This window comes from Saccopteryx leptura, chromosome 5, assembly GCF_036850995.1.
Source record: "Saccopteryx leptura isolate mSacLep1 chromosome 5, mSacLep1_pri_phased_curated, whole genome shotgun sequence".
NCBI lineage: Eukaryota > Metazoa > Chordata > Mammalia > Chiroptera > Emballonuridae > Saccopteryx > Saccopteryx leptura.
Window position 1 is genome coordinate 80,946,120 of NC_089507.1, and position 288,358 is coordinate 81,234,477.

At 43.9% G+C, this 288,358-nt stretch overlaps 1 protein-coding gene across 1 annotated transcript; it reads right to left on the reverse strand.

The window, feature by feature from the left end:
- Window positions 1–14,385: 14,385 nt before the first annotated feature.
- On the reverse strand, window positions 14,386–204,792 carry TSPAN5 (tetraspanin 5). The gene is made up of 8 exons (XM_066387298.1): window positions 204,344–204,792; window positions 48,059–48,109; window positions 28,663–28,809; window positions 24,099–24,269; window positions 21,784–21,909; window positions 19,538–19,585; window positions 19,326–19,442; window positions 14,386–16,565 (listed from the first exon to the last, which is right to left on the reverse strand). The coding sequence occupies exons 1-8, from the start codon at window positions 204,422–204,424 to the stop codon at window positions 16,500–16,502; spliced, it is 807 nt and encodes a 268-aa protein (XP_066243395.1). The 5' UTR covers window positions 204,425–204,792; the 3' UTR covers window positions 14,386–16,499.
- Window positions 204,793–288,358: the final 83,566 nt, after the last annotated feature.

Here is a 288,358-nt window from a genome sequence, read left to right on the forward strand (position 1 = left end):
TGGAAGGAGCCCAGATCTTCAGTAGCATCAGTGAACTGGAGAATCAGCCTGTGACTGAGGACCCTCAGACTTAGCGCATGAGACATAACCTACTGTCTGAACCGCTACAGCAAGGTTTCCTGTTATGTGGAAAATAAAATCTTGATTCACAAGGCTAGTCATTAAAGCACCAAAATCTCCTAGGACAACTTGTTCTGCTTACAAGCCCGGGCCACAGGACTCAGGAGAACAAAGCCCAAAGGATTAAACAACTGGGGCTACCAGCTTTCGCCATCAAACTTCGGGAAAACCCCAAACAGCCTGATTCACTAACCTCACAGCCTTCCTTCTACACAAAGGCTTACTGAGCTATTATTGTATACGTCTGGCTTACTGAGCTATTATTGTATACATCTGACCCCACGCAGCGTCTCACTCCATGGATAGAGTGAGAAAGTAGATGGCCGTTGGAGAAGATGAGAAAACATATCAATCTTGATATTAAGCAAACAAGTTCAGTGTAACAGGTATAAACAAAGTTACAGGGGTTCTGCTGGAGAGGACTCTTCTCCGGGCAGCTGGGGCGGAGGGCAGGTGGGGAAGGGTGGAAGCAAGAGGTAAGGAGGGAAATCTAAAGCGGACCAGGTGGGGGCCGGTTTTAGACAATCCAGCCTGTTCTTATATGATGGAAAACCAAAGTTTGTAAACCAACGACTGGAATGTTTGCTTTATGTTTTGTTCTAGAGCCAGAACTACTGCTAACGAGAGAGAGAGAGAGAGAGAGAGAGAGAGAGAGAGAGAGAGAGAGAGAGAATGAGACTAATAGTAAAGCAAGGAGATCAATAGGTCATTGTGATGAGTTCCTAATGTTGGGAGACAGTTCCCCATGGGTGTCCTGTGTATTTATGCTTCTGTGAAGACCACTTTTGTCTCAAACTCTCTCTTCAAGGACATTTATATAACAAACACCCTTGAAAGACAGGGTAATGTCATCCCTGGTGGGCAGATGATAATAAAGAGAATGTCCCCCTCAAGGGCCCAGGTGAGCCAGGATTGCTTACACACTCCTTCATAGAACTAGGGTTTCCTAAGCTGAGTGTCCCTCAGTTCAAACCCACTGTATGTGCTTTATCTACCCGAGTCACTGTCCCCTGTGAGACTAGGGGACATGAGGAACTATTACAAGCATGAAACTCATGTCCCTGCAGGGCTGTAACGAAGCCCCCGTCTCTGACCCAAGAATCTCACGTTTCTTCTCGACATGGATGAAACTCTCAAGGAGAGGAAAGCCTTACCCACTGCGCCCTGACTACAGGAAACGCTCCATACACGACCTGTGCTGTGCCCATCAGCCTGCAATGCTCCTGAATTCAGCACTTCCTAAACCCGCACACACGTCACTGGGCAGCATCAGGGTCCCCAGGAGACACCCACAGCAGATCCAGGAAAACAAACAAAAACAGTAGAGGGTGCGCTTTACCCAAACTCAGGGCATCAACTCTCTAGAGCTGGAGCCTCGGCACCTGCATTTTTTGAAGCTACGAAGATGACTCTGAGCTTCAGCCAGGGTGAAACAGTGTTGACCTGGTGGCACCAAGACAATCAAACTTTCCTTAGGGTCCTGAGAGAGGGACTGACCTAGCCAATGAAAAGGTCATCATCCTGTTTGGACAAGCAGGGGGTCATTTGCCACATTAGTGACCCAGGAAGATGATTTGACCTCTGTCTTTTTTTTTTTAAGTCACTGATTTCTGACCCACGGACTACGATCACTTGCCAAGTACACCACTGCACTTAGAGCGAGCGGACTTCCTGAGCTGCTCCATCCAGTTATAGTCTAAGGGGGACAGCTTCTCCTCCAGGATGACCAGAGACCTGGCATCCTGAGCTGCCTGGACTAGCTGTTCTGCTTGACAGATCCTGGATAGCCCCAGGCGACTTCTTTTTATTATCATCTGGGCACAACCACCCCCACCACACCTGTCCCCCATCACCTTGATGAGAAGCCCAGACACAGGAGACTTATCGACAGTCTGGGGCTTTGAGCCTCCAAAGAAGACAAAGGGAGTGACTGCCCCTAGGAAGCACGTAGCCTTCCTCTTGAGCTTCTCACGTGTCCATGTGTGCCTTTCAGCCTTCCCTGTAATGACATGATTTTCTCTTATTTGGGAAGTGCCGCCCTTTCCCTCACAGGACAGCTGAAGGGTGGCCATCTAGTCCAGAACGTGTACTCTCATTACTGTTTGAACCTAAACTCATGAGATTCATGAGAATCTCAATTCAGCCTGGCAATCCCACAAGTTTTTCTCAGTTTAACTTGATCTCACCTCTTGGCAACATAGCTATTTCAAAAAGTGGTTGGCCCTGGTTAGATAACTCAGAGCATTGTTCCGATATGCCAAGGTTGTGGGTTCAATCTCTGGTTAGGGCACATACAAGAGTCAACCAGTGCATATATAGATGAGTGGAGAAACAAAATTAATATATCTCTCCTCTCTCTCTCTCTCTCTCTCTCGCTCTCTTTCCCTCCCTCCTTCTTTTCTTTCTGAAACCAATAGATAAAAATTTTAAATGGTTGGTTTGGAAATCCTTCAAGCCTGGGAGAAACTCAAAATTTATTAACAAAACAATTTCTTTCAATACTTTGTGTGTGTGTGTGTTTGTGTATGTCTGTGTGACAGAGACAGAGAGAAGGACAGATAGGGTCAGACAGACAGGAAGGAAGAGATGAGAAGCATCAATTCTTCATTGCAGCACCTTAGGTGTTCACGGATTGCTTTCTCATATGTGCCTTGACCAGGGGGCTACAGTAGACTGAGTGACTGCTTGCTCAAGCCAGCAACCTTTGGGCTCAAGCTGGCGACCTCGGGGTTTCGAACCTGGGTCTTCCGCTTCCCAGACTGATGCTCTATCTCCTGCAGTGGTCCCCAACCTTTTTTGGGCCACGGACCAGTTTAATGTCAGAAAATATTTTCACAAACTGGCCTTTAGGGTGGGACGGATAAATGTATAAAATAAAATTATACGACCAGTGTAAAAAACTGTGGTATTTTAAAATATAATTGTCGAACTTACGAGACAAGCATCAAGAGTGAGTCTTAGACAGATATAACAGAGGGAATCTGGTCATTTTTAAAAAATAAAACATCGTTCGGACTTAAATATAAATAAAAAAGGAAATAATGTAAGTTATTTATTCTTTCTCTGCGGACCAGTACCAAATGGCCCATGGACCGGTACCGGTCCACGGCCCAGGGGTTGGGGACCACTGATCTACTGTGCCACCACCTGGTCAGGCTTTTTCAATACTTAATCCTCACCCCCATTTGTCTTCCCAGTTTGATGCTTAAACAAAATTGGGAGCCAGAAAGAGATGCCTTGGGAGGTTAGGCAGAGGGCTTGGGGAAGAAGAGCACTTTGACCCTTGTCATCCCATGATGTTAAGTATTACTATATCCATCTTATAAGGAGGGCACTGAAGATGGGAGAGAGGAAATAACATGTCTAGGCCACACTGTAAGCAGTGGCCAACCTCTAAGTGGCACTTGCTTCTAGCTGGCACAGTCACAATCTGTGACTTTCTTACTTTATCACAAATAGGTTTCTTTTTTTCTAAAAGCAACCTAAGAGCTTTTCCACTATATATAGATTGCATAGTGTTAAAAGCAAGACAATAGACCCAAAATGGAGTCACTTATGCTAAGCCCCATTATCAAACCAAAACTTAATGTTGCCGTTTTTTGTGGGGTTCTTTTAATCCTTTCCAAGACTTAATCTTAAACTAGTCTGTCAGGAATTTCCTGATCAGCACTAGTGAGCTCATCTGCCTGATAGGCCTCCGCCATCCCCTAAAGGAAAATGACCTTGCCACAACCAATCCACCTGTCACCTAGTACACACTTCCTTGTTTTGTTTCCTTCTGCCTGTCAGTCTCTTTTTGCATAGCTCCTCAGAGCTCCATCTCATCTGCTCAATTCATGAATTGTTGAACAAAGCCAGTAAGATCTTTAAAATTTACTCAGTTGAATTTTTTTTCAACAACAATATCCTTCAGCTCAGCAAGTGACCAGCCTCCTAGAGTCTTTATAGAAACCTGGCCATGAAGGTATGTGTTCAGCGGTGGGATTCAGCCAGTACACAGTGGCTTAACAGAACCAATACCTAATTTTTTTGCTGAGTTCGGTGAACCAGTTGTTAAAATGGCACTTGTAATCAGGGTTCTCTCTAAGGTGGGCACCTGGGCGGCTGCCCAATGTGGAAATCACAATTACATGCCTGACTCTTTTTTAACATTCATCTGCGCAACAGCGTATTCTAAGCACCTGTAGTAATGTTCATTCCGTCCATAGGTGAAAAAAATTGCAAGTGAGGATGCCAATCAAGAAGCAATAAGGAAATATCTTAAATAACAGTTTTATTGTTCTTTTGTCAGGTATTATTTAATATTTTTTCATTAATATTTTTTTTCTTTCTTAAGCTGGAAACGAGGAGAGACAGACAGACTCCCGCATGCACCCGACCGGGATCCACCCGGCACGCCCACCAGGGGCGATGCTCTGCCCACCAGGGGGCGATGCTCTGCCCCTCCGGGGCCTCGCTCTGCCGCGGCCAGAGCCACTCTAGCACCTGGGGCAGCAGCCAAGGAGCCATCCCCAGCGCCCGGGCCATCTTTTGCTCCAATGGAGCCTTGGCTGCGGGAGGGGAAGATAGAGACAGAGAGGAAGGAGGGGGGGGGTGGAGAAGCAAATGGGCGCTTCTCCTGTGTGCCCTGGCCAGGAATTGAACCTGGGTCCCCCGCACGCCAGGCCAACGCTCTACCGCTGAGCCAACCGTCCAGGGCCTTTTTTCATTAATATTTTAAAACTCTTATGTTGGGCAGATAAAATATATTATGCTCACTTTGTTAAAGATGGCACTGCCCACGTGGAGGCCATTGCCCAGGTGATATTAATGTGTGTCTCTGTGGGCTGTGGGCAGGCAGAATCCTTGTAGCCTGGGGCTTGGTTTTGGGATTAAGCCTTTCCCACCCTTTTTGATGTGGGGTGGTACAATCCCATGATGCCCCAGATAAGTGACTTTGTATTAGAGCAGGGGTCCCCAAACTTTTTACACAGGGGGCTAGTTCACTGTCCTTCAGACCGTTGGAGGGCTGGACTATAAAAAAAACTATGAACAAATCCCTATGCACACTGCTCATATCTTATTTTAAAGTAAAAAACCAAAATGGGAACAAATACAATATTTAAAATAAAGAACAAGGCCTGACCTGTGGTGGCGCAGTGGATAAAGCATCGACCTGGAAATGCTGAGGTCGCCGGTTCAAAACCCTGGGCTTGCCTGGTCAAGGCACATATGGGAGTTGGTGCTTCCAGCTCCTCCCCCCTTCTCTCTCTCTCTCTCACTCTCTGTCTCTCTCTCGCCCTCTCTCTCTCCTCTCTAAAAATGAATAAATAAAAAAATTAAAAATTTAAAATATATATATATATATAAATAAATAAATAAATAAATAAAATAAAATAAAATAAAGAACAAGTAAATTTAAATCAACAAACTGACCAGTATTTCAATGGGAACTATGCTCCTCTCACTGACCACCAATGAAAGAAGTGCCCCTTCTGGAAGTGCGGCGGGGGCCGGATAAATGGCCTCAGGGGGCCGCATGCGGCCTGCGGGCCGTAGTTTGGGGACCCCTGTATTAGAGACTTCTCTATTTTGTATATTGGATTAAAGGTTTGGATTTCTACACTATAAAATAGGGGCAGAACAGGAGCTTGCGCTCTTGGTTCCTGAGATTAGCATTAGAGGAGAGAGCAGAGAGATCACAGCAGAGAGCAGAGAAAGGCCACGTGGAGGAGGCCAGGAGAAGCAGCCAAGATGGCGGAGTGTTGAGTGAGAAGCCAGTTTGTGCAGGGAGAAGGAAGGAGATGGGAAACAGAGGTGAATAAGTCTGGTGAGCTAGAAACCTTTGATTCTAGATGTTGGGCAGATAAAATGTATTATGCTCACTTTGTTAAAAATGGTGCTGCCCACGTTAGGCCGTCACCCAGGTGATATTAATGTGTGTTGAGAATCCTTGTAGCCTGGGGCTTGGTTTTGGGATTAAGCCTTTCCCACCCTTTTTGATGTGGGGTGGTACAATCCAATCATGCCTCAGAGAAGTGACTTTGTATTAGAGACTTCCCTATTTTGTATATTGGATTAGAGGTTGTGAAGCTACAATATAAAATAGGGGCAGAACAAGAGCTTGCTCTCTTGGTTCCTGGGATGATTAGCATGAGAGAGCAGAGGGAGCAGAGCAGAGAGCAGAAAGAGGCTATGTGGCCAGGAGAAGCAGCCAAGATGGCAGAGTATTGAGTGAGAGGCCAGTTTGTGCAGAGTTTGTGCAGGGAGAAGGAAGGAGATGGGGAACAGAGGTGAATAAGGCTGGTGAGCTAGAAACCTTTGATTCTAGGAAACTCGGATAAGTCAGTAGCTTTGTGAGCACTGAATGTGAGTGGGTTTTGGAGCCCAGTGTGTGTTTTTACTTGCCCGCCAGGTGCAAGCTAGAATTAAAGAAGATGGCCCATCAGTTTTTGGCTTCGTTGTTTCTTTACCGACTGTCCGAATCCAATGCGAACCTGCATGGGCCAGGCTGCTGTGATGATGGCGGCCCTAGCAACTGGCTTTACATCTTATAATATCTACTTTTATGTACCTCTTTTATTCTTATTTAAGTATTAAATGCACGAAATTATAAACTACCTTTCGGCATATCATTGTTTTTTGTTGTTTTTTTTTGGGGGGGTTGTATTTTCTGAAGCTGGAAACGGGGAGGCAGTCAGACAGACACCCCCATGCGCCCACCAGGGGGCGATGCGATGCTCTGCCCATCTGGGGTGTCGCTCTGTTGCGACCAGAGCCACTCTAGCACCTGAGGCAGAGGCCAAGGAGCCATCCCCAGCGCCCGGGCCATCTTTGCTCCAATGGAGCCTTGGCTGTGGGAGGGGAAGAGAGAGACAGAGAGGAAGGGAGAGGGGGAGGGGTGGAGAAGCAGATGCGCACCTCTCCTGTGTGCCCTGGCCGGGAATCAAACCCGGGACTTCCGCACGCCAGGCTGACGCTCTACCACTGAGCCAACCGGCCAGGACTCGGCATATCGTTTTTTTTTTATACTTAAAACGGTCCATAAGTCACAGAACCAGTTGTTAAAGTATTTGAATCCCACCACTTCATGTGTTCCAATGTACAGTTTGACCCTACTTCTTTCCATAACGTCAATAAAGGAATCAACATCTCATAAAGGTTTTCCTCTGCACTGTGGTGGGAATACACCTGGTCTTACTCTTTTACAGTATGTCGTAATCCTTATCTCTTACCCTAGAACTCAGTGGAATGCTCGATATACATGAGACTCAAAATCCGTGTGTTGAGAGTCGTTAGGAATTGTTCAAGGAAGCAGTCCAATGAGAGCTTCAGCGGAAATTGTTAGGCCTTGAAGCCAGTCCTGAGACGATCCGTCCTGAGAAGGTGTGGCACGCCCTTGAGAGCCATTCTCTTATTCTTGCTCTTGCACTCTAGGTGATGGCGAGGGGTGTAGCTCCCTGTTGATTGTCCTTGCCTTTCAAAGCATGGTCTGCAGATGACATCTGTGTCATCTGGGAGCCTGCTACAGCCACGGGCTCCCCAACCCCACTCAAGACCTGCTAAGTCAGACCCAGGTAATTCAAGGTGAACTGAGGTGACCCAGGATTCATGTACATTCAGGTTTGAGAAACACTGGTGGCACATTAGAATGATGTGGGTGCTTAAACAATGAGGAAGGATTGCAGGTGGGTTTTTGTTTAGTTTTGATGCTCCTGGCTGATTCTGACGTGCATCTAGCTATTGTTGAGAACGACTGCTCTGTGCAAGGGTGCAGCTTCAACCAGAGAAAGAACAAGAGGGTCCCCTCTAACCTCCACCTGCTTTGATACAGTGTCCCTTCTGCAACTCGCTGGTGACCTCCCTGCCAGCACCCAGGTTACAGAAATTTCACAGGGACAGTGAAACTGGAGGGAGGAAACAGTTGGGTTCCAGAACAAGAAGGAAACATTCCCCATTGTTGTGCAGAGCTGTAAGGCCTTTTGCTGTGCACAGTTGGTCAAGTTATACAGTGACTTCCTCAGAGGGCATTGAGTGCTGCCACCGGCACTCTATTTGCCTTCATTAAAGCACCACAATCTCCTAGGACAACTTGTTCTGCTTACAAGCCCGGGTCACAGAACCCAGGAGAACAAAGCCCAGAGGATCAAAACAACTGGGGTTACCAGCTTTCGCCATCAAACTTCAGAAAAGCCCCACAGCCTGCCTCACTGACCTAGCAGCCTTCCCTCTACACAGGGTTTACTGAGCTCTCCCTGCGTACGTCAGACCCCACGGAGGGGCTATGGATAGAGTGAGGCAGTAGATAGCTCTTGGGGGACAAGATGAGAAACATATTAATCTTCACATTAAGCAAACAAGTTCGTGTGTTAACAGGTATAAACGGCGTTCAGGGGGCTCTGCAGAGAGACGATTCAGCTCTCAGGCAACTTCCACACAACACTTTGTGGGCAATTCTGGCAAATTGTTTGGAATGACTTTGTAAAATATTCCCATTAAATGGCAGGGTTTTTGTACCCGTGGAGTGTCCAGCTTTACCCAAAATTCTACTTGGCATCAGTCATCTCTTCATTCCAGAATGAGGCGGCTACTGTTCACCTCACTTACCAGCCCTCATCGTTCAGCATGTTTTGGAGCATGCGGCACATGCTAGGGACTGGGCTACAATTCCCGGACTCTCTGTCCTTGACCTTCTCACTGCTTCTCAGTGCTCTTGCCCACCCCCGCAGCTGGGTGCTCTGGGGCGTCCCACCTCCCCGGCCACACTCGCCTCTCCCTCTGCTCTCCCCTGGGGCCAGGCCATTCTCCTCGAAGCCTTCTCCCCAGTCAGCTCCCTGGGGAGGAGGTCAGTTTAACTCTTGATGAAGTCTACATTTTCCACGTGGGCTTTTCTCTCCTCCAGTGTGTATTTCCTCAAATGTGCACGCAGAGTGCTTGCAGCCCGGGGCCTGGAGCACGGTCCACTTACAGTAAATGCGACCTGTTATCTCAAGGGACAGATAAAGCGTTCACCCCTGGCAGCCCGTATGGAGCAGGGAGTTGGTGAACCCAGGGGCTGATTCAGTGATGAAGAAATGGGACTAAAAGCAAGCACACAACATGGAAACGTAACTCCTTTATTTAAAAGATTGTCATTACTCTAACAGGTTGCATTTAAGATCACTGAATTCTAATAAATATAGACTGCAGCACCAGTATTTTTAATCATAATGTAATAAAGCATTCCTTATCTTTTTTTTTTTTTTTAATTTTTTTTGTATTTTTCTGAAGCTGGAAACGGGGAGAGTCAGACAGACTCCGCATGCGCCCGACGGGGATCCACCCGGCACGCCCACCAGGGGGGACTCTCCGCCCCTCCGGGGCGTCGCTCTGCCACGACCAGAGCCACTCTAGCGCCTGGGGCAGAGGCCAAGGAGCCATCCCCAGCGCCCGGGCCATCTTTGCTCCAATGGAGCCTTGGCTGCGGGAGGGGAAGAGAGAGACAGAGAGGAAGGAGGGGGGGTGGAGAAGCAAATGGGCGCTTCTCCTATGTGCCCTGGCCGGGAATCGAACCCAGGTCCCCCGCACGCCAGGCCGATGCTCTACCACTGAGGTTGGCCAGGGCCCATTCCTTATCTTTAAAATGTCCCACAAAAGGTGTCAAGAATGTTTTCAAGAGCTTAAAGCAGAAAAGGCGCGGCCCCTGCCATGTTCAGGGCAGCCATTCGGATCATCAGGAGATGCACTCATCCTCCTTCCCGCGAAAAGCAGCACCTGGAGCTCAGAGCAGTCCTGCCGTTTCAAGTCTGAAAACCAGCAACAGGGCATCAAACTCCGTGTCAGCTTCCTAGGACTGCCACAGCGAAGTGCCACGGAGTGGGAGGGACGCTCCCACCACAGCCACCACCGTCTCACAGTTCTGGAAGGTGAAGCCCAAGGACACGTGGTCACAGGGCTGGTGCCTCTGGAAGCTCGGAGGAAGAAGAGGCCCCACGCCTCCTGCACTCTGGCGGTCGTTGGCCATCTTTGGCATCCCATGGCTTATAGACATACCGCTCAATCTCTGCTTTCATGTTCACACGGCATTCTCCATGTGTGTGCATCTGTGTCCAGTCTCCCTTTTTATAGGAACACTGGATATGACTTCATCTCACTTATTACATCTGCAGCGACCCTATTTCCAAGTGCAGCCACATTCTGAGGCACTGGGGTTAGGACTGCAACATAGGAATTTTTGGACAATGCAATTTAACCCATAACCCCCTACAAGTTACACAAGTTACAACCCGTTATCCAGGCCACCCCAACACCCTGCCAGTCTTCACCACCGTTAGAGTCAAGGTTGCAAATTCTCAGATCAAAGCAAACTCCCAGTGATCCATACAGGTGCTTTGGAAGGAAATCGATGGAATGTTCTATTCATTGTTTCAGAAGAATTACCTGCCTGGCAGATTAGCAGTGTTAGATCATCCCCACCTCTTCCATAAACTGTGAGTCTAGGCAGAAGGGCAGTGCCTTTTAAAATCCTAGCAAGATCAGGATGTAGATTGTGAAGGGAGTTCAACACCCTGTTCCCTAACTCTCTAAAGCAAGCTATGTCATTTTTCAGGAGTGTATAAAAGGAATAAAATGCCTACCAACCCTAAGCACACAACATACCTCTGTATAAGCTTCAAGTTTTCTGCAAAGTGCAGGCATCTCCCATAGAAATCTTTTCAGCCCTGCAGGAACTTTTTCAACACCAGTTTTACATGATCACCACTAGAGGGCAGGCCATTAAAACGTTCTGATTCAAACCAGTTGCCCTGCAAAAGTGGCATCTAACACCTGATAAACTCCAGATTTAAAAGGTTGTGTCTCTCCCACAGATAATGCAACTACATAGTCAATGAAGAGCAACAATATGGGAAGCACTATCTTGTCTGCACACTCCTGTTTTAGGAGTATATTAATAAAGTGTAAAGTTCGTGAACTCACCTGTTCTTCTTGCTGGTTTTCTTTGGCTCGGAGTTCCTAGTAATGGAGGAATAAATTGTTCTGGCCAGCAGGGGTCCTAAGCAGTTTGGTTTGGGTTAAAGGATACCAGGAGTGGACTAACTCACGCATCCTCTCCTTGGTGCCCCGTGTACAAGAGAACTAACTATTCAGCATGAAGATGCTAAAGGAAGCGGTATTTAATTCCTCAAAATAAAGAAGTTCTAAAAACTGTAATTATATAAACTCTACATTTGTCACAAACTCTTCTAATAAGAAAGCCTAGAGATGGCTCTGGCCCCTCTTTGGAGTTCTGCTTCTCTTCTCTGCCTCCTACCCCACCAGATACATCTGCCTTGTCTGCTGTCACTACAGCAGATTTTATCATGTCACCATAAGGCCTAGCTAGCCAATTTCCAGGTAAACAACGATATTTTCCTTCTCATTCCAAGACTAGGCTTCTCACTCCTGAGAGAGCAGCACCTAGAAAGAGCCCCACAGACTCACTGGAGAATGCTGACCATGTAACCCTGTTGGCCAGGGTTTTATGGAGAGGTTCCCAGTTCTTCTTTGGAGGTCTAAACAGGATTTCCCTAAAGAAGCAGAGCTTCATGGAATAAATGACCAAGAGAGCTGGGGAGGGCCAGCCAGGTCACTGGGCTCCAGCTCCTCATTGTTCAGCCCCCCGGCTTCCCAGGGCTCCAGTCCAAGCTGCCGGAAACAGACCCTGAGAGGAGCTCCACAAAACTGCAGACTAATCCATTCCTGCCCACACAAGCCCAGGGCATGAATGAGAAAACACTGTGCATAATGAGAAAAAGCCGAGACATTTTTCAGAATCCCCTTGAGAGAAGAATGGCTGGGACCTATGGCAGGAAGAAAGCTGAAAGAAGGGGTTTATTCCCTGGTAGAACAATGAAAAAACAATTTTTCTGAGTGTTTCATGATACAAAGTTCCACTTGTAAATTCCTGTGTTCGTTCTTTAAAACAGTGGTCTCCAACCCCCGGGGCTGCGGACCAGTACCGGTCCGTGGGCCATTTGGTACCGGTCCACAGAGAAAGAATAACTAACTTACCATATTTCTGTTTTATTTATATTTAAGTCTGAACAATGTTTTATTTTTAGAAAATGACCAGATTCCCTCTGTTACATCTAAGACCAGGGGTCCTCAAACTATAGCCTGCGGGCTGCATGTGGCCCCCTGAGGCCATTTATCCGGCCCCAGCCTCTCCCGGAAGGGGCACATCTTTCATTGGTGGTCAGTGAGTGACGCAAAGCGCAGCATCGCTCACGTACAGTACTACTTCCGGTGAGACGAGACGCACGCATCACGGCTCCGGAAGCGTGTCATATCACTTGTTACGACTAGCAGTGACAAATATGGAACCGGACATTGACCATCTCATTTGCCAAAAGCAGGCCCATAGTTCCCATTGAAATACTGGTCAGTCTGTTGATTTAAATTTACTTGTTCTTTATTTTAAATATTGTATTTGTTCCCGTTTTGTTTTTTTACTTTAAAATAAGATATGGGCAGGGTGCATAGGGATTTATTCATAGTTTTTTTATAGTCTGGCCCTCTAATGATCTGAGGGACAGTGAACTGGCCCCTGTGTAAAAAGTTTGGGGACCCCTGGTCTAAGACTCACTCTTGACGCTGGTCTCGGTCACGTGATACATTTATCTGTCCCAACCTAAAGGCCGGTCTGTGAAAATATTTTCTGACATTAAACTGGTCTGTGGGGCCTGACCTGTGGTGGCACAGTGGATAAAGCGTCAACCTGGAAATGCTGAGGTCGCCGGTTCGAAACCCTGGGCTTGCCTGGTCAAGGCACATATGGGAGTGATGCTTCCAGCTCCTCCCCCCCTTCTCTCTCTCTGTCTCTCCTCTCTCTCTCTCCCTCTGTCTCTCCCTCTCCTCTCTAAAATGAATAAAAAAACAAACAAACAAACGGTCTGTGGCCCAAAAAAGGTTGGGGACCACTGCTTTAAAATACTCAGGTATTTTTAAATCATGGAAGCAATCATGTTTGTGGTAACTGGTCAAACAGCAGAGATGTAGAGAAACTGAACAAGCATTCTCCTTCTAAGCAAGTCTACCTTCTAAACACAGAAGAAACTTCCCTAAGTTCTGAGTTTTGTAGACAAAGCATCCTTCTACATCTGAGCTGTGGTGTCTCTCTTCTGTTGGCCTAGAGTTTCCCAAGAGCAAGAAGGGCAAATGACCTCATGTGCATAAAATGATCTCTACAGCACAGCTAAAAAAACCTCAAGAAATAGGGATTGGTGATCTCTCATTACCACTGATAAATTTCCCTAAAGTCAAAATAAACATTTTTGGTCTTAAATATCCAGGGGAATAAGGCAAAATGTTTCTCAAACAAGTCTTGGCACAGTGTAAGGGTCTAAGAATACTATATGAACCTTAAAATTTTGTTTTCCTTTAATCTTTGAAGAACATCTTTGATAGTTCTAAAAATAGAATTCTACAGTGATAATTCAAAGCAAGTTAATTTAGTTGGTATTTCTCAAATGGGTTAAGATTCCTGCTCTGACACTACTAGAAATTATTGTATTTTTCACTCCATAAGACGCACTTTTTCCCCAAAAAGTGGAGGGGAAAAAGCCTGTGTGTCTCATGGAGCAAAAAATACAGTATTTTATTAAATATTTTAACACACCATTTGGTTCAGAATACTTTTTTATTTTCCTCCTTAAAACCCTAGGTATATCTTATGGTCAGGTGCGTCTTATGGAGCAAAAAATATGATATTTTCTTAGAAAAAGGTTCTGAAAATTAACAAGATTTACTGAGGCTCACGAGTCCTAATTCTCACTGTGCACTGGACTTTCTTAAAAATCTAGGTGCTGGCTGCCTCACTACAGAATTGCTTAGGGGCAAGACCTGATCATCTGTGTTTGCTATGGTCCCTGGGTGACTGACCAGCAGACAACCACCTTAGGATCAGATTTCCTACATACCCAGCTCTCTCAGTCAGCATCCAGTGTACAGGGACCTTTTGCTCCCAATCACAAAATATCCGTTCTCCTTTTCCCCCTTAGAGAATTGGACCAGAGCGGTGCCTCTCAAATTGTGCTTCCAAAACACATCACCACAGTGTCACCTGGGAACTGGTCAGAACTGCACATTCTCAACCTCCCCCTGTCCCAGAACTACTAACTGAGCAAGTCTGGGGATGGGGCAGACACAGTCATCTGGGTTTTGACAAACCATCCCATGCTTCTGATGTACGCTGAAGTTTGAGAACCACTGGATTCGAGAAGTTTTCAATTTCCAGAGAGAAGAAATGAAGAATGACACAACTCCATGTCAGGTAGAGAACCAAGTTTATTAATGACAGTCTTTATTACAACCACTCTTGAGTGTAAAAAATAAAGGGTGATTCATTGAAATTTAAAACTCCCTTGGACTTCCATTTGGCCTCTTCACTGGATGAGCCAAAGGGGGTGAATCTTGCCTGGTTCTGAGTCAACTGGTCAGATGGAGTTCACTGGAGAATGAGGCAGTAAACATAAAGACAGGAGAGCTGACCAGAGAGCTCAAGTCTTACCCATGTTGAAATGACAGGACGGAAGGACAAGTGCTGTGGGCCAGAGATGAAATAAAACAACCTGACAGCTGGACTATGGAATCCACCTTGCTGACTACAGAGACACAAAAACACACACATGCAGAGCCATACACACCCAAACTCTGGAGACAAGATTTGCAAATAATTTTTGTCCCTGCTCTGAGCAGACTGACACATCTGTCAGCCACAGCAACACAACACAGGGTTGAAATGGGAAACCTTGCTCAATCTCCACAAAGTATGCGAGCTGGCGGCCCAGTTCCATGTTGGCAAACGTGTCATCACCATGAAGTATGCCTGTGGTTTTCCCAGCATTCCACAGACTAATATCTGCTCCCCCAGGAGAACGACATCCTTGGAGACAACGGATGAAATAAAATCTGGGGCAAACTCATCCCTCCCCTGTGGTGTCAGGGCCCAGGTGGGTGGCAGTACCTGGAGGTGGTTTTCCACCTGTGACACAAAACAGCTGCCTCATCAGTGTTCTCCCCTCCAAAGTATTTGTGCTTTGTCACCATCCTGATGAGCAGTCTGCACCAAGAAAACAGAAGGAGTCCTGCCCATGCACTCTTTTCTCTTTCTTTAATAAAAGAAAACTAAAACCAGAAGAGAGAAAGAAAAAAAAAACCCATTGGAAGCTTTTTGACTGTGTCAACATTGTTTTGGCATTGGGTTTAATTCCTTTCAGAGGGAGAGGGGCAGGGTGCTGAAGAGGCCATGACGACCAATACGACGGAGAGACTGAGTCCGTGGAAGCATTCGCAATGGCCCAGCTGGTCCCTTCCCAGGCAGGAAGGACTTGCCACGCCTCTCAAGGTCATGAAGCCATCAAGTAAATGCCAATCAAATCATATTTATAAACGTAGGAAAGATGGCAGAAAGAAAAGCTCGTGGATTCAGTCACAGGTCATGCAGGGAGGTTATGCACAAAAAATATTTGAGCTTGTAAGAAAACACTTTCAAATTTAATTGAAACTGTAGCTTTCACCTTTGGGAGACAAAAAAAAAAAAAAAAGGCCAAAACCCCAGAGTATTCCAGAGTTTCCAAACAATCCAACAGCTAATTTGGTGGGCTGGGGTAAGGGAGAATTTAACTAATACCTCGTCATTAACCTCATTTTCTTCTTGGAATTCACTGATAAATAAAGCTCAGGCCTACTTAGAAAAAAGATCTGTCCTGCTAAAATTCAGCATCAGGAAGTGAAGTGTTCCCGTGTTCTTGCTCAGTGCATGTGAAATACACAACTTCTCACACAAGGAGACCACATGTGCCCCCCCAAGTTACTTGTTGAATATGATCACAAACTCTGATCCTACAGACAAGCTGTTTTCTTCTTGGGATGAGAGATACCACCGTTCCTTGACACGGACAGCGAAGGGATCCCAGTGCCCCAGCCCTCCCAGGGAACGGGCTGAGTTTAGAAAAGATGGCCTCCTCAGGCCATGGAACCGAAGGCAGTCCCTTCGAGCTGTGAGGAAGCGCAAAGCTGCCTCTCTCAGCCCTGCAATTACTGAAGTGGAGAACAAGACTGTTCTCCACACAGTCAAGAACATCTGGGGTCGCTACCCTCCCTTTCTATCTTTTTTCGGTGAGTATCCAACCATCCATAACTTCATGGCTACAGTAGAGATTCACGGCGCAACAACTTTCATACTGGTTATTATAAAAATTCTGTCAGTAAGCAGCATTTCCCAGTGTTCCCCCCAACACAAGTTCTTGGCAGCTCCATGAGGTGGGATTGCAGGGTGCCACGGGGACTGGGGTCCGTGCAGCGTGGATTCGGCTGGGCGCCGGGTTCTGGGAGGCTGGGTCTGTCCAGTGTCTCAACAGCAGCTGCGCAGGGGCTCTGCTCTACCAGCTTGCCCTGACAGCTTCAATATCGCTAACCAAGTTCTGGGCCAGGCATATCCCAAAAATCTGAGAAAGGAAGAAAGAGTCAAACAGTGAAACTGAATTTCATCAAGCTTTTCCTTGGCCAGGGAATCCCATTTTTCTCATCTTGGACTTTTGAAATTGAGATAGCATTTATATACTGCCAAAACCGTCCTTTTCAAGTGTATAATTCAGTGGTTCTTTGTATATTCACAAGGATCTGCAACTACGACCAGACCACCAATTCCAAAACATTTCATCTGCCCAAAAGAAACTGTTCCCATTAGCCGTTATTCCCCCTCCCCATCTCCACAGCCCTGGAAACCACTAATCGACTTTCCATCTCTACCAAGTTGCCCATGCTGGACAGTGCACAGAAATGGAGTTATATAATATCTGGCCTTTTGTGTGAGACTGCGTTCACAGTGTTTTCAAGGGTCACCCAAGCTGTCACATGGACCGGCCATTCAATCCCTTGACGGTTTGAACAATATGCCACTATATGAATAAACCACATTTTGCTTATCCACTCATCAGGTGACGGACATTTGCACTGTTTCTTCTTTTTGGCTATTATGAATAGTGCTACTATGAACATCTGTGTACAAGTTCTGGGTGAATATATGTTTTCAGTTCTCATGGGTACATACCTCAGAATAGAATTGCTGGGTCCTATGGCAACTGTTTAACTTTCTGAGGAATTGCCAAATTGATTTCCATAGAGGCTGCATCATTTTCATTCCCCTCAGCAATGTACAAGGGTCCCTATTTCTCCACATCCTCGACAACTCTTATCTTCCTTTTTAATTACAGTTGACCCTTGCAAAACGTGAGGTTTAGGGGTGCCAAACTCCCGTACAATAAAAAATCTGCGTATAACTACAGCCAGTTCTCCCCATACTCAGAGTCCCAGCCGAGGAGTTTGAACCTTGAAAAACTCAAGTCAGTTGAACTACATAGGTCACCTGAACTATGGTCAGTTGGAAAAAACTGCTTGTAAGTGGACCCTCACAGTTCAAACCCATGTTGTTCAACGGTCATCCTTGTGTGTGAGGTGGTATCACATTGTGGTTTTGATTAGAATATCCCTAACAACTAATGACGATGAGCATCTTTTCATGTGTTTATTAGCTATTTGTATCTTTTTTAGAGATACATCTATTCAAACTCTTTGCCCATCTTTAAACTGGGTTTGTTGTTTTAATTGTTGAATTGTTCTTTGTATATTCTACATACTTGATACTTACTAGATACAATGATTTGCAAATATTTTCTTCCATTTTGTGCTTGTCATTTCATTTTCTTGATAGTATTTTTAGCACAAAAGTCTTAAATTTTGATGAAATCCAATTTATCTATGATTTCTTTGGTTGCTTGTACTTTTGGTGTCATATCTAAAAAAATTGCCTAATCACTGTCATAAAGAGTTACCTCTAGCCCTGGCCGGTTGGCTCAGCGGTAGAGCGTCGGCCTAGCGTGCGGAGGACCCGGGTTCGATTCCCGGCCAGGGCACACAGGAGAAGCGCCCATTTGCTTCTCCACCCCTCCGCTGCACTTTCCTCTCTGTCTCTCTCTTCCCCTCCCGCAGCCAAGGCTCCATTGGAGCAAAGATGGCCCGGGCGCTGGGGATGGCTCTGTGGCCTCTGCCCCAGGCGCTAGAGTGGCTCTGGTTGCAATAGGCGACGCCCAGGATGGGCAGAGCATCGCCCCCTGGTGGGCAGAGCGTCGCCCCATGGTGGGTGTGCCGGGTGGATCCCGGTCGGGCGCATGCGGGAGTCTGTCTGACTGTCTCTCCCTGTTTCCAGCTTCAGAAAAATGAAAAAAAAAAAAAAAAAGAGTTACATCTATACTATCTCCTAAGAGTTTTATCATTTTCGCTCTTATATTTGGTCTTTGATCTACTTTGAGTTAATTTTGCATATGGTGTGAGGGAGGAGTTCAAATCGTTCTTTTGCATATAGACATTCAGTCGGCCCAGCACCACCTGTTGCTAGTCCACTGATCTGTATGTCCAACCTTATGCCACTATGTACTCAAGTCTGGAATTAGGAAACGAGAATTCCCCAAGTTTGTTCTTTTACAGGTTTGTTTCGCTATTCTGGGTTCCTTGACTTTCCATATGAATTTTAGGATCAACTTGTCCATTTTTGAAAAAAAAAAAAAGTTGTCATTTTGATAGAGCTTGCACCGACTCTGTAGATCAATTTGAGGAGTGCTGCCACATTACAGTAGTAAGTCTTTCAGTCCATGGATATGGGGAGGCTTTCCATTTATTTAGGTCTTCTTTCAGTTATTCCAACCACTGTGCCCCATCTGTGCTCAAAGGAAAGTGTCATATCTCCACATGATGAAGCCTACCTCCCGGGACTGGCCAGGAGGAAAAGTGGGCACTCCTTTCCCTCGCTAGCACTTTGAGAAGGCGGTCCAGAGACGGAAAGGGCACAGCATGTCTGTGAAAATCCAAAAGCTCTTAACCTTGCCACTTGGATCTCCTTCCAACCACTGCTGTCGGCCTGGCTTTATTAAAGCCCATGATTTAATGCTGGACTGTCAGCAGACTACTCCTGACCCAATTAATGTCTCCATCTTCAAAAGGAAAAAGGTTTCCTAAAGTGTTTTAGGATAGTAGTATCTAAAACCACAGTTTTATTAAAATACAAACCAAAAAAATTTGGGTCTGTTCCCCAGCCCCTCCAGTTGTGTCTTAAAACTGTACCATTAAGGTGACTAAGGAAAGCTCCCGTCCTGGCGAAGGTTACCCCAGGGCACCGTTTCCCTGTGGCACCAGAGGGAGCCTTGTCTTACCTGTAGCAACGCAATGCCTATGAATATACCAGCCACGATGGTTAAATTGTCCTGCAGCCACTTCTCAAACTGGGGCACACAGCCTTTTGTGTAGATTACAATCTGCTGATCGACTTCCTTCACAGGGAAGAGGAGAGTACAGCATCACCATGCAAGTTCAAAAGCTCCTCCAATACCCTTTGTGCTAAGCAACAAGATGATATTCCACTTACTGGTTTTTGCCTGGCATCATAGCCACACTGAGTGTTGATGACATCTTCCTGGTGGAGAAAGAAAACAGAACGGTGAAATTCATGCCTGTTAGAAAGCCAACCGAGGAGTTAGCAGAAGATCCCCATTAAACGTAGGTTAAAAAGTGTGTATTGGATAAGATGGATCAGGCTCCGTGGTAAGCACTTTTATACATTATCCCATGTAATCACTAGAACAATCCTCAGCGACTCAGTGGATAGTGTCGTCTTGGCATATGGACATCCCAGGTTCGATTCCCAGTCAGGGCACACAGGAGAACTGACCATCTGCTTTTTTCCCCTATCCCCCCCCCACCCCCATCCCCTGAAGCAAGTGCCTCGACTGGTTTGAGCATTGGCCCAGGGCGCTAAGAATAGCTCAGTCCAAGCATCAGCCTCAGGTGCTAAAAATAACTCAGCTGATTTGAGCATGGGCCCCAGACAGGGTTGCCAGGTGGATCCTGACTGGGGTGCACATGGCAATCTGTGTCACTCTCTCCTCCTCTCACTTGGAAAAGGAAAAAAAAAATCCTCAGAAGTAAGTATTAAAATATGCCCTCTTTTCCAACTGAGGCTCAGTAAATAGCAGAAAGGAGAACAAGCCCATTATGTGGGAGGTACAAGACTCAGGGTTGATAATCTCAATAAGCTTATGGGCTCTAGGGAACTGGAGACATAGATAAAAATTATGACTAAAGGGCACAGTGGGTATCTTCATTTTTGCTTTCTTGGGGAGAGGGAGAACTACTAATTTTAATCTATATAAATTTAATCTATTTTCTGCATTATTTAAATGATTTTTCAATGAGAATACATTACTTCATTAAAACCATAACAGCTTCCTAAACACATATCACATGGACAGATGCTCTGACACCCGACAGGTCTGATCAGAAATGAGGGTTCCCTTCTTTTCAGTTTATGGCTTCCCCTCTGCAGGGTATGGGTGGAATTCATTAGCTTAGCGCTTATGGAATGAGGTATCACTACTCAGTGGGTCTGTAGCTGAAAGGAGAGACACAATGTCTTCTGAGAGTCTTCAGAACTCGCCAGGTGGAATGCTGACACAGGGCGCCCTGGGCTCTGTACCAGGCACTCCTGCCTGTGGCCTCGTCAGAGGACAGGGAGAAACAAACCAGCGGGAAAGGTCAGCTGTTCTGGCGCCACCCCAGAGCAGGAAGCACAGTCCTGACTGATCCTCAGTCTCCTTCAGAACAAGAGGAACAGCCCAGGCTGACACCCGCCCTGGGCAGTCTGCAGGGAACTTCCGCTTTTCCACCCCAAGACCACGCCCCCTTTGAAAGAGCGCACCCCCTCTAGCTTGCAAGGGGACAAGGCCACTGAACTCATCCGCGCCCACTCGGATCCACTTGATGCGGCGAAGGGCAGCTCCGAGGGTGCACACTAGGGGGAATGATTTTTTTAGCCGAAGAGAGGCTAAAAAAATCCAGTAAAGACAAGTGCAGGAGCAACTGCCATGTGTCATTCTAACAATCAATTCTGGCTTTTCATTTAAAATAAGGGAGCTGCACTTGAAGTCATTCATTCATTATAGCAGGTGCATAATTGGACCCAAAATAATACTCTCAAGTCCACGACAAAAGATAGATAGATAGATAGATAGATAGATAGATAGATAGATAGATAGATAGATATAAAACAAACTGCAATTAATTGTAGTCATTACAGCTGAGAGTCTGGGCAGCTGTGTTCTTCCCACATTCTAGTCCTATCCTGTCTCTAACTCTTCTATGCCAGTATGTCCCCCAGAACTAAATCAGAAGAGCAGGTTTCCTAACCCCAAACCAAAGAGAGAGCTCTCAGGTAAGCCTGTCCTCATGCAGAAGAAACAGCAGGCTGCCTGGTCTGAGGCTCGGTGCCCACACTAGCTAACAATGTGCGCTTGGGATAGTAACTTAAACTCCACAGGCCTGGATGTCGCCTAAAAAGGGAGGATCATGGCGGTACCTGTTAGGAGGAATGTTCCAAACTTAAATGAGCCCAGGCACAAAAAGGGCTTAGACTAGGAACCAGCATGTACTGCTAAATGAACGCCGGCGATGATGACTCCTTCGGGGAAGGACCGAGCGCTATACCCCCTGCAGGAGCTACAATTAAGACTAAGCAGGTAAGAGGAGGTTTCAAGGAAAAAAAATCACTCCGTTCATCCCACACAGCGTCCTGGGTGGGGCGGTGAGCAGGCCAAAGCTTCGCTGGCCTCCACTTACTGCGGGGTCTTTAGTGCAGCAGGAGAAGGGCACGCCGCATCGCTCCCGACTTGCATTGGAATCTGTGCAATTGAAGTAAATATTTAGGTTCCAATCATCAGCTCCAAAAGCCCCACAGCACTGCCACTAGAGCAAACAGGAGAGAATTAGAACATCTCGACTTGAAGGCCACCAGGCGCTTCCACTCACACCCGCCAAAATGACCGACACCCAGCTGCTGCCAGTTCTAACCCTCTCCTCTGTCTCTGAATTTATTTTTAAACCAAATTGAACCAAAACAGCCCCTGCAAAAGCGCCCAAAATAATTAAAACCGAAGGTTTGTAAAGGAAGTAAGTGTTGGCATGTGATTTAAAAGATTGATGAGACACCTGGTGTTAGGTGGGGGAAGGGCAGAGCCCGAGTTTCCAGTAGGGCCCCATTAGAGCAAGATCGATCTGGTTTAAGTACGTAGGAACATTCTAGAAGGATAAACAAGACACTAGCCAGTAGTGTCTGAAGGAGGCAGCTGGGGTTGTGGGTGGGATATCTAGAGACTTCTTTTTTTATAATTTTGATCTCTACACCTTAACCTTTTTAAATCCGTTTTATTGAAGTATCATTGACATACAAGAAACTGCACATATTTAAAGTGTACTTTATAATTTTTGACACATGTATATATCGTGAAACATCACCACAAAGTCATGAACACCCCCCCCAAAGTGTGAGGCTTACTTTCCATTATATATCTGTTAGTACTCTGAATTTGTTTTAAACAAGAGCATGTACTTATATTTACATTTTCAACTTAAAAAATTTCAATCATCCCATTAAACTATAATAAAACAAGCTGTTAAATTCTGTGGGTCTTAAGTGTGTCCTGATTCTAAAGCTGTTCCTAAGTCCCCTCATTACTCCCCAGGCCGTACTCCCATCCAATAAACATCACTCCTTGACCATTTTAAGGCTTTCAGGACCCACAGCTACATCAACACATTAGACTCCAGGGCAGAAAAAGAAAATCATATTTCCATATAAAGCAGACAGCACTGCAAGAGAACGTGGACACGCATGTCCCTCCGGCTCCCATCTGGTCCTCTGAGGGCTTGAGTTGTGCATCTCAGGGTTTGCCTACAAATCTCAATCAGATCTGTCATGCAAACTAGGCAGCAATAGGACTTGGCAGGGTATAAGCCTGCAACCATTAGGACCTAACCAAACAGTCAAGTCTATTGAGGAGATGAAACAGAGCTTAATTTCACACCCAAGGTACAGCTTACTTCAGGGCAGTCCTTGCTGCCCCCTACAAAACCAACACAACCAGGCTCAGCTCTGAGTGCCCAATGTGAGAGGGTGTGTCCTCAGGGCAAATGCTGGCGCAGCCCCTCTTCTCTCTGTATCAAAGGGACCCCAGCTCACCCTGCCACATACATTAATATCATGGACACCACTGTCCAGATCTGCTCAGCTATTCAATTTCTCAGTGTATGCCAATAAACACCTATCAGTTTATAGGACAAGAACACCTTAAGCCTGACATAAAACCATGCACATCTTACTAGAGTCTTATCATATTTCCATGAATTAAATGGTAGCATTTATTATTTCCACTGTACTGTTGGGGAAATAGGTCAAGGTCCTATTAGCCCAAGGTGACTTAGCTAATCAGAATTGAGCACTAGACCTGTTTCTGAGCCCTGCATTTTGAATGAAACAGGGATTCTGCCACTTCATTTGCACGGCAGGGCCCTCACATGGAAATGCTCAGAAACCTGGGTGGGCAGCGGCTCTGCTGTGCAGGCTCTTCATCTGTTAGAGGCCACAGGGCTTAGAGCTTTCTCAACTCTCGCTGTTAACTGCATGCACTTTAATAATACTCGAATAGGTATATTTCAAGTACTTTTGGACAAATATTCTATTGATAGTATCTTATTCTAAGCTGTGAAGTGTGGAGGATGAGCAAAAAATGGGCAAGGAACAAGAAAGTATCCATATTTAATACCAAATTAAATGTTAAACCTATAGCAAAACAAGATTCTTTAAATGTCAACAGCAAAGGGCAAATGTGATTAGAAACTTCTTGCCCAAGAGTTTTCTTCTTTGTTCGTCTAGGTAGAAATTAAGATAAGTGAAAAATAAGATATTTTCATTTAGGGCATAAATCAGGTAAGTCATAGAATAAGTCAGAAAATAATAAAACAGACAAAGCAAACAAACCAAAAACCATGCAGAAAAGTCAGAGGTAGGTTCCAGCTGGCAGATGCAGAAGCCAGGAGGATGTTCTCTGGGCTCCCAGAAGGCTTTCAACTTGAAAGTAAACCAAACTTAAACTTACATATTCCTGGGTGAAGTCTATGAGGTTTTGCAAGTCAATGTCATCCCTGTACGCTCTGATGTTGTTGTTTATAAAGAAATACAGCTGGTCTTTGATCCAGTCTTTGAAAACAAATGCCAGAACCCCGGCAGTGAGCTCCAGGAAGAAAATAATTCCCAGGAACACAGAAAACTAAGACAAAAGACACATACACAGAGAACAGTTATAAGGGAAATTTTCATCACATACAGTAAAATGCTTCCTTCTAAAATGGTCTATAATTACATTGGGTTGTTACAAACGTCCAAAGCAGATAACCTTCAGTTTCTTAAGATTCAGTAACAAAACATTACACCCCAAGAAAGGATTTTTAAAAATTGTTTCATAATTCCAATGTTGGGGCTCTGGTTCTCCGTTTGGCAATTAACCAACAAAGCTCATAAGCAAATATGGATGTTAGGAATCTCTCACTAGACCTACCTTAAGGCCTAATGAATTTCTCCTGATTAATGTGCTGCCAGACACTGAACAATGACCTGCCCTTGCTTCTAGGAAGCTTTTGTGACATCAAAAGATAAATTTCAATAGTTTAAGATCACCTGTCATTTGTTACTGTGGCCTTGACCCTGTATGCAATATATTCCTCTTACAGATGCAGACACTGCTTATTTGCCCTTTGCACTTGCTGGGCAGGGTAGAACAGCGGACATGTTTGTCTTAGGTGAAGAGAGCAAAGAGGAAAAATGGGGGTGGCCGTGACATGAAAATAATTTCCCACCAAGAAAGCAAAACCAAACCATTGGGTTGAGGGCCTTCCCTTGGGAACACCAGTCTCAGAATGTTTTAAATAACATCAACCTATAGCCACTAGGAGACGTCTGGCTAAGGTAGACAAGGGTTTAAAAAGGAAGGTGAGAGCCCATGCTAATGTGCGAAGTACCATAAAACTGGAGAAAATTCCCTGCCATCCAGAACACTCAGAACAGCCTCACCTTAGTCATATCAACATACTAGTCACACCCACGGTTCTTTCCACTTTTCTCCATTCTTACCCTTTCAATTCTTTTCTTTTTTTTTTTTCTGAAATAGATTATGAGAAATGAGGTGTGAAGGACCAGAGTACAAACTGCAAGCAAACTTCTGGCAACAAGGAGAGAAAGGGTGGCACCGGGGCCACCGCTGCTCAGCAGAGCTCCTGAGGCTGCAGGACAGGGGCTGGGAGGCAGAGGGGCTACAGCCGCCGCTGTCTCTATACTCAGCAAGCAGCCAACCAAGAGACAACTATAGTGCGGGAGGGGGACAAAAGAAACTACAGTTACTTAAAATAAAGAAAGACAGCGTTGGCCGGTTGGCTCAGCGGTAGAGCGTCGGCCTGGCGTGCGGGGGACCCAGGTTCGATTCCCAGCCAGGGCACACAGGAGAAGCACCCATTTGCTTCTCCACCCCCACCCCCTCCTTCCTCTCTGTCTCTCTCTTCCCCTCCCGCAGCCAAGGCTCCATTGGAGCAAAGATGGCCCGGGCGCTGGGGATGGCTCCTTGGCCTCTGCCCCAGGTGCTAGAGTGGCTCTGGTCGCTGCAGAGTGACGCCCCGGATGGGCAGAGCATCGCCCCCTGGTGGGCAGAGCGTCACCCCTGGTGGGCATGCCGGGTGGATCCCCGGGCGCATGCGGGAGTCTGTCTGACTGTCTCTCCCCGTTTCCAGCTTCAGAAAAAAAAAAAAAGAAAAAAAAAAGAAAGAAAGAAAGACAAAAAAGTGTTTAATTAATTTGACAAATATCTACTGAATGACCTGTAACAGATCAGGCCCTGAGTTGGGTGGGCTTTGCAGAGAAGCAAGGATGAGTGGGACCACAGGCCTGCCTCCAAAGGGCTTACAGTCTTATGGGGGGACAGGAGCTGGGGGGGGGAGGGCAGTAGGCTGGGGCCATTTCACAGTAGATGTCAGTACATCTGACAGTGTTTATCCAGGTGCCAAGTGCTGTTCTGGGAGGGTGGCATGAGGAGAGGGGTGGAGGAGGGAAGTGCTCAGTAGAGTCTAGGACCCCGAGGTTTAGGCCCCACTCTGGGCCCTCTGGGAGGGTGGCATGAGGAGAGGGGTGGAGGAGGAAAGTGCTCAGTAGAGTCTAGGACCCCGAGGTTTAGGCCCCACTCTGGGCCCTCCAGCTCAGCCCCTCAGGTGCCATAGAGCTCCTGGTGATCTGCCCTTGATGAGTTCACTAGCAATAGAATCTAATGAGTTCTTCATTATCATCAGTGGTACCACTAATTACAAAGCAAGCTTTCCTCAATCTAGAAAAAGGACAAGGAAATACCACTGTGACTCGATGCCTGCCCTACAGCATCCAACTCCCCTCCCTTTATTGTCCCGCTCTCCATGACAGCCGTCACATCGCAGGGGCGAGCAAGTCAGCTCCCTCACCCGCGTGCACAGGCAGAACAACAAGACAGACACCGTGCAAAGGTTTTAATTAGACTTTTGTTCTCACCTTTATAAAGGCTAGGCAAGCTCATTTTCTACTTACCCTGGTAAATTTTCTCATGTTATGCAATATGCATATCAAAAATTAAGCCAAAATTAAATTCATATCAAATATTTGGCAGAAACCTGCATGCCCCAGGCCCTGTGAGCTAATTTCCCGAGAGATGGACTCGCAGGCTTTGTTCCAGGGCCTCAGCCGACAAGGAAGCTCCCCTCCTATTCCACAGCACCTTTGCTCTTGGGTTTCTCTCAGCAGTTCTCCAGCCTCCTGGCAGCAGCGCATTGAGGCTGTTTGAAATGATGTTGATGTTGACTTCCTACTTATTTCAAAGACTTATTCTAGGCCAGTTTTTACTGTATGTACTAAATGGAAAAAAGGACCGTTTAAAATATTCCCCAAGACTTAAAAAAGCCAAGAAACAACACAATTCTTTTCATTTCCAATATGGGACTTTATAAATTAGGGTGACAATTTAGAGAAATTGATATATTTCTGCCTCTTCAAGTTAACTATAGTATAAAAGTAATAAAGGGATTACCCTTATACACTAACACAGTTCAAGTGAATCGTATTAAAGGGGATCCCGCATTTAGGGGCATGGAGGCTAAAACTAGGAAACAGTGGCAACCAGTAAGTATGATGGGGCCCAAAATGGCTACAGACAAGCTCAGTGAGATGAGCTCAAGCTTTAGAAATACCTCATGCCAAGAGGGCTGGCAGGCTGTGATGAGGGACAAAACTCTCTGGGGGCTCCATAGCTAGGTGAGGAAGTGTGTGTGTGTGTGTGTGTGTGTGTGTGTGTGTAAGACAAGTGGAGTTTTGGGAATATAACTACTCGCACCAGAGATCTATGTATACAGAATGGAGATCCAACTGCTCATTAAATTGTACACAGGGCCAAGTAGCCTTTGGGTTGCCCTATAAGCATGAGCCATACGAGCATCCAGGTGAAACAGCCTCCAGACCTTGTCTGGGCCTGAGCTGCCCTAATTCGAAGTGGGCTACCCTGCATGGACAGTAAGTCTGCTTTTCTTAGGGATGGTCAAGAAAAAATGCCAGAAGAAGATGTGGCAGACGTGCATGGCCAGTTGGGACCAGTTCTGGTCCATGCTCTTGTTCTAAATGAAAATGGCCCTCAATAGTGCTGTGTCACTGAAGGTTGAAAATCATTCTAAAACCAGGTGATATTGCCCTAATCTGTTCTCTAGAACCCACCAGCTTCCCTCATCATAGGAGAGTGTGTTTTTTTTCCCAATCCTCTTTCTGCTTTTGGAAAGGGGAGTGGATGCTGCTGCACAGCGGGCTGTGACCCGGCTGCCACTAGAACACCGATATCCAGACGGGCACACTCGGCTGACCTGTGGCCACACTCACCAAACCACTTCACATACCACGCGGCACAGGCCACTCTGTTCTCCTTTGCCAGGAACCTCCACCGGAAAAGCTTTCACGTTCCCTTCTCTGCTTTTACTTGTAACACCTATCTACCAATTGGGAAAACTCCTCTTCCAATATATTCATGCTGATACCAAATACCCTGCACAGGATCTAAAGATTATGCTGGTCATGAAAAGCAAATACTGTTTCTCCATATTCACCAAAACCTACTGCTTAATGGATTTAATCTGGACCGGCCACAGCCACTGTGCTTAAGTCTGCTTTCTCCAAAATAACCAGCTGAACAACTTCCTGCTGATTCTGTGCTTAAAAGAGAAAGCACAAATCACTTAAAAGAAAACTAAATATATATGTAACTATATATATAACTATAACTATATATATATATATAACTATACATATAAAACTATATATATATATATCTATATATAACTACCTTACTCCAAATGGTATTTTAGGGACTGGAATGCAAAGTCATGACGTATGTGTACAAAACCTCAACGGGTAACATGGGGTGGGGGTGGTACATATATTATTAAGGAGGCACGGGCGGGGAGAACAAGTAGGAGCAAGCCTGAAAGAAAAGCATAACCCAGGCCATATTTTGGCCAGTGCTTTTGGTACGGCTTACTCTTGCCCTGAAGATAGGGTGTCCTCCTGATGTGGATGTGTTAGGTTTCAAACTGAGAGCAGCGCGTGATACTTACAAACTTGAGAAGGAAAGTGTTTTCCCGAAGAGCTCCGATGCACCCTGCAAATCCCAAAATGAACATCACTCCTCCCACCACAAGGAAGAGCCAGACCGGGTCGAAGCCGCCGAGATCGGTGATGGAAGAGATGTTGGACAGAACTCCCTGGAGGCAGAAGAGAACACACAACATGGCACCAGCTGCAGGGTTAGCTCTTCCACATGAAAAGATTATTGCGACTGTCTCTTCCCCCCCCTCAAAGGAAAACTGTAGAGGTCGTCTGATTATTCAGTGTGATTAATACTCAAGAAACACTGAAAAAAAAAAAGAAGAAAAAACAGGAAACTACTTTCTTGTCAAGTCTGGATGAGTTTGGTTTTTTTTTTTTTTAGTGAGAAGAGGGGAGGCATAGACAGACTCTCACATGCACCCAATCAGGATCCACGGGGCAAGCTCCTAGGCAATGCTCTACCCATCTGGGGCCCTTGATCTGATGCAACTGAAGCCATTTTTTAGCGCCTGAGGCGGAGGCCATGGAGCCATCCTCAGTTCCCAGGGCCAACTTGCTCTAATCAAACCTTGGCTGCAGGAGGGGAGGAGAAGAGAGAGAAAGAAAGTGAGAAAGAGAAGCAGATGGGCGCTTCTCCTGTGTGCCCTGATGGGGAATCGAACCCGGGACATCCACACACTGGGCCAATGCTCTACCACTGAGTGAACCAGCCAGGGCCAAGTTCATATTTTTAAAAAAACTATATAAAGCAAAGAAATGACCCCAAGAAACCATCATTAGACCCTGTATGGAGAAGATGCGGAAATAACCTTTGCTTTCTATGTCCCCAAATATAAACGGTCTGGAGTAAAAAACAGGTATGTAAGAAAGACCCCTCCCCTGGACACCTGAAACTAATACAAAATCATACTGAAAATAAACTGTAATTTTTTTATGAAGGGGAAAATAAAGAAAAATACCTCCCTGGAAGAGGGATCAATCACCCTTAAGTCCCAGCACACGTAGATGTCACACAAGTGCCTGCTTCAAGCCCTTGGCATTCCTCAGGAAATAGGGAATCATAATGCTAACACAGCAGCCAGGCCCACTGACAAACCCAAAAAGTTTTCCAGGGAAAAAGGACACCTCAAGATTCAGCCTTGAGCTTCACAGGAAAACCCTGTCAAGTTCAGATTCTTAAAGCTAAGAATTGGGATTTAAATGATTTTCAAATTCAAAGGTTACTCCCTGAGTCTCAACCTTTTTATTCTTCTATAAAGGAACCCAGAATAATTTCATTTCTCCACAAACAATGCCATTTCTTTACTGAAAGCCTTTCTCCCTTAATGTGATACCATATCAAATATCACCCAAAACTATATTAGAAATTATGAGAACCTGACCAGGCGGTGGCGCAGTGGATAGCATCAGACTGGGATGAGGAGGACCCAGGTTCAAGACCCTGAGGTCGCCAGCTTGAGCGCGGGCTCATCTGGTTTGAGCAAAGCTCACCATCTTGGACCCAAGGTCGTTGGCTTGAGCAAGGGGTCACTCAGTCTGCTGTAGCCCCACCGTCAAGGCACATATAAGAAAGCCATCAATGAACAACTAAGGTGTCGCAACAAAAAACTAATGATTGATGCTTCTCATCTCTCTGTGTTACTGTCTGTCTGTCCCTATCTATCCCTCTCTCTGACTCTGTCTCTGTAAAAAAAAAAAAAAAGAAGAAATTATGAGATTTTTTTTTTCCCCTCTAAAATATAAGGTACAAATTTACTATTCTTTCCTATAGGGACCAGCTACTGTTATTTTGAAACTCAATGTATGTGAGTGTTAAATGTCCAATATCATCAATATTTTATTTTCTTATTAAATTATTTTTGAACTCTCAAAAGAGCCACAGAGTATCATGGTATAGTTTGCTATAAAGCCTTAATATGAAATAGTTTGCTGTCACAGCATTCCCAATAACCTGGAAGAATACAAAGTATCCATCTGATTTTCTACTTGAGGAGAAGGGAAGCTAGAGAAGTTCGGTGACTTGCTGAAGGTCACTCAGCTATTAGTTTTTTGGACCCAGAAAAGGCGGTCTACTTCAGTGCTCTTTCTCTAGCACGTGGAAGCCAGGCACCTGCTTCCAAGGACTTGCCAGTCAGCACTAATCAACACCTGACTTAGGGACTTTTAAGTTTTAGCTCATTTTAAGGTCACAGGAACACCTGGATAAGAGTGGGTTGTATGCTGGGTTTCTATTTCTTTGGGGTGGAGCAGAGCATCACCTTAAGAATAATAATAGGATATTAACTTAGACACATATGAGGAATTAAGAAGTCTTAAAATGTATAACTTAAACGTTATGAAAAAGGCCAAGGGTTTAAATAAATCACAGATGAAGGGTGGAGAGATTATTAAGGCACTTAGGAATGTAGGGTGTATTCACTAACTTCTGGGGTGACATCACAAAAGACAACCACACCCTTCACCAGACCGCAGGGACCAGTGGTTTGATGCACTCTTGTGTTCTTAGACTGCCTAGATCTCAACTATCAATATTGAGTTGGGAATTGGGTGGGTAACCAATTCTTCACCCACACAAATGATGCTAAGGAAAAAACGTCCAGAGAAGTCACACAAAATCTAAGCGACAGTGGTAAGGACCCAGTTTTGGAAATAAACAAACCCCTGCCCTCAGAATGCCTTTAAACACAGGTGTTATGCTTTAGACCTCCTTAGCCAAACCAGGGGAACAGAGGTCTTTAGGGGTACATGACAACAGTCGTCAACTTAATTATGCAAGAAGTAGACTCAATTTACTAGGCACCAAAAGAGAAGAGGCCGTAAAGAGGAAAGAGACAGGAAGAGATGTAAGTCCCACCATAAGGAGGTCTTTCTAATACCAGCATGTCTCCAGCAATGGGTCAGGAAGGCTGAGCAGCATGGCTGCCCTCTGGGACCGATGCTGTGAGCTTCTGTCAGCCATGCTCCAGGAGGGGTTCCCAAACTGGAGGGGAGATGGAGACTTACTCACCTTTTGGTTCCTTCCAACTTTAAGATCATTCTATGGTTTCATCCACTTTTAATGGACGTTTTATTTGTGACTTCACTCAAGCCTGAGCAAAGATCAGATTGCTCCCAAACACTCTTCCACGACCCATGGCTACCCACAAAGAGCTCTGTGAGCAACAAGGACAGTAATCTAGGCAACTCTGGCAATCCAGGTGAGCTACAAACACACCTGTGCCTGAAACGCCGAGAGACCCCGCCCCGAAGCCCGGACAGCACGGTCCCAGGGGCAGGAGGCCCTCGGGCCATCTGGCCTCTCCAGGTTTCATCTGGGGGATGAGAATCTGGCTTCTCAGACAAACTCATTTTCATACTTTAACACTCCCCAGCCTGCAGGTTCGGTTTTAATTGCAAGGCCTTCCACTGTTTCCATGGAAACAACCATCACTGGGGGGCCCAGCTGGACTACAGATTCTACTCATTTAATCCTAAATTCCAACAAAAGACAGGGTGGGAGACAGACACTGAGCGGGTGTGGGAAATGACATTCTGCAGAGAATGACCAAAAGCTTTATTTATTTTTTATTATTATTTTTCTTTCTTTAGTTGGAAACGGGGAGGCAGGCAGACAGACTCCCGCATGCGCCCGACCGGGATCCACCCGGCACGCCCACCAGGGGGCGATGCTCTGCCCATCTGCAGCGCCACTCTGTTGCAACCAGAGCCACTCTAGTGCCTGAGGCAGAGGCCACAGAGCCATTCTCAGCTCCCAGGCAAACTTTGCTCCAATGGAGCCTCGGCTTCGGGAGGGGAAGAGAGAGACAGAGAGGAAGGAGAGGGGGAGGGGTGGAGAAGCAGATGGGCGCTTCTCCTGTGTGCCCTGGCCAGGAATCCAATCCAGGACTCCTGCACGCCACTGAGCCAACCGGCCAGGGCCAAAAGCTTTATTTTTAATGGATTCAGAATATACCCAGGTAGTTGTCAGTTGGAAACTAACTCAAACCTTAAAGTACAGAAGTCAACACCTAGTGCCCTGGTGGTTAGGACCACTGACCAGATGGAGATGAAAAAGCCTTTACTCCCGCACCTGAGCAATGCTGCCCAATATTCACTGAAGGGCAGGCATTCTTAGGGGTTCTGACTACGCAGGGAGCAAGGAGGACCTGAACAGACTCCTGGCAACGAAGACTGGATTACAAAGATGAAGGGGAGTTGACAGTTCAGCCTTCTGTTGTCTTCGAGATGCGGTCTCTCCTTGGACTTTGTAATTTTGTTAAGCTAACTTTGACAAATGAATAAGAAGTGCTAGGACATGCCCACTGAAGAATAATTATAATTAAAGTTGAAGTTGACAAGAAGCCGGAAGGAAAAATAAATCTAAGATTACAATTAAATCTGCCCAGTGATTTAAAACACATACTATTATAATTCGTGCTAAATCCTCAGGAATGTGTAAGAACAGCACCAACAGACACCTTGTCTTCTGGGAACCTGTGGGCGCCACCCAGTTCTTGGAAGAATTTCTTCTCCTCCAAATCCACTCCATGAGCCCCTCAGAGCTGCCAGTTTTCACATGACCCCACTGCCTCAGTGAGAGCCAGAAGCCTGCGTTCCCTTTCTCAGAAACCTGGATTTAGAACAGGCACCCCTCTCTCATGGCTGAAGCTGTAAAAATGCCGAACTCAGGAGCCACATGCAGTAAGTTTTACACTACGAGGAAAAAGTCAGTCTGATAAGCAAGAAACAGAAAGCCAGCACTTTAGAAGAAACAAAGAATTAGAGGAGGGAGAGAAAATCCTGGCAGTATTATAATCCCTGGCCTGACCATGAACTCAGAGAGTGACTCCAGGACCCTTAGAATACAGACAGCCCCTTGAGTGGCCAGGCTGGTTCTATTAGGGTCTGCATTTGCATCTGGGGAGTCCTACACAATACAGCAGCAGCTCTTAATAAACTATACTTTAGTGCTGCATGCGTGTACATGACACAGGCATGTGCTTGTGTGTGTGTGCACGCACACGACCAAAACTGGAACTCACACTTTATGCTGGAAACAAAGTACTGGGGGTAGGGTAGGAAGGAGGAAGGGGGAGAGGCAAGTGTTAATTGAATATATGGTGCCTTTACTCAGCTGACTGAATTTCCAGTCAACATAACCATCAAGCCAGTGTAAACAGTCTTCCTTCATGTTGACTCACTAGCAATTCAGCATCACTAATGACGTGAGTTCTGGACAGAACTTTTAGGTGCTTTGTCTATGTCACTGACAAATAATACGTGATTTAAGCTCCAATTCTCTATGTCAACTTGAATGTTCACTTCTTAGGTTTAAATGTCAACTTACTAGAACTCAAATTTATTGAAAAATAAAATGTAAAATGTCATTTAGCTATTCTCTTCCATACCCAGCCTGCTGCTTATGCGAGAAGTCTGCGCATAGAGCCTGGCCTTTGTAAGCGCCTCTCCTTCTCCACGAGACTCCTGCAGGCAAAGCTCTGGGAGGGAAAGATGACTAGGGCAGTGAACTTTGTGGAGGAAGTCTGAACATATCCTATGAAGCTGAGTCAAACTGAATAAGGACAAATGGATGAGAAGTAGAGCAATTAGCCGGGTGTACATATTCCTTTCACCATTACTCTTGGCTGACATAAAAGTAGAATTCTGAACAGTAGCAGCAAAGACAGAAAGGGATAGAATAGGAGAGAGAGCCAGAGACCAAGACTGCAGGTCACAAGAAAAATATATTCAAATACTGCAGACTCAAGAATATAGAAGGAATTCTTTCCCACACATATATTCTTTATTGATACATTATTAAGATTACATTAATGGGTCCTGGCTGGTTGACTCTGTGGTAGAGCATCAGCCCAGTGTGTAAATATCTCAGGTTCAATGCCTAGTCAGAGCACACAGAAGAAGCAACCATCTGCTTCTCCACCCATCCCCTTACCCCATCTCTCTCTTTCCCCACCTCCTGCAGCCATGGCTGGATTGATTCGAGAGGGTTGGCCCCTGATGCTGAAGATGACACTGTGGCCTCTACCTCAGGTGCTAAAAATAGCTCGGTTGCCAAGCAATGGAGCAATGCCTTTGATAGGCAGTGCATCACCCCATAGGGGGCTTGCCAGGTGGATCCCAGTCGGGGCACATGGGGGAGTCTCTCTGCCTCCCCTGCTCTCACTTAATTAAAAAAAAGAATATATTAATGAAAACTGATATAAATGAACATTTATAAGAACTCTTCATATCCATACCATATGTTCCTATATCTATATTCTTCTGCCCCTCCATCATCTAAGTCTACACCTGTTGCTACAGCAGGCACCAGAGGCAAAAACAAATCAACCAGAACATCAAGTAATGTTATAAAGACAAAATGAATACCAGTCAATTTTAAAAGTTGAGAGAAACAAACACATTCAGCAAATTGGCCATTCCACAAACTGGCATTTGGACAACTAGCTCTTGACATATCAATTTGGAGCCTTGAAGAGTGATCCTCCAGTGAAAATCAGAGATTTCCATGATCTATTAGGTACTAAACAGTATCTCTCAGAACAGAGCACATATCTAAAGAGGAATAGACACATTAATGGAACACGTCTAAAGCCATATTATTATAACACAAGTTTAGAGAGCCAACTAACAAAAGTGTGGATGTGCGTCCATCTGGTAAAAGGGAGACTCGCTACTCCAGCCCCTTAGACAGCCTGCTCTGCAGTGTGGCGAGAGCACTGCATCCTGCACAAACCACCCTGTATGCTGCTCAAGCCCACCTGGCTCACCTACCATTTACCCTGGACTCGCAGCCTGGACAGGGCTAGATTTGGGGCAGAGAGACTTTGTAATACAGAAACCTTGTCCTGAATCCCAGTTTCGCTTACAATCTGTGTGATTTGGGGCAAGTTACCAAACCTGCCTAAGCCTCAATTTCCACATCAGTGAAATGGTACCCTACATCCCTGGTCGGCAAACTGCGGCTCGCAAGTCACATGCGGCTCTTTGGCCCCTTGAGTGTGGCTCTTCCACAAAATACCACATGCAGGCGCTACCTCGATAAGGAATGTACCTACCTATATAGTTTAAGTTTAAAAAATTTGGCTCTCAAAAGAAATTTCAATCGTTGTACTGTTGATATTTCACTCTGTTGACAAATGAGTTTGCCGACCACTGCCCTATATCATAAGGTTATTATGAGGATAGGAAATAGTCCAAGTAAATGCAAACATGCTAAGTGCCTGGCACATAATTAAGAATTCAGTCAAGTTTATCACCATTGTCATGAGCATCACTTGTATATTAGACCAACAAGAAGACATCAGCTCACAGAAGCACACAGCAAGGGTGTCTAACCCAACTGCACCAGAGAGGAATCTGTTTTGCTCTGGCATTTGCCCTGCCTGACCCACTTCTAAGAAAAACCCAGGCTACACCCAGTGATCGTGCCTAATGGAGATGGCGGTAACTGGGCGATCTTCTTTCTTGGTGAGTTGGAAGTTACCTAAAAGATACTCAGAGTAAAGGCAGACAGGAGAATTCACAAGTAAGCAAAAGTCAAGAGAAGAGATAAGCCATGAGTGCGTGGAAGCTAAGAGTACACCGAAGAGGAGAAAAAAGCAGCGAGAAGTCAGTCAGCAGCCGTGTCATTGTGATGGTGACACCCTGGACCAGGGGCCCAGACACCTCTGCTGTGGAGGAGCTGACTGGGTACACTGACCACTGAAGATTCATGCTCCCAAATGACCTGCCAGTCTCGCCGAACCATGTCCTAGCCACCCCCTCCCATGAGATTCTCTTATTCAGTGGTTTGATGAACACTGCATGGTTCACAAAGAATGGAAAACCAGTCTGCCTTTCCTCCAGCCTCTGGCTCAAGAGCACCTCATGCATTCAGTTATCTCTGGAACTTAAGCAGCTTCTTCCCTGTGGTTCTGCAATAAAGACACACATTCTGAGCAAAACTATGTCTTCTTGGAAGAGGTTTCTACGCACGTGCAAAAACGAAAAGGCAAACAAAGCACCAGAAGGGCTTCAAACCAATAAACCTCAGGAGTGTCTGTGGTTTTTTCCTCCACCAGCACAGAGCATTCTCTGTGTACCACCTGGCAAGCTTCAGTCCCCTCGCTCAACCCACACAGAAAAGAAATACAAAAATAGCAGTAGTAAGCCCCTATGGTCTGGGACTCTTCTCTGCTCTGGCAGATACAAACACATTCCTTCCACCGCGGGATGAGAAACAGAGACAGGCATGTGCTCAAAGCCAGACCAGATGGACCCCATTGAGATTTATGAGACCGGGTGTCTTGATCCTTCCCTCCCAAGACCTCACTGGTTTAAGGCAACAGTATTCCTAGAGGGAGAGAAGCATTCCCCTACTTGACACAGGGGGACAAACTAGGACATTTTAAAGAAAATGAGCTACTTGGAGAGGGGTGGTCCTGGAGCTGGAGATGAGACTTTCGACCAAGCTGAGACCACAGGAAAACATGCCCCTTAAAAATTCATCTAAGATCTTCAAAGGATGTAACAGGGCAAGCAAACCACTCTGCAAATCCCAAAACACCCATCTGTCTAAGGAATTGCTGCAGAGCCCAGAGAAAGGACTCGGAACATGAACCAAAGCGTGCTCGCTAGAACCTGAGCAGTTCAAGGAAGCGTAGGGGCGGGGGCAGCATCACTAGGGGCCCAGCAGGGAGGCGAGGTTCAGGGAAGATCAGCCGCTTTAAAGACACATGGTCTCCCTTTTTCTCTTGTCAAGAAAGGTCCCCAAATGAGACTAAAAGTAATGCTTTATTGCCACAAGTGGTTACCACCTGCCTGTGGGAAGAAGCAGGAGAGGAGGGGCCGCCGTCCCCTGGGGGCCCGTGAAGCCTGCAGTCCAGCAGCGTGGGGAGCACCGCACCAGGTCCCACCGCGGGCACCCTCAAACCGCGGGCACCCGCTGAGAGTGACTGCCGCTGGGCATGGCAACACAGCAGCATGCAAGAGTGTCACTTTTCAGAAACCAAGCAGGTTCCTAGCCACGCGCCAGATATTTTCACCGGCACTTTCAGGAGACACCATTCCCAGGAACATTCCTGTCTAGGTATAAAGTTTAAATTGAAATCATTGAGGCTCTGACCATGGTGCGCCCCCCAAAACTAAAACGGACAAAAGCAAAGTCTTGCCTAGAAGCAGGTGATCACCGTATTCTGGGGCCTCAGAGATAAACAACTTGCTTAGCTCCTGGGCAAATATTTTCGTGGGGATCACCTGAGAGGTTCCAGGCACTGTGTTAGTCACGGGTATTCAGGCTGAAGGTGCGGTGACACCCTCAGCAACTAGACTAGGGGAAGACAAGTGAGTAGAGAGCGCTGGGCAGAGGTATTAGCTCTGGGGGTCACGGAGGTCCAAGGAGAGGGGCAGAAGTCCTGTCAGCAAGTACAGAGACAAAGTGACAGCACCTGGCCCGCAGAGGGTCTATGTGTACATATGACCAGGGGTGAGAGGGGACTAAGAGGCTGACAGGGTGAGGCTGGGTGGGAGTCTGAGGCATCTGAGCAGAAGAAAGCCCAGGTCATTAGTGCATGCAGAATGCTACCCCCTCGGGCAGCAGGTGGGTGCAGAGAGCAGGGGGTAGGCTCTGCAGTAGTGCAGCTGGCGATGCTGAGAGCTGAAACAACAGTGACATAAAGGCGATGCTACTCAACACGTGCTGTGCCAGGCACAGGGCAACCTGGCTTATCGCACCCTCACCATAAACCGAGCAAGTAGGGCTACTATTCATGGCAGGAAACAGACCCAGAGATGGAGTAGCCTGCCAGGTCACCCAGATAAGCAAGTGGAAGAATGGAGTTGAAGCCAGGCTGTCTAACCCCAGAGTAGGGTTTTAACCACAATGTTCTGCTGTCTGAAAAGAGTGAGCAGCTGTGGGAGTCTTACTTACACTGCAACGTCATATACCTGCTTCTAAAATGCTGAGAAAAATATATAATGTGCTATTAGAATGATAGAGCACTACCTGGAGGGCAAAGCCCTCCCCTACACACACACACACACACACACACACACACACACACACCCCACAGGCCCAGAGCGCTGCTTTCTCTTGCACACCTCAGCAAAATCAGTGAACAGGAAGGGGTCAAGGGACCACTGGGCATGGCAACACAGCGGCATGCAAGAGTGTCACTTTTCAGAAACTGAGCAGGTTCCTAGCCACGCGCCAGATATTTTCACCGGCACTTTCAGGAGACACCATTCCCAGGAACATTCCTGTCCTGAGTGAGGGAGTTGTAATTCTTCTGGACAAACTGGTGGCCGTGCCGTCTGACATGACTACCCGGGTCAGGGAGCAGCTTCCTTTGGACCCTAAAGCTAATGGGGATTGTCTGGGAGACCACTGGAGAAGCTGGCACTTCTGCCCCGGAGCTCTATGGAGACAGGAGGGCTGCTCTGGTGGGCTGGCCTCGGGCAGCACAGGAGGCAGCTGGGGTGAGAAGAGACTCAGGATGCAGAGTGGAGAGGAGCCCCGGCCAGCTCTGAGCAGAGCCCAGGCAGCCGCGGAAAACAGTGACATCCACCAAGTTCAATGAAACCACCGGGCAGAAGAACCCTCTGCAGAGAGCTTCGAAGAGAACAGCCATCCCCCCCTCACCACCTGCCAGGAGCAGAGAGCAAAGCCCCACCCCCTCTTCTGCTCTACAGGGAAGTGGGTGGAGAAGCACCTGGTGAGTGGGGGCGGGCCCACAGGAGGAAGGGGGAAGAAAGGCCTCGCCCTGTTCCCCTCTTCAGGGCCTGAGGCCAGCGGAGCAGGCAGGGAGGGCATCATCGGAGCCCAAAGCGAGGCTCGGAGTTTCCACAGTTATCCAGCCCTGTGTAGGAACTTGGCTGGACTTGCACCTCAAACAAGGGTAGGACCGTGGCATCGGAGAGGGAACAACAAGGTCGCTGAGTTTTCCACCCCACCTGATTTTCATTCCTGAGAAAGCACTCTGAGTTCAAGTCTGGAGGCACACACCAAAAAAAGAACTTAGTAATTTTCGCTGTTTCACACGCTCGGTGAGCGTAGCAGTGACGGCAGGTCGGCTCACACGCTAGGACCCAGGCCCGGCTGCAGCCCGTTGGGTTCTGGGGTTCTGGCTGCCACAGGGAACCTGAGGGGATTACCTGGATGACAGAGGAAGAAAGACGCAGACAACCCGACACCTTTCAGTCAATAAAATAAAGTCTTCAAAAAGTATTTTCAGCAACCTAGAAATGTTTCCTTAAAGTAGTTTCAAAGAGGAGGCGTACCTTTTTCTGATCAGGTTACCTGGGGAAGCTCTTCCACCTCCCAGGCTCCAGACTCTGGACCACCCCTGCAAGGAGCTGCCTGAATCACTGAATCTCACTGTCCCTAACGGGCCTTCTCCGGAAAAGAGGGAGTTTTTCCAAGGCGAGTCCACTGTGCCACTGTCAGGGGAAGCAACGGGAAGGTTCTGAATGAGACAGTTACAGACGGGTCAGGGGGAAGGCCTGGAGGAGAAGAGCCCGCCTCACCCCCAGGGGAGCCGGGGAGCAGGGCTGCAGCCCTCAGTGCATCTCTCCTCACCCCCAGGGGAGCCGGGGAGCAGGGCTGCAGCCCCTCAGTGCGTCTCCCTGCTGCGGTCAGGACACAGCAGCTCTCCCCGCCAGCCGCCTGCTCCCTACAGAGCCCACTGAGTGCACTGGGGGGTGGGGACAGGAGAGGGGACTGAGGGGGGTCACACTTCCAGTGTAGCCTCTCTCAGCCTCGGTTTCCCCACTTCCGAAACAGCCGGTCACCCTGCTCTAAAAGTTTAATCCTAGGGGTGCAGAGATCAAAGAAGCGAAAACGAAACCCCTGTGTGAAGAGCTATTTTTCCTGTGTGGTCTTCCACAACGTATGAAGTTGGTCTCGCTCAGTCAAAAACATCTTCTGAGCATTCACGGTCAGGGAGGCATGGTGCTGGAACCGCGCATAAGAGGGTGAAGGGGACGGGCTCCTGCCCTCAGAACTTCAGGCCAGACAAGCCAAGCTGGGGTACAGCCTCTGTCCTGGGCAGGGGGGCAGGAGGAGCGACAGAACCTCAAACTCACGCTGAAGACCAGCGACAGGCACTCCACTCACTCGGAAAAGCCGTGCCCCCCTGGCCTCAACACCCCTACAGGCAGCACCTCACTCGCCATCTATCTGTGATACATCATTCTGCCTCTCGCCTTCACAGGAGAAAACTCAGAAGCATAAACGTTGTGCAAAATGGAGAAGGAAAAGTACCCCTAATTTTTCCACAAATGGAGACAATCATAGAGATTCTCATTTTGTGCCAGAAATAAATGGTTATTTTCTCTTGACATCTAGAATTAATGGATTTGCTGTTTCTACCACTGTACCACTATCAAACCAGGCATCAGAAACCACATGTAATTTTACTTCCTTTTATGCCGTTAATGTAGTGTGCTTACTAGAGATCTGAGGTAACTACTGACTTTATAAATTGACCATATAGGCCACAAAATAGGCCGGGGTTAAAGAAAGCTTTCATCATCCATTTGTTCACTGATTTTTTTTTCTTTCTTTCTTTTTTTTTATTATTAAGTGAGAGGCGGGGAGGCAGAGAGACTCCCACATGCGCCCGATGGGGATCCACTGGGGAAGCCCCCTACCAGGCGATGCTCTGCCCATCTGGAGATGTTGCATGGCAACTGAGCTATTCTAGCACCTGAGGCGTGGCCATGGAGCCATCCTCAGCAAGGCCAACTTGCTCCAACCAATCAAGTCATGGCTGCAGTAAGGGAAGGGGGAAGGAAGAAAGAGAAAGAGAAGGAGGAGGAGGAGGGAGAGGATGGGGTGGAGAAGCTTCTCCTGTGTGTCCTGACTAGGAATCTAACCCAGGACTTCCACACACTGGGCCAACGCTTGAGCACTGAGCTAACCAGTCAGGGCCTCACTCATTCTTTCATAAGCAATATTTTTTGAAAACCTATTATGTGACAGTTAAGTTCCAGATACTGGAGTACAGAAGTAAACAAAAGCCTCCACCCTCACAGACTTTTTAGTGGTGAAAGACGGCAATAAACTTGTTAGCACGTAAGTGGTAAGTCCTATGAATACACAAAGGGAGAAACCCAGGGAAGGTGGGAAGGAAGGCCGAGGGTGGAGTGGAGTGGCTACTTTAATAAGCCAGGAAGGCCTATGGACAAAGGTGGCATTTGAGCAGAGATCAGGAAGTAAAGGAAAGTGACAATGTGGATCTCTGGGGGAGAGCATACCATACCTTGAAGAGCAGGTGCAAAGGCCCTGGAGTGGTAAGTTATGTTTTAGATTTTGGAAGAATAGCAAGATGATAAGTGGAGGCTAGAACGTAGCAGGGACAGCACAGTGTGGAAAATAAGGTCCCAGAAGTAATGGGGCACCAAATGCTTCTTTGAGTGAGATGGTAAGTTCATTGGAGGGTTTGGACTGGAGAAGTGACAGAACCTGCCTTACATTTTTAAAGGACCACTCTGAGTACTGTGAAGAGATGGGCCTGGGACAGAATTAGGGTTGCAAGAGCAATTCAGGCAAGATGTGGTGGCTATTCAGACCAGGGTGGAACAATAGAGAGGATGAGAAGAAACCATATTCTCAATTACACTTCTAAAGCAGAGCCATCAGTATTTGCTGATAGACTGAATGTAGCATAAGAGAAAAGAAAGAAAGGTGTCAAGTGGAAGAACAGAGTGGCTTTTTTTTTGCCACTGGGAAGAGCAGGTGGGGGTTGTTTTGGCTTGCTAAGTTTCAGAAGCCCATAGGCTATTTAAATTTGGAAGTTATTAGTGTTAGACGGCACTTAAAGACCCAAGTCTGGATGAGAACTCTTAGAGCATGAATAAAAATAGAGAAAAGGTCCCAGGACCAAACCTGGGGCACTGAAAACTGTAGAAGTCAAAGAGGTAAGCTGAAATTGGCAAAGGAGTGTGAGGAGGCAAAAAAAAACCCCAAAACCAGGAGAAAGTGCAGGAGATCTTGGAAGCCAAGAGAGAATGGGGATGATAAACCATGCCTTCCTCTTTGCATTAGTGATGAGGGCTTCTGGGTATCTGGGTGAGAAGATGATGTGCTCCAGGACTGAGATGAGTTCAAGAAGAAAGTGGCAGGCAGGTTCGCCTAAGTCCCTAGGCTGGTTAATCAGAGATGAAGTGAAGGCTACAGTCTTATCCATAGACAAGATGAGGAAAAACCATCTGATGTAATGACAAGTAGATGGATTAGAAAGTGCTTGACTGATGACACCCAAGGGTATACATATAAGCGAATGAACGTCAACCTCAAAGGAAATTTCTAGTGACATGTCACTGGGCTCTGTCCTTGGCCTGCTAGGCCTATCGGTGGCTTTGGGCAGTGATAACTAACCTGACAGCAATCAAAGCAATCTAAGAGGCCTGTGAAAACAGAACAGCCCGGTGTCCACCCAGACCTACTGCACCTGGCGTTCTCCCGGGGGTGCTGGGCGATGAGCCAAAGGCAGGCCTGAGCAGAAGGAACCGAGGCAGCGGGCAGAGCAAACCGTGCAGCTGAAGCCCAGCTGAGGAGAGCAGGGCATGTGCCGGACGACAGCCCGCCAACGTGGAGTCCTGCACTGGACTCCCGAGAGTGTCACCCTAGTGGGATCTCGGACCAACTCGAATGCTCCAGCCAACGTGGAGTCCTGCACTGGACTCCCGAGAGTGTCACCCTAGTGGGATCTCGGACCAACTCGAATGCTCCAGCCAACGTGGAGTCCTGCACTGGACTCCCGAGAGTGTCACCCTAGTGGGATCTCGGACCAACTCGAATGCTCAGTGATCAGCAGTGTGAGGTCAAACTGCACTGGCAGCAGAGGAGGGCAGAAGGCCATGACACAGCCATCCCCTCTACGGCTCCTAAAGCACCCTCTTAGTGGTGCAGAGGACAGGGGGTCAGAGCAGCGTGACCAAGATGCTGAAGGGACGTCACCCAAAGAGAAGCAGGTGTTCAGCCAAGAAACACGGAAGAAACCGGGACTCCACCCTGAGAACCTCAAGAGCCAGCATGGAGGACTTACTCTGGGAGCTCCAGGAGGCTGGGTCCATCACCAGTGAGTAAAAACTCCTAGGATGTGATTTCACATTGGTGGAAGGAAGGCCTTTGCAACAACAGGAAGAGTAACCCAGAGAGACAGAGTGGTGAGTACTTTGCTGCAGGAATTGTTCAACTTAAATACACCACAAATTAGCACCGATTACAATGCTTTATGTGTATCTGTACACATTTTATATCCTATGTGGGCACCCTTCCTAGACTGGACATTCCCTGAGAAATTGCACCCCCAGAGTCCGGCACAAGCCCTGTCACATGCTCTGTGCTCGATAAACGTTATTTGAACGAATAAACTGACCATGGCCGGAGGCCACCAAGCGCCTCTTGTGCAACTGCAAGTCATGCCACATAATTGTTAATGTTCCTTCTAAAACAGCAGAGCCTGTTATTTCTAGAAAACTGCACGGATAACAGTTTTCTCTGGAGACACCGTCATCCTCTGCATCTTCACAATCGATTGGGAATTTAGGAATGAATTATTTAATTATTATGTATTATAGTCAACAGTAATATTAGCCCTAGGTTTAAAACTCAGCCTGGTATGAAGTAAGTATGAGTGGTAAGAATTTTTGCCTCCAAAGTTTCTGTAGTTCACACAAAAATGTGTATTAAAAAATCTGATCCTTCCCACTGTGACCTGGTTCAGAGACTTACCCTCGAGGCCTTCTTTCAAGAAAATGTCACTGCATCTCTCTGTTGGGGGGATTAATTTATTTATTTGCAGGCTGGAGTTATGGACCCAGAGATGTATGCTGCCCACCACCCTTGGCGGGCTGGGCTTCGCCCCAATGTGTTCCTGCCCGAGACCTGCTCCAACCTAGAACTTAATTCAAAAGCTTCAACAGAGCAGCCTCTGCAGTTACCAAGGAGATCGACGCTCCTCCTTAGGAGCCCCCCAAATTAAACCAATCCTCTGGTCCATGAATCACAGTCTGGACTCTCCTAAAGTCTGAGGCAGCTTCCCAAGCCCCCAGTCTCCATGTAGGAGTGGACATGCGTGGTCCTGCTTCCAGGGCAGGGAGCGTAGTTCCAAGAAGCATTTACTGTACTGCAGGCACTGTCTTGGGGACATTTCCTTTAATCCTCACAACAACCCAATGAGGTGATATTAGTGTCCCCATTGCACAAACGAGGCCAGGGTGTCTGTCTCAGAGAAGTTAACACAATTGCCCGAAGTCACACAGATGGTAAATGGAGAAGCCAGTATTTGTTGGTTTTTGTTTGTTTGTTTGTTTTTTTGTGTGGCAGAGACAGAGAGATTCAGAGAGAAGGACAGACAGGGACAAACAGACAGGAAGGGAGAGAGATGAGAAGCATCAATACTTTTTGCAGCACCTTAGTTGTTCATTGATTGCTTTCTCATATGTGCCTTGACGGGAGGCGGGGGGTGGCTATAGCAGACCTAGTGACCCCTTGCTCGAGCCAGTGACCTTGGGCTCAAGCTGGTGAGCCTTGCTCAAACCAGATGAGCCCACGCTCAAGCTGGCGACCTCAGGGTTTCGAACCTGGGTCCTCTGCATCCCAGTCCTACGCTCTATCCGCTGCACCACTGCCTGGTCAGGTTAAATGGAGAAGCCAGTATTTGAACTCAGGTCTTTTCAGCTACAAAGCTGTGCTATTTTCCCACACAATAAGCAGAGCAGTCTTAAACCAAAAGCCAAGCCCCTGTCAAAATGCCCCGATGACTTCCTCTCACCCAAACTTCTGCAGGACCCTGCCTGCGCAGGCCTCTGCCTGCCTCTCTTGTCACATCCACTATCTTCCTGCCATTGTTCTCTCACCTCCAGTCCTCTCGGCCTTCCCCCTGTTCCTGGGAATTGCCAAGTCTCTGAGTCAGGGCCACCACACCTGCTGTCCCCTCTGCCCAGAATGCCACTCCCTCAGGTCTCTGCAGATCCCTCTTACTTCATCCAGCTCTCTGCTCCAAAGCCACCTCCTCAGGAGGCCATTCCCAACTGCCCTATCGAAAAGGGACCTCTTCCATCACCACTCTCTAGCCCTTACCCTACACCTCACTTTTCTCAGCACTTCCCAGCACCTGAACACATACACTCGTTAGGTAACTGCTTATTGTCAGTGTTTCCAACAGGGTCTCTGCGTCACTCACTGCCACACCCCCAAATCCAGGGTCCACGTGCGGCCAATGCAGACCACATTGGACTTGCTGCATGTCCGCTCCCCTCTGCCACCTCCATCTGGTCCCAGCACACAGAGGTCTGCTACACAGTGGCTGGGTGACCTTAGCCAAGTAACTTCAGCTCTCCAGAGAAACTTTCCACTTGCTGATAGTGGCCCTGACAAAGAAGGGACTGATATTTCATCCCTCCCTGAAGACTGCATCGTCCCCTTGCTCTGTCATTTGCTACTTTTAGAATTTTTTGATTTTATCAGAGAAGAGACATTTAGTGCAACTGATAAAACAAAAAGATAATTATATTTCACAAAGAGAGGAAAAAAAACCTTCAAAACAACCAATTGTCTGTTTACTGCTAGAATAGACAATTACTTCATTTCATGTCTTCCAGCATCTTCTCAAAGCCGAAAGAAATGAACTCTTTTCTTTTTTAAAGGAGAGTTATAAAAAGCTGTGTGATCCAGCACTGAACCAACCAGGGGGCTTCTACAGTTCTGAGATTCCACCAGTATAAATCTCTAGACTTCTAAAGGGACTGGCTAGTCATAATCCAAGACTAGTTGAAAACCAGTATTCAACATAAAAGTTTCTAGAGATAAAATTCTCTGTTTGGGGAACTTAATTTGCCTCCCTTCATATATAATCACCGCCCTAGAAAGTGGTTCATTTTCCAGTAAAACATTTTACATTCTGTAGAAGTATTTGGTAAGTAGAGGGCCATTTCTTCCAAAACTTGGGATTTACTTTGAGTTTTATTTGATGCAATCTATCTGAACATTGTTTTAGCTGTGGAACTTCCTAGAACAGCATCTGAGGAGCTTTTGTCTACTGGACTTCCTTAGTTTCTCTCTCCCTTCTTAACACATATAACACTTCAAAGGAACTCTTGGCTTTAGGCCCTGGTCAAGCTCAAAGGGTGAAATACCAAAGAGATAACAGAATGATGTTCTGGGAAAATTGGAGCTAACTTCTTAGTTTACAACTTTTAACCAATCCACCCACTCCCTCATGTTTACAAGGTGTGAGATGATAGAGCTTTACTGTGTAGCCAAAGACCAGGACAGGTAAAATGCTGCCAACGATTTCACTTAAAAAGAAGGGAGAAGAAAAGAGTTTGTATTCATTTTTGAATTCCAGGTCTGCCCTCAGTAGGGAAAGCTCCACAGGAAAAATTAAAAAGTGCGGATGGGAAGTACAGTGGAATGAAGTAGGGCGGTGGTGTCATGATTGTGTCACTCACAGGACACACCGCCCCGAACACTGTGTCTTCTCTGAGGCTCCTCCCTATTCCAGGTTGCTCCCTTTACTCTCCTGTATTTGATCATAAATTTTGAATATTCCTAAAGGCTTTCGGTCAGTAGTCACGTATTCACATTCTCATTAATGATAAGTGTTCATATTCTTTAGCATTAGTGATAAGTCTATCTAATATTCAAGTACAAATTATATCCAGTTTCCTGCTTCCTTGACAGGACATGCTAACAGTTTATCATATAATGCTCACACTTAAAAAAAAAAAAAATCATCTTTATGGCTTGAGTGATCTTTCAAAAGATCAAAAAATAAATAAAAGAGAAAGAAGGCTGCAGGTGATTTAGTGATATTTATGAGCATTACTGAAATTCTTGTGCCAGAAGGAGGAAATGTTCCATGAACATTCATATCTCTGGCTAACTGATAAAAGTCCAATACACAGTCAGTCTTTGCCGTACATGTGTATTGTTACTTCTGTATCGTTTTGATTTAGTAAATAAAGTTTAGGCTCTATTCCTATAGAGCCTTTGAAATATGTGTTTATCTTGCAAAAACACTTTCCTTAAAGAACCATGTTATTCTTTAAAAAATTGAAGGTATTGAGGTGACATTGGTTAATAAATGTATACAGGTTTCAGGTGTACAATTCTATAATACAACACCTGTACACTGTATTGTGTGTTCACCACCCCAAGTCGTGTCTGCTTCTGTCACCATTTATGCCCCTTTATCTTCTTCTACCTCCCCCCACCCTCTTCCCCTCTGGTAACTACCATCCTGCTGCCTGTGTTTATGAGTTTGTTTGTTTTTCACTTAATTGCTTCACCTTTTTCCACCCAGCCCCCAACCACGTTTATACTCTACAGTTGCAAAGAGGAAAAGGAGACAACATGTAGTATAATGTACAGCCTCTAACAGCCCAGATGTATATGCCCTTTCATGACATTCAACTTACTTTTTCATTCCATGCCCACAGTCCAATTCCAAGAAATGCTATTCCCAAAAACTGAAAAGAAAAAGAGAAAGCAGCGTAAATATAAGGGTAAACACTGTGTTTTTACTAATATAAATTAGAAAGTTTTCAATCCATTCTTTTGACAGTTTAACTGGCTGAGAAATAGTTTTCTCTAAAATCTGAGTAACCATCTTTAACAAAAACAAGAAAAACAAACGAACAAAAAAACCACACCAGAATTCCCTTGATTCAAGTTATTACAGCATTGAAAAGAATTGGGTTAAAAAAAATGTGGTGTGTATATACACAATAGAATATTATTCAGTCTTCATAGAGAAGGAAATCCGGCCATTTGAGATAACATGGATGAACCTGAAGGACATTATGCTAAATGAAATAAGCCAGCCGGAGAAGCTAAATACTTTAGTATTGAGTTCTGATATTACTTACAGGTGGCATCTACAAATGAGGAAGTCACACTCGCAGAAACAGAGCAGAAAAGCGGTGCCAGGGACAGGGGAGAGCGGAAAGACTGGTCAAGGGATCCGCGCTGGTGGGTTCAAGGCGAATATGAACGGAGAAGCTAATGTACGACATGGCGACTATAGTTGATAACAACATATTGTACGATCGAAATTTGCTGAAAGAGTAGAACTTAAATGTTCTTACCTCACCCCCTCAAAAAAAGGAGACCATGAGGTAACGGACGCGTTAACTTGATGAGGGGAACCTTTCACCATGTATACGTGTATCAAAGCATCGTGTTGTACTCTTTACCTATCTTACAAGTTTATCAATTCTACAGCAGGAAAGCTGAAAAAATAACATTTTTTAAAATTTAAAAATGGGTTGGGGACATGTAGGTGCTTAGAAGTCATTGAGGATATGAATAATAAGTAGGTAGACTCTTGCACAAATCAAAGTCATCAGTATGTTTCCTGCTGCCTTTAAGGGTAGAGAGGAACCGCACTTGCCCCTCAAATCCAGGCCAGCGCTCACTAGAAACATGGAGAACCAGAGACCTGCATTTAGAAGAGCTGACGATTCTCTTTTCACCATCAAGCCATTATAAACGGGCCAGGTCAGAGACGGCACGCAGAAACCCCGCTGGCCCTCAACAAGCTCAGCGTCACTCCTTCAAAAGGTAACATGAATCTTATCAAGTCCACTGTAATCCAAAGAAAATTCACAGATGCTTCTGTTTCTCAGAAACTTTTTAATTCCTTATATCGTAGTTGAGAGGACTTCCATGACCTGGCCTGATGAATTCAGTGCCATAACTTCCTGGGTAACACGGAGTACAAATGACAAGAGACTGAGTTAGAGGAGAACACAAAGACACGCTCAGCCCTGAGGCAGAGGGCCCCACACACGGGGTCTCCCGTGCTGTCCACCAGCGACGGTGAGTATGGGGTGGGCGGTGGTGGGAGGGAAGCAACTGGTAACCAGGAGAACTTTCCATTTAAATTAATCCTTACTGTATTCCATCTGTTCTAAGATACGCGTTCTCCCCTCCCAATATTTTCATATCTCTGAAATTGGGATCCATCTTAAAATTCACGGTATCACATAGTTGTTTTGGGGTTTTTTTTCCATCATGGTACCAAAAATAACAGCATGGCTGTTAATCAGGGTGTCACAGGGTTGATGACACATGGTCCAGCGCTGTCCACCCATTAAGGGCTCAGTGGTCAGCACTGGGTATAACTGGCCACGAGGGAAGACTCACTCCTCATCTTCATTATCAATAGCAACTCAGAATTTCCTTTCCAAACCCTGAGGGAAAAAGAACGGGCAGGCTGATAAGCAGATGCAGTCTGTTTATTTTACTAATATTCTGGTTCAATGTCAGGGAAGCTGTCCACTGAGAGGGGTGCACAAAGCAAATAACAGTGAGGGTGGTCATTCTTCCCAGTTTCAGGGAAATCTGAGAACTGTCCACCTGGCGAGGTCATTCGCCGCGGGAGTGACACTGTGGAGGGATCAGCTAACAAATCCGACTGGCCTGGGAAACAGCACGAGGAGAAGGAACAGGAACTGGAAAAACACAAACAACTGACTGCCCTGAAAATGAGGTGGCGTGTTAAAAGCAGAACTTCCCAAACATCCCAACACTGATCCGACGCGGCAACACGGCAATGAGTGTGCAGTCCGTTCTGAGCCCTACGCAGAAGAGCTTCAGCGAGTCCTTGGTTTGGACACGGCAGTGAGTGTGCAGCCCGTTCTGAGCCCTACGCAGAAGAGCTTCAGCGAGTCCTTGGTTTGGACACGGCAATGAGTGTGCAGCCCGTTCTGAGCCCTACGCAGAAGAGCTTCAGCAAGTCCTTGGTTTGGACACGGCAGTGAGTGTGCAGTCCGTTCTGAGCCTTACGCAGAAGAGCTTCGGCAAGTCCTTGGTTTGGCAAAAACCGAAGACTCTTTTCTTCCTACTTTTGCTCTTAGATGTTTGAAAAGTGTTTAAAAAGACTTCTCATTTTCAACATCCCAACAGAAAAACTAAGGTCAGCCCTTCTACTGCCCTGGTTAGAGCTCTATTTCACTTTACATTTCTGACCCAAATCATAAAAGGTACCAGTCCCCCAAAGGTACTTGAGATGCTCTAGTACAAAAATAAAGCAGTTCAGCATATTTCTCTTCCCCCCAACACACACACACTTATAAGTTCACACTGTGACAGGTGACAGGTGTATACACAGGATCCCATCAGACCTAAAAATCATTGAGCCCTTGACTTCATACCTATTACATCAAACTGCAGGGAGAACAGCTGTGTTAGTCTTGCTCACTTGCACTTTGCATGGTCAGTGCATGAGCATGTGGCAGGGCCACGTGTGCATAGTCTATGTAAGACAGGTGCTTTGACTCAGGGCAGATTGGGGACATCCTGCTCACCACTGTGAGGGGGCATTTTCTGTTCATCTGCCTGCTGCCACGAGAAGCACTTTTCCCCGGCCTGTGTGCTTTGCTTGTCCGCAGTCAGGAGACTCTATTAAACGGGAATGGCCCACCGCTTTCCAGCTCTGCAGTGCCTCTACCATCTGCCCAAATTCAGTGTGGACCTGCCTGGCCTCAGCCACCGGCATTCCAAAACTCAACCCAGTGAAAGGCCTGACTCTCTAATGCTAACGCTCTCCATGGACAAATGTTCCCATCTCCCCTGATACAGTATTTAATCACAGTGTCACACAAGATGGGGGATGCTGTGGCAGAGGACACTGTTGTCAACTGTCCTTGCTGCTGCACGGGGTGGACATATCACTTCTGAAGGCTCTAATTGCTAACATTTATTTCCCTTTATAACTCACCAGCCACGGTGCTTAAGCATCACAACAAGTTTATTTTGAAATACAGGCACAAGTTTAAGAAAGAGAAAAATGAGACTCACAGAGGCACCCAGCTTCTAAGCGGAAAATCAGAGATTTGTACCAAGAGTAACATTGAAGTACATGTCCTTACCCGTCATGATAAATTCCCATTTCCCACACAGAACAGAAAGTTGAGGCATTCAGGGTAGAATCATATGTAATAAACACAGGACATCATACATCCCTTCTCCAGAAAGCAAATGAAAATTGAAGTAGAAAGAAATGAAAACCTTGCTTTCACCTAAGAACTAGATGAAAACAGAAATGTCCCCTGCTGAGTTCAGAAAACAGAAATTTCATGCAGGTCAACTTTCTCCTCTTTGTATGAAGTTCTCCTTTCCTTGCCATTTTGAAAACCTTGGTTCTTTCACAAACCATATAAATGTGGACTGGAACCCAGTTTTCCACAAAAAGAAAAAAAAACCCAGGACTTAAAGAAGACTCACAGATAAATCCTTTATAATCTTGCTCCCATACTTCCTGCTTCAACTCTGACTCTGAGTCTAAACAATGGTTAAAGCACTGGAGAAAGAACGCTAGATTTAAAGTCCAGGAAAGCACACAATACCTAAGCAAATGGTGTGGGGCCCGGGCCTCAACATGCACATACCTTCGGCGCTACATCACTAGCACACGCCCCCCATTACTCTCAGCCCATATGTTTTGTTTTAAAATCAAGTTGTTCCAGCTCCAAATAATTAAACAGAGAAGAGCCAAAAAACAGAGAGAGGCACGCAGCACTTAAGGCACACCGAGTTTTCCCCTTCCCACCTCCCTAAGAAAAGAGGACCATAAACCACCAAACTGACCTCATTCGGAAACCCGGAGGCCAACCTGCAGGGAACAGCTGAGAACACTTAAAGGCAACTCTTTATTCCTTTGAAACAGAAAAACAGATCTGACACATCTTCCCACATGGCAGTGTATGCAAACATGTAGTACAAATGTCTGTCCACCCAACTTTTGATGTTCTAACATGAATAACAATAATTTTTCCAACATTGTTGAATGTAAGTATGAAGTAGGTACTTTGTTTTTTATGAATTAGCTAAAAGTGCACTGCCTAACACAGTAGCCACTAGCTACTAAGCCTCTGAAATGTGACTAGTTCAAACTGGGATGTGCTGGTAAGTTTAAAATATACACTGGATTTTGGAGACTTAATATGAATAAAAAGAATGTAAAATATCTCAAGTTATTTTATTATTAACCCTTTGAGTAGTACGAACATTCATGTACGTATGTTCTCGTGCCTTCTGAGCATCCAGAGTATGATTGATTTATTTTAAAAATATGTAAGGCAACGTTAAAAAAAAGGAAAATGTATGTTCTTGTTTCCATAAATTGATTATCAAACAAACACAATTTTAAGGTAATAAAACTGTAACTGGAACTAATTTCATTTTATGAAAAAAAACAAAAAACCCAAACATAAAAACTCCCAGGGGTCAGCAAGCATGAAAAAAACTCACTACTCAAAGGGTTAATAACTTTTCTTTTTTAACTGAGAGGAAGAGAGATGTGAGGCAGATTTCTGCATGCACCCTGACCGGGATCCACCTGGCAAACCCCAACTGGGGCCAATGCTCAAATCAACCAAGTTATTTTTAGTGCCTGAGGCCAACACTCAGACCAACAAGCTATCCTCAGCATCTGCAGCACTACTTGATTTGAGTTACCGGCTGTGGGAGAGGAAGAGGGGGAGGGGGAGAGAGGAGGGGGAAAGGAAGAGAGGGGGGAAGGGGGGAGGGAGAGAAGCAGATGATCACTTCTCCTGTGCATCCTGACTGGGAATGAAATCTGGGACATCCATACACTAGGCCAACACTCTATCCACTGAGCAAAGCACCCAGGGCCTAGTTACATGTTGAAATGACAATTCTTTAGATATATTGGGTTCAATAAAATATATTATTTTAAAAATTAAAAAATGTTTTGCCCTGGCCAGTTGGCACAGTGGTACAGCATCAGCCCAGTGTATATATGTCCCAGGTTTGATTCTCTTTCCAGGCACACAAGAGAAGTGACCATCTATTTCTCCACCCCTCGCCCTCCGCCTTCTCTCTCTCTCTCTCTCTCTCTCTCTCCCCCTCCCACAGCTATAGCTCAATTGGTTACAGCAAGTTGGCCCTGGGCACTGAGGATGGCTCCGTGGCCTCTACCTCAGGTGCTAAAAACAGCTTAGCTGCTGAAAAATAGAGCAACGCCTAAGATGAGCAGAGCATCGCCTCTTGTGGGGCTTGCAGGGTGGATCCCAGTCAGGGTGCATGCAGGAATCTGTCCCTCTGCCTCCCCTCCTCTCACTTAAAAAAATATTTCCATTGATTTGAGAATGAAAGGGAGGAATGAGGGAGGGAGAGAAGGGAAATGGAGGGAAAGAGGAGAAATAAATGGGTGGAAGGGAGGGAGGAAAAGAGGGAGAAGGGAGGAGGTGAGAGGGGGGAGAGACAGGGGAGAGAGAGAGACAGGGGGAGAGATAGGGACAGAGAGAGAGAAGCATCAACTTGTTCCACTTAGTTGTTCCATTTAGCTGTGTACTCATTGATTGCTTCTTTTGTGCTCTGACTGGGGATGGAATCCACAACCTCAGTGCACCAGGAGGACACTCTATCCACTGAACCGCTCGACCAGGGCAAATATATAAAAATTAATTTCACTTGTTTCATTTTACTTTTTAAAATATTTGTCACTACAACATTGAAATGATATATGTGGCTTGCACTGTATTATTATTGAATAATGTTGTTCTACAGTATCCCACAACAATCTCGTGCAGTAGATAGTGACATTATCACCATTTTATAGATAGAGAGACTGAGATTTAAAAACTTGACGTAATTCTTCCAGGATCATTTGGGTGCCTGAGCTGGGATGTTCAGGAAATGACTCCTTCAAGCCCAAGCTCCAAACTATTTTAGTACTTTCCTGATATGCCTAAAATGTTTTTCCAGCCAAAAAGAGATGGAGAATTATACTGAAACTCTTGTCCTAAGACTCAAAATGACTCCTTGAATTTCAAGGTGTTCAAGGCAAAGATACGCTTTCCTGACAGGGAGAGAGAACAGCAGCAGGTGGAGGCAGAGCGGGCACGCTGAGGGGAGCTGCTGGGCTTGGAGGAACGAGAGCCAGCACAGCTGACGGTCAGGAAAAGCTGCAAAGGAAAAGGGCCCCATGATGTGACTCGGGTGACTGGGCATCTTTGCCAGGAGGAACACATCGGCCCCCTTTTCTCTGGAAAGTGGATGTTCTCTTCTTCCTCCATCTGTTGTTTTTGCCTTTGCTGAGCCTCCAACATATTGGAAATGAACCAGTGCTCTGTTCTAACTGGAACAAAAGTGGATACTTCAGGAAGCCATTCATCCATCCATCCAACACTCCTCAACAAATATTCTTGAGCTGCTACTCTGTGCTAGTCACTACTTTTCTCTTGTGAGAAACAAGGTAAGAAAACAGATAAAGTCTCTGCCCCCTGAGCCTGCAGTCCAGTAAAAGATAAATTTTAATAATCAAAGGATAAAAGACAAAATCGCCCATGACAGTGCTATAAAGAAAATAAGGCCAAAACAGACTCGAAGAGGGGGGATTTGACCCAGAGAGCATTCCAGTAAGGCTTCTCTGAATGAGGGATGTAGGAACTTGGGTCTGAAGGATGAGAAGACATTAACAGGCAAAAGAAAAAGGAAAAGGAAAACAGGGAGAGGGTTTCTGGCAGAGAAACAAGAATGTGTGAAGGCCCTGTGATGAGAGAAGCATATAAGTAAAAGGGTAGAAAAGGTGACTGGTGTGGCTGGTGCCCAGAGAATAAGGACAGAGAAGAACAGGGCAGGTATGCAATTAGAGATGCAAGCATGAGCCAGCCCATGCAGGGCCTCGTAAGCCACCTTAAGGAATCCAAACAATACGCCAGAGTGGTCAGAAGCCAGTTAAGGGCCATCCATGTGTAGTGAGCTGTGGTGGGGTGAGAAAAAGGCAGGTCTTTATCAGCTTTGGGCTTTGGGAAAACGATAATCTTGACTCCAAAAAAGATTAGATCCACTAGGACTAGAAGGAGACAGAGTTTTGGTCATGCAGACAAGACCGGATTGTGTCCTGGACTGAAATGCGGTGGAGAAGTAAATGGAAGTGAGACTATTGAGAAGTAGAACTGACTTTTTCAGGGATGACTGGATATGATGAAGGGGGGCAGGGGTGAAGACAAGGGGGGTGTCCAGGGTAATGCCTGTGATTCCAGCAGCTTCTACACAGATGGCTCCTCAAAATCCACCTGATATCCTCTCCAACAGAAATAACTCTCAGGAGCTAATTTTATAACTACCTTGAGATCCAGTGGCATTTCTGAAGGACAGCTTTCTTTTAATGGGTATTTTGGCTGCCATGTGAATTCTCTTTGAAGCAAATTTCAGCTTGCATACTTTAAAGAAAAATTATTTAAAATAGATATGCATGTCTACCACCACCTAACACTTTTATTCATCTAAGGAAGCAGTTATAAAGAAGTACATTAAAATTCACAGGCAACTCTTAAATACTTAAAAATAACAATTACATCAATGGTGTCTGCCCAGAATCTCATGAACAGACTCAAAATCACAATGCAGCAAAAACACAATGGAGGAAAACAAAACTCAGCTCAATCCCCTCACCTCAACTGGCGCCTCAAAAATATTATCTGAAATAACAATGGGTGGAATTTTTCTGCATCATTCTGATTAAGTTTATTTAAAAAAAATAACTTTTTTAAGCTCTGCCTGAATAAACAGGAGAGATGCACTGAACACATGTGGAACGGGGAGGGAAGGAGAGAGGCCGTGAGGGGAGATGTGTTTTCCTGACACTGCAACATGTGTGCTTTTTATTAGGTATTTTCTGGTCCTTTTTTCAGTTCTGGCAGGGGTGGGTGAGGTGGGGCCATCCACTCAAGTGGATTATCATAAGCACACTTATGTTAATAAAATACATTTTGTCTTTATAGAGCAGGGGCTGATTTCAGGAATAGAAAGCCTCTGGGCATAAATAACCCTTGCCACGTGTACCGAGTACGCATAGGCTGCTGAAAAATTCAATATACAGAAAGTCAATCCCAATTTTGCCATTGGGTCCCCGTGTCCCAGTTTATACATTCAAACTGTCCAGCATTCCCATGGTAGGACCATGGGACAGATAAAGCTCCACCTTGTAAACAGGACATTCCGTCTGAGCTGGGTCGACCTCTCTCACTTCACCTTGCCCTAACGGCCTCCTTCCCGAGGCCTGAACACAGGCAACCCTGGCTCCAGCGCAACATGGTTCTGTGACCTTGAGAAGGACTCTTCATTCATTCAACACAGAGCTAATAAGCACCTACTATGAGCCAGGCAGCCCGCGAGAGGCTTGAGCAAACCAAACCAAACAGACCAAGTGCCTGCTCCTATGGCTGACGCTCCAGTTGGGTGTACGGGGAGGCAAAGGCAATGAAAAGAAACATAAAGGAGCAGGTTACACAGACTCTCAGCAGATGAGAAGCTACTGTGGGAAAGGAGAGCCGCAAAGGGGACTGAAACGTGGGGCAAGGTGGAGGGCGGCGTTGCAATAGGAAGTAGAGCAGACAAGGCGAGTCTCCGTGAAGGAAGCTACATATATATGTAAAACAGGATGGAAATGAAGGAGTTGACTGGTAGCTAGCCGGCAAAGGAACAGCCCGGCTGGAGGAAGCGGTGTACAGGCATGACTGGGGGAAACAGCTGCCCGAGGGAGGCCCGGAGTACACAGGGCAGGGGCGGCAGGGGCCAGGCTGGCTCTGCCTTTGAAGGCCAGGGTGACAAGTGTGGTTTCTACCGGAAGAGTAAAAGAACCACAGGAGGGTTTCCCCACTACCTAGAGCCCCCTGGTTGTCATTTGCCAAATGCAAATAATAAGGGCACTTTAAGGCAATGCACAAAACAACGGTAGGGGCAACGTGGTCACGTGAGGCCTGGGTGAGATTCGAAGAGCCTGTCTCATGCCTGGCACAGGCAGTCCTTCCCGCATATCAGTTCCCTCCTCCGTCCTCCAGCACTCCTTAGCCCGCCTCCTCTCCCCACACCTGCCTGGGCCAGTGTGAAGCCCAGCCTCCAGCCCTGCCTCCTCCAAATAGAAGAAAACATCCCTGTCCTCAGGGATCAGAGGCCCTCTCTTCCGAACTGCCTTCCTTCCGAACCACTCTCTCCGCACTTCCCTTATTTGACATTGGCGACTGTAAAGGTGGGATGTGCCCTGGGCTCACAGAACCGTGGTGGTAGGGACTGTGTTAACCAGAGGGCATGGGCCCATTTAAAGGGCAACAGCACCTGCCCTCCACTCAGTCATCTCCCTCCCCCGACACCAGCTTGAGGGATCCTTCCAGAACAGGGGATACAAGTATCCCCCTGCATTTAAAAGAAAACTATTAAAAGATATTCCAGTCAGAATATCAAGATCATGTTTAATTTCAAATCTTTTCTATTTCTTATTTTAGCTCTCTGGTTCAGGAATTCTGGATCTATTGGCCCCAGAATCTAAAAACCTATGAATTTTGAAAGTCTGTGTTAAAATAAGTTTCCTCCCAACAGGGCTTCTTGATGAATCTTCTCTCTAACATTATCGCTCCTTGTTTTTATATTACATCCTTTGTCAGTAGGTTTTGGTTTTATTATACCTATTAAAAAAATCCAACTGGAGGAATGTGGAGGAATATTAACTGAGCTAGCATCTCAAACTACACTCCCCTTTCTGAAAACTGGCCCCCACCCTTCAGGGGAGCCTTGCAGCTATGTTTGTAAAGGGGGCCCACCACACTCTATTCTCTCTGGACTGATGAATTAACTAAAGTGGGACATGTGACTCAGAGCCATTCCAGTAAAGACGAGGCTGGGAGAGAGTTCCCTCCCCAGGAATTGGGGAGTGGACACAGTGCCTTTTGTCAGCCTCAGTCTTCCTTAGGCAAGAACAGACGGGGTGCTGAGGAGACAGCATACAGATGTAGAAAGCAGAAGGTCTATTCCTGACCACTCTCTGCTCCTTATCCACAAGACCCCTGGCCACATGTCCTGATCCTGGGTACCTATTTTACATCTCTCCCTGTTCCTATCTTGGCTCAAGCTACTTTGGGGGCTTTTTGTTACTTGCAATCAAGGTCATAAGACATAAATAAGAGACCAGATGACCTTCCTTCATGTTTAGTCCCAATAACAATAAAGCATGCAGAACAAGCCAGAAATTTCATGTCAGTCCAATTATAGACGTAATAATAATAGACACAAAATTTCTGGTGGGCCGGCACCATTCTGCGGACTGGGGATTAAAAACCACTGTTCTAGAGCCTAATAGTGATCTGGCAGAGGCTGTTGTTCTTCCCAAGTAGCTGAGGAGAAACACTAGCGGTTCTGAACTACCCCATAAGTTCTGTTGTTACTTGGTGTAAGAAAGAACACGGAATTCAGCCATGCTCCACCCGAAGGAAAGAGCCGCCCTCTGCTTGCTTGTGGAATTTTGGAAGAAGAATGATACAGCTAGAACCCAAGAAATGGTTTCCAAATCAAGACACACAGCAGAGTCTAGGAAGAAAAAAGGGAGGAGGCTTGTCTGCATTCCCAAGCATTGCGGGACCCATGTTCTTTCCTCCTGCCTTCCGAGAGATGGTGGAAGGGCGCTCTGGCTTTGAACTTGCTTTACATCAGATGAAAGCCAGAGACTCCTTGAAGAGTGTCTACAATCCAGGGACCACCTCGTTCCTTTGTTAGAGTTTGGAGCTTTAACACTCAGGGAAGAACTAGTAATCTGAGATGGAAAGAGAGAAAAAAGGGGAAGGTTATGCAGGCAATAAAACCTATATTCTTCTTGGAAATTGTACAGACGATGCAGGCTCATGGAAGGGAACATGAGAGATCAGGTGATGCAACTTGGGTGGAAACATGGAGACCCACTAGTCTTTGTGTCACAAAAAGCAAGGCTCACCCAATGCAGGCTGTTCCATTGGTAACTCTTTAATTAGGTAAAACCAAGGCTAAGAACAAACCAGAGAGATTTTCTGATGGCCAAGGAGGACAGAGGGATAACTCAGGTATTTCAAACCACAGGCAAAGGACCTGAGTTATCTATGGACAAACGCCAGCCTCTGTGGGGATAAGCGCCTGCCGTTCTCGGTCAACAGCCAGGCCGTGCAACTCTAGCTCACGGCAGGGCGCCAAGTGTAATGCTCTCAGATATATACAGTTTAGGGGTTGTAATATCTTAATGCTTAAAAAAAAACATCTTGGGTAAAATTTAAAGGGTAATGCAAATAAAACTTAAAATAGGATTACTGTTTTTATAAAGCACAAGTAGGGTTATATAATTCAAGTCATTTAGTAGGTTAACTTCAATGTATACTGGGCACGCATGGTGCTAGGTGCCTAGGACAGAAGGGTGAAAGATACAGCAGATGATCTCTTTTCTTAAAGGGCTAACTGTGGAGGGGCAGTGGATGAGGAACTAATAAGTAAAACCACAAGTGACTCACAGAGGAAGGAGCCTTCCCAGGGACACGCTGGCATAGAGACAGAAAGCTGAGGCTATGGGCTCACTGTGGGTCAGAGGAAGCTTAGTAGGAATTGACACTTGAACTGTGTTTTAAAGGGCAGGAAAAAGGAAAATCACTCCTGCAGAGGAAGCAGCCTGTGCAATAGGATCAAAGCTCGAAACAGCATGTCCCTGAGGACTGAGCGAGTGCTCCCAGGGCTGCAGAAGGGACAGGCAGGCCCGCCCCAGGCAAGCAGTGCTCTGCACAGTGTGGGTCCCGCTCCAGCCACACCCAGGAGCTTGTTAGAAATACCAATTCTCAGGCTGCCTCTGGCGTAGGGCTCAGCAAGCCCTGTGTTAATGATACCTGGTCAAGTCTGAGATCCTCCTGGCAGGGGCCTTGTCACAGCAGGCTGTGTCTGTCTTGGGGCCCAAGGCACCCCAAGCTACATGAAGCCAACCCAGGATTCTTAGCAAAACAATGACAGAATCAGACTGCATTTTAGATCACTCCAAGACAGCTCAGAGAATGAACTGAGGGGCGGTGGGGTGGCAGGCAGTGAGACTAGTTGGAAGGCCACTAGCAACCCTGGTGACAATGACACCTGCCCAAAAAGGCAGTGGCAGTAAGATAAAGACAAAATAGAAGACTGAGGAGGAGACTCCATGGGACCTGGTGACAGGAAGCAGAGAGTGTAAGGTTAAGATCATGGTTCCCTGAACCAGAATGTCTGGGCTTAGATCTTAAATATGTGACTGAGGGCAAGTCACTTACACCCTATTTTTCTCAGTTTCCAAATCTATAAAATGGGGCTATTAAATTCTTCGAAAGCAAGCTCCATGGGAGCAAGGATTTTTGTTTGTTCAGTTCATTCTGAATCCTGCAAACTTAGAACAATGTGTACTTCTCAGTAGGCCTTAGAAAGCTCTCTGTTGAATGGATGAGTGAATTACTTGGGGCAGGTGAAGAAGAGAGAGGAACCTAAGAAAATCCCAGGCTTCTAGCTTAAGCAACTTGGAAGGTTGTGGTGTCACTTTTGAAGTCGGGAAAGCTGACAAGGAAAAATGTTTTAGAAGAAGGATCAGTTTTGGAGTTCAGTTTTAGATATGCTGCCATTCAGATGAATGTCGGGCATGCAGGAGACAGTGCCCCGTCAAGTACATGTGAGGGCCCGGAGCTGGACAGCAAGGTAGCTCCAGAGTCAGACTTTGGTTAGAAATCAGGCTCTGCCACATACTGGTTGTATGACCTTTAACAAAGAATTTCACCTCCCAGTTTTCTATTTCTTCCTCTGTAAAATACAGAGGCTAGCAAGTATCTATCTACCTTTATGCGTCGTTGGGAAGACTAATGAGATAATGCATGTATGGTACTTCTTAAAGTGCCTGGCACACAGAACATGCTCCACAAACAACTGTTACTGAGGTTACTGTATAAAGAGCTTGCAGAGAAGGGGACCAAGGCATTGTCATAGAGAACACTCAGACTTATACACATAGAGAACCTGGAGTGGGCACTGCAAAGATAAAGGGGTAGACAGGCGTCCCCAGACTACAGCCCGCAGGCTGCATGCAGCCCCCTGAGGCCGTTTATCCGGCCCCCACTGCACTTCCGGAAGGGGCACCTCTTTCATTGGTGGTCAGTGAGAGGAGCACTGTATGTGGCGGCCCTCCAACAGCCTGAGGGACAGTGAACTGGCCCCCTGTGTAAAAAGTTTGGGGACCCCTGGTAGCAGGACACTAGGAAAGTGAGATGTCCCCAAAGTCCACAGAGGGAGAGTCTATAACCTGTAATGATATATTAACACGGGAGTAAATGGGGCTGAAATCAGTGGAGACTGCTCGTGTTCACTTAAATTGAAAATAAAACATAGAACAAAAAGAATTAGAGAAAGTAACTTTCCCTATTTTAAAAACCAGTCCCTCACTCTGGAGACCATGGGCAGCACCACCACCAGACAATCCCCTCTGGTGTGGCTGGGCAAGACCCAGCATTAGCTGAAAGGGCCGGCAACCACCAAAAACAAACTCAGAACTGGACCAGGGCCACCCCTGTGGTGGCCAGTAAGGTCCTTTGCCTTGTATAGGAAACAAAAGAGAGATAGTTAGGTGTTCTGAAGATCAACAGATGGGGTGCAGGAAACTCCAGGTTTAGTGCCAATGGGAACATAGTAACTAGCCGGGTGAATTCAGTCAAGTCACTGAAGGACAAGTGTAAATGGAAAATACCACCACCTGGCCCAGCTACACAGGACTTGGTGATCCAACAGAAATGAAGGGGAGACATTTTAAAAAGGATATGCTCTCTATATACTTGATGTAATTAAAATGTCACATTTTATCCATCTGTTAAAATGACAGAGTAAGATCATGCTGTAGCTACTGGCTATGTCATCTGGAACATACGTAGCCCTTAAAACTCAGTGCACATTAGTTGTTGACAGGATCTGTGCTTATATGGCGTCTGTTTCCAGAGCATTTTGTGTCGAAAGATAATGTCCTCAAGTTTCTGAACTTCTATGAGAGAGGAACTGATTTAGAATTAAGAGTATGCTATTTGTTGCAGACAATCTTGTCAAAGAAATTTCTATAGCAGACAGTCCTGAAAGGTAAAGGTAGCATTTCCTTACAAAAATCCTGGAAAGGGTCAGGCAGGCTTACTGCCCATTATAAAAGTTCTGGGTTTCCTAAACTCGGGGTTCCCCTCCTAGAACACAACTCACTTGTGTCAACTGGACCTCTCTGTATTGCCGTATAGAAACTGGGGCTCAAAGAAACAATGTGAAAAATACAGGGAAACTTGCTAGCTGGCAGGTAGGGCAAAACCTCAGACCCTTCACAACTCTTGACATTTGGGTGACTGGTTTTTTTGTGGTTTTTTTTGTATTTTTCTGAAGCTGGAAACGGGGAGAGACAGTCAGACAGACTCCCGCATGCACCAACCGGGATCCACCCGGCACGCCCACCAGGGGGCGATGCTCCTGCGGGAGGGGAAGAGAGAGACAGAGAGGAAGGAGGGGGGGAGGGGTGGAGAAGCAAATGGGCGCTTCTCCTATGTGCCCTGGCCGGGAATCGAACCCGGGTTGGTGAATGTTTTATAGAAGAGAGGTTGGTGCCTCCCTCCCACCAGCAGACTGTTCTCCAGCACCTACGGCTTGCTCTGGTCGGCCCTGTTGGAAGTCAGCTTGGTTAGAGAAGGCAGAACAGATGTGAAGCCAGCTACTTCTGGCACTATTTTTTCCCCAACTTAATGCAAACACTCTGTGCCTGTGCGTCTGTATGTTTTAAAGTTAAAAAAAATTTTTTTTAAATGAGTTTGTTTCATCAACACCATCTTACATAAGGACACATTTTCTTGGGGGGGGGGAAAGTGTTCCTAATAGATATCTTTGTTATAGTTAATGTATAATGCTTTCATTTTAAAATGTCCTCATTTAACTGTAAATATGAAAATACTATGAAATAACTGCCTATTTCAGGTAAAATTTAGTAAACATGGTGCCTTAATTAAAAATAATTATTAAAAAAAAAAACACCAGGAAAATGTTACTTCAATTCTTCACACATTATATTGAATCAGTAGAATAGTGTTGCCTAACCTATGCGCCCAACACATACTCACTCACAGACACCAGTCAGGCAAAGCCACTAAAAACAATAATCAGCGTCTGCTACACTGACTTGTTAGACTTCAGAATGTTTCTTTAAAATGAAATCTCATTGATAATATTAGTAACAAAGGCATCCAAGAAATCATCTTTGAAAACCTCAAGTTCCTACTAAAACAAGAGCTGAATTTTCTCCCAGTGGGCCTTTCGAAATGCTAAAGTCTAAGAGAAACATGCTACATCCTAGAAATGCCACAAAGCCTTCATAGCTATCATAGAAGTTATAATGCTCATCAAATCAAGCAAACACCAAAATACGATGGCAGATACCTTCATTTACAGCTCTTTTTACATGTCCAGACTCATATTTAAAATCCCCTTAATATTTTCACTGGATTGGCATCAACGTTTTGATGCTTTATATTCAATCAAGACCTAAAACATCTTGGAGATGAATGCAGAATACATGGAACACACCCAGGAGATGCAAATCTATTGATTATCATGTGAAAGAAGGCCTGGAGGCAATTAGCTCTTTGTTGCGGATGACAAATAAACCTCCATATAAAATGTTCTATACACTGAGGCATCTTTGATCGGTCTTACTGGCTCAATGACTCACAAAGGATGGGGAGGGGGAATGTCTGAAAACAAAAGGGCAGACTGACGGCACCACTTAGTTATTTATTCTGTATGTTCAGCTCAGTTTTTCCTCTTTCCAACTTCTCATGACACTATAAAAAGAAACGGAATGGATTCTTTTCAGCCAGAAACATCAGCACTGCATACTAAGAAGTATTGGCTTACCACAGAACCTGAGTAAACCACTACACACAGACTGCTCACTCTAGGTAGGTATTTTTAATAGGGGAAATGGATTCTGACAAATCACTCATTTATATGTTCCTTTATATAAGAGTTTATTACACAGACTCTTGGAAATTAATTTACATGTAAGACAAGCTGTAGCCAAGCCATTCACAGCGTCAGGATGGAAGGCTGGGTTCTGAGCGGGCCTGCCTTGGAAACTAGCCATGTGCGTGCACTCTGGAATCTTCCTTTTCTAGTGGAATTGTCTGGAAGCCTCTCAAGATGAACAACAGCGTGAATAATGTGTGAATAAGGTGTTCCTATTTCCTCTGGTCCAAAGATGCCCACAACTTTCTCTTCTCTGCATAAAAGCTTTATGATATTAACATGACTTTAAAACATAAACTGTGTTAGCATGCTTCTAAAATGATTTATTAATTCAGATGAATGTAAAAAATAATCAATATGGAAATAGGAATTGTATCTTAAAGACTAAGGCCATTGATATTTCTCTCCAGTTAAAAGGGATACTATAAAGGAACCGTATGAATTATGAATAGTAACAGAGTCAAATAAGTGTGGCCTTTGGTGACAATTAGAGTTCAAATCTGGGCCCCAGCATTCACTAGATGTGACCCTGGACAAGCTGACAGACTCAGTTTGCTCACCTGTAAATGGAGGCAGTGATGGCACCTACATAGTGACGTGGAAATGATGAGTAGGTATAGTATACACTGAATAAATATACTTATTTCAATTTAAAATACGGAAAAAGCATGGCTCCCTTTTCTGATAACTAAAGGCAATTATCATGTCATCTGTGCGTTACTCAACTAAGCTAGCAGATTTTTACCGAAACAGAAATAGTTTCATGGTAATAAAGATTGCAAAGAGGATTTTAAATCTTCCTTTTTTTATTTTCATTGCAAGAAACTTCTTTTTATTCTCAATATAAGATCTCATTTAAAGCTATTTAACCAGAGAGGGTCACCATGGTAGGTAAACCACTGACAGCACATATCAGGTTTACATTAATTTATAGAGGTAGCACAATGCTTAAGAAAAATAACCTGGCTGGAAGCCCACGGTTTGCCCTTGAACCTCTGCCAGCAGCCAAGTTTCATGTAACGTGATTAGAGAATGAGGAGACCCTGGGTGATTAATTAGTGTTCAGTATCAATCCTATCTGACAGGCTTTCATCAGTAATGTTCAATAAGCCACCTGATTTTAACTTCCTCATCTCAAAACTGACTTTCATGTGAACATGACTTCGTCAAGCACTTTAAATATTGAAGGAAGATTTTCTCCAAATCTCTTTTAAGACAAATCCTGCTTCCTTTAACACATAGTTTAGAGCTAGTGAGTGGCAGACTGTATGGGAAGAAATCTACATCAGGAGGCTTGTCTGCCAATTCTCGGAGCACCGAGTTAAACCAAACTCATTTCACAAGCCCCTAGAAGGGTTTGATTCCCAAGAGAAGAATTTCCCTACGGATGAACAGATTTACTATAAACACGTGAAGATCCATCACTCTCTTTTTAAAAAAAAGGCATTATGAAAACTGTACATCAGTTAACTTTTATTCAACTTTACTGTGCACTTATCAATGTGTTTCTTACCTTTTCACTGTTTGCTTCATTAGATGTTAAGTAACTTGTTCATCTATCATTTCCTAGATATTTCTTTTCTTTATAAAAAAATATTTTATTCATTTTAGAGTGGGAAAGAGAGAGAGAGAGAGAGAGAGAGTGTGTGTGTGTGTGTGTGTGAGAGAGAGAGAGAGAGAGAGAGAGAGACGAAGGGGAGGAGCAGGAAGCATTAACTCCCACATGTGCCCTGACTGGGCAAGCCCAGGGTTTTGAACCAGTGACCTCAGCATTCCAGGTCAACGCTTTATCCACTGCGACACCACAGGTCAGGTTCCTAGATATTTCTGACATGTATTTTATCCATGTTATCATCCCAGGGTAGATGCTGCTGTATCTGGATTTGTTAGTTTATATTGCTGCACATGCTGTTCCCTGGTATCTATTACTACTTCAGTCAAGCTTCTTAAATTTGATTTAAGAGAGAAATAACTTTCCTAAACTAAATTGGTTCCTTTAAATGAGGTTGACTTCTCGGTAGATAATTTGTGTAAACATAAAATGGACCCTGCCCTGCTCTGAAGCTCTTTAGTCAGGATCTCAAAATTAAGCTCTGCATGTGAGATGGTGTGTCAAGATATAAATATTCTATTCCGGTCAATATCACAGAGTTTCGTTGTGGATAAAGGCTTTACATGAATGAAATGCTGTGTATAAATACTCTCACCTCTAGCACTACAGAGCAGTGTACACACACAAAAACATCTAAGAACATCTGATCCTATAAAATGTTAAGTTTCCTACAGTAAAATCATCTGTTTCATGATGCAAAGGCCAAAGTTCAATGATATTAGGCTGTGCTTACTCAGAGAGGAGGCTGTCACTGATCTTTGCTTACACACTGTGGGACCTGAAAGATCCTCCGAGATCCAGCAAAGTCAAGTCAGGAAATAGGAAATTGAGACTCTCCATTTAAAAGCTGGAATCCCAATCCCAACTTAACTTCATTCTTTCCCAGGAGACCAAGGAACCCCAACAAATGAAAATGTCCAGTCTAGGCAAGTAGCTCCCTGCTCCCCAGAATTCACACACAAACTCTAATTTTATGGCCTTCAAATATCAGCACAAAGGCAGAGAAGCAGCCAAGACATCATGCAACTTCTCAGGACTGGACACCGGCTGGGCCCAGGCTGGAAAACGGCCACAGGGCTCAGGTCCTGCAGGCGCTTCAAATCTAGTCAGGAGATAAGGGCTGTATCAATAGTTAACATAAAAGCCAATTTGCAGTAAATGTCATAAATAAGCTTGAGAAAAAAATGCGAAGTTCAGAGAAGGTGACAGGTGACCAGATGCTAAAAAGGAGGGAAGATCTTATGAGGGGCACATGAGTCTTGAGGAATGGCTAGAATGTTAAGAAATGGTGATGGCCCTGGCCGGGTGGCTCAGCAGTAGAGCGTCGGCCTGGCGTGCGGGGGACCCGGGTTCGATTCCCGGCCAGGGCACATAGGAGAAGCGCCCATTTGCTTCTCCACCCCCCACCCCCTCCTTCCTCTCTGTCTCTCTCTTCCCCTCCCGCAGCCAAGGCTCCATTGGAGCAAAGATGGCCCGGGCGCTGGGGATGGCTCCTTGTCCTCTGCCCCAGGCGCTAGAGTGGCTCTGGTCGCGATAGAGCGACGCCCCGGAGGGGCAGAGCATTGCCCCCTGGTGGGCAGAGCGTCGCCCCCTGGTGGGCGTGCCGGGTGGATCCCGGTCGGGCGCATGTGGGAGTCTGTCTGACTGTCTCTCCCTGTTTCCGGCTTCAGAAAAAAAAAAAAAAAAAAAAAAAAGAAATGGTGATGGAGAGCCTTCTAGATCAGTGTTTCTCACAGTTTAATACATCAGGACCCAGTATTTCTTCCTCAGTGAAAAAAAAAAAAAAGATTGTATTTCATGTGGCCCGATGGAGTTCTGCTTCATGAAACTTTTGGTTCATATGTAAAATGTATTTCCTACTGAAGGACTTGGTCAAAGAGTCTGCAAGCTGCTGCGTTGTTTTATGGAACACCATGTAGCCGTCTTCCCAGCTGGAAAACGACGAGTAAGGCCAGACTGTGGGCGCTCTAGAACACAGCATCAAAAACACCTGGGTTTGACGCCATAGACAAAAAGGTCATGGCAGGTTCTTCACCTTTTTTTATTTTAAGTTTTATCGACACCTAGTGTGCTTAGTATCTCACATACATGACCTCACTGAATTGTAACAAGCACCCTTTGAAGTGGTATTATTATCTCCATTATAGAGGGGGAAAGTGAGAATCTGACAGATCATGTAACCACCCCATAAAATAAAGCCAGGTCTTTTGACTTCAAAGCTCATAACGTCTTAAAAGAAACAGAACAAAATTATGAAGTGATCGGAGCTGGACTTTAGGAATATTAATCTTGCACTTTCAAACAGTGAAACTGAATAGACTTTAGACAACTATATTATTAGAAGGGCTTCTTTTGATCACTCAATTTCAAAAATTTAAGATCAATTTAAATATATTCCAAATCCTAGGCAAAAATCACCCCAAACCCAACAGTTAAATTTTCTAAATGATTCTAAAAAGAGCTGAGTAAAGGCTCTTATTTCTCAATAGCTACATTGGTACCCCTTTTACTGCATTACTGCAGAATGAAGCTAATGACTGTTATCACCTGAAAAATGCTTTGAAGAAAAAGATAGGTGTAAAAGCTTTAGTCTACCTAAAGCAGAAACGCTAACATGAAAGAAAAAACCCACTGCTTTCCTCAGCCCCTCTGACTCCAGCCCTCTGTTCTCACAGCCAGACATTCTGTCTGATCCTACCTACCGCCGGGAACAACTATGAGGGCTAACGTAACCCGTGACAGAAACAGAGCTCCCAGGGAAGGAGGCTGGAGAAAGCCCAGATATTATCCCTGGGTGGGGGACCTGAGAACACGCCAGCAGTCAACTTCCTAATATGAAAATGGGACAAGGAAATAACATTAGACAGAATAACAGTGTGTCTAATTTAAAGGGGGAAAAATAACAACTTGGAAGTGGCCATGTCTGATGAACAGAGCATGGGAGAGAGGAGTGTTGAACTAAAAAACAGATAGTCTTCCGCCTTTCCGCTAAAAGCACCTCTTCACACGAGTCAAGTCAAAGAAGCTCCTCCACATGCCAGAAAAACCCGACTGCCCAACACTCAGAGAATCTGGGAGGGTCAAGTGCTCCTCTGTCCAACGTGTGAGCTGGACGGAAAAAATGTGCACTGAGTGTCCAGCAAATGAGAAATCTCAGCTGTGCACAAAATTCCGCCTTCTCTGCACACTCTGAATGCCGAGACCAGCTCAGCAATGGGTGTGCACGAAAGGACAATGGGTGTGCACGAAAGGAAGGTGCTGCCGGACTTAAGAAAAACACACAAGACACAACATTCAGAAAAGATGGGTACAGGGGACTCCCAGCCTCTAGGACTGAGAGCCCAGATCTCTGCAGCCTCATCATATTTATTAGTCTCTTTGCTCATCAAGCAAATGAGCAGAGCCTGGGTCAAATTAGTCTACAATGGATTCGGGTGCAGAGAAAGATGACCAACTAATGCCCCCCAGGCATGCAGAAAGACGGCTACAGGGATCAGCTGCTTCCTATAAACAATCATAGTAGTGCTGGCTGCAGCAGCGTTCTGCCCCTGCAGGTGTTCCAAAGTCAAGTTTAAAGAGAGATTAAAGCCACAGTTTAATCTCTCAGCCATTTCCCCACATCTGAATGATCTAGTTCTTTCTCTTTTCTTTTTTCCTTCCTTCCTTCCTTCCTTCCTTCCTCCCTCCCTCCCTCCCTCCCTCCCTTCCCTTCCCTTCCCTTCCCTTCCTCCCTCATTCCTTCCCTCCTTCCCTCCCTCCCTCTTTCCCCTTTCCCTTCCCTTCCCTTCCCTTCCTTCTTTCCTCTCTTTCTTTCAGTGAGTAGGAGACAGAGAGAGACAACCCCCCATCTGGATGCTCTGCCCATCTCACAACCAAGCTATTTTTGGCACCTGAGGCAGAGACTCCATGGAACCATCCTCAGCACCTGGGATCAACTGGGAAGGGAGGGGGAGGGGGAGAGAGAGAGAGAGAGAGAGAGAGAGAGAGAGAGAGAGAGAGGGAGAGAGAGAGAGAGAGAGAGAGAGAGACGGGAGTGAGGGGGAAGAAGCAGACAGCCGCTTCTCCTGTGTGCCTTGAACCTGGGACTTCCACAAGCCGGGTCGACACGCTACTGCTGAGCCAACCTGCCAGGGCCTAGTTGTTTTTTGACTGACATATGAACCCTCTTTAAAATTATGACTTTCAATGTTGATGTCACTTATTTTTATTAAAACATACCTCAAATGTGCAGAAACAGAAAACTAGTATAAAACCCCCAATACTTTTATAAGTCAACTACAAACCCTATTAAACCAACAGAACTCAAACTAGCCACAATAATTAAATGTAACAGATGATGTTTTTTGCTGCCAGTAAAACACTGATGTGGTATCCAGCCTGGTCTACATTTCATGTCTTGGTATTTTGACTTTCATACATGTTTACATAGAGAACACTTATTTATGTAAGTATTTTGAAGAAAACAGCAAAAAAAAAAAAAAAAAAAAAAAAAAGAGAGAGAGAGAGAGAGAGAGAGAGAGAGAGAGACCAGAATGGAATGCTCAGACCTTATACTTAATCCAAAATCAGCCAATTATAATGAGGTGACACATGATAATCTCTAAAGCTCTCGTACTTCAGAGGGAGCATTGCACCATCGTTGAAATCTGCCTTTTTCCAGATTTACTAAGGTGTAATTGACAAGTAAAAATTATATGTATTTAAAGTGTACAATGTGATGTTTTGATATACTATCTATATTGTGAAATGGTTGTCACAATCAAGCCAGTTAACCTCACAGGGTTAGTTAGCATTTGTGTGTGTGTGTGTTGAGAATACTTAAAACCTACTCTCTTAGCAAATTTCAAGTATCCCCTGGAGTACTGTTTACCTGAGCCACCATGCTATAACCTTAGCTCTCCAGGACCTAACTAGCCTGCCTGCCTGTGTTCCCTTTGACCGACTCACCCCATTTGCCCCACCCCCTAACCCCTGGCAACCACAGTTTTACTCTTTGCTTTTATGAGTTCAACTCTTTTAGATTCCACATATAATTAAGATGATGTACTAATTGGGTGTCTAATCCAATCACTGCTAATGTGAGAAACAGACCTTTTTCCATTGTGTATTTTCCAGCAAGGCTGCCTAGCAATGAACTAGACTGCAAGGTGTCCAGACAAGCACTGCACCTGCCCACATTCTGGTGGGAATGGGAGGCAGTGCTGGCTGTTTCCAGTGTGATAGGACCACATGGCAGATCACGTTTCATTGATCTCCTTCAGTCTTCACAGTCACCCCAGGTGGAAATGTACTTTACCCACATTACACAGATGAGGAAACAGTTGGGTTATGTGATTCACCCAAGGTCACACAGATTGAGAGTGGCGGAGCCAGGACGCAAACCAGAAAGCTGGTCTTACTCCAGACCCCAAGCTCTGAACCACAAACGCCTCTTGCGCACTGTAATAGCCACATGGCCCACATCTGGGCACTGAGTATACACACAGATTAAATGTAGGCACTGCCCTTACATCCACCCCCTCGCTTAGGATGTGGGATAAGCACGTGATCCGGAAGATACTGATGTTTCCATCTTCATTGGGTTATTCTGTATCCAACTAAGGGAGATGCCTTCAAAGACATGAGAAACTTTTCCTGCAAACTGGTAAGATCGTATTTAGGATCTGAAAATGAGTACAACTTCTTCTAAAGGGTAAAAAACTGCCAGATGAGAGCAGTGAGTTTAAAAATATGCCCATTATAAATAGAAGCGAGCTAACATTTATTCGAGTTTTTAAAATGAACCTGGTGCAGTGAAGCACTCTGTTTGCACTATCTCTCTGATATCTCAAGACAGTCCTCTAAGGCAGCAATTTTCAACTGTCTTCATCTCATGGCACACAGAAACTAATCACTGAAATCCTGCAGCACCCCAAAGAAACAAAAAACAAAACAGGGACTTCACCGAGAACTTACTTGTCCTACGTGGTCGGTCAAGAGTTATTCTGCCACAAAATAACACAGAGCTGTAATAATTGAGAAACTGTTGGCTTTGAGACCAAAAAGGACTGTGATCATAAGAAGCAGCAGTAATTCAAGGTCTATGAAGCTTTCCCGTATGTTCAGGACATCTCCACTGACTGCCCTAGAAGCACAGGACCCAGCTACGGGCAGAAAGCCAGCTCGCCGTTTCCAGAGCCTCCACCCGGAACTGCGAGTTGGGAGTCAACGTGGCACACAGCACCTGCCGGAAGAGGACTCCTGAAACACCAGTGCTCGCCTCAGGCATGCCCACCCCTCTGTGGTCCACCCAGCCATCTCCTCACTAATTAGGCAGATGTATGTGATGGAGGCATGCTGCCGGCAGCTGACAAGGCCACTGAATCAGGGTAGAAGACAGGTCCAAGGCAGACAAGGCTCATGAGCACATCCTGTGAAAAGGCCCGAGGTACTCAGGGTAAAAGTCCCCTTGATGCTCAAACAGTGGTAATAGCTCCCTCGTGCTGGTCACCAGCCTGTGCCAGGGCCTACAGGTGCCTTCTATACAGTAATGATTCCCATCACCTCTGAAGTAGACAATGTGCTCCCCATCGTAAAAATGAGGAAACTGAGGCTCACAGGCCACACAGTGCTAGCAAGCAGCTTGAGGCCAGAGCCCCCTACACTCACAGCTGTTTCCACTTCCCAGATGTACTCTCTACTCCCTCTGTGCTTCTGCTACACAAGTGGAAGCCAGGAGGTGGCTGGGTACCGGACTTGGGAAGACAAGAATGGATGCTAATCTGAGGAAGAAATATTTAGAACCAACAAAGATTTTAAAGATTATGAGATTCACACAGAATTACACAGCTTGTATGTTTTAATGAGAATCACTGAGCCCTTACTATGCACCAGAAACAGTCCGAGTACCTTTAAATATATTATCTAATTAAATCCATACCACAACCCCAAGAGGCAGGTATCCCATCTTACAGATGAGAAGCAAAGCCTAAGGCGGGTATGTGACCGATTAAAGGACTTTGCTGCCAAACACTATGCTCGTCACAGACCACTCTCGGGCCTCACAGTGCACTACTGACTGAGCCGACGTCCAGGTGCCCCTGCTGTCCCACACGGTGAGACGAGGCAAGGACCCCACACGGAGGTCTTCACGGCCACATCCCTCTGCACAGTCCCCCTGGTCTTGCTCTATTTTTTTCTGTGGCACTGTTATATGAAGCACTGCTCCCCATGGAGAGCGGTTGGGTTGACCTTCTCCCGCACTCTGAGCTAGGGTGGCTGGATTCCAGCCGATGGCAAGACAAAGCGGCTGTGTGGCCGCCTGTGAGAGGCTCAGCTGAACGTCCCCAGATGGGAGCCTGGGGGACCCTGAATCTTGTCACTGCTTGACACAGCTTGTTCTAGACCATGAGCAGCCACAGGGAAACACAGACTCCCAGGAAGGCTGGGCTTCCTCACAGTCTCATAGGGGACAAATCCACACCCTGCAGAGGAAACAGACTGAGCCAACCCACAGAGCTCACCGCCTGAGGAAGAAGACGTGTAAGGGCTCCGATGTCAACCGTGCCTGTGAAGCTACTCTAGTTTTACAACACCCCGTGACTTGGAGGACTTCGCCTGTCAGGGTTCAGCCATGGAGCAGTGGTTACCTCATGACTTTCCTGCCTGTTCTCCACCCTTGGGCAAGGACAGGCCTGGCCTGGGGTGGGGAAATCCGGGGGCCTCCTCTGACTGAGGGAGGAAGGCTGGGGCGGTCGTGCCAGTTCACTGCTCTAGCTCCTTATTCTGGCAGAGGGGACCCTGATGGGCAGGGAGGGGCCAGGTCTGGGCTAGCCCCCTGACTTCTAAGCTTCATATCTGTACAGCTGTGGTTCAAAGCCAGCAGACACATGGTTATTAAGCCAGTTAGGTTCAAGCCAGTTAGGGAAAACTGATTCAGTTTCTCCCTGTTAATTGGTACGCACGTTACTATCCAGTGAAATATCATATTTTATTAAATGTACCAACATAGGAATTTCTTCAAAATCAATATTTTACGTTATACTTTGTATCAGCTTATATTGAAATACCTACCAACATATCCTGTGACTGCCTGTGCAGGAATTTATTCAAATTTATCCCATTTTGCTGCTTGTTGTGTGTTGGCTTTTACTGATAAATTTCCTTTCACTGCATGTACTATGAAAGAATCCATTTATATTTACTTGGTATTATAGTTAACTTTTGCATTACTATTATTCACCAAAATACTATACAGGTATGTGCTATTTTTTTAAGATTAAAAAAAAAATTATTGATTGAGTTTCAGAGAGAGGAAAGAGAGAGAAAGGCGGAGGGGAGCAGCAGGAACCATCAACTCATAACTGCTTCTTGTATGAGCCTTGACTGGGCAAACCCAGAGGCCCTCAACATCCCAGGTCTGTGCCTTATCCACTGTGCCACCACATGTCAGACTGTGCTGTTGGGGGGTGGGGGAGAAAGAGAGAGACAGGCAGAAAGGGAGAGAGATAAGAAGCAACAACTCGTAGTTGTGGCACCTTAGTTGTTCATTGATTGCTTCTCATATGTGCCTTGACTGGAGGGCTCCAGCTGAGCCAATGACCCCTTGCTCAACCCAGCAATCTGAGGCTCAAGCCATTGACCTTTGATTCAAACCAGCGACCACTGGGTCTTGTCAGTGATCCTACACTCAAGCTGGAGACCTCTGGGTTTCAAACCTGGGACCTCAGCATACCAGGTCTTCACTCTATCCACTGCACACCACTGGTCGGGCAGGCTGTCCTATCTTATTAAAGTTCTGCATGTGTGATAAAAAATGTCAGCTATGTATAAAAGTATTGTATTACCTACTATGCACCAATTGGTTTCTCTTTTTACACTGGGGAACAATTTTTTTTTCATTTTCTGTTGCATGAGGTTTTAGAACTGTTTGTATATATATCTGCATCACTGATTCCAAATCTGAAATCCGGTTTTTGGTGCATGCTCTAGTTTTTATGCAATTTTAATTTCTTTTTGTTACAGTTAATGGCATGCATTGGTTTTTCAGTTGGAGTTAAAGGACAACGACTCTTGGATTGAACATAACCACAAGGCAATTAATGTTTTACAAACATCACTTTTACATATTTGTAGTTGTTTTTAAATGTAAAAAATTATTATATGATAAAAACAGCCTCTTATTTTTTTTTTAAGATTGAATCATGGCTTCTTCGAGTAGGCGTAAATGTAAGAATAGTCCTGACACCTTCTATTATATTTGTGGCCATTACACACTTCATTGTCAAAGGCACAATATTTCATCATTTGTGACACGTGCATATATTGCCTATTTTCAAGTTCCCCTTGGTGATTAAGCCAAGAATTCAGCTCATCATATTGTGTGTCATAATTGTGAGAAAATGCTTCATGACTGGACAAGAGGAAAATGCAAAACAATGCCTTTTGGTATTCCCATGGTTTGGCGTGAACCTAAGGACCATAGCAGTAACTGTTATTTCTGTCTGATCCATACAAAGGGCATCGGCAAGAAAAAATGGCATATGATCGCACACTCTGAGACACTCCTGGTTCCAGTTTTCAATGGTTTTATTTCTTCTAAGGACGAAGAACGTGAACATGGTGATCAACTGTATTTTGGTAGATGCATGAGGAAATGGCTGTAGAATCTGAAGGGTCTTCTTCTGATGCCAAGCAGTCATTAACCCCTCAGCAGTTTAGCCAACCCGAATTGAGTGACTTAGTAAGAATGACATAAAAATTGTCCTCGACTTTCTGAAGTATGAGGAGCATAACTGGATCATTTGTGTGGATCTTAAAATGGTAAATTTCCTGCTGGGACAACAGAGAGGTTTCACAAAGTATCCTTGCTTTCTATGTTTGTGGGATAGCCGAGCTCGGGAGAAACACTGGACACAGAAGGAGTGGCGGAAACATGAAGCTCTGGAAGTAGGGATGCAAACTATTGCTAATGAACCTGTAGTTAATCGAGACCAGATCATTCCTCCCCCCCCCCCACTTCACATCAAACTTGGCTTAATGAAGCCGTTTGTTCAGGCTTTGAATAGAGAAAGTGAATGCTTTCAACATATTATTTCTGCTCTTCCTGCCTTGTCTTTCGAGAAGATAAAAGGTGGTGTATTCGATGGACCTCCAATTCAAACCCTCATACATGACGAAGAATTTGCCAGGAAGATGAATAAGGAGGAGAAAGCAGCATGGCAGTCTTTTGTGGCAGTTACAAAGAACTTCCTTGGCAATAAAAAAGCAGAAAACTATGAACTTCTGGTTCAAAGGATGCTGTTGGCTTTCCGCGACATTGGATGTAACATGAGCATTAAGATTCACTTCCTGAACTGTCACCTTGATAAGTTTCCTGAAAATCTTGGAGCTGTTAGTGATGAGCAGACTACTGCTGGAGCATAAATGAGATTGTCCTCAACAAGTACACAAACGCAAGAGCTACAAACACAAATTTTTGCCTGAATAGAATTTAAATAAGTTTTGCACAAATTTTATGATTAAAATAAGTGTTTTAATATGTTCTATTTCGAAATTGTAGACAAATTCTGATGCAATCATATCTTTTAGTGTATTAGTGTATTTACTGTGTTATATAAATTATTATATTTTCACAAAGATGATGCCCAAGAGGACATTCTACTTCATTATGTTAAACTAAATGTTGAAAATTTTACAATAAGATGAAAACCTAAAATCTTGAATTGCAAAAAAACTGTAGCTTACAGAGAAAAACTAATGTCAGATTTGAGATCAGCACACTCGAATTAGTAAAAACAAGTGTTTTTGTGGATGCAACAAAAATTCTGTTCCCCAGTGTCATCTGTATGACTTGGGGCTATAGAATACTATCGCTCAGCCAGATGTTATGCTTTCCTACTGGGCCTCATAAAACTGTTCTGGCATAAACAAAATTCTCCTCCCCCCCCCCCCAAACAACCCACTTCAAGACCCTTTCAATACATTTATGATTGAAGTACATGATTTTCTCCAAATAATAATTTGTAAAAATTGAAATAACTCTTACAAATCTCTGTTTCTAAACCATGAGCCTTTCTCAAATGTCAGCCTAGACTGAATCCTAAACTCCTTACCCCATCTCAGAGGCAGTGGGGCCACTGGTTCCCCAAAACACAAAACAACCTCAGGACCAAGCACATCCAATTCAGTCCATCCACTCTGCTGCCACGAAGCCCCTCTGCCCCCCACCACACACATCTCAACACAGCAGACTTAGAATACAATCAGGACCTTCCCCTAGGATGCAAGAACCAATAAACAATTTATTGGGGTTTTCATTCCTCAACATTGCATTCCCTTCAGATTTTTTTTTCTAGTTATTGTTTATATTTTGTGATAATCTTGGGGTGGGGGGAGAACTGTGGGGAAAAACTTCCATAATTTATTCTAACAAAATTTTAGGGCCCTAGCAGGTTGGCTCAGTGGTAGAGTGTCGGCCTGGCATGCAGGAGTCCTGGGTTCGATTCCCAGCCAGGGCACACAGGAGAAGTGCCCATCTGCTTCTCCACCCCTCCCCCTCTCCTTCCTCTCTGTCTCTCTCTTCCCCTCCCACAGCCGAGGCTCCATTGGAGCAAAGATGGCCCAGGTGCTGAGGATGGCTCTGTGGGCCTCTGCCTCAGGCGCTAGAATGGCTCTGGTTGCGACAGAGCAACGCCCCAGAGGGGCAGAGCATCGCCCCCTGGTGGGCGTGCCGGGTGGATCCCAGTCAGGCGCGTGCGCGAGTCTGTCTGACTGCCGACCCGTTTCCAGCTTCGGAAAAATGCAAAAAAAAAAAAAAAAGAAAGAAAGAAATATACAAAATTTTAATTTACAAACTGTGGTATGCAGCCCTCAAGGTGGTTTCCGATTACCCTCACCTCACAGTACTCACACCCCTGTGCAGTGCCACCATCCTACAATATTATACTTGGGTTGGTTATGTGACCAACAGAATTCAAAAGAAGTGATGGAATGTCATTTCCAAGATTAGCTTATAGAGATTCTAGCTTCTATCCTGCTCAGTAGTGCAGTTTTTCTTTCTCTCGCATCGGCGTGCTGAGAGCTGCCACGTTGTGAACAGCCCTATGAACAGGCCTGCATGACAAGAAGTGACGCCTCCTGCCGACACCCGTGCGAATGAGTTTGAAAGCAGACCCTCCAGCCGCCGTCAAATCTCCAGATGACTTCAGCCTCAACTCACAGCTGCACTGACACTTCATGACAGAACTACCCTGCTAAGCCACTCTCAGATTCCTGACTTACGAAACCATATGAGATAATAAAAGTTTGTTACCTCAAACTGCTAAGTTTTGCGATACTCTGTTACACAGCAATAGATAACTAATACACAGAGGTTTTCACATTCCTCCTTCAGCTTTCTTCAGTTCTCAAAGTTTCTGTTATGAACATGAGAATGACTTCTGTCAACAGAGATGAAAATAATTCCTGGGTTGAAAACCAGCTAGCACAGGCCTGATGAGGATGTTTATCAGCAGGTGTGAGCATGGCAAACCATGAGCTCAAACAGATTCCTCTGTCTGAGATTCACTGACACCCAAATACTCCCCATCTGTCTTCTTGTCACCCCTCAAGTAGAAAACCCATCCAAGATGCAATTTCACTCACAAAATGTAGGAATTATTACCCAAAATACTATGATCAATTGCTCCTGTTGCTGACTGAGTACTGCAGAAAGATATAAATTTAAGAGACATTTAGGATTAGTTTTAGGAAAACTGTGCTGCCAAGAAAAACTATTGTTAAACAACTGTGCAGGATGGCGATTACTTGGCCACTGAGGGTGGCATCGTACAGTGACACAAAAGACCACGGGCCTCAGATTCAGCATGGCGATTACCTGGCCGCTGAGGGTGGCATCGTACAGTGACACAAAAGACCATGGGCCTCAGATTCAGCAAGACTAAGTTCACATCCAGGTTCCATTTCTTTCTGGCTGTGTGATTTTGGATACATCACTGACCTCTCTGAGCCTACCATGTAAGTGCACAGCTGGCCTCATTCCTTCCTTCCCTAGACAGGATAAATAAAACCACATCGCTAGACCCTTTCCCGCCCTAAGATTCTCTGGTCTAAGCTTCATACTGGCTTGAGATATATAGACGTGGACTCATTAACATTCAGAAGTCTCTATCTGAAGCGTCCATTTGCTTCTCCACCCCCAAACCTCCTTCCTCTCTGTCTCTCTCTTCCCCTCCCGCAGCCAGAGCTCCTTTGGAGCAAAGATGGCCCGGGCGCTGGGGATGGCTCCTTGGCCTCTGCCCCAGGCGCTAGAGTGGCTCTGGTTGCAGCAGAGCAATGCCCTGGAGGGGCAGAGCATCGCCCCCTGGTGGGCGTGCCGGGTGGATCCCGGTCGGGCGCATGCGGGAGTCTGTCTGACTGTCTCTCCCCGTTTCCAGCTTCAGAAAAATACAAAAAAAAAAAAAAAAAAAGAAGTCTCTATCTACTTGGCAAAGTCCAAGAAACTCTTGTTACCTGAATATTTCTCTCAGGAAGGTTCTACATTGGTGATACATCACTTTCTTCTAGAAGAAAATGTGAAATAAGCCAGGACACTAAATCTCATAAAGAATGTGACACTACTAGTTGGGTGCTTGTAAAGCAAATCATCTCACCCCTCGGGACCTCGCTTATCCTATTAGGATAAGTGAGGGATGAAATAAATGGTTATATAGGTCATTTCTACTGCTAAAAGCCTAGATCCTAGTTTTAGGGCACTATGTAGAATGTTTCAAAAGTCTTTGTTATGATAGGGTTTTTATTTAAGGGATATATATCTTTACATAGTTCCTTTCTCTCCCTTTCTCTCTCCCCCTCTTCCTCTTTCTCTTTCTACTCTTAATTTAACTCCATGTAAAATGCTCTCATTCCCTTTGCAAAACATACTGACTAAGCCCAAGGCAGGCTGAATGCTGGGAGTTAGCAGGTAGCGCAGTTAAGCAAACCTCCTAATCTCACTGGGCTTTATATTCCTCATCTGTGAACAAGGAATAAAATCTTAGCTAATTGAGGTACTGTGACGATTAGATGAGTCACTATTTGTAGAGAGCTTAGAACACACAGCAAGTCCCACATAAGTGTCAGCTACTGGTGATCATGGTGTCAACACACCTGCTCACATTGGCTCCCACCAACAGAGCTGTGTGCTTCTGCCCGGTGAACCATGTTTCCTTTGCAGGCCTTTCTGTGCCCACAGTATTTGCTGTGCATTTATACTACTCAAGCATCACGTAAAAGCAATTAAATAGGAATGTCAAAAAAAAGTCAACTCTGTAAAAATTAAGTTAAATGGCCTGTAAAGGCTCTGTGAAGTAAATCACAAAGTCTGCCGATGAATTAGGTGTGGGAATGACAACTAGAAAATTATGCAAGGATCCTGAACAAAGAGTAATTTGCAAACAGTATTGCTAAATTCTAGACCAGTCAAACAAATGTAAATGGATATTGTAGCCAATAAATTATATCTAAAGTTTATATAAGGAAGATACTTCAATCAGAGGGTCCTTCCTTAAGGAAAAGGTTTTGGGCCAACATTGGAACATTTTTGGTACTAAAATTTTATAGCAAGTGACCGCTCCCTGGGAGAAAAATAGCAGGGTCTCCAGGTGTACAGTACTGGCTCAGAGAAAACAAAATGCTCATCAACATGTTGCATAACAATTATGTATTCATTTAAAATAAAATGTTTAAAGTATGCATTATTTGTCATGTGTCCTCATCATTTCACCTGACTCTTTAGGGTAACCAATTTAGTTGGCCAGTAGGGCTTCAATTGTGCAACTGTGTGTGCACGTGTTCTCGCCCAAGTAGATGTGCTTGGCGGGGTTACAAAGCTGTCATCAGATAATAAATCACACCTGTTCCTGGCCTAATATTCAATATACTTATATAACACATATATACATACACAAATATATAAAATTATAAATAAAAATGTTGAGACATCAAATATCTTTAGAGAAATTCCTAATTTTGCCCCCAAAATAATACATACTTTGGGAATAACTAAATTCATACATTTGTCTATACATGGACTTCACAAAATTTGGTTAATCAATCCTATATAGTCATCAAATATTAAGAGTATAATATTGAGCTTAGCCTGACTAGGCGGTGGTGCAGTGGATAGAGTGTCGGACTGGGATGCAGAGGAGGACCCAGGTTCGAGAACCCGGGGTTGCCAGCTTGAGTGCGGGCTCATCTGGTTTGAGCAAAGCTCACCAGCTTGGACCCAAGGTCACTGGCTCGAGCAAGGGGTTATTTGGTCTGCTGAAGGCCCACAGTCAAGGCTCATATGAGAAAACAATCAATGAATAATTAAGGTGTCACAACGAAAAACTGATGATTGATGCTTCTCATCTCTCTCCATTCCTGTCTGTCTGTCCCTATCTATCCCTCTCTGACTCTCTCTCTCTGTAAAAAAAAAAAAAAAAAAAAAAAAAAAATTAAAGCAATAAAAATAAAAAAGGAGTATAATGTTGAGCTTAAAAATAAAGGAGTGTAAATAATGGACAAAGAATTTGAATAAATATTTCTCCAAAGAAGATATACAAATGGCCAATAAACATATGAAAAGACACTCGGCATCACTAATCAATAGGAAAGTGCAAATCCGAAGTACAATGAGATACCACTTCACACCCATTAGGATAGTTACTATCAAAATCACAGAAAACAGTGTTGTTAAGGATGTAGAGAAATTGGAACATTTGTGCACTGTGTGTGAGAACAGAAAATGTTACTGCTACTGTGGAAAACAATATGGTGGTGCCTCAAAAAATTAAAAATAGGATTATCATACGATCCATCAATTCCACTTCTGAATAACGCCCAAAAGAATTGGAAGTAGGGCCTTGAAGAGATATTTGTACACTCATGTTCATCGCAACATTATTCATAATAGCTAAAAGATGAGAGCAATCTAAGCGCCCATCAATGAATGATGAATAAGCAAAATGTGGCATACACGTACAATGAAATGCTATTCAACCTTAAAAAGGAAATTCTGCTACGACATGGATGAACCTTGAGAACATTATGCTAAGTAAAATAAGCCAGTCACAAAAAGACAAGGACTATATGATTCCATTTACATGAGATATGTGGAGTAGCCAAAATCATAGAGACAAAATGGTGGCTGCCAGGGGCAAGAGGAAGGGGTGAATGGGGAGTTATCACTTAATATAGAGTTTCAGTTTTACAAGGTGAAAAGAGTTACAGGGCGCCTGGCCAAGTGGTGGTGCAGTAGATAGAGCATCGACTTGGGATACCGAGGACCCAGGTTCAAGACCTCAAGGTCACTGGCTTGAGCACAGGCTCATCTAGCTTGAGCATGGGATCATCAAAATGATCCCAAGGTCACTGGTCTGAGCTCAAGTCTCTGTCTTAAAGCCCAAGGTCACTGGCTTGAGTCCAAGGTTTATGGCTTGAGTCTCCCTGTCAAGGCACATGAGAAGCAATCAATGAACAACTAAAGTAACACAACTTGAAGTCGATGCTTCTCATCTCTCTTCCTTCCCATCTCTCTCTCTCTCTTGAAAAAAAAATCTTAAAAAAAAAAGAATGCCCTGGCAGGTTTGCTCAGTGGATAGAGCATCAGCCCGGCATATGGACTTCCCAGGTTCGATTTCTAGTCAGGGCACAGAAGAGAAGCAACCACCTGCTTCTCTTCCCCTCTCTCTCCCCTTTCTCACTCTCTTCCCCTCCCAGAGCCAGTGGCTCGACTGGCTTGTGCACCAACCCCAGATGCTGAGGACAGATCAGTTAATTCAAGCATCAGCCCCAGACAGGGGTTGCCAGGTGGATCCTGGTTGGGGTGTATGTGGGAGTCTGTCTATCTCCCCTCCTCTAACTTAAAAAAAAGAAAAAGTGGCCCTGGCCAGTTGGCTCTGCGGTAGAGCGTTGGCCTGGTGTGTGGAAGTCCTGGGTTTGATTCCCGGCCAGGGCACACAGGAGAAGTGCCCATCTGCTTCTCCACCCCTCCCCCTCTCCTTTCTCTTTGTCTCTTTCTTCCCCTCCCGCAGGCAAGGCTCCATTGGAGCAAAGTTGGCCTGGGCACTGAGGATGGCTCCATGGCCTCTGCCTCAGGCGCTAGAATGGCTCCAGTTGCAACAGAGCAACAGCCCAGATGAGCAGAGCATCGCCCCCTGGTGGGTATGCTGGGTGGATCCCTGTTGGATGCTTGCAGGAGTCTGTCTGTCTGCCTCCCTGCTTCTCACTTCAGAAAAATACAAAAAAGAAAAAATGTAAAAGTTATAGGGATGGACAGTAGTGATAGCTACACGATGTAAATATATAAATATACTTAATACTACTGACTATACACTCAAAAATGGTTAAGATGGTAAATTTTTATGTGTATATTAACACAATAAAAAAATAAAGGAGTGCTTACTTTGTTTCTAATTTAATTAGTGGGTTGACCATATCTTGCACATGGCAGATGAAAGGCTCTGGGATGTGTCTTCAACTTGGCTGGCTCGAGACCCACAATTCCCTTAAACCACCTGGCAGGCAAAATTCACCATCTGGAGCCCCTACTGAAACCAAAGTGCCCATTGTCTACCACCCCATCTGTGTGTGTGTGTGTGTGTGTGTGTGTGTGTGTGTGTGTGTGTGAGAGAGAGAGAGAGAGAGAGAGAGAGAGAGAGAGAGAGAGAACGCGCGCGCCAGGGGCTGTCCAACAACTCAAGAGACCCAACCTCCTATAGTCTGGTAAATCAGTGAGCATTTTTTGCTGCCAAAGGATGAAAAGGGCACTGTGTACATGACATGGCTCTGACACTCAGACTGGCCAGACCACAAAAGGGAAGGGAGTGACCACTGAGGAGGTGGGGTGCCACATCTCATCTAATCTGTGTTTTGTTATTTGTAATAAGACCAACCAGTGCCAAAGTTTGGGAAAGCAGATTAGGTCTGGCGGAAGCATAAAATAAGATAGAAGGAAATAACTTTTTTAAGTGGCAACAAAAAGTTGTTGTTTTTCATCTGCCATGGGATGGCTGAAAAACAACACTTTTTAGCAGCGATCAGAAAATCACTTAGTATTTTACATGGCACACCTCTGAACACAACTCCACTATAAGAGTGAAACAGAACGCAATTTAGAATAAGAATACCTTCATGTTAACAACTCTCCCAGCGGATTATTCAAATACAACATCTCACACAGAAAGTCCTATGACATGAGAAGGAAGGGTGGCAGTATGTAGTGGACATCTGCTGTATTGCAGCCCTCGCCCCACCCCCCAGCTTCTGTTCCAGTGCGTTACGTACCCATGTGCCCGTGTGTGTGTGTGTGTGTGTGTGTGTGTGTGTGTGTTTTGGATGAGGCTGAGCCCGCAAGGTAGGAACATGACTGGGTAGACACTATTGCCTCTACTGGCTCAGCCACTGAGGTGGCAGAGGGTCAGGAAGGGTGACTTGAGGCCGTCAGAGTCAATGGCCCTGCAGTGCAGCACTAAGTTGAAGAAGGATATGAAACTAGAGCAGTTGGTAGCTGTTTCTGCCACTGCTTGGGGCAATCCCACCTGAAAATGAAGCCAACAGGGAATGGCAGAGGAAGAAAATAAGAGAAAGGGATTTCTGATAACATTAGAGTAGTTGGACATGGCCAATGCCTAAAGCAATCCCCCTAGATTTTCCCATTATGTGAGTCAACTGTTTTTGATTAAGCCAGTTTGATTGGGGCTTCTGTTACTTGTAACTGAAAGCATCCTAATTCAAGGTGTAAATGTCTGGTTGCAATGCTGCTTCCATTTAAACACAATCCATGCTTTGGAACATAAGGTTTATTCCTACACATAAACCCATAATTTTAATGGGCTCGGTATGAATTATCCCAAGGGCAGAAAGAAAATCCATTTGGGAGATACACATAAATACTAAGATAAAATACTAATAACATTAATAGGAAACTTTGATTAAACATACTAAGTGCTTACATTAAAGGCTGTTCATATAACCCAAGCCATAAAGGTAAGTATTGTTACCTTCATTTTAAATATGGAGAAACTAACAAAGCACCAAACAGTGCTATCACAGTCAAGAACAGAGCACTGTAACTAGAACACTCACATTTATCCACTATGCTCTACTGCCTCCAGATCACAAGTGCTTCTGGCAACACACAACTCAGTTCCACTGTGTCACATAAGGGGGCTGAGCTGCTCTGTGGTGCCCTGAGCTGCTCCTCACCACAGTGACACAAATGACAGTATGCCAGAGAGCATTCCTTCAGGAGGTGGCTTTCCAAATGCAGTTTGCAAACCATTAGGAGGTCATGAAACTGACTTAATGAGTGGCGACCAGAAGTCTTTTCCCCCACAGAACAGAAAATACACTATCAGGTTAAAGAGTCTGTTATAACAGTAAATGTTGTTTTGTGAAACCTTTTTACTTATATCGATACACATCTGCATATACATGTATTGGGTCATGGTGTAAAATATATCTCACTGCATATTATTTCAAAAAAGTTTTAAGGACCCTAACGTAGAGCAGAAGAGGTGGGGACAGATGCATTCCTTAAAACCAAATGGCCTCAAAAGTGAAGGGAAATTAAAAGTGACACACACTGCAACATTTTCTTGAGGAAATCCTTTCAGATAATCCATTTGACTCCCTACGAGAACTTTCTCTCCTTTACTAAATATTAGAGATTATGAATCTTTACACAAAACTCTCAACATCTGATGGCTACGTAGGCATTCAAAACGGGAAAAAGCGATGGCAGTGATGTGAAAACAGTGTGCGGTGTGTGAGCTAACGAGGCCAAAGCTCTAGGCATCCCCGCAGGCATAAGGCTGAAGTTTAAACTCATTGGAAAAACTTGAATTTAGGGGAAAAAAATCAAAATGGACAAGCACAACAGCAGCCCTGACTGGATTATGAGAAATATCCGGCTCCTTGTCCCTCCACCTTTTCCTGGTGGTCCAGGTAAATCAGCACCAAGAAACGCCAAGGGGCCGAGCGGCTGACACTGGCCCCACCAAGCATCCTGGCTCCAGTCCATGCCCATACTTCTTAAACTTTTATTAAACTGTTGTGAAAAATTGCTTATGAGAGCCAAGCAGCATATTTTATCACTGTCCTTTTACTTCCAAATGGCAAGAGGTGGGCCCGTGCCTGCTTCAAAGCCCCGAGCCACAAGCAGCTGGCAGCACATTTCCAGCCATTGCCATCTGACTGGCAGCAATGACAAAGCCTGTTTCATTACTGGCTCATCCAGAATAGCGTCTGTGTGAACTCCGTTTAGACTGAATTTGTTAACAGGAGTTAACCATTCACCCTAAAGCTTATATTCCTTTCTGTTTCTCCAAAGTTGCCCCACTCTTTAGCTTCTCCCTCCCCACCCCCACCCACAATAAGTTGCTTAACCTCCTAGAGTCAGGAACTATTTGTCGGAATATGATATTTTTCATCAGAGGTCCTGAACCGTTAGTGGGTTAGGGATCCCCCCTTGAGCTTCTAATGAAAGCTACAGAACCTCTCTCAAGAAAATGCACACAGGTATACGGATGTGTGTGCATACGCATGCACGCAGTTTTGCTAGGATTTGAGGGGCTTCCCAGACACCCAGAAAGTCCTCCCTCCATGGTCTCTTAGAAAGCATATGAACCCCAGGTTAATATTCTCAGTTCTAACTCCTATCACTTTTATAGTATTAAACATATTTTGGCAAGAAAAAGAGGAAGAGAGAGAGAGAGAGAGAGAGAGAGAAGAGAAGAGAAAACAAGAAAGAAAGAAAGAAAGAAAGAAAGAGAGAGAGAGAGAGAGAGAGAGAGAGAAAGAAAGAAAGAAAGAAAGAAAGAAAGAAAGAAAGAAAGAAAGAAAGAAAGAAAGAATCTGTCCACTTATATATTGTTAGGTATTTTCTCTTAAAACAGATAGCAAAAAATGAAACAAAATAAAACAAAAAAACAATGATGTCAACATCTCCTACTAAACTCTATTATACTTCAGAAATGGTCAATCAGATAAACATTTAGTGCTAAAAAGGGATATAAAAAATGTAGACGACTCAGTCCCTCATCGTAACAAAACTACTGTGAAGATACAACGGTAGAAAAAAAGCAGTCCAGACAGTGATATGTTAAACCACACGGCACCAACAAGTATAATGGGAATTGGATGTGGCTCTTCATTGATCTTCACAGTGGACATCCAGGGGCTTTCCAGCTTGGTTAGAATCCACTTCCTTCCTTCTCATTCCATCACCTTGATTTTTGCAGGGGCAACACGTTGGTGCTTTAGGTGAGATGAGAGAGATGTGACCTCACCTCTGGTAATCACAACATTCCACCTATCTTGCCACAACAGTTTGGGAATAGCAAGTGCTCAAAGCTAATCCAAAGAGACTCAATACTGGCACTTTTACCCAAGTATCTGGAAAGAGAAACTCTCACTTGCTAGAGTTATTAAACTGGGAGGACAGATGCTGGCAGCTGCTGGTGGCCATGTTGAAACCACATGGGGATACCCGGAAAGAAAATGAGGTCAACCCAAGGGGAAGCAGGGCCATAAAACGGACATGGTTTGCTCACTGAATACAGCTATAGGTGAAACTCTTTTCAAGTATGTGGGCTTCTAAACCCCAGCCTCATGGAGTACATCGATCACCATATCGAGTTCAGGTTCTGTACTTGTCCATCCCTTCCCCACCATTCACTCCCCTCTCAAAAAGCATTGGGAATTACTACATTGCTATATAATGTGAAAGATTTAAAATAATGAATGATCCATGTATTGTTACTTGATGCCATTACAATGCTGTTCAACAAAGCAACGATTTTATCTAATTAAGTGCATATATTTTCAACATTTCATTTAATATGTATGCATGTTTAAAAGTTTTTTGTGAGCAAAGATCTTAAAATACAACAGTAAGTAAAATATAATGTTAGGTAACTCCACTAGTATAAGATTATCTAATTTGTTGTCTAAAGAATTAGAGGAAATTAAGTAAAAACTGAAACAATGTGATGGCATTTTAGGACCAACCTAAATCTCAAACAGGAAAAAGATTAAAGTCCAAGGCCAAAACACGAAAATGCATCTTGAAATGAAAACAATCCATCAAGTACTAGACAGTTTAAAAATTGTTATCCGTAGGGGGCAGTATTACAGATAACGAGAACATAAATATCCCTGCACCTTCCTTAAATTGTCCATCCCGATCATATTTTGATAATGGGAAAAAACTGAGCTTTTAAAAATAAAAGACAAAATGATGTTACAGATGGAAAATAATATGCTTCTCTTTCAAAATGTTGTAAGAGTTCATTAAAAAAGTATTCATATACTTTTAGTGAAAGAACCTTTAAATGGTGAAATAGGCATTTATGTATTTTCAGGTATGTTTCCAGAAAGTTTCTCAGGATCACCAGATCAGAGGGTCAAAACAACTAGCCAATAGTTTGGACAAGACCACACCAAACAAAACTGCAGACTTTGACGAGTTCTCCAAAAGTCTTGAAATGACATGTCAAAAGGCCTTTTGGGCGACGTGTTAAACGCTAACAAAGTCTATAAATCAATAAGTTTTTCTCAAAGTGTAACTTCAATTCCATTTTATACTTGATACATTCAATAATAAAATTGTCCTTGCATTATAAAAAGAAACATCTTGTCCCAGCTCCCCAAAAGGAGATAAAATATCATCTGGTTACATAACTGCCTTTTTAACTTTTGAGCTGTGTTTTCAAAAATTTGAAACTCATCTTGATTTGAAACATAAGCCTACTGATTCCAAAAGCCATGCTACAGTGGAGTGACGTTCAGCTTCACACTTTGTGTGTTCACAGCATGAACTATTTTGGAGAAAGCTTAATAAAAAGTTCTCATGTTATATTACAAGTCCATAATCTATCATACTAATTATATTCATTTAGTTACTGCACATCCATAAATGCCATAGATTCAATAACTATTAAAATTCACTGTGGAATAATAACTTTAAAATCTCATCTTGAACACAAATCTATTCAAAATCACTATATTATCTTTATTTCTAGCTTAAATTTGGTTAAATCTCCCCGCAGACTTTTTATAAAGAATCGAAGTATGATGAGGAAATAAAACCTAAAATATTCCATTACCAAAAAATATATAAACTGTTTAATATGCATAAATTCTTAATGAAAACAAAAGTTTCAGTTTGGTCTTAAAGGACAGATCCAACAAATATTACGAGAAAAATCCTCTGAAAAGACAATTCTTATTTTCTAAAGAAAAGACTTGTAAAAACTCTCAGAAAATTATAAACCATTGATAAAAGAAATCAAGGAAGATACAAACAAGTGGAAGCATATACCGTGCTCATGGTTAGAAAGAATAAATATCATTAAAATGTCTATATTACCCAAAGCAATTTATAAATTCAATGCAATACCAATTAAAATACCAATGACATACTTCAAAGATACAGAACACATATTCCAAAAATTTATACGGAACCAAAAGAAGAACATGAATAGCCTCAGCAATCTTGAAAAAGAAGAATAAAGTGGGAGGTATCACACTTCCTGATATAAAGTTATACTACAAGGCCATTGTACTCAAAACAGCTTGGTACTGGCATAAGAACAGGCATATAGATCAATGGAACAGAACAGAGAACCCAGAAATAAACCCACACCTTTATGGACAATTGATATTTGACAAAGGAGGTAAGAGCATACAATGAAATAAAGACAGCCTCTTTAACAAATCGTGTTGGGAGAATTGGACATCTACCTGCAAAAAAATGAACTAGACCACCAACTTACACCATTCACAAAAATAAACTCAAAATGGATAAAAGACTTAAATGTAAGTCGTGAAACCATAAGCATCTTAGAAGAAAACATAGGCAATAAGCTCTCCAACATCTCTCGCAGCAATATATTTGCTGATTTGTCTCCATGGACAACAGAAATAAAGGACAAATGGGACTATATCAAACTAAAAAGATTTTACACAGATAAAGACAATATGAATGGAATAAAAAGACAAACCACACAATGGGAGAACATATTCGACAATACATCTGATAAGGGGTTAATAACCAAAATTTATAAAGAACTTGTAAAACTCAACACCAGGAAGATAAACAATCCAATAAAATAATGGGAAAAAGAAATGAATAGACACTTCTCCAAAGAGGACATACAGATGGCCAATAGGCAGATGAAAAAATGATCAACATCACTAATCATTAGAGAAATGCAAATTAAAATCACAATGAGATACCACCTCACACCAGTCAGAATGGCGCTCATTAACAAAACAACACAGAATAAGTGCTGGCGAGGATGTGGAGAAAAGGGAACCCTCCTGCACTGCTGGTGGGAATGCAGACTGGTGCAACCACTGTGGAAAACAGTATGGAGATTCCTCAAAAAATTAAAAATTGAACTGCCTTTTGACCCAGCCATCCTACTTTTAGGAATATATCCCAAGAACACCATAACACTGTTTCAAAAGGAGAAATGCACCGCCATGTTTGTGGCAGCATTGTTCACAATAGCGAAGATTTGTAAACAGCCCAAGTGTCCGTCAGTGGATGAGTGGATTAAAAAGCAGTGGTACATATATACAATGGAATACTATGGGGCCATGAAAAAGAATGAAATCTTACCTTTTGTGACAACATGGATGGACCTGGAAACTATTATGTTAAACTATTATGTTAAGTGAAGTAAGCCAGGCAGAGAAAGAAAAATATCATACGACCTCACTCATTTGAGGAATCCAATGAACAATGTGAACTGAGGAACGGAATTGAGACAGAGGAGGGATCAAAGGGACCAGAGGAAAAGAAGACAGAGGGAAAGGGGATGAGAGGATGGGATAAACCTGAAGGGAAGGGGGGAGGGCACTACGGGGAGGGGAGGAAGGGAGATGTTCAGGGGAATACGAGGGGGGGGGGGATGCATTCAGGGTGGCACTAGAATCTATGTAAACACAATAAATTAAAATCAATCAATAAAAAAAAGACTGTGGAAATAAACACATGTTGTATTTACTAAACAGTTCCATGTACATGTCCATGGTGAGAGTTGGGGAAAGACCTGGGATTACTGTGAAACCCCAGAGAAAAATACCCAATGTGCTGCTGGAAGCATAAGACTTTGCATGGTTTTATATATATATACACCAAAAACAAAACAGCCTGAGAACCCAAAGCAAGTCCCTGAAATCCAACTCAACCAAAACCATACACACAAGTCTCTACAACCCAACTGGACCAACTGGACCAAACGGAGTAACAATGGGAGTGAGCTGTGGCTTCTAGCAGACCCCAAGCAATGCTTCCCAAGTGGTAGAGATGTTCAGTTTTTTTAACCTGGATGCTGTTAACACAGGTATGTCCAATTTGTCAAAACCCATCAATATCAGCACTTCTCTGTAGGCACATCACATTTCATGACTCATGCGGATCTCCACATTCTTCTTCCTGCCGCTTCTCCACTGTCTTGTCACACCACCCTCTCCAGTCCTGTGGTCCTCCTTGACCACACCAAGTAATTTCCCACCTCAACCTTCATGCTAATTGAACACCCTCCCTCCACTCTTCACAAGGATGGACTATCACAACTCAGGGGCTCATCATCTGAGGCTATACTTCTTCCTTACCCACCCTTGCTAATCTCACTACATTCATCTGTTTATTTCTCCTTCCTCTCACCACCTCCTGAAATGATCTCTTCTATTTATATTTGTAGTTGTTTTCAGCTCTCTCCACTACTAGAAGGTATGCTTCATGGGAGTGGAAACCGTATTCATCTTACCCATTGTGTTCCCCCAGCATGGTGTCTTGCACAAAGTAGGCGTTTAAAAATGAATTGGCTGAATAAAGGACACTTCACATCAAACATTTTTTTCCAGGTATTATGCTAAAAGGTAGGTGTAAAAAAATAAGTAGTTATAAGAAATAGTTTGAACTGAGATAAAATAAAAACTGTATTTCCAGATGGCTTTCATGTATCTTGCTTACTCACCATCATCACAATGCTATGGTCAAAAGACTAAAATAACAGCCTCACAGTAACCTAACCTAGCTGTTAAATAAAAAGATCTACCACACTGTTAGGATATTATTCAGAAAAAAAGCACTCCCATTTTTTTTCTTTCTATAAAATAAGTGGAAAAGCACTTTAGGCCTTTGCTATAACATGTACACACACACACACACACACACACACATACCTTTGCTATCACATGTACACACACACACACACACACACACACACACACACACAATCACACATCCATATACTTCTGGCAGGAACAGCTCCCCAAAACCACACTGGTATCTCCACCCACAACCCAACCCACTGGGGATATCATAATCCTTACACATAATCCTTGGCCTGTGAAGCAGAGAAATGTTATGCCAAGTCTGTGGGCGGGAAAGCCCGCTCTATCCTTCCTGAAGAAGGAGATACAAACAATTATTACACAACTGCAGGATGACCCAGGCCTTCCTGCCTCAGGAAACTCCCAGAGGCTGCCTAATTGTCTCTCAGTCGTCAGTGCAGTGGGTTTCAAACTGGCTCAGATCCTGTAGCACCTGGAAGTTCTGCAGCCCACCACTCAAAAATATGTAATACTAAAGTATTTTGTTTCTTCATCTGAACCAGGAACAATTTTTCTGACAGATGAATGTCATAGAAAACCATAGCCTAAAGTCATGTGTTCTCAACAAAATAATATAGAGACAGCTATTGAACTAATTGGCTGTAATGACTGTTTTTGTTGATAGTCTTTTGCTACCTATTTATCTATTCATGGCCGCTACTAATACTTACCAATTAGCACATGGCAGCTCGTGCCAAAGGCGTAAGATGAGCTGACAGGAAAAAAACTTGAAAATGAAAAAATTATTTCTATTAACTCATTTTTTTCCCTCTGTGAATGAGCACAGGGCATTATTCATCTTTAACAATAAAATATATTTATTTATATATAATGAATAAACTTTTTATTCTTTAAAATCATATATAAATATAAGGAAATATATGTAAATATACAAATATATGAAAACATATATATATATATATATATATATACTGTATACTTCTATATAAGGAAGAAATTTCCAATTCTTACTAAGTTTATACTTAACAAAAAATAAGTGAAGTGGCTATTTTTAAATAAATTTGTTTAAAATAACACCAATATTTTTCAAGAACCAAGAAACAACATGATCCCTACAATCACATTGTATTATAATGTTCACAAATGTTAAATATGAAGTAATCTGTATGCTGACTACACAGATAATCTTTAATTATATACTCTTCCTGGGAGTGTCAAACTCAAAGCCAGTTAATAGTCATGAAAGGATATCTTTAATAACTATGCCCTGAAAACACATAACGGTGTTAAAATAGTTTTATCGTAGGAGCACTTTTCTAAACAGGGTACATACTCAACACTAACATACACAGTACAAAAGGTCCGTGGGCTCCAAACATGATACTAATGCAACTGAAACAGAAGAAAACACAAACAGGATTAACTCTTGACAGAAAAAGAAGGGCAGCATCTGGAACCCTTGGCATGCCACTAGGAACAAACACTGGCAGGGATGCAAATTTTACAGCCTCCAATCAAGGCTGGGTGGCTTCTGTTTGGAAAGTTTATTTCACCTGCTCAGATATAATAAAACGCCCCTCAAAAAAAGTTTGTATATAACTAATGAATACAATAGTAACCGTTCTACCAGCCAAGAAGTTTTTAAAGCCACAGAATTAAAAATATGTTTGAGAACTCCAGATAGTGCAGCTGCTCTGCCCTCAGTGGGGAAAGAGTCATAACTCCTGTTCTTTAAGAGTGGGTTGTGCATAGTGACTTCCTTCTACAGTAAGTTGTCACTTACTGTTATCAATAGGTTTTTGGAAACCACGACTTGAAGAGAATGACAAATAACAAAACCAATTTCACCACAGGCTAATTGATATAAACAAGAATAAGTGCCGACAGTATATTTCTGGTCACAAAAACATCATGAAACATCCAAATAAAGACCCAAAAGACTTCTAATATTAAACATTAAAGTAAATGTGAGCTATACAAGCAGTTAAGAAAGATTAATAAACACAAGATAATTCTTTTCCAGCCCACTGATTCCAGTTCAGAGTTGTGGGTGGCCAAAGCCTCACTCAGCAGCTCAGGGCACAAGGTGGGACCCAGCTTGGACAGGACGCCCTTCCACATCAGGGCACTCACACACACCTAACTCGCTCAGACTGGACAAATGCAGACACGCCACTGTCACATGCACATCTTTGGCATGTGAGAGGAAACCAGAGGCCCTAGAGAAAACCCACACGGACACGGGGAGAACATGCAAATTCCACACAGTGGTCTCAGCCAGAAATCAGTTTATTCCCTCTCATCAATGTTATAATAAAACTATGTTGAACAAAACGACATTAGTTAAGGACCTGCTGTATAGTGTGGGAAAGGTGGCAGGGGAGTGGTGGGGACAGATAACTTGACAGTGGAGAAACCTGGCAACCCTTCAACAACTAGGTGATCAAGCCCAACATCAACAGTGATAAGTCATATTGACAGTGATATAACAAAAATAGCATCTATGTGGTATTCCCCCCCAAACTGATAACACCAGTCTAATTATGAAAAAACATCAGACAAATCTGAATTGAGCAGCATTCTACAAAATACCTCAACAGTATTCTTTAAAACTATCAAGATCATCAAAAACAAAGTCGGTCTAAGAAACTGTCACAAACAAGAAGAGCCTACGAAATGATGATGATTAAATACATTGTAATATGAGATCCTGGAATATAAAAGGGCATTAGGTTAAAAACTAGGGAAATCTGCCCTGGCTGGATAGCTCGCTCGGTTGCTCAGAGCAGTGGTCCCCAACCTTTTTTGGGCCACAGACCGACTGGTTTAATGTCAAAAAATATTTTCGTGGACCGGCCTTTAGGGTGGGACGGATAAATGTATCACGTGACCAAGACAAGCATCAAGAGTGAGTCTTAGACGGATGTAACAGAAGGAATCTGGTCATTTTTAAAAAATAAAACATCATTCAGACTTAGATATAAATAAAACGGAAATAATGTAAGTTACTTATTCTTTCTCTGCGGACCAGTACCAAATGGCCCACAGACCGGTACTGGCCCATGGCCCGGGGGTTGGGGACCACTGGGTTAGAGTGTCATCCCAAAGTGCAGAGGTTGCTGGTTCAATTTCTGGTCAGGGTACATACAAGAACAAGTCAGTGTTCCTCTCTCTCTCTCTTTCCTCTCTCTCTCTCTCTCTCTCCCCCATCCTATCTTGCTAAAATCAATAAATTTTTAAAAATGGAAAGAAAACGAAGGATATCTGAATGAAGTATAGACATCAGTTAATAATAATATATTGATACCAGTTTGTTAATTATAATAAATGTAGCATATTTAACACATAAGATTTTAACAGGCCCTGGCTGTTTGGCTCAGTGATAGAGTTGGCCTGGCACGTGGAAGTCCTGGGTTCAATTCCCGGTCAGGGCACACAGGGAAAGCAATCATGTTTCTCCACCCCTACACCTCTCTTTCTCTCTCCCTCAATCTCTCTCTCTCTTCCCCTCCGGTACCCATAGCTCAGCTGGTTTGAGCAAGCTGACCCCAGGCACTGAGGATTGCTCCATGGCCTTGCCTCAGCTGCTAAAATAGCTCCGTTGCCAAACAACAGAGCAACAGCTCCAGATGAGCAGAGCATTGCCCCATAAGGGGCTTGAAGGATAGATCCTGATCAGGGTGCATGTGGGACCCTATCTCTCTGCCTCCCTGCCTCTCAGTTAATTTTTTTAAAAAAAGATGTTACTAATTCGAGACTGGACGCAGGGTAAAAATGAAGTCTGCACTACCTTTGCAATTTCTTTTGTAAATCTAAAACTCTTCTAAAAAATTAGTTTATTTTTATTTTATTTTTTAAGGCTTTATTCATTTTAGACAAGGGGGGAAGAACAGGAAGCATCCACTCCCATGTGCCTTGACTGGGCAAGCCCAGGGTTTTGAACTGGCGACCTCAGCATTCCAGGTCAACACTTGATCCACTGCGCCACCACAGGTCAGGCTAGAGTTTATTTTTAAAACTAAGATTGACATTTATACATATTTCAGTTTCCATATATCCACAGACAAGGTAGAAATGGGTTGATAAGAGTTCTGCCCATCTTTAAAACTTGTTTTCATTGTTGTTCAGATGGCTGCTTTTCTAAGTCAAATTATTAAAACAAAAAGGATTCTGGCCCTGGCTGGTGGCTCAGTGAATAGAATATAGGCGCAGCGTATGGATGTCCTGGGTTCAATTCCTGGTCAGAGCACACAGGAGAAGCTACCATCTCTTTCTACTCCCTCCCCTCTCACTCTTCTCTCTCTCTTCCCCTGCAGCAGTCAGTGGCTTATCTGGTTCAAGTGTAGCCCCAGGTGCTGAGGATAGCTCTGTTGGAGCGCATTAGTCTCAGGCACTAAAAATAGCTCGGTACTTAAGCATCGACCCTAGATGGAGTTGCCAGGTGGATTCTGGTCGGGGCACATGCAGAAGTCTGCTTCACTATCTGTCCTCCTCTCATCCCCCCCAAAAATGAAATTGAGGGTTAGTCACTTCAGATAAAAACGGGATTTTTCTCAGCAGGCCTAAAGTTCCCTTCTAAGCTGATCTTCTGGTGACTTAATAAGAACAGCTGAAGAGGCCTGACCTGTGGTGGCGCAGTGGATAAAGCGTCGACCTGGAAATGCTGAGGTTGCCGGTTCGAAACCCTGGGCTTGCCTGGTCAAGGCACATATGGGAGTTGATGCTTCCAGCTCCTCCTCCCTTCTCTCTCTTTCTCTGTCTCTCTCTCTCCCCTTCTCCTCTCTAAAAATGAATAAAATAAATAAATAAAAGAACAGCTGAAGAGGTATGAACAGTGGTACATGGTGAAAACTAATGTTTTTCCACTTAAATGCATTTATTCTTAATTTCTTCACTAAGCAGTGTTATCGTATGTCGGGGGCGCAGAGAGAGAGATCAGCAGACTGTTACATCCCAGGAGACAGACCACAGCAAACCCAAAGTGAATTTGATAAGTTTTATTGCAAACCTGCGCAGGGACTGCAGGTAACCCACGCAAGGGAACACTATAGCCCCGAGCTTCTAAAATGGCTCCTTTTTATAGGGTGGCTATCTAGGCTGAGCAAACAAGCAGCGTTTACAAGGGCTGGAGGGGTGCGGTTAGCTGACCTTATTCTTGGCTAAGTCTCTAGGGTAGGGGCTTCCTTGATCTGGGTACATAGAGTTCAGTGGAAAATATTGCTACATTTCTAACGGTTGTTTATCTTTTGCCTCCTAGCCATGTACTGGATGTACTCAGTTTTCATGGCTGGTGGCCTGCACCGCTTGTCCTAAGATGTCACACAGACGAAATCTTCATGAACTAGCAAAGGACCACCGCTCGCTCAGGCAAATGGCACCGAGTTTGTGCTGTGTCCTATTTTTATTCACAAGACTTCAAAAAGCTTGTTTACTGAGAAATTGGCATAGCATCAAGTGTAACTTTTACTTAAAGATACATGCAATACATCTGCATGATAGCTTAATAACAATATAATATCAAAAGGCATTAATTGCTATTGCTTCTATGGTTCCCACAACATTCCTCTCTTTATCTCAAGGGATAACCTTGAAAGAAACAGAAATCTTATGAGAATGTTTTACTGAGAAAAAAGCCCAACAACTGCCTTCAGTCTCATAGACCTGTTTCAGTGACCCACCTTCAAGTCACAAAACAATTCTCTTGGCAAAACATTCTTTTCTTGTTGGCTGTGTTCCCATCCAAGGCCATGCAATGGATTATTCCACTATAAAACAGATTTTTATTTTTAAGAAATTAAATATGTATACAATGTGAAGTTTATATGGCACTCCAAAATATTAATTAGATTTAATTAATGTCAAAAGGAATCACCTTAATTCACAGCAGTTATATCTACAGTTACAACATAGTATAATTAGACTAAAATACATCAATCATCAGACATGGCTAAAGAAGTAAGGATTATATTTACCAAACTTTTCAGCTGCCTACATCTCTGAAGACATAGGGACCTACCTTAGAATCCTCTTTAAGGTTAGGGCTATGTTATTGATCACTCTAATATCAGCTTTGAAACACAGCTGTTTGAAAGAAAGCTTACTAAAATAAAAGGTATGTTCTGTCACTTCTAGTAACAGAAAACATTTATTTTCTTAGCTACTATATGTGACAACTAGTTAACATTAGTTGTTCATATTAAACTGGTTCTAGGCCCTGGCCGGTTGGCTCAGTGGTAGAGCGTCGGCCTGGCGTGCAGGAGTCCCAGGTTCGATTCCCGGCCAGGGCACACAGGAGAAGCGCCCATCTGCTTCTCCACCCCTCCCCCTCTCCTTCCTCTCTGTCTCTCTCTTCCCCTCCCGCAGCCAAGGCTCCATTGGAGCAAAGATGGCCCGGGCGCTGGGGATGGCTCCTTGGCCTCTGCCCCAGGTGCTAGAGTGGCTCTGGTCGCGGCAGAGTGATGCCCCAGAGAGGCAGAGCATCGCCCCCTGGTGGGCAGAGTGTCACCCCTGGTGGGCGTGCCGGGTGGATCCCGGTCAGGCGCATGCGGGAGTCTGACTGTCTTTCCCCATTTCCAGCTTCAGAAAAATACAAAAAACAAACAAACAAACAAAAAAAAAACTGGTTCTTAACTGACCAAGGGGAGGGGGGGAACATTATGTTTGTGTCAGAGAACTGAGTATAAAAAAATCAAAAGAAAACATAAAAAATTTCCCTAAAAATTTCATGCTAGAATAGTATAATGATTAAAAGCCACTAAATTAAAAGCATCTCAAATTTTACTGGGATCTAAGGCTAAAAAACAAGAAACCCAAAAGAAAAGGCTTGGAAAGTGCTTTTCAATAAAGCTAGCAATTAAGACCCGTGTTTCGCATTGCTTCTGGATCTCCATCTCCCGGCTGGCGAGCCACGCTGAAGGCAGACTGAGATTAGTAAGCGGAAAGCTGTATAAGTTGCAAAGAGGTAAGGGTACGTGGTTCTTGCACTGCTGCTGGCTAACACCCACAGTTCTCACCGCACCGAGGATTCAATGCAGGCAACTTCAGTCACCTGCTCTGCCGGCTCAGCTCCCAAGGCCCTTGTTAAGTTTACATGGAATATATTCCAAAGTGCCTATAAAGGGTCCCCGCCCCCATCCTCTGAACACTCCAGAAGGCAGTTTCTGAATTGTTAGTATTTAATTTCAGCTTTTTCTTGCTTTCACTTGAGCCTTCCATGTTTATGATGATCCACTATTCACACTCAAAGAGCCTCAGAGCACAGGGGCTGGAAATCCACGTGCACAAGCTGATGGAGAGTGAATAGGCCAGCATCTGGGAGAAAGTGAGTTTCTTCAGATCGTCATTTAGATGACAAATTGGAAACGTTCAGTACTTTTCTTTAGCAGCAGGGACAAGAGTCCCTGCCTACCCTGTGCCGTGCCATTGCCTTGTCTAATCGCCCAGCATCCTATGGGGTATGGTCCTCTAAATGTCCCCACCTTCATTAAGACACAGAATCAGTAATGAGAAATGACTCCCTCTGGGAGAGGCAAAACAGAATTTACCCATGCCTCTTTCTTTGTCCCAAACCTGTAGTTTTTCTGACTTGCACATTCTCTTTCCTGCATACAATTCAACAACACAGAGGGAAACAAGCCTTTCAAGAATTACAACAGCATCAGTAAAGAGAGGATGACAATGTCCCTCCTGTGTCCTCTTACAGCAAAAGGCCTCGCTGTTCCAGAAAATGTCTAACAGGCTAGCATCTCCCTTACCAGTCTCTCAAACTGGGAAATCATATAAAGAATAACTTTAAACCTAATACAGATGGCAAAACATGACCAGATATTAAAAATGAATGTTGGTGGCATTAACAATCTAATGGGGTGATACTAAAATGAAGGAGAACTGTTTTATATCTATCCTTATTTATCCCTGTTCTTTTCCATAAGAAGAAAAATTTATAAATCTGAGTAAAACAGGATAAAGAAATCAATAAGTAGGAGTTCACAAGAGAGTTTAAGCCTTTATATACGCTAAATTATTACATACACCATTTTCTTGAACACTGTTTTCAGGTTTTTTACTATCATTAAATACTGATTTTGCTTGAATTACTTTCACAACCACTAGTTGGAAATACTTCACAACATTAGTAGGCTCCAAAAGCTTTTTTTTATTTGTAAAAATTGTAACTACAAACAAGCTATAGCGACACTGAGTAGCCCCTGTATCTTCAGAACCTGAGCATTCCGGTGCTCTTCAAATAAAGCTAAATTTTCACAATTGTTAGAAAGCAGGAATTTCAGTCAGCTGACTGGTAGAGCGTCCAGAAACTCAACAAGCTGTTTCAACGACTTTGCTCTCAGTGTAAATGAGCTGACTGACTGTACGGCGCTGTTTTTGTGTTTCCCTCCTGAGATGTCACCTCTGGAAGAATTTCTACCAACCCACAACGAATTCAAAGACAAGCAGTCCCCCTTAAAATTAATTTTAACTTTTTTCTAATCTAAAATATCTTAAGGTAGAAAAGGCAATTTTCCTCAGCAGAAACATACTTCCCTTTGTCCCCAAGTAGACTCAGAGTTCTAATCACATTGAGTCCAAATGCCACTCAATGATTATATGTTCCAACCCAGATAACAAGACGTGTTGCTAACTTAGCATTTGCTGACAAATGCCTCTTTATTCAAGTTTCCCCCTCACTGGTGGTATTATTAGCAATGAAGAGAGTGACTTAGAGGCCGACTTTTTCAAAGGCTAAAGCAGAGCAGGATAAATTTTCATCCAAGTTTAGCCCATGATCTGCAAAGCATTTCATTTAGATTACATTTCCTAAAACTGAATAACATGTTTACTACAGAGATTTTCAAAGTATGCTGCTAATAATTTTTTTCACTCCACAAACATATTTATTTTTATAAAGATTTTTATTTATGATTTTAAAAAGACAGGAAGGAAGAGAGAGAGGGAAACATCTATTTGTTTTTCCACTTATTTATGCATTCATTAGTTGGTTCTTTTTTTAAAATTTTTTATTTTTCAAGAGAAAGGAAGGGAGAGAGAGAAAAAAAAACCATCAATCTGTTGTCCCACTTATTTATACATTCACTAGCTGACTAGCTGATTCTTTTATGTGCCCTGCCTGGGGATTGAACCCACAACCTTGGCTTATCAGGACAATGACTCTAACCAACTGAGCCATCCAGTCAAGGACTCTACAAACATACTTAAACGCTTCTAAATGCTAAGCGCGCACACACACACACACACACACACACACACACACACACACAAACTTGAAATAGATACTGAATAAACTATACATTCCAGCAGGGTAGGGGCCTAAATACCTTGTTCAGCATGTGTCTTCAAGGCCCGCCTAAACAAGGCACTACACATCAAATATTTGCTGAAACATGAAGGACAAAACCTTGCTTTCAAGGAATTCATAATCCTTGAAGTGTCAAGCACTATTCTAGGCTCTCAGCAACAGCAAAAAGCACAACAAAAGTTGTGCCCTTGAGGCACTTATATTTTACTGGTGGTGGGGTGGGGAGGTGAGGAAGACAGTAACTAAATATATACAGTACATACAGTGTAAGTGACAGGCTCTAAAGAGAAAAACGGTGTAATGAAGGGGAGGTGAGCTTTTCCTGTTTTGCAACCTTATACTTGGAAGATCTTTCTGATAAGACTGGGATTTAAATGGAGTAAGGGAGCAAGTCTTGCAAACATTTTGGGTGAAAGTGTAACAAAAGAGAAATAACTAATATGTAGGCAACCGATGATAACACAATTCGCAACCAGTGTCACAGGCACGTGGCTGGGTTTGCTAGCTACCTACCTACCAAACTCCACTTCTTCCTGGGCACCCAGTGAGACCGTGTGCCTCCACAACTCGGGCAGTTTGGGGTGGCCTCAGGACTTGTCTTTGCCAGTGGAAGGTGAGAGCAGTGGTGCCTGTCACTTCTGCGACGAGGCTTTCAGAGCGGTGTGTGGACTCCATGCTCTCTTTCTTCCCGTCCACGTACGGCAGAGGATGAAGGGTCAGCAGAGCCGTGTGGATGGGGCCTGGGACCCTGCAGCCCTGCATGGGGAACAGGCATCACTGACTGAGCATGCAACCGGCATAAACAAAATGCTCCTCTGTCCATTAGTCTGAGACCCTCGAAGACAAGGAGTAGGCCGTTTCCACCGTCATATCCCTAGAACCTGGCACAACTCCTGGCAAATAGTGGGTTGCAATATTAACTGAATAAATCCTACTGAACTAGTGAAAAGGGCAATTAGTTTTGTTAAAAGGTTACTAAGGAAAGGAATTAACAAGGGTTCACAGTCAGGACTTCTTAAGAACAGAGTGAGTGGTTTATAAGGGATGGTGGGGTGCAGGGGTAGATTCTTGGCAGAGGAGAGGCCATGAGCAAAGAGAGGAAGAAGAGACAGGATGCATTTGGGGGAGGGGAGGAAGGAGACACCTCTCCACATATGCACTTCCCTGTACACAGTAACAATTCTCCTCTAGCCTTCAACAATTACAAGACTAGACTAAAAATCGGTTCAGGGCATTTTCAAATGGCTTTTCCAAAACCAGAAATAAACACAAGTAATGGAACACCTATAATGGCACAGAAAGCTGCTGACTTTTCATGTGAGATGCATTCACTGTGCCAAACCCATGGGTCTGAAATAAGGGTGATTCTGTTTCTCAGTAAGTGACATCTGAGGCTATCTGGAGACATTTGATTGGCACAGCAGGGGATGGGGATGGGGTGGGGTTCCACTGTCACTGAGTGGGTAGAGGCCAGGGATGCTACTAAACATCCTATAATGCACAGCCCTCATCTCAAAGAATTAGCTGGGCCAAATGTTACTGGTGTCAAGGTTGAAAAAAAATGTGTTAAACTATAAGCTTCTTGAGGTCTGGGACTAATAAGGATTTCTTGACACAAAGCAGATGTTCAAAAATGTTTCATAAGACAAAATTAAGTGGAAAACAATTATCACACTATATTGAAAAAATGGTCAACAAGTTCACTTATTTTTTTTCCTTCTCCTTCCTTCTAGAAGGCTTCCAATTCAAATTATAAAAGAAGCCAATAAAAAGTGTTAGAAACCTAAATGATAAACACAGTTTAAGTACATTTTGATAAAGCAAATTCTGTAAGTTCTATCAAATTCTGCCCAAATTCTACTAAATTTCTGCCCAAAACAAAATCTTTGAAAAGACTATCTCTCCCCATTGAAAATTCCATTATTATTTTCCAAGAGCTACATAAATAACAAAAGTAGTAATGGTCTTCTATAAAAGACCAATGGTTGGCTCAGCGGTAGAGTGTCGGCCTGGCGTGTGGGGGACCCGGATTCGATTCCCGGCCAGGGCACATAGGAGAAGCGCCCATTTGCTTCTCCACCCCCACCCCCTCCTTCCTCTCTGTCTCTCTCTTCCCCTCCCGCAGCCAAAGATGGAGCAAAGATGGCCCGGGTGCTGGGGATGGTTCCTTGGCCTCTGCCCCAGGCGCTAGCGTGGCTCTGGTCGCGGCAGAGCAACGCCCCCGGAGGGGCAGAGCATCGCCCCCTGGTGGGCAGAGCGTCGCCCCCTGGTGGGCGTGCCGGGTGGATCCCGGTCGGGCGCATGCAGGAGTCTGTCTGACTGTCTCTCCCCGTTTCCAGCTTCAGAAAAGTAAAAAAAAATAAAAAATAAAATAAAATAAAAGACCAATAATTGTTCTACATATTGAGAAATGCAATTCTGGCAGTTAATTTAGACCAATGAAAAAGCAAACAGAATGAAATAAAACATAAACTAAATATCGGTGATCTAAGCTAATCTTACTGAGTCCTTTTATCTCGACACTAATTACTGCTTCCCACGCCTAACCTCAATAGCCATTCATTTGTTTTCTCAAAATTTAAATGAGAGTAAATAACTTTCACACATTTCATAATGAGACATCTGATTTAACTTCCAACATTTGCTTGGGTTCTGACATTACAATGAATTATGTTCCTAGAATTTAAGGTCCTACTTTAATTTCCACTGTAACTAAATGAGAAAGAACAAAACCTTTTTTTTTTTCTTTTAAAAATCCCAGACAATTGTGTCCCTGCTCTTACTGGAAAATGAAATGGGATATCGCCATCCCAGAACAGCACCCTTCGGTAACTGGAGCCTTTTTGTCCCTTCAGAGTTAAGACAATGGCTCCCTTAGGCACCAGATACCCTGAAGAGTGCTACCCGCTGAATGGATTTTCATGGAACATAAATCACTTTCCCACTACCTGCCATTTACAAACCTGCTTCTCATGAACCTTGGACCCTGCACAATATGACTCGTCATGTCCCCTGTGACAGCGAGGAAGAAGGGGACTATTTGCATGAATGAATAAAGAGCATTTTCCCTTTTGACACTTAGGGATTCCCCCCTTGTGCAATAAAATGTTTTATTAAAATCACAGGAACATCCAATTCCCACATGCCAATTAAATTTTAAAATACTTATATACTTGCATATTTCATAAAACTGTTGAGCATTTTAACAGGATTTTAGAAACATGCTTATCTGTTCATTTCCTAATATATTTTCCATGTGGATCAGATATGCTCTTCTGATTTTGCAAGAGAACTTTTAGGCAACATTTCATCCCATTGGGGGCATCTTAAAGGATTGAGGGTACAGACACACAGTAGACCCCACATTTAGTGGTTGAGAAATGTTTCCTCATATGTGGATTTCCTAAATTCACTTAATCCTCTTGAAACGGAACCGTTAAAAAGAACACACTGTTGTCAATGTGACATCATTCCTATCCACTAATTCCATTGCTCTATATTACACATTCAGCCTTACTTTAAAGTAGGAAAGTTGGAAATACTCCTTTAGGGATTGTGGTGGCCTGCTTTTTTGTAACCCTTATCATAAGCAGCTAAGGACCCCAAAGGCTGTTTGAAAGTCACACAAAAAACATCTCTGCTGAGTAAATCCCATCTGCCAAAAGTTAGCCTGGGCATCTGTGTTCTCTCCTTTTCCCCTGGCCCAGATCATCCACCGCCCCTGCGTGCCCAATGCAGACGCAGGCAGATGCAACCACAGTAAAGGGGTCCAATCACAAAAGCAGCACTGCTCTGCATGCCAAAGGTTCTCCACACATGAAATACAAGCTAGATAAAAAGCCAAGTGGGGCCCTGGCTGGTTTGCTCAGTGGCAGAGCATCAACCCAGCACGTGGAAGTCCCCGTCAGGACACACAGGAGAAACAACCATCTGCTTCGTCTCCCCTCCCCCTCCCCTTTCTCTCTCTCTTCTCCTCCCACAGCCATGGCTCAACTGATCAAGCACAATGGCCCCAAGTGCTGAGGATGGTTCCATGGAGCCTCTGCCTCAGGTGCTAAAAATAGCTTGGTTGCAAGTACTGGCCCTAGATGGGCAGAGCATCAGCCCCAGATGGGACTTCTGGGTGGATCCCGGTCAGGGCACATACGGGAGTCTATCTCCCCTCTTCTCACTTAAATTTAAAAAAATAAAAATAGCCAAGTGAGCAGTTTAGAAGCCAAAAGAAATACAAGGAGAAGCTGTTTGGCTTTAGTAAGAAGGAAATCAGCAAAGAGCATCTTGGATACATTTGAATGGGAAATGAGAGGAGAAGTGAGGCAACAGCTGTCAGCCCGGTCTGTTTTAGGGGAAATGGTAGAAACCAGTTTCTGTGACTGTCTGGCTCCTGGGATTATGAGTGCTTATCATCTGTACCAACAACTCCAGACTCTTTCTAGGGTCGGGAGAAGCAATGCCATTTAATATGACTGAAGAAGAACAAGAGTTATATGCGCCGATTGTGCTAAAAACAAAAAGAAGGCCCAGCATTTTTCTGAAAGTGACTGGAAATCGGCCTTTGACTTGGCAAGTAAAAGCTTGGGGAGGAAACAAGCCTAAACCAATCTCGTAGGAAAAGCACGTCTATGAATGAAAAGACCTTTGCATCAGAAAAAGATGCCAACAGGGATGTAGCCTGAGAACCTTGAGAATAATACCAAAGGCTAAAGCCAAAACATGTGATTTCAGTGTCAGACAAGCGCCCAGCTGGAGCAGCCAGGGGAATGAAAGGTACCACACAGAGGAGAAGCCGAGTGAAGTGGGTGACAAATTGGTGCTGAGGCACCACAAGTGACAGGCTTGTTTCCTCCCGCCCGAAGGCGTGAGCTGTCCGAGGCTTTTGCTCTGGAAGCCTGGATGCTGGAGAGGAAGGCAGGCAGCTCACATACAGCTGAGCTTAACTCTGAGGCAGAGGGAGGCTGTCAGCACCAGCACAGCAGGGAAACCATGGTGCAAACAGCCACGCCAGCCTCTGGGATAGGTGGGTGAGTGGCGGAGCAGAGACACAGCAGGCAGAACGAGAGATTCGCAGTCCAACACAGCCCATCGCCCCGGGCCAACAAACGTGCCTTGGCCTGGAGAGGAGGAATCAAACACTGCAGCCAATTGTCACACAAACAGCTGTGCTGCAGCCCACACAGCCAAGTGCAAGAGGCCAGCGATGTCTTCAAGAGAGTGCGGGCTCCTGAGCGCTGCAGAAACAAAGCTGCCCTCAGGGTCTTGCTGGATAATTCTTGTGAAGGGGCACTCAACAAATGACTGTGTAATTGGCTTAAGTCTCCCTCCCTCACCCGCCACAAAAATCCATCAACCAGAACTGACTGAGCATCCTAAGCTGTTAGGCCTGTGAGGATACAGAGGATGAAATTCTCTTTCTGACCTCAAAGGGCTGTTGTCATACAGGATAGACAGTTTTCTCCAAAATGTGGGTAAAGGGGTCAAAATCAGCATTGTTTTTAACGCGCGCGCGTGCGCGCACACACACACACACACACACACACACACACACACACACACACACGAGAAGAGAAAGGAGAGAGTTCTCATGGAACTTTTGATTCAAATATGTGTGTTTGCAAACACCAGGTCATGATGTTAAAATATATTCCTCATTATGGGCAAAATAAAAACAAATTTGAGAGTAGCTGACCTATTGAGGAACACAGGAACAGCCATTTATACAAAACTTTCACATATACTTTTTTTTTTTTTTTAAATCATCCAGCAACCAAATGAGGCAACTGTCATTATTAGGCTCATTTTTTCAGTGACTCAGAGAGGTTAACTTACTTGTTCAAAGCAGCACAACAGAGCCTGTATATAAAGCCAGATGGCTCTGACTCGCATACATCCTCAAGTACCAGGGAAGTTCAGAGATGATGGGGGGCAGAGACAGCTGGAGCGGAGAGGAGAAGAAAAGAGTGAGAGAGAGTGTACAACCTATCGGGGGCTTGGAAAGCTGGGTAGCTCTTGGCTGGAATGGAGGGGCAGAAAGGAGCAGGGCTAGTTTGGGGTAAGTTAAGAATCCAACCTGGCCCTGGCCCAGTAGCTCAGTTGTTAAGAGCATCATCCTGATACAACAAGGTTGTGGGTTTGATCCCCAGGTCAGAGCATATATAAGAATCAACCAATGAATAAATAAACGAGTGGAACAAATTAATGTTTCTCTTCATCTCTCTCTCAAATCAATAAACAAATTTTTAGCCCTGGCTGGTTGGCTCAGTGGTAGAGCATCAGCCCGATGTGCAGAAGTCCCAGGTTTGATTCCCGGCCAGGGCACACAGGAGAAGCGCCATCTGTTTCTCCACTCTTCCCCCTCTCCTTTCTCTCTATCTCTCGCTTCCCCTCCCAAAGTCAAGGCACTGGAGCAAAGTTGGCCCAGTCACTGAGGATGGCTCCATGGCTTCTACCTCAGGCACTAGAATGGCTCTGGTTGCAATGGAGCATTATTACCCCCTGGTGGGCATGCCGGGTGGATGCTGGCTGGGCACATGTGGGAGTCTGTCTCTCTGCCTCCCCACTTCTCACTTAAGAAAAATGTAATGATAATAATAATAATAATAATATAAACATATTTTTAAAATTTATAAAAATCCAGCCTGATGTAGCAAAGGCACTGGAAGTTCAGAGCAAATTAAAGGAGTTGAACAGACCAAAGCAGCCCCCATCGGTCCTGAGACTGAGGGCACAAAAAAACTAGCCTCTTTGGGCTTTACTTTTCTTCTTTGTAAAATGGGGATAAGTGAAATAATTCTGTAAAGTGATATGTTCAACTTACGATTGCTTTAAAACAAGAGTTGCTTCACCCATGCAGGATACTGCATGATGCATACCTGACAATAAACCTATAAGACAGACAAAACAAATTGTTAGAGTTCAGGAAACTCCAGCCTGGGCACAGAATGAGGTAAGCTGGGGCTTCCGCTCTGGGCCACTTATTCAACAGGGAGAAGAGCAGAAAATAAGGCTGGGTAGCTCAGGTAGGCTGACAGAGGACCTGAGGCAAGGCAGGGAAACTGACACTTCCAACCTGAGTCCGAGACTGTGAAAGGTTTCTGAAAAGAAAAGAACTACTGGGTGTGTGGGGGGGTGTCAGGTAGTAAGGCTCTGAAATTAGGAAAATAATACTGCTCTCAGAGCTAAACTTTAAAAGTCAAGACAAGCGAAGTCATTGCAGAGAAACAGTTGCAAGGTCTACAAAATAGAAAGCATTAGTCTAAGGGCAAGAATGTCAGTCACACGGGCCTGGTCAGACCTGAAAGGGGAGGAAAGTCCAGATTTAAAAAGAGCCACCATGGCCTGGCTACTCAAAGCAACAGACAGGCAGAGAGAGCCTCAGGCAACAGCCATAGCCCTTGGAGGTTCAGGATCTACTGGCAAAGTCAGCCCCTGATGGAGGAGACGCAGGCGGCCGATGCCAACTGCCTCTGGGTGTTCCCACTGGCAAGCCTCCTGACCAGGAGTGTAATGGATGCCTCAGACTGAACCTGATGCCGTTTGACACTTCACTTCTCTGTATTTTTATTCCATGCTGGCCAACGAAGCATCTGATTATGATTTGGCTTTCCAGGGAACACAGGCCTGACTACAGGAAGAGAACGACGATGTCCTGGTTGTTCCCACATTAGCATCCCAGGCCATGCAATAATGGAAAACAAAAACAGTTCTCATCTCATAGTAAGTCAGTGAGCTGGCACTGTATCTCCTTCCTGAACTGGGCTGACACAGCTGAACACCTGTTACACTCATCAAATCTTTTCTGAGCCTACATGGCTGAGAGTCATCAAGCAACCAAGGATGTCCATTGGATTATGCTATTCTGCAACACTTCCCGGGAAAACCCACTTTGACCATCTACAGGATCGACTTAATGGAGGGATGCTGGAGGCAGCCCAGTCTGGCTGCAGCAGGGCACAGAACATAAGGGGACCACAGGGGACTCAGGCCAGCAAAGCCAGCTTGCAAGTGACCAAAAGTGTAAACTAGATAAGAGGCAATAAGAATGAGGGGGGGTAAGAATAACTTCAGGGAGCAAAAGAGATGCTTAAATGACTAAGATTTTCAATTTTGGGGAATCAGGGTGGGGCCTTCACCTCTAAAGCACAGGGATCATTGGGATTTGACTTGAGATGTTCGTCTGAGACACTATGGTAGCTATTTCCAATGACTGGTTGGAATCATAAAAATATTATGTCATGGGTCTTTTCATTCACAAAGATGTAATGAGTATCTATAATATGTCAGATATTACTCCACCTGTCACCAGGGACCCCTGCCTTCAAAGAACTTACTGTCTATTGATGTTGACAGGTTAATTTACATTTTAGTAAATGTAGGTGCTAAGATGGGCATCTGTACAGAATAAAATGGGAACATCTAAAATAATGAACACCACGGGGGTAAGAGAACCAAAACTTTTCAGCCAAAAGAGAGAAATCATTTTTAAAGAGAAGAATCGATGTTATTTCTTTTTACCTCATTGAATTTCTGAATCTACAGAAATGTTGATTTTAAATCAGACAGCAAAGCATTTCTAATAGTACTTCCTTTCATTCTATAAGTGGTGAAAAAGAACTAGCAAGAGGACTGGACAGTATGATTTTAGCTGAGAGACTGCATCAACATGTGTAGAAAACTCCCAATAATTAAATAAAGGTAGATTCTAGATGCGTGACAACCCATGGAAAGGCAAACATCGAATATTCAGGCCAAAGACACTCCCACAAGGCACCGCCCATGTCAAGACCACACACTCATCTAGTTTCATCATCTGGTATAAATTTCCAACTGCAATTCACTTTAACAACTTAATTTTCCATTTGCTGAAAATTTAAGAGATCACAAAATCTCAGTTGATAAGAAAGGTAAAATTAGAATGCAAGACAATTCCAAGCTATTTTTATTCTGCAACCCAACAGACTTTCAAACAAGTAATAATGTCAAGTGTATAAACCAAAGAAAATATTCTAGAGCCATCAAAAATTGTAATTTTGGAAAGACACGGGATTTTCCTTAATCGCCATGACAGGTTCAACAGAGGTACACAGGAAAAAAACAGAGCTAAGGGCACTGAATGACAAACATAAAAAAATGCAGAGATAGAGATCAAAACGCAGAAATAAAGACAGGCTTGGTTAGAGCTCATACCTCAGGCCTACATATTTTTCTCCCCCATCCTCCCTTCCACTCCAGCCTTAGTAAAATGTTCTAGCTCTGTTTACCAAAGAGTAAGATTGAAAGACTTGGGAACATTTCCCTTGCACATTCTATAGAATACACCTTTAAAATTGTTTTGTCCCTGGTAAACTACTCTTATTATGATGCTGTTTTTTGTTGTTCCACTGGCCAATATTGAAGAACATCAGAGGAAGCTGCCCTAAAAATTCCTTATTTTACTTACTGTAGGGACTCTGCCAAAGCTATTTCAACTTTTTCCCATAGTATCCATTTTACTGGGCAGTGCTCAGAAAACATTTGCACTTACTTTCGGCAAGTTCAACTGCCCACGGGGGGGGGGGGTGGTGGTGGTGGTGGTGGTGGTGGTGTGTGTGTGTGTGTGTGTGTGTGTGTGTGTGTGTGTGTGTGTTTTGTATTTTTCTGAAGCTGGAAACGGGGAGAGACAGTCAGACAGACTCCCGCATGCGCCCGACTGGGATCCACCCGGCACGCCCATGGGGGGCTACGCTCTGCCCACCAGGGGGCGATGCTCTGCCCCTCCAGGGCATCGCTCTGCCGCAACCAGAGCCACTCTAGCGCCTGGGGCAGAGGCCAAGGAGCCATGCCCAGCGCCCGGGCCATCCTCGCTCCAATGGAGCCTTGGCTGCAGGAGGGGAAGAGAGAGACAGAGAGGAAGGAGGGGGGGGTGGAGAAGCAAATGGGCGCTTCTCCTATGTGCCCTGGCCGGGAATCGAACCCGGGTCCCTCGCACGCCAGGCTGACGCTCTACCGCTGAGCCAACCGGCCAGGGCCCCGGTGTATATTTTGATCCCTTCGTTTCCTTTCACATGTTTTCCTAATTTGCTTAAAAACGATAAACAAAATAAAAAATGTGTACTAGTTAATAGCAAATATTTGCGTGCTTATTATCATTCTAATGTCATAGTGTTCCCACATATCCCCTACCATATGACTTATTAAGCCATATAAGTGTTTTAATATATAGTATATTGTTTTATATAGATCATTACTTAAACATATTAAGTTTTGTTTTTGGAAAAGGTAAGAGTATGAAAAGATGGACAGAGGGATGAATGAACTGACAGATGGGTGGAGAACTTAACAATATCTCATATTTCTATAGTGGCTTTTCAACCAAATCATGGAGAAAGGGCACTAACGATGGCAAATGACTGGAGATGCAGTAGGTGGGACCTGGCCCACCTGAGCTGCAGTCTAGATGCCCTCCATTAACAGCAGCTTTAGTTATGATCTGTGTGATAAGGAATAAAAACAATAACAACTGGTCCCCTGTAGTAGAAAGGCTACAAGTCACTGCAGCACCGTATCTGTACTCTAAATTGCCTCGTTTACAGGGCACATATAAGACCTGACTGCGAAGTCCAACCCTCTGCAGGTCAGAGCAGGGAGAAAACATATTGAAAAGACACGGTGTCTGAACCAGCTCAGAGACAGGGTAGCTTGGGCAGAGGGAGAGACACAAGGGAAGGAGAAGGGCTTAAAGAGCATCACCATGAAGCCAACCTTCCCCTCAGGACTCACTCTTCCTTAACAAGGTCAGTGCTCTCTCATTTCGACATTCATTTCTTTTTCTCCACTCGTTCACCCATTCCCACCCCTCTTAAGACCACAACCTACCTGCCACAGAACCAAGAACACCTAGCCAGTGCAATGACTGCCCAGGTGACACCTGGCAGCAGGGACTCTGAGAAGCTCCAAGAACTGTGGACATAATGGCCAACCTCCCAAATTTCTGCAGTCCAGTGAGGGAGAGAGACAAGAAAAGGCATCAACAATACACTGAGGTGAACACTAGAACCATAAGCACAGGGCCATCTGACCAGTGTGCAAACAAGAGAGGACACAGCTTCCACTGCACCACAGCTGTGAAAATTAATCAATTACAGGAGGTCCTCGGGTTAGGCCAGTCATGACCTACACGTTTCGAGTTTACGATGCTCACTCCTATAAAAACTTTAAGAAGATGAGACATAAGTGTTTCGGCTTACGCCTATAGTGTCATAACTATGGATTACGTGGGCAAACTAGTTTGGTCGCACATGGTGGAAGAATACACTGTCCAATATTACAGCATATTTATGTCCTTTTCCTTTTTCTGTGACTCAGTTGTGTTTATATGTTCTAGATTATGATTTTACAACTGTGTTAGGATGATAGGTCAGTGGTCGGGAAACTGCGGCTCACGAGCCACATGCAGCTCTTTGGCCCCTTGAGTGTGGCTCTTCCACAAAAGACCACATGTGGGCACTACCTCGATAAGGAATGTACCTACCTATACAGTTTAAATTTAAAAAATTTGACTCTCAAAAGAAATTTCAATCGTTGTACTGTTGATATTTGGCTCTGTTGACGAATGAGTTTGCCAACCACTGGATAGGTAAGTAACTTAGGCTAGGGTGTGTTTCGACTTACACCAAAATTCAGGTTATGTCACTGTAGTAGGTACAGAACTATGTTGTAACCTGAGGACCCCCCTGTAACTATATCCACAAATATTTAAATGTCACTGTGTGCCAGCTCTATTCCAGGGACCAATGTTGCAACAGAAAACAGCCCAAGACCCCTGCCCTGATGAAGCTTACATTTGGGGAAAAAGCAGTAAAATAAATATTTAATTTAAAAATATACATCAGTTAATTGAAAAGTGGATGAAGGAAAGCCATCAGGGAGAGGCAATGCCAGGAGAGGGATGCGATTTCACAGAGGTGAGATGGGTGGAAGGCAACTGTGGACTGTCTGCTCCAAGCACTCCAGGTAGAAGAAAAGGCAAGTGTGAATCTCCGAGGTGGAAGCCAGCTGGCACGTTCATCTCAGAGGCTTACTCATGTTAAGGACGTTATGTTTTCAAAGGGCAAGAAAGACTGCAGAGAGAGTTCCATTCAAAGGGATTAAAAGAGGAACCTTGATGTTTAACAGAGAAAACCCTCAACCCTCCAGAAAGCTAGCTAAAATAATGCTAGCATGGTGTTAGCATGGGCAGCTAGTTAGATAGTAACAAAAGAGAAGAGAGGTAGACTGGGTGGGCCTGATTGAGTCTGGAAGTTACAGTTTTGGACAGCTGAAAAACTGGCTTCCCAATCTCCCTGGAGAATAACCGGACTATGGAGGGGAGAAAGGAAGACGACCTCTGCTGAGCACACGGCCAATAGAAACCAAGGTGGTGCGGGATTGGGGGGGGGGGGGCGAGCGCATGTGCAATAGAAGCCAGGTGATGAGGCGAAACTTTGAGGCTTGCGCAATAGGAACTAAAACGGCACCATAAAGAGGCAGAGTCTAACTTGGGAAAATCTAGGGAAAGGATCAGATTGGATAGGGACACGAACCCCTGGAAGATCCAGAAAAGGGAATGGTTAAGGGGAGAGCCCAGCACAAGCCCACAGAGGATAAGGGAAGGGACTGGTTAGTTTGAAACAAAGCCTGCTCTCTCCCAGACCAGAGGTAATATAATCAAAGCTTAACAAGCGCGGGTCTCAGCAGCTTGAGTAGCATGTGTTCTGTCTCCATAGCACCTGCAGGGGCCCAACCACAGTGCCAGCCGCAGTGCTGGTCGCAGCCAGCCGGGGCACCATCGGGCCTTGGTGGCAGACATGCAGATGGGGAAGTGAGGCACAGAAGTTCTGCCTCTGGGCCCTGGCCCTCCTCCTGGGCTTGGTGAGGACAAGTGTGGCTCTGAGGCCCCAGGGGCTGGACTTCTTCCACAGTGGGACAGAGCTAATAAGCCTCCTGGTCATGGATGAGACATTGAGCACCTGGGGACAATTTGTTTTACTCCAATAAATCTTACTACTACACTTCACCCACCTATGTGTGGGTCCCCAAATACTTTTCTCGTGACTCTGTGGAAGAACCTTATTTCCATTGGCAACAATGGCTTCAGCCTGGGTTTTATTGTACTGCCTCTTTTGATTTTTTTCTTCTTCTTTTTCCTTTAGTCACTAAAATGAATATAAAGATGAAAAGAAGTTGTAAATAGACTTCCCTCATGTAGCACCTTACCCTCATTCACCTGTAACATGTTTACCTAGAGTGACAATAAACAGTTCCAATTGTCTAACTCCTCAGAAAGAGCCATGTCACAATTAGAGTGATTTGTTTAAAGAATTCTGCCCACTGCATAATTAAGCCTACAGGCCACCATCTGTCACTAGGTCCTCATAAAACTAAACATATGTTGCTTTCATCACAGGCTGACCTGAAGTAACATACACTCCTCTCCACGAGAAAAATGCTACGAACCTATTTTTCCTCTGGTGGAGGGGCTGTGGTTGATATCTCTTTGTTATCACCAATCTTTTTTTATTTAAACATTTTTAAATTTTGTTCTGTTCATGTTTTATCCATAACTACCAACCAAAAAAACCCTAACAATTTCTAGAAAATTCTGAACAGCCTCTCCTAGGAGATACTGGTTGAACAGGTTTAGAGTCCTAGTTCTCTCCCGCTGTTGAACCTGGTGATAGGAAGAGAAGTGTACACAGCAAAAGCATCCTACAAACAATTCTCCCTTCTATTGTCTACTGCATCAAAACTACAAGTCACCAAAGCCACTTTTCAATCACAGTAACTCCACTCTAATGTGGATAACAACTTCAAATGCACTGAAACCATAATCTGAAACAGTATAAAAACTGTCATCTAGTGCAATTTTGATTCATGATGACAAGAATTCTCAAACTGCTGAGAACTGTTCTCCTCATCTCACCAAACAACAACTAAACAATCTTAATAAGAAGCAGCAGTACAAAATGTTCTGGACTTTAGTTTGATTTAGTTTACTTTTTAAGCAAAATAGGAATAAAAATTATGCCAAAAAAATGTGCCTATGGCTTAAAATTACACTAAAGCATTTAGATATCTCAAGGTTAGACCCTCATGGTAGAAGCGGGTCATTAACACTCTGCTAAGATCCAAAAAAAAATAGTCCTCCATCAGTAGCTTCCTTTGGTCTACAGAGTCAAGCATAAATTATATTTACAAAACTGGCCACAATTTCTTCATTTAAAAAAAAAAAAGCCGCCTGACCTGTGGTGGCGCAGTGGATAAAGTGTCGACCTGGAAATGCTGAGGTCGCCGGTTCGAAACCCTGGGCTTGCCTGGTCAAGGCACATATGGGAGTTGATGCTTCCAGCTCCTCCCCCCTTCTCTCTGCCTCTCCTCTCTCTCTCTGTCTCTCCCTCTCCTCTCTAAAATGAATAAATAAATAAAAAAACTAAGCTTTAAAAAAAAAAAAAAAGAAGCCAAGGCCCTGGCCGGTTGGCTCAGCAGTAGAGCGTCGGCCTGGCGTGCGGAGGTCCCGGGTTCGATTCCTGGCCAGGGCACATAGGAGAGGCGCTCATCTGCTTCTCCGCCCCTCCCCCTCTCCTTCCTCTCTGTCTCTCTCTTCCCCTCCCGCAGCCGAGGCTCCATTGGAGCAAAAAGGTGGCCGGGCGCTGGGGATGGCTCCTTCGCCTCTGCCCCAGGCGCTGAAGTGGCTCTGGTCGCGATGGAGCAGCGCCCCGGATGGGCAGAGCGTCGCCCCCTGGTGGGCGGGCCGGGTGGATCCCAGTCGGGCGCATGTGGGAGTCTGTCTGACTGCCTCCCCGTTTCCGGCTTCGGAAAAATACAAAAAAATTAAAAAAAAAAAAAAGCCAAGAGTTTCCTACCAAGCTAATGACTCCCTTTGGCCTGGGAAAGTACCTGAACTAAATTTAATAGTGCAAAGAAGAAAGATTATAACTTTGTAGATCTCTTGACTCACGCATCCTTAAGTGAATGCCTGTCACCAAAATAATCAACCTCTCAAACCTTTAAAGGTTTTAGTACATCATATTTCACCTCCTTATTGAACATGAGTTGCACTTATGTACTTTTTCTAAACTTACCAACTGTTAGCGATGGGCAGGTTACTCCGCATAGATCAGATTTTGTTAAAGGCATGTTCCCTTCTGCACCAAAATCATTTACCTCACTCACACACATGTAATGTAAGACTAATTCTGGCTATAGTTTTAATAGTTACCCCTGAGAGATCTTGAACATTCTCCAGAAATCTTTTTAACTTAAAAGCATTTCAAGACTAGGTCTTATAATGAATATTTCCAAGGGCCTTGTTAATCACTAACATTAGCTGTGGTGGTTCATCAGATGCCCTGTCAAGATTCCTCCCCCATGACAATGTCAAAATGAGTCACAATTAAAGAAACAGAAGCATGATCTAAGGACAAGAGCATGAGGCAACTTCCAGTACTGGTTCACCTCTTATTTTACCTTCAGCCCTGATTTCATCTTTGTTACAATGAGAATGTCACCTCCCAACCAGAGTAACTGTGACTATTATGTAAAAACATGAAAGGGCCTGACCAGGTGGTAGTACAGTGGATAGAGTATCAACCTGAAATGCTGAGGACTCAAGTTCAAAACCCTGAGGTTGCCAGCTGAGCATGGGCTCATCTGGCTTGAGTATAGGCTCACCAGCTTGAGCACAGGGTCGCAGGCATGAGCGTGGGATCATAGACATGATCTCATGGTCACTGGCTTGAGCACATAGGTTGTTGGCTTGAGTCCAAGGTTGCTGTCTTGAGCAAGGGTCACTGACTCAGCTGGAGACCCGGGGTCCAGGCACATATGAGAGCTAAAGCACTGCAACTATGAGTTGCTGCTTCTCATCTCTCCTTTCCTGTCTTTCTGTCACTCTCTCTGTCTCTTTGTCTCTCTCAGTGAAGAAGAAGAAAAAAAGGAAAACATTGAGGGTGCCCAGCAAGAAGCATGACCCCCAAAGGGCATACAATAATGATTAACATTAGCGAAGAAGGTAGAGATGGTTCTGCCCAACAAAGCTGAATTTCATAATCCAGCTAAAATGATCTTTGCCCACTTTCCAATGCATTAAAATCCATCCAAATAAAAAAAGAATAGCATAAAGATGAAGAGTTAGCTGGGGGAGGAGGATGGAAGCCAGAATGTTCTAGAGCAAAGGAAAAGCACAGGGAATGCAGGAGCTGAGAGTTGCAAGCAGAGGAGACAGTGGAGCTCTGAGTTCCAGAAGAGATGGACAGATTGGGTTTCCTGAAGCCACAGAGCCATAGAGCTTACAAATCCCCTTCCAAAGAGTATCTAGTGACACAGAGAAAAGCTCACTATACAGCAGCAAACTGAAAAAAAAACATGTGCAACTAAATATGGAAAGATATGGACACGTATCTACAAATATATGGAAGATACAAATATGGGAAATTATCTTTAAATATAAAAATCAGGACAGATCATCAAGTACACATATACACACTCATATTTATATACAGGTTCTCTAAATTTAGGGAATGCTTTGAACACACAGTGTATCTATAACGGGGTAGTGCGAGTTTGTCTGTTTGTTTGTTTGTTTTAAAGAAAGAGCTCATACTGTCAGTCTCCTTCCCAATGAGATGACAGAAATGTTCATCTTTCAGATCTAAGCTCTTCACTATACATATTACCTGAGAGGTTGGTAACCCCCTCCTCCGATCCCCCCATGAATGCTGTTCCAGCTCTTTCTACTTCCTAAGTGTCAGTGATCCCTTACTGGGTGGTTTTGCCAGTCGGAGCCATAGTGATTTCTTCAGGCTGAAAAGGAGGGTCAGGAGTAATATCCAATCTCTTCTATATATCTCAATTAAAGAAAATGGTTTAAATTTTTTCCTAAATAATAAGCACCTTACACAATATTCACAGACTATTCTGGGAACTTTTTCTCTTTCATTAGAAACTATAATATCCTGAAAAAAATAAAAATAAAATAGAAAGGTTATCGTATTTCCTTTCCCCGTCTCCGAAGGATTAGTGTATTCTCTCACCTTCTGGAAAGTCACATTATTTACCAGAGGATTTTCTTATAAAATCAACCAGTATAAATTTTTTCTTTCTCCCTCAGTTTATATGCACATATCCACTTTTCCAATGTTATTAAAACCTTAAATTATACAATCAACTCAAAACTCAATCTGTAATGCTACCAAACTTACTTACAGTTGCATTGCCAAGTCTATAATATTGTATATACAAATTCTGCCTTTTGTAAAAAGGGAGATATTAACAGTTGCACATCATCCAAACTAGGTTATCCAAATACATTGATTATCAATGATTATCTAGACACTTTGATTCAAAAATGTCATGACTAATAATGATGTCTTTTCTAGCATAAATATAGCTATTGCTTTTTATTAAATCTTCTATCCTGGTAGTCATGGAGATAGAAAAAAAAAACAACCTATTTTATATTCTGCTTTAAAATAAAAGCCAAAATGTAAAACTCAATTTTAAAAAATTCACCCTCTTTTTTATATTTCTGTTAACACAGAAGTGATGAGGCTCATTCTCACTTATCAACCACAATGCTCACACATTATACATAAGTATTGTGAAGTATCTGAAACTTCTTATCCAAAAATACTGATGTACTGGAGTTAAAATGTTTTACTGCCCTTAAAATTTCCAAGAGACTGGCCAACCAGAGTCATTAATTCCCCAACCCCCCGCAATTCCAAGTCCCCCCACTGTGTGGCTTCTCCCAGCCCAAAAGTCTCTGTCAGTGTAAAATCTACACCTTCCTCACCTAGTATGACTCCAAAATTGACCTCCAATGCATTATGGGATTATGACCTTCCATTATGCAAGTGATATGATCTGCCCAAACCTTTCTTAAGCAATGTTATGGTGTTGCGATCTACTGATCTGTACTAGACCCACTCAGTGTTGTTTATCACACCTGACAAGGGTGTTAGTATGACAGACAGCAGAAATGAGAAAGCACCAAGGAAATGAGACCTCCTGGGAGAAAAGAGGCAACACTGGCTGGCCTTTCAGAGCTGTTTCATTTCAAATCCAGTTCTACTATTTACTGACTGTGTCAACCTTGAGTGATTTCACCGCTCTGAGAATCAGTTCTCACAGTGAGAAATGAAGATTCTCATAGTGCTAATTCATGGGATATTTGTGATAAAAGAATTTAAAAAAAAAAAAAAAAAGCCTTCAGTTCAATGCCTGGCTCATGGTAAACAATAAATATTAGCTATTTTCAGAAACCTGCTTCCCATTTCAGGAACTAAGAATGCCCTGAGAGATTTCAGATCATTAATTATACCTTTTCAAGGAGTTGGCTACATCATTTCAGATCACAAGATTCAACGCACATCCTGTTTTTGGCACTTATTAATTCTGGAGAGTTAATTAGAAAATAAAATTTATTTTAGGAAAGAAATGAAAACAGCTATGCAGAGTTAATCAATTAGGCAAAGCTGTGTGTGTAGTCCCACAGCTCCCTGAACCTCCCCGGAGAAATGAATTTGGAACATGAGCTGGAAACGCCATCCCCTTTATTCCTACAGGGCCAACCCACCTGCGAAGGAAGTTAGTTCACTCACAACCCCTCCAAATGCTTATACTTAAAGAGAAAATTATCCGGGAATTATATTTCATTTATCCAAAAATGAATTCCCTTTTTAGCTCTTAACCCCCAAATAAACCCTGGACTTTCCCCCCTTCCTTCCACCAGTATTTATTAGCAGTTATTATACGCCAAACCCTGTGCTGAGCTGTGGGGAATCAGATGCAGCCAAAAGTCATAGTCCCTTCCCTTGTGAAAGGTCCAGAGAGTCCCCTTTCTCTAAAAAATCCACATCCACTGGACTTAAGCTTTTGTTGTTGTTTTTTTGTTTGTTTGTTTTTGTTTTTTTTTTCTGAAGCTGGAAGCGGGGAGAGACAGTCAGACAGACTCCCGCATGCGCCCGACCGGGATCCACCCGGCACGCCCACCAGGGGCGATGCTCTGCCTCTCCGGGGCGTCGCTCTGCCACGACCAGAGCCACTCTAGTGCCTGGGGCAGAGGCCAAGGAGCCATCCCCAGCACCCGGGCCATCTTTGCTCCAATGGCTGCGGGAGGGGAAGAGAGAGACAGAGAGGAAGGAGGGGGTGGGGGTGGGGAAGCAAATGGGCGCTTCTCCTATGTGCCCTGGCCGGGAATCGAACCCGGGTCCCCCGCACGCCAGGCCGATGCTCTACCGCTGAGCCAACTCAGCCAGGGCCTGTTTTTGTTTCTTAACTGACCACAGAGTAACACAAAGTTATGCCAAACAGGTAGGGCTGCTGAGCCATAGAAACAACCATTGACACAAGGGTCCTGTCCATACTGCATCCAGAGGAATCAACATAACTGTAATCCACCCCTACCTGAACATTCTTCGTGAGTCTTCCCTGTGCGTTGGGGAATGTCTCCTTTGTCATGCAACCACTGGACTATGGAAGGTAGCAGCAAACTGTTTCCAATACCATCGTCCAAGGTGGACAGCGCCACCTCGTCCTTCCGGATCTGGAGCGAGCTCACAGCTCCACCCCAGTCCTCCTGCGCCCATCTCGGGAATGCTTTCCTCCCAGCTGATTGCGGCACTTCCTCTCCTAGCTTAGCTGAGGGGAAGCAAAGTTTTGCCCACCCCTCACATGTGTTATTTGGGATACTGATTTTCAGGTGCTCCTTAAGAAACACAAGACTCAGAAAGAGCCTTTGACCCTCCTCCTTTCCTGACGAATGGAACTCAGATGGGAAAACCTGCTTCAGGAAAGGAACCTCAGCGTGGTCACTGTAGTATATGCACCTTAGCCGATTTGAACTAAGTATGCAGACAGGAAGGACCCAAGAAAAACATCTGTTCCCTAGATTCCCCTCTGTGCCCATTGCTCCAGCTTGCCCAGCAAGAATTTGTTTACCATGTGTTATTTACCTGCGAACTGTGTCCTTTCCCTTTGAAATCCCAGGCCCCAGCCCCTCTTCTCCTCTGCCCAAAATGACATACAAACCTTAACTGCCTAAAAATGTGTCTTTGGGTCTCGTATCTCAGGACACCCCAAAAGGTACACCCATAATAAACTTGGACATTTTCTCCTGTTAATCTGTCTCATGTTAATTTATCAGTCCAGCAAGAACTTGGAAGGTGGGAGGAAAAGTTCTATTTTGTGTGTCCCCATACCACACGCCCCAGCCGAGAGCATCTAAAGCAGGGGTAGTCAACCTTTTTATACCTACCGCCCACTTTTGTATCTCTGTTAGTAGTAAAATTTTCTAACTGCCCACTGGTTCCACAGTAATGGTGATTTATCAAGTAGGGAAGTAATTTTATTTTATAAAATTTATAAAGCAGAGTTACAGCAAGTTAAAGCATATAATAATACTTACTTACCAAGTACTTTATGTCAGATTTTCGCTAAGTTTGGCAGAATAAATCTTTATAAAACAACTTACTATAGTTAAATCTATCTTTTTATTTATACTTTGGTTGCTCCGCTACTGCCCACCATGAAAGCTGGAACGCCCACTAGTGGGCAGTAGGGACCAGGTTGACTACCACCGCCCTAGAGGGTAAGGACAGTCTATTTTCCACCTGTGTGTGTCCCCACATTCTGACCGCACTGTCTTGTGTTCGTGAGTGTATAAATAAATTGCCCTGACATAGTTATGAAGTTATAGGAGGCATGCCAGATGGAGTGGGGAGAGCAGGGGCAGTGTTCCTCTACAGAGAGCTGCTGAAGCAGAACAACTGCCACCCGCAGGTCCCCCCAAAGGGGACTGTCAACTGCCATCGACAATGGCACTGCACTCCCAGGGAGCCCAAGCCGGCCCTAGTCGCCCCGTCTCTGGGCTTCATCGTGGCATTCTCTAATAGCCTCACACATGTTCCTCCTCCTGTGTCAAAACCACCATAAACTCAATCGAAGAAAGAGCATAAATTTTTACCCTCCACGAACCTTTGCCCAAGGGCAGCTCTTCACACATGAACCAGGCACAAGTGGTGGTGGGGGCACTAGCTGAGTAAATAAATATGTAACCAAGGTCCAGAGACTTGTTTTCTGTTAAATTTGATTATTTTTAACCACTTCTTTGAAATAACATTGTTAGTTTTCCCACTAAACTTATAGGAAAATAAGAAAGACAAGAAAGGTGCATTACAAGACTGTATTTCAACGATGTTTTTCACCCCATTCCCAATCTTGCTTCTCAAGAGTCTCTCTCTCTACTGCATGCAGCCTGAGGATGCCACTGAGGTTTAGTGACAAAAGGCAAAAGCTCCCAGGTTCTATTTGTTCAAGTCAGATCTTCATAAACAATGTGAATGACAGCCATACGTGAAATTTGATGTGAGGCTTTATGTCAAATTTTCACACATTTGTATTTATACGTCAGATAAAGATTTTTTTCAACTATCAATCCCAAAGGATGTTTACATCATCCTTTAAAAGAATTTATATGCATATATGATGATTGGTTAAAATATCTGCTTTGTTACATTTTGTGATCATGGTATCTCCCCTGCCAAGTAAGTATTTTGTTACATTTTAACAGTACACAATAGCATTTCTTTGTTAGTGACTCTCCCCAGTTTTTTCTCTAGAAAAGAAATTGCATACCTATTTGCCTAGAAAAAAAAATATTTGTGAAAACAAAAATTTCCATCATCCTCTTTAAGAAAAATAAACTCTTTTGCCCAACCCAATGATAAACATACACATTTAGATGTAGGCTTTTCACACAGAAGTCACCAAGAAACTATCCCAAGAGTGACCACCAACTCTGATCAGGCTAGAACAGATGGGGGCTGAAGGTGCTGGCTGCACAGATAAACAGAAATTTCCACGTCTGATGCAGCAAAACAGCCCATGGAAACAACATTACCTGACCTAGACTGCTGGGCTCCAGTGAGGCCAAGCTCTCCAACTGACCTCTCTTACTCTGATGCAAAGTGTGGAAAGAGCTTGAGGATCAAATGCCCCTGGGCTCAGGCTTCCCGGGCCGGCTGGAAGCCCCACCTCCACTGGCTTCAACCTTCCCGCACAAAGCACAGAGCACAGAGCACAGAGCACAGAGCGCAGAGCACGGAGCACAGAGCACAGAGCACAGAGCAGGAGACAGGCAGCAACCCCACCTGGAGAAGGCTGCAGGGAGCCAGGCCCAGGCCAACACCAAGACCACAGCCAAAACGGCCGAGATGAGTAACACCAAAGGACAAAAAAAGGTCTTCTAAAATAGAAATAATGTCTAATTCAGTCATGAATAAACTGACTTATTTGATTTTTCAAGCCAAACCATATAATTTTTAATAGTTTAATATAAAAGCCTACTTTTCAGTTAAAAAACGAGAAACCTGCCACTTCAGAATACTGGCAATGTCAGCCTGACGAAGACAGAGAGCTCCTCTCTGCTTCCTGGGCAGTAGCTGTGCTGAAGGGCAAGGCCACCCCAATCTGCTTCCTAGTTTTTTCCAGCTGTAATTTCTGTGGAACGTGAGATTCTGGCTCGATCTCTACTTTCTCCTCCTCTTCTGTGATCCCTCCTAGTTGGGTCAAAGTTAATGATTTCAACCTGGAAGCACAGGCTGAGCCTCAGAAAGCCCAGAGCCAATAAAAGGAGCTAGAAAAATTAACTGGACTGTTGCATGGCCCCAAGAGGACCCCCAAGCACTGATATAAAACCAAATACTTGTTTGGAGGAACTCCTCCTGATTTGGCTTTCAATTTTTTTTTTCTTAAGTGAGAAGTGGGGAGGCAGAGACAGATTCCCGCATGCTCTCAACTGGGATCCACCCAGCCAGATCCCTATGGGGCGATGCTCTGCCCATCTGGAACTGTTGCTCTGTTGCTTAGCAACCAAGCAATTTTAGCACCTGAGGTGAGACCATAGAAAGCCAACTTGCTCCAACCAAGCCATGGCTGTGGGAGAAGAAGAGAGAGATAGAGTGCACAAGAGAAAGAGAGAGAGAGAAGGGAGAGGGGGAGGAGTGGAGAAGCAAATGGTCGCTTTTCCTGTGTGCCCTGACCAGAAATCGAACCCAGGACATCCACATGCCAGGCTGTCACTCTATTGCTGAGCCAACTGGCCAGGGCCAGCTCTGAATTTCTAAATGATGTCCCACAAGTCATTTTAATAACAAAAACATACAAATTACAGAGACAAGAAAGGCTGAGAACAAAGCCCCAGCTGAGGGCTGGTAACTTGAATGGAACATCTTGCTGATCCATCTCAGAATGCCATCATTTCTAATACATTTTACCTGTATGGCCCAGTTGATTACCACTAGCAGATGTAAAAAGATCTAATAGAGGCAGGAAAGCAAAACATCACCCTGGGGAAATTCCATGCCTCAGCACTCTCTACATGGCCCTTGTCTGCTAGGCAACTCAGTTCCTTTCTCCTTGTTCTTCTATCTCAGTCATTACTGCTAATCCCTCTGTAGGGTATTAATTGCTCTGTCACAATTGCATTACCCCACAAACAAGAACAACACAAAGTCCAAAATGGATTAACTTTGTATTTATTGTATTAACTACTTAAAATACTGTAATTGCATCATTAGTGTATACTTTGCTGCACACTAAAAAGAAAAAAGGTAGTTCTTTCCCTTTGTCTTCAGCACCACTAACTTTTATGTTTTTTTTAAAAAAAAAAAAAAAGAGCACTAGAAATATTTCAAAATAACCTGTACAGCCAGTAACCTGCCTATAAATGTGATTTTTGTCTAATGGACCCACTGCACAAAACCAAATTATATTATTTTTCACAAGACTGACTAGAAATTGAGGTCACATAGAGGCCTGCTAGGGAGAAACTCGGGCGCTGAGCAGGGTGGCTAGCCCTGAGAGATTACCACTAGTGATCAGGTTCAAATTGTGATGCTGTGTTGGATCAAATTCATGCAAACTTGCAAGGAAAATAAACGCACCTTCCTATGCCCTAATGAGGAAGATGAGAAGGAGAAGCATGCAGAAGGGATTTGCTTTCAGTTGTGATAACAAGTGCAGGAAGGCACTCCCCACACAATACCTTGCCACACAGAGATCTGAACAGAAGCCTCATCACCGAGATCTCCCTGTGCTTACAATCACAAGTCTTGTGGCAAACGGTTCTGCAGAACACTTATTTGAGGAGTTCAAGATCCTTGCAAAATGAAGTTCAAAATCTTTCCACTCGCTTGTTTTGCACATTACTGAAGTTCAAATAGGAGTTCACACTGTTTTCTCTATCAGCGACTCCCACTACCTTGTGGTCCCAAGGCCTCCTCCTTAAACCACCAGCGCTCTGAAGGTGGGGCTTATGTTGGCTACATTGTATCAAAGGCTAGTCCCTAATGAAGAAGAGTGTGCATGGTACCCATGAAAGATGAACAATAACTACCATTCGTTGTAAATTCCCTATGTGAAACAAAAACAAAAATGGGGGGGGGGGCAGATCTAGTTGCACCTAGAACACAGACTATTGTATTTATCCAGAAATCACACCTCCTCCTCCTCCCACCATCCTCACGCTAACCCAAATTCAATTTCTCTATTGAAATAATTAGGCAAAGTGAGTTGGAAGTCAAAGCGATGTATGTGATTCACTTCCACTTCATTTTACCAGTTTGGTCCTAGATTCTCTCCCTTTTATTCTTGACCCTCCAGCATAATTGTTCATTTCACTCCCCCTGCAGGGCCCACAGAGATCCCATTTTAATGGTTAAAAGTAGGAATTTAAAAAAAAATAGCCCCATGGTCCTGACAATTTTTCCACTTGTTAGAAGAGGAGGGAGTGTTGTGTGAAGGCCAGAGCTGGTGGGCTGGGCAGCAGACAGCCCTGATCACATGCCTGCTGAATCCTGTAGCTACCAGGTCCTGTCCACGTTGCTGGTACTCACAGCATCATTGTCCTGATGGGTGACATAGGAATATGTAAGTAGACCACCCTCATGGGGCTATTAAAACACAGTGTGAGGCAAAAGTAGGTTTATAGTTGTTTGTATGGAAAATAATACAATTAATAAATAAAACGAGAATAAACTCTGTGTTTCATGTACTCACAACCGTAAACCTACGTTTGCTCCACCCTGTATATAAAGGGCCTGGCAGGGGCCTGGACCACGGCACGAGTTACAGTAAATTGCACCTGCTGTTGTTATTATTCATTGCTTCACCACTGTCTCTTCCCACCCAACCTCCACTGCATAGTCAGTAGGTCGCTGAGGTAGTACTTAACACACAGACTGACTCTGGACCTCTGCCATGCTTGGCCCTGGCTCCCTCCCTGCCCCCACTTTCCAATCTCAAATAACCCCCAGGATCAAAGGCCATGGAGCCCACTAGACCCTCTAGCACCAGAGCTTATTTTGAGGCAAATGAGAGGTGAAACCTTACAGAGAACTTATGAATTATTCGTAGGATAACAGGGACACCTGAACTACTGCCATCTTATGAAACAAATATCCAATCCTTCACATTAAACGTATGCAGTCAAAATGCTCATCTCCTTTTATTGAAAATTTTCCTTACCAAACAAACATATATGTGTATTACTGAGACCAGAGATTTGTGTATAATAGTCAACTCTTCTTTCCAAACACCTTCACAGTACGTAGCACTTAATACACGCTCAGTAACTGTTGAATGAATGAACAAATAACAGGTAAGAAAACATATTTACAAATGAGGAGCAAATGCACAAAAGATATACATGGTTTCTATTTTTACCTGAAGATCTTCCAGTTCAAAGTCATGACCAGCATCCTATGCCATATTTAAAAAAATGATTTCCTCACAAAAATCTCTTTTTAATGAGTCTGTGATCACCTCTGGCTAACTTTTCCTTGTTCCAAGTTTTCAAGACAAAAAGTCTACGGGACATTTTATTTCCTCACATTACAGGTCTGTCATCACTGCTAAGCACGGTTATTGGGAAGTCCAGAAAAGAGGGCATTCCCGAGAGAATTGAATGTGCCTTGAATGGCAAGGCACAGATTTGACAATTCATCCTCAGAGCACTCAAGGTTCCAGATTAGATCTAATTCCTTCTATGAACAACACATACTAATAAGAGGAGATTTAAAATGTGAGGACACGCTGCCTCCTCCTTCCAGCTTCCCAAGCAAGCTGACTCGGGGCTGCCCCAGGAGAACAGCAGCAATCGTCTGGTGCTTGCTTCCCTCAACTTCACCTGTGCCAGAGACGGAGCAAGTGATCCGTCTGGGCCAGGACTGATGGGAAAGAGCACACTAGACTTAAGAGTCAAAAATATGATTTTTAGGCCCTGGCCAGTTGGCTCAGCGGTAGAGTGCCGGCCTGGCGTGCGGGGGACCCAGGTTCGATTCCCGGCCAGCGCACATAGGAGAGGCGCCCATTTGCTTCTCCACCCCACCCCCTCCTTCCTCTCTGTCTCTCTCTTCCCCTCCCGCAGCCAAAGCTCCATTGGAGCGAGGATGGCCCAGGTGCTGGGGATGGTTCCTTGGCCTCTGCCCCAGGCGCTAGAGTGGCTCTGGTCGCGGTAGAGCGACCCCCCGGAGGGGCAGAGCATCGCCCCCTGGTGGACAGAGCGGCGCCCCTGGTGGGCGTGCCGGGTGGATCCCGGTCGGGCGCATGCGAGAGTCTGTCTCTCCCCGTTTCCAGCTTCAGAAAAATACAAAAAAATAAATAAATTAATTTAAAAAAAAAAAAAAATATATATATATATATATATATATGATTTTTAGTCTAGACTCTGCCCCAAACCGGATGTGCACCCTGGGTGATCTGTTCATTTCTCTGGGCGCCAATCTCCTCAACATGAGCTGAGACGTCGTGAGAGACCCTGAGGGCTCCTTGTGGCACCATGAGGTGCAGGCTGCACAATCAGCTTGGAAGACAGGCCAGTTTTGCTCTCCGGCTGCTAAGTCCTATTTTTAAGTCTTGCTTCTCCATCTCCTGGAAAAGTTGGCCTGAGAAAATAAGACACCACAAAGCAATCTGGAAGAACCAGTGCTATTAAACAAAGCAGTGAGAGTCGAGACTCCCTAATGGTAGCTTTGGAAGTCAGTCAGTGGCAGCTGGTAGCTGATCCTTCCTCTGTCAGTGCTGCCAAATTTACTGGGAAAGTTCTTTAACGGCAGTCTAGACCATACTCTCACTTTCTTTTTAAATCTAGATAAAACTGCTTCTCATTAATTGAAAAGTAGTATTCTGGAAATATTACCAGAAGAATCAACCTATGTCATTTTTTTTCCTTCCTTTCTCCTTCCTACTAACTACTGAAGACATCCTGGGAAAAGCCAACCTTTCCCCAGTCACTGCCTTCTTCCTCGTGTGAAGAAACCATACTGCAGCTCTGCAGCAGGCCTCATGCAACTTCTGAGCCAGGGCTTCGTTTCCAAGGTAACAATGGGAAAAAAATGCCCAGATAGGTCTAGCACATTTAATATGTAAATGATCTAGGTCATCCAGTAGATAGATGAAAGCCTTTTATTCTTTCTTCTTCATTTATACTAGGAGGAATTGATTTGGGGTTCTTACAAAAGACATAATGATTCTTCTCTGGAAACGCAGTTTCCAAAATACAAAACTCTAAAGAGAGTTTGTTACAGTTAATCAAGCGAAAAGCAGCTTTTGTTTAGAAAGTCTAAATGGAGAAAGGAACGGGGGTCCTGGCACACTGAATTCAATTCTAGACACTTGTGCTCGCAGCCCCCTTGCAGGGAACAATGGCCCAGCACATGCAGGCCTGCCAACTCTCCACACAGCATTCTGATCTCCCCACCAAGCCAAGGCAGGCACAAGGACCTCACAATGTCCCAGCTGGACACGTGACTCTGGCGAACGGGAATGGGAAGCCAAGGGGGTGGAGCTCAGTCTTGCCCCTGGACAAAGGCAGGGGACCCAATGCACTGGCAGTTGGGAGGCCGAGGGAGCCAGAAGCTAGGGCAGTGGGGGGGGGGGGGGCTTTTTCTTTGCCGACTACCCTCCAATTGCCAGCATGCAGTGTGGCCACCACACACGCCAGAGGCTGCTTCCAGCCTTCCTTCAAGAAAACTGAAAGAAGCCAAAGAAAGCAGGGGTGAGGCAGTGGGGAGATGGGCTGATCCAGAATACTGCAGTAACAAAAACAAAGAGATGCTCTGGAAGGAGCTGGGCGGGGCCACCGCGGAAGCGTTTGTGCGGACCAGTGGTCCAAAGAGATGCGGCACCCCACTTGGCGCAGGCAGGCTCGGCTCCCCCCGCTACAGAACCTTGGAGCACTGGGTCATCGTGATTTCTAGTGTCTTCAGTTGCAAACAAAAACCCATTGTGTTTTCTTGGGCAGCCATGCTGCCAATTTGTCTCACACCTTCCAAAAAGGCCCAGTTATTCATCTCGTCCTCGGCTGCCTGCCTTTTTCTCGGCTCTGTGAAGAGTGACCACGTATTTCTCCACCTAAAGGAGGTGGGCAGGGGCAGAGGAGACACGCCACTCCTCGGGGAAGCAAGGCACACTCACCATCTCCGTAAAGCTCATGCATGACCCAGGTCCTTGAGGCCCAGCCCAAGTTTTCTAATAAGACTGGGCCCTTCAGTATTTCCCAGGAGGCGTTCCCTCCACTTCCCACCCCGTCCTTTTTTTATTTTACTTTGAGTTCTTGAGTGAAACCCACGGCCACCCAGCCTCCCTCCGAGCACAGGCCTGCTCTGCAAACTGGGTCTTCCATGTCCCTCTTCTGAGAGTCCATTCATTTTCTCGTTTTGTAAAAGTGGTTGTATCTCAAAAAGTTAAAAAGAAATTAACTGCATGATGGCCTGCAAGATGAAAAAATAAAATAAGGAGGCATTAGGCTTCCAAGATATCACTGTCCTTTAAATGAGCCAACTGTGCCAACGTCCCATGAAGGGTGACTGGTCATGGGGACCACAGAGGATGACAGAAGCCTACTTCTGCCCTGTGCCTCACTAAGCAGAGGAAGGGCAGTGCTGAGTGCTAGCTTTAAATTTTTTTTTAAGTTAATAACCCTTTTCTGTTCCGGAGTCTGTCACTTCTGAGAAAAAAAAATTTTAAATAACCCTCGCCCAATTTTTAAAGAATCTCGGCCCTGGCCATTTGGCTCAGTGGTAGAGCGTCGGCCTGGCGTGCAGAAGTCCTGGGTTCGATTCCCGGCCAGGGCACACAGGAGAAGCGCCCATCTGCTTCTCCACCCCTCCCCCTCTCCTTCCTCTCTGTCTCTCTCTTCCCCTCCCGCAGCCAAGGCTCCATTGGAGCAAGGATGGCCCAGGCGCTGGGGATGGCTCCTTGGCCGCTGCCCCAGGCGCTAGAGTGGCTCTGGTCGCGGCAGAGCATCGCCCCCTGGTGGGCAGAGCGTCGCCCCCTGGTGGGCGTGCCGGGTGGATCCTGGTCGGGCGCATGCGGGAGTCTGTCTGACTGTCTCTCTCCATTTCTAGCTTCAGAAAAATACCAAAAAAAAAAAAAAAAGAATCTCTTCTTTCAACCCACAGGTCCTTCAACGTATTTTCACTCACTCTTTCTAAATATCTTCTGATTTTTCCATTATTCCCAATACTTGACAATAATGGGCAAAGAGAGTAAGATTAAGCGTGGAGGAATGAAGCCAAGGAAAGTGCAGTATGGCGTCCACAGAGATGAGTCTGCCCTGCGCCACACTTTTCTGTCCTCAGAGGTCTTGACCAAAGGGAAGCTGAAGCTCTACAATGACCTGTGTGCTCCCAGAAGACTTCAAATGTTGTTTCTCTATCGTGAGCACGGAAATAATCTCATTGAGTCTACATTTAATAACATCTTACATTTGTAGAGTGCTTTGTTTTGGAAGGTGTCTTCATTTATAATGTGCCATTAAAAATGTCACATTTAGTTTTGGATAAAAATCCTTAGAAGGTTGGCTGGAAAATAAGCTACCACTATCACAGATGAGAAAAATACTATCTACTACTATTCCACAGAAGAGAAAATTGAGGCCCAGAACAGGTGAGAGGCCAGGAACATGATACACAGCTATAAGGTGGCAGTGCTGTGACCACACTCCACCCCCTGCCACCTATTCCTGTGCTCATCCTGCAGCACCGCTCCCTCCACACTCTCGACATAGGAAGAAAGTTCACCCCAAACTGGTCCATGCTGGAAATGAGACATCCCTTATCTTTCATACCAGACAATTGCAGGCCACCAGGTGAGAATTCCTGCACAGCAAACATTGGTCAGAAAATTGGGGCCAGCATATTTTTGCACTATGATATTTCTTATGGGGCAGCTAATCCCCTAGAACTAAGGCCAACCCTGGCCTGGAAGGACAACTAAAGCTCCTGTAATGCAAGTGTTTAACAGCAGGATCTCCGGCCTCACTTAGAAGCCAGAAATACTCCCAGGACTTTCACTTGAGGCCTCTAATGATGGCTCTAGCAGACAGAGGAAGAAGAGAGTGGGCGATTATCAGGGAATTGAATTCCCTATACACACTAATTCAGACCAATTGACAAGAGGGTGAGGCCTTCCTTTCCTCCTTAGCAGGATTTTACATTAACGGGATAATTGCTTCCGGTCTCCAATTGCAACCAGGGGTCCCCAAACTTTTTACACAGGGGGCCAGTTCACTGTCCCTCAGACCGTTGGAGGGCCACCCCGAACAGTGCTCCTCTCACTGACCACCAATGAAAGAGGTGCCCCTTCCGGAAGTGTGGTGGGGGGCCGGATAAATGGCCTCAGGGGGTTGCATGCGGCCCGGGGGCCGTAGTTTGGGGACACCTGCCTTAGACCCACAAGCAGGGACTGGCATGCCATCTACATACCAACAACAAGAATGAGGCTCAGAACGGAAGCACCAATGATGTTATCAAGCTTTTTAGAAATACTCTTTACCAGAGCACAAAAACTTTCATTACCTTGTGTGAAGTGTTTTCTCTAATCGAAGTGTAACATGTGAAGCGATACACGACAAATGTTCTACCTGGGGTTGCAGCAGTGTCGGCAGAAGCGGTTCAAGGAAATGTTGCCAGGGAAGGTGTGTGTGGTGGGAGGTGGGGGGAGTCTCTCTCTCTTTTTCTTTTAAGAATCTGCTGAATTGTTTCAGTAGCACATCAAGCTCCACTTACACAATCACACCTCCTCTCTTCTGCCTTGCTGTCACAGGTAAGGAGCCTCCAAATAGCAGGTTCATTCCAGTCATGTCGCTGCACACTGGGAGGCCAGGTTCACAACACAGACCAGGCAATGAAAACGCACGCACCACCCCCATTTCAAAAATACCACGGATGAACGCAAACTTAGTACACGGTCTCAAACTCTTCTCACCTCCTTCTCAACCATCAAGCATTTTGTAAAATGACTATGGTGCTACTGGACATACAGGTATATGTAATACAGACCAGAGCCAGGAAGCTGCTGACAAAGAAGGAAACAAACTCAGGTTCACCAAGTGTATTATGCACCAAACACTGGCCAATGGAAACTCACGTGGATATCCCCATTTAACAAGTGAATTAACTGAGGCTCAAGAGATGAATTAACGTGCCCAAAGTCACAGTGCTGGCCAGTGTCATGATTTGAACATAGGTCAAAAGCCAAGTCTAGTGCAATTGCTACTCATTCCCTAAACCAGGCCCCTCAAGGGTGAAGAGGATCCTTCTGCCTCGTTACTAGTATTAAGAAAGACTGGAGTGGATCTTGAAGAAAGCTTAGCCAGAACTGTCCGTGATCTACTCTTTTATCAGGATAGGAGAAGTCGAGGCCATAGTCTGCTGACGCAGCTGGACTTGGTCTTGGACTCCCAACATTCAATCTAAATAAACAAACCACATCCCCTTTAAAAATTCAACAATCCATCCTAAAGCACTTTAACTCATGTTTTACATGCCAAATATACAAAATTCTGAGTTCTTCAGACATCTAATTCCCTTTAACTTGGGTTTCATCAAATTCAGGTTTACCTTGACAAGATAATAGCTATGAAATATTGAGATGTTAAACGATGAGTTCTTCAAATAGGTGACTCTCCAAATAACCACCGTGAATACAGAAACCTCGGGCAGCAGGAAGGAACACCATGTTGGGTAACTCCGTAGGCCTCAAAGATCTGTGTGCGCATCAGCTAAGAAATCAGCTCCCTAGTTTTTGCTTCGGGGATGGCCCATTAGGAACCCTGCCAGGCTTCTCCTAATGTGTTTTCCCTTAACTTCAGGTTTATGACAGGCTGTTTTTCTAAGTTCAAAGGCAGGAGCAACAGAAACTAAAGAGTTACTTAATATAAAAGAAACAGGACAAGAGGAAAATGTGCCAGAAAAGAATTCTGTTCTGTTCTTTGTTATACTCCTTAAACAATAAAAGTGCAAAGTTTGCCAAAAGATCTACAGGAAAATCCTGTTAAAACATGCACTTTAAAAGGTCTCTAAAATCTTTCTGAAAATAGCACATGATCCAGAAGGCTGTTTAGAAAGAATCAAATGGACCAATAATACAAAAGTGCAAACAATCCCCAATTTTGTACAGATTATAATCTAAAAAAGTCACTTTTAATTGTTTTTATAACCTTGGAAATGTCTTTCTATAGACAAGGTCATAATTAGTAGTAGTATGTACAAGGAGCACCCCAAATGCTTTTACTTTTGACAGAAACTTAAAAAGCCAACTCTGAGATATAATTTACTTTAAATATACTCATTTTGAATTTACAGTTATGTGTGTTTTGACAAGTATATATACACCATGCAATCATCCCACAAGATTTAACACATTCCCACCAGCCTCAAAACATTCCCTTGTAAATCACCCCACACCGAGCCCCAGACAACCGCTGATCTGCTTCCTGTAAACAGAGACTAGTTCTGCCTATTCCAGGACTTGATATAAATGGGACCATATAGCATGGATTCCATTGTGCTCACTGCTTTGACTCAGCACAGTATTTCTTGATTCATGTGTACTGTGTATAGCCACAGTTCAATCTTTTTTGTTGCTGAGCAATATTCCACTGCATAGATATACCACAATTCATTTAACTATTCACTGGGTGATGGATCCTTGGCTCATTTCCAGTTTGGGGCTTTTATGAATAATGATACTATGAACGTTCACATACAAGTCTTTTTTGTGGACACGTTTTAATTATCTTGGGCAAATGCTAAATGGTTTTCCAACATGATCATATCATTTTGCACTATAATTAAAGTTGAAAACAATCCATACATGTCTTTTCAGTAGATGCTGTATCTGCTACTATTATCACTGGGCTGGTAAGAAGCAGGTCTGTGGTCTAAGTAGGTGGTTGAAAAGAATTTCCTCCCCATTTTTCTATTGGAAAAACCAGAAACGCTGCCTATTTCAAAGTTTCTTTTTGACAAAGCCCCATTTAGGCACCTCTCCTTCACTCCCCCATCTCCCTAGATGCCTCAGTGCTCACAGCCTTCATACTAACCCCACTCTAAATCCCTGGTGAAGCCATAGAACCGGTCCACTTCTCTTTTCAAGTGTTCCATTTTCCAAAGCTACATACTTCCCCTTGTCCCCCCACTCCCCAACAATTCAAAACGTCTGTCTCTCCATATAATTGCTCCTGTTTAGGTTAGGAAGGCAATCAGATTAAATGGATCTTTGCATGAAGGGCTGGAAACCCCTTTAAATGAAGATGTTCAAACAAAGGTTAAAGAGATGGTTGTTTCTAGAATTCTGCAATACTGCACATATTCCAAATGAGTCCCTAACATGGATGACATAGAGCAGTGCAAGGAAGTGAAAGAATAAAAGGTAGATATATGAAGTAAGGTAGGGAAAGATGTATCTTTCATCTTGGGATTGGAAGTTCACTGTGCTTATAGGCTAGACCTGCCAAGTCATATTTTCTGTCCCCCAAAGTTATTTCTGCTTTTCATAGTTTCTTTATATTACCTATACCTCTGAATTCACAAATTCTCAAAAAGTCTCAGGTTCTTTTTGCATTAGAATCCACAGTAATGGCAGCACGGTGGTGGCAAGGGATGTCATTTGCCACCTATACTAGAATAAGATCTTTAAAAGTCACTGTACCTACTAGTTCCTTCAGACTTCATCCTAGTGGGCACTTTGATATACAGCATTCTCAGCCCCTGAAGCAAATACACACACACTTTGCTGAGCGATCCTCTAGCCATATCAATGGCATCACACATTTTTATGATGTTGATAAAGAACATTTGCCATGGCCAATCATAAAAGATCAGATTTCAGAAACTCAAGCATAAAAGCAATCAAAATAAGCCTGGTGCCTGACCAGGCAGTGGCGCAGTGGATAGAGCATTGGACTGGGATGCGGAGGACCCAGTTTCAAGACCCCGAGGTCGCCAGCTTGAGCACGGGCTCGTCTGGCTTGAGCAAAAAGCTCACCAGCTTGGACCCAAGGCCGCTGGCTCAAGCAAGGGGTTACTCGGTCTGCTGAAGGCCCGCGGTCAAGGCACATATGAGAAAGCAATCAATGAACAACTAAGGTGTCGCAAAGTGTAACAAAAAACTAATGATTGATACTTCTCATCTCTCTGTTCCTGTCTGTCTGTTCCTGTCTATCCCTCTCTCTGACTCTCTCTCTGTCTCTGAAATAAAAAAATGAGCCTGTTGTCAATAGAAGTTGAGCCCACAAACCATTCAGTGAGCTCGCTCGCAGTGGCACATGGAAGAAGAGCGAGGTCAGTGCCTTAGATATATCAATGCCAGGGTGGTTTTTGTCTTTCACTATCTCAACTCCCATGAAGAAAAGTTACCCCGAGAGCTCAGATATCATCCAGGAAATGGACAAAACACTTCTGGCTTATACAACCATTCTGGAGTTCTAGTGAAACACTTTCAGTGGATCAGAACTGTTTCAATAAAATAATATAAAGTTAGTGTCACAAGAGTCCAGCTTAATTAGATGGGTTGATCCGGTGGCCGGTTACAGACACAGCTGTCCTTCACGATGGAAAATATGCTCACGTTGGCCCCCCCGGAATGTCTTAACTCTTCTGCTAACTCTGGAGTTAGAAACCACCAGCTCCAGTCATCAGGCTGGAAAAGCCACAAAACCCCTCTAATCACTTCAGAATCGTGCAGACTCTGAAGCAGCCCAATCCTAATCAGCACTTGAGAACAATTACCTTCCTGAATTTCTGGAAGTACTTGGTCATTCTGAACCACCTCTCTGTTCAGCTGCCGTTCTCATGCCCTGCTGGGTGCTTGTTTAGCCTTTGGAGCTAAATGAAAATGGGGTAAGCCAGGATGAAAAAGAGAGAGACTATTAGTACAGGCATCATTAAGAGATACTATGGGCTTGATTCCAGACCACTGCAATCAAGTGCACCAGAACGTTTCTGCTGGTGGAAGGTCTTGCCTTCAGTTTATAAAAAAACGCAACATCTGTGCAGAGCAACAAAGCAGAGGGTGCTAAAACCAGGTGCACCCGCACTTGGAATCATCGCAGTGCAGTGAGGCCTTGGCGCTCTGATTCCATGTGCTGCACCACCATCCCTCTTGGAAATGAGGCCAAAACTCAATGCATACAACATCTCCCTCATCACCAATCATCCAAGCTTTAAAATGTGCACATCTTGATGCCAACAACCCTCCCCCCTAAAAAAGTTATTTTAGTCAGTGCCTGCGCTTCCATGAAATTTTCTTTCTACACAAATGCGTACTTTGTAATGCCAAGCAGATTCTTACACTGAAACTATTCTAACGTCTTGTCAAAATGACAAAATCACTGCATCTTTGACACCCTGCCTCTCTGGAACTGAAGAGCTGAGATGAATCAGCAGTGAAATGTCTTATGAAACAGTGACCATGACATGAGATGTACTAAAAGGCATAAATCACACAGAACTCTGAAGTAATCTCCCTACCACAACCTAGGCAGCAGTGGGATTTGTACTTGAATAGTCTATGTAGTCTGAGGTTCCAATTTTCAAGATATGTGGAAGCTTACATTTAGAAAATGATGTGTTCCTAAATGTGTAAAAAATATGTTTTAAAACTATCCTCAAAATCCAATAGAAGGGAAATGGAAGACAGAATACTTATTGAGCATATACTGTGGTCTTAGTACTCCTTATATGACTCTTTATTTAATCTCTAACACAACCAAAAAAACTAGTTTCTGTGCCTTCTGTACAAACATGGAAATCAAGGCTCAAGGACATGGAGTAGCTTGCTCAGGGAAGCCTTGCTAGGATCCCTCCACCCTCTCTCCACTCACACTTCACTCTTACAAGGATGCACCCGCTCGCTACCAGGCACTTCAAATCCAACGGATCCAAAGCTGAATTAACTTCTTATTTGCCCTACATTTTAAATATTGTAAAGAAATATTTCCATGAAAGACAATAGCTCACAATGGTTTAACAGGCAACTAATAGTTGTTACTTATGTTTCTTGTCTTCCTCTCCTGGGTTTTTGTTTTGTTTTGTTTTTAATAAAAAGAACTATTTTAGAAAGTCTGGGAGGTCTACTGACATCATCCTAAACCTTAAGGTTTGGAAGAATCAACTGTAATGTAACCTTGAAGCAAGAACTGGATTATCAGCATGTCAAGGAAAAAATAAACCAATTATCAAGCAATGAGTTGGCTCAAGTATAGCTGTGGGGGCGCTAATGAACTCATTGAAAAGCATGTTACATCACCCTTCCAAAGTTGGTGCCAGGGCCCATCTGTGGACAATGCCACTGACTTACAGCTGGAGCAGGTGAGCAAGTGTGAAGGTGGGAACCTACTTTGCCCTCTGCCTTCCTCCCTTAGCAGCTGCTACTCAGCCTGCTCTCCTGCATGAATCTCTAAGGCTTTGACCCAAAGAATGCCCAGAAGACAAATATTCAAATTTTTAAATAAAATAATAAATAGTCTGCAGATTACTGCAATCCATGTATAAAGCTACGGCAATTTTAAAATGCCTTCTGTTTACAAAGCCCTCAACTGTCAACCCCCCCTGAATGCTTCCTCCCTGTGAATGACCAGAAGAGGAGCCAACTTTTAATGATTTGTGAACAGTCTGAAAATGGAGATGTACACGTGGCTATTTAAAATGCACCGATGTTTGAGTTATGTTTTTTTGTACTATATCCTAACTGTCTATCCAGGACTGCTCAGGAAAATCAGCACGTTGAGGCGAGCCACACACTTTGCCCAGCTCCTCTGCTGCATCTTCCTCCAGCTCAACTGCAACTCTGTCCCTGGAGTGCAGGGTGTATCCCAGCTACCTGGTGCAGGGGTCACACTGAAACTACTTTTGGTTGCCCTGTTTATGGCATTTTTATATTATGGCCCATTGCTCCCAGAGAGCAGTTAAATACATGTCGCTGGAGAACAGTCTCAGCTGCTCTGGGCAATCAGGGCCATCTAAAATTACGCGCATCACTCTTCCTGTAAGTAGCCTAAGATGACCTCTGAAAGTGTTTCATTCTTCACTTGACCCAGAAAACCCCACAAAAACATGCAGATCAAGAGGCTCAAATCTGCCTGACCAGGTAGTGGTACAAAAAATAGAGCATCAACCTGAGACACTGAGGACCCAGGTTTGAAATCCCAACGTTGCTGGCTTGAGCGCAGGCTCACCAGGTTGAGTGCATGGTTGTTGGCTTGCGCATGGGATCACAGACATAACCCCCATGGTCGCTGGCTTGAGCAAGGGGTCACTGGCTCAGCTGGAGACCCCCAGTCAAGGCACAGACTAGAAAGCAGTCAATGAGTAACTAAAGTGTTGCAACTATAAGTTGATACTTCTCATTTCTCTCCCTTCCTGTCTGTTTCTCTCTCCTTTAAAAAAAGGGGGGGGGGTTCAAATCTTAGTGTTCTCAATATGAATGGAAAGTAAAGGTTTCACTTTTTTCAAATGACATGATCCTATATATAGAAAACCCCAAAGACTCCACAGAAAAGCTATTAGAAACAATAAACCAATACAGTAAGGTCACAGGATATAAAATTAATATACAGAAGTCTATTGCTTTCTTATATGCCAACAATGAAACTTCAGTAAATGAACTAAAAAAAATAATCCCTTTTACAGTAGCAACAATAAAAATAAAATACCTAGGAATAAACATAACAAAGAATGTAAAGGACCTATATACTGAAAACTACAAAGCATTATTAAAGAAAATTGAAAAAGACACAATGAAATGGAAAAATATGCCTTGTTTGTGGCTAGAAAGAATAAATATAGTTAAAATGGCTATACTACTCAAAGCTATATACAAATTTAATGCAATTCCCATCAAAATTCCAATGTCATTTTTTAAAGAAATGGAACAAAAATCATCAGGTTTACATGGAACCATAAAAAACCTCGAATAACCAAAGTAATCCTAAGGAAAAACAATGAAGCTGGAGGCATTACAATACCTGACTTTAAACTAGACTACAGAGGCATGATAATCAAAACAGCATTGTATTGACAGAAAAATAGACACGCAGACCAATGGAGCAAAATAGAGAGCCCAGAAATAAAACCACATATATATATGATCAAATCATCTTTGATAAAGGAGCCAAAAACACACAACGGAGAAAAGAAAGCCTCTTCAATAAATGGTGCTGGGAAAATTGGAAAGCAACAGGCAAAAGAATGAAACTTGACTACAGTTTATCTTCTTGCACAAAAGTTAATTCAAAATGGATCAAAGATTTAAATATAAGATCTGAAACAATAAATTACATAGAAGAAAACATAGATACTGAACTCATGGACCTTGGCCAGATAGAACGTTTTATGAATTTGACCCCAAAGGCAAGGGAAGTAAAGGCAAAGATAAATGAATGGGACTACATCAGACTAAAAAGCTTTGGCACAGCAAAAGAAACTGACAACAAATCTTAGTACTCACTAAGAACACTTGTGAAACTGCCCAAGCAAAGCCACTAAAATTTATGTAAATCTGTAAAGCCACCAAGTACCTGAAAGATATCACTTTACAGAAGCAAAGTGCAACATTCCGTTACTACAATGGCGGAATTGGTAGGTGTGCCCCGGGACAGAGTGGAGCTGAACACACAGTTCATGGCCCAAAAAGAGTGCTGAATTTTTGCTGCACCTGCTGAACTTAAGGGTATAGACATAGATTCTCTGGTCATTAAGCACATCCCAGTAAACAAAACTCCCAAGATACAGTGCAGAACTTACAAAGCCTGTGGGCAATGAACCTATACATGGGCTCTCCCTGTACATGGAGATAACCCTTACTGAAAAAGAGCAGATTATTCCTAAACCAGAACATGAGGTTGCATAGAAGAAAAAGATATCCCAGGAGAAACTGAAGAAACAAAAACGAATGGTCCAAGAATGCATTTGGCATAAAGTAAATGCTAATAAAAGTAAAAGATAAAATAAAAATCATGCACATCACAAGAGCCTACTATCACAACACCCTACACCTACTCTCCACATGGGGTGGAAATCTACCAAACCATTTTTATGTGATGCAGGAACAATTCAAAGGGAACTTGATTTTCTTTCTGCAGATTCTTATACCCTCAAAAGGGTCATGGCTACATAAAGCAAGTCACCACATTCAAGTCTACCTTTCCCCCCATTCAGAAAGGTCTAAATCAGTGGTAGTCAACCTGGTCCCTACTGCCCACTAGTGGGCGTTCCAGCTTTCATGGTAGGCGGTAGCAGAGCAAACAAAGTATAAATAAAAAGATAGATTTAACTATAGTTAATTGTTTTATAAAGATTTATTCTGCCAAACTTAGCGAAAATCCGACATAAAGTACTTGGTAAGTAACTATTATTATATGCTTTAACTTGCTGTAACTCTGCTTTATAAATTTTATAAAGTAAAGTTATTTCCCTACTTTATAAATCACCATTACTGTGGAACCGGTGGGCGGTTAGAAAATTTTACTACTAACAGAGATACAAAAGTGGGCGGTAGGTATAAAAAGGTTGACTACTCCTGGTCTAAACTCACATCTGCACTTTTCAAATGATAACAGAACAAATACAAAAACATTCACACAACAAAATGCCCCAAAGCAATATTAGGTTCTCCTCAGGAGCTACTCAAGGAAGACAAGAAAACATATGTCTGCACCACATACTATTTCTAGATAAAACTATAATGGACATATAGGCAAAACTATGTAACTCTTTAAATATTTTCCACAGGCCCCCTCATTCTCCACCTCTCACCCAGCTCAAACACTATTATTATCAAGGAAATATAATATATTTTCAAGTACTACTTATGGATTGGGATGCTTGCTTTTAGTTTTTTAAAACAAAAGCTATTATCAGTAATGGATTAAGTGAGAAAGTTTATACAACTATTGAACACATATGGAAGTGAATGAGAATGTAAATAAAGTCTCTTTATCCTGAATTTTTGGGGATATTTTTTTAAGGAGGTAAAGGAGCAGAAAGAGAAAGCGTTGAAGTTTGGCACACACACAAAAAACCAGAATTTGATTCTAAAGAGACTTTACTGTGAGTCTCATTCCAAATTAAAAAATAATTTTCATCTTTATGAGGCATTTATGAACAGTCACAAAGCGAGCCTGCCTGCAGCTCAGCTCTCGGCAGACACTCTGCTCAGGGTCCTGACTTTCCAGCGCAGAAGCCCATCACTGATCGTGGCAGGTCCTCATTATCCACGCTCTGGGCAGCTCCAATGAGTATAATCTTGCATTCAAGGCTCTTACAATTCCTGGCAGTTAAGACAACTGGATTCCCAGAAGGATGGCGAGGAAAGCTCAAAGAACCACATGCCAGGATCCCATTAGCTAGGTGTCCCACCAAAAAGACTCATCTCCAAAACAAAAAAACGAAGAAAGAAAAACAAAAACATAAAACCCTGCTGAAGTAGAAAGCAGTCACAGGAAAAGCATCTCCACGTTTGGTAAAAGTACAAAGGATAGCATCTACTGGGAGACACGCTACTGAATCTTAGATTTTATACTTTAAGCCTAGAGCATCTCACCTACAGAAATAATTTTTTCTTTAGTTAAAAAAGAATGTGGCCCTGGCCAGCTGGCTCAGTGGTAGAGCATCGGCCTGGTGTGCAGGAGTCCCGGGTTTGATTCTCGGCCAGGGCACACAGGAGAAGCGCCCATCTGCTTCTCCACTCCTCCCCCTCTCCTTCCTCTCTGTTTCTTACTTCCCCTCCCGCAGCCAAGGCTCCGTTGGAGCAAAGTTGGCCCTGGGCACTGAGGATGGCTCTATGGCCTCTGCCTCAGGTGCTAGAATGGCTCTGGTTGCAACAGAGCAGTGCCCCAGATGGGCGAAGCATCACCCCCTGGTGGGCATGCCGGGTGGGTCCTGGTCGGGCGCATGCAGGAGTCTGTCTGACTGCCTCCCCATTTCCAACTTCAGAAAAATACAAAAAAAAAAAAAAAGAATGCGAATACCTACCATGTTTCTCTTTTTACCTTGGTTTCCAAAAGCTGACACTTATACGTAATACTCATGTGCAATAACTTCACTAGCCTAAGCTTTGTAATACAATTATGTCCTTCCCCATCCCCTGTGAAGTTTTTATCATTTATTCGTATTTGATCATTCCTATTGTCCACATACACATTTTGTTACGATCTTTCTTAAATACTTTTTGCATGTAATTGGAATATTATTTAAAAACAAATTGGTAATGTCTTAAATAAAATTTATATACACTCTACCTAGCATTTTATTTTTTGAGAAATCTTCAGAAAAAGTTTAGCTTTGGAACCTACCATTACAGCATAACATGCTAGACAAAAGCTGCTCAAGTGTGAATGAACAAGGGAAAAAAACCGTTTGAATTCACAGAATTCTCTACGACATTAGGCAGTCGTTCCTTCCCCCAACGTATTTATGACAAGGAGCCTCCCCTTTCTTTTATTGTCACTTGAATCCCTTTAAGATTTTAAAAAGCCATGGAACTTCTCCCCCCAGAAAAATGTGCAGCCACACATACACACGCACAGTGTTGGACACAGTTATAAGGCATTCACAGACCACTTTGGCCCCGACTGGGCTCCTAGTTTCAGAAATGGCAGGGAAGATGGTACGTCCATTGCCAAGAGGCACATGGAGTCCTTCCTGCACCCAACACGGCTATCAGTGTAGCTCCACATGGAGCTACAAGTCCCTAACCATCCCCATCCTGGTCCCCAGTGAACTGGCACCGGGAGGCCAGTCTCCTGTGACAGTCCAAAGTCTCAACACTGGCGGGCAACAGTGGAAGAAAGAATAAAGCCCATGTCTCCAGAACCCAACAGGAACTCTAGGTTTTCATCGTCTGTTTTATTAAGTGGCATAATGTTCCTCTCCGGGGGAGGGGGGGGGGGAATCTGTGACCCTTTACCACTCTTATAGAAGAAACATTATATGAATCCAGGGCCTTATTTGCACCCATGAAATGCACATGCTTCTTCCTTCAGGCTCTCCCCTCCAATATTTGTCTCTGATTTGCACTTTTTAAGACTTCTACTAAATCCAAAACCTTTGACAGTGAATACTCACCATCAAAGACAGTCCCCTTTAAATTCTTTTCTCTTGCTCCCCCAGATAAAATTGCAGTTATCTATGAGGGCTGCTTATTTCTGTTGACTGAAAAGGGTAGCTCTTATCATAAACCAAGGCTTATATCACTCCCTTGTGTAAAACTTACGTAGCAAATTAGGATCACAAAAGGAAACCACAATGGTCTAGGGTAGTTAAAAAAAAAAAGAGGATGACCTGACCAGTGGTGGTGCAGTGGATACAGCGTCAGCCTGGACACTGAGGATCAAGGTTCAAAGTCCTGAGGTCGCCAGCTTCAGTGTGGGCTCACCAGCTTGAGCACAGGGTCACCGGCTTGAGTGTGGGATCATCAACATGATCCAATGGTCTCTGGCTTGAGTCCAAGGTCACTGGCTTGAAGCCCAAGGTTGCTGGCTTGAGCAAGGGGTCTCTGGCTTTGCTTGAGCCCCCCCTCACACACATACCTGTTAAGCCACGTATGGGAAGCAATCAATGAACAACTAAAGTGCCACAACTTAATGCTTCTCATCTCCCTCCCTTCCTCTCTCTCTCTTTCTCACACACACACAAAAGGATGTAAATTTTAAAAAAAAAGAAAGAAAAGAAGAAAAAGAGCAAACACTAAATAGTCCACCTAGACTGTAATTTTTCAATCCCAATCGCAGCGATAACATTAAATTCAACAATGACAACAAAAACTATTATAGAAAGGAAAGCGAGAGAAAAAAGAAAGAAAAGGAAAGGAATTGAGAAGGAAAGAGAAGGAAAAAGAGAGAGAGAGAGAGAGAAAGTGAAAGCTGCTGCCCAAGCTCCATGCATATAATTAACTCAGAATTTCTGGGGGTGGGATCTGAACACTGGATTTTCAGAGCTCTCCGCTGTAGTGCCAAAGTGGCGAACACCCACCCCAGCTCATGCCCTGCAGAAGAGGGGCAGCGGGAGGGTCAGGGCAAAAGCAGGAGTGATGACTGGAAAGCTGGAGGGAAAACTAGATGTGTCTCCGTGTGTCCCCTTTTGCTGGTCCTCTCAAGTAGGTGTTTACAGGGACCACTCTCTGAGCAACAGTGGTGACAGCCAACAGCCCACAGAGCACAGGAGACAGGAGCTGGGCAGTGACAGAAGCTCCTGTGAGCACGGCCTCCAACCAGTCCGCATCATCTCTGGTCTGGGCACAGATCTGCTCTGTCGTTTGACTCGTGGCTGTGTTAAAGCACAAGGCTTCTAGCAGCTTGTTCACCATGGCCATCACCACCTCTCAATCCAGAGGACTCCGAATGCCCCAAACTCCCTACCCAGATGGGGCAGAATCTGTCCCCTACCTTAACAGGACAGGAGGGTCATTTTCCTGGGAGACAGCAGGGAAACAGATCTAAGCCTGAGGGGAAATGAGCATGACTACCAGCTTGAGAGAAAGGGTTCTGAGCAGGTCAGTCAGAGGCTGACTGACCTCCGTGGTGTCGCCAGCACCGTGCCTTCACGTGACCACCCGGCGCTGCACAGGGGACGCCCAGGCCGCACAGCCCTGTCCCCCCTCCAGCTTCACTCATTTGTCAGCAGCAGCAAAAACCTTTCTTTTGACACTTGATGGCAGGTTAAACCAGCTTCCTACTTGTCTGGGGTTCAAACTTAGCGGCACCAGCAGAACCTCCATGGTGAGCTGGGCCGGCCCCGTTACCTCATAGGTACTATCAGTGACTAGACGGCACAGCACTCAGGCAAAGAGCCACTGAACTGAACCCAAGTAGCATGATCAAACATGAGTTTGAAAAGCAGTCTGATAACTTTAGAGCTACAGGAGAGCCGTCATAAAAGGTCCTGTTGTAGCCCTTCATTATCCATCTTTATCAGCCAACCACTCACCTGGTGTCCCTCACACGGCCCAATGTCGCATGAAACAGGGAAGAGAGCTTTGACATGTGGACAGTCATACTCCTCTTGTTTCTTTCAGTACTCGGTTCCCCTATTTGTAACCAGGGCCCTGGCCTCTGGCAGAGACCATACCTCTCAGGTTTCCTTGAAGCTAGACAAGCTCCTAGGACAATAGTGATATGACTTGAAGTGATGTGTCAGCTGCGGGTAACCTTGATAGCAAAGCCCCTTGCACCCCTGGCTGAGACATGCTGACAGACTCCCCTGGGCCGGGGGTGGGAAAGGTGACGAGTGCCACCCTCCCAACCCTTACTGCTCACTGCTGGACTATGAGCTGAGGACCACTGTGCTGGCATAGGAGATGAGTACACACCCTGACTATTTCCAGAAGGAAGACAGAGTCCACTTTCTAGCCCTGACTCCAACCTTTGACATGTTTGAGGCAAGCCACTAATCTCCCCCACTTATAGTTCCCTCCTTTATAAACCGGGGATAAAAGTACCTGCTCAGTCTTATTAATAAGGAGAACTGAATGCAATATTAAAGTACAAGCACTCTGAGCCCTGGCCACTTGGCTCAGTGGTAGAGCCTTGGTCCAGTGTGTGGACATCCTAGGTTCTATGCCTGGTCAGGGCACACAGAAGTGACCATCTGCTTCTTCTCCCCTCCCCCTCCCCCTTCTTTCTCTCTCTCTTTCTTCCTCTCCCCATCCCTCAGCCAGGGCTCAAATGGTTCGAGCACGTCGGGCCCGGGTGCTGAGGATGGCTCTGTGGAGCCTTCATTTCAGGGGCTAAAACTAGCTCAGTTGTAAGCATGGCCGCAGATGGGCAGAGCATTGGCCTCAGACGGGGGTTGCTGGATGAATCCTGGTCAGGGCCCTTGCGGAAATCTGTCTCTCCATCTCTCCATCTCTCCTCCTCTTAATTTGGAAAAGAAAAAAATTATAAAATACAAACGCTTTGGAACATTATGTGAGATGACCTCTGTGCATGTGACCTACAGGAACATAATGTAGCTATAATCCAGGCACCACACACTGGTAGGAAGTGCTGGCCCAGAACAGGACTAGGCTGGACTTATACCAAGAACTACCAATTCTGACAATCTCAAATGTGACTTCAGCATGATGATGAAAATAGTTTAAAATACAGCAAATGCTTACATATATGATTTGTATGCACTTACTGCAATAAGATGTGCATTAAAACTAGTAACACATCAGGAGAAGAAAGTAAGGCAGTCCTGCATGGTGTGCAGAGGACCAAACATGGCTCTAGTCACGTCTGACCAGGTGGGAGGAGGGTACCCCTGGGCAGGAAGACATCCAGAACTCACCGAGGTTTCTCTCAGGCAGACCACTGCTAGCCATCATGGCATCTCTGGGGGATGTCAGAAATCGGCTGGGCTCGCTAAGTAGCTTTCATGAGAAATAGAAAAGACACCCGCTTCCTCCAGGCTCACCTTCCTTGGCCTTGGAGAGCAGGCTGCATGCAGTCAGCGGATTCAACCCGCACTTGCCCCTCAGCCAGAGCCTTGTGCTGAAAAACACCTACAACCGCGCCCAGGGCCCTGTCCCAAATTTAACGTGCACATGGCATTATCAATCATGTAATTGTACTTAGTGTTTCCCGGGCATCTTGATTCTGGGGTAGGGGGGAGTCCTGTCAATAAATCCACCAGGATTCCTTCATTAGAAACTGAGGCTTATTTTATTTCAAAGAAGAACCACTAAGCGAACTCTCCTTCCCATCTCACTTCCATACACTTCAAAAAAGAAAGCAAACTGCAAGCATTCCAAAAAGACAGGTGGTAGGAGGTGAAGGGTGAAGGCTTACAGCCCAGTATTTCAAGCAGATGACAGTGAACAGGGAATGGAGAGGCCAGAAGACAATGGCCAAGCATCAAGGGATTTGCCAGAACAATGATGCATTCTTCAATTAAATCCTTTTGCTTAAACTAATCTTGCAGTTCTTGTCATGTTCTCAAGTGAAATCCATTAACAACTCCCCAAACAAAGCCAACTCACACCCCAGAATTTGTTTAGCAGACCCAACAGTGACAACCACTGTAACTGGCAGGACTCCTAGGCCTTTACAAGGGACGTTTAGGCAAGTCTTCCCGTAACCACACCACTCAGGGAATGCAGAATAGACACAGCCATCTCTCGAGGAAACATACTTCTCTCTCACTCCTCACTCTCCAATACCGAGACTTCTGCCACTTCGGGGCCGTCCACCACCCTGTCCCCACCCCTGCCGCCCAAACCTCCTCACCCCCCTCACCTCACATGGCTAATGCTCTCCACCCCTCGGTTTTCAGCTGCAGTATCCTTTCCTCAGAGAGCCCTTCCCTCCACCTAAACTGTGTTCTTCCTGTTCTTCTCTCTCATTGTCCCCTGTGGTTTGTTTCTCTCTCTACAGCACTCATCGCAATTTATAACTTTTTTCCTACAGAATTTATGTATTTATTCCCTGGGTCCCTCATAAATGAAAATGCCAAGAAGTCAAGAATCATTTCTGTTTTGTTCTTTATTGCACACCCCCCAGCTCTGTGACAGTCACCAGGCTCTGAGTGTCTTCACTGCAGGAATGAAGGAGAGTGGGAGAGACCTAAGAATCAAAAGGATGTGATGCACTCAGCACTGGAGATGAAGTCAAACAGCTCAGGGCTGAGCCCAGGGGCTGTCTCTTCCTTTCTTAGTTCCGCAGGTGATTGAGATGCACAATGTCCTATTGAGAGCAGTACTAACCTGACATTTTCCTGGCAAAACAATACACTGAATTACCAGGTCAATTGCTCTATAATAAAAAAAGAAGTCTTAAAAAAAAATGTACAGGAATGCCATAAAGCAGCAGGCTAACGAACGGTGCCTACGCTCTACGCTCTGACAATATTTTCAGATATTGTGATTGTACCATAGATGACTGTAATAAAACCTACCCAGGGATATTAGAGTTTCAACAAGCACACAGAAAAGGTATTTTGTGAATGAACAACCATTTTACCCATAATCTTGTGTTCTCTAATCATACAAATGGGGCGTGTGCAAAACACCAAGGTCCAAAATCCCTCCTGTCATAAGGCAACAGGGCCCCGGATTGTTTATATCAACAGTTGTTAAGATGCCAACCTTTTCACATAAAATTTTCTAGACCCTTCTGTAGACATCAAAGGTTTGGCCAAACAACAAAAATGGTGACTCATGCGATCCATCCTGCCTAAGATATCTCCTGGTGGTGGTTGCAGCGCAAATTAGTACAGTTTGATAAAGATAAATGGGGGGTAGGGATTTAAAATGCATGGTCTTGTTACTACTAAATGCCAGTTTTCATTGCAAAGTTCCCCCAACAATGACTTGAGCCACATTTTCACACTGCTTTCCAATTTTATCCCTCCCTAAACACAACCAAGGACCTCTTCAGCCTTCATCTAGCTGACTAAACGGCCCCTTGCATCTCTTTATACTCTCCCCTAGCTCTGGAACCATTTTCTCATAGAGCTGCTCCCTCTGCGTTTTACCAGAATGACTGCCAACTGTCTAAACAATTATTTCATGTTTGAAAAGTATTTTAGCAGTGGCTGGATATCTCAACAGCATAAATGAGTTTTACAGTCTTCACAGTTTTACAAAGTCATCTGGAGTCATTCATCTGTAATTTACCAGATTACAGGAGAGCCTAGGCCAGCAGAGAAAGGACTTGAGTATGAGCAACCTCAGGGCTAACTCAGAGTCCTTTCTGCTGAGGGCCGGACTTGTATGTCAGACTCCCAGGTTCCCTGCCTGCAGTTCAGCCACAGCCTGCCACACACACAGCACTTTCTGAGGGAAAAGGTCCTGGGCTGTTCCATGCACCACGGGAGCCAAGTTTTCTATATCATGGGATGGCCACACTCCCAGCTGACCGGACCAGAGATGAACACATAGGCCAGAACAGCCAATGCAAGGTGGTTCAGTAGGCCCTTTCAGAGGTCAGAGAGACTTGAGTCACTCTCAATTTTAACACTTCAAATTATGTTTTTTTTAAAAAAAAGAAAGAAAAGAAATGACAAGATATTTTAACATCTACATTAAACAAATTAACATTTCTAACACCCAAACCCTTATGATAATTATGCTCTTCATAAGTCAGTTCAAGATTTATAAAACATTAATTCACAGTACACTACAGGCAGAATGTCTGTTAATGAGAAACAAATCTAAATTCGGATGATGAATGCTGTCTTCTTTCAACCCTGCTAGTCTGTCTCTGTGACCGAATGTGTAAGTTCATGTGGAGATAACACTGAAGAAATCAATCTGAGACACTTCCCCTTCATCAGTGTGCGTCCCAAGCTAACAGGCCTTGTTGTCAACCACCTCCACCATCCTGACCACACACAAACTCACTGCCCTACCGGCCAACAACACAGGACAAACTGTTCCATTAAAAGTTCAACTTATACGGACGTGATGGTAATTAGCTTGACCCATGATAAGTCATCGTAGCAGGTTACAACAAGGAACAGTAGTCACAAACTCCTGCTGGTGACATCTCCAAAGCTGCCCGGGGTCTAGAACAATCTGTCACCGTAGTACGTGTGAGGCATGGCCATCACACAGTTCCTATCCTCTTGGGAGTCCCATCTCCCTTGCCACATGTAATCTGAGTTATAACCTCTGCCACAGAGTTTTTGTGACCTTAGGGCCAGGAGAGCCTAATGCCACAATTTTCCTGAAAATTCCTGACAGGCTGCCTCTGTGCAAAATTTACACAAGCCTAAAAATCTCAGTGGAAAAACAGGATACAGTTCTTTCCACCTCACTTAGCAAATTGTCCCCAACTTTATGGTTTTAGTTGCCCTTTCTAATCGTTTTTGCTCCCAATCTGTCCTCTCCCCTCTTCACTAAGAAAAGTACACAGCGTGCCTGACCAGTCAGAGGCACAGTAGACAGGGTGTCAGCCTGGGATGCTGAGGACCCAGGTTCAAAGCCCTAAGGCTGCTGGCTTGTGCGTGGGCTCATCAGCTTGAGCACAAAGTCTGGTTTCATGACGTGACCCCATGGTCGCTGGCTTGAGCCCAAAGTCGTTGGCTTGAGTAAGGGGTCACCGGCTCAGCTGGAGCTCCTTGGGCAAAGCATGTATGAGAAAGCAATCAGTGAACAACGAAGGTGCTGCAACTATGAGTTGAGGCTTCTCATCTCTCGAAAGAAAGAAAGAAAGAAAGAAAGAAAGAAAGAAAGAAAGAAAGAAAGAAAGAAAGAAAGAAAGAAAGAAAGAAAGAAAGAAAGAAAAGCAGCAGCAGCCCTGGCTGGTTAGCTCAGTGGTAGAGTGTCCGCCTGGCATATGGGTGTCCCGGGTTCGATTCCCAGCCAGGGCACACAAGAGAAGCACCCATCTGTTTCTCCACCCTTCCCCCTCTTCTTTCTCTCTGTCTCTCTCTTCCCCTTTTGCAGCCAATGCTCCACTGGAGCAAAGTTGGCCCGGGCGCTGAGGACGGCTCCATGGCCTCCACCTCAGGGACTAGAATGGCTCCGGTTGCAACAGAGCAACGCCCCAGATGGGAAGAGCATCACCCCCTAGTAGGCATGCCAGGTGGATCCTGGTTGGGCACATGCGGGAATCTGTCTCTCTGCCTCCCTGCTTCTTATTTCAGAAAAAAGAAAAGAAAGTATACAGTTTAACTCTTGTTATTCTCAGAGGCAGAAATTTCCTAACAGTGCTTGTACAGAAAAGAAAAACACCACTTTAAATGTACACATTGATTCTTAGACTTGAAGGAATCTCAGACATGTTTTTAAAAGGTAACATCTTAGAATGAAGAAAATAAGGAGGGAGTGCTGTTGCAATTAGGGAGAAGTGATGGAATTAGGGCAGAAATGGCGAAATCTGGCTGGCACTGGAGTCCTAGAAAACATTATATGGGGCACTTGGTGGCTATCCAATGCAAGAAAGAGAACAATGACAATAAAAGAAAATAGATAAAGATGCTGTAACACTAGAAAATGCACACGTTATCCCTAGAGAGTTTCCAGCTTTCCAGAGCTCTGCAGAAGAACCTTATTCAAACACTAGGAAGACTTGCAAGGACTTCGGCTTACCCTTTTCCCTCACAAGGTTTCCAGTTCCACTACTGACCCAGCCCACTCAGCTACTGCTTCTCTTGCATTCCATAGATTCTGCACCACTCCTGAGAACTGTACCTCTGCTTCCCTCTTACAAATTTAAACCCGCAGAGGACGAGGAATTGTGGGGGTGGAAGTAATCATAAAGAACACTTCCCAGCCCTGGCTGGTTGGCTCAGTGGTAGAGGGTCAACCTGACATGTTTATGTCCCAGGTTCAATTCCTAGTCAGAGAACACAGGAGAAGTGACCATCTGCTTCTCCACCCCTCCACCTTCTTTCACTCCCTCTCTCTCTTCCCCCAGGGCTCAACTGGTTCAAGCCCATCAGCCCAGAATACTGAGAATGGCTCCATGGAGCCTCCACCTCAGGTGCTAAAAATAGGTCGGCTGTGAGCATGGACCCAGATGGACAGAGCATTCTCCCCAGATACGGTTACCAGGTGGATCCTGGTCAGGGCACATGCAGGAGTCTCTCTGTCCCCCCTCCTCTCACTAAGGGGGAAAGAAAGAAGAACACTTACGGAGCTGCACCCAGCTGCTGAGAAGCAGCGCATGTTTACACAGACCGTATGGAAGAGGAAACCCAAAGCTCTCAGAGTTTATTCTATATTGAAATAATTCTTTAGAACATGGGTAACTTGGCATTTCAGAACCAAATGGGTCAGAGCGGGGTGGGGGGAATAATGTGAGGCTTCTTTACCTAAGGTTGCTGACCACCACTAATAAAGAAACTAACTGGATCTGAAGCCCAAGAGGCCCTGGGGAATGTCAAGATTTACCAAGCACAGTCCCAGTTCTCACAGAGTCTAGCTGCGCAGCCTCACACATGTGGTGAAAACTTTCTGGGCCTTAGTGTTCTCTCAGTGTGAAAAGATTGACCAGATGGCCTCTACTACTATGCTTCTATAATTCTATGTCGTGTATATGATTCCATGCTTTACCTGGCCAACAGTAATTGCAATCAGTATTTTCGCAATAACAAATAGTACAATATCATTTCCAGGCTTCAGAAGAAGATAAATTCTGGGTCCCTCTCATCACAAAGTAATGGTATAGACTCTAATTTCCAAACTTTTGAACACTAGATATGGGGAAGCACCACCTGAATCTTTAAGAAAGAACAGAAGAGCAAAAGGAAGGTTTTACATTTCACTTTGTCTAGAAATAAATTTGTGCTCTCACTATTCAAAGAAAAAAAATACTTTAAAGATATATAAAATGTTTTAATCAGAGTTGAGCATTAAAGTCATCTCATACCTATGGCATCATCTACTCAGGCCCTCTTTGTTTTATAGATAACTGAGATACAGAGAGATTGAGTAATTTGCCCAAGGACACCCAGCTAGTGAGGTGCAGGCCAAATACTAGCACCCAGCCAAGGATGATTTCATTATTTTTAAAAAATTATCGGAGGATGTTAAAGCCTGGAATAAGCTCCTAGCCTTTAGAAGCTGATTATCAATGAGGACAGCTGAGCCCACCCATAGAGCATCACCTACTGCTCTATATAAGCCAGAACATCAAGCTGACCAATGTAAAATGCACATATCTTTGGCTCCCACATCTATGCCAAAGGTGGCACAAGCCCCACAAGGCACAGTAGCTGACATCCCATTTAAAACAGGGCAACAACTCCAAAGCTGTTCCGACCATCTCAGATTCCCGGCCGGGGTTCCTACTTCATTGTTATTATTGAATCACACACAAGCACCTCATCAAATCCCAGGAAGCCCAGGCTACTGGTGCCAGCCCACCAGCTGAGCAACAGCAGCTGCCCCAAAGACATCACCCTCGGACCTCACTCACTATGCTGGCAATCAAACCTACATCCGTGCCAGATGAGGGACGAGCCCATCATTATCAAAGCTGAGAGTTGGACAGGCCCCAGAGATCCAAGAAACCATCTGTTACAAAGCCCTCTTGCCTCTGACTTCACTTCACTTCACAACAGACCACAGCATCTGCCACCATTTGTGGTTACATAAGTACAAGGGAACAAGAGCCTTCAGAACTGAAAATGTGGAGCTCTCGCTGGCAGCCTGAGAGACGACCCAGCCCCCTGTCCATTCTGACCCTGTCCAGAAACAAGGAAACCACCAGTTTTAAATCAGACATCCTGAAACAAATACCTTCATGCATTCCATCTGATGGCATTTGCTATGCTAGAGTTTAGAAAAATACAGAAGGTCCTTGGGTTCCAACAGTCTCAACATACAACATTTTAAGTGTATGACACTCCCATAAAAATTCTAAAAAATTGCGCAGTGAATGTTTCAGTTTACACCATTAGTGTCGTACTTACAGACTACGTGGGTGAACTAGTTTGATACCGTGGCAGGATACGCAGTAACGTGGCATAGGAGTGAGGGGCTTGGCGTCCCCCAGTACTCTGACCTACGCCATTTTGTACCACTAAAAGCGCAGTGTTCCGTTTGTGTTGCTTCATTGGGCGCTTTTTGGCCCTTATCATGGCTCCTAAACGAAAGTCAGTCTTCACATGGTAGTGCTTCAAAGAAGAGGGAAGCCATCACAATGGAAGTGAAATTAGACATTGTAAAGAGATCAGAAAAAGGAGCATCAGCGACGAACATCGGCCACGTGCTAGGCCTTAGCCGCTCTACCGTAACAGCAATGATCAAGGGTAAAGACTGTATCCTAGAGTATAGAGGGATCAGCCTTTATGAAACCAACTGTGACTACTAAACAGCGAGGTGGCATGATGACTGAGATGGAGAGAGTGCTGGCTTTGTGGCAGGAAGACCAGCAGCAGCGGCACATACCAGTTAGTCTATTGTGGTTCAGGAGAAGGCTACACTCATTTGTCATTTTTTTCTGTTACTACAGTACAGTGGCAGGCATACCCAAACTACGGCCCGCGGGCCACATGAAGCCCCCTGAGGCCATTTATCCGGCCCCTGTCGCACTTCTGGAAGGGGCACCTCTTTCATTGGTGGTCAGTGAGAGGAGCACTGTATGTGGCGGTCCTCTAACGGTCTGAGGGACAGTGAACTGGCCCTCTGTGTAAAAAGTTTGGGGACCATATCTATGTCCTTTCCCTTTTTCTGTGGCTTAGTTGTGTTTTTACGTTCTAGATGATGATTTTACAGCTGTGTTGGATAGATAAGTGACAGGCTAGGGTGCGTTTTGACTTTGGGTTACATCACTGTTGTAGGAACGGAACTGTGTCGTAACCCAAGGACCCCCCCTATACATTCAATTTGCTAAAGTCCTAGAATTTTGAACTATTTCCCCATTTCAATTTATACTTATTCTGTAGCAGACAGTTTCCAAAGCAAAAATCACAGTACTAAAAACAAGGTAGAAATAATCACACTAATAATACAGTAATATCCCAGCCCTAAAACATCATAAACTTAATTTCCCAATTAAAAGCAAAACCAGAATAAGATCAACATTCTTTGAAAGCTGTCCCAATATATCTATATTGAAATTCCAAGTAATACCCAAGCAGTTACATTTATATAATAATAGTCATAATAACTAGCATTAAGCATTCACTGTGTGTCAAACTGCACTAGTATCTTTACATGTAAGATCTCACTAAATTTTTCTAACAACTTCATTATATCTCACACACACTCTTTTTTTTAAGTGAAGGAGGCTATGGAGGGTAACTTGCCTAAAGTCACATCAATGAAAAGTAGCAGGATCAAGGTTCAAACCTAGGTCCCTATGACTTCTAAGCCAGCGTTTTAACAAAACCCCACACTGCCTTGGGGTCTTTGGTATGAAGAAACAAAAACTACAACTGCATCACTGCACATTTTAAGAGGTCTGTGCAGCCCTGGCTGGCTAGCTCAGTTGGTTAGCATCGTCCCGATATGTCAAGGTTGCAGGTTTGATCCCCTGTCAAGGCACATATAAGAATCAACAAGTAGAACAATAAATCGATGTTTCTCTCTTCCTCTCTCTCCCCTCCTCCTCAAATCAATTTTTTTAAAAAAAGGTTTTTTTTTAAAGTCCTGAGTAAATAACTTCCCTAAAAATCTTACCTGCAAGGAAAGGAAGTCCGCAGCACAGATGTCAAGCAGTGCAGGAGCCGGGGGACAAGCGGACCACGTGCCCGGCAAGGTACATGTGCATCCATCTCAGACTTGATATTTTTTAAAGGAATTAGGAGCCAAGGAGATGGGAGAGAAAGTCCCGTTCTAAAATTCTGAAGTGTGTTTAAATAAACATGATCAGTCCCATTTAGCTCTGATAGAGTTTGTTAAAATAAAACAAAAAATAGTATCCCTCACTACCTTCCCTTCTTCACCTAACAAGTACAGAAATCCATAAGCACACACACAGCAACCCTATTAGTAGTAACTAGTCAATTTTTAATACTGTTTATTCTCTTTCAGGGAATTCGTTCCGGAAACATTTGGCTTCACTTATACTTATGTTGCTGAGTTTCATTGCAAGCATCGATATGACTTCCTCTTGGGCAGCTCTCAGATATCTCATGCAATATCAATAGCCACAAGGCAGCCGTGGATTTACTGCTGAACAACTGAGGTCTTGAGGATGAAACAATAAAGCCATGACCAGTGGGCATACTTACTAGATCCTGCCCAGATGAGCGGCACAAGCATGTGATGCGTACGATATAAGAGAATGTCTTTCCTTGCTCCTCCTTTTCTCATTTTTCACAACCTTCATTTCAGAGTCTCTTACCAAGTGCCAGCCACTGTTAGATACTGGAACTACTATGGTGAGTAAACTAAGCTTATCATGTCGTTGGAAAGGCAGAAATTAATAATGTCACAAAGGAGTAAGTGATTTATAAAGGAGCCCTGTGAAAGAACAGACTGATGAGTATTGTGGCAGAAACATGGCTGCCAATACTGCTCCCACTGAGAGGTGAGATCTACATCCCCTCCTTGTGAATCTGGGTGGGCCATGACAGCTGCCACCATCAGAATACGGTGGAAATGATGCTATGTGACTTCCAAAGCTAGGTCACAAGAGCCATAGAACATCTTGCTCATTCTTATTTACTGGAATACTCTCTCTTGGAGCTCTGAACTGCCGTGTAAGAAGTCTGACTATCCAGAGGCTACCCCGCTGTGAAACTCATGAAGAAACCATGAGTAGGCACATGGGCTGAAGCCAGACCATGTTCAGGCCCTTGGGAACACTCAGAAGTTCCTAGAGAGTTGTTTTTTGCTTTGGGTTTTTTTTAATTGAACTAAAATTCACATTAACATAAAAGTCGCTGCAATGGGTTGAATTACGTCTTTCAAAAATTCATACAAAGTCTAAACCAGCACCTCGAAATGTGAGCTTATTTGGAAAGAGGGTTGTTGCAGATGTAATAAATAAAAATGATGTATTTCAGGTAGGCCCTAATCAAATAGGACTATGTCCTTACAAAAAAGGGAGATCCTAGCCCTGGCCTGTTGGCTCAGTGGTAGAGTGTCGGCCTGGCGTGCAGGAGTCCCGGGTTCGATTCCCGGCCAGGGCACACAGGAGAAGCGCCCATCTGCTTCTCCACCCCTCCCCTCTCCTTCCTCTCTGTCTCTCTCTTCCCCTCCCACAGCCGAGGCTCCATTGGAGCAGAGTTGGCCCGGGCGCTGAGGATGGCTCTGTGGCCTCTGTCTCAGGCGCTAGAATGGCTCTGGTTGCAACAGAGCAATGCCCCAGATGGGCAGAGCATCGCCCCCTGGTGGGCATGCTGGGTGGATCCCGGTCGGGCACATGCAGGAGTTTGTCTGACTGCCTCCCCGTTTCCAACTTCAGAAAAATACAAAAAAAATAAATAAATAAATAAAAGGGGAGATCCTGACACAGCCATGCAAACAGGGAGAGTGCCATGTGAAGGTGAAGGGGATGGGTATGCGAGCCAAGGAACACAAAGATGGGCCAGCAACCCACCAGAAGCTAGAGAGGCAGGAGCAGTTCTCCCTCTCTGCACGCAGAGGAGACCAACTGAGCCAATGCCTCATCTCAGACAGGAAGCCTCCAGAGCTGTGAGACAAAAACTGTCTGCTTTTTACATTGCCCTAGTTACAGTGGCACCTAGTTACAGTGGCCCTGGGGAACAAATATAGCCAGTCACCATTTGAACCACTTTAAAGTGTACAGTTCAATGATTTTTGGTATCTTCAAAATTTACTGCAGTAATCACCACTATTGAATTCTAGAACATTTTCACATTCCAAAAAGAAACTTTTCTCCTCCCAGCCCAAGCAATCATCTGCTTTCAGGTGCTGTGGATTTGGCTGTTCTAGACATTTTATATGCCCGGAATCACAGAGTATATGGCCTTTTGTGGCTTGTTTCTTTCACTTTGTATCCTATTTTCAGGGTTCATCCATGCTGTAGCATGTATCGGTACTGCATTCTCCTACAAAGCTAAATAATATCCCCTTGTGTATATAGACCACAATTTATGTGTCCATTCATCAACTGGTAGACGTTCGGGTTGATTCCACTTTTTGGCTATTATGAATAACATAGCTATTGAAGATTCCTGTACCCAATTTATGTGAACACCTGTTTTCATTTCTCTTGGGTATACATCATAGAAGTAGAATTGTTGGTTCATATATTAATTCTATGTTTAATTTTTTTAAGAACTACCAAAGTGTTTTCCACAACGGCTACACCGTGTTCATTCCCACCAGCAATATCTGAGGGTTCCCTGGCACATTTCAAGCAAATGGGGTAAAAATCAGAATTGTGCTTTGAAAAAAAAGATTAAGCAGCAGCTTTTATGAAAGAACATCGGTTAGTTCTGGATCAATGGGTATGACATGCCTTTTAAAACCTTCAAGTGGAGATGTTAGGTGGGAGAGGCTTGAGAAGAGGATCATAGGCTCTGGAGTTAAAATTTGAGACTCAGCAGTCACAGGCATGGACAAGATTCCTCAAGAGAAAGTACAGACAATAGAAAAAGTGACTTGGGAGGAACTTTGAGGACTTGCAATGAGTGGTAGAGAAGATGGAGAGGAGTCTGTGAAAAGGAACAGGGTCGAGAGATTGTGCAAAACTATTAAACTGGTGGAATAAGAAAGAGGAAGGTGACTGAGCAAAGACAAAAGAGATTCACCAAACTCTAATAAGAAACAGATCTCGCCTGACCTGTGGTGGCTCAGTGGATAAAGCGTCAACCTGGAAACGCTGAGGTTGCCGGCCCAAAACCCTGGGCTTGCCTGGTCAAGGCACATATGGGAGTTGATGCTTCCCGCTCCTCCCCCCTCCTCTCTCTCTCTCTCTCTCTCCCCTATAATGAATAAATAAAATCTTTAAAAAAAAAAAAGAAAGAAACAGATCTGAAAAGGGTTCAAATTCTGACAGTTCAACAAAGATATGTACCATTCCATTTCTTTTTTTGGAAGGGGGGGGTAAAGAGAAATGGTTTTTCATCCCCTCTATTTTATGTGTAAGATGTAAAATATTTTGACCTTTTATCAGAACTGGTGAAAAAATGCTTGTTGGTCTAGACATCAAACCTATCTGATATAACAGAGGCTTCCTCGAGGAGGCTGCATGGAAGAATCCGATTATGTACTTTACAAGTTCCTATTGTTTCATCAAAGCAGCTGACAGCTGGGAGGACGGTTGGACACCACTTCAAAGTATCACTAAGAAATCAACAGCGATTAAAGCAGAATAATCATTCATCTACATACCCTCCCCGCCTGGGTATTTAATTACAGAGGCAAATCAAAGATGAGATTCCTATGAATAAACCTATAACAACATCCTTTGTCCCACCTCAAAATTATAGTTTAGATTATTGTGCTGCTCCAAAGCCACAGTTCCAGAGATTACAAAACTCTCTTTACATATCAATCAAGTGTGTAGCTAATCCTTTCAGGCCTACATTGCAAGGAATTGCATTTTAACTATGTAATTATGTGAATAAAGGATTCTTGTGGTTCTATAAGCATTGCCTTCGGAAGAGCACAGGAGCCCTGGCCGTCTCTGGACACAGAGCTGGCCCCTGCCCTTGGTTAGCTGCAACATCAGTACAAAATCAGGAAACGTAAAATTGCATTACACTCAATTACTTTCTTTGAATAAAATACATGCACAATCCCATCCTGACTCTAAATACACATCCTTTCAAAAATGTAATATTATCTATTATATAATATTAACATAAGAGGTATCCTCCCAGAATAATTTAGAAATTAGATATTTCAGGATAGTCTATGTCAGGCAGAATCTCAATTGACATTAGAACCATAAAAGATATCCTCTTTTGCTTTATATGAAAATTATGAAATTGGCTCCAGTTACACTACCAACCTGAATCACAATGGCAAAAGTAATAAAATCACGGTATTAGCCACAGTCAGCCACATAGCTGGCATTTGTGCCTGGTATTTGCCATATGTTATTCCAAAGGTATTATACTATCCATGTTTTATAGATGAAGGTCCTGAGGTTCAGAAGCTCAGTTATTGCCCCTGGTGACACAGAATTGAAATACAAACCTTAAAAACATTATTACTAAGTACAGGTGTAACTGTTGCAGACCGTCAAGAAAATAAAGTAGAAAATGAAAGATGGTGATATTCTAAAAAAAAAAAAAAAAAAAAAAAAGGTAATTATTTTATACTTATTAAATAAGTAACATTTGGTCCTGGCACAGCAAGTTCCTAAGTTTGATCCCTGGTCAGGGCACATATAAGAAGCAACCAATGCGTGCACAACTAAACAGAACAACTAATTGGAACAGTGAGTTGATGCTTCTCTCTCTCTCCCTCCCTCCTTCTTTCTCAAATCAATGGAAAAAATAAATAAGTAATATTTTTGTACTAAGAGTTCTTTCTAAAAAAATTTATTTAATTTAGTTTTTGTTAGAGAGGTAAAAAAATTTTAGAGATGAGGACTAAGATTTATGTTGTTTCAGATATGGGAGTAATAAAACAGTAAGTGTGTTGCAAACCCCATTCTCCACAGTGCACAGGCAAAATCTTCTCAAAGCCCCTGGTGCAGAGGATCAGTTTGAAGATGGTACTTGGACAGACTATAACTAGTAATTAGAACTTAATGGGATAGAGCAGTGGCAGTCAACCTGGTCCCTACCGCCCACTGGTGGGTGTTCCAACTTTCATGGTGGGTGGTAGAGGAGCAACCAAAGTATAAATAAAAAGATTTAACTATAGTAAGCTGTTTTATAAAGATTTATTCTGCCAAACTTAGTGAAAATCTGACATAAAGTACTTGGTAAGTAATTATTATTCTATGCTTTAACTTGCTGTAACTCTGTTTTATAGATTTTATAAAGTAAAGTTAATTCCCTACTTTATAAATCACCATTACTGTGGAACCGGTGGGCGGTTAGAAAATTTTCTACTAACAGAGATACAAAAGTGGGTGGTAGGTATAAAAAGGTTGACTACCCCTGAGACAGAGTCACAAACATTAACATTTTCATTCATTCTCAATGCATGTCTCTAAAGCAAGTATGAGAACCCCTCTTTTACAGAGGAGACAATTTGTTACCTAAGTGATAGCAACCAACTTCCAGAAAGTGCTGGTCATAAACACAAAAGACAAACACTACACTGAAGACTTGACATTCCTCAAATATGCAAGGGATAAATGAGCATATGTTTATTTTCTTACTTAGAAATTAAATTTAATGTGATCATATTGGTCCATAGGTACACACAGGTTTTCAGGTATTTTTAGACACAACCAATAACTACATTCATCCTAAAACAGCAATCATTAAAAATCTGTATTCCAGAGGGAAAAATATGATTTGAAAGCACTGAAATATAATAATAATAATAATAATAATAATAACAATAATAATAACAGGAGGGGAGGAAAAGAAAAAGCTAATAACTGTTTGAGTGCTTACAATATGCCAGACACTGTTCTAAATACCTATGGGTATTAACTCTCAACTCTCAAAATGAGCTTGTGAGGTGAGTGCTATTACTTCCCACCTACATAGAAACTGAGGCATATGAGTCGCACTGAGTTCAGAGGAGGATTCGTAGCCTGTCTGGCTCCAAAGTCCATGCTCTTGACCACGTTACATAGTTAAACAAGGCACAACTTGTTTTCATGTTCCACCCAAGATTACTCATGCAAGACTGAACGTACTCTGCCAAGGAACAGAAACAAAAGTCCCTTAATGTGTTGCACTTCATCCCCTTTCCAGGGCTCCTCCTGAAACACATCTGAGGACAAGCCAGATCTGGTCTACTCTGGCTCTAAAATAGTCATTTGTACCTAAATATTCACTTGTAACTATAATACTCACTTGGATGTTTAATGGTTTCATCCAACCTACTCCCTGAATCCAATTTTCCCTAGAGTATATTTAATATATAGTTTCTTCGTGAATGGAAGAAGCATTTATTCAGTCCTTCTGAAATCATGTGTTTAGCGGCAGGAAAATTGCATCATTTTGTTTACTTCATAAACATACACATCTCTTAAAAAAAAAAAAAACGAGGAAAAATCACCTTGCCTAATTTGATCATTATGTACTAGATAAGTTGTAAGAGAAAATTTATACTACCACATATATTTCTTCAAGTTGAGTAATATGAGTGATCTGTTTATAAGAAATAAAGCACTAAGAGTGGAAACACTTCATATCTAAGTATCTCTAAAGGATTTTTCATAAAGCAATTATTCACTCATTCCAAAATCACCTGTTCCTGTATTTATCAACCTATGGCTCAAGGACCATCCTCATGAGCATCACCTGGAGCTGCCTGTAAACAACAAGGTGAGACCCAATGAATTCTAGTTGTTAGTGAAGGAATCTGCATTACTTACAAACAGCCCGTGTAGGCCTCACGTGAAGTTTGAGAACCACCGAGTTCCTTCTAAATGCCATATAGGACAAACAACTGTGCAAAATACTTATCACAGCTCCTGCTTCTACTTCTCCCTGTCCCCACACACCTGCTATTCTCTACACAATTCAGGGTTCCTTTTTCAATCACAAGTCAGGTTATATCACTTGTCTTCTCAAAACTCTCCAAGGGCGGCTTCTCACGTCCTTCCATGGCCACAAGCCCTGGATGATCTCACACGTTACTGTCCTACCACACTAACCTCCCTTCTGCTTCTCTAACACTAACTAGGCCAGCCTGAGGAAGAGCCTTCGGTCCCTACAGGTTCCCTCTGCCCCTTCCACTTTCCTGCAGATACCTGCATGGCCTGTTACCACACTGCCTTGAGAGTCTTGCTCCAGAATTACCTTTATGAGAGGCCTTCCCTGGCCACCTATCAAGAACTATCACCTCTCCCCTTTCCTGCCCAATTTTATCCTCTTTAGCATCTATTTGACATACTTGCTGGTTTCCATACTTATCCTATTAGTGGTTTGTTACTGTCACTAAAGTGTATGCTTCTTGCCCTGGCCTGGTAGCTCAGCTGTTAAGAGTGTCATCCAAATTCACCAAAGTTGCGGGTTCGATGCCTGGTCAGGGAACATATAAGAATCAACCAATGAATGCATAAACAAGTGGGACAACAAATCAATGTTTCTTTCTCTCTCTTCCTCCCTCTTTTCCTCCCTTCCTCTCTCTCTCTCTCTCTCTCTCTCTCTCTCTCTCCCTTTCTCTCTCTCTCTCTTTTCTTCTTCCTCTAAAATAAAATAAAATGTATGCTTCATAAAAGCAAAGACTTTTTTCAGTCTGTTTTGTTCTTAAATGTATCCCACCTGGCACACAGAAGTCAAAAAATATTTACTGAATGAATGAGTGAGCATATGAATATAAAGATATTAATGGAGTGTTAAAAGGAATGTAGAGGCGAGAGCAACCAGTTCCTCACAGGAGCAGCCCAGCTCTCTTCACAGAAGGTAACACAAGCTGGGTTTTGAGGGAGGAACAGAGAACATCCTCTAAGAAAAGGAAAGACAGTCTATGTAACAACTAGCCCGCAATCTTCAAAAACATCATCATCACGAAAGACAAAGGAAGAGGAAATCCTCCAGATTGAAGGAGGCTGGGAAGCTGTGACAGCTGGGCATACTGCACGCTTCTGCACCGGGTCCTTCTGCGTCTGGGGCTAACTGGAGCGACCTGAACAGTCTTTCAGTAAAAGTACATAGGAGCTTTTAAAAATATTCTTACAACTTTCCTGTAAGTCTGAAATTGTTTCAAAACAAGAAGAAAGGCGGCGGGGGGGGGGGGGGTAGGAAAACACAAAAGGAACTAGAATTATATGAATAAATGTAAGGTATTAATCTGTAAATGAAATTCCCAGTGAAGAACACAGGGAGGAAAAGGACTATTTATTTCCTTACTCCCCCATTCTGCCAAGAACTGGGGGCCTATATCATCTTGGCTTGGAGGCAGCCCAAATCTGGTCATTTTTCTTTAAGTGTAACACAAATAAGCCCCCTGAATTACCGCGGAAACACACCGGGCAGCAGCATCCTCTAGTAAATGGCATCTCTCTTCTCCCTACAGAGTAGAAGCTTGAGCTCCAGGAACTGCTGTAGCTAAAAACATAGTTTTTACATAAAAATAATGATGGAGTTGGAAATTGAAAAAGGAAATCTTTGGACTGGATGACTGTTGTGAGCCAAAGCGAATGATTAAATACAAAACAAGCGTGGTCTGGGTATGGGGGGACGACATAGCAACAGCACTGGTTATAAAGAAGCAGATTGACATAGATTTTTTTTTTGAAACTGGAAGTTACAGGCAACATGCCTAGAATTTAGATACAAGTATTAAGGACTGAACACTCTTCCAAGAGTCCATAGTTCCCCTGACAGGTCCAATCTCATTACAACAAACATCATAGCCATAAGAATCTGAGTAACCCAAAGTGTGCTTAGCTAATGACCTCCTAACTCAAGCTGGATACAATATCTAAGAGTGGCCCACAGTTTGAACTCAGAAATACAAACATACAAAACAAATGCACTGGGTTATCTCTCAGTGTACCAAGGGTTCATCAGAAGTCCTCTGATTTCCCACTATAAGGAACAAGGCTGGTTTTAAAATATAGGAAAAACAAATGAGCTTGCATACTTCTTTTCAGGGATTCAGCTACAGACTGAACAACCAAAATGTCAACAAGCAAATGTAAGCAGGAGTTAATGCCACACCACCAGGGATTAAGTCTACGGACAGATAGAGAGAACTCCTTCTAAAGCCCCTACTCTCTGTTTTATGTGGGGTCCACCACACTCTCTGGTAGTGGATTGTTTGAATTTTTCCTGCAAAGCATTGAGCTGAGAAAAAAATTTGAAGTTGGCCTGACCAGGCAACAGTGCAGTGGATAGAGCGTTGAACTGGGACGCGAAGGACCCAGGTTAGAAATCCCGAGGTAGCCAGCTTGAACACAGGCTCATCTAGTTTGAGCAAGGCTCACCAGCTTGAGCCCAAGGTCGCTGGCTTGAGCAAGGGGTCACTCGCTCTGCTATAGCCCCCCAGTCCAGGCACATATGAGAAAGCAATCAATGAACAACTAAGGAGCCACAACGAAGAATTGATGCTTCTCATCTCTCTCCCTTCCTGTCTGTCTGTCCCTCTCTCTGACTCTGTAAAAAAAAAAAAAAATGAAGTTTATTGTCTCCTGGAAAATGGTGAGATATAGCAAGAGAGGTGCATATTTTCTAGTCAGCCGTCAGCTGGAGGGAAGCAGCTCCCCCTACACAGGGCGGATGCGCGGCTGACCCTCTACCACCCTCCTTATTGCTCCCTGTCCCAGTCCCACCTCTGATTCTGTGGCTTGGTTTTCTGTCTGGTTCTTCCAAGCACAGGAGTTGGCAACCCCAGCTTTAAAAACCAATAAAATACCCAACTTTCTAGAATACAAAAATTGAGCTGCATCTTACACATTCTGCAGTGTAAAATTTCAGAGAGGTGGGACAGAGGGCGCACGAAGCAGTGTGCAGATGACACTTTATTGAATTGTACACTTGAAACCTGTATGGTTTTGCAAACCAATGTCATCCATTAAAGTAATAAAGTCAATCAATAATAAAAGAGACTTCAGAAAGAAAGTCTGAGTTAATATAATTATGTATAAACTACATTTGCATTTTTCCAAAGGCATTCTCACAAGCATCAATGACAAGGATGCAAAGTTTATCATTTTTAGTGGAAACTACTTTGTTTGGAAAACTAGAATACTCTGAAAGTCTCTTATCAAAATATTAATTTATTTGCTTTAGAAGCCCTCTAAATCAGTTCAAAACTAACCATCATAGTTAAGTATATTTCACAATTTTTTTAAGGGAGAGAGGGACAGACAGGAAGGGACAGATATGAGAAGCATCAACTCATAGTTGTGGCACCTTAGTTGTTCATTGATTGCTTTCTCATATGTGCCTGACCGGGCGGCTCCAGGCAAGCCAGTTGCCTCTTGCTCAAGCCAGCGGCCATGGGGTCATGTCTATGATCCCACGCTCAAGTCAGCAACCTTGGGGTTTCGAACCAGGGTCCTCAGTGCTCTATCTAAGCCAATGCTCTATGCATTGTGCCACTGCCTGGTCAGGCTATTTCACCACAATTTTAAAAAGAAAAACTATCATAAACACACATGTACTATAATATAAACGATTAATAAACATAATTGCCCTAAACTGTCAAAAGGTGACTATGAAAACTTCTTTCTGAAAAAAACAATCTTGAAACTCTAAGAATTATAAGAAACCGCTATGGGGTTATACAGTTATCTGAGAAAGCAGTTATTCTGTTTTAGTCACCTCAAACTTTGCTCTATTTGATCTGTAACAGTTAATAACAGAAATTTTTTTGTAAATTGGCACTGCATCTTTTGACCTTGCTAAACGCACATGTTATTTTTAGTAGCTAGTTCATCTACTCATTATTTTATGTGATTAACTGTGTGAAAATAAAGACAATTTTATTTCTTCAAGTTCTACCTAAATGCTTTTAATTCTTCCCTTTTTAATTATTTAATGATTCACTTTTGCCAGTTGTAATGTCTAGAATCCCTAGAGCAGGGGTCCCCAAACTTTTTACACATGAGGCCAGTTCACTGTCCCTCAGACCATTGGAGGGCCGGACTATAAAAAAAACTATGAACAAATCCCTATGCACACTGCACATATCTTATTTTAAAGTAAAAAAACAAAATGGGAACAAATACAATATTTAAAATAAAGAACAAGTAAATTTAAATCAACAAACAGACCAATATTTCAATGAGAACTATGGGCCTGCTTTTGGCTAATGAGATGGTCAATGTCCGGTTCCATATTTGTCACTGCTAGCCGTAACAAGTGATATGACGCGCTTCCGGAACCGTGACACGTACATCCCGCGTCACTGTAAGTAGTACTGTACGTGAGTGACTGCACTTTGTGGCGCTGCCCAACAGTACTCCAGCATCCTGTGCTCCTCTCACTGACCACCAATGAAAGAGGTGCCCCTTCTGGAAGTGCAGCGGGGGCCGGATAAATGGCCTCAGGGGGCTGCATGCAGCCCGCGGGCCGTAGTTTGGGGACCCCTGCCCTAGAGCAATGTTGATTAATAAGAGTGGTCAGAATGGACATTCTTGTCTTATTTCTGATAGCAAGTGGGAAAAATACAGTCTTCCACAATTAAGAATAATGTTAATTATGTTTTTATTACAGATGCTCACTAACAGTTTGTGGTAAGCACATACTCTTCTTAGTTTGCTGAGAGTTTTAATTAGAAAATGAATGTTGATGGCCCTGGCCGGTTGGCTCAGTGGTAGAGCGTCGGCCTGGTGTGCAGGAGTCCCGGGTTCGATTCCCGGCCAGGACACACAGGAGAAGTGCCCATCTGCTTCTCCACCCCTTCCCCCTCCTTCCTCTCTGTCTCTCTCTTCCTCTCCCGCAGCCGAGGCTCCACTGGAACAAAGTTGGCCTGGGCGCTGAGGATGGCTCTGTGGCCTCTGCCTCAGGCGCTAGAATGGCTCTGGATGCAACAGAGCGACGCCCCAGAGGGGCAGAGCATTGACCAGGCATGCCGGGTGGATCCTGGTCGGGAACATGCGGGAGTCTGTCTGACTGCCTCCCTGTTTCCAGTTTCAGAAAAATGCAAAAAAAAAAAAAAAAAAAGAAAATGAATGTTGAATCTTATAAAATTTTTTCCTGCACTTATTGCCCCAAAAAGGAAAACTTCTTTCTGAATATTTCTTGATCTTCCAGTTGCATTTATCTTGTAGATAATCAGAGTAGCTTCAGTCACAGAGGGGTTGTTTGTGGGCACATGACCACATCCATGGGCCAATTCACCTTTCGTTGCCTTAAAGTTATCAGTAAGTGTAGACTGCTCATGTGATCACTGGGAGGACTGAGTGTGTTAATGTACACAAGCAACATTTAGAACAGTGTCCACCACATCATAATTGCCACATATAATTAAAATGAAACAATTCCTACTGTCCAGCCTTGTATTAACTTGATACACCTACAGAAATTGCAGATGTGACATCATCTCTGTCCTGCTTTGCAGAGTGAAACAGTCTTACAGTTTTCTACTGAAAGCACATTCCATTACCATCAATTTTATATGCTGCCAAATCTCAGAAGTCATTAGTAAAAGTGGTGACTTCTCAAATGGTTTCTGGTCAACCACTCTAAGTACTTAATAAAAAAGAATTAGCTCTAAGTCAGTATCCAAGAGAAACAGATTTATCAAAAACAATTATCAAGTTTAAGAATAAGATCCCCAGTGCAGTAAAAATGCAACATTCAAAAGAACTCAAGGCAGAAAAAGACAAGTATAATTCCAAAAGGTAAAGGCTATCAGTGAATGAATGTGAACATCAAATTGGTGACATGCTGATTACAAACTTACGCTTTCCTTAAAATAAAAAAGTCAGACACTCTCTATATTTAAGAGTCTCGGGGCTGAATTGTCTTATCTTTCTTATAGAGCCAAGTAATAATGACGTATAAAAATACTCAACGAGCCTTCCCTAAACACTTGCTGTATGCACTGGCTGCATTTGTGCTTGATGTGGGTGGGGTGGCCCGCTCTGACTTCACCTGTAATTGGGTAGAGCTTCCGGAGGCAGGGTCTGGGGAAGGGGCAGCAGGCACATGTCCCAAGAGAAGGTGGCAAGAAGCAGGCTGAGGGGCTGGATAAAATCAGGCACTCAAGCAAAAGAGGGAAAGAAACTCCAGGAGCTAAAAGCGAAGGCCACAGGGAAGGGATCCCTGGCCACAGGTGGAATTAAGAAATCTGGTGTTGTGAGCAAAGGAGCATCTCTAAAAGGAGTCACACACGTTTGTATGTTCCACAATGCCAGGTTTATCAAAGAAGGCTTCCCCAATAAGCCAGTAGATCACATGTAGGTTACACAGAGAGAGGGGGAGCTTATATGATAGAAGCAAGCAGAGCCAGCATTTGGTGCAAACAAAGTCTAGGTTACTGGCAGTGTCCCCAAGTTGAGAGGTAGGCGATAGTCTCAAGACAGGTGGCTGTGGTGGCAACACACATCCAGTGGAGTGAAAGTCCAGGACAGCTCCAAGCAAGCCCCGTGTTGCAGCCAAGCTCGAGCACTGAGTGATAGGAGCTCCGAGTTCTTATAACCCGCAATGGGCAGAGGTCCTACTCCTATCAGTGTCCAGATACAATCCTCATCCAAGTGTGCTCACTTCTGGCTTTGGGTGTTCTAGGCCCCTTCTAAGGGTATTTGTTATACCTTATTACAGGGGTCGGGGACCTATGGCTCGCGAGCCAGATGTGGCTCTTTTTTTTTTTTTCTTTTTTTTTTTCCTTTCATTTTTCTGAAGCTGGAAACAGGGAGAGACAGTCAGACAGACTCCCGCATGCGCCCGACCGGGATCCACCCGGCACGCCCACCAGGGGCGACGCTCTGCCCACCAGGGGGCGATGCTCTGCCCATCCTGGGCGTCGCCATGTTGCGACCAGAGCCACTCTAGCGCCTGAGGCAGAGGCCACAGAGCCATCCCCAGCGCCCGGGCCATCTTTGCTCCAATGGAGCCTTGGCTGCGGGAGGGGAAGAGAGAGACAGAGAGGAAAGCGCAGCGGAGGGGTGGAGAAGCAAATGGGCGCTTCTCCTGTGTGCCCTGGCCGGGAATCGAACCTTGGTCCTCCGCACGCTAGGCCGACGCTCTACCGCTGAGCCAACCGGCCAGGGCCAGATGTGGCTCTTTTGATGGCTGCATCTGGCTCACAGACAAATCTTTAATAAAATATAATAACTTTAAAAATATAAAACATTCTCATGTATTACAATCCATTCATTTCCTACCACTCACGTTCATGGTTGCGGGTGGCTGGAGCCAATCACAGCTGTCCTCCGGGACAACACCAAATTTTTATTGGATAATGTGTAACGTACATGGGTCGTTGTATGGCTCTCATGGAATTACATTTTAAAATATGTGGCGTTCATGGCTCTCTCAGCCAAAAAGGTTCCCGACCCCTGCCTTATTACCTCAGTCTTTTTTCTTTATTTCACTTTATTGCACTTTGCAGATATTGCTTGCCTTATTTTTATTAAATTTATTGGGGTGACTTTGGTTAATAAAGTTGTAAGTTTCAAGTGTACAATTCTCTAATACATCATCTGTATAGTACATTGTGTTTTCACCACTCAAAGTCATGTCTCCTTCTACCACCATTTATCCCTCCTACCCTCTCCCCCCTCCTCCCCCTTTTTCTTCTGGTAATCACCATACTGTTGTCTGTGTCTATGAGGGGGGGTTTTTGTTTTGGGTTTTGGGTTTTTTGCTTAATCCCTTCACCTTTTTTGCCCAGCTCCCTAACTCCACTCCCCTCTGACAACCGTGATGCCTATGAGTCTGTTTCTGTTTTGTTAGTTCATTCTGTTCATTAGACTCCACATATAAGTGAAATCATATTTCTCTGACTGGATTATTTCACTCGGCAAATATACTCCAGATCCATCCATGTTGTCACCAAAGGTAAGATTTGCTAATTTTTTATGGTTGAGTAGTATTCCATTATGTAAATGTACCACAACTTCTTTATCCACTCACTGACTGATGGGTGCTTGGACTGCTTCCAGATCTTGGCTACTGTAAATAACACTGCAATGCACATAGGGGTGCATATATTCTTTCAATGTTTTGGGTTTCTTGGATAAATTCCCAGAAGGAGCATCACTGGGTCATTAGACCATTCCTTATTTAATTTTTTGAGGTAATGCACTCCATACTGTTTTCCACAGTGGCTGCACCAGCCCGCATTCCCACCAACAGTGCATGAGGGTTCCCTTTTCTCCACATTCCCACCAATAATTATTCTTTGTTGATTATTTGACAATAGCCATTTGACATGTGTGAAGTGGTATGTTATTGTGGTTTTAATTTGCATTTCTCTGATAATTAGTGACATTGAGCATCTTTTCATATCTTTGGTCATCTTTACATCCTCTTTGGAGAAATGCCTATTCAGATCCTTTGCCTATTTCTTATTGAATTGTTTGTTTTTTAGGTGTTGAGTTATATAAGTTCTTTATAAATTTTGGATATTAATCCTTTATCAGATATATCATTGGCGAATATGTTCTCCCATTCAATGGGTTGTCTTTTAATTTTGTTGAATTCCTTTGCTGTGCAAAAACTTTTCATTTGATGTAGTTCCATTTATTTATTTTTTCTTTTGTTTCTTTTGCCTGAGAAGCTATATTAGAAAAAATATTGCTATAAGAAATGTCCGAAATTTTACTGCTTATGTTTTCCTCTAGAATTTTTATGGTTTTGAGTCTTATATTTAATTATTTAATCCAATTTGAGTTTATTTTTGTGAATGATGTAAGTTAGTGGTCTAGTTTCTTTTTTTTTTTTTTTTTTTTGCATGTATCTGGCCAGTTTTCCCAAGAGCACTTATTGAATAGACTGTCTTTATCCCACTGTATGGTCTTGCCACCTTTGTCAAATATTAATTGGCCATAAAGGCATGAGTTTATTTCTGGGCTCTTTATTCTGCTCCATTCCTCTATATGTGTTTTTATGCCAGTGCCATGCTGTTTTGATTACTATGGCCTTGTAGTATAGTTTGCTATCAGGTAGTGATTCATCCAACTTTGTCCTTCTTTTTCAAGATTGCCAAGGCTATTCGGGTTCTTTTTTGGTTCCATATAAATTTTTGGAATATTTGTTCTAGATCTGTGAAATATACCATTGGTATTTTAATATGATTGCATTGAATCCATAGATCACTTTGGGTAGTATAGACATTTTAATGATGTGAATTCTTCCTATCCATGAACATATGCTTCCACTTATTTGTATCTTCTCCAATTTCTTTCTTCAGTGTCTTATAATTTTCCAAGTACAGGTCTTTTATATCCTTAAATTTATTCCTAGTATTTTATAATGCAATTGTAAATGGGATTGTTTTCTTAGTTTCCCTTTCTGATAGTTCATTATTAGTGCATACTTTTGTGCACTTTTATGCACAACTGATTTCTGGATATTCATTTTGTATCCTGCTAACTTACTGAATTATCAATTCTAGCATATTTTGGGTGGAATCTTTAGGGTTCTCTAAATACAGTATCATGTCATCTGCCCCATTATATCAGTCTTGACATAGCACTTGACATAACTGTCATGGCTGACAGTGACTCTATATTGAATTGTCAAAGTTGTCCAAAAAGTCTGCTCTGCTCTTGCTCTACACAGTTGGCAAAAAGTGAGCTGTCCTTTGTGCCGGGGGCAATGCCGATCCTCAATTCTATTCTGTTCTAACATCTGGATTCCCTGTCATAATATCTGTTACCACCTATAGCTAGAACGACTGTTGTCTTGGAGACTGTTGTACATTCAAAAATAACCTTTTGTTAAAAAAATCATCATCATCATCATCATCATGCACTGGCTCATCACTGTACTTCTTCTCACTCAGCCATTTCAACATTACCTGTGAGGTCAGAGTAAATCTAGTCCAGAATCCTGACAAAGTGTGTTCTTTAGTCTTTCTTTGTTCTCTCCTGAATTCTGTACTGCCTGAGATTAAACTCATTTTAGAAAAAAAGAAAATCTAGTTTTTAACAGAACTAGGTTAAATCTAGTTTTTAACAGAACTAACAGAGATAAACTAAGTGGTAACCGCTGAGTATCAACTAGACAAGTTTAATTCAACGGAAAACACACCTAGGGTAGGCTGTCAGCACCCTCAAAGTGAATGGGCACAGGATAGAGAGGAGGAGTCAGAAAAACAGCACTGTAGCCATCACAGTCTACCAGGCTGTGTGCAGCAGAATGTGTAAGGACCAGTTCAACTCTGCATCCTAGATAGTTGGGTGGGTGTCTTGCTGTTGTGAAAAAATACAGCAGCTGTTGTTCTATTCAGCAAATCCCTAAACCTCCTCAAAACACAGCAACTTCAACTGCTTGGAATTGTTCCCTGATCACTGCATCCTCAGGCTTCCGAGCTGCTTCCCTTTGATGTACCTCTTTATGTGCATCTGTCTTTCCTCCAAGGGACTGAGAGCTCCCAGAGTCCAAGAACGATCTGAAGAAAAACCATCTTGTAGTCCCAGGCCTACGTGCTCAGCAAACAGCCCCAGACTGAATGAGTCACAGAGAAGTTCCTGGAGTCAAGGAAAGGGTTCCATAATTACAGTTGGGAAACTGAGGCTGTATGCATGACTAAGAAAAGGTGGAACCCTGGGAATCCAACACCAAGCTTCCCTGAGCATCGGTGTTCCTATCAGGAGGGAGAGCCTCAGTCCTCAAGGAATTTAGAGTCTACTCAGAATACAAAGAGCGTTCTAAGAAAGCATTTTAAGTGCCCTATTGAGACAGTCATTTATTACTAGAAATGTGAAGATGTCCTCCCACTTAAGTGGGGTGTAGTGTTGTTGTTGTTTTCAGGCTAAGGACTTCAGCATTACATTCCACTGGAGCTCCACACAAACAGCGAATGAGAGTTCACTGGGTCACACAAACGAAGGGAATAACGTATCGTAACATCTCAGACGCTCCCTCGTTTGCTCACTAGCTGAGAAACTGCCATCTGGGAGTCTTAGCAGATGAAAGGCATTATCAGGGTGTTACTGGAGGGTTTCTGGTAGGCAGAGAACATAGATGCCAGAACTTTAAAAAAAAAAAATCACATAATTCTGATTACCTCATTTCACCTCTTTTCAGTTAGTCTAAACTCTGTAGATTTAGACTTTTATCTGTAGATTTTTAACTATTAAACAGAAAAGCCTTGCAAAGGCTTTGCTGAATCACTCAACTGGCAAACTCTCCATGAGGCCTGCAGGTCCCCCACACACTCATGCTCTGACCTGGGCCAGGAGTCAAGCAGAGAGCAGCCCTGGCACACAAGCTGCAAGCTGAGACGGCAGCGGGAGGAAGAAGGTATCAGATGCCACCGAACCCACTGCCGCACTCTCGCCAGGTCCACCTCGGGATCTCGGAAGCATGTGGCCTTCACACTCATGTCCATCCCTGACTCGGGTGGGTGTGCCTGTGCCCATGCAGTGAACACACCTGCGCTCAGGCACGCAAACACAAGGTCTGTTTTCATTGCCTGTTTTGTTTTCTGGCCTGTCTGAGGCTCGCAAGAAGGAAACCACCACTTCAAGGCTCCACCCAAGGGCTGCTCTCAGAAGCCTGGCCTGAGAGGGGCTTTTTGCTGTTGTTCTTTTGAAACCTCAGGCAATAGACTCTGATAAAAATTACCTTTCAGACTAGTGTCACAAAAAGCCCTTTTCTCCTGGAGGGACCCAGCAATTTGAAAGTGCCTCGCCAAACATGTTCTTGCTCCATTCTTCAGAGCCTTCCCTGAGGCAGGTGCAGGCACTAGTCAGAGAGGAGGAAACCGAGTCTCTGGGGTCCTGGCCCAGAACACGCCTTAGAAGCTGGGGCCTCATGCTGCTTTTAGATTATTTTATTTTTGAACTCAGTAAGATCACCTGACACATCACCTTCTTTCAGTCCACAGATGGACAAGGAAATCAAAGCACAGATGATTCACATGCTCACACAAGACCCCCCTAACCCCCCCCCAAAAAAAAAAAAACCACACTGCCAACTAGAGACCTGCTCACCAGGAGGACAGCAAAGGTCGTGTTTGCTGGTCAAACACAACGTCAAAGCATCCTCGACCCCTTCCATTCGAGTGTGTCAGCTCTGACTGGAAGAAGTGCCTACCTACTGAGACCCTGCGTGCATGTTCCATTTCTGCCACAGCCCGGATGCCTCCCACTCTCATATTCTAAAATCCCAGGTGCACAGGGAATGTTGTTAACTCTTCAAAATGTTAAAAACATTCACGCCAGTAATATGCTGTCAGGTTTTCAAGAACATAAATTAAGTTCAGGCAGAATGAAAATTTAGCAACAGCACCTCACCACTCCCACCTTGCACTAGGCTCCCTGCTCCAGGGGCCTGACAATGGAATCCTAACTGACTGATCTAACATCCTGGGGATCTTTTAAATAAGATCACTTTACACATCTTCATCCAAAATGAATAATTTTCCAAGTGAAAGGGAAACATTATTAATCAGTCACGGTGATGACAGGGGGCAACCAAAACTGTCCTGGAAAACTAATACCTACTGAGCACTTCAAAGGCCTGACCCTGGGTGCCAATAGGACCATCTATTCGCATTAAATGAGTAGCCCCACCCTCTTGAAGCTGAATGATTAGTGCAAAATACAGACAATCAAGTCATCACCCAAATGGGAAATCATAACCTGACCTAATTACGATGGATGCTCACAAGGAAAAGTCTTGGGTGCTATGATAAAATATTCCACAGCTTCATCTATTTGGGGGAGAATCCCATGTATTCTGGAAACACCATGCCTAGAGGCTCTGAAGTAGGAAGTATTCCAGGAAGAAACAAAACAAAACAAACAAACAAACAAATAACAACAAGAGGGCTGGAGTGGGAGAGGAAGAAAAAAGGGAAGGAGTAAGGACACAAGGTGGGCACTAGGAGACACACAACAGGGGGATTCTAGGCTACACCAAAGACAGTGCAACGCCGGGAGAGCACCGTGACGTGGGCCCGTCGTGACCAGGCAGAGCCGGGACAGGAGAACCCTGGCCCAGGGTGAGAAGGGGACTGCTGGAAGCACAGCAGGAGGAAGAGAGACAGCAGGAGGCCAGTGCAGTCAGGAGGACGGAGGCTCGGATCAGGGCCACGGTTGTCCAGATGGATGAATGAGGGCGAGTGTAAGAGAGATTAAGAGGTGACTCAGACCCCGGTGAGGGATGAGAGAGTTGCCAAGATCCTGGCTCAGCCGGAAAAAATGGGACCTGAACATAAGCAGCAAGGCCAGTTGCCCTGGGGTTGCCTTATAATCTTGTTCACACAGCCTCAAAACACTCCTTGCCGAACGTTAAAATGAAATGCAAATGCTGCAACAACCCCACCACAGTTTTCTCTCATGCACAAATCAATGAATCTTTCAACAATCATTAAGTAAGACAGATCACCTAAACAATTCAATATTCTTAGCGTTCCCTGTGACCTCTTTAGTAATACCACCCAATAAAAAATTGAAGAAGTAATTAGAGTTCTGAGTGACACAGGAAGTTTGCCTTTCATCTTCAGCGATGATACTCAAATCTCAGATCCTTTCTAGGATTGAACATCTGTAAAATCAGATGTGGTCTCCATTTATTTCTTCAATTCAATGAAAAAAAAAATAGTTTTTAAACAGACTTAAAAATGATTGGTAGTCACTCTTCTAGAGACAATCTGATAAATGGAAAGGAATCATTTAGGTTAGGGTTTTCATGAAATATATCACAAATAGAAAATAGAACAGCATCCAGCTCTTCAGTATGTCAAGCCAAGAATTCCCATGCACTTACTTAAAAATGACCAACCACAGTAAAAATCACTAACAACTTATATTCTAGTCACATCCTTCAGTTCGTAAGGCTTTGACTCTTTCAGTGACCTGGACAGTACAAGCAGGCAACATGCACTCAAGTACAGTATTAAGATCTGTCACAGGGCTCAAGTGGTAAGGAGTGACAGAGCTCTTCCACAATGCCATCTCTGTGACAGATAGGTACAAAGGGCTTTTTGCCTTGCCCCATATAAGCCAAGAAAAAAAAACTGTCTGGGACCCAAGTCTGGATTACAGTCTACAAAGTTGTCCTACCCAAGAGTGTCACGTTGCACATTTTCTAGAGAAGTTTTCATCTCAAATATTCAAATACTTTAAATTGACAGGCAAATATATGTACAATTTTCTTTTATATGCACTTTTCTGAGTAATTGTAGTATTTGCAATAAAATGTATCTATCATTAAATGTGGTTTGATTTGTATGCTATTATGAAATATTTAATATAAAAGAATTCCATAATTGGGGGGGAGGAGAATCTTGTGTTAGATGCTTTGTCCTAATTTGAATATTTTAAAATATATAGTCACCGTCACCAACTTGTCTTACCAGATATACCCTAACTCAAAGATGGATCCCAGAAAATATCTAGGAAACACAAAAGAGGGGTTCTGGGAGAAAAAAAATGGTGTACAAGATAAATCTCTACAGACGAAGACCAGAACAGAGCTGGTGAGAACAGGTGGAGAGGACGGAAGGGATGATAAACCTATGGTGAAGAGGCAAGAAATGCCCATTCTCTGGAAGGCCCTCTAGGTTTGATCTAAAATGAATCACAGAAGTCGGGATGATCCGCTACTTAGGACTGCATGCACGGCCAGGCGTGACGACCTTCCAGGGAGAGATGGAAGAGGACAGAAGCCCAGCAGAGAGGAAGCCACACGGAAGAGGCATTTTCCCTCCGCCAAACCTCTGCTGTCAGCCCCCACGCCTGCATCAGCACACTTTCCACCTCAGAGATGGGGGAAACATTAGTTCATATCTGGCTAACACTTTACAGTTAACTAAACACTCACAATTTCCTATTTAGTCAATCATGCATTCAAAACCATTTACGGAATGCCTTCCCGGAGCCAGGCCCTGCCAAGACCCAGGATGAAACCCCACACATGTCCTATGCCTTAAGGACCTCAAAGACTAGGGGGAAATGGGTGCTCTAACTGAGCCAGCGTCCAAAGGCCCCTGTGGCCAGCATCCTAGGGAGCTGCGGCTGCAACAATGTAATCCCTGCATGAGGGAGGGGTTTATTGACTCATGTCTTCATCTTGTCATCATTGTTTAAAATGGTTCCAGTGGTGGACCTAGCTAAACTGAACACAATCCGTATGCTTTGACAGCTTGTAAAACCATTTAATAGCCAGCTTGTACGTTAACCTAGATCCACCTTTGATTTATCCTTTAGAAAACAAACAATTTGTTGTAAATCAAATACCATCAGGTAGAAAGAAAATAGGGTGTTGGTGGAAGAAGGGGGAAGAGACTGCAAAACAAGTCTACGGACATATCACCCTGAACGCGCCCGATCTCGTCTGATGTCGGAAGCTAAGCAGGGTCAGGCCTGGTTAGTACTTGGATGGGAGACTGCAAAACAAAACAGACTCCCAGAGCCACTCCAAATGAAAAAGGCAGTGTACCAGGCCAGCACACTCGTAAGAGCATTCCACAGACCCCTTCCACAGACGCCCTTCACCGGGTCGGAATAAAATAAACTACTTTTCAGTATTATCACAGATTTTGGTGAGGTTTTGAGGATTTGAAAAATATTTCTGAAAAAGAGCTATAAGGAATACTGAAAGGACAAAGAGGCTAAATGGGGTATACCTAAATGATGGGGAGTAGTGAGGGTGGAGGAAGCAGAGCAAAAAATTCTCAAAGGTTGTAATTCTGGAATCAACTCTTGTAAAAATAACTGCCGCAGCTAACCAGACCCTGAGCTAAGTGGCCAGAGCCCACACTCTCTTTATACTGGACAGCTTTTTATGGCAGATATCATTCTTCTGGTAGAAGATAAGACAGAAATGAGAGCAATGTCATTGGAAGCAGAGGTAACAGGGCAATGGGAAGAGGACCAGGTGGGATCGGCATGCACAGCAGACCGCAATACAGCGAGGACCCCTGAACCTAGGGAGCCTGAATATTTTATAACGGACATTAAATATGCTCCACACAGGTATCACTGGGAAAGAAAAGTTGGGAGGTAAGAAACAGGCCAGGTCCCTATAATAGCTTCATTTTAATCCTGTCAAATTAAGAAACATTTAAAGTCTTTAGAGCAGGGAAGTGTAACACAATCAGATTAGCCTTCAGGGAAATCTCCCTGTGGAAGAGCAGAGGGAACTGAGTGCTGGGGACAGAGGGGGTTACTGCCATAACCCAAGTGAGAAAAGGTCACAACCTGAACCAAGGCAGGGACAGGTGGTGGAAAAGAGCACACGCTTGCAGTTCTGTTCAGGGTGGAAGATTTTAAGCTATTGTACTTAGAAGCTAACACCTTAGACGACCAGTTTCACAGATGCTGGCAGGGGACATGAAACTCCTGAGTCAAAGACAGAGGGGCAGTTCTCGTCACATCGACAGCAGTAGCCACGGTGTCAGCATTTGTGCCACTTCCTCCAAGTAACAATTGCCACGGGACATTAGAAAAAGGGCTTACACAGTGAACTGCATTACTAGAGAGGACCCCTGAATTTTATTTTATTTTATTTTTTGTATTTTTCCGAAGTTAGAAGCTGGGAGGCAGACAGACTCCCGCATGCGCCCGACCAGGATCCAACCAGCATACCCACCAGGGGGCGATGTTCTGCCCATCTGGGGCGTTGCTCTGTTGTGGCTGGAGCTATTCTAGTGCCTGAGGCGGGTGAAGGGTGGAGAAGCAGATGGGTGCTTCTCCTGTGTGCCCTGGCCGGGAATCGAACTTGGGACTTCCACACACAGGGCCGACGCTCTTAACACTAAGCCAACCAGCCAGGAACTGAGGACTCCTGAATTTATGGAACCCAAAATATTTTCCCCAAGGGCATCTACCCTCCAGGGCCTTGAAAAGATGGTCCAAAACAAAGACAGTCAGTACCTCAGCTTGTAATGTGCAGAAACATGAGAGCTCTAAGGAAAACTGTTTCCCAACACACTCACTTTACCTTTGAGGAAACTAAGACTCAAAAGGCTAGAATGAGCCAGGATAATAGCTAGAAAGTAACAGAGATGGGATTCAAACCCAGACCTTATGATGCCAGATCTCACTGTCTTCTACTATTCAGAATCCTATTACATCAAACATAGCTACTTCTGCTCAGAGTAGGGGGTATGACAGTGATACACAGGTCCTCCGGGCTTTCTTGAAGGTTGTCAGCTCACCTAAGTAGAAAAAAGAAACATACTTGGGGCTGGTAATTCTGCCTAGCTGTAAGGATAGAAGGTCTTGTGCTCTTTGTATCTAAATTCAAATAGTGGGCACACGAGGCTGTTGGAGAAGGCTGTTGACGAGACTGGTGTGTCTCTGTGATGAGGCAGAGTCCCAAACCCTTTGTATCCACCTAAAATCCTAAATCCACCCTGCAAAATTTTAAGTGTTATGTGAGATTGCCTTTATAATGGTGAATAAAAGTTTACATGTTAATACTTGGCTTTTATTTCCTAACATTACTTGCAGAGGTATGCATTAAAATAACTTTTCATATAAAAGTGATCTATATTAATTTGTGCATTTAAACTAGCTAACACTTTACATATATAAAAGAAAGTAAAGAAACTGAAAATATTTGGTTGGCAGTGTCTTTACTTTGATAACAAAAAGAATGGTTTCAAGAATCAATGGCAATTGCAGACAATTACTTACAATGAGGGTTAATTATATTGAACATGAGTGATCAAGCTTATTCATCCATTAACACATGGTTTTTCTTGGCTACCAGGGTACAATAACAGAGGTCAGGCGACTACAGGTCTTTTGAGCTCCTTGGGCCCAGTGAAGAATGGACTGAGATTTCTTGGCCTTGCCTGAAAGGCCCCCAGGCACCTGAGCAGTCCTCAGACTGAGAACCCTCTCCCTGGCAGGGAGCTCCCAGCCCACTACCTCACCACCCTCACCACCACCAGGTTCCCCTTCACGGGGGTGAAAGGCACAGGTGGTACTTAGCACACTAACAGCAATACCTGAACCCATTCAACTTAAAAAGATCACCCCGTTTGTATGCCATTTACTTCAATTTTTGGAAGATTGCCCAATGCACACAAAGCTGCCACAGTGCACGACTCCAGGGAGTATCACGTACATCTCAAGAAGCTGTGTGGCTCACAGCCTGCGTGATGGTGCACGGTCACGGCTGTCAGGGAGAGAAGAGAAGGTACTTCCTCAGGTATTTCCCCATTAAAAACCCACTTCCGCCTGACCAGGCGGTGGTGCAGTGGATGGAGCGTCAGACTGGGATGTGGAAGACCCGGGTTCGAGACCCCGAGGTTGCCAGTTTGAGCGCGGGCTCATCTGGCTTAAGCAAAAAGCTCGCCAGGTTGGATTCAAGGTCGCTGGCTCCAGCAAGGGGTTATTCGGTCTGCTGAAGGCGCACGGTCAAGGCACATATGAGAAAGCAATCAATGAACAACTAAGGTGTCGCAATGCGCAACGAAAAGCTAATGATTGATGCTTCTCATCTCTCTCCATTCCTGTCTGTCTGTCCCTATCACTCACTCTGACTCTCTCTCTATCCCTGAAAAAACAAAACAAAACAAAACACTTCCTGTTCAATTCTTTACTTAAGCCATGAATCATTAGATTCCAGAAGTCATCATGGATCTAAATTGATGGCTTCAGGCAGTGAGTAATTTTCACATATTATTAAACAAATAAAAAATATTTAGAATTTGGTTCTGACTGAATGCCAGTAAGACTCATGCTGGAAACAACGGGAGTGGGGCTTTAATATCTCGTATATTTGAGCTCTGAGAGTCCTCTCTCCGTCTAGAATCTTAATGTCCAGCTTAATTACCAGAGAGACTTATTCTTTTGATGGGGGAAGGAGCAAATACCTATTGCAGATAACAGGTAAATACACTTTTACAGATGTATTACAAAAAAAATAAATAAAATAAATTCTGTTCTGAACAAATGTTCTTACTTGGCTTCCACCCGTGGCACGGCTGTTAATTATAAATGCTTCTCTAAATTGCCAAAACCAGCTTGGAGGTGATCTCAGTGTCGTTTTCCAATAGGCTGGTTAACTGATTGCTTGAAAACAAATTCATTCTGCAAATATCAAAACGCAAACAAATTCTCTTCCCTAGTCCAATGTCAAACAGAGCCAAACTGTTGCTGAGGCGCGCTCTTCCAGCCCCTTCTTAGCTCTGGCCCGCTGCCGTGCCCCGCCTTCCCCACCTCTGTCGGTTCTTCAGGGGCAGATGTCTGGCAGCCTCTGCATCTTGACCCGCCGGTGCCCACTGGGGCTGCCTAGGCTCCCAGCCTTCTGTGCTGTTCTCCCGCCGCCACCAGCAGTCGTGGAGGCTGTTGCTCTGTATGCTCCAAATCAACCACTCACATGGGTCAGTTTTATACCTTACCTCTAACTCAGGATCCACCGTGCTTGGCAAAGATGCTTTGGTTCCCTGGAGACACACTGGCCGGCGCCATACAGACAACGTTCTCGGGAAGCCCTCATCAGGTCTTTGAAACCTGAGAAGCTCTGAGGAGCCACTCACCATCACCTTCTCACCCCCCCACTATTTGCAGGTCAGTCCCAGGTGACTGTGTTCTAAACAGGACACGTCTGAACAAATTTAACTGTGTATTCAACTTTTACACGGTACGCCTGAGTCTGGCCGTGATTTGCTTCTACCCTACCTACAAGGTAATAAATTAACCTGTCACTGCAGGTATACCTCGATTTATGGTGCTTCATTTACTGTACATCACGGGTGTTGCGTGTTTTACAACTGAAGGCAAGGTGTTCCACCAGCAAAAAATTACGACTCACTTGATTACGAGACTCGCTTTATTATTATGGTGGTCTGGAATAGAACCCATCATATCTCTGAGATATGTCTTCATAGAAGCTGGCAGAAAGCATAAGACACCTGGGTCAGTGACGAAGGACTTTATTATTCATAGGAGAGCAGGCAACACAAGCATCACGTTTGTCAGTTCTTCTGGCCCCCAAATTCTAAGGAGGTGGCGTTAAGGGGCCCAGAGGGAAGCCGCCCGTGCTGCTACATGTATGTTCACTTCACAGCTGGGGAACCTGTGCTTAGGGAACCTGCTGCTTACACTAAGCAGTGAGATTGCTCTTTGTCCCCAAGAGAGACGTGACCTCATCCTTCAAGGCTGCTCGCTGCAAACATAACCCTAAGAAATGGCCCAGTAAAGAGCATTCTTGGCACACCAGCAAGACATAAAAAAACACAAGAGACCTGTGGAGGGAGGTCTCCCAGCAACCTGTGTGTATTCCTAAACTGAGACGACCACCCTTATGGGCTCCATGGTCCCAGCAACCGCTCCATATGCAGTCTTCACGTCATGAGCAATAAAAACAGCAGCATAGGCCCTCACTGGAAAGGTACTTTGAAACACCTGTAACTGAACCCTTTCATCCAACAGACAGTCTGCAATCCTCCAAATATATCTCCCCTCAATACAGGGGCCCAAAACAGCCTTTCCACCTCCTCCTTTCTCTTTAACCCCTTCTACCTTTGAAACTTACCTATGTTTGGATTTTTTTTTTTAATTTAAAAACTAATAAACTAACAGTGGTGAGGATAGAAGCTGGTATCAATCTGAGCAAAACTTTTGTTCCAGAAATCTTTGTCCACAGAGTGAAAGCAAACTTCCACTCGGTAAATGTTCACACTCGGAAAGTCACTGACTTCGGAGAAGCAAGCAGCTTTCTTTTATTATAATGTCAATGACTTTTCAGAATTATATTTTTTACTTCCCATATACTGAAAAACAATTTAAAATGCCTGATTGCTTAAAGTGCAGCAGCCCATAAGCGTCATTTGCAAGAAAAACTTGTAAGCATGTAAAGATAAATTCAATTAGAAAATCTGTGATTATCACAGAACAAATTACATATTAATAAATTAAACATCATAAAAGTACCTACTTTGCATAACAAATTTTTGCAGAGGGGCCTAAACAGATGCTAATCTTGTTCCTGATGAAAATTACTTTAGATTCACTAACTTATATCAATAATTATTGAATATCTACTATACTTAAGGTGTTTACTAGGCATATGTTGGGAAAACAGCTGTGTTAGGCTTGCGTGCTGATTTCCTAGCTGCAAGCACTTCGCACAATTAATGCATGAGCACTTGTGCATAGTGTATGCAAGGCTACGAGTGTTTGACTCAGGTAGATTTGGCGGATCACTTGCCTGCTACTGTGAGGGACCATTTTGCTGTTTGTTCACCTGCTGCTGTGAGAGGCGGTTTCCCCTGCCCGTGTGCTCATCAGCAGTCGCAAGAATCTATTAAGCAGGAATGGCCTGGTGCTTTGGGCTCCACAGTTCCTCTGCTGTCTGCCTGAATCTGATGTGAAACTACCTGGCCTCGGCCACCAGCATTACACCTGGCACTGTGAGCAGGGTTCGGATCAGATCAATATGAAGCCACCAACACCCTTGAAGAGTGGGATATTGGAGTGGCCACTGTTCTCCCACATACGGTTTCCTGTGGCTGTCCTGATGGGGGTGTGGTTAGCCTATTGCCTGCCTGCCACTCTGCGGGGGCCATTTTCCTTTCCTTTGCCTGCTGCCATGAGAAGTGCCTGTTTGCTCATCTGCCATTGGGAGACCCTATTCAACAGGAAGAGCCTACTGCTTTCTGGCTCCACAGTTCCTCTACCGTCTGCCCAAATCCAATGGGAACCTGCCTGGTCTCGGTCACCAGCATTACAGCATACTTATTTTTATTGAAACTGTAATGTTCCGCATATACTACCATTTGAAAAAGAAAGAAAGAAAAATAAATAATAGAGCCCTGGCCAGGTAGCTCAATTTGTTAGAGCATCTTCCCAATATACCAAGGTCAGGACACATACAAAAATCAACAGATGAATACATAAATAAGTGGAACAACAAATCAATGTTTCTCTCTCTCTCTCCCTCCCATTCTTTCTCTAAAATCAATGAAACAAACAAACAGAAATGACCCTCTAGGCAAGACATGAGAAATGCTGGCATCTGTGATAGGGAAACAGGGCTGGCTGGTCAGGCCATGCCAGGGGTGGTGGACAGCTGTAGCTAAACATGAGAAAAAGTTAAGGTCCAAAAGAGAGGGGAACAGCCCTAGCCAGTTGGCTCAGTGGTAGAGCATCGGCCCTGCACATGGAAGTCCCAGATTTGATTTCCAGTCAGGGCACACAGGAGAAGCAACCATCTGCTTCTCCCCTCCTCCCCCCTTCTCTCTCTCTCTCTCTCTCTCTCTCTCTCTCTCTGTCTCTCCTCTCCCACTGCCATGGCTTGAATGGTTTGAGCAATTTGACCCAGGCGCTAAGGATGGCTCCATGGTCTTGCCTCAGGTGTTAAAATAGCTCAGTTGCCGAGCAATGGAGCAGTGGCCCCAGATGGGCAGAGCATCGCCCTACAGGGGCTTGCAGGGTGGATCCCAGTCAGGGTGCATGCGGAAGTCTGTCTCTGCCTCCCTACCACCTGCCTCTCACTTAATAATAAAAAAAAGGGGGGGGGGGTGAATGGACAGCTGCCCTGGCTAGAAAATTCTCAGTAGATCCAGTCACCAAAGGAAAGCATGGGGATCTCCTCCAGTGAGTGAAGAGTGGGAAACAAACCAAGCTTGGCATGAGTGAGAAGTCCTATCATACAGAGTGCACCTCCCTGACATGGAAGGTTGCAGTCCCTGGACACCGACAACCTCTCCCAGGTGATGATGCCCCGAAAGCCTGCCTCCGTGCCGAGTCATCATCTATTCCACACCTGGTCCACATTCACGGAGCGCTCCCCTCCCTGGCACTGAGCTCAGGGCTGTGCGTCCCTAATCTCACTGAGTCTTTACAATTTTTCTAGATGCAGGCACTACTATTAACCATTTTCTGCCCAAACCAAACAGGTCAGAGTGATGAAGTAATAGTTCGTGGTTACACAGCTTAGAAGTGTCAAGGCCAATCAATATCTGACCCCAAGTAGTCTCTAAATCGCTATCTTATATTTGCGATATTCTGTGTCTAGCTTTGGGAGAGGGGGTCAGGAAAGGTTAGAAATGAGAAGTTAATGCCCCCCCCTTAAAAATATCACCTCATACTCTCTGGAACTCATCAGTGCAAAACAAACAACAAAACCAATTCTGTGGCTGTATGCATTCAGTAATTTTAAAAAATAAAGAAATAGGACATATGTGAATTCATAGATGAAGTTCATCACCACAGAATCTTCAAACACCTAATAGCTTGTTTAAGTGAAATATGAACAATATTAGAGATGACAAAGAATCTCAAATAATACCTATGCCATCAAGCTTAATCTATTCAATATGCAACTTTATGTACAAATTAATTGGAAGCCTTTGCGTTTCTGCTAACTTAAAAAGCCACATATGGAATCCATATGAAGCAGTTTTTGAGACTGTTCATTCCAAAGCATGAGAGTAATACATAATAAATAACCTGAATACTTACTCAACATAAGCAAGGTTGATGTTAATCAAAATGACTGCGCCAAAACTGCTTAGTAGAACTAAATGGCGTCAAAGTGCTGGAACCTGGAAACTTGGGCAATTGGCATGCTCACTGCCCACAGACTGACAGCACAGGCCAAATGCCGACTTCATCCCAGTTTAATGCACAAATGGTAAACAGATGCCTTCTCTCCGGTTGTCCCCTCTGCACACTCTCCCCGTACAGCGAGGCCGAGAATGGCTGAGCCCACTGAGACACTAAACTCCCAAAATAGCAGCTGTTCCCTGCTCTATAAATTGGGAGCTTTGCATAGACTTTTGCTTGGAGGGTAATAAAAAGATGGAGGGGGGGGTAAAAACTAGAGGGCCAAGTGATTATTAAGGTCTCTTTCAACATAAAAGTTCTAAGATTATATTATATAATCAGGACTGGAAAAGACCAATTAAAAGATAGTTCCAATTCATGGGCACTAGCATGACCCACAATAACACTGAATTAAGTATTTGTATTCCTGTTCAAAATAATTCCAACCTGCTTTTCTTTCATCAGCAGGTTAAATTTATAAAGAATGAGAAAATGATTTAGCTTTCCTAAAAGCAAAAAGCCCTGTCTTCTCAATTTGGAATTAAAATCACAGAAAGGGAGAAGAAAAGGGGAAAACTGAATAGAAAGGATGCTTAAAATTTAAAAACTGCACATGAAAGGTTCTTAGCAATAATTTATGATCTGTTAGTGCCTCCAGCTAAAATGTGGTAATTTCATAGTTCAAAGAGTTTATTTTCTAATCTTCATCTAAGAACAAAAAATACAGTAATAGCCTTTTTTCTGTTTGTGTCTTAGATACTAAAACTGATCTCCTGTTTTTAATTTAAACTTAAAAGAAATTTTCATTTAGTTTGCATATTTATAGTACACACTATGATAAAATTTTAGTCTTTTAGGCAAATGAAACTGTTTAAAGGTCATAAAGTCATTTAGGTGGCTTTTCTTTCTCTGAGAGAGCACATATCTCCTTTAAAAAAAATCCAAGGATGTAAATCAATACATAATGTTTCATGAAGGATATATATACTGAATATATATTTTTAAAATCTAAGGATATATATCAGTATTTAAATGGAATATGTTATTCACAAAATAGAAAAGATATTTCAAACCTCGTTTTAGTGACCCCCAGTAATCTCTTTTCTAAAATATTGATTCTGCATTTTTAAAAAGAGATTAGTAAAACACTATTTTTGCAGCTTTCATAGAATAGTTTCAAATCCTCACTAGAGAGCAACTTTAAAACTCTCAAAGCATACAGTAAAAATGTTAGAAATTATTAAATCTTGCAGACGCAGAAAAAAATGAGAATGCCACATATAACACTATCATCTAGCCATCTCTTCATTTAATTCTTTCAAAAACCAATAGATGACGCTAAAAGAACTGTTATTAAAAAAAAAAAAAAAAACCGTTTTCCCTAGGATTCCAGTTATGAGGTTAAAATATATATCGTATATATACTAGTAGCATTTCTCACATGAGTTGTCATGTAGGTACCAACAAAAAAATAGGTGTGCAGGCAGTTCTCAAATACATTTTTCTGCCTACCCGAAGGTCATCTTAAAAAATATTTAGAGCTAGGAGTCAGGTTTTCGAGTTTTTGTTTTTCAGTTACTTAACACTAACTCTTTCCTTTAAAAGTATAGGGTTTCTTTCAAATGTCTAAAGCAGATTTATTGATTGGGGGGGGGGGGTGTGAAATTGTTGTTTACTCACAAGGTATTTGTTCTGTATGTTGAAAACACTTACTTTAAATGTTATCTTGGCCTGACCTGTGGTGGCGCAGTGGGATAAAGCGTCGACCTAGAACACTGAGGTCGCCGGCCCGAAACCTTGGGCTTGCCTGGTCAAGGCACATATGGGAGTTGATGCTTCCTGCTCCTCCCCCTTCTCTCTCTCTCTGTCTCTCTCTCTCTAAAAAATCAATAAATAAAATATTTTTTAAAAAATGTTATCTTAAGGGAGAAAACGCCAGTAAAGTCAGAAGAGACGCTTAAAAGGTAATGATGGAAAAGCACATTTTCCCTTTACAAACCTAAGTAACTGAAGTTTGCTAAATTCGAATCCTTGTAAGTGACTACAACTGAATCCCTAAAATGTATTTTTTGGTTGTTTGTTTTGGTGTATTTGTTCACAGCTCTCCAATTTTACCACAACTGAACCAAAAGAAACTATCATTGGGGTTGTGGTAAATTTTTTCTCCTTAAAATAAGGTGTACTGATGATGTTGCTGAACTTTTTTTTCTACAATAGAAAAGCATAAATAAAGTGTCCTATTCTAAAAAAACACATCAAATAAATGGATTCGTTCTAAAATTAAACATAATCTATAGTAACTTGAAGGAAGAGAGAAAGGAGCAGAGAACAACAATCACTGAGATAGATTTCTTGAGTATTTAAGGTTGACTTCTTGTTAGCCTGAGATATAATTTTCCAAAGTATTTTTCTTTTTATACTTAAGATGTAGGTAACTACTCCCTGGACCTACGGTTAGCAACATTTCCCTGATAGGAAACAGAATCTGGAGTAGGCAAAAATTTCAACACCCCCCCCCCCACCCACTTTACCTCTAGAGATTCATCCATCTCACTAATAGGTTTCAGTTTATAAATGCACGCCTTCCTGCAAATTACTTAAAAGCGATGTTCCCCAAAGTGTGATTCCATGGTGACCTGGGTTTCCAGAAGAGATTACTTTAGACTATAGCATTAAATAACTTTGGATAAGAAAGTCATTTCCTGTTCTACTCTTTTTTAATCTTCCGATCTAGTCAAGGAGAAAGTCACCATTTGATGCCAGGATGTGAACACTGCGCACCTGTTAACCTCCATGGTGACAAAGGAGATATGCCTGACTCAGGTCCGCCAGCAGGCACCAGTAGCTACTTAGAAGTTAATAAGCCACATTATTATCATTGTATGCATCGGAATAGTTAAAAGAAATGTATTTAGGCCTGACCTGTGGTGACGCAGTGGGTAAAGCGTTGACCTGGAACACTGAGGTCGCCGGTTCAAAACCCTGCACTTGTCTGGTCAAGGCACATATGAGAGTTGATGCTTCCTGCTCCTCCCCCCTTTCTCTCTTTCTCTCTCTCACTCTCCTCTCAAAAAAATGAATTAAAAATAAATAAATAAATAAAAGAAATGTATTTAAGCTTAAAAACGGAGTCAATTTAAAAGAAGAAAAGTTCGAAATGATCTAGATCCTTGCAATACAAAATGAGATGAGTGAACCAGCAACTTCTACCTGAGCTGGGAGCCTGATCTCTGACCTTCTCACACCTACCTACTGAATCCAAATCCACAACTTAAAACAAAATCCCAGTGTGAACTGGATGCACATTAAAATCTGAGAAATTCTGGGGTGGCACAAGAGTTTGTCCAAAATGGTGCAGGCAATTTGCAAGTGAGCTCTGAGATGCACTGCTTTACTCACAGGTGGCTCTCCTCCAGACGCTCCAGGAAATCCACGGCAGAGGTCGGTCAAGGAGCCAGCCCGTGTGCTTTCCCCTCAGGGTGTTACAAGCCATCAGTGGATGGATTGTGAAACGAGTGAATCTAAACCAACAGTGTTGGGGTTGTGGTGGGTAAGCTAAAATTACTTTAAATACGCCCCTAAAATATCTGCTCGTGCTACATACATCATTCTTTTTACCAACAAATACTATAGTAAAATTCTACTTAGTCCTCCCCTTCATCCTTTCTCTTCAATTTCAAGAGCTGCAGCTTTCTGCACACCTTCTGCACGAGAATGAGTGACAAGGCTCCTGGCGCCAATTAAATTAGCATGCTCTGGCTTTTTATCCCGGAGTTGAGCACAGTTAGAAGATTATGCTTGAAAATAGGACAGCTGGGTCTTCTGCGTCAGGTGACAGTACTTGAGGCAAAAGAGCACAACTCTCAGTGTATCCCATTAATACTCCAGAGGAGAAGCCAGGCAGTCACTCGCTCCCCAAGATGGGTGACTCATTTAGTCATGATCCAGGTAGTTCAGCCAAAATCCTGGCTGTGCATCAACAAGAAGGACACACAAGGAGAAAATGTGAGTTATCTATCACACTGACTTGGTGATCATCTTCGAAACCTAAGGAATTTGTCTGAAATACAGAGTAAAACAAGACCAAAAATACGTAAGACTTATAATACCACAGAAGCTATCAACATCTATAGTTACAGCCATCTAGATATTTCCAGAATATCCAGATTTAATAAATCTTAATGGTGTGAAGCCAAAACTCACTAATATAAGCCTGACTAGTGGTGGCACAGTGGATAGAGCATCAACCTGGGATGCTGAGGACCTAGGTTCGAAACCCCGAGGTCACCGGCTTGCACACAGGTTCAACTGGCTTGAGCGCAGGCTCTTTTGGCTTGAGCGCAGGGTCACCTGCTTGAGCATAGAATCATAGACATGATCCCATGACTGCTGGCTTAAGCCCAAAGGTCGCTCGCTTGAAGCCCAAGGTCACTCGCTTGAGCAAGGGGTCACTGGCTAAGCTTGGAGCCCCCTGGTCAAAGCACAGATGAGAAGCAATAATAAACAACTCAAGTGCCGCAGCTAGGAGTTGATGCTTCTCATCTCTCTCTGTCCCTGTCTCTCTCTCTCTCTCTAGCTAAAAAAAACAACAATAACAACAAAAAACACTATGAGACAGTTTGGTTTTGCAAAGAAAATGAAGAGTGAATCTACCTGGGTAAAGAAAAATGAGAAAATTAACAACAAACAATAGACAGAAACTCAGTCTTGTATCCATAAAAATTACATGCCATTCATTTCAATGAAAAGAACACTGTGAACATTTGTTAGATCTTTTTTCCCTTTAGTTATCTTGAGAATGTACTTATGTAAGCAGAACATTACAGAGACCAAACAATATATGTTACAATGTAAGATTATTTTTAAAATTCTAAAAGAAGAAAACCAACCAAAAGAAATTATGGGTGTTGAAGAAAACAGAATAATAATTGTTAATACCTCTTGCGTATTCCAAGCAGTTTATACACATTAACTCCTCTAATCTTCATGACTCGGAGATAGTTGTTAGGTCTTAATACTACCATAAATAACATTAATTAACACTGCAGCTAAAAATGCTCCTTTGCAGCTGAGGAAGAGACAAACCACAAGGTGAGGAAGTAACCTGTTTAAGGTCACAAGCCTGGGAAAGGAGCGTGGTGAAAATCCAGACAGGCTTGAAGTCCAAAGTCCTTCCACCAGACTCCTCTGCCTGCCTACCACGGGGGTACTGGGATGCCCACATCTGGATGAACCTTTTCTCACTCTCTAATACTGTACTCCACAAAGAACTTTCCTAAAAAGCCCAATGACTTGAAGTCTTTGTCAGGCTGGGTCATGCCATTACAACTATACCTTAAAACATGAAAATTAAGTTTTGGCATTAAATGCTTCAACAGTGATTAGAACCGTAGTACTTACTTCGCAGAATTAAGTTTTAGGGCTGCTTCGGGGGGAAATATTAACAGTTGGGGGAAATTTTTGTTGGAAGCAGAACATATACTTTGAGAAATGCTAAGTCAAGTATTCCTTTTATTAGGATTACTTAATTAAGTAAAAAGCATTAAAATAGCTGGCCTGAATATTTATTAGAGCACCAGCTGTTCCCTCCAGATTTTTAGAAATTTGAGCCTTAGTGCCAAGTATAATTTAGAAAAAAAATTTCAACAAGAAGACCCCCTATGCCTTGTAATGCTTATCTAAATTGTAAATAGTAGCTGGAAGAGCTATAGAGTATCACGGTATGTTTCCAATGAGGGTAGCCACTGTGTTTTGTCATCCATTTCCAATACTATTTTGTTATTGTGGTTGGTAAGTATATTACTGAAAAATTATACACTGCACTTCATAATTAATGGTCCTTTATGTACATACAGGTAACATCACATTGCTAACCATAGGATTCATGTGCCATCGGGTTCATTTATTTATTATTTACTTATCTATATTAGTAGTGATGATGATTGCCTCAGTAAAACATCTCACAGAGATATTTTAGATTTTTATTCAGAATTGTATTTCTTTCAAAAGACTTCACTTTAGGAGCCCAGCTGTAATCAAATGCCTAATCTTTTTTTAAGGAAGTAAGAAAATAACAGGAAAATTCATTATACATACTCTGAATAGTCTACATTGAAACCTTTCTTTCTAACGAAAACTGACAAATATCAGGGCTGGTTCTCCTGTATTTGCTTTACTGTCAACTCTGCAAATGTATGTATGAGGGAAGAAACTCCCTCCTGCAGCACATTAACAGAAAGCCCCGGGAAAAACAGGCTACGAAGCAGAGCACCGTGGACAGGGAGGCTGGGTTTTGAAGCAAGGGGCTGTCTGGCGTACGCAGTTAGACCCAGTTCACTGCGCTGAAGCGCACAGGACAGCAAGTCCGAAAGGACAAAAATGTTCTTCCTTGTTCCTGCTGAATAAATAACGAGCGTCTATCCCTATATGATGCTAATTTTTAGCATCATATTTTTAGTAGAAATTTTTCTCATTGTTCTTAGGTTTGCTTTCAGGTTTAAAAATAAACTGGCATTTTTTTTGGATTAATAAAAAAATTGCATGAGGGCTAAAGTGGGCCACATTATCTTTTTCTCATACGCAAAGAACATTAGCTTCACATGCTGGTGAAATCAGCCAGCCTTTCATCAGAACTTGACACCACCCACTCCCAGCCCTCCCAGTGTCCCCTCCGGAGAAAGATGGGAGGAGATGTCGCAGCTTGCCAAGAAAAACAAGCCGAAGCTTCTCAGCCTCAGCTGAGCATCAAAACTACCTATAGGGGTTTAAAAACCAAACCCATAAAAACTGAAATGTCCTGACTAAAGACTTATTACATATGCTGCCATAACTACAAAGAGGTGAAATATCAACTCATCCTACAGAAGTCCCCCTAGTCAGTGAGAAGTCCCCCTAGTCAGTGAGAGGGCTCGCCTATGCATGAAGGCATTTGTTCAGAGGAGAAAAATCCATACCAGTGATAATTTTTAAACATGCTTTGACAATCAAGATTCAAAAACATCTGGTCTGGCCGGTTAGCTCAGTCGCTTAGAGCGTCATCCCGGAACACCAAGGTTGGGGTTCAATCCCCAGTCAGGACACATATGAGAAGCAACCAATGAATACACATATAAGTGGAATAAGAAATAAATGCTTCCCTCTCTCTGGCTCTCTAAAACCAATCAATACATTTAAAAGATTCAAAAATGTCTGACGGATAGAATGGTGGTTTTCAATTGTATATTTAAGCAGTAGATATCCCTTTTTTTCCAAGCAAAATCCCAAAATATCAAACCAAATGGCTGACTCAGGTCTGTGCACACCTTAAGGAAGACAAGGCTGCTGGTAGCACAATTTGGAAACCACTGGCCCAGAATAAGACATCTAAATGTTTAAATATACAGTTCTAAATTCAAATAATTAACTGGAGGATCTGGGATTCTGATTAGCACTTAGCCTAGGGAAAAGAGTTTAACAGAAGTTCAATTGTAAGAGCGGAAGGTTTCATTGCACTAGAAATTCAACTTCAGCCAACAATGTTCTCCCGCTGCCAGGAAAAGCATGTGTACAGCAGCCTGGGTTAATAACTACTACCTGTACTGAGAAGTTTACCTTTTACAAAGCACCTTCACATGCACCATCCCACTGGGTAACAACTCTGCGAACCACTGGAATTATTTTCCCCATACTGTAGGTGAGCAACTGGAGGAACTCACTTTGTGAGAGTACCTTCCTCAAAGACAAACCAGGCAGTGGCAGAGGCTCCAGCCTCCAGGTCCAGCACAGCCTAGAGACTTAAGGGAGTTGGAGAGTATTAGCACACAGCTCTCGGGATGGTTGGAACAGCAGGTGAAGAATGTGTTCCCTTCTGATTGCTCCATCAATGGAGGTGTATCCAAATGGGACCACAGGCAGAGTACCATGACTAGGGCCAAGAACAATCTGGAAATCATAAATGAAAAACACATGGACAGACTCAGAACTTTTAAAGATGTAAAAAAAGGTTTAAGAATGACATAATGGCTATTTTTAAATAATGAAGAGCTACAGAAAAGGGGGATTAGTCTTATTTCGTATTACACAAGTGTAACCTAAGCCATTCCCGCTCTCCTTCCTGAAGAATTCAGTCCTAAAGTCAGGTTGGGGACTGAGCATGGTGGGCCTTTGCTCAGGGACGGGTATGGGGAGGTCTGTGGAAACCCAAAGCAGGATATCACAGCCTGATTGGAGTGAAAGGGTGTTCACAGTGGGCTGTGGGGTTATGGCATGGAATGCAGGCACCAGCAGGTGAGCAGGCAGCCACAGGAGGGGCAGCCAGGGAAGACTGACGACATACAAGGAACTTAACCAAGTAAACAGTTAAGAGTAATGGGAGCCAGGAACCTCACTGTCAGAGAAGGTAGTGATAAATATGGAAAAAGTAATAACCTAGAATAAATACTGTGGTATCAGACAGAGGTAAGAATTATCACTGTGAACTATGGTTTCCAAAATGTATAACTAGACATAGAAATGAAGATGTAAAGGTGTGTAGGTGTGTATATGGATATATGCATACACAGAGCCCACTGTTCTTTCCACAGAGAGGTCCCAGAGGTAGGGATACCCTCACAGAGATGAGCACAAATAACCGGATCTTGGCTTCTAAAAACCATTCTCCACTCAAAGGAACCAGAGCTCCTTGGAAAAATGGCTGATACAAAACAGAGCTTGGAATATCCTGTTCTGCCGGAAAACAAAGAAGTCCTCAAAGAATGATGGGAGTTAAAGGACACCAGAGGCCTCCTGAGAAGACTGCCACTGAAGCCAAACCTGGACCAAATGGAACAACAAAGTAAGTACTAAGACTAACAGTGTAATTAAAACACACTGAAGAAAAGGAAACAATAAGTTCTTACTGGTGGAAATAAATAAATTAACCCCTAGCCAGGTAGTTCAGTGGTTGGAGTGTCGCCCTGACACACCAAGGTTGTGGGTTCAGTCCCCAGTCAGGGCACGTGCACAAGTCGACCAATGAATGCATGGATGACTGCAGCAACGGTTCAGTGTTGTTCTCTCTCTCTCTCTCTCTCTCTCTCTAAACAGTAAGTTTAAAATTAATTCATTAATTGATGAAAAATTTGATAAGAAATGGACTATTTACATAGCTTCAAAGTAACTTATCTTGCACTGGCCAGGTAGCTCAGTTGGTAGAGCGTCATCCTGATATGCCAGGGTTGCAGGTTCCATCCCCAGTCAGGGCACATACAAGAATCTGCCAGTGCCTGACCTGTGGTGGTGCAGTGGGATAAAGCATCGACCTGGAACACTGAGGTTGCCGGTTCGAAACCCTGGGCTTGCCTGATCAAGGCACATATGGGAGTTGATGCTTCCAGCTCCTCCCCCCTTCTCTCTCTCTCTCTCTCTCTCACTCCTCTCTCTCTAAAAATCAATAAATAAAATTTAGAAAAATAAAAAAAAAGAATCTGCCAGTGAATGCATAAATAAGTGCAACAACAAATTGATGTTTCTCCCTCTCTCCCTTCCTCTTTCTCAAATCAATAAATTCAGGTAATTTTTTAAAAAGCAACTTGCCACAGAATTACAAAAATTAACAAAAAAGAATAAAAAGTAACTTTATGGTGGAGAAGCTTAGCAGACAACACTTGAATCAGGGGACCATCATCTGTAGTGGGACAAACAATAATCAGTGCCACCCGATGGGATGCAACAATAAGAAGAACACAGCAGCACTTCTGTAATTTTCCTGCCAAAGACACACAGCCTGAATCAAAGAATAAGGAAACAGCAGACAAGCCCAGACTGAGGGACAGTCTACCAAATAACTGGTTTATAATCTTTAAAAGTATCAAGATTCTGACAAGGAAGGACTGACTGAAAGAGACTAAAAAGATTTAATATGATATATGTTCCGAACTGGATTCTTTTGCTTTGTAAGACACGATTGGGACTGGGAAACTTGAATGAGATGGAAGGATTCAGGGGTAGTCAACTTTTTTATACCTACCACCCACTTTTGTATCTCTGTTAGTAGTAAAATTTTCTAACCGCCCACCAGTTCCACAGTAATGGTGATTTATAAAGTAGGGAAGTAATTTTAGTTTATAAAATTTATAAAGCAGAGTTACAGCAAGTTAAAGCATATAATAATAGTTACTTACCAAGTACTTTATGTCGGATTTTCACTAAGTTTGGCAGAATGAATCTTTATAAAACAACTTACTACAGTTAAATCTATCTTTTTATTTATACTTTGGTTGCTCTGCTACCACCCACCATGAAAGCTGGAACGCCCACTAGTGGGCGGTAGGGACCAGGTTGACTACCACTGGATTAGATGATGGTAATGTATCAATGGTAATTTCCTGGCTGTAATGGCTGTACTGTGGCTATCTAGGAGAATATCCTAGTTTACAGAAAATACACATGAAAATATTGCTGTGCTATCATGCTGACAACTTTTTCTCAGATGATTCTGGATTTTTAAAAAAATGTACCACTTGCGATTTTTCTATAGGTATGAGATTATTTCAAAGTAAAAATTAAATCAGCAACACTATATTGGGAGGAAAGAAGTTGCAGGGAAACAGATTATATCTGTTTTGAGGATAAATGAACTTCTATAACCATTAAAGTGGTACTAAAACAGATCCCTTCTTAGAAGAGTTGGCAGGATGTTAAACAGAAAATGCTTCAGCGAATAGAAATTTAGAGGAAATGACACCTATGTACTTTCTAATGATTTAATAATTCCTTCATTCAGCAAACATTTATTAAACATCTACTGTGTTTCAGACAATGTGCTAGACACTGGATTTATGAAAATGAATGACACAGTCTCTTCCATTGAGGCCCTTATAATCCAGTGAAGTGTAATTATTTGGAAGTTAGAAATTTTAAGACATCATCAGTATTCATATAGAAAGAAGCATGTGACTCAAGAGCATTGTCTTTAATACTCCAATCTGCTTTTATGAATTTTTAATAGAGGACACAATAGTTTATTTTTCTAACATATTCCTTATAACTACATTTTCATCCTAACATTTTTGTGCTTGTAGGTGGTGCTAATTGAGGCATATGCAAAAACTTTATCACTTTTCAATTATGAACAGATGTAAGTAACTTGATGTTTTATTTTAAAATAGCAAGCATCTTCTAAAATAAGTTTCAAAGGAGAAGCTAGGGCTAGTTACTGGAAGAGACTTAGCACACCAAAAGTGAACCCTGACATGTTCTTCAATGCCTCAAATCACTTTATATCTATCTCTGTGCTCCAATTTCTTCATCTGTCACAAAGATGTCATAATATGCTTGTTAGACGCTTTGAGATGCTTAGATGAGAGACATAATTATAAAGCTCTATTCAAATATAGGCACCTTTCACCTTCTGCCAGGGACTATGACTGTAGCCATATTAAGACAGAGTGACCTACCTAAATGAGCTTACGTTGGCAATTTTATGGTGAGTAGAATATTATTTTGTTTTCCAACTTTCCCTCTTGGCTTCATTTCAATCTTCCAGCCATATCATCAAGTGAGAATGCTTCAGCACCTTCTCCCTGACCCAAGAGTGAGCGACCAGACGAAGCAGGTCAGTGTTCAATTACTTCTCCCACTGAGCTCTGTACACCTACCTTTCTTACACTTTTCCCATATGACACTTTCATAACTATATTTAGCTTTCTTCTTACCATCTCCCTGTAATTCAAAAGGCAATTTAGACTCCCATATGGTTGCCATCAAAGCTAACAGATGTCTAGCAAATTAAAGCAAAAATTATGACTTATAAACTGCTGATGTATCATCATTCCAGAACATCTTACAATTTATAGTGAATCATAAGCTAAGGCTTCCTATTTGATGCCCCCCAAGTTTCCTTAAATCTTTCTCTTCTCCGCATTTAAGCCCTGTGGAAACAAATTGGGCACAACATGCTGCCATCAACCCAGGAGAAACCTACACTTAAAGATGCAATGTAGAATTTGCAAGCACATCAAAGAGAATTTGGCCCCAAGTATCCAAGACTGTTCTAATCCTTGTTCAGCAAAGAGAAGAAAAACATGACTTGGCTCTTCCAAGTCATGCAAGGCTTCCACTGATCTAATGAAACTTTTTTCCAATTAATGACGGTAACAGTCAAATCTATAGCATTCATTCACCTCAGCTCCTTTTGATCCAAATGGTATCATCATTACTTTGTAGTAATGATGCCAATGTACCATGAGACTGAGGTACTTTAGAAATTGTAAAGTCCAGGCCTCACCAGGCAGTGGCACAGTGGATGGAGCGTCGGACTGGGATGCAGAGGACTCAGGTTCGAGACCCTGAGGTCGCCAGCTTGAGTGCAGGCTCATCTGCTTTGAACAAAGCTCACCAGCTTGGACCCAAGGTTGCTGGCTTGAGCAAGGGGTTACTCGGTCTGCTGAAGGCCCGCGGTCAAGGCACATATGAGAAAGCAATCAATGAACAACTAAGGTGTTGCAATGAAAAACTGATGATTGATGCTTCTCATCTCTCTCTGTTCCTGTCTGTTTGTCCCTATCTGTCCCTATCTATCCCTCTCTCTGACTCTCTGTCTCTGTAAAAAATAAAAATAAAAAAAAATAAGGGAAAGAAATTGTAAAGTCCAGGATGTAACTAGTATGAAATCTGGAAATAATAACAATAATGATATTCACCATTTTTTAAATACTGAGACACTGTGCTTGGTAATACATTTTCTCATTGAATCTTTCACTCTATTAGATAATGTTATCATTCCTTTATTAACAAGAAGTTAAGACTTAGTAGAGCAGGCCCTGGCCAGTTAACTTAGTAGTAAAGCATCGGCCAGCATGTGAATGTCCCAAGTTCAATTCCTGGTCAGGGCACACAAGAGAAGTGCCCATCTGCTTCTCCATCCCTCCTCCCTCACCCCCCCCCCACACACACACACAGCCATGGCTCTATTGGAGCCAGTTGGCCCCAGCTGCTGAGGATGGCTCCATGGCCTCCCCCTCAGGCGCCAAGAAGAGCTGGTTGCTGAGCAATGGAGTAATGCCCCCTAGTGGGCTTGCTGGGTGGATCCCGGTCGGGGTACATGGAAGAGTGTCTCTCTGCCTCCCCTCCTCTCACTGAATAATAAAAAAAAAAGACCCAGTAGAGCAGACTGTATTTTTCAAAGTTGGCCACAAACCACACCTCTCCATAAAAAAAGAAATTCCATTCTTCACTCTCTTGAAACTGAACAGGCACCATGCATGGTTTAACCAGTGAAACAGATGAAAGGGACAATGGGCCAGTTCCAGGTATAGGGTTAACTGATGAAAAGCTTCCTCTTCTACTCTCGGAGACAAGAGGCCATGCGTAGGTCCTCCAGCCAACCACCCTGGCTGAGCTCTCAGCAAACACCCCACCCCAACCGAGTCTTCAGATAACTCCAGCCCTGGCCATATCTCACTGCAACAGCACCAGAGATCCCAAGTGCCAATAGCTGGAACGAACCTGGTCAAATCACAGAACTGAGATAGTAACAATGGAGTTCTGTTTTAAATCACTAAGTTTGGGGGCTTTGTGTTATATAGCCATAGATAGGGAGAATACTGGGATAATTTACTTGCCTAGAAACAGTTGAGAATTACAGCCGGATTCCAAAAGGGTCCAAAGTAAAACATCTATTAATGGTGGGTGATAGGAGGTGGGGGTTCAGTAGCCAAAAGAAGCAACTGAAAAACAGAACTTCCTTTTTCTGCCCTCTCCCACCCCTAAGCCTCAGAGTTTTCTGAGAAATGTCATAGAATGGTGACACCCTCAATAAAATCAATTCCCTTCTGGCTTGAACTCTTCCAATATAAAATAGAGAAAATAAGATTCTCCCCACCACCCTGTGATAACTAATGAGAAAGGAATCTGTACAAGATGTTGACTTTGTTACTCAGACTTTCATTACAACTGTTATATAAAAGGATTCAGATTTTACAAATAAAATGCTAACTAATAATAAAAATATCTTTAATGACTCACAGGACTACATTCGAGATTCACAGTAGGTAGAGGGAAAAATACATACTATACCAATAAGTGAATAAGACAAGAAGAAATGTTTTAAAAGATTTTTTTTAATGAAAAACTCTTCCAGGAAGAAATGAATAAAATTGATCTTCAGACAAGTCTCAGTAAAAGGCCTATAATTTAACAAACATCCCAACATATGCTACTTTCATTATATATTAGTGCCCATCTCTAGTATTTTTTTTTATTCATTTTTTAGAGAGGAGAGAGAGAGAGAGAGAGAGAGAGAGAGAGAGAGAGAGAGAAAGGGGGGAGGAGCAGGAAACATCAACTCCCATTCGTGCCTTGACCAGACAAGTGCAGGGTTTTGAACCGGCGACCTCAGCGTTCCAGGTCGACGCTTTATCCACTGCGCCACCACAAGTCAGGCCATCTCTAGTATTTTTCTTCCCCAGCAAACTGGAACTCAATAGACTCATTCTTTTTCAGAACTAGAAAGAACCTTACAACTTGTTCAATTCCTTCATTTTTAGTGAGAAAATGAGGCTCAGGGCTGTTAACTGAGTGGCAAGGAGTCAAACTACTTGTTAGTGAGAGAAACAAACTCTTAATGCTGGTGCTTCTATATTTTCCATTTTTATTTTACCTCCAAATGTCTTCAATGTACTTCAAATTTATTCTAGGGTTTCACAGCGTGTACATGCAAGATTAGGAAACCATGCTCTCTACTATCAATCTCTTATTCATAACTGTGTAAGAATCACACTGAGCCTGTTTTCTGTTTATTGTTTTTGATTGATTTTAGAAAGAGATGAGGCAGGAAGAGAGAGAGAGAGAGAGGGAGGAGAGAGAGAGAGACATTGATTTGTTGTCCCACTTATTTATGCGTTCCTTGGTTGATTCTTGGATGTGCCCTGACCGGGGATCAAACTCTCAACCTTGGCAAATTGGGACCACACTCTAACCAATTGAGCTAACTGGCCAGGGCCCAAGTCTGCTCTTTCTGACATTCACAGAGTGGATGAAGACTCTGTAGAGTGCACAGGTGTGCAACTTTACAGAAACAACTGCCAAGTTACCGACCCCACTTTTTCAGTCATTAACCTTTTAATCTGAATTACTTTCATCAAATATCATGCCTGCCTTCCTCCTCATCACCACTAGAGACCAGAGTACTGACAAATGGGTGACTTCAATATGAGCTAATTTTGAAGCAGAAAGCAGGATGGGAAAGGTATGGGGGTGGGGACATATCTGAATGGAAAACTTTAGGCAGAGAAAGGGGGAAAAGGGTGAATAGAAAGTAGAGTTAGGGCCCTGGCTGGGTAGCTCCGTTGGTTAGAGCATCATTTAGAGCAGGGGTCCCCAAACTACTGCCCGCGGCCGCATGCGGCCCCCTGAGGCCATTTATCCGGCCCCCGCCGCACTTCCGGAAGGGGCACCTCTTTCATTGGTGGTCAGTGAGAGGAGCATAGTTCCCATTAAAATACTGGTCAGTTTGTCGATTTAAATTTACTTGTTCTTTATTTTAAATATTGTACTTGTTCCCGTTTTGTTTTTTTACTTTAAAATAAGATATGTGCAGTGTGCATAGGGATTTGTTCATAGTTTTTTTTATAGTCCGGCCCTCCAATGGTCTGAGAGTCAGTGAACTGGCCCCCTGTGTAAAAAGTTTGGGGACCCCTGGTTTAGAGGTTGCAGGTTCAATCCCCAGTCAGGGCATATACAAGACCTGGCATATACAAGACCAGGCACATACAACCAATGACAGCATGAATGGGTGTAGCAAAAAATCAATGTTTCTTCTGTCTCTGTTTCTCTCTCTTCATCTCTCTCTCTCTAAACAAAAAAACAAAAACAAAATTAATTTTAAAAAAAAGAAAGAAAGCTGAGTAAGAGAAGGGCCCTTGTAACAAAGGCATCTACCTAACAATTCTACTTTGGGCAGCTCGTTTAGTTCCAAAGCTTACATGGCTTTCCAGCTTCCTATAAAACTTCCCTCACAGATGAACACTTCAAAATCAGAGAAGATGTCGCTCTATTCTGGAGCTCTCTACGCAAGCACTCTGCAACTCTGAAAATCTCCACAATTCCACAGGTTTTGCTACAACCTAATCCACAGAAGATACTAAATTTACCTCTGTACACTGGACAAAATTATACCAAGCTCTCAGGGAAACAGGCCCAAATTCCTTTATTTCTTTTCCACCTCCTGCTATGAAGCTGCAGACAAGTTTCTGGGTGCTTTCTGTTGCCTGGCAGCTAAAAATGTGCAAGTTTTGGAAGTGTTCAAGTAGAATCAAGAGGCCTCGGCTCACTACCCCGAGGTCCAGCCCCAGTTCTATAGTCCCCGACTCTCCAAGTCACAAAGTTTCAACTCCAGATAAAATCAAAACACCTCATTCAGAAATGTCACTATCCCACACTTTTAAGCACTCCAAGCAGGGGTGGGGGAAAAAAAAGCAAAGAAAATAATTTCTTCTTCCTATGTGTGTAGTGGTGTTTGTAGGGAAGGGAACTTCTACTAACAAAAATTGTGTATAATCACTGGCAAGAAAAAAAAAAATGCCTGTGAATGACTGCATATATTTATTTGTGTGTCCCTCTCATTATCAGGTGACATGCTGACACAGAAAGTGGTCTCCAATCTCTTCCATTTCCTTTTGCAAAACATGTATGTCCAATGAAAGACACTCCTATAGAAAATAGAAAATAAAAATGAAATAGCCTGGTAATTGTGTGATTGAAAGAAAATATACAGAGCTATACTGACAACTATTCTCATAGATGTATACATACAGCAAATAGCCAAAATTAAAGAGAATAAAAATAAATACACCCTGTGTCAGACTGCTGTGGATTATTTTTGATCCCGTCTTTGCATTATTTTTATATCACACTGAACCTACACGAAACAGCAACTTGAATAACCCCCAGACAGCCACCATCTTTACTTTCCCTGGGTGGGGGGAGTGCCCGGTAAGGAAGAGGATGGGATGGGATGGAACGGGAAGGGACTGGACGGGATGAGATTGGGAGAAAAAATAACACGGTCTTTGAACCGTTTCTCCCTGGTTCTAGTGAACTCTTTGTCTGGTTTACTGAACACGTTTGTGAGATCAAGGAAAAGAATCCAAACAAAACAAAAGAGGAGGCGAGGCGTCCCAGCCTAATTACATGGGTACCCAACACAGTGTAGTGCCAGCAGACCACGGATTGAATCTTCCATTCAAGCATTTGCTCTCCGATACCCCTAATAAAACATGTCTCGCACCCCTTCTCCTTGGCATTTCCCCCAAACAGCCCGCTCGATGTCACTCCTTTAAAAAAAGGAGGACGAGAGGCACAAACACGGGAACAAATTTTGATAGCGTCTTATTATCCTGACAGTAATATATATAGAAATAAATCTATCCACCTTATGCGCCCACTGGCCGGTCCATTATGCAAAAGGAGCGCTTTCCAGCCGAAGGGGAAGAGCTTGCAGGCAGCGTTATATACGTGCACAGTACAGAACCATATACCGCCGCATCTGCATCCTACACAAAGCCCGAGATGGTGCAAGAAGCTCCACGCTGAGCACGGCACAGACCAGCCGCGGCAACACCGAGCCAAGCTCTCGTCCAATCAGAGCCTTGTTAGAAGATGGACCTCAGGGTCGGCTCTGACCGATTAGCCTTCCCTATTATGACAGCACGCTCTGCCCAACATCCATATCCTACCGGGAGAAAATAAAATTCGTGTGGTTGCTCATTTCTCAAACTGCTGAGCCCTTTCTTTCATCTGCATTTTCTAGTCGTCAATTAAAAAGCCCCCCCAAGGCCTGGGTGCTCCCTCTCCGGTTCGGTCTCTCTTCTTACCTCTTCCCATTCCTAGAAGGATGAAATGTTTCTCCAACACACACGCTGGAGAGGCGGAAGGCAAATGCCTCTCCTTGCTCCAGCACGCGCCCGAGGGGCTGCGAAAAGTAAAGGCAGCAAGCAACGCAGGGGAAATCGCGAATCGATCGGCCACAATAGTTGAAATCCCAAAGCGCTCCAACTTACCCAAAATATGACATTGAAGCCAAATATGAAATATTTGATGCAACAACTGACTTCAGGACCCTTGTAATGCTTCCCGGACATCCTCTGGGTTCATGAAGACACTTGCCCCGGCAGCCCGAGTTTGGAGCCCCGGAGCACTGGTGCTCGGAGCAGCCCGGCTGGGAGTGGGGACTCGGGGCCGCGGCGCGGCGCGGCGGCCCGAGCTGATCCGCGCGGGGACCGACCGGCAGAGAGCGGCTCCCGCACCTCCTCCCGCCGGCACGCCAAGGCCGCCGGAGCCGGGGTGTCCACGAGCGGGCAGGGAAGCTATGCCCTGCAAGCCCGGAGCCTCGCCGAAGCTGACCTCGAGTACCAGGCGAGCGCCCGCGTCCGTCCGCCAGGCGATCTATCTGTTGGTCCGTCTGCGGGCTTCAGGCAAACGCGACCGCGGCAGATGTTGGTGGAGACGCTCCTCGCCCGCCCGCCGGCTCGCGCGCGCCCTCCCACCCTCGCTCCTCCCGCCGCTCGCTCCACCCGCTAGGCCGGCTGCTCCTCCATCCGCGCCGCCCGCAGCTCCGCCCGCCTGCTGCCCAAGCCTCAACGAGACGCGCGCGCGCACGGGCTCGGGCGCTCCCGGGCGGCCGTGGCACCACGTAGCCTCCTCCTTCCACCGCTCCGCGGTTCGCCTGCTCCGCCCGCCCCCTTTCCCGCCCCTTCTCCGGCGTCCCGGAGCACCCACGACCCCCGAGCGCTGCAGCGGGTAGGTGGGGGAGACGGCAAAAGGAAGGAAAGTCGGAGGGCGCCCGGAACACGCTGATTGCGAGCAGCCTGGCGGAGTGACCTCGATTGATGAGCAGCGGATTCCGGTCCGCCACCCGCACCAGCAGACAGTTTCTGGAGGCACGCGAGGACGAGGTGAGTGAGGACCCAGCGAGCGCCCCGCCTCAGGACAAGCACCCTTCCGGGTGTAACCGCACTCGCGCCCCCTCCACCATCACCGGGTTACCGTTCGAGAGAAGACACCGGGACACTGAGACCGAGAGAAAGGGGTCGTAGACTTCGCTGAAGGCAAAGAGGAAAGGTAGGGTGTTGGGCAAAGGAGAAAAAAGAGAGACGGAAAATGGGGGCAGCGAATCGGGAGGATTGCCAAGGAAAGTCTCTTGAATCCCAGTGTGGCTCTAGCCCAACCTCCCACCTGCCATAGAAGTGAGCTTTATCTTATAAGTGAAGACGAGGAAGGAGAAATGGGCCAAAGGAGTCCTGAGCCGGCACACGAGCCTCGTCCAAAGATATATTGCAGCAACACAAATTCACTAAGCAAATGCCCCCACAGGACGGAATAGTGCCCCAGGAACTTGACTGGTTCCTAACTCTTAAGAAGAAATCCACAAGGAGTTTCAGGATGGCCATCTGAGGAATCCGAATAGCCTATAAAGACCATGAACCATTAAGCTTTTGACCTCTGGGGAAGGATAAGAACGTGAGTCTGGAAATAGTTTTAGAGCACTACCTGACAAGATGTTGCCTCTGCCCTCCTCCTGAAGCACTTTCATAGATGCTAGCAACAGAGATGAGATCAGGAAACTTTTCCAGCTCCAGCCCATGTAGCCTCCTACTGGGAACAGAAATCTGCACGTTGCCTGACCTGTGCTAGCTTAGTGGATAAAGCCTCCACCTGGAATGTTGAAGTCCCTGGTTGGAACCCCCCCACCCCCCGCAAGATCAAGGCGAATACCAGACGCACCTACTAGGCATTGATGCTTCCCACTCCTCTCCCCTTTCTCTCCTCTCTCTAAAATCAATAAATAAAATCTTGAATGAGAGAAAGAAAGAAAAGAAAAGAAAAGAAAGAAAAGAATCTTCATGTTCCCTAAGCTCCCCAGATAATACTTAAGATACACTTATGCTTGAGAACCTTTGGCAAAGGGTTTCTCTACTTAAACCACCTCTCCCTTTTCTCAAAAAGTAGCTAGCTAGTTGACAACCTCCAGTCCAACTTTGAAGGGGCAGACATTACTTTTTTTTTTTTTTTTTTTTTTTTTTTTTTTTTTTTTTTTTTTTTTTTGCAATAAACCACCCTTTGAGATAGGCTTGGCCTTGAGAAGCATTGATGCTGCCTACATTGTCACAGGTAGGAGCTAGGGTACTTTAAAAAGGTGGGAGATCCTACCCATTCAATACCACAGAACTATAACACTGACAAACTGGATGAAAATAACCAGCCTTTTGGATGACATAACTCTCACTCAGAGTACCTTCCACCCTTGCAAAACTCACAACATACTACCCCCAATTTGGTAGGCTTCAAAGGTAAGGTCTGTTTTCAGCAGCAGATTCCCTATTAATAGGAAAGCACTAATAAGCTTTACCTAAGCCTGTTTGTGCTATATTGTAATTCTTCCCATATATAAATAGAACAGTTGCTGCACAGTCCTGTATAAGTCAGAAGAAAGATCTCTATTAAACTGATGTGACACAATTCAGAAAGGGACTAGAAATTAGGTCCAATTGATAACTGAGTTGATCCTTAAAACAGGATTTATCTTTGAAATAAAAATCAACAGAGAAGGCCTGACCAGGTGATGGCGCAGTGGATAAAGTGTCGGACTGGGATGCAGAGGACCCAGGTTCGAGACCCCGAGGTTGCCAGCTTGAGCGCGAGTTCATCTGGCTTGAGCAAAAAGCTCACCAGCTTGGACCCAAGGTCGCTGGCTCAAGCAAGGGGTTACTTGGTCTGCTGAAGGCCCGCGGTCAAGGCACATATGACAAAGCAATCAATGAACGACTAAGGTGTCACAACAAAAAACTGATGATTGATGCTTCTCATTTCTCTCCGTTCCTGTCTGTCTATCCCTCTCTCTGACTCTTTCTCTGTCCCTGTAAAAAAAAAAAAAAATCAACAGAGAGGGAAAGCTCAGATAACTCATTGGTAATTTAGAGAGGGATGAGAGGGGAACTAGTTGATTATCATTTCATATATAGAAAGTAAGTTCTAGGAGGATTAATGAATTAAATATATTTTCTATAGCAAACCAGAAGAAAATAGAGTATTTATTAAACATCTGGCTAGAAATATTAAACATCTGGCTAGCAATAGAAGGAAATGATCAATGGATATGACTGAGTAATAAAATTTCTATGAGTCATGCATTTTTTAAAAGGCAACCTAAACCAGAAAATATATATATAGACAGCACATATTTTTAAGTCTTTTTTTTAAAGATTTTATTCACTGGTTTTAGAGAGATGAGAGAAAGGTAGGAGAGAGGGAAGAGCAGGAAGCATCAACTAGCAGTTGCCTCTAGCATGTGCCTTGATGGGGCAAGACCAGAGTCCCGAACTGGGGACCTCAGCATTCCAGGTCGATGCCCCATCCACTGCACCACCACAGGTCAGTGGAATATATATCTTATAAGTAGGACTCATGAAGCTAAAGTAAAATATAGAGTCCCAATGATTGAATATAAACAAAACAAACAAGTCACATATGATACAAAGAAGTTGCATAGTAATAAATATATGGTGAAAATTAACCATGCTAGTAATCAGAGAAATAAACATTAAAACAAAGATCACGAGTACGGTTTGCTCATTCACTACTGATGTTGTTATGAAATGATACCATCCATTTGGAAAACACTTTTGGCTGTAAGTCGTAGGTCAGAGTGCTCCTATATTTTGACTCAGCAGTCCTACTTCTGGGAATCTAGCCAAAGAAATACTCCAAAATAGGGAAAAGTTATATACCGCAAGTTGTACATCATAGCATTATTTATATTGAAGACGTGGCCACAACTTAAAGATTCTAGAGTAGGGGTAATACCCAGCTGCTTGTAGCTACCTGGACCACAGTGTTACTTCCTGTTTCTATGCCTTTGCATATCATTCCTGGTCTCTGCCTGAAGCACTCTCCCTGCCTTTAGTCTGTGAGCTGCCTCCTCTTTCTTCTACACTTTGATCTGCGTTTTCACGACTGCTTCATTTGTTCCCTCAACACCTCCTAAATTCTTTCATTCTGGCACTTGGAGATAACCTGTAATTACTTGTTTACCTGCCCTTCTCTACTTTGCTGACTCCTTAAAGGGTGTGGTCCATGTCTTTTTAATCTTAGAATCACTAGCACCCTGCTAACGTGGCAGGTGCTTGATAGATATGTGTTAAAGGAATGGGTGAATCACTTATTCAAACCTTTTACAGACATCGGAAATAATGATTATAAAGAGTATGTGGCAATGTGTGAATACATTCTAAAGATAAATTTTAAAGACACTATATATGGAATTATCTCAAAGTAATATTGTTAAATGAAAATTTCAAGATGCAAAACAGTATATGCAATAGGCTACCATTTTTTTAAAGAAAGTGTGTTGACAGAGGAGAGTGGAAATTTTATTTACATATATGTCCTTGTTAATGGGTAGGCTATCCAAACACCTGGATGGGAAGGAGACCTGCTTTATTTTTGTAAATATCCTTTTTTTTGTTTTCACATTTTGTACCATATACATGATATGCCTGTTTTGAAAAATAAGTCACTCTATAACATCATATGCAAGTCTATGGAGTTAAATAAGTTGTTAGATTGTGTGATTTTGGTTTCATAGTTCTATTCTCCAATTTTTTTAATGTAGTTATGTTGCTTTTACAACTATGAGGATAAAATTATAAACAAAGACATAAAAAACTAAGTAGTCATTATATTTATTTTATCACAATTCCTTCATGAGTCAGTAAATACTGGTCTATATTAAGGAGAAATTAATATGAGTAATTTTCTCCCTGGAGACTCTTATGGCCATTTCCTTTATAATCCTGAAATTGAAAAATGGTTAATATGTTTAATTGCCGAAAAGCTAATCAGCCTTGCAACTAGCAGTAAGTACAGGTAAAGCATGTTCTTCTAATAGCTGCCTAGCTGAACAGTAAAAGATGACAACAGCATTTTAATGACAGCAAATTTAATGAACTTGTCTGTTTCACTCTTCCTACCCACCTTCCTGTCTCCCTGTTCTCTTGCACTCTCTCTGTTTCTCTTCTGGCCCTTTAGTTTTCTTTCCCTTCTCTGTAGCCAGGACTACAGGTTGCCTACGTACCGCCATTGCCTCCTTAGAACCTGATGCTGTTCCCATGTCTCTCTATTAGAAGCTTTGGCAAGACCAGCCCAAAAGATTGGTTCAGAAATGAGCATGCGACACAATTCTGGCCAGTGAGACATGAGGAGGGTATGGTGGGGGTTTCCTCACATCTAACAAATGACTTTGTTTGGCTCTGGATTGTACTGTGTTTAGATGTGACACCTGAATCCTCTACAGCTTCACAATAAAGACCATACCAAGAATGGCAGAATGAAGAAATGAACAGAACCTAGGTCTTCAGGACATTTTTGTGTGGCAGACGTAAGCCTACCTCAGGACTTCCCGTCCTATGAAAGAACTTGCTTGGTTTAAGGCACTGTGAGAAAGTTTTTCAGTTTAATGCAGCTTAAAGTATCCTGACTTAAACACTCTCCTTCTGATGTTCTTTCTCAACCCTTTGATTTTCTCTTCTTCAAAAAGCACATGTCTCTACATTTCTCTCAACACCACTTCTTTTTCTACTTTTCCCTCCCCTCTCCTCTCTCTCTCTCCCAACTGTTCCTATCTCTTTTCAACAGTACAAAGGGAAAACCTTTAGCACTGCCTGGCCAGTACACACCCACCCCTTTCTCTCAGACTTCTCAACCACAAAGTGCTGCCTCGCCTCCAGCCCCATGTGTACTTCATGGTTGACAGACCCGGATAGATGCAGGTGGGGCCCAGCTAGAGGATGTGTCTCACTGGAGTTGGGATTCTGTCGCAAAAGCAATCCCTGCATGTGGCTGAAATGGAGGCGATGTTTTGAGGAAAACTGGGGGCTTGTGTTTCCGGGAGGAAGCCACGCCGCTCACTCTCTCTGCAGAAAGAGGAAGGAAGCTCAAAGGCTGAGATAAACAGCATCAGAGCCTGACACAGCGTGGGCTGTGCAAACGCTGGCCCCTCTGTGCTCTGAAAGGCTTCCTGCCCCTCCAGAGGCGTTCTGTCTACTTCCGGGTTTCCCCTCGACCCTGTGCTCGAGGGTTGTGAAATTTTTAGATAGAATTCCATCACATCCCATTTTGGCTTTAACTACTTTGAAGTGGGCAAATGAAAGAACTTTGATTAAAAGAATAGGTTATCCCACCTCAAATCCATTTTGAAATGACATTTTTTTAAAATTTGCCATAATATAGAAGTGTATTTTTGATATGTTTAATGAATTAAATAGTATGATTACTGTTCCTTAATTGAAAAGTGAGAAAATTAAAGTGTTATACTTCTCTAAAAAGACTGCTCCCCCAGGATCAGCACCACCCTCCTTCCCCTTTCGCCATATGCCCACACATACTCAGGAAAAAAGACTGGTTTTCAGGGCCCCAGGAGAGAAAAAAAAAAAAAGTATCTGTCTCATAAATATGGTTTAAAAAGCATATATAGAACACAGTTGTTTCACTTTTAAAAATCAATTAAAATCGCTTATGTAATAAAATGAATTTTATCTTTTATAAAATAAGGCAGAATATGCATTGGTTTTTATTTTATTCCATCCTTTCTCTGGAAATAGCACCTCAATTTCCTCCCACTTTGGAACTAGTCAGCTAGGCCTGTGAATCAGGGTGCCAGGCCCTACCCTCACTTACCAGGGACAAGTTCATGACCATATGTATGGCCAGTAGCCACGGCCACCATCACAGCCACCTAGCCCATGCAGGTTCACATAGGATTCAGACAGACGGTAATGAAACAATGGAGCCAAGAACTGGTGGGCCATTAGCTTTAATCCTAGCTTGTACCCGGCGGGCAAGAAATACACACAGTGGGAAAACACTTCCCTTTCAATTCAGGGCTCCCAAAGCCACTGACTTATCCGAGTTTCCTAGAATCAAAGGTTTCTACCTCACCAGCCTTATTCACCTCTGTTCCCCATCTTCTTCTCTCTGCACAAACTGGCTTCTCCTTCAGTATTCCGCCATCTTGGCTGCTTCTCCTCTCCTCCACATGGCCTTTTTCTGCTCTCCTCCAGCCTGGGCTCCTCTGCCCCATTTTATAGTGTAGAAATCAAAGCCTTTAATCCAATATACAAACAAGGAAGTCTCTGATACAAAGTCACTTATCTGAGGCATAATGGGATTCCTCATGAGAGCGCACCACCCCACACGCAACAGTCAAGGGTGTGGGGAAAAGCTTAGTTTTGAAAAGATCTTAGTATTAAAAGGGTAAGAAAGGCTTAGTCTTAAAACTAAGCCTTAGGCTATAACGACCCTGCCTGCTTACAGCCTGTCCCCACACCCAATGCAAACTATAAGCGAGCAAACATATATATCATATTTGCAAACTTATTTGACCCACACCATAGTTTGGCCAATCAGAAATTCCCTTGATGTTACTGAGAAGAGGAAGTAAAAGACGAAATAACCACCTGAGGTTCATTGATTACAGCCCCTGGACAAGCCAGAGGCTGCCCTTGAGACCTCTGGGATTCTCCTGGTTCTTCTACCTTCCCTCTAGTCCCATAAGCTAACTTATTTCCTTCCAGTGAATTTTCTTTCTGATTAAATTAGACAATGCCTGTTTCTGTGGTGTTGGTCAAATAAGTTTGTAAATATGATATATATGTTTGCTCGCTTGTGACTTATATTGGGTGTAGGGGACAGGTTATAAGCAGGCCAGGTCGTTGTAGCCTAAGGTTTGGTTTTAGGACTAAGCTTTTCCCCACACCCTTGACTGATTGTATGATCTGGGTGGTGCACTCTCATGAGGAATCCAATTATGCCTTGGATAAGTGACTTTGTATCAGAGACTTCCTTGTTTGTATATTGGATTAAGGGATTTTGGTTTTCTACACTATAAATTGGGACAGACCAGGAGCTTGGACACACAGTTCCTGCTATCACAATTGCAGGGGCTTCCCTGATCCCTTGCCCTTCATGGGAAGAGCTGGTTTTCTGCTTTTCCCTTGTCTTCTTTTGTGGTTTGCCCGTCTTGGTGAGACACCAATAAATAGGATGGCCCCCCATCCTCTGACTCCGCCATTTCTTTATCGTCTGCCCGAATCCAATGGGAACCTGCATGTGAATGGCCACGATGGCGGCTCCTGGCCTTACAACTGGCGTAGTTTCCAGCAGGATTCAGAGATTGGTATGGAGCCACCACCCTTGATGGGTGGGATAGAGTACTGTTTGCTGCTCTGGCTCCCCATGGCTGTCCTTTTAGGGGCCATGGGCTACATGTTTTTTACTCAAGAGGAAACTGCCCGAGGTCAAAAGCTTCAGCATGAATTGCAAATAGAAAGGCAGAAAAGGCTGGAATTGGAGCGAGCACTGGAGAAGGAATTACGGGTTCGCGAGTTGCAGTTTACCCTGGAAACTGAACGTCTTCACCGGCAGTTGTTGGAGAAACAACTGCGGATTCAAGAGCTCGAGTCTCAGCTTCTGGCCAAAAGCCAGCAGCCACAGGAGCCTAAACGGTCACCAAAGGAGCAGCAGCATCCGTGCCGGTGGATTGGCTTTGAGTCAGCGGGAGCAGGCGCTTGCGACTCCTCTTCTGAGGATGAGAAGGCTCAGGCTGAAGCTGCCATACGCACACTGAGAGCCCGACCAGTTGTCGCCAAGAAGGTAAAAACCCAGCAACAAAGAGTCCCTCAGGGGAAGCCACAGCCTCCTGCCCAGGTAATGGAACACTCTGTGGTCCGGCCCTATACCCAGGCAGAGCTGATGGAGTTGGGGGCACAATTTAGGCAGAAACCTACTGAATCTCTGGTAGCCTGGTTACTACGATTATGGGATATAGGGGTGGATGGCATCATGCTCTCCGGAACAGAGATGGAGAAATTGGCCGCCATTACCACACACTCTTCCTTGAGTCAGCGTCTTCAGAACTGCCATGGCAACCCAGGAGACCATACCCTATTAGAATGGGTGATGGCTGCCATTCGTATGGTCTGGCAGAATGCTGGAGAACTGCCGGGGGCAATGAGTCGGTGGCAGTGCTACAGTGAGTTAGTAAAGGTCCTTCGAGAACTAGGTATGAAGAATGCTGTTTTCAACCCTGGGTCTCGTGGGCCAGACGAGGAAGTGTTTACGGCAAAAATAAGGGAATTTGTCCTTGCTAGCGCCCCATCAGCCCTTTTTGGGTCACTTGTGGCTATCTTGGGCCCCTATGTGGGGCAGCCCATCAATGCAGTTACACAGATGGTAGCAGATTTGGGAGAGCTGGAGGCCACTCGGGATCATAAAGCAGTGAGGGCTGCTGCCTATGTTTCCCCCCCAACTAACAAGGGAAACGGGCCTGTAAATGTCACCCGAACGCAGATGTGGGTAGACTTGATTGCGGCTGGAGCAGATATGGGGAAATTGGATGGACAGTCTAATAAAATTCTTTTGGAGCTTTGGTGGCAGCTTAAACCAGAACAGAAGTTCCAGCCACTGAGACGAAAGGCCCCAGCAGCTACCAATAAAACGTTTGGTGCGCGCACAGCTCGGTTACAAGATTATATGATAGAGATGGCCGAGGGAGAGGGGAACTCCCAAGACCCATTGCACCAGTTTGAATAGGAAATGGGCCGAGGGACCCGTCTAATGGGGATGGGCGGGGACCGGAGGCCACACATGGAATTGGCTATCCACTGGTCCCCTTTCAATGTACAACGGGTGTTGGCCTTAGTGGATACAGGTGCACAATATTCCCTCCTCTATGGGAACCCAGAGCGGTTTGCTGGGACCCCAGTGGCCATTGATGGTTATGGGGGCCAAACTGTTCAAGTGAAGCCAATAACTATTCCATTGGGTATAGGGAGACTGCCTCCTAAGCCATATAAGGTGTATGTATCTCCTATTCCTGAATATATTTTGGGGGTAGATGTCTTGCAAGGACTGTGGTTGGAAACTACAGCTGGGGAGTTCCGGCTGTGGATCAGGGTTGTGAAGGCAGTATTGCGGGAACATGCATCACATTCCCCTTTGCAATTACCCGTCCCTCGGCGTGTGACTAACACTAAGCAGTACCACCTGCCAGGTGGTTATGAAGAAGTCACAGGGACAATCCTTGAACTAGAAAAGGTGGGGATCATCCGGCCAGCACACAGTCCTTACAACTCCCCAGTATGGCCTATGTGCAAAGCAGATGGAACCTGGAGAATGACAGTAGATTACAGGGAACTTAATAAAGTTGTTCCCCCTTTGCACGCTGCTGTTCCCTCAATAGCTAACATGATGGATCGGCTAAGCCATGAGTTGGGAACATACCACTTTGTGGCAGACTTGGCCAATGCTTTTTTCTCTATTGATATAGCCACAGAGAGTCAAGACCAATTTGCCTTCAGTTGGGAGGGAAGACAATGGACCTTTACAGTGTTACCCCAGGGCTATTTGCATAGCCCCACCTTGTGCCATGGGCTGGTGGCTGCTGACCTGGCTAAATGGAAACAGCCAGAGGTAGTCTGCATGTATCATTATATTGATGATATTATGCTAACTAGTGATTCTCTTCCAGAATTGGAGCAAGCAGTCCCTACCCTGCTATCCCATTTGAAAGCATGTGGCTGGGCAGTTAACGAGAACAAATTACAAGGACCTGGGTTATCTGTTAAATTCTTGGGAGTTGTCTGGTCGGGTAAGACAAAAGTTATCCCTGACGCAGTTATAGATAAGATTCAAGCATACCCCGTGCCCACTACGGTAAAACAGTTACAGGAATTCTTAGGTTTGTTGGGGTATTGGCGAGCATTTATACCGCATTTGGTTCAGTTACTACGCCCCTTGTACAACCTTATTCGAAAGGGGGTTCGCTGGGATTGGACTGAGCAGGCGCAAGGTTCATTTGCAGCTGCTAAGAGAGCTGTCAAGGTGGCACAGGCCTTGAATGTGTTTGATCCTGCCAGGCCCTGTGAGCTGGATGTTCATGTAACCTCGGAGGGGTTTGGATGGGGCTTGTGGCAGCGGACAGAGCGCCTACGGCAACCTATTGGATTTTGGTCCCAATTGTGGAAAGGTGCTGAAGTTCGTTACTCATTAGTAGAGAAGCAGCTGGCAGCTGTGTATGCTGCCCTCCTGGCAACTGAGAGTATTACAACCACAACACCAGTTACAGTCAAAACAACATACCCTATAGCTGGATGGGTGAGAGATTGGGCAACTAAACCACGTAATGGTATGGCCCAAATGTCTACCCTGGCCAAGTGGGGTGCCTATCTGCAACAACACTGTGCTCTTAGCACCAGCCCATTGAGGGCAGAACTGCAGGAAGTCTTGGGTCCAGTCACCTATGCGACCTTAGAGTCAGGTGCAACTGGGGCTCAGGAGGCAGAACCTGAGGTCAGTCCCTACCAGGAGGGGCGGGTGCCCATCCCCGAAGATGCCTGGTATACTGATGGTTCCAGCAGGGGCCAACCTGCCAAATGGACGGCTATCGCCTTCCATCTGGCCACTGAGACTATTTGGATGGACACGGGTACAGGCCAAAGCAGCCAATGGGCAGAATTAAGAGCTGTTTGGCTAGTTGCCCATAATGAACCTTCACCTCTGGTGATCTGTACTGACAGTTGGGCTGTCTATCGTGGACTGACCCTTTGGATTGCTACTTGGCACATTAACCAGTGGATGGTAATGCACCGTCCATTATGGGGTCAGGCCATGTGGCAGGACTTATGGGAAATAGGACAGCAGAAGCAGGTGACAGTATATCATGTCACAGGGCATGCCCCTCTAGCTCATCCTGGGACAATGAGGCAGATACGTTGGCAAGGGTGCGATGGTTGGAGACTGCACCTGCAGGTGATGTGGCACAGTGGCTCCACCGGCGCCTGCTCCATGCAGGACAGAAAACTATGTGCGCTACGGTTAAGGCTTGGAACTTGCCTGTGTCCTATGCAGAGGTACTTGCAGCCTGTGAGCAATGTGCAGTATGTTCCAAGGAACACCCTCGGAGACCACTGGTGTCACCTGGACAGATCCAGAGGGGTCATGTCCCACTGACACGATGGCAGATAGACATCATTGGACCCTTACCAAAGTCAGAAGGGTACCAGTATGCAGTCACTTGTGTAGATACTGCCACCGGGCTGCTTGCTGCTTACCCCGCTCGTAACCCTGACCAGAGGGCAGTCATACAGGCTCTGGACCGCCTGAGTGCTGCATATGGGCGACCGCTCGTCCTTGAAAGTGACAATGGTACCCACTTCACTGGTTCAACGGTGAGGCAATGGGCTCAAAAGCTGGGGGTGGACTGGAAGTACCATGTTCCCTACCACCCCCAGGCTGCTGGTATCATTGAGCGTTATAATGGACTCTTAAAGCAGGGACTGCGACAGGAGGGGGGCACTGGCTCTCTTACTGGATGGACACACCGCTTATGGACAGTACTTCGGATTTTGAATGAGCGACCTCAACGGGGTCCAGTGGAGGCCCTCCTGCATCGGACAGCTGCCCCTATTCAGTTGCAGATACGCACCAAGGACATTTTACTCAAGCCAGGTTTCGGACAGCAGGGCAATGTGCTCTTGCCTGCTCCCACAGCCCTTCTTAAAGGACAACGGCTTCAATGGACTTGGCCCTGGACTGTACAGGCTCCCCATCTGAGATGGGTGGCCTTGTTGGCACCATGGGGAAAGGGGTTAGAGGTGGACCTCCAGTTAACTCCTTGGGCAACCAGCACCTGGCCACCTAAGGTAGAAGTGTATTATCCCTTGAGTGCTCAAGGGGACAGCATTTTGAAGGGCACCTTTGTAATTTCTTTATGGCCAATAATGAGTTCCCCTATTTTACTACACATAGAACCAGCAGATGCTGGTGTATTGGCCAATAAGGTTTGGTATGCCCGCTCAGGGCGGCCTCTGGTGCCAGCTACGGTGCTGTCTGCAGTCAAAACTCTGGCCTGTATTCTGCCAGAGGGAAAAGATTTGCCTCTCTTGGTGCCACTGACAGCTCTCTCATTTCGCCCATAGTTTTTGATCTGTTAATCCTATTGCTGTAGTTGGTACTATTTCTGTTTATGCAATGTATCCTACTCCTTGCACAGTGACCATCATGGAAGATGCCTGTGGTTTAGATTGTAAAGCGAGCAAAAGGGGTGGAATGTTGGTCAAATAAGTTTGTAAATATGATATATATGTTTGCTCGCTTGTGACTTATATTGGGTGTGGGGGACAGGCTATAAGCAGGCCAGGTCGTTGTAGCCTAAGGTTTGGTTTTGGGACTAAGCTTTTCCCCACACCCTTGACTGATTGTATGATCTGGGTGGTGCACTCTCATGAGGAATCCAATTATGCCTTGGATAAGTGACTTTGTATCAGAGACTTCCTTGTTTGTATATTGGATTAAGGGATATTGGTTTTCTACACTATAAAGTAGGACAGACCAGGAGCTTGGACACCCAGTTCCTGCTATCACAATTGCAGGGGCTTCCCTGATCACTTGTCCTTCATGGGAAGAGCTGGTTTTCTGCTTTTCCCTTGTCTTCTTTTGTGGTTTGCCTGTCTTGGTGAGACACCAATAAATAGGATGGCCCCCCATCCTCTGACTCTGCCATTTCTTTATCGTCTGCCCGAATCCAATGGGAACCTGCATGTGAATGGCCACGATGGCGGCTCCTGGCCTTACAACTAGGATCAAAGTTTTCTAGCTCACTAGCCTTATTCACCTCTGTTCCCCATCTCCTTCTCTACACAAACTCTACACAAACTGGCTTCTCCCTCAGCACTCCACCATCTTGGCTGCTTCTCCTGGCCTCCTCCACGTGGCCTTTCTCTGCTCTCTCCTCTAATGCTAATCTCAGGAACCGAGAGAGCAAACTCCCAGTCTGCCCCACTTTATAGTGTAGAAATCAAAACCTTTAATCCAATATACAAACAAGGAAGTCTCTGATACAAAGTCACTTATCTGAGGCATAATAGGATTCCTCATGAGAGTGCACCACCCCACATCATGCAATCAGTCAAGGGTGTGGGGAAAAGCTTAGTCCCAAAACTAAGCCTTAGGCTATAACCACCCTGCCTGCTTACAGCCTGTCCCCCACACCCAATGCAAACTATAAGCGAGCAAACATATATCATATTTAAAAACTTATTTGACCAACACCTGACATATTGGGATAATGCTATAACCAACTAAACTAACTGGCCAGGGACTAAGTAAGGCACATCTTGGGGTGGCTCGTTCTGGACCCCACACCCCCAAATAGACCTACTAAATATGAACACCTAGGGAGAGGGCGTAGGAATCTGTGATGATGTCGACAACTCTAGATGATTCTTATTATGATATAAAGCTAGGAAACACAGTTATAGAAATTCTCCTATTTTTCTCATAGACTCAATACCAGCAGTCCTGGAAGGACCCTATGGCTACAGTGCTGGACCTTTTGATGACAGAGGTATATCAATGGTAGGGCACAAGGGGAAGCAGGCTGCTAGAGATTCTCTCTAGGCTACATTCATGGTCCTGGAGAGGTGCTCCAGTTGGTGGTGAATGCTGAGGGACTGAGGAGTTAAGTGGTAGAGACAGGATGTCTCTTAGTAATAGCAATTTGAGCTCTCTTACTGTTTCTGGCCCACACCTGGTGTTGCATCTGATCTAGGTTTATGGTTTGGATATGTTCTTCCTCCTGGGGTGGCTGCCTGGCCCATGAGGGTAACTGCACAGAGCTGTTCTTCTGCTTCGTAGAAAATCTTCCCTGATCCAGGCAGTGTCTTGGAGAGAAGAAGGTGCTGATAAAGTACTGTAGTGGGGCCAGAGGGGCAGGTAGAAGTTGAAGTTATAGAAGCTGCAACCTGGAAAAGTGCACATTTCTGGTGTTATATAAAGCACAAGGTGCTAGGGATCAACATATATTACTTTTGTCAATCCTAACTCATAATACCGTGGGTTAATAGTTCCTGTTCTGTACCTCAAATTTTAGTTTTCCACAGTAATATTAGTAGGTATTATGAAACAATTTTGAACATAACATTTTAGATTTTCATAATCTTATGCCTTTTTTATTTTTAGAGGATAAACAATTATTGAAATGAAATAAAGCAAAAGTTAACTTTGAGCCCTGGCTGGGTAGCTCAGTTGATTAGTGTTGCCCTCATACACCAAGGTTGCAGGTGCAATCTCCATTTGGGGCACATACAAAAATCAACTAACGGATGCATAAATAAAAGGAACAAAAAACTGGTGTTTCTCTTTCTCTCTCTCTCAAATTAATAAATAAAAAACAATTTTTAAAAAGTCAGCTTTTAGTTATAAATTATCACTGTATATTTTATGCCTAATAACTTAATTATGTCACTCTGGAATTGAAGCATTTGAAGAAACATGGAAAATTACATTGGTTATGGCTGTGGATTTAGTGATATGAAGATGCTGGGCTTATGTATGTTAATTTGATTCATATGCAAGTCAAAACATGCATATTTTTAATCAGCAGATGGTTTAATATGCTTTCCACACTGGTAAAAAATGAAAAGTTCTGCAAGCTATTTTTTGCCTTGTCATTTATTCTGTCAACAGTGTTTATTGTGAACCCAGTGAATGTGGTGCATTTAGGTATATTGCAGAATTACAAACACAGTAGAAAATACATCCTCTTTGTAGGAGAAGGTAAAATCGATAAACTTGAACACATTTTTCTCACTTTATGTTTTAAGGAATGTTTTTCTAAGATTGTATGTGTTATTTGAACTTTTAAGACACAAGTAGGTTTCCTGTATATTAGAATTTCTGAGCTGCTTTATAATTTTTGTTTGACCTTTCATTACTATTTTTTATTAAAGTTATTTCATTTTTGGCCCTGGCCGGTTAGCTCAGTGGTAGAGCGTCGGCCTGGCGTGCAGAAGTCCCGGGTTCGATTCCCGGCCAGGGCACACAGGAGAAGCGCCCATCTGCTTCTCCACCCCTCCCCCTCTCCTTCCTCTCTGTCTCTCTCTTCCCCTCCCACAGCAAGGCTCCATTGGAGCAAAGATGGCCCGGGCACTGGGGATGGCTCCTTGGCCTCTGCCCCAGGCGCTAGAGTGGCTCTGGTCGCAACAAAGTGACATCCCAGAGGGGCAGAGCATCACCCCCTGGTGGGCAGAGCGTTGCCCCCTGGTGGGCGTGCCAGGTGGATCCCAGTCGGGTGCATGCTGGAGTCTGACTGTCTCTCCCCATTTCCAGCTTCGGAAAAATTAAAAAAAAACAAGTTATTTCATTTTTTTATTTACTTATTCAGTATGCACCCAGAACATGTGGAATACTTGCAAGGCAACACACTATGAAGAAAACCTGATTCCTACACTCAAGAAGTTTATAGTCCAACAGAAAAAGGAGCTGACCTATTGAAAGGAAAACTCAGGTCATCAGCTGAGAAGTTATGTGTTCACCTCCATATCTGCAACTCACCTAAGAGGTGTTGGTTTCTTGTAGGAGGCTGGAGAGGAACCAGAGCCCCTCTGAGAGGGGAGCAACATAGGTGGCTGGTCTCCTCTGTGAGGCTATATGCAAGAGAGGAACCCAGCTTCCCGATACCTTCTTCCAGAGAGTGTTTCTGCTCTCAGGAGCCTTTGTTGGGTTGTTCCCGATCAATTTGCAAACAATTACGTTTACTAGGGAAGGTCCTTTATTATTATTAATATTATTATTACCGATTGATTTGAGAGAGAGAGAGAGAGAGAGAGAGAGAGAAAAGCATTCATTCGTTCTTCCACTTAGTTGTGCGTTCATTCTGTGCCTTGACCGGGGATCGAACCTGCAATGTTGGTGTTTTGGGATGATACTCTAATCAACTAAGTTAACCAGGCAGGCTCTGGGAAGCTCCATGTTTAAAGAAATGATTGGAAAATCCCTCTGTAAATGCAATCACCTCTTTATTTTTACAGTTCTTTTAGATTTCTTAAAGTGAGAAACCATACAACTCACAGCCTTAGAATGCATATATTGGTCATTTAATTTTGATGATCTTTAGACTTGTGAGGGCAACTTATCATTTCAATACTTTGAACTATTCCTCAGTTTGTTATCTGTTATAAGTATACACTTATTGTGCTAAAATAGGCATAACATAAAATTTACCATTTTAACTACTTTACATGTTCAGTTCGGTGACATTGACTATTCACAACATTGTACAAACATCAACTATCCATTCCCAGAACTTTGTCATCATCTCAAACAGAATCTGTTTACCTATTAAACAAAATTCACAATTCCCCTGCCCCTCAGTCCCTGGGAACTTCTATTCTACCTTCTGTCTATGAATGGGCCTATTCTTAGTACTTCCTAGAAGTGGAATCCTACAGTATTTGTCCTTTTGTGTTTGGCTTAATTTCACTTTGAAAATGTTTTCAAGTGTCATCCATGTTGTAACATGTATCAGAATTTCCTCCTTTTTAAGGCCAAATAATATTCCATTTTATATTTATATCATATTTTGTTTTTCCATTCATTTGTTGATGGATACTTGAGTTGTCTCCAGCTTTTAGCTATTGTGCTGCTATGAACATTGGTATACAATCCATCTGCTTAGATCCCTGCTTTCAGTTCTTTGGGGTATACATCTGAGGGTGAAACTGCTGAATCACATGGCAATTCTGTGTAACGCAGGGGTCCCCAAACTACGGCCCGCGAGCCGCATGCAGCCCCCTGAGGCCATTTATCCGGCCCTCGCAGCACTTCCGGAAGGGACACCTCTTTCATTGGTGGACATTGACCATCTCATTAGCCAAAAAGCAGCCCATAGTTTCCATTAAAATACTGGTCAGTTTGTTGATTTAAATTTACTTGTTCTTTATTTGAAATATTGTATTTGTTCCCGTTTTGTTTTTTTACTTTAAAATAAGGTATGTGCAGTGTGCATAGGAATTTGTTCATAGTTGTGTGTTTTTTTATAGTCCGGCCCTCCAACAGTCTGAGGGTCAATGAACTGGCCCCCTGTGAAAAAAGTTTGGGGACCCCTGGTTTAACGTTTTCCACAGCAGCTGTACCATGTGGTTGAGTATAAACTTTAAAACTTACACTTTCACAATCTTGACCTCATTCAAATAAATAGTTCAGTTATAAGATATTCAATCTTGCCCTGGCTGGGTAGTTCAGTTGGATAAAGTGTCATCCCAATGCACCAAGGTTGCAGGTTCTATCTTGGGTCAAGGCACATGCAAGAATCAAATCAATGAATGCATGGATAAGTGGAGCAACTCCATGTCTCTCTTTCCTCTAAAATCAAGAAGTAAACATTTTTAAAAAAAATTTTAAAAAGACAGTCAATCTTAATTAATGTAACCAGATTTTGTTCCTAGTAATTGTACCTTAATGCTACTACTGAAGAAAAAGAAAAAAGAAAAACAGAACTGAAAAAGGTGTTTATTTAAGATTCCATTCTGATCGTTTTTTTTGTACACACATTGCACTTTGTTGGAATTGTGGCACTTAATCCAATCTGACTTGTATCACTTCTATTTGTTCCGGTTGCACTCTGAGGGCAGGTACTGTGAACACAGGTGTTTTAATGGGAGATGCGCTCAGAAAATATTTGTTGTTGAATCAATAGATTCTGCAAATAAAGCCTAAGAAGATAACTGATAAATCTGCGAAGATCTAATAGTCCCTGTTTCTGGAAACTAAATTCAATACCTCGCCAATTATAGTTCCATCAGAAAGGGATAAATCACAGAGGCAAAGGTTTAAGAAGGTTTTTGAAAAGAAATCACATGGTAAAAGAAGGAGTTACAGGATATGATTAGCATGCCTCATGTTAAATGGGGGAAGATTTCACAAGGAGTTGAATTATACGTAACTGAAAAATAATTTGATGGAAGGATGGAGTTTATGGGGAGGAAATGGCATTTTGAGATTGGAGATGGGATCGAGTTAGGAATGTAAAGTAGCAGGCAAGCAGGATTGCCTTACAGGAAAGAAAACAAAAGACTGATATGTGGTGGCAAAGGGCTAGATATATGGGGACGGGGTTAGAACCTTGATTGATAACTATATTCTGGAAATTGAGGTGGACTTGCTTCTGTTCTGATGGAGGATTTCTGTGCTATTTTTGGGCACTGGCAAGTGGAAGAGATAATTGGTTTAAGTCTTTTTTCTGTGAAGGATGACAACAATCATGTAAAAATATTTGTTAATGAATAAAATATATCAAAGTATTGACAACAGTTTCTTTGGAAAAGTTGTCATGGGCGATTCTTTAAAAATGATTCTGAATATTGTATGATAAGAATATCTTACTTTTGGCCCTGGCCAGTTGGCTCACTGGTACAGCGTCGGCCCGGTGTGTGGAAGTCCCAGGTTTGAAATCTGGCCAGGGCACACAGGAGAAGCGACCATCTGCTTCTCTGCCTTTCCCCGTCTCCTTTCCTTCTCTCTTCCCCTCCCGCAGTCAAGGCTCTATTGGAGCAAAGTTGGCCCTGGCGCTGAGGGTGGTTCCATGGCCTCCACCTCTGGCACTAGTATGGCTCTGGTTGCAATGGAGCAATGCCCCAGATGGGCAGAGCATTGCCCCCTGGTGGGTATGCTGGGTGGATTTCGGTTGGGCGCATGTGGGAATCTGTCTCTGCCTCCCTGCTTCTCATTTCAGAAAAGTACAAGAAAAAAAAATCTTATTTTGAAATCAGAAAAAAGTTCACATTTATTTTTCTCTGAAAATACAGTTTTAATTTTTTTTTTTTTTTTGAAAAAGAGAGAGACAGGAGAGGAGAGAGGGGGTTAGAAGCATCAACTCGTAGTTGCCTTCACTTTAGTTGTACATTGACTGCTTCTTGTACATGCCTTGACCAGGGCCCAGCCAGGGTTCCCTTGCTCAAGCCAGCAACCCTGGGCTTTTCATGCCAGTGACCTTCGGGCTCACGCTGGAGAACTCTGGGATTGTGTGGCTGATTCCCTGCTCAAGCTAGCAATCATCATGTGATGATGCGCCCACCCTCAGACCTGGCAACCTTGGTGCTTCAAACCAGCAACTCTAGTGTTTTGGGTTGGCAATTTATCCACTCCTCTACCACTGGTCAGGCTGAAAATATAGTTTTTAGAATTTACATAGAATTAATTAGGATTTTTTTGGTCTAAGCCACATGTAAGGCCAGGAGCCGCCATCGTGGCCATTCACATGCAGGTTCCCATTGGATTCGGGCAGACGATAAAGAAATGGCGGAGTCAGAGGATGGGGGGGGCCATCCTATTTATTGGTGTCTCACCAAGACAGGCAAACCACAAAAGAAGACAAGGGAAAAGCAGAAAACCAGCTCTTCCCATGAAGGGCAAGGGATCAGGGAAGCCCCTGCAATTGTGATAGCAGGAACTGGGTATCCAAGCTCCTGGTCTGTCCCAATTTATAGTGTAGAAAACCAAAATCCCTTAATCCAATATACAAACAAGGAAGTCTCTGATACAAAGTCACTTATCCAAGGCATAATTGGATTCCTCATGAGAGTGCACCACCCAGATCATACAATCAGCCAAGGGTGTGGGGAAAAGCTTAGTCCCAAAACCAAACCTTAGGCTACAAAGACCTGGCCTGCTTATAGCCTGTCCCCCACACCCAATATAAGTCACAAGCGAGCAAACATATATATCATATTTACAAACTTATTTGACCAACATTCCACCCCTTTTGCTCGCTTTACAATCTAAACCACAGGCATCTTCCATGATGGTCACTGTGCAAGGAGTAGGATACATTGCATAAACAGAAATAGTACCAACTACAGCAATAGGATTAACAGATCAAAAACTATGGGCGAAATGAGAGAGCTGTCAGTGGCACCAAGAGAGGCAAATCTTTTCCCTCTGGCAGAATACAGGCCAGAATTTTGTCTGCAGACAGCACCATGGCTGGCACCAGAGGTCGCCCTGAGCGGGCATACCAAACCTTATTGGCCAATACACTAGCATCTGCTGGTTCTATGTGTAGAAAAATAGGGGAACTCATTATTGGCCATAAAGAAATTACAAAGGTGCCCTTCAAAATGCTGTCCCCTTGAGCACTCAAGGGATAATACACTTCTACCTTAGGTGGCCAAGTGCTGGTTGCCCAAGGAGTTAACTGGAGGTCCACCTCTAACCCCTTTCCCCATGGTGCCAAAAAGGCCACCCATCTCAGATGGGGAGCCTGTACAGTCCAGGGCCAAGTCCATTGAAGCCGTTGTCCTTTAAGAAGGGCTGTTGGAGCAGGCAAGAGCACGTTGCCCTGCTGTCCGAAACCTGGCTTGAGTAAAATGTCCTTGGTGCGTATCTGCAACTGAATAGGGGCAGCTGTCTGATGCAGGAGGGCCTCCACTGGAGCTGGGCTTCCCCGTCGAGGTCGCTCATTCAAAATCCGAAGTACTGTCCATAAGCGGCGTGTCCATCCAGTAAGAGAGCCGGTGCCCCCCTCCTGTCGCAGTCCCTGCTTTAAGAGTCCATTATAACGCTCAATGATACCAGCAGCCTGGGGGTGGTAGGGAACATGGTACTTCCAGTCCACCCCCAGCTTTTGAGCCCATTGCCTCACCGTTGAACCAGTGAAGTGGGTACCATTGTCACTTTCAAGGACCAGCAGTGGCCCGTATGCAGCACTCAGGCGGTCCAGAGCCTGTATGACTGCCCTCTGGTCAGGGTTACGAGCGGGGTAAGCAGCAAGCAGCCCGGTGGCAGTATCTACACAAGTGACTGCATACTGGTACCCTTCTGACTTTGGTAAGGGTCCAATGATGTCTATCTGCCATCGTGTCAGTGGGACATGACCCCTCTGGATCTGTCCAGGTGACACCAGTGGTCTCCGAGGGTGTTCCTTGGAACATACTGCACTTTGCTCACAGGCTGCAAGTACCTCTGCATAGGACACAGGCAAGTTCCAAGCCTTAACCGTAGCGCACATAGTTTTCTGTCCTGCATGGAGCAGGCGCCGGTGGAGCCACTGTGCCACATCACCTGCAGGTGCAGTCTCCAACCATCGCACCCTTGCCAACGTATCTGCCTCATTGTCCCAGGATGAGCTAGAGGGGCATGCCCTGTGACATGATATACTGTCACCTGCTTCTGCTGTCCTATTTCCCATAAGTCCTGCCACATGGCCTGACCCCATAATGGACGGTGCATTACCATCCACTGGTTAATGTGCCAAGTAGCAATCCAAAGGGAAAGTCCACGATAGATAGCCCAGCTGTCAGTACAGATCACCAGAGGTGTAGGTTCATTATGGGCAACTAGCCAAACAGCTCTTAATTCTGCCCATTGGCTGCTTTGGCCTGTACCCGTGTCCATCCAAATAGTCTCAGTGGCTGGATGGAAGGCAATAGCCGTCCATTTGGCAGGTTGGCCCCTGCTGGAACCATAAGTATACCAGGCATCTTCGCGGATGGGCACCCGCCCCTCCTGGTAGGGACTGACCTCAGGTTCTGCCTCTTGAGCCCCAGTTGCACCTGACTCTAAGGTCGCATAGGTGACTGGACCCAAGACTTCCTGCAGTTCTGCCCTCAATGGGCTGGTGCTAAGAGCACAGTGTTGTTGCAGATAGGCACCCCACTTGGCCAGGGTAGACATTTGGGCCATACCATTACGTGGTTTAGTTGCCCAATCTCTCACCCATCCAGCTATAGGGTATGTTGTTTTGACTGTAACTGGTGTTGTGGTTGTAATACTCTCAGTTGCCAGGAGGGCAGCATACACAGCTGCCAGCTGCTTCTCTACTAATGAGTAACGAACTTCAGCACCTTTCCACAATTGGGACCAAAACCCAATAGGTTGCCGTAGGCGCTCTGTCCGCTGCCACAAGCCCCATCCAATCCTCTCTGAGGTTACATGAACATCCAGCTCACAGGGCCTGGCAGGATCAAACACATTCAAGGTCTGTGCCACCTTGACAGCTCTCTTAGCAGCTGCAAATGAACCTTGCGCCTGCTCAGTCCAATCTCAGTGAACCCCCTTTCAATTAAGGTTGTAAAAGGGGCGTAGTAACTGAGCCAAATGCGGTATAAATGCTCGCCAATACCCCAACAAACCTAAGAATTCCTGTAACTGTTTTACCTTAATGGGCACGGGGTATGCTTGAATCTTATCTATAACTGCGTCAGGGATAACTTTTGTCTTACCCGACCAGACAACTCCCAAGAATTTAACAGATAACCCAGGTCCTTGTAATTTGTTCTCGTTAACTGCCCAGCCACATGCTTTCAAATGGGATAGCAGTGTAGGGACTGCTTGCTCCAATTCTGAAAGAGAATCACTAGTTAGCATAATATCATCAATATAATGGTACATGCGGACTACCTCTGGCTGTTTCCATTTAGCCAGGTCAGCAGCCACCAGCCCATGGCACAAGGTGGGGCTATGCAAATAGCCCTGGGGTAACACTGTAAAGGTCCATTGTCTCCCTTCCCAACTGAAGGCAAATTGGTCTTGACTCTCTGTGGCTATATCAATAGAGAAAAAAGCATTGGCCAAGTCTGCCACAAAGTGGTATGTCCCCAACTCATGGCTTAGCCGATCCATCATGTTAGCTATCGAGGGAACAGCAGCGTGCAAAGGGGGAACAACTTTATTAAGTTCCCTGTAATCTACTGTCATTCTCCAGGTTCCATCTGCTTTGCGCACAGGCCATACTGGGGAGTTGTAAGGACTGTGTGCTGGCCGGATGATCCCCACCTTTTCTAGTTCAAGGATTGTCCCTGTGACTTCTTCATAACCACCTGGCAGGCGGTACTGCTTGGTGTTAGTCACACGCCGAGGGACGGGTAATTGCAAAGGGGAATGTGATGCATGTCCCCGCAATACTGCCTTCACAACCCTGATCCGCAGCCGGAACTCCCCAGCTGTAGTTTCCAACCACAGTCCTTGCAAGACATCTACCCCCAAAATATATTCAGGAATAGGAGATACATACACCTTATATGGCTTAGGAGGCAGTCTCCCTATCCCCAATGGAATAGTTATTGGCTTCACTTGAACAGTTTGGCCCCCATAACCATCAAAGGCCACTGGGGTCCCAGGAAACCGCTCTGGGTTTCCATAGAGAAGGGAACATTCTGCACCTGTATCCACCAAGGCCAACACCTGTTGTACATTGGAAGGGGACCAGTGGATAGCCAGTTCCACATGTGGCCTCCGGTCCCCGCCCATCCCCATTAGACGGGTCCCTCGGCCTTTTTCCTATTCAAACTGGTACAGTGGGTCTTGGGAGTTCCCCTCTCCCTCGGCCGTCTTATCATATAATCTTGTAACCGAGCTGTGCGCGCACCAAACGTTTTATTGGTAGCTGCTGGGGCCTTTCGTCTCAGTGGCTGGAACTTCTGTTCTGGTTTAAGCTGCCGCCAAAGCTCCAAAAGAATTTTATTAGACTGTCCATCCAATTTCCCCATATCTGCTCCAGCCGCAATCAAGTCTACCCACATCTGCGTTCGGGTGACATTTACAGGCCCGTTTCCCTTGTTAGTTGGGGGGGAAACATAGGCAGCAGCCCTCACTGCTTTATGATCCCGAGCGGCCTCCAGCTCTCCCAAATCTGCTACCATCTGTGTAACTGCATTGATGGGCTGCCCCACATAGGGGCCCAAGATAGCCACAAGTGACCCAAAAAGGGCTGATGGGGCGCTAGCAAGGACAAATTCCCTCATTTTGGCCGTAAACACTTCCTCGTCTGGCCCACGAGACCCAGGGTTGAAAACAGCATTCTTCATACCTAGTTCTCGAAGGACCTTTACTAACTCACTGTAGCACTGCCACCGACTCATTGCCCCCGGCAGTTCTCCAGCATTCTGCCAGACCATACGAATGGCAGCCATCACCCATTCTAATAGGGTATGGTCTCCTGGGTTGCCATGGCAGTTCTGAAGACGCTGACTCAAGGAAGAGTGTGTGGTAATGGCGGCCAATTTCTCCATCTCTGTTCCGGAGAGCATGATGCCATCCACCCCTATATCCCATAATCGTAGTAACCAGGCTACCAGAGATTCAGTAGGTTTCTGCCTAAATTGTGCCCCCAACTCCATCAGCTCTGCCTGGGTATAGGGCCGGACCACAGAGTGTTCCATTACCTGGGCAGGAGGCTGTGGCTTCCCCTGAGGGACTCTTTGTTGCTGGGTTTTTACCTTCTTGGCGACAACTGGTCGGGCTCTCAGTGTGCGTATGGCAGCTTCAGCCTGAGCCTTCTCATCCTCAGAAGAGGAGTCGCAAGCGCCTGCTCCCGCTGACTCAAAGCCAATCCACCGGCACGGATGCTGCTGCTCCTTTGGTGACCGTTTAGGCTCCTGTGGCTGCTGGCTTTTGACCAGAAGCTGAGACTCGAGCTCTTGAATCCGCAGTTGTTTCTCCAACAACTGCCGGTGAAGACGTTCAGTTTCCAGGGTAAACTGCAACTCGCGAACTTGTAATTCCTTCTCCAGTGCTCGCTCCAATTCCAGCCTTTTCTGCTGTTCTATTTGCAATTCATACTGAAGCTTTTGACCTCGGGCAGTTTCCTCTTGAGTAAAAAACATGTAGCCCATGGCCCCTAAAAGGACAGCCATGGGGAGCCAGAGCAGCAACCAGTACTCTATCCCACCCATTAAGGGTGGTGGCTCCATACCAATCTCTGAATCCTGCCGGAAACTATGCCAGTTGTAAGGCCAGGAGCCGCCATCGTGGCCATTCACATGCAGGTTCCCATTGGATTCGGGCAGACGATAAAGAAATGGCAGAGTCAGAGGATGGGGGCCATCCTATTTATTGGTGTCTCACCAAGACAGGCAAACCACAAAAGAAGACAAGGGAAAAGCAGAAAACCAGCTCTTCCCATGAAGGGCAAGGGATCAGGGAAGCCCCTGCAATTGTGATAGCAGGAACTGGGTGTCCAAGCTCCTGGTCTGTCCTACTTTATAGTGTAGAAAACCAAAATCCCTTAATCCAATATACAAACAAGGAAGTCTCTGATACAAAGTCACTTATCCAAGGCATAATTGGATTCCTCATGAGAGTGCACCACCCAGATCATACAATCAGTCAAGGGTGTGGGGAAAAGCTTAGTCCCAAAACCAAACCTTAGGCTACAACGACCTGGCCTGCTTATAGCCTGTCCCCCACACCCAATATAAGTCACAAGTGAGCAAACATATATATCATATTTACAAATTTATTTGACCAACACTAGTAAACTCGGGTAAGTCAGTAGCTTTGTGAGCACTGAATGAGTGGGTTTTGGAGTCCAGTGTGTGTTTTTACTTGCCCGCCAGGTGCAAGCTAGGATTAAAACTAATGGCCCATCAGTTCTTGGCTCTGTTGTTTCATTACCGTCTGTCCAAATCTAATGCAAAACTGTATGGGCCAGGTAGCTGTGATGGTGGCCGTGGCTACTGGCTTTACACCAGGGTTGCAGGCTCAATCCTCAGGGCACATATAAGAATCAATTATATGATTCAAGAACCAATGCATGCATAAATCAGTAAAACAGCAAATCAATGTTTCTTTCTCTTCCTTCTCTCTCTAAAATCAATAAAAGAAAATAAAATTTTTTTTTAAAAGTGTGCCTTAGTTATATGCAGATTACTTTGAACTAAAGGCAACTTCAGCTTCAGGTTCAAGAGAAACTTCTGCCCCTCCCTTTAATTACCTAGAAGAATTTGAATTAGAGACTTTGCCTATGAGATTATCAGAGATAACTTCTTTTGATTGTCTACAGGTCAGAGAAAACTACTCATTACTGAACTGCTCTTCAGCAATGCCCTTTTTTTTGTGACAGAGACAGCGAGAGACAGATAGGGACAGACAGGAAGGGAGAGAGAGAAGAAATGAGATGAGAAACATCAATTCTTTGTTACAGCCCCTTACTTGTTCATTGATTGTTTTCTCATATGTGCCTTGACCGGGAGGCTACAGCAGACTGAGTGACCCCTTGCTCAAGCCAGTGACCTTGGGCTCAAGCTGGTGACCTCGAGGTTTCGAACCTGGGTCCTCTGTGTCCCAGTCCAATGCTCTATCCACTGTGCCACCACCTGTTCAGGCTTCAGCAATGCACTTTTGAAGCCCCAAGGCACCTTATCTCATCCCTCTCAAAATGTCTTCCATACTTCAGTCCCCCTTTCTATCTCTGAACCTTTCATGTATGTGGGGTCTCTGACTCTCTCTCTCATGTGTGTGTGTGTGTGTGTGTGTGTGTGTGTGTGTGTGTGTGTGTATGTGGAGTTCCCATGCACACATTGTTAAATTTGATTTTCTCTTGTTAGTCTCCTTCCTGTTGATTTGATTACTCAAACAGTGAAAAGAACCAGAAGAGGAAAGGGGGAATTTTCCCCTTCCCCACAAGTCCAGGAATCTGAATTTTTGAAACTGCCCAGGTAATGATTTTCACTAAAGAATTTTTGCAGAATGTTGAGTTCAAGCCCTTTTTAAAGTGTTCTGGAGTCTCCTGGAGGGAAAGTTGCCCTGCATGGATTCAAGCCTTGCCATCCACAGGGATAATAAAGGTGACTATGCTTTGCACACTGGGAAGTCTTTGTAAATCCAAGGCATGTAGTCATTATCATGATTATACACCTTTAGCCATAGCCACCAGGATACTATGCATAGCAGGATAAGCTTCTCCACACACAGGGCTAAATAACCAACTGTTAGTAAGAAAGGAAGGGGGTAGAGAGAATCAGACATTTTTTGGAGGCGGTGGGGAGAAATCAGACATTATTAAGCATAATAAACTAGGGAGCTGAATTGTATGAAAAGCCTGCTTTGCTAGGAAGTTGCAGAATTCATAGGCACCCCAGGACATTGCAGCATTGCCCTGCCAAGGGAATTAACACCCCTCAGTACCCCAGGTAGGGAGGAAGGACCAGCTTTATAATCTCCCCAGGGTACAACTGGTCCACTCCCCCAAGCCATGGCAGGAAAAAGTTAAATAAAGAAGAAAGTCCTCTGCTTGGCACATGCTCATTGAAAAGCAAGATGGCACAGGGGGAGGTGCTTCTACTAGTAGCCAAGCACAGTAGGAACCAAGATGGTGACCATAAAGGGGTGGAACCTAGCCTGAGAAAAGGATCGGATTGGATAAGGGACACAGAACACTGGAACATCTAAGAAATGGGTTGATTAGGAGGAGGACCCACCCCTAACCCACAAAACATTGGGAAATTGATTGATTAATTTGAAAAGGCACTTTGTCCTTCCCAAGCCAAAGATAATATAATCCAAACTTAACAAAGCTCTCCACCACCAACACACACATGCTCGCCCTATTGTTTGTGCGTTCTCTCTCCATAGCAGCTCAGGGGCCTTAGCTATGGACTCCAAGCACAGACTCCAAACACAAGCCTAGGGACAGCGATACAGCCTGCTGGAGCAGCTAGGAACAGAGATTAAGCTAGCCAATGGGGACTAGGCCTAAACTGGATTAAGAACCAGTGTTGCAGAATCTCTGGACACTGGCCTCTCTTCTGGAGTTGATGAAGACTAGGCTGGACTTTTTCCACAGTGGGATGGGTGAAGATGAGACCCTGGGAACTGGGGAGCAGTTCTTTGATTTTCCTTATACAATAAATCTTACCACGATACCTTATTCTTTCATAGATAGTCCCTGGAATGCTTTCCTCATGACTCCGTGAAAGGACCCATTTTCACCAACAACAGAACAATGTCCGAGGTCCTAGAAGATGGAGGAAAATGAGGAGTGGCCAAAGCAGAGGAGAGACGGAGAAGGCAGAGCCCAGGCTGGATGCTGGAACTGATACATATGTATAGCAATCTACAGCTGCTTTAGGTGCTGATATAAATCAAAGAAAAAAGAAAGGAAATTGAGGAGAAAATGTAAACAGCATGCATTTTCAGATATTAAAGACTGATTGCTAGCTGAATTATTCATTTGTTGAACTTCCAATTTTCTTTTTTTAGTATTAGTATGTGAATGAATGTGAGTTGCACTCTGAGACACAGGTGCTAAGATAAGCACCTGTCTGATGGGCTGCCATTCAGGGTAGGGTGCCTGTGAGTTTTAGTCATCTACATGAGCTTGCCACACTGGGGAAAATTTCTATTTATTTATTTATTTATTTATTTATTTATTTATTTATTTATGAGAGAAACATCAATCTGGTGTTCCACTTATTTATGCATTCATTAGTTGATTCCTGCATGTGACCTGATCAGGGTTTGAACCCACAACTTTGGCATATCAGAATAATGCTCTAACCAACTGAGTTACCTGGCCAGAGCAAGCTGGGGAAAAGTTTCTATCTGGGCAACTTTTCTGTTGATTCAACATAAAGATGGATGTAGTTTGAGCATGATTTTCCATCATGGCACAAAGACCAGGCCCTTCTGTACAATATTGATGAAGAAAAATTTCAGTGATGCTAGAAATGAAAGAAATGCATATTCTTGCAGTGTGCTGGGAGATAATTTAGAAATAATAGCCACTCTCTCGTTGAGACTTGAATATGAAGTTGCAAGTTAAATACTAGCCTGCAGAAGAATCACAGGGCATTAAGAAACACAGTTATGCTTGAAGTCTCCTTAAAAAGATAAATTCAGACTTCTGTGATTAAATATATTTCTGCATAGTGACAGGAGAAATGGACTGGCTTTATTTTTTTTTCCCCCTTCAGTTTAGAGAGGGGAGAGAGAGAGAGAGAGAAAAGGGGGTGGGGAGGGCAAGAAGCATCAACTCCTTGACCAGGCAAGCCCAGGGTTTCAAATGAGTGACCTCAGCATTCCAGGTCAACGCTTTATCCACTGCGCCACCACAGGTCAGGCCTGGACTGGCATTTTATGATCCCATCTAAAACCATGATTATAGCCCTGGCTAGATAGCTCAGTTGATTAGAGCGTCATCCAGAAGAGCAGAGGTTGCTGGTTCCATCCCTGATCAGGGCACACACAGGAACAGATCTCTCTCCTTCCCTTCCTCTCTCTCTAAAATCAATAAAATACACTTTAAAAAAAATAAAAAATAATACCATGATTATACAACTAGATAGATATTAGCAACTCAACTCAGCAAAGAAACATTGTACAAATAAATAGCACGAATGAGAAGAGCAGTGAAATCTACTAGATTCAATGTTTGGGAACGTAAGGGAAGGACAAATCTTCTCTACCCTCCAACGTTCTTCTGACCAGTCTAATAATCAAATAGACAAGAGACAGATGATCAAGAGACAATAACCAAATTTAATACATAACATATGTATGAGAAGCCTGCATACATGAGAGAGTCAGAGACCCCACATGCATTAGGTTCAGGGATAGAAAGGGAACATGGGCATACAGACAGCCGGAGCTAGGGATGGTGTAGGTTGCCTTAGGGGCTTCAGAACTTCATTGCAGGATGATAAGAGCAGATGCTTAGTGAATAGAAGTTTGTCCTGCCCTATAGATAGGTCAAAAGAAGTTATCTTGGGTAACCTCTTAAGGGCAAGGACTTTGACTAACTTGTTCCAGGCAGAAGTTTCTCTCGAGACTACAGCTAAAATTGCCTTTAGCTCCAAACAACCTACGTACCATAGTGCCCACAGCAACATATCTTGGGGTGACTCATTCTGGACCCCTACAGAAAGAATCCTTCAAATTTCTGAATAGATTTTAAAATACAAAGGAATTCAGAGTTAACTCAGGAATGTATTTTAGCCTCTTTAGAAGCTGTGGCTCCTTCCATTGTAACAAACATTCTCAAACAGTTCAGTTGCAGACAGGAGTTGGTTTTGGGATAATTAGAAAGAAAGTACATTAGATGCCCAAATATGTTAAATACCAACTATGCCTCAAATTAGCCTCCCTTAATAGTTACATAAAATATGCAAAACACTTAACAATTCTCATCCCCTCTCCCACCCTCCTACTTTTTCCTCAGATTAAAAAAAAAAAAATTCCAGACCCACCTTGCTGATAAAATTTCAATCACTGAAACTTTCCCTTTAAAACTAACAAGGCTTTTTATCTCCCGGAGTGGGCCAGATAACGATTTTACAGGCCACTTGGAATTACCAGAGGAGCTGAAACTGGAGCAGCACAGATAAATGAGATCCCCGTAGATAAACCACAGAATTCAGGGCAGTCGGGAGTAGCAGCCTCTTCCCTCACTTAACCTTGTACCGAAGCTACTGTGGGTAATTTGATTCCCTGTGCACCTTTCTCTGTCAGAACGGAAAGTAGATTTTAGGGAGATGGTAGACTGGTAGAAGGGGAGGCAACACTCCCTGAAGGAAGAAAAACTGTATAACCTTCACTTCCTTAGGTAAAAGTAAGGAGGTTAGACTGACCGTGTGAGAGAGATTGCGATGCAAGAGAACTCTCCAAAGCCCTTGGTTGGTGGTGAGTGGAAACGTAACTGGGTAAGTGTAAGGCCAGGAGCCGCCATCGTGGCCATTCACATGCAGGTTCCCATTGGATTCGGGCAGACGATAAAGAAATGGCGGAGTCAGAGGATGGGGGGCCATCCTATTTATTGGTGTCTCACCAAGACAGGCAAACCACAAAAAAGACAAGGGAAAAGCAGAAAACCAGCTCTTCCCATGAAGGGCAAGGGATCAGGGAAGCCCCTGCAATTGTGATAGCAGGAACTGGGTGTCCAAGCTCCTGGTCTGTCCCACTTTATAGTGTAGAAAACCAAAATCCCTTAATCCAATATACAAACAAGGAAGTCTCTGATACAAAGTCACTTATCCAAGGCATAATTGGATTCCTCATGAGAGTGCACCACCCAGATCATACAATCAGTCAAGGGTGTGGGGAAAAGCTTAGTCCCAAAACCAAACCTTAGGCTACAAAGACCTGGCCTGCTTATAGCCTGTCCCCCACACCCAATATAAGTCACAAGCGAGCAAACATATATATCATATTTACAAACTTATTTGACCAACAGTTAGTACCCAGGTTCTAGATTGTGATTCTCTCCAAACAGTTTACTTTTATCTGTTTATACATTGGAGTTTCATAGGTGGCTCCATTTTCTTTTTTTTTTTTAATAAGTAAATTTTTATTAATTTTAATGGGATGACATCAATAAATCAGGGTACATATATTCAAAGAAAACATGTCCAGGTTATCTTGTCATTCAATTATGTTGCATACCCATCACCCAAAGTCAAATTGTCCTCCATCACCTTCTATCTAGTTTTCTTTGTGCCCCTCCCCCTCTTTCCCTCCCCCTGCCCATTCCCCCCCCCCACCACCACCACCACACTCTTGTCCATGTCTCTTAGTCTCGTTTTTATGTCCCACCAATGTGTGGAATCCTGCTGTAAAGCCAGTGGCCAGAGCCACTATCGCAGCAGCCGCCTGGCCCATGCAGGTTCGCATTGGATTCGGACAGTCGGTAAAGAAACAGTGGAGCCAAAAACTGATGGGCCATAGTCTTTAATTCTAGCTTGCACCCGGCGGGCAAGTAAAAATACACACTGGGCTCCAAAACCCAGTGTTGGGCAGATAAAATGTATTATGCTCACTTTGTTAAAGAGGCCATCGCCCAGGTGATATTAATGTGTGTTGGAGATCGTTGTAACCTGGGGCTTGGTTTTGGGATTATGCCTTTCCCACCCTTTTTGCTGTAGGGCGGTACAATCCAATCATGCCTCAGAGAAGTGACTTTGTATTAGAGACTACCCTATTTTGTATATTGGATTAAAGGTTGTGAAGCTATACTATAAAGTAGGGGTAGAACGGGAACTTGCCGCTTGGTTCCTGAGATTAGCAAGAGAGAGCAGAGGAGAGCAGCAGAAGGAGGCCACGTGGAGTAGGCCAGGAGAAGCAGCCAAGATGGCGGAGTACTGAGTGAGATGCCAGTCTGTGTAGAGTTTGTATCTGGGATAAGGAAGGAGATGGGGAACTGAGGAGAATAAGGTTGGTGAGCTAGAAACCTTTGATTCTAGGAAACTCGGATAAGTCAGTGGCTTTGTGAGCACTGAGTGTCACTGGGCTTTGGAGCCCAGAGTGTATTTTTACTTGCCCGCCGGGTGCAAGGTAGGATTAAAGGTTATGGCCCACCAGTTTTTGGCTCCATGGTTTCTTTACCGACTGTCCGAATCCAATGCGAACCTGCATGGGCCAGGCTGCTTTGATAGTGGCCCCGGCCCTGGCTGCTGGCTTTACATTTGGCGTAGTCTGTGGCAGGATTCGATACAGATCGGCAAGGAGCCTTTGAGTGGTGGAGTAGAGGACTGGCTAGTGTTAGGGTTCCCCATGGCTGTCCTCTTGGGGATCGTAGGCTGGCTGACTTTTACAGCCATGCGTGAGAAAACCGAGCAGAGGGAGGAGCTGGAGCAAACACAGGAGAAACCGATGCTGACCCTGGAGCTGGAGGAAATGCTGGAGGAGGAGGCCGACCAGGTGTTCGAGATTCGCCTGGAAATGGAGCAAACACTGGAGGAGGATTCAGAGGTTCGTGAGTTGCAGCTTGCCCTGGATGTTGCGGAGAGCCAGCAGCGGCAGGAGGCCGGGGCTGAAGCTGAGGCTGAGGCTGAGGCTGAGGCTGAGGCTGAGGCTGAAGCTGAAGCTGAGGCCGGGTCCGGAGCTGCAAGGTCTGTGGAGCAGAAGGCTGCGGCAGACGGAGGCTCGAGCCCGGCAGCCGGAGCTGGTGTTTTCAGTCCCTCTTTGGAGGATGAGGAGAATCGGACTGGAGTTGCAATCCGCAGTCTCCAGAAGGTGAAAGCACAGCTGGAAGGAGCACCTACTTTGGCCCTGGTAGGTCTGCGATTTTGGGAAATAGGGCTGGACATGCTTTCCGGAGCAGAGATGGAAATGCTGACTGCCATTGCCATGTGCCCCTCTTTGGGACAGTGTAAGACCTGCCAGGATGGCAGGAATGAGGGGGGTGGCTGATGACCCACGTGCGTGGACTGATTTCCTGGACTACGACCGGAGTGGGCATTGGCTCCTTTGTTGGATGGACTTACGGATTATGGATTTTGGACAATGTGAAATACCCTGATGGGGGTGGGGGGTGGCTTTGCTGGAAGCACTCCCCTGCCCCGGGAAGCTTTTCCCATGGCTAGAAAGAAGACCGAGGACATTTTGCGCTTTGGGCTAAGTGCTCAGAGACTGGTGAAATGTACCTTTGAAATTGTTGAAACTGTATGATTTTTGCTGTTGTAATCTGTGTAATGTTCTAATTTCCTTGCACAGGAATGCTGGTGATGTAAATTGTGGGTAGTAAAGTGAGCATAGGGGTGGATTGTTGGGCAGATAAAATGTATTATGCTCACTTTGTTAAAGAGGCCATCACCCAGGTGATATTAATGTGTGTTGGAGATCGTTGTAACCTGGGGCTTGGTTTTGGGATTAAGCCTTTCCCACCCTTTTTGCTGTAGGGCGGTACAATCCAATCATGCCTCAGAGAAGTGACTTTGTATTAGAGACTACCCTATTTTGTATATTGGATTAAAGGTTGTGAAGCTATACTATAAAGTAGGGGTAGAACGGGAACTTGCCGCTTGGTTCCTGAGATTAGCAAGAGAGAGCAGAGGAGAGCAGCAGAAGGAGGCCACGTGGAGTAGGCCAGGAGAAGCAGCCAAGATGGCGGAGTACTGAGTGAGATGCCAGTCTGTGTAGAGTTTGTATCTGGGATAAGGAAGGAGATGGGGAACTGAGGAGAATAAGGTTGGTGAGCTAGAAACCTTTGATTCTAGGAAACTCGGATAAGTCAGTGGCTTTGTGAGCACTGAGTGTCACTGGGTTTTGGAGCCCAGTGTGTATTTTTACTTGCCCGCCGGGTGCGAGGTAGGATTAAAGGTTATGGCCCACCAGTTTTTGGCTCCATGGTTTCTTTACCGACTGTCCGAATCCAATGCGAACCTGCATGGGCCAGGCTGCTTTGATAGTGGCCCCGGCCCTGGCTGCTGGCTTTACACCCAGTCACATTCAGTGCTCACAAAGCCACTGACTTATCCGAGTTTCCTAAAATCAAAGGTTTCTAGCTCACCAGACTTATTCACCTCTGTTCCCCATCTCCTTCCTTATCCCAAATACAAACTCTACACAAACTGGCATCTCACTCAGCACTCCACCATCTTGGCTGCTTCTCCTGGCCTCCTCCACGTGGCCTTTCTCTGCTCTCCTCTGCTCTCTCTTCTAATGATAATCTCAGGAACCAAGAGCCCAAGTTCCCATTCTCCCCCTATTTTATTTTTTTTATTTATTTATTTTTTTAAAAATTTTCATTTTTCTGAAGCTGGAAACAGGGAGAGACAGTCAGACAGACTCCTGCATGCGCCTGACCGGGATCCACCCGGCACGCCCACCAGGGGCGATGCTCTGCCCACCAGGGGGCGATGCTCTGCCCATCCTGGGCGTCGCCATGTTGCGACCAGAGCCACTCTAGCGCCTGAGGCAGAGGCCACAGAGCCATGCCCAGCGCCCGGGCCATCTTTGCTCCAATGGAGCCTTGGCTGCGGGAGGGGAAGAGAGAGAGAGGAAAGCGCGGCGGAGGGGTGGAGAAGCAAATGGGCGCTTCTCCTGTGTGCCCTGGCCGGGAATCGAACCCGGGTCCTCCGCACGCTAGGCCTACGCTCTACCGCTGCCATTCTCCCCCTATTTTATAGTGTAGCTTCACAACCTTTAATCCAATATACAAAATAGGGAAGTCTCTAATACAAAGTCACTTTCTGAGGCATGATAGGATTGTACCGCCCTACATCAAAAAGGGTGGGAAAGGCTTAATCCCAAAACCAAGCCCCAGGCTACAAGGATTCTCAACACACATTAATATCACCTGGGCGACGGCCTCACGTGGGCAACATCATCTTTAACAAAGTGAGCATAATACATATTTTATCTGCCCAACACCTGCAGTTCTTGTTTTTTTCTGATTTACTTATTTCACTCCGTATAATGTTATCAAGATCCCACCAATTTGTTGTAAGTGATCCAATGTCATCATTTCTTATGGCTGAATAGGATACCATGGTGTATATGTGCCACATCTTCTTTATCCAGTCTTCTATTTTTTTTTTTTTTTTTTTTTACAGTGTTAAAAGCCTTTAAGCAAACTCTTGGCCAATACAGCAAGAATCCATAAAAGAGTAGTGTCCTTAACATGTTCACCAAGTCCAAGTTGGCCCCAACACCATGCCAAATCCCTGATAAATGCAACCCAACCCCAATTCAGTCTGTTAGGAGCTGTCCCAAGGAGCAGGAGACCAGGAAAAGTTCACATCCAGGAAAAGTCCTCATGGCACTGGAATTGTTGTCACAATTTTATACTTTGCAGCTCACGTCCAAGTCCCAATGACCGCTGCTTCTAGCTGGTAATGATTCAGGTAAGGTGACTTCATTTTCTGAAAGATATCCCATACTAAAGAAAGTTTGCAAACCCCTGGACTAAATAAACCAATTGTTGCCTTTCCGCTCACACACCATATGAAATTCTGTGCCTGCTTGTGGGAAAACAGCTGTGTTAGGCTTGCTCGCCGGTTTTCCAGCTGCAAGCAGTTTGCCTGATCCGTGCGTGAGCACGTGGTAGTGCCCTGTGTGTATGGTCTATATAAGGCTATGGGTGCTTTCACTCGGTGGCAATTCTCCCAGATTGCTCTCCCACCACTGTGAGGTGCAGCTTTCCTGCTCCCTTGCCCTTCACTGCAAATAGCAGATTTTCCTTTATCAGCCCTTTTCCTTTTTTGTTTATTTGCTTGCCTATGCTTGCGAGCCTCCAAAAAATGGGTATGTCCTGACACCTTCTGGCTCCATAGTGCCTCCACCATCTGCCCAAATTCAATGAGAACCTGCCTGGCCTCAACCACCAACATTATACTGCTAAAGCAACTAGAGGGTTCTCCGTGCAAGTACTAACTAGATATTGATGGGATTAGCAAAATAGATACTTGATGGGTGTGAAAGAGGAAACTTAAAGAGAAACCCAGGTGGGGCATCTCTCTTTCAGGTTAGGAAAGGAGCTGTATCACTCCTTCTTCCTTCTCTTCTCATGGTGGAATTCTTCACTTTACCCAGGTGTTCTCAGCTCTGGCCTTCCAACTGAATCATCTGTGGAACTACTACATTGTGCAGGGGTTTGTGCTCCAGCTCTGGGGATTCTGAGCCAACAGTTGTGCACATGGAGCTTCCCTAGCTGTTTCAGTTTTGTTTGGGTGTGGAGTGGAATGGAGTGGTGTGTGTGTGTGTGTGTGTGTGTGTGTGTGTGTGTGTGTGTGTGTGTGTGATGATCCATAAGTATATTGATGTTAACCTGAAATGAGGATCTCTGCTTGGCTTCTGCTTTTCAACTTTCACTAACTACAATATCTCAAGACATTAATGACCTCCTACAATGTCAGTTACCATTTTTAGGCAGATGCCTACTGTGGGAAGCAGCTGTGTTAGGCTTGCTCACTGGTTTGCCGGCTGCAAGCACTTTGCCTGATTGGTGAGTGAGCACGGGGCTGTGCCACATGTGTGTGGTCTATGTAAGGCTATGGGTGCTTGTGCTCAGGGGGATAGTGGATGGCGGATTGCCTCCCGCCACTGAGAGGGGCCATTTTGCTGTATCTTTACCTGAGAAGCAGTTTTCCCTGCCTGCGTGCTTGTGTGCCATTGCAAGACTCTATTAAACAGAATGGCCCAACGCTTTCTGGTTCCACAGTTTCTCTACTGTCTGCCCGAATCCAATGTGGACCTGCCTGGCCTCAGTCACGGGCATTACAACTACAGCTATAACTCTAGAAACAGCCACCTTCCTTCTGGAGGAGTCTCAGCAGCCAGCCTTGCCTTTAAGATCGTTATGTTAGTGGCACAGCCCTTTGTCCAGTGTCTCAGGCTCCCAGGGACCCGAAGGCATCTTTGATTCTGTCCCTCCCTGGGCTGCCAGCATCCCATTGGCTCAAACTTAACAATGTAGCACCTGATATAGGAGTCTCACCTACTTCATTCCATTCCTAGTGCCACTCTCAAGCCAGGCTCCTTTCATGTCTGTCTCAAGTACTGTATTTTTCGCTCCTAAGACGCACATTTTCCCCCCCAAAAGTGGAGGGAAAATGCCCGTGTGTCTTATGGAGCAAAAAAATATGGTATTTATTAAATATTTTAACACACCATTTGGTTCAGATATTTTTTTCTTATTTTCCTCCTTAAAAACTGAGGTGTGTCTTATGGTCAGGTACGTCTTATGGAGCAAAAAGTACAGTATTTATAGCCATTTACAGAGGTCTCATTCTCCCATCTTTATCCTCTTTTCTCCATACTAATCTGACTTTGTTAACCCCTTGTTTAAATAACTATAGTGGTTACCACTGCCTACCCTTTCAAAATAAACCCCATCGTCTGTCTTTTCTGTTCTACAATACAATAGGAACCCAATCTAAGTTTCCAGCCTCTCTTTGATTACACAGCACCATAAACACAATCCATCGCCAAAGAGTATTGCTCTTTCTTTTGTAAACGTGTCCTAGGCTTTCTGGATCACGTGCTGTCACCCTTACCAGTCCCTCATTTTCAAAGACCCTCCTCCCCGTTCTAAACCACCTCCTTTCCGTGGGCTCATCAGAGCTTTCCAAGTGAAGCTATAACCATGCAAGAGCTATATTTTCTTTAATTTGTCCTTTTGTTTTTATTTTTCCCTTTGACTCAGACTGGCCTCACCTAGCACCCTGACTGACTCACCCAACTCCTTCGCCCTTACTTAATTACTAAATCCTCAGGACAAGAAGGTTCTGATCAGCATCCAGAAGTCTTAGAAACAAAGTCACAGGTTTGTTGACCACAGAGAAAGAGTTTTAGTCAAAATAGAGATGACATCGAGGCCTCAGTTGTATTTCAACTCCAAACAGATTCCACCGACCTCATCTTTGGGAAACCAGACAAAGACACACCATGACTGACATCAGAACCAGATGCAATCAACGATCAACTACCCCCTACCCTAGTGCTTACCGATCAATAGAGACCACAACCCTGACCATGACCCTAACTCCCTTAGTCACCACCTTTAATGATTTCCCCCCTACATAACCCATCTCCTGAAAGCCATTGGGGAGTCAGGTCTTTTAGCATGAGCTACCTGTGACTCCACACATGGAGCTATCTCCTTAATAAATCCTTAATGTCTTGGCTACCAACTCCTGTTTGTGTCTTATTGGGCTTTGATGTGCATAGGCAAACAGACCCCTTCCGTCTGGTAACAAATCTGAGGCACAATGAAAAACACTGTGCTTGACCCTCTTTCACAGCAGTCATTATATCTTGTCTTATAGTGTGGTTGGTCATCTATGGCTATATCTTATCCCCTTCACTGAGCCGTAGCTTCTTCAGAGCACAGTCCTGTGAGCCCTGTGCTGTGTGGAAGGAGCGTGGACTTGAGCCAGAGAGCCCTACATTAAATTCCAGCTCTGCCACCACTCAGGTGTTTGTGCTGACAAATTATTTAACCCTCCCCTGCTTTAGTTTCCTTATCTGTAAAATGGGAATCTTAATATTCAGTTCCTAGGATTTGTGTGAAGTCTCAATGAAATAATACACACGTAAGGTGTCTGACACAGGAAAAGGATCTCAACAAATGGTTGTTCCCACTCATAAATGTTGAATGCAGACAGGACAGACTGTTATCTATGATGGAAGGTGACAATCCTGCTAACCCTGTGACTAGGTCAACAAACCTGATGGGAAACTTTCTCCCTAGATATTCACCACCTGGTCCTTTTTACTCAGTAAGAAGAAGACAGGGCTATTTCTATTTTTCTTTTTTCATTTTTTTTTTTTTTTTCATTTTTCTGAAGCTGGAAACAGGGAGAGACAGTCAGACAGACTCCCGCATGCGCCCGACCGGGATCCACCCGGCACGCCCACCAGGGCGACGCTCTGCCCACCAGGGGGCGATGCTCTGCCCATCCTGGGCGTCACCATATTGCGACCAGAGCCACTCTAGCGCCTGGGGCAGAGGCCAAGGAGCCACCCCCAGCGCCCGGGCCATCTTTGCTCCAATGGAGCCTTGGCTGCGGGAGGGGAAGAGAGAGACAGAGAGGAAAGCGCAGCGGAGGGGTGGAGAAGCAAATGGGCGCTTCTCCTGTGTGCCCTGGCCGGGAATCGAACCCGGGTCCTCCGAAAGCTAGGCCGACGCTCTACCGCTGAGCCAATCGGCCAGGGCCTCTATTTTTTTTTAATTATTTTTATTTATTCATTTTAGAGAAGAGAGACAGAGAGAGAGAGAGAGAAAGAGAGAGAGAGAGAGAAAGAGAGAGAAGGGAGGAGGAGCAGGAAGCATCAACTCCCATATGTGCCTTGACCAGGCAAGCCCAGGGTTTTGAACCGGTAACCTCAGTGTTCCAGGTTGACGTTTTATCCACTGCGCCACCACAGGTCAGGCTATTTCTATTTTTGAGATAAGATTCAGAAGCAGAAGTAATGCCTTTCTATCTTTTATCTATTGGCCAATAATAATAATAGAATTGGGAGTAATAGTGAAATAGCAGACAGGAAAGGGAATAAAAAACAGCAAAAAACCCTCCAGGGTAAAATATCCAGCAATACATATCAATAAACATGAAATGACCACAACTTTGCAAAGCACATATTACTAAGTTACATGATGCAGTATATAAAGGAATAAGCCACCACAGCCAGGGAGCTAGAAACCTTTAAATAATAAAAGAGCTATTGCTATCATACATCAAATACAAAATATATATATAACCATGTCTACAGATATTTAAAATGTACTCAATAGACTCAACACCAATCCCTAATAATATTATTTTAAGAGTAGAAATAGAAAAAATATTTCCTTAATATAAGAAAAAGTATAAAATTAAAACATATAGGCAGCATTATGTTTATTAGTAATATTAGTGATATACCTATTAAAAATATGTACAAAAGAAGGAATATTCTTTAATATTGTTCTGAAAGTTATGTCCAATATGATAAGACATGATACAAAATTAAAGGTATTTTATTAATAATGAAATAAAATGATATTTATTTGGGGATGAAACCATTATACAATTATAAGTTCAAAAAATTTTTTTAATTGATTAAATATAAGGGGATAAATATAAAATAGCCAGAAATAAAATATAATCCAATATATTAAAACAATTAGCTAGAAGTGATTATATATATATATATATTTATATGGTTCTAAAAAAAAAGATGTAAGATGGTTGTGAGAAAAAATGAACACAAAGAGCCCATACACAGTAACAACAACAAAAAATAAGATATTTTATTTTACTTTTTTTAAGACTTTATTTATTCATTTTCGAGAGGACAGAAGGAGGGGAGAGAGAGAGAGAGAGAGAGAGAGAGAGAGAGAAAGAAGAGGGGGAGGAGCAGGAAGCATGAACTCCCATATTTGCCTTGACCAGGTAACCCCAGGGTTTTGAACAGGTGACCTCAGCATTCCAGGTCGATGCTTTATCTACTGTGCCACCACAGGTCAGGCTAAAAAATAAAACATTTTAGAAGTAACCTTAATATACAATGTCTTTCTCCAGTCAAGGAACTGAAAAAAACTTTATTGAGATATATTTATTTATTAAAGCTTGAGAAAGTAGAAAAATATACTGTGTTCCTGAGCAGAAGACATTGTTAGAAATATTTAAGTATTTTCAAAATAATAAAAGTTTTGTTTTTTTTTTAATTTTTTTATCTTTTTTAAAAAAAATTTTTTATATTCATTTTTAGAGAGGAGAGAAAAAGGGAGAGAAAGAGACAGAGAGGGAGAGAGAGAGAGAGAGAGAGAGAGAGAGAGAGAGAAGGTGGGGAGGAGCTGGAAGCATCAATTCCCATATGTGCCTTGACCAGGCAAGCCCAGGGTTTCAAACCAGCGACCTCAGCATTTCCAGGTCGACGCTTTATCCACTGTGCCACCACAGGTCAGACAAAATAATAAAAGTTTAATCAAGATATTCAACGGGTATTTATTGAGCACATACTATATGCCTAGCATATGGGCAGTAAATAACACAAAGACTTTGGTTTCATGGCATTTAGATTTTTATTGAGTTGGCACACCAATCAAATAAAGCTTTACTAAAATATATATACAATGTCAGATAATGGTATGTACATTGAATAGAAATATGACAAGGTTAAGAGAGAATGAAAGGAGGGAGATGCTGTTTAAAATAGAATGGTCAGGCCTGACCAAGTGGTGTGCACTGAATAGAGCATCGGACTGGGATGTGGAGAACCCAGGTTCAAAACCCCAAGCTTGCCTGACCTGTGGTGGTGCAGTGGATAAAGCGTCGACCTGGAATGCTGAGGTTGCTGGTTCAAAACCCTGGGCTTGCCCGGTCAAGGCACATATGGGAGTTGAAGCTTCCTGCTCCTCCCCCTTCTCTCTCTCTCTCTCTCTCCCCTCTAAAATGAATAAATAAAAAAAAATAATTAAAAAAAAAAAAAACCAAGCTTGCCAGCTTGAGCATGGGTTCATCTGGTTTGAGCAAGGCTCAGCAGTTTAAGCCCAAGGTTGCTGGCTTGAGCAAGGGGTCACTCAGTCTGCTGGAGCCTCCTGATCAAGGCACATCTGAGAAAGCAATCAATGAACACCTAAGCTGCTGCAACAAAGAATTGATGCTTCTCATCTCTCTCCCTTCCTGTCTGTCTGTCTCTCTCTCTGTGTAACACACACAAAAATAAATAAATAAAATAAAATAGAGTGGTCAAGAAAGGCCCCTGAGCAAGTAACATTTGAACAGGTATTTGAATAAATGGTAGTAGAGACCCGTGTGACTGTCAAGGATTGGTGTTTCTTGCAGAAGGAACAGCAAATGCAAACACCTAGATATGGAATTCTGCTTGATGTCAGGAACAATAAGTATTCCAGTGTTGCTGAAGCAGAGCTGGTGAAGTGAAGACTGGGAGGACATGAGGACAGAGGTAATGTGGAACTGACAGCTCAGATAGGGGTCGTGTAAATTATGTAAGGACTTGTGGTTTTGTCCTAAGTCAATGAGAACCATTTGAAGATTTTGATCACATTTTAAAAAAAGATTTGTTTGGTATCAGTGCTGAGCATAGGGTAGAAGTAGTGTGTGTGCATAGGGGTAGGGCGAATACAGCCATTAGAAGGCTATTTTACTAATCAAGTTGGAGTGAATGCGCTTGTACTAGTATAGAAGAGATAGAGCAGGGGTCGGGAACCTTTTTGGCTGAGAGAGCCCTGAACACCACATATTTTAAAATGCAATTCCATGAGAGCCATACAACGACCCATGTACGTTACACATTATCCAATAAAAATTTGGTGTTGTCCCGGAGGACAGCTGTGATTGGCTCCAGCCACCCGCAACCATGAACGTGAGTGGTAGGAAATGAATGGATTGTAATACATGAGAATGTTTTATATTTTTAACGTTATTATTATTTTTTATTAAAGATTTGTCTGCGAGCCAGATGCAGCCATCAAAAGAGCCACATCTGGCTCATGAGTCATAGGTTCCCGACCCCTGAGATAGAGGAATCAGAAGTAGATTCCAGATATATTTTGGAGGGAGACATAAAAGATTTGCTCATGAGTTAGGTGAGAGGTAGGAGAGAAAAAGAGGAATCAAGGCTAGCACCTAGCTTCTTGTCTTAAAACAACTGGTTGGATCACAGTGTTAATTATTGAGATGGGGCAAATCGGGAAAGGAGCAAAAGTTGGGGAACTGAAATCAAGAGCTGTGTTTTGAACACATTAAGTTTGAAATGTCTATCAGACCCCAAGTGGAGATGTTGAGCAGGCAGTTGCTATGCATCTGAAACTCAGGGTAACTTTTCAGGCCATCAGTAGATAGGCAGAATATAAAGCCAATGGATTGGATGAGGTCATCTATGGAGAGAACACACACACAGAGTTGCCTAGGGCTCACCCACATTTCAGGTTTGGGACAAGTAAAAAGATCCAGTAGAGGAAACTGAAAGGAGGCAGCTAGTAAAACAGGACAGAACCTGGGGGAATTTGGAGTCTCAGAAGCCAGATAAGTGATTTACTGTAACTCCCATCAAATATCAATGAGTTATTTCTATTAACTGACAAAATCATTCTAAAACATATCAGAAAAGCTTAATGTGCACCTAGGATAATGGACCATCTGACACATCCTTCTTTTTTAACAACTGATAGGGGCATGATATTTTTATAACCTTGTAAAATAAAAATGAAACCTTTCTTACTTCAAAATGGGCTGTTTGCTTATACAAGAATTCTGTCTCCCACTATACAAGCCCTCTATTTTTTATATGGGCACATTTGTTTCAGTCATCTTGCTGGTGGGGTTCTTACAGAAAGTTAATAAAATATAGCACATGCTTGAGGAAAATTTGTCTAAAAAATTTTGGTTTTGATACTCATAAATTGATCTATTTTATATAAGAATCTATTATGCCACAAAGAAGCTATTAAATCATTGGCCAGAGATGAATTATTCAATAAATGGTACTAGGACAAATGTCTAGAAATATGAATGCTAAATTGATTTCTCACTTTATTCCACATACTCAAGTAAACTCTAGATTTATTGAAAAGTTAAGTACTTAAAATTCTAACAATAGAAACATTTGAACTAAAGACGGATATCTATTTATAAAACTTGTGCAAGGGGAAGATTTCCTAAGCTTAGAAATAACAAGAAAATATAGAGAAAAAAGACGAGCAGATTAGAATCTATAAAAAAGAAAAATTCTATGCACAAGACTATAAAGTAAATATTAAAATGTTTTCAACACAATGTCAGAGTTAATATATTTTCTACATGAAGAGCTCACACAGCAAACTGATAAAAAAGCCCGATTGAGAACTGGCTAATGGAATATTCATAAGAGATTATTACCCAAAAGAGAAAACTTAGCTAGTGAACTCACATGCAAGCATGTTGATTCTTTTTTTATTTTTTTTTATTTTTCTGAAGTTGGAAACAGGGAGGCAGTCAGACAGACTCCCACATGCGCTCGACCGGGATCCACCCGGCATGCCCACCAGGGGGCGATGCTCTGCCCACCTGGGGCACTGCTCTGTTGCAACCAGAGCCATTGTAGCACCTGAGGCAGAGGCCAGAGAGCCATCCTCAGCGCCCGGGCCATCTTTGCTCCAATGGAGCCTCAGCTGTGGGAGGGGAAGAGAGAGACAGAGAGGAAGGAGAGGGGGAGGGGTGGAGAAGCAGATGGGTGCTTCTCCTGTGTGCCCTGGCTGGGAATCGAACCCGGGACTCCTGCACGCCAGGCTGACGCTCTACCACTGAGCCAACCGGCCAGGGCCATGTTGATTCTTAATAAGTAAGTAACACAACAACTGTAATTTCTTTTACCAATCAGATTAATTCAAGATTAGTTTTTAAAAATCATAATCGTATAGTCTTGGGACTAGTTTAGTAAGAAGGTCCTTTTTTTTTTGTTCTGATGGTATACATTTAGATAAACAATTTGAATTTGTATCAAGATCTTTAAAAAAAAGTCCAATTCAATTAATGACTCAGCATCTTCACCCATAGATTATTTTAAAGAAATAATCCTTGGTTTTGGCTGGTGGCTCAGTGAATAGAGCATCAGCCTGACATATGGACATCCTGGGTTCAATCCCCAGTCAGAGCACATATGAGAGGCGAGCATCTGCTTTTCTCCCCCTCCCTCTCCCCCTTCTCTGTCTCTTCCTCTCTTGCAGCCAGTGGCTCAGTTGGTTCAAGCATTGGCCCAAGGCATTGAGGATAGCTTGGTTGATTTGAGCATCAGCCCCAGACAGGGGTTGCCCTGTGGATCCAGTCAGGGTGCATGTGGGAGTCTGTCTCACTATCTTCCCTCCTCTCACTAATAAAATTAAATTAAATTAAAAATAAAAGAAATAATCCTTATATGGAGAAAGCTTTTTATTAAAAATAATTCAAAATAGGATTATTTATAATAGTTTTCAAATGGAAATAACATAAAAGTTATGCACATACAATGGACCTGAAATGGTTAAATTAGAAAACAACCTTCCCAGTTACAGCCAGAAATAATTGTTTTAAGTTATAAAGGAAGTTTCACCGTGTGCATATTTCTGCCTAGTGGGGATCTCTTTGTAGTTCTGATCCCAATCAGTTAGTTACTCTGTCCACCAAAAGGAGAAGAATTTCACTTTCTTGCACACAGTGTGGGCAGAGCATAGGGGCCAGTGACCAGGGAGCACAGAGAATCCAGATTAAATAACTAGAAAGCTTCAGGGTCATGCAAATAGAAAGGGAGATCTCTCAGATAATAAATAAGTCACTGTATGCATCTTTGGAGAGCTTACTGAAGGAAAACAAAATTTCTCTTGTGATAAAATTGATAAAGACTATTATGTTGAGCAAACTCAAAGCAAAATAGACTTTCTTTTTTTTGCTTATGTAGAGAAATAAGGGTCACAATTTAAAAAAATGACATTTTTGCAAATACTGGCATCGGAAAAGAAGGTCATTTTTTGAGTAGAACTCAAAAGTCCTAGATAGAAGAATCAAGACCTAAGTAGAAATGGCTCACTTAGTCACACAGCTGTGCACATTCATTTATTCACTCATTAACATATTATTTGATTTCATCACATATTTATTGAACAACAAATATATATCAAACACTAAGCAAGTACTAGGGATTATGTTGGTGAAAAAGCCAAGGATCTGTTTTCATAGAACATATAGTAGTAGTAAAGCTAGGATTGAAATAATAGCAAATTACTACTTATGTTCAAAAGTGATTAAGTACTAACAAAAAAGAAGTTTTGAAATCTTTGAGAGTAAGTGACAGGAGATCCTAATCTAACTCAGAGTCAGAGAAGCCTCCATTGCGTTTCTATGAGACTTGGAGTTTTAAATGAAGGCTGAAAGGTGAAAAGATTTAGCAAGGGTAAGGATTCTTACAAATTTCTTAGTGGAAAAGGAATTGGAAACCTAATTTGTGGTTTACTAAATGTATAATGCACATATGCTTTCTATAGAATTAAATTAAATGTAATTATAGTTTTTGTTCCATTGTATGAATATCATCACATTCAACAAATTCTATGATTTTTATAAATACCTAAATTATTCTTTGGACAGATTTTCAGGCTAGGTGGACCCTTTCCATCTATTCAGTCAAGAGTCTGGTATTAGCAACACTTCTGCCTGGGTATTCTAACCATTATCAACCCATGACCATTTAGTACAGGCAATTCAAGATCGTACCTTCATTTAAAACAAGTAAATGTTGATTGCATATTGTGTGCTAAACTGTATTTTTGCTAAAGTTACAGTGAAGAGGAAGACAGACAAGGTCCCTGACCTTACGGAGTTTACATTCTAGTATGAACTCAAATTCTGTTTCTAATATTCTTTTTTTTTTTTTTTAAAGAATTCCTGCTACAATTTTCTTTTTATTTATTTATTTTTTATTTATTCATTTTTAGAGAGGAGAGGGAGAGACAGAGAGAGAGAGAGAGAGAGAGAGAGGAGAGAGAGAGAGAGAAAAGGGGGGGAGGAGCTGGAAGCATCAACTCCCATATGTGCCTTGACCAGGCAAGCCCAGAGTTTCAAACCGGCGACCTCAGCATTTCCAGGTCGACGCTTTATCCACTGCGCCACCACAGGTCAGGCTGTTTCTAATATTCTAATTAATTCCCAACAGCAATATGTAGGATTGACCACTTTACTGCATTCTCATCAGCATTGGGTATCATCATCGCATGGTTTTCGAGTGAAGAAAAGTACAAGAAAATGAAGGAATCATTATGGGTTGAATTTTGTTCCCCACTCCTCGCCAAAAAAAAAAAAAGTTATGTTAAAGTCGTAACGCCCAGTACCTCAGAATGTGACCTTATTTCGAAGCAGGGTTTTTGCAGATGTAGTTAGTTAAGATGAAGTCATTATGGTGGGCTCTACCCTGGTACAACTGATGCCCTTATAGAAAGGGGACATTTTGGTCACACACACACTCTCTCTCTCTCTCTCTCTCTCTCTCTCTCTCTCTCTCTCACACACACACACACACACACACACACACACACACGCACACACACACACACGGAGGGAGAAGGCCATGTACAGATGAAAGCAGAGACAGAGGCTGTGCAACGACAAAGGCCGAGGGACAGCAATGCTGGCCAGAAAACCACAGAACCAGGAGAAAGGCACGGAGCGGCTGCTTCCTCACAGCCCTCAGAAGGGCCCAGCCTGCCACACAGCGATCTCAGACCTCGAGCCTCCATCGCAGGAGATGGTAGATTTCTGTTGTTTGAGCCTCCCAGTCTGTGGCACCTTTTTCACGGCAGCCTGAGCAGACCCCGACAGGCATAGTTCCTACTTTGGGTTCCCCAGAAAGCACAGACTGGAAAAACAACCTGCTGCTAATCAGTGTTTAACATGTGCTCAGGATATAAACCGCACTCTCAGAAGTATCACAATGGTTTGCTAAGTTTATTTATTTTCCAAGTGGGTTTAGACATAAGAAACAACCAAGCAAGCCAAAGGCCTGCGATGAACAATAAGGGCCTCCACCACAGACGGCCAAAGCTGGTAACCGTTGATTAGAATTGGATGCAGGAATGGAGCTAGGTCCTGTGGGGCTTTACATTTATTTAATGGTCTCTTAGAATGCAAAATTATAAATATAAAATGGGCACAAAAGTAAACATACATTTAGAATCAAAAGAAATTAAATTACAACTACTAGAAAGATAACAAACAGAAAATACCTCTAAATGTAGAACTATACAGCACTCTTCTTTTTAATTATCTTACATCCCTTTTATAATGTTTTTGTTCTACACATTTTGGCTGCATAATCTTTGATCACCTCTTATATGACATCAATTTTGTGACATAGCTTTCTATAGAGAAAAGAAAATTGTCTTCCTTTATTTTGGGTGGTCAAAATTTGGGTTTCATTATTAATAGATGCAACAAGCAACTTTACATGTACTGTAGATATTCCCACTGCTACAGGATTGTGAGACAGAAACACAGGAATTCTAATAAAATCTATTTTAGAAGATTTTCATAAAAATGTATTTGGAGTTTATAATTACATAAAATGTATTACCAAGTACATTTCCGACAGAAGAGAATTTCTCCTTTGATAGCTGAATCCTCTGCTTATAATTTTGCACATCTGATGCTTGGAGGAATTTTTCACAGAACTGCTTCTGGCTCTGATCACTGCAAACCTTGCTTCTCTCTATTCACCACATACCTCCAGTGCTAAGTGTTGCAAGACATATTCTTATCCTGACCTGACCTTTCACTCTGGTTCTTCAAGTCACAGGCCCTGATAAGTTGGCTCCAAGAGCAGGGAGAATATCCAGAAGCCATTTCTATACCATTTCTATTCGGACAGTAAAAGCTTACCTATATAAGGAAGTGACTGTGACCCTCATAAATACACCCAACTAGACTGAAACTTAACGTGCTCCCAGAACTTTAACTTCCCCTGACCCACATCTCCAAAGTACGCATGTCCACAGTAACACCACTTGACTGCAGTGTAATGGATGAGAAGTCAGAATGGAAAGAGAATGGCCTTAGCCAATGGCAATGAAACCGTTTTATTTCTGCAATGTTCACAAAAAATCTATGGCTGTGTGAATGTGTCAAGATCCTTCCCTGGGCCTTAGAACAAACCCATAAATAAGAGGAGCATTGAGTCATAAGTTTCATTCACTTCATGGTAAACCTGACTTTCACAGTGCAAAATGAATGATCTAAAGCTTTGTCACAGGTCTGTCTGCCCTTTATACAGCTAATTTTTGATCATTTGTACTTTTGCAGCAGGGAATAAAATTTAGACAATCCTTCTGGGGCAAATGGTGGGCTGTGATAAAATGGGAAGAGAGAAGGCCGATGGGAGAGGAATAGAAGAGCTGAAGAGTGGTGGTACAGATGGAAAGAATAAGCCACAAGTTCAAAATAAGCTTTTATGTCTGCTCTAAAGGACTGAAGATGATCTTCAGACAGTATAAGATTAATCTGATTTATTAACCAGAGGAGTCAGAGAACTTAGTTTTGTTCAATCCAGAAAGGTTTGTGATATAAGGACCTACCCACTGAAAGTTCATTTGAGCTATTTCTTTGTACCTTATTTTCAGGTGGGCCTCAGACCAAATGATTTTCTTAACATGTTTATAAATGGAAGGTTTGTTTTTTAGTAATAGTGATAATAAGTTGGAAAATGCCTATGTCTATATAGTGATAATAATGATGCTAGTTTGTAGGCCCACTGAATTTTGTCTGGTTTTATATTTTTTCATTCAACTGAAGCCTTCAGTGTTAAAGTAAGAACAGCCCTCAGCTATTTGGTGGATTTCTTTATATTAAATGAACTATTCTTTTGATAGTAATTAAATTGCCACTATAGAGCTTCAGGTACAGGAAGACAAAAGAAATGAATTTTCAAAGGAATTAGCCTGCAATTTATTTTTAGTGAGTATAAAAACAAACCTGACCAGGCGGTGGCATAGTGGATAGAGCATTGGACTGGGATAAGGAGAACCCAGGTTCGAGACCCCGAGGTTGCCAGCTTGAGTGCGGGCTCATCTGGTTTGAGCAAAGCTCACTAGCTTGGACCCAAAAAGTTGCTGACAAGTTGCTGAGTAACAAGGGGTTACTCAGTCTGTGAAGGCCCATGGTCAAGGCACATATGAGTATAAAAACAAGCTGATAGATTAATAAGAGTAAATAGGACTTTAACAGGTGTTGACTTTGGTTCAAGAAGCTAGAGATTACTTAGATATTCTTCCAACAGGTATACTACTAGTTTAACCATGGAGCTATAGGGTGGAAAAATATGCTGACACAAGGGTCAGATTCTCCAACTGCTGTTTAAAAAAACTACATCTAACTTGGTGGCTTTAAACAGCACAAATGAATTATCTTATAGTTCTGTAGGTCAGAAGTCCACATGGCTCTCACTGGGCTAGAAGCAATGGGTCGGTAGAGTTGCATTCTTTTCTGTTCTAGGAAAGAATTCCTTTTCATTGCCTTTTCCAGATTCTAAGGACTGCCCGATTCCTTGCTTGTGGCCCCTTTACCTGCAAGGCCAGCAATGTAGCATTTCTTCCATTGGCACATTCCTTTCTGACCACAGCTGGGAAAGGTTCTTTATACTGCAGGGTTCCTGTGATTAGACTGGACCCTCCTGAATAACCCAGGTTAATGTCCCCATCTTAAGATCCTTAATTTAGGGGCTGAGGAACAAAGGTGTAGGGAGTAAGCAAAAAAAGCAAAAAAGCAAAAAAAAAAAAAAAAAAAAAAAAAAAAATAAAAGAAGAAGAAAAGAAAAGAGAGAGAGAGAAAAAACTCATGGACATAGTGTGATGACTGCCAAGGCGGTGACAGGGGAGAAAGGGGGTAGGGGAATATGGAAGAGAGTAGAGGGTTTGGGGGAGGCAGAGGAGGATAGGGGGGTGATAAATAGTTATGGACAGATACTTGACTTGGGGTAGTGAACACATAATACAATGTACAGATACTGTGTTTTAGAATTGTGCGTCCGAAACCTAAATAATCTTGTTAACAAATGTTACCCCAATACATTTTTTTTTTAGTGAGAGAAGGGGAAGCAGAGACAGACTCCTGCATCTGCCCCAACCAGAATCCACCTGGCAAGCCCACTAGGGGGCGATGCTCTGCCCATCTAGAGCCCTTGCTCTGTTGCAACTGGAGCCATTATTTTTTAGCACCCAAGGCAGAGGCCATGAAGCCATCCTCGGTGCCTGGGGCCAACTCACTCTAATGGAGCCTTGGCTGCAGGAGGGGAGGAGAAGAGACAGAGAAGCAAAAGGGGGAGGGGTGGAAAAGCAGATGGGCACAATTCTCCTGTGTGCCCTGACCAGGAATTGAACCCAGGACATCTATACACTGGGCCAATGCTCTACCCCTGAGCCAACCAGCCAGGGCCCCCAATACATTCAATAAAAAGGAAAAAATATTTATTTTTATTTTTTTATTTTTATTTTTTTGTATTTTTCTGAAGCTGGAAACGGGAGGCAGTCAGACAGACTCCTGCATGAGCTCGACCGGCATCCACCTGGTGTGCCCACCAGGGGGCGATGCTCTGCCCATCTGGGGCACCGCTCTGTTGCAACCAGAGCCATTCTAGCTCCTGAGGCAGAGGCCACAGAGCCATCCTCAGTGCCCGGGCCAACTTTGCTCCAATGGAGCCTCGGCTGCAGGAGGGGAAGAGAGAGAGACAGAGAGGAAGGAGAGGGGGAGGGGTAGAGAAGCAGATGGGCGCCTCTCCTGTGTGCCCTGGCCAGGAATCAAACCCGGGACTCCTGCACGCCAGGCCGACACTCTACCACTGAGACAACCGGCCAGGGCCAAAAAATATTTTTAAAATAAAACAATCCTTAACTTAATCACATCTGCAAAGTCCCTTTGGCCATGTAAGGTAACATATTCATAGGTTCTGGGGATTAAAGCATGAACTTTAGAGGGGCCATTTCTCTGCCCACCACATTTCCCTAGCTAAGAATGTAGAATGTGGGGTGAGCAGCCTTCCCACTCTACTGCAAGAAACATTCTATGGAATATTCTTATTCTTAATCCTCCAAAGAGAGAAGTGTTCCAACATGGTGGTGTAAGAGTGAGGTAGATGGAAATGGCTTTTCTCTTTTAAAATAATAATAATAATAATAATAATAATAATAAGTAAAGATCATTGTTGACAACTCTCCTATTAAGAAGAACTCTACAGCCCTGGCCAGTTGGTTCAGCAGTAGAGTGTCAGCCCAGCATGTGGAAGTCCTAGGTTCAAAATCCAGCCAAGGCACACAGGAGAAAAACCCATCTGCTTCTCCACCCCTTCCCCTCTCCTTTCTCTCTGTCTCCCTCTTCCCCTCCCACAGCTAAGGCTCCATTGGAGCAAAGTTGGTCCGGGCCCTGAGGATGGTTCCATGGCCTCCGCCTCAGGCACTAGAATGGCTCTGGCAGCAAAAGAGCAACGCCCCGGATGGGCAGAGCACTGCCCCCTGGTGGGCACCCAGGGTGGATCCCGGTCGGGCACATGCAGGAGTCTGTCTGACTGCCTCCCCGCTTCTAACTTTGGAAAAATACAAAAAAAACCCCAAAACTCTAAAGGTGGTATTTTGTTTGAGTTGAATGGCTATCTAGCTTGCACATGAGACCAAGAGATAAAATACTACTACTTTGGTTATTATTTCTCTTGGCTTCATTTAAACTGCTGATTATACAATAAAACCAAAAAACATCAAAGTCCATTTCCAGATTCCTGGGCCGTTCATTTCCCTTTATTGCCACTTTGTCATTTTGTGCTTTGATGATTTTGCCCAAATATTTCCAATTTGGGTGGGGACAACAGCTTAACAGTCAACCCAGAATTCTTTCCACTTGTATGCTATTATTCAACTTATAAGTAACAAACTTCCTTTGAACTTTACATATCAAAGAAAAATCATTCTCTTTTGGACTCACAGTGAGAGCAGCTCAGCATGCATGGAGAGAGAGATGTCACAGCTGCGACTTAGAGACCTGGCTGAGATTTTTCTGGCAGACTGTCACCTATTGACTAGAGATCTTTGATTTTAGAAAATGATTATTTTTATATAGATCTTGGCCTCTGCTATGTAATCCTTTCTTTTTATGCTTTGCCATTAAAACTGTTTAAAATCAAGATACTGACCCTTAACTTGTTCTCCCTTTGAATTGTTTTGTTAATTGTTACACACAGATACTATCCCACAATCAAGGCTCTTCTTTGCACATTACTATAATGATTGACTAAATCAATGAATGAACAAATGAGACAATGTTGTGTGGTAATATGCCCAGCTCTATCAAGTCTTGGCTCTATCAATAACATCTCAATGGTCTTAGGTGTTAGCTTCTCTGGACCTCAGTTTCCTCATCTAGAAAATATAGATTATAGTATCTATATTGTGAGTTTATTGTAAGAATTTGAGATTATATATGTGAAAACCCTGAAACACAGGAACTGATAGTGTTTTCCTTTGGGGGATTACATAGCTAACCCTCAATAATCCGCATGTGGGTTATTCTCTTTGCAAATTAGCTCCAGCAAAATTTTGAAAATAAGTAGATTTTCCCACGAACTCTTCGTTTACTCTTGGCTGACTTCCCACCACCGATCTCGTGTGTGTTTATAGAATTCAAATAATTTAATACTAAGCTACGTAATACATTAGTAGAAAGGTAAATCTGCGGCCACAAATGGAATACATTTAAAAACCAAACATTTCTGACATTTGGGTTCTCTAACTCACTATTACTTGCCAAGTTTGCTGAACAAGCCAGATGTAAAAATTTTAATTTTATTATATTAAATGGGGGAACAGGATAGCCTGGCCAAATAACTGTAAGGTTTTGTAATTTTTTTTTTTTTTACTTAAAACTCTTAGATCATGTCTATGTATAAACACCAGTATTAATTTTTATCAGATAGCTTTTCTATATGTAAAATGTTTGCTGCCACTGGTTCAGTTGGGATCATCAAATCAGTCATGTCTGACCTCAATCCCTTCTCTGGGCCCCTAGAGAGGAAGGTCATGTAATCGTGGTTGGCTGATGACTCATCAACCATTCCATGGAGCTGAACCCCATAGATTAATGGAGAAATAACAAGGTCAAAACCATGGGGAAAAGGCTGAAATGTAAATACATGGGAATGGTTAATAATGATGGTAAAAATTTGAAAATGAGAGTCTTAACTTATAGTCTAGAAGGGTAAAGCATCACCAAATTAAAGACAATGCACTTCTAATACATCAACAGAGGCTAGTGATCAAAGATTTAAAAATAAGAAAATAAATGACACATAATTATTCCTGGTGTTTATTGAAGAAGAAGAAAAAATGAATAAGAAAAAGAAGACCAAGGCTAAGGGGCCTTGGTGGGAAGAGCATGGATGTGCTTCAGAAAAACACACCTCATCCATCTATGCTGGCTGATCCAACACCCAACGGGGAAGAACGGGGTGCCTGTCATGTACTTGCTTTTCTTTTAACAGATTTATTGAGATAAAGTTCACATACCATAAAATTTGCTCATTTAAACTATACAGCCTAACTATGTGGTGGCACAATAGATAGAGCATTGACCTAGGACACTGAGGACCCAGGTTCGAAACCTGAGGTTGCTGGTTTTAGCGCAGGCTCACCAGCTTGAATGCAGGGTCACCGGGTTGAGTGTGGGATCATAGACATGACTCCATGGTTGCTGGTTTGAAGCCCAAGGTCACTGGCTTGAGCAAGCGGTCAGCTGGAGCTCCCCTAGTCAAGGCACATATGAGAAGCAATAGATGAACAACTAAAGTGCTGCAACTAAGAGTTGATGCTTCTCATCTCTCTCTCTTTCCTGCCTGTCTCTCACTCACTAAAAAAAAAAAAATTGATTTTCAGTATATTTACAGATATGTACAACCATACTACAGCCCATTCTGGAATATTTTCATCACCTCAGAAAGGAAGTTTGTGCCCTTCAACTGTGACTGCCTATTTTCCTATTCTTCCTCCAGCCCTAAGCAACCACTAATCTGCCTTTGGTCTTTATATGTAGATCAGCTTGTCCTAGACATTTCATATAATGGAATCGTGTAATGTGGTGTTTTGTGCCCAGCTCTTTTCACTTAGCTTAATGTTTCAAAGGTTTATCCATGTTGGAGCTTGTATCAGTACTTCATTCCTCTTTATGACCAAATAGTATTCCACTGCATGGATATACCACATACTGTATTTCCCCATGTATAAGACATACCCTTTTCCAAAAAATTTGGGGTCTAAAAACTGGGTGTATCTTATATAGTGGTTGTAACTTTTTTTACTTGCATTTCCCGTTTTTTCACGTGGATGAAGAGTTGTATGAATTTTATGATGAATAAAACTTGAGTTCAATAACTTTATGTTATACATTTTACTTCAAATTTTGGGCCCCCAAATTAAGGTGCGTCTTATACATGGAGAAATCTGCTATGTTAATCAATTCGTTAATTGATGGATAATCGGGTTGTTTCTACCTTTTGGCTACTATGAATATTACAAATAAACATTAATGTCTAAGCCTTCATGTGGACATTTGTTTTCATTTCTCTTGTATATATTCCTAGGAGTGGGACTGCTGGGTCATGTGGTGATTTTCTGTGTGAACATCTGAGGGACTGCCAGGTTGTTTCCAAGGTAACCGCGCCATTTTACATTCCACCAGCCGTTGTATCAGGTTTCTCCACCACCTCGCCTGTCATCTACTTGCATCGTTCGGTTTTAAATATCTTCTCCTACATGACAAAAGGAGTAAAATGAAAACATAGCACTTACATTTTGGACAAATGAGCTCACTATTATTAGTATTTTAAGAAATGCTTATTTTCTACATCATGATTCTACTTCAACTGGGAGCTGACTTTTCCTCAGTGTGTACTATAATGATTTGGATAATCAAAGGAAAATCCAATGCTGGATATAAAATACATGAAAAAATAGTTGCTATATTACCTTAAGCAACGAATAGCCCAAAGGTTTTCCCACCACCACTACCTTGAACCAGCAAACTCTTACTCATCTTTCGGTCCTCTGGTGCTTTCCCCAAGTCAATGGCTTGGGTTAGGTTAGGACTCCATGGGGTGAAAATCCTTCCCCCAACATAACATGCATCAGAGTTTATTTTCATTATTAGCTTAATATCTGTCTTGTCCTCTAAGGCACTGGGGCCATGTGACCTTGGCTATCTTTCCTCCAGAGTATGTGTGCACTTTTTAAGTATTTGATGAATGAAGGAAAAAGGAAGGTTTTACACTGAAGCTTTCCTGCTTATTAAACTTTTCAGTGAGTGTGTATAAATTAGGCTTTTCTAAGGTGTTTGCTTTGCTGAAATACAAAAAGCCCAAGCCACATTTTAGCTTTTTGACAGGTTCCAAGAGCAGGCTTATTTGCCAGCAAATTTCTCCTTACATCAGCTAACACTCAGGTGTGTTCAATACTTGTCTAAAAACTCCTAATCTTCCCAAACAGAGGCCAGAGTCTAGCTGAAATAGTCCTGCTGACATTTGAGAAGCTCTGGTTCTGTCAGTCATTTTCTGTTCTTTCTCATGTTTGTTTGTTTTAAAGGAAAAAGCTGTTTTCCTGTGTGTGAGAACATTCTCTCCTATCTAATAATGCTCAATTGTCTTTCTCTTCCATTAGTGTGTGGGGAGACCTGTCCAATTGAGATCGCAGCTGTGGATGTCAAACTGTCTCATTTTAGATAGATTTGCAGCTGTCAGATCAGAGAAAAAAGGCTTATCTTTAATGAAAACAAGTCATTTTTAACCAATATGACTGTAGGATTTATATGAATACAGTTATCTGGATCAAATGATTTGGCATTTGTACTTCTCAAGCTCCCACCATTTAAACAAGAGCCTGTAGAGATGGCACTCTGGAGGTAAGCAGTGCTTCCCCGCACCCCACATCCCACACCCCTGCTGCTCTCCTTCCGGGGTCCAGCACAGCGCCTGGTGCAGAGCAGGCACTCAGTTCACAGCGTTGTTTCTATAAAACAACAACAAAAATGGCTCCATTGTTTCCCCTTAATGCCGCCACTTGATCTGCTACCTGGAAGAGTAGCTACCCAAGTCTCCCTCCCCTACTCATTCTCAGGTCACATCTTGAAGGCCACCCCCTCAGACCACTCTCTGATCCCACAGGCTACCCTGACAGTGCTTTTGGTAAGACAACACTGTTCGTAAGCACTTATATAATGTTTGCCACTGTTCTAAGTGATTTGTTATGCATATTAGTTTATCTATTTATTTTAAAATTTTTATTTATTGATCTTAGAGAGAGGAGAGAGAGAGAGCGAGAAAGGTGGGGTGGGGGGAGCAGCAGGAAGTATCACCTTACAGCCACTTCCTATTTGTGCCCTGACCAGCAAGTCCAGAGTTGAACCGGTGACCTCAGCATGGCAGGTCGACGTCCCATCCACCGTGCTACCGCAGGTCAGGCATTAGTTTATTTAATTTTCATAACAGTTCAGTCAGGGTTATCCTCAGCTTACAGAGGAGGAAATGGAGACAGTAGAACTCAAGCAGTCTGACTCAGAGTCTTTGTGCCTAACCAGCTTCTTTAATGTCTTTTTTTTTTTTCTTCTGTATTTTTCTGAAGCTGGAAACGGGGAGAGACAGTCAGACAGACTCCCACATGCGCCCGACCGGGATCCACCCGGCACGCCCACCAGGGGGCGACGCTCGGGGCGATGCTCTGCCCCTCCGGGGCGTCGCTCTGTTGCGACCAGAGCCACTCTAGCGCCTGGGGCAGAGGCCAAGGAGCCATCCCCAGCACCTGGGCCATCTTTGCTCCAGTGGAGCCTCGGCTGCGGGAGGGGAAGAGAGAGACAGAGAGGAAGGAGAGGGGGAGGGGTGGAGAAGCAGATGGGCGCTTCTCCTGTGTGCCCTGGCCGGGAATCAAACCCGGGACTTCTGAATGCCAGGCCAATGCTCTACCACTGAGCCAACCGGCCAGGGCCTAATGTCTTTTTATCAAACTTCCACACTCCTCCCAATGCACACAAAAGCATTAGATAATAGGCTCCAGTCGGACAGGGTCAAGCCTACCGTGTCCATGCTGCTCCCCAACTCCAGCCAAGCATCTGGCACAGAGTAGGCCTATTTATGGATGGACTTGGACTTCTAGAAAACTGATGGACAAAGGAACTTCTAGGAAAAAAAGTAATTTGTACCTGGGCCCCTGGACTGACTGGGTTTATACTTGATCCCTTGCATCAAGAGATACACTTGTGCGCAGCCTACCTCAGAGAGCCCAAGTTTGCCAGGTTTGTGACAAAGCTGGGTTCCTGCAGCTCCATCTTGCAGGGGCTTCAGAGGTCATCGTGACCTCCTCTGGAAGCAGGAGACATGGGATCTCCATATGTGGTACACACATCCTGGTGTCTGCTCTGACACTGGCCATTGAGCGGGATCCAGGAATGGCACTCAAAGAGGTATCAACATGAAATAAAAGAGCTGATGTCTACTAAACCCTCCTACAGTGTTCCTAGACTCCCACTATGAGATCAGATCCTCCCAACAATTCTTCAAGAAAACTTGCCTGTGAGAATTTGAGACCACGAGGGAACACTCCATAAGGCACCTGGCACCGCTCAGAGTGGCACAGAGCAGGTGCTAAAAAACATTTATCAAGTGAACTTCGTAGATGAGGACGTTGAGGCTCGGTGCATTCCAGTGACATCCACCCCGCAGGGCTGGCGCGCTCTGCAGCTGGGATTTCAATGGAAGGCTCTCCGCACTAAGTCCTCCTTTTCCCACATTTCCCACTTAACTCCACATAATTTCCCATTCCCAAGAAACTTCTTGATAGTGTTGAGTGTTGAGGGTTCAGGGGTGACTACCATCATACCCAGGGGCCAAAATGTGACTCTTAAAAGTTGTACTTCTGTGGTTGGGCTGTCTGCGGGTTGCAGAGATCCTCAGACATCCAGCTGGAAGCAGACGGGGCCGTGGGAATGTGGGACCCAGATTCTGAGGGTTGGTTACCCCCCCCCCTTCCCATGGCTCCTCAGACCTGTCTCTTCCTTTCATTGTCCCTGTTCACACACCAAAAATTAAAAGTCAAAAAGTCTTTTTCCATCCTCTCTTTTTCCTGAATGTCCATGTCAGCAGGCTCTCTTTTCTTCTGGAACGTCTGTCACAATGATGTCCCCTGTTAATGCACTGCTTTCAGGACTGACTTTCGGGCTGAACTATAAGCTACACAGTCCAGTACCAGCGTTAGCTCATGGCCATGCACTGCATTTGAAAGGCCCAGTGCTGAACTAAGAAGTGACGTATCTTTTACAAACACCTTTGACCTCATTTCACTCTATAAAAATGCTGAACTCATTACTTACGTAGACTATCTATCTTCTCATTATCAATCTTGGAGGAATTTCCATCTTCACACTTTAATGCTACAGATTTTTGAGAATGTATCTGTTACTTGAAAAAAAATGAGCGATCTGTGGCAGTGTTCTGGATGCCCTGGGGAAAGATGAACTATTCTAACTGGTTATAGAAGAGATGCTATCGAATATGAATTAATCAAGCACTGCCTATAAGGTCCTTTCTTGTTTGGGTGTCTGTCTATCTGTCTGTGAGGCTAGTTATGGGTACAAAAGCCTTGCTAACATCGGATTTGATTAGCCATGGCTCTCAATTTACACATTTAAAAATTGATGGCAGTTAAGTTAAAAAATATGTGCCCATGCAAGAAACTGACCATGCTGGCCTTGTATGTTAGTGAGTGAGACAACTGGTCACAATATGGCACAATTTGAGGTTCATAATAAAAATAGACAAACTCCCTGGCCTGTTGGCTCAGTGGTAGAGTGTCGGCCTGGCGTGCAGGAGTCCTGGGTTAGATTCCTGGCCAGGGCACACAGGAGAAGCGCCCATCTGCTTCTCCACCCTTCCCCCTCTCCTTCCTCTCCGTCTCTCTCTTCCCCTCCAGCAGCCGAGGCTCCATTGGAGCAAAGTTTGCCCAGGCGCTGAGGATGGCTCTGTGGCCTCTGCCTCAGGTGCTAGAATGGCTCTGATTGCGGCAGAGCGACGCCCCAGATGGGCAGAGCATCGCCCCCTGGTGGGCGTGCCAGGTGGATACCGGGTGGGTTCCAGTTGAGCTCATGCAGGAGTCTGTCTAACTGCCTCCCTGTTACCAACTTCGGAAAAATACAAAAAAACAAAAAACAAAAAAAAAACCCAACTAAGTTTTAACACAGTCAGATCAGACTTACTGCCCTAGCTCACACACTGTTAACTGAGAGTTAAAGAGGAGTGAAATCAAATGTAGAGTGGGCCAAACTGAAGAGACAGACAGTATCTTAAAATAGAAGCTGCACATGATTTAGACTCTCAGCTCTGCCATTTCTTGCTCTGTGTCCTTTGCCAGATCACTCACCCTCTCTAAGCCTCATTTTCCCCACCTGGAAAGTAAGCTCAATGATATTCACATCACAGGGTTGTGGCAACAGGGAAAGGAGAGAATGTTAACGAAAGTACTGGTGCCTCCCACCTACCTCACTTAGACAATGAGCTCACCTTAGCGCACCTGAGGCTTCAGCTAGTGACTGCGCAGCTCCCACAAGCTCCGCATCCCACCCCTGTCTTTCCTCATCTTTCTCTCTGCCTCAAGTATCTTACAGTGTGCACTTCCCTCTTATTCTCAATATTATTAAATGATTTTGTGTTTGCTAAACCGTCATGGGAAGAAAATGAACAAGCATTGCTGGAAAGTGTAAGTGCGGGAGGGAGAGTGAAATGCCAGTTCAGGCTGTGTGACTTGCCCATCATCACACTAGGCATATTTTGGTGTCTTATGATAGCCTCTGAACAGCTGCACAATTTGGGGAGCCTTGACACCCTACCTCCTCAGCACCCTATCACGAGTTATCAGTGAAGAGCCGCAGCCTCGGGCTCCCAACCTAGTGTGTGCAGTGTCATAGGAATGCAGGCTGGAACGGCACCTCAGCTAAGTGCCCTTGGCCAGCACAGGACGGGGACCTTACCAAACCTTACGTCCTAGTCATTCTTATTAATGAAATAGGAATAGTGTACTTCCTTGGTAAGTAACTAATATTAATATCTGTTATGGGCTTGAAGTTCAGTGCCTCATCCCCCAAATTCAAATGTTGAACTCCTAACTCCAGTCTGATGGTAATAAGAGGTGGGGCATTTGGAGGTGATTGGTCATGAGGATAGAGCCCTCATGTATGGGATTAATAACCTTATAAAGAGACTCCAGGAGAAGATGGCTGTCTCTAAGCCAGGAAACAGGTCCTCATCAGACACCCACTTTGCTAGCTCCTTGGTCTTGGACTTCCCTACCTCCAGAACTATGAAAACTGTTTGTTGTTTAAGCCTCCCAGTCTATAGTATTTTTATTATAGCAGCCCAAACTAAGACAATATTAATATCAATATTAGTATTATTTTAGCTTTCTGGTCTTGGGAAATGTATTCAGACAGATCAGATTCTACCGGTTACAGAGAAGAGAAACCACTCAACCAAGGTCAAGTAAAAGAGAATAGTGAAGAGATAGAACAGAAGCTCAAGGAAATGGAGTACAGGAAGTACAGCCAAGCTTCACAGGAACTAGAAAGCCATCTCCCCTCCCCTGCACATGTGTGCAGAGAGAGAGAGAGAGAGAGAGTTTTTCCATCATTGTTTCTCTCTCTACATTTGCTCCATTCTCTGAGCTTCCTGGCCAGGGTCCAAGCACTGCATTTCTTAGTCATATTCTAGAAAAAAGATGACCAGAGTTTGGCCAGATTATGGTTGGTTCTTTGGGGGTAATATATGGCACTCCCTGGTCTAATTGTCAAGTGTGGGTCACAGGGTACTAGGATCACTCTGTCCATGGCATGTGGGAAAGGTCCATTAAGCTAGAAGAAGATCTACCATAAGTAAAAGTTCAGATCACAAATTTTACTTGAAATAAGAAGACTGCTAAATTTCAATTTTCATAAAAAAATCTTTTTATATTACATTATTTCTCCATGTTTTCTAAAACATTTTTTCTGAAAAAAATACATAGTTTCATAACCTTTAGAAAATATATAAAAAGAATATGAAAAATAAAAATCAATCTCAATTTTCCTACTTAAAAATTAACCTGGTTAACATTTTAATCTATTTCTATCATTTTCCCTAGTGTTTTTTCATGGTTGTGGTTATAATTATTATTTTGCAACCTAGTTTTTCTTGGTTTGAGTTTCTTAGCAAAAAATTCTGAAATAAGGATTCGAGAGTACATTTATTTTGAAGGTGATCCGAGGAAATACCAGTAGGAAATTGGGGAAGAGATCAAAGGAAAGGGAATGTTTCAGTTACTATTGCTGTGTAACAAGTAACTCCTTAGTTGTGTAAAACACACCGTTATATTTGGCATGCAATTTTGGGCATCAGGAATTTGAAAAGAGCTCAACTGTGAAATGTCCTCTAAGCCTGCAGGCGTTTGGAGGCTCTCTGGGCTGTGTGTCCCAAATGGCTCATTTCCATGACTAGCAGTCAGTGCTGAGTGTCTGCAGGGAGCTGAGCTGGTCTATGGAGCAGCGCATCTGCATGTGGGCTCTCCAGCACAGCAGCCTCAGTATAGTCAGACTTCTTACCTGGTGACTGGTTTCCCTGAGAGTGAGTGTCTGAGAGAACCAGGCAGACGCTGATGGCCTTTTCTAGTCTAGGCTTGGAAATCACATTGTGTCAATACTGCCATACTGTTTTCATCAAGACCATCACAAGCCCCCAAGGGGAGGGCACATAGATCCTACCACTTAATGGGAAGAATGTCAAAGAATTGGAGGCCTTTTAAAAATTCATTATAGGAAGGAAGCCAATACATTTTTTATAACTAATCGAATTGGCTCTGTTGCACCTAGAGCTAAGTTCTGCTGGAGAATTCTTAGAAACAGTATAGAAAACATCTCAAAATTATCCCCAAGGAGGACTGAGAAAGCTAATGTATTTAACCATAAATGTCCCATCAGTAATTGGTTAGGGCTGGAAGCTTGAAGAGTGAGCAATAATTCTCCCAGGATTTGATGGGCCATCCCCTAGCATTGACCTCTAGCACGCTGCCTGGCCCAGAGGAAAACCTCAAGCGGGGCGTTTCATGTGGTCACAGCAAACAGCCTCTCGGGAGCAGAGATCTGCAGAGATGAATGCCAAAGGATTCTGAAGATGGTGCCCACAGTCTCTCCGACAGTGTATATTAAGCATTTTTCCCTTGCCATTGAGTATTCTTTGTGACAACTTTCCATGGTTGCATAGATATTCTGTTGTTTAATTAACATCTCTGTGCATAAAGCTGAGGGATGGGCGAAAAATCATGCCACTACATTTTCTCTAACTTGAGACCGCCAAGTACCCATCTTTTTCATTTTCCTGGGTTTGCTCATCACTGGCTTTACACCAAACTCTCACCTCTCTCCCCACAATCCCATTTCAATTTGCGTGTCTTTGCTTTAGGCAGATAACCTAATCTGTTTCAGTAACAAAATAGAAGAAATCAGATGATCAACCTCAACTTTGTACTTTCTTACCTACCCGCTTTTCTACATCTAATCCTTTTCTCATTCTTTTTCTTCTAGCCTCAAAATGTGAGGAGTTCCTCCATCAGTTTTAGACCAACCCTCTTCCTGCCTTCCTCTATATGATTCCCTATCCTGACCCCACCTGAGTTCTTCCTGCCTCCTCTTGGATCTTACCCTGTTACTTCTCCTCTCTGTACCCTTGATTTTCAACCCCTCACTCACTTTTTCCTCCTCCCTTCCTCCCTATAAACATGCTTAAGGCTTTTCTCATGTTGACATCACATGCCCTTACCCACCTAGCAACTGTAGACTCTCTCTCCTCTCTTCCCATTTGTTCCATACCGCACTGCATTTGGGCTTCTGCCTCCTCCAGTCTTCTGAAACTGCGCTGAGCGCGGTTACTCATCAACAGAGAATTGCCAGCTTTGGAGGGTAAGTCCTTGTTCCTGATTCTTAGACCCCTGTTGGTGATGAGTCACTGAGAGCTTCCTTCTCTTTCTGTTCCCTTGGCCTCCATGACTCTGACCATGTAGTCTCCTGATTAACGTACCTTAAGAACATCTCTTCTTTCTTTTGTTGGCCACCCTTCCTTTGGCTAGTCCAAAATGTTACTGTTCTCTCTGTAATACTTGCTTTTTGTCTACAGTTCTCCCAAGGTGAAATTATCCTCTTTCATGGTTCCAATTATAAGTCTACAATCCTTTGTCTAAAACCCTTGGGGGCCAGATGGCTTCAGAATCCTGATTATTTCATATTTTAGGAAGATAATATGGAACATATACTGAAAATTACATACTGGTTCCAGTAGAGTCTGGGAAAGTACCTTCTAATCAAAAACATGAATATTTATGTAGCAAAACGCAGAAATATTCACACTAAGTAGAATTTTTAAACGGGCTATAAATAGTACATTCAGGTCAGTATTTGTAGTATATACAGTACATTCAGTTCAACTTTTGGTGTCAGAAATGCTCAGATAGAGTCAGGTTTTGCCACCGGATAAATTTTTAAAGAACTTTTGGTTTTTATATTTTTTAGATTTGAAAATTGCAAGTAAGGGACTGCAGATCTGTACCACCAGGGTGCTGATTATCTCCCACATGTTTACTTCTGGGTCACAGCTTTCTCTGGAGCTTTAGGCTTCACTGTCCAAAAGCCTACTAGGTACAGCTACCTGGCTGTCTTACAGACTCACCCAAAACTGAGTATCGTCCCCTCTCTAAGGTCTGGCCCTTTGACCAATGGACTCTGAAACAAATGTCTGTGCAGGAGATTCACTGGGAGTGATTTAGGCTCAGCACCTGGAAGCCAGTGAGGGGAGCACACTTAGGCACAGGGAGAAGCTGAAGTGTGATGCAGAAAAACAGAGGCCTTAGTTGATCTTCAAGGAGCTCTGCGGCTGGAATGAGCCTTCTGTGTTTTCCTGCACTGAGAAAAGCGGGCCTCGTTTTTGTGCTTCTAGATTAACCAACCACTGAAAGCGGGCTTCCCCTGCAAGGGAGCATAACCTTGAGCAAACTATCTCCCTTGGGACAAACAAGACTCAGCAGTGGGCCATCAGCTGCCATTACTCTTGGAGGCTGCGGGGATGATGACTTCTACCTTGTAGACTGTGCCCCATTGTATTCACTGCAGGCTTTCCTGGTTCCGCGTCTGCCACATGCTCAGGCACCCTAGTTAGCAGTTTCCAGTTACCCTGGACTCCTCTCCATCCTTTACTTCTTCCACATCCGATTACTCGTTCTGTCCTGCCAACTTAGTCTCCCAAATATATTTTTAAAATCTCCTTCATCTTCTTCATCCTTATGTCCAATATCATAATTCAGACTCATATTGTTTCTTCCTTGCCTGCTTTACCGAAATTGTCTCCTTCCTACATGTTTTTCTTTCTTCCATTCTTTTCTTAATTATATCCATTTTTTTGTATGCAGCAGAATAAACTATCCAAAACCCCAATCTGGACAGGGCACTCCACTGCTAAAAGTCTCCTAGAGGTTCCCGATTGCCTGCTGTAAAAGTCCTTAGCCTGTTATACAAGGCCTGCCTACCTCTCCTCAGCCCCTGTCCCAGCAGTGACCGGACCAGCATCCTCTCAACTGCACACTGACTCCCTCCTGCATGCCACTCTGCTTCTTGTCCTGTGCTTTTGTTCATTTGGTTGGTCCTCTCTACCCAGATAGCCTTCATACCCCTCAACTCATCCATTAACTTGGCTCCATTATCACTTGCTTCGGGGACCTTGTCTAAATCTCCGTCTCCAGTTTTGGTTGTATGCTCCTTCTCTGTGCATTTATAATGTCCTATCCATATGTCTCCCATTGCTCTTAGCATTCTGTGTGATACTTAGATATGTTACTTCTCTTTGAAAACCAGGACAATGGTCTCATCTTTTCACTCTTCTTACTTTGTAGAACCTGAGACATCATAAGCTCCAAGAAAAGCTTGTTCAATGAATGAATAAAGTGTTACAATAACTAAAATAGCTATTGTTAATTAGTGTGCTGGGCGCTGTGTTAGGAATTCACACATATTTAACACTTTTATGAGGAAAGTACTATTAATCTCATTTTCCTGATGAAGAAACTGAGGCTCTGAGGGCTTGATTAACCTGCTTAAGCTCAAATTGCTATTAGGTGGTAGAACTGGCATTTGAATCCCAGTATATTAGACCCCAGAGTAAGTTCTGAACTATCATGCAACACAGCTTCCAGAAGCCAATAACCATCTCATCCACAGCCCTGATCTTGCAAAGACTCTTGGGAAGACACCTACTAAAAGGGGGCTTAGAAGGTCAGTGTTTAGTCCAAAGTTCAGAGCATGCAATTCTCCCACATTAGGCTTCAATAGTCTCCCACTGAACATTGAATATAATTCCAGATCTGAAAATGGCTTAAAACGGGGGTCGGGAACCTATGGCTCACAAGCCAGATATGGCTCTTTTGATGGCTATATCTGGCTCGCAGACAAATCTTTAATAAAAAAAAATAATAACATTAAAAATATAAAACATTCTCATGTATTACAATCCATTCATTTCCTACCACTCATGTTCATGGTTGTGAGTGGCTGGAGCCAATCACAGCTGTCCTCTGGGACAACACCAAATTTTTATTGGATAACGCATAAGGTACACCAGTCGTTGTATGGCTCTCACGGAATTACATTTTAAAATATGTGGCGTTCATGGCTCTCTCAGCCAAAAAGGTTCCCGACCCGTGGCTTAGAAGGCCTTAACCAGCAGGCCCTTGGCTCTCTTTCCATATTTAGTCCTCCTGCTACACTGTTCCCAACACACTATTGTTCTATCTGTAACTCGAATACTTCAAGCTCTTCCTAACCTGGAGGCCTTTGCACATTCTGGGCCGCTACCTTCCTTGCTCTTTCTATATATATTCTTCCCTTCTGTATTTGGAGCTCTTTTGTATCTCTTTATAAATGTTACTTTTTCATAAAACATTTTTAAAGTAGGTTCTCATTATTATCTGCCTCATCTTCTTGTTTCTTTCACAGCATTTACCTCGATTTGTGTTTTACTTCATTTGTTTATTTTTGTCTGCTCTTCTCCCTAGAAATATAAGGTCCATTAGAGTAGGGTTCATTTGTTGTTTTCCCAGCGCCTAACACAGTGAACGAACAAATAGGAGCTAAATAAACATTGGTTTAAAGTTGAATACTTATAAGATAATTACTAATAAAAACAGAAACAGAAAATAGCACATTTGTGAGGATGTAAAGACACTGAAACTCTGTACACTGCTGTTGAAAATGTAAAACGGTGCAGCCACTCTGGAAAACAGTATGGCGGTTTCTCAGTTTCTCAAGTAAATGAAAACAGTGTTATCATATGATCCAGCAGTTCCACTTGTGGGATAGATCCAGACCACTGGTCTAGTAGGCCTTACCCTTCTGGGGGGAAGAGCAGACAAAAATAAACAAGTGAAGCAAAATACTTACTAATTAAGATAAATGCTATGAAGAAAACAAGGAAATGAAAGCAGGAACTTAAAAGATATTTGGACACCCATGTTCAGAACATCATTATTTGCAATAGCAAGAAAGTAGAAGCAATTCAAACATCCACAGATGGATGAATGGATAAATAAAATGTGGTATATACATAAAATGGAATACTATTGAGCCTTTAAAAAAAGGGAATTCTGACACATGCTACAACATGGATGAACTTTGAGGACATTATGCTAAGTGAAATATACCAGTCACAAAAAGACAAATACTATATGATTTCATTTATATGAAGTACCCCCAAAAAGTCAAGTTGAGATAGAAAGTGGTACCATTGTTCCTAGGAGCCAGAAGAAGGGAAAATAAGAGTTATTGTTTATTGGCCACAGAGTTTCAATTTTGCAAGATGAAAAGTATTCTGTGGATGGTTGTTGGTAATGGTAGCACAATGTACTTGATATCACTAAATTGTACATTTAAAAAGAGTAAAAATGGTAAATTTTATGTTATGTTTATTTTATTACAATTCAAAAGAAGAAAAGAAAGAGTAAGGGAGGAGGAATGAAGGAAAGAAAAAGGAAAGACCTGACCAGGCGGTGGCGCAGTGGATAGAGCGTTGGACTGGACGCAGAAGACCCAGGTTCGAGACCCCGAGGTCGCCAGCTTGAGCGCGGGCTCATCTGGCTTGAGTAAAAAGCCCACCAGCTTGAACCCAAGGTCACTGGCTCCAGCAAGGGGTCACTTGGTCTGCTGAAGGCCCGCGGTCAAGGCACATATGAGAAAGCTATCAATGAACAACTAAGGTGTTGCAACGAGCAATGAAAAACTAATGATTGATGCTTCTCATCTCTCTCCATTTCTGTCTGTCTGTCCCTGTCTATCCCTCTCTCTGACTCACTCTCTGTCTCTGAAAAAGAAAGAAAGAAAGAAAGAAAGAAAGAAAGAAAGAAAGAAAGAAAGAAAGAAGGAAGGAAGGAAGGAAGGAAGGAAGGAAGGAAGGAAGGAAGGAAGGAAGGAAGGAAGGAAAGAAAGAAAGAAAGAAAGAAAGAAAGAAAGAAAGAAAGAAAGAAAGAAAGAAAGAAAGAAAGAAAGAGAGAAAGAAAGAAAGAAAGAAAGAAAAAGTCACTTACCTGGTCAGACCTCCTGGCTCCCAGTCCACTACCCTCTCACTTATATATTCTGGCTTCTATCCAAGCACATTCTATTAAATAAGCATTACAACCATCTCCTTTCCCAGAAAAGTACATCTTTCTAGGATATTTCAGAAAGGGATAATACTTATTTTAGAATTAGAAAAAAGTTTAGAGTTTATTTAAATCCTGATTGGCTGTATCAGTCAGTGTGAGGACAGGATTAACACAGGCAGGAAGCCATTACTGCCCTGACACATTTAGGGTAAGGAGGGAGGAGTGGTCACCAGAACTTGAAGTGCTAAGGTTATAGGAGAGGCAATGACATTTGGCAGAGAAATGTGGCTGTTACCATGCACTGCTAACAAGAAAAGGGAAGGTCAAATGAATATGCCTTTCTCTGGTTTCTGCTAGTTCCTTCCACTCCCATTGGTTGAACCCACCTAGAAGTCAGAGGACGAAAGAACCCATTGAAGCCATTTATAAAGACCCCAGGATACAAAGCAGAGGTGAAAGGTAGATAATGGATCTAACACACTTCATTTTAGAAGCAAAAGCACTCAAACTCAAGAAATGAAATGGCTTGCTTAAGGTCTCCCAGTGATAGATATGGGGCCATCATGGTACTTAGGAGAAAAACACTTCTACCCATGCATCAGTAAGAAAAGAAAACATTTGTCTAAACTTGGAAAATCTGCCACAAACAAAAGAGAAAGAGAGAGAGAGAGAGAGTAAGAAAGAAGAAAGAAAGAAAGAAAAAGAAAGAAAGAAAAAAAGAAAGAAAGAAAGAAAGAAAGAAAGAAAGAAAGAAAGAAAGAAAGAAAGAAAGAAAATTAGCCACAAGCAGAATAAACATCTAAAGAAAGTTGTTTTAAAAAGAAGGTAGTATGTGTAGCTTCCACAGAATTAGCATTCATTAGGAGCTCTGTGCTATGGACTTTGCAAGTCTGATTCATCATATATGATAAAGAAAACATTTTAAGATCATGAGTTTTCTCCCTGCTTCTGTCCTAATGATCACCGCAGTGTATGGGACATTTAGAAGAAGCTGAAGCATTAAATTATAGATGTTTAGTTAAATAAAATAAGATAGCTAAGTCAAAGAAAACTGTTGAAAAAGTTCAGACTTAGATCCTCAAACAAGGATTTTTCATAATTAAAGGACCATGAAACAACATTTCAGACTCCTAGAAGTTCACAAGATGCTACTTTCTTCTTAAAAAATGATATGACAAGACTTTGAACACAAAATATTGAAACTTCAGGGAAATAAGACAAGAATAGTGCTCCTTTTTTTCTGTCAAAGAAGTAACGCAGCCTAGCATAGTAATTAAGAGTCCAAAGAATCAAAACCTTGGGTTTAAACTTAGGCTCCATCACTTATAAGCTGCATAACATTGGGCAAGTGACCTCACCTCTCTTTAGGAACCCTAGTTTTCCCATTTGTGACATAGGAGTAATTCTACCTACTTCATCGGGTTGTGAGGACTGGATAAAATAATATCCATAGAATATTTTACATGTTGCCTCTCTAGCTCATACTACATAGATGCTTAAAAAGTGCCAGCTTGGCCCTGGCCAGATGGCTCAGTGGTAAAGCGTCGGCCTGGCATGCAGGAGTCCCGGGTTCGATTCCCGGCCAGGGCACACAGGAGAAGCGCCCATCTGCTTCTCCACTCCTCCCCTTCTCCTTCCTCTCTGTCTCTCTCTTCCCCTCCCGCAGCCAAGGCTCCATTGGAGCAAAGTTGGCCTGGGCACTGAGGATGGCTCTGTGGCCTCTGCCTCAGGCGCTAGAATGGCTCTGGTTGCAACAGAGCAATGCCCCAGATGGGCAAAGCATCGCCCCCTGGTGGGCATGCTGGGTGGATCTTGGTCAGGCGCATGTGGGAGTCTGTCTGACTGCCTCCCCATTTCCAACTTCAGAAAAATACAAAAAAAAAAAGTGCCAGCTAGTGGTATTCTAGCATAATATATTTTTTGCTATCAGAGGTGGTTATTTACCCACATTAAGTAACTAATATCACGGTTATTTTTGGCTGGCATTGATCTGTTGATCTGTTAAGACCACTATGAAGTCTAAGTGAATTATGACAGTTATAATTATGAAAATGTACCTTTTTCTGAGTGAAAAACAGTGACTGGTAATGCTGAATTAGATAAGGGAACAGGATGAGAAATTAAAAGAGAAAGAAAAAAAAAAAAAAAAACAGAGAGAAGGGGTAGAAAAAATGCCCAAAATATGGATTTTTTTTTTCTTTTTTAGTGAAAGGAAGGGAGGCAGACAGACTCCCCCATGCTCCCCAACTGGGATCCACCCAGCATGCCCACTACACTAAGGGGTGATGCTCTGCCCATCTGGGACCATTGCTCCTTTGCTCAGCAACTGAGTCATTTTTTAGTGCCTAAGGCAGAGGCCATGGAGACATTCTTAGCACCTGGAACCAACTAACTCAAACTAATCAAGCCATGGCTATGGGAGGGGAAGAGGGAGAGAGAGAAGGAGGAGGGGGAGTGGTGGAGAAGCAGATGGGTGCTTCTCCTGTGTGCCCTGACTGGGAATTGAACCCTAGACATCTACACACTGGGTGGATGCTCTAGCACTGAGCAAACCAGCCAGGGCCAAACTATGGATCTTTTGAGGGGTGAGGAATAGGGGATGTATCAGTTTGCCACCATGATTGCCCCAGGGTCCACAGCTAGCTACATATTGGACCAAGGCAGAAAAGGCAACAGAAATCAGTCTAAGTGCTTAATGCATATAGGATATTTCCATACTAAGGATGCCAACATTCAGAAATTATTCCCTTGAAGACTCCCATGCAAGAAGGGCCTTCCTCTGACTCTATATCTTAATTTGCTTCCTTAGCTTGGTGGAAACTACTCTGTGTGATCATTAGTTGAGAACTGCCTCAGGCTTTAGGGAGCCCCACCTAATTATCTTTTGCATGTCAGGTTCCCTGTACACCTCTAGGGACTCAGAGAATGTGAAAACAGCACCAGAATGGTTCTTACCCTTAAAAAACTTGCAGCCTCAAGTTGCATGTTAAATTGTTTACAGAGTTCTCCCTGGTCAAGTGTATCAACACAAACAGTAGAGTTAAAAAAACAAACAGTCATTTCTGTTATTCTTCCCAAAGAAGAAAATGTACTATTTACATCACTTATGGCAGTAACAGAAAAGCAGAATGAGGAAAACCAAGCATCTGATGTATTTGTTCCAGAATTAAAATTACATAGTCTTAGCTCAGTGTGCCCGTCATTAGCTACATTTGGAAAGAGCTAACATTTTGATGGCAGTAAAACTGTCTAAGCATTTCAGTTTCTTGTTTGTAAAGCTGGGTGACAGCCTTTCAAGGCCCCTTTTATTTCCCCTTGGGGAGGTAGAAGGAATTTTCCCACTGTCTATAGTTTACTTTAATTTGAGAAATAAACACAGACAAATCTTACTTGTCCCATCAAGTTTCCGGTTTCCTAATTCCTTTGAGGTTTAAAGCAATTCTTTGTTTTATTTCCTTTTATGCCACCTTGTTGTATACCACCAATATTTTTCGTTCCAAGGGTTTGCTAAAATTATGGCAGTCCTGTAATCTTTTCTGGTCGGTTTCTTGTGGTGCTGTGTGAGAAGCATTCTGCATCAGGGCATAACTTATTTATATGGTATGTTCCTTATGTGAAACTACTCAGTCATCTCCCTTTGAAGGATATCGCATTTTGAAACAGAAACCTAAAAATCTGAGATCTAACATGTTCCAGGATAGGTTGATCTAAGCAAGAATCCATAAACTGTCAGGACAATATGTGTTTACTTGATGGGTTTATGAAAAATAATCTAGAAGTGTTTTCAAATTGAAGGGTTTAATCATTAACTCATTTAGAAGAATACTACATGACATGGACAGATCTAGAGGGTATTATGACTGAGTGAAATAAGTTAGAGAAAGACAAATACCATATAATTTCACTTATATGTAGAATCTAAAGAATACAATAAACAAACAAATAGAAACAGACTCATAGATACAGAGAGCAGACTGATGGTTCCCAGCGGGGAGGAGGGTCATGTGACAGTGAAGAAAAAAGGTGAAGGGATTAAGAAGTACAAATTGGTAGTTACAGAATAGTCACAAGGATGTAAAGTACAGTATAGGGAATAGAGTCAATAATATTGTGATAACTATGCATGGGGCCAGGCAGGTTCTGGAAATATCGGGGAACCATTTTGTAAAGTATGCAATTGTCTAACCACCATGCTGTACACTGGAAACTAATACACAATAATACTGAATGTCAACTGCAATTGAAAAATTTTTAAATAATTTTAAGGTTAAATTAAAAAAAAATACTACATGAAATGAGCATCTATTATTACATTCTACGTTTTAAGTTATAGTCTATGAGCTGTGTAGCCACTAGTAAGTAGCTTAGAATAAGTTCACCACCATTCTGTGAAATGAGTTAAAAATATATGTCCTGAAAACTCAGAGAGACAAGTCTAGTTACATTAGTAATTGACTGTAATAGGAAGATAATAAAGAAGTTCTGTCATAATAGAGACAATCTGAACTACATATGTCACATGTTTGACAGGGGGAGGAGAAGAGAATAGGGTCAAAATACTGTAAGACTTTCATTACCACCTGACAAGTAGTGGCACAGCGGATAAAATGTTCACCCAGAACACCGAGGTTATCAGCAGGGTAACCATCAATCTGCTCTCTGTCACCTGTTCGAAGCCCCAAGGTCACTGGCTCTGAATGTGGGTTCGCTGGCTTGAGAGTGGGGTAGGGGGAATCGTCCACACAATCCCAAAGCTCACCAGTGTGAGCCCAGAAGTCACTGACATGAAAGCCCAAGGTCCTTGGCTTGAGTAGCGTACCCTGGTCAAGGCATGTACAAGAAGTTCAATATACAACTAAAGTGAAAGCAGCTGTGCGTCGATGCTTCCCATTTTCTCTCCTCCTGCTCTCAGAGCAATCAATGTACAACTAAAGTGATAAACTACAAGTTGATGCTTCTCATCTCTCTCCCTTCCTGTCTCGCTTTCACTCTCTCTCTCTGTCTCTCAAAAAAATTATTACCATGACCTGTTTATAAAAGAGGAAACGGAGAGGTTAAATAATTTGCTCAAGGCCACATGGCTGGGAAGTAATGAAGCTCTAAATTTAGTTTTCTTTATATTACAACTTGCTTTGCACACCTATTAGAATGGTCAAAACCGCCTGACCAGGCGATGGCGCAGTGGGTAGAGCGTCGCACTGGGATGCGGAAGACCCAGGTTCGAGACCCCAAGGTCGCCAGCTTGAGCGCGGGCTCATCTGGTTTGAGCAAAAAGCTCACCAGCTTGAGCCCAAGGTCACTGGCTCCAGCAAGGGGGTTACTCAGTCTGCTGAAGGCCCGCGGTCAAGGCACATATGAGAGAGCAATCAATGAACAACTAAGGTGTTGCAATGCGCAAAGAAAAACTAATGATTGATGCTTCTCATCTCTCCGTTCCTGTCTGTCTATCCCTGTCTTTCCCTCTCTCTGACTCTGTCTCTGTAAAAAAAAGGAAAAAAAAAAAAAAAAAAAAAAAAAAAAAGAATGGTCAAAACCTTAAACACTGACAATACCAAATGCTGGAGAGGATGTGAAGCAATAGGAACTAATTCATTACGGTTGAAAATGCAAAAGAGCAGAACTACTCTGGAAGACACTGGCAGTTTCTTAAAAAATTAAACATACTCTTACCACATGACCTAGCAATTGTATTCCTTAGTATTTACCCAAAGGAGCTGAAAAATGATGTCCAAAAAAACCCCGGCATAGATATGTTTATAGCAGCTTTACTCAGAATTGCCAAAACTTGGAAGATATACTAAAATGTACTTCAGGGGGTGAATGGATAAATAAACTATAGTACATCCAGATAATTTAATATTATTCAGTACTAGTAAGAAATGCACTGTCAAGTTTTAAAAAGACATAGAGAAATCTTAAATGCATGTTATTAAGTGAAAAAAGTCAATCTGAAAAGGCTACTCCAGGTTCTGGCATCAATTCCAATATAGAGGCAGAAAGATATTTCCCACACCAACGAGCAACTTTCCGGATAGCAGCTGAGTGTCCTCCAATTCAACGTGATTCTGACATAATCTAGTAGAAGGTAGCATCAGATGCCACAGGTTAAGGTCTCGGTACTACAAGGCTGCTCTCACCCAGGTTGTCACCTGTGCTTCTGAGCAACCAACTATAGATTGAAGGTTCCAATGCCCCTCCCCCCGTTTTAGGTATGGTTAATTTGCTAGAGGGGTTCACGGAATTCACAGAAACATTTTTCTTACTAGATCACTGGTTCATTTTAAAAGGATATAAGTCAGGAGCAGCCAAGAGGAAGAAATGCTCAGAGCAGAGGGGAAGGGACTCAGGGTGTGCCCTCAGAGCGTGCTACGCTCCCACCCCTCCAAAGGTTGGCTCACCAACCTGGAAGCTCTCGACACCACATCTTTTGGGGGTTTTATGGAGGCTTCATTACTTAGGCATGATTGATTAAATTATTGGCTTTGATGATTGAACTCAACTTCCATCCCCGCTCCCCTCCCCCGAGGTCAGGGGGTGGGACTCAAAGTTTCAACCTTCTAAACACATGGTTTGTTTGCCTGGCAACCAGCCCCCATTCCAAGGTGCTTTCAAAAGTCACCTTATTAACCTACCAACAGACACCTGTGTTGCCCTCATTGTTGCCAGTGGAAATGGAGCCCTCGCAGCGTTGTACGAAAAGTATAGTATTTTAGGGACCATGCATGGGAAAATGATGTATGGTGGTAAGATTTATTGAAGCTGGAGCAAACACAAAGGACTGTCCTGGGTTCAGCTCATTCTGTTGTCAAGCCCAGGGAAAGGGCCAATATCCAGAAATTCTGTGCTATTGGTTTAGTCCATGTCAAAACTTTGTCCAGTTAAGCTTCTGTCCCTATACAACTAGTGTAGTCTCTGTTCCGACTGTGCTCTGTGCCTAGTGATGTTGTACCCAGGCTTGAGCTTGGAGCCTGCCGTCTTTGCACCTGCTAGAGCCACATGGCTGCTATGGAGAGATGTGTGAACAAATGGGGTGCATCTGTGTTACAGGACCAGGGAGAGAGTAGGTGAGCTCTAGTGATGTTATACCCAGGCTTGAGCTTGGAGCCTGCAGTCTGTGCACCTGCTAGGGCCACATGGCTGCTATAGAGAGACTGTGTGAACAAATGGGGTGCATCTGTGTTACAGGACCGGGAGAGAGTGGGCGAGTTCACCTTCGTTAGGCTTATTATATTATCTCATGCTTGAAAAGGACCAGGCATTCTTTTAAACTAACCAATCAATTTCTGAATCCTTTATGTGTTTCTGTTGGGCCCTCCTCCTAAACCAATCCATTTTCTAGATCTTCTGAGGTTCTATGTCCCTTATCCAATCCGATCTTTTCCCCAGGCTAGACAGACAGGTTTTTATGGTTGCCATCTTGGCTCCTATTGGGCATAGGCCCAGCAGAAAAATTCCCCCTTTTATTGTTTTCTCTATCCCTCGGTAATCCTGGCTAATGACTGGCGATCCTTCTTGCCAACTTTGGGGCAAGGGCAAAAGACGCAGCAGTCCCCTGGGGTGCATGTGAAGCTGTAGCTTCTAACCTAATTAAGCTTCTCTTATAATAATATCTAGCTACCTAACTCTAACATCATCACTTAGGTAATTTCAAGGGTTTAGGAGCTCTGTGCCAGAAACTGGTGAAAAGCCAAATATATATATATCTTATTATAAATCACAATATCACAGCTACATACTCTATCATTCCAACTATATGACATTCTGGGAAAAGTAAAACTATGAAAACAGTAAAAAGATCTTTGGTTGGCAGGAGTTCAGAATGGGGAGGAATGAATAGACAGAGCACAGAGAATACTTGGGACAGTGAAGATACTCTGTATGACACCCTATTGATAGACACAGGCCATTACACATTTGCCCAAACCCATAGAGGGTACAACACCAAGAGTGAACCCTAAGGTAAACTATGGACTTTGCGTGATAATAATGGGTCAATGCAGGTTCCTCAATCATAACACATTTATCACTCTGGTGTGTGTGTGTGGGGGGGGGGGTGTTGATAATAGGGGAAGTTATGTGTGTGTAGGGGAAAGGGATTGTTAAGCTAAAATTTTTAAATTTCTGCAGCTGAAAGTCTTTTTCAAAGTAAGGTTTTACTGAGCCAAAAAATACTAGCCAAAAGATCAGTCTTAGAGCGTAGAGTCTAAACCACCGGCATCTTGGCTAGGGAGAAAAGACAACATGCCCTTCTTCCCAGAGTTTTGCAAATGTTTTGATACATCAGGTAGGGAGAAGGGGAAGAAAGGAGTGATCCAAAAGAATTTACACGAGCTATATGAAAGGGGTGGGAAGTGAAGCTAGGCCAGCTTTGGCACAGCAGAGTCTGCATCAAGAGAGGTCCGGCTCTTGTGGAGTGGCTGGGGCAGCAGTCGCAGTCCAGAAAGCCTTTGTGCAAACAAGTGGTGGCTCCTAGAGTCCATGTTGCCGGCTAAAATAACCTGCAGAAAAAGCTACCCGAAATGAATCCAAAATTCCCACAGGCAAAATGGGAATGTGAGAGATCTTCTGTTAGCTGGTCAGCAGCCATTAACAGCCTAATATTTCTGTCTCTTTCTCTCACTTTCCAGCTGCTATAATTTAACTTAAAACGTCTCAGATGTTTTCCTTATCAGGATATATGGGAAATCTACCTTTCCCTTAATTTTTCTATGAACCAAAAATGGCTTTTAAAAAATTTCCTTTATTTTAATAGGTGTGCACAAGGAATTTACATAAGCATGAAAATTTCAAAGACAACAAGGCAACATTGGATATGTATGACATTTTGGGACAAAGGAGAAAGGCGGGGAGTGGGGTGGGGAGGGGGGTGTATTAGATCTCAGAAGTGAAAATGGGTGACAAATCAGTAATTGAAAAAGAGCAAAACACAGGTGGCAGGAAAATCCCTGCTGGTAACTCAGAAACAATGGGACACAAGGTGGGGTGAGGGTTATCTAGCCTAAGGTTCTTAGAGTCTTCCTGACTAATACTAGAATAAAAATTCTTTTTTTTTTTTTTTCATTTTTCCAAAGCTGGTAACGGGGAGGCAGTCAGACAGACTCCTGCATGCACCCGACTGGGATCCACCCGCCATGCCCACCAGGGGGCAACGCTCTGCCCCTCTGGAGCGTCACTCTGCTGCATCCAGAGCCATTCTAGTGCCTGAGGCGGAGGCCACAGAGCCATCCTCAGCGTCAACCATCTTTGCTCCAATGGAACCTCAGTTGCGGGAGGGGAAGAGAGAGACAGAGAGGAAGGAGAGGGGGAGGGGTAGAGAAGCAGATGGGCACTTCTGTGTGCCCTGGCCGGGAATCAAACCCAGGACTCCTGCACGCCAGGCCGACGCTCCACCGCTGAGCGAACCGGCCAGGGCCTAGAGTGGAAATTCTTAAGGGGGTTAAGTCAAGGCTCCGTTTCTACAGCAGCTATTTCTATCTGAATCTCTGTCTGTCTGTATGATCTGTAATTTCTTTTCCTAGTCAAAACACACAACTTCCATGTTGTTCCTATTCATTAAACAACAAATCTAGATGACCAAATGGTCCTCTGTCTCCCAAGTAGGCTCAAAATAGTTGGTCCACACCTTTCAGACTCTACACTCCTCTTAAATTACAAGTAAATCGTGAGAGAAATGAAGTTCCAGGAGTTGGCAAACTGACTGCCCTTAAAGAGCTGCTGAAGTCTTTGCTGGGCGTTTTTCCTTAGTTTCACCATGGCAACGGTCAGAGTGGTGCAGAGGAGCCACAGTGTGTGACAAACCTGTTGGTAGGTCTATGATATGAAAGTCCCAACTCCTTGACATGTGATAAGGTTCCACCTACTGTTCAATCTGTTCTCTTATACTCCCCTTTTCTGCAGTGCACAGACTTCAGCCAAAATAGAGCTGGACTCCAACCCCAGCCATGCCCCAGCGTTCCCTCCAGCCCTGTCTCCCACCAGAATTCCCTGCCATCCACCTCTACGTGTCAACTCCCCCTCTCCCTCCCTCTAAGAACTCTAAGAGTTTTCATGGCACAGGCTGTGCTTTGCGGCCTCTGTCTTGCCCCACATCTTGCACACAGCCTGGTATATAATGCCAGCTCATTAAATATATTTTTAATTAAAGAAGTGAACAAAAATAAATGATCTAATAAATGGAGAAGATGGCAATATCACCAGCTGGTGCCAAAATGTCAGTACTGTGTTTCTACCTGGTGATACCAGTCTATTCCACACACAATCTACACACAAGTTACACACTGTCTAAACATGATCTCATTTGTCTCTTTCCTCTTTCAAAACCGCTCTTTCACAATTTCTCTTAAACCAGTGGTTTTCAACCTATTTTAGTTGGGGACCAGTGAAAACAGGAGTGTAGCAGGAAAGCAACCCAATGGAGGACAGACACTTAGACGATTGTATAAGAGGAAAAGGAGAATTTATTAGAGCTGGCGGAGCTCACGAGGCCTGTGGCTCCGAAGAGACGTGCTCCCTGAAATTATATTTCTTACATCTTATATACCCTTTACAGAACACAAGTTCACATAGATCTCGTGATTCCTTTCTCCAGAGGTACATATGTCAATCACATGATTTCAGGATGGGAGGGCGTTGGTCAAATAAGTTTGTAAATTTGATATATATGTTTGCTCGCTTATAGTTTGCATTGGGTGTGGGGGACAGGCTGTAAGCAGTCAGGGTCATTATAGCCTAAGGCAGGGGTCCCCAAACTACGGCCCGCGGGCCACATGCGGCCCCCTGAGGCCATTTATCCGGCCCCCGCCGCACTTCTGGAAGGGCACCTCTTTCATTGGTGGTCAGTGAGAGGAGCATAGTTCCCATTGAAATATTGGTCAGTTTGTTGATTTAAATTTACTTGTTCGGCCCTGGCCGGTTGGCTCAGCGGTAGAGCGTCAGCCTAGCATGCGGAGGACCCGGGTTCGATTCCCGGCCAGGGCACACAGGAGAAGCGCCCATTTGCTTCTCCACCCCTCCGCCGCGCTTTCCTCTCTGTCTCTCTCTTCCCCTCCCGCAGCCAAGGCTCCATTGGAGCAAAGATGGCCCGGGCGCTGGGCATGGCTCTGTGGCCTCTGCCTTAGGCGCTAGAGTGGCTCTGGTCGCAACATGGCGACGCCCAGGATGGGCAGAGCATCGCCCCCTGGTGGGCAGAGCGTCGCCCCTGGTGGGCGTGCCGGGTGGATCCCGGTCGGGCACATGCGGGAGTCTGTCTGACTGTCTCTCCCTGTTTCCAGCTTCAGAAAAATGAAAAAGAAAAAAATAAAATAAAAAAATAAAAAAATAATAAATTTACTTGTTCTTTATTTTAAATATTGTATTTGTTCCCATTTTGTTTTTTTACTTTAAAATATGATATGTGCAGTGTGCAAAGGAATTTGTTCATAGTTTTTTTTTATAGTCTGGCCCTCCAACGGTCTGAGGGACAGTGAACTGGCCCCCAGTGTAAAAAGTTTGGGAACCCCTGGCCTAAGGCTTAGTTTTAAGACTAAGCCTTTCCCACCCTAAGTGACTTTGTATCAGAGATTTCCTTGTTTGTATATTGGATTAAAGGTTTTGATTTCTACACTATAAAATAGAGCAGAGGAGTCCATGCTGGAGGAGAGCAGAGAAAGGCCACGTGGAAGAGGAGAAGCAGCCAAGATGGTGGAATACTAAAGGAGAAGCCAGTTTGTGCAGAGAGAAGGAGATGGGGAACAGAGGTGAATAAGGCTGGTGAGGTACAAACCTTTGATTCTAGGAAAGCTCAGATAAGTCAGTGGCTTTGGGAGCACTGAATGGAAAGGAAAGTGTTTTCCCACCGTGTGTATTTCTTGCCCGCCGGGTGCAAGCTAGGATTAAAGGTAATGGCCCACCAGTTCTTGGCTTCATTGTTTCATTACCATCTGTTCGAATCAAATGCGAACCTGCACAGGCCAGGCAGCTGTGTTGGTGGCTGTGGCTACTGGCTTTACAGAGGGGGCTTACATGATGTCAGAGGATAAGCAGTTGTAACTCACCCATTAAGGAGGAAGAAAGGGGAAAGGAACGGGCTACTCAAATCTCCCTTCCTCCTCCCGCATTCCTTGCTGCTTACCTTCTTCCTCACAGGTGTGGATAAGGGAGGGGATCTGAGTCAACTCCCACCTTCCTCTCAAAACCTTCAAGTACGAAAACCTCTCCATTTACAATATAATAGCCCTTCCTAAGCAGGAATGCGGTCGACCATCTTGAGCCTGTGTAAATCATACACAAGTATAAAAATCATATTGTAAAGCCAGTAGCCACGGCCACCATCACATTTGCCTGACACATGCAGGTTCGGACAGTCGGTAATGGAACAATGGAGCCAAGAACTGGTGGGCCATTACCTTTAATCCTAGCTTGCACCTGGTGGGCAAGTAAAAACACACACTGGGCTCCAAAACCCACTCATTCAGTGCTCACAAAGCTACTGACTTATCCGAGTTTCCTAGAATCAAAGGTTTCTAGCTCACTAGCCTTATTCACCTCTGTTCCCCATCTCCTTCTCTTTGCACAAACTGGCTTCTCCTTCAGCACTCCACCATCTTGACTGCTTCTCCTCTCCTCCACATGGCCTTTCTCTGCTCTCCTCCCTGCTCTCTGCCCTCCTCCTAGAACACAATCACTCTTCTTCTCCCCAGAACAATGGAACAACGTGATCTCTCTTCCTTTTAAAACCTTTTGGAGTGAAAGCCCTCCCCCAACACATATTAACATAATCACACCCATCCCAAGCAATCACCTGGGTGGCGGGCTTCCATGTGGGCAGCGCCATCTTTTATAAAGATTTTATTTATTCATTATAGAGAGGGAAGAGAGAGAGAGAGAAAAGGGGGGAGGAGCAGAAAGCATCAACTCCCATATGTGCCTTGACCAGGCAAGCCCAGGGTTTTGAACCGGCAACCTCAGCATTTCCAGGTTGACACTTTATCCACTGCGCCACCACAGGTCAGGCAAGCAGTGCCATCTTTAACAAAGTGAACATAATATATTTTATCTGCCCAACACATATTTACAAAATCTCTCTGAACATTTGGCCCAAATCATAAAATGCCTTTTAAACCTCTTAGTAAAAGGGGGTTTCTTATCTCAGTAGAATTATTTCAGGGACTGCTAAAGCAGAAATCATCCTGAGCATAAGCAAATTTGACCAAGATCATTGGGTCTGTAATCTTCATACAGCATCGGGATGGTTTAACTCTTTCAAAGGACTTGCAGGAAATTTATGGTGTCCAATCCATGAACTGGCAGTTGAAAAACACTTTTCTAAACCAAAAGCTTAGAAGTAAGGCCACAACTGAACTTACCCACCGCTACCCTGGAGCCCCTTTAGAAACTGTTAACTGAGAAAAAAAAGATAATTTAAGTGTAGTATATGAGAGAAATGACAGGATATTGATGTGGGATAGAAGTTAAAGAAAAACTAGGGTAAAATAATATTTTTTTGGATAGTGTGGGTCAAATAAGTTTGCAAATATGATATATATGTTTGCTCGCTTATAGTTTGCATGGAGTGTGGCTGGCAAAGTCATTATAGCTTAAGGATTAGTTTGAAGACTAAGCCTTTCCCACCCTTTTAATACTAATCTTCTCAAAACTAAGCTTTTCCCCACATCCTTGACTGTTGTGTGATGTGAGGTGGTGCACTCTTACGAGAAATCCCATTTATGCCTCAGATGAGTGGCTTTGTATCAGAGACTTTCTTATTTGTATACTGGCTTAAAGGCTTTAATTTCTACACTATAAAATAAGGGAGACCAGGGGCTCTCTCTCTGGGTTCCTGAAATCAGATTTGCAGAGGAGAGGCAGCCAAAAGGTCAGCATGGAGAAGGAGAAGCCAGTTTGTGCAGAGTTTGTGCAGGGAGGAGATGGGGAACAGAGGTGAATAAGGCTGGTGAGGTAGAAACCTTTGATTCTAGGAATACTCAGATGGGTCAGTGGCTTTGGGAGCCCTGAATGGAAAGGGAAGTGTTTTCCCACTGTGTGTATTTCTCACTCGCTGGGTGAGAGCTAGGATTAAAGGTAATGGCCCAATTCATTGTTTCATTACTATCTGTTTGAATCAAATGCAAACCTGCACAGGCCAGGTGAATGTGATGGTGGCCATGGCTACTGGCTTTACGGATAGTTATTAAACTGAAGAAGTGTCTTAAAACACTGAATGTTCAGAACTATGCATCTATGAAAATTCTCTTCTTTTTTTTCTCCTCCTCCTTCTTTTTCTTCTTCTTCTTCCTCCTTCTTTTTCCTCCTGCTTCTTTCTCCTCTTTCCTCCTTCTTCTTCCTCCTTCTCCTTTTTCCTCTTCTTCCTTCTTCATCTTCTTTCTTCTTCTTTTTTTTGTTTGTTTAAAAGGGAAGAGAGGCCCTGGCCAGTTGGCTCAGTGGTAGAACATCGTCCTGGTGTGCGGGGGAACAGGATTCGATTCCCGGCCAGGGCACGTAGGAGAAGCACCCATTTGCTTCTCCACCCCCCCTCCTTCCTCTCTGTCTCTCTCTTCCCCTCCCGCAGCCAAGGCTCCATTGGAGCAAAAATGGCCCGGGCGCTGGGGATGGCTCCTTGGCCTCTGCCCCAGGCGCTAGAGTGGCTCTGGTTGCGGCAGAGCGACGCCCCGGAGGGGCAGAGCATCGCCCCCTGGTGGGCAGAGCGTAGCCCCTGGTGGGCGTGCCGGGTGGCGTGCCTGGTGGATCCTGGTCGGGCGCATGCGGGAGTCTGTCTGACTGCCTATCCCTGTTTCCAGCTTCAGAAAAATACAAAAAAAAAAAAAAAAAAAAAGGAAGAGACTAAGCCCTGTTATTTGGGGGCCTCCTGCTGTGCTCTTCTCAAACACTAAGCTCAGCCACTCTTTTTCTTTGTTAATAGATTTTATAGAGAAAAGAAAGGGGAGAAAGGGAGGGAAGGAGAAAGAGAGGCAGAGAGAGAGAAATCAATTTGTTGTTCCACTTTTTATGCACTTATTGGTTGATCCTTGTATGTGCTCTGACCAGAGATTGATCCTGC

What these genes read in the sequence shown, in the direction of transcription:
- TSPAN5 (XM_066387298.1), bottom strand. Translation starts at nt 204,424, where the DNA reads ATGTCCGGGAAGCATTACAAGGGTCCTGAAGTCAGTTGTTGCATCAAA. An exon ending in TAGACTTCACCCAGGAATAT is followed by an intron (nt 21,910 to 24,098) that starts GTAAGTTTAAGT and finishes TGTTTGCTCTAG; the next exon opens with TGGCAGTGCTGTGGGGCTTT. An exon ending in GCTGCACTAAAGACCCCGCA is followed by an intron (nt 19,586 to 21,783) that starts GTAAGTGGAGGC and finishes TTTCTCCACCAG; the next exon opens with GAAGATGTCATCAACACTCA.